This window comes from Spermophilus citellus, assembly GCF_964194105.1.
Source record: "Spermophilus citellus genome assembly, chromosome: 7".
Lineage (NCBI taxonomy): Eukaryota > Metazoa > Chordata > Mammalia > Rodentia > Sciuridae > Spermophilus > Spermophilus citellus.
In genome coordinates, this window is record NC_138188.1 from 62,864,368 (window position 1) to 63,123,008 (window position 258,641).

General features: G+C 35.9%; 2 protein-coding genes across 2 annotated transcripts; both read right to left on the reverse strand.

Moving 5' to 3' along the window:
- Window positions 1–49,649: 49,649 nt before the first annotated feature.
- Window positions 49,650–77,189, reverse strand: SERPINI2 (serpin family I member 2; the record flags this gene model as incomplete). Its single annotated transcript, XM_081302218.1, has 8 exons — window positions 49,650–49,726; window positions 54,351–54,440; window positions 57,019–57,105; window positions 60,358–60,455; window positions 70,460–70,652; window positions 70,734–70,928; window positions 72,329–72,559; window positions 76,943–77,189. The coding sequence occupies 8 exons, from the start codon at window positions 77,187–77,189 to the stop codon at window positions 49,650–49,652; spliced, it is 1,218 nt and encodes a 405-aa protein (XP_081158344.1).
- Window positions 77,190–85,038: 7,849 nt separating this feature from the next.
- On the reverse strand, window positions 85,039–234,287 carry WDR49 (WD repeat domain 49; the record flags this gene model as incomplete). Its single annotated transcript, XM_081300726.1, has 18 exons — window positions 85,039–85,169; window positions 103,371–103,517; window positions 105,273–105,382; window positions 117,727–117,908; window positions 122,396–122,593; window positions 123,353–123,540; window positions 125,591–125,755; window positions 127,361–127,459; window positions 129,658–129,788; window positions 141,036–141,151; window positions 144,686–144,850; window positions 154,987–155,220; window positions 171,341–171,489; window positions 173,167–173,334; window positions 186,324–186,498; window positions 187,349–187,522; window positions 199,385–199,825; window positions 234,123–234,287. The coding sequence occupies 18 exons, from the start codon at window positions 234,285–234,287 to the stop codon at window positions 85,039–85,041; spliced, it is 3,138 nt and encodes a 1,045-aa protein (XP_081156852.1).
- Window positions 234,288–258,641: the final 24,354 nt, after the last annotated feature.

Sequence of the window (258,641 nt, forward strand, 5' to 3'; positions counted from 1 at the left end):
ATGTAATCTGTCTCCTTTCTCTTGTAGCTTTTAATATTTTCTCTTTGTTCTGTATATTGGATATCTTCATAACAATGTGTCTTGGCGTTGGTCTACTGTGATTTTGTGTGCTCGGTGTCCTGTATGCATCTTCAATTTGTATATCTGTTTCTATTTTATTTCTGGAAAGTATTCTGTAATTATTTCATTCAGCAGGTTACTCATTCCCTTGGTTTGAATCTCTGTACCTTCTTCTATCCCGATGACTCGTATGTTTGGTTTTTTTAAGTTATCCCAAATCTCTTGGATGTTTTTCTCGTGATTTTTTACCAGCCTATCTGAGTTGGCTAGACTCTTTTCAAGATGATATATTTTGTCTTCATTATCTGACGTTCTGGCTTCTACTTGCTCCACTCTGTTAGTGATACTCTCGATTGAGTTTTTAATTTGGTTTATCGTTTCCTTCATTTCTAGAATTATTGTTTGATTTTTTTTTATAATCTCTATCTCCTGATAAAGATGCTTAACTTCTTCTTTTATCTGTTTATGTAATTCATTTTCAATGTGATCTTTTAGGTTCCTTTCCATCTGTCTAAGGTGTTCCTTGAGTTCTTTATATGGCCATTTTTCTGATGACTCCAGGTCCTCCTGAATATTTAGGCTGTCTTTCATTGTTTGTACTCCTTTTCTTCCTTGCTTTTTTATGCTCATGATACTTCTTGTTCTGTTTGACTGCTGAGTTACTGTTTACTCTTATAAATTTATTTGATGCTTGGGAGGAGAGGTATTAGAAGGGAAGGGAAGAAGTCACTAAAGAGAGTGAGTGTAGGCAGGTAGAATTCAAGAAAGGGGAAATAAGAAAATTGAAAAGAAATGAAAAGACAAAAGAAAAAAGTGAAAAGAAAGAAAGAAAAAACGAAAAAATAAAAATTTAAAACAAACAAAAAAATTATGATAATAAAAAAATGGAAATTGAAGTTTAAAAAATAATAGTAATAATAATAGAATAAAAAGAATTTAAAAAATTGAAACCATTAATAAGAAAGTTAAAGAACAACAACAACATCAACTACAAAATGTTAGAATAAATAAAAAAAATACTAATAATAATCATTAAAAAATAATAAGAAGAATAACAAATGCAGTCATAGAGCTCGATTAACTTCTCTTCCAGTAGGTGGAGCTATGCCCACTGGGCCAGGCTTCTCCTCTTGATAGGTGGGAACCAATCCCTGTGCCTCAGCTCTTCTTCCCAGACTGTGCGGGTCTCTAGTCCTGAGTGCCTAGGTCCTTCTCTTGTGGTTCCTCAATCCAGGCCCCACTCACCTGTGACGCTTACCACAATACTGGCTACACGCCAGGTCTGCTGCTCCTGGGAGCCCTGTTTTCATGGATGCCTGGGCACACCCTTTCTGTTTGCCTCCCTTGGACCCTAAGTTTGTAGGGCGTGGGGCTGAAGACCCCCAGCGAATTTGTTTGCCCTCAGGTAGCAACTCCCCTCGTAGCTGGTGCAAGGGATCTCTGTTGTCAGCCCTGGTGGGTGCGATAGCCGGGGGTTCTGCGTCGCTAGTCCTACATCACTCCTGATTCCCTGGGTCTGGCTATGGTGCTCAGTTGGCTTTTACCTCTGTGAGATCAGGTGGGCCGACTAGTTATTTCAGCGGGATCGTTAGTGCTGAGTCACGAGAAGCAGGCGAACCAGGGCTTGAATGCAGCAGATACGTGCTCAGTGTGTGTTTTCTGAGGGGCCCAAAGTGTACGCCCTAGCTCCACATCAGCTCAGCATTGCCTAGTGATCCTGAGCAAACAGGCTTTAGATAATTTACCGCTCCCTATGCCCGCGCAGTTGAAGAGGTCAGAGACTTGATCTCTCCGCGCCTGCCGCCATGTTAGACCTCCTCAATGATATTCATGTTACCCTTACAGTTTCCTGGCATAAGCAAGATCTTGGGGTTATACAAACTGCTGCTTCTGTTTCCAGTCCAGTTTTCTAGAACTGAAACCCTGCTGCTGTCGCCTCCACCTCTGGGCCGCGCTCTTGGGCGCCGCGCTTGTCCGAGACCTTAGCAGCGCCGCCGCGGCCTCTGCTGCTCCTTGGCCCAGTGCCTAGCTCCCAGGGCCCAAGCGGCTGCCGCCGCGGCTCTCCAGCCCCCTCCTCCGGAGCACGGGTCCCCTCGCAGGGGGATGCCGAACGACCCCAGAGCAGGCTCTGCCCCAAGGTGCAGCAGGGAACAGGCCACCGAGGCACTTGAGTCCGTGGTCCAGCCTTCGGAGGACAGGGCTCGGCACGCAGCCCAGTTCCAGTCTCTAGATGCGGCAGCTGGACCGTGTAGACAGGGCCATCAAGACAGCATGCAGAAAGCAAATGGCGGCTCCGAAACCACAGCCCAGCCAACAATTCCAATCCACTAACTCTCCCTGTATAGACAATATTAAAAAAAAAAAAGGCGGGGTGTACTGAGCTTTCTTTGCCTCAGGTACTTACAATCCACTGCTGATTACCCATTCAGGTTCTCTGCCGGGAGCGAAGTGAAAGAGGAAGCAGATGGGTGCAAAGCGCCCGCGGCTCTGAGCAGGAAAGTGTCTGGGAGCCAAGCGTCTCTTTTTCAATCTCTTTGTTTTTTCTGCTGCTTGGCAGGGTGGTCCACTACAGATTAATGGTGAAAGGAGCTCTAACAAGCTGCGCGAAGTCTCGATTAAAGCCGCTGCTCTGAGCACCAGGCTCAGCACTTCAGCAACCCCCGTACGCAGTGGCCATCTTTCCCCAAACCTCTAGTTTGCACATTTCTATGTACTCCTTTCTTCATTCGGAACAATTGTTTAGGGACTGTCTTAGTCATTGTGTGAGCAGTTTGTTCCCTTTTGTGTGAAGACTATTCCATTGGACAGATATACCACATCTTTATTTATATATTCACTTTTTAATGGTCAGTTAATTGTTTCCAGTTTTTACCTATTATTAAGATAGCAGCTATAAATATTTTTGTGCCAGTCTTTGTGTGAAGAAATATTTCTATTTGGGTAAATATTTTCATTGCTTTTGATAAACATCTAAAATTAGAATTGCTGGGTCCTATGGTGAATTCATATTTAACTTTATAAGAAATTGCCAGACTGTTTTCCATGCCATTCCCACCAGCAATGTATACGAGTGGAAATTACTGACCCATTTCTTTCATGTACATGACTTGGAATGTCATGCTTGCCTGACTTGGTCTATGTCCCATAAGGCAAACCTTAGTCATTGGACAATACCTGATCACAAGGAACGCTGAAAATATAGTCTGAAGCTGGGATGACAGGTGCCATCTATTATACAAGGAAGAAATACTAAAAGGAATTATCAAGGACTGTCTTCGTTTGAGTGGAGTAATTAAATCCAGATTTGGGGTGAATACTGGGGCCATTAACTAATTTGACATTCTAAATTTGAGATATTTGACATTCATTGGATGGGTAAGTAATTCCTCACTATACCAATCTGGATAGAGTTTAAGGTAGAGATCAAAGCTGTTAATAAAAATTTGGGAACCATAAGCTTATGGATGGAATTTAAAACCATGGGATAAGATAAGAGCAAAGGGGGAGGAAAAAAATTGGATACACTTTCCATTGCATATTGATGCAATGATTTCACAGACCGATTTCTGAGAACAAGTTATCCATATAACTAAAAGAATGCTAGCTTGCCTACATCAAAACAAAGCCACCTTTACTAATTTTTTTCTGTTGATACAGTGAACCACTTAGGGTTTATATTTCCCAACTTCCCTTAAGCAAAGTACAGTAATTTTACAATATTAAATTCTTAACATTGCCATGAGATATTGCCTCTCTGCCTTGTATGAATGTCCTCTCCGAACAGACCCTTGTATAAAAGAAAAAAATTAACTTCATCTTATTTAAGCCATATATTTGCAATCTATTTATCATAGCTTACAGCTTACTTTAAATGATTACAAAGAATATACAATTATTTCTTATACTCAACCAAACAAATCTCCAGTTCCACTTATTTTACTCATTTTTATTGACTTTATCATAATCTTGTTTATTTTTTATCATTGCTTATTTGGGTCTATTTTTCAAAAGAGTTAGATTGCTAATATTTCTAAAGTGCTTCAGGAAATAAAGTACTGATATTATCTTTGCAGAATATTAATGAATATATTCTTCAAGTACTTGCCATTCTTCCCAGCTAGTTATTGCCTCAATTAATTTTTGATGCTAGAGTTTTAAAAAAATAGCCAAATGCTGTCTGCATTTCACTAAAGAGGAAACTGAAGTAGATATATTAAATTACTTACCCATAATAGCAAACCAAGTTAATGGAAAAGGTGGAAGTAAAATGCAATTATCTCACTTCTGGTCCTATTGAACTATTGGATTACAAGTCACAACCAATTATAAACATGATACAAGAGCTAAAGCAGCATAACCTTTTTAACATGTACATAGCCCCCAAACTGTCCTTCAGCATTTCATGAATGTTTCCTATAAAATAAAGTTTATTGACCATTTCCATTAATCTTGCATAGTTATAAATAGAGAGATATGTGATAGATGATAAAAAGTTAGATACGGAAAATATGTGCAAAACAGAAAATGTATTCACTCCACATTTTCCACACACATCAAAATCTGTTTATATCTGAATATATTTTCTTCCATTCCTTTCTCTGTCTATAGCACTAATTATTTACTCTTCCCATAACTGTGATCAGTTAAATATAAGTTCAGATTGCATTTAGTATATACAGAATAGTGTTTCTTAACAAAAGTGAAATTCAACAAAAATCCATTGGGTGGAGTTGTCCTATAACTTAACATTTTAAAATGTTTCTCAACTTTTTTTTGTACTTTTTGTCCAATCTTTACATAGCTAATGGCTAAGAACCATTTCTACTTCAAGACTTTGAAAAAATTATTATTCCCAGTGAACATTGTTTAGAGATTTGGGACTTAGTTGTTATTTCTGATTGCATCAAGTGCAAGACTCCTGCACATACATAATAATCCTGCCAAACATTTAGCTGCCTGTTTTCCTCAAAAATGTGCAAATTAAAGACATTAAGTAGAAAAATGACAATTAGGTTGATAAAAATCGCTGTTCTGTCCTTTCATCTCTCAACTCATGTTTGCCTGTTCGTTTATTTCTGCCATCAGGAAGCAAGGTAAGTATCTGATCACATTCCAGCCCCATAAGTCAAAATACTATATGCCTAAAGAAAGCAAGTCTTCATTATCATTGATCCATTCTAATAAGTGCTATAGAAACCTGTCAAAGTTTGACATATACTTAGCCCCTCACAGAAAGTTTTGTCCTACATACACAATCAGGTTAATCTCTCTCGGGTAGTATTTCTGAATACCAGAAATATTAAGGACCCAATTCTGAAAATTCTAACTTAGTGGATCAGAGGTGGATCTCAAGAAACTATACATTTTGCAAGCATATGTGATGGGCCAAGGATCATGTAGAAGCACCACCCTGATGAAAGGACAAAGAGAGGGGAATTTTGCCATGAATAAGTTCCCAATATCAAACCATAGAAGGATATAGAGGCTTATTAAAATTATCCCTCTAATTCTAATACATTCATTCCTTCAGAGAAGCCTAAAATTATTTCTTCCTCTCTACTGCTCATTCCCCAGTCCCCATAGTAATGGACAAGTTATTATGCTTTGTACAAAATGAAGATCAAAATCATGGTGAGAAAATAAGGAGATACAGAGTCTATACAGTGGACTAAATGGGTATTTTCTTTCATTTTGGCAACTTCACATTTGATCTACTTGGGATATTTTGTAGTAAATTTTCTTCATACTGGGTTTGTTTATTTATCCATTTGTTGTTAGAACATTATAATTAAACATAATCGTGGGATGCATTATGCCCGATTCATATATGTGCGCATAATTTGATCAATCTCATTCCCCAGCACCTTCCCTTTCCTTTCCTCTCTCTCCCAGGTCCATATGCTCTACATTATTAATCTCCCATTATTATTACAATGTCAGTTAGTGCATTATAATTATATATGCAAATGGGATTCATTGTCTATACATGAACATAGCATAATTTGGTAAATTTTGTTCCCCAGTACTCCACCGAACCTTCTCTTCTTCCCTCTCTCTCAATCCCCTTTCTCTACTCTATTGGTCTCCCTTCTATTTTCCTAAGATCCCCCTTTTTTCTCTCTCTCTTACTCTAGTTTCCACATATTAGAAGAAATAGTCAACCTTTGACTTTCTGAGTCTGGCTTATTTCACTTTACACGATGTCCTCCAAATCCATTTACATACCAGCAAATGACATAAATTCACTCTTCTTTATGGCTGAGTAGAACTCCATTGTAGATTCACACCACATTTTGTTTATCCATTTGTGTCTTGAAACACACTTTGGCTATTGTGAATTGCACTACTATAAACATTGGTTATATATATATTTCAAATATGTATCACTATAGTGTACTGATTTTGGTTATTTTGGATAATTACTGGGGAGGGGGATAGCTGGGTAGTCTGGTAGCTCCATTCCTAATATTTTGAGGAATTTCCATATCACTTCCCAAAGTGTTTGTGCTAATTTGCAGACCTAGCAACAAAGTACAAATGTAACTTTTTGATTGCCAGCAATTATTATATATGTATTTTTAATTATTGTCATTCTATCTGGAATGAGATGAAATTTAAGTGTAGTTTTGATTTTCATTTCCCCAACAGATAAGGTTGTTGAACAGTTTTTCATATATTTGTTGTCCATTTGAATTTCTTCTTTTGAGAAATGTCTCTTCAGTACACTAGCTCATTTATTGATTGGATTATTTGTTAACTCTGGTGTCAAGTTTTTTTTTTAATTCTTTATGTAATTCTGGATATTAGTCACCTGTTAGAGGAGTAGCTGGCAAAGATTTTCTCCTGTTCTGTACATTTCTCTATGTCCTTAATCATTTCCTTTGCTGTGCAGAAGCTTTTTCATTTGATTCCATCCCACTTATTGATTCTTGGTTTTATTTCTTGAGCTTTAGGAGTTTTATTAAGAAAGTCAATGCCTATGTCAGTGTATTAAAGTGCTGATCCTGTTTTCTTCTAGAGGTTTCAGTGTTTCTGGTCCAAATCCTAGGTCTTTGATTCACTTTAAGTTGATTTTTGTTCAGGGTAAGATAGGGATTTAGTTCCATTCTTCTATGAATGGATATCCTATTTCTCTGGCACCATTTGTTTAAAAGGTTATCTTTTCTCCAATGTGTGTTTTTGGAACCATTGTCAAGGATCAGATGACTGTGTTTTTGTGAGGTTGTCTCTGTGTCTTCTATTCCATTGGTCTTCAACCTTGTTTGTAAGCCAATACCATGGGTTTTTTTGTTATTAGAGCTTTGAAACATAATTTGAGATCAGGTGTTATGATAACACCATCATTCCTCTTATTTCTCAGTATAATTTTGGCTATTCTGGGTCTTTTATTCTTTCATATGCATTTTAGGTCTTTCTTCTAATTTACAGATTTAATGTAGTCCTCATCAAAATACCTGAACTTGGTATTTTGATCAGGACTACATTAAATCTGTAAATTGTTTTTGATAATACACCCATTTTAACAATATTAATTCTTTCTACTTAATAATAAGGAAGAATTTTCCAACTTCTAAGTTCCTTAATTTCTTTCTTTACTTTTTTAAAATTTTAATTGTAGAGGTTTTTAATTTTCTTGGTTAAATTTAATCCCAATTACTTTTTTAAGGTATTGTGAATGAAATTGTTTTCATAATTTTTTCTTGACAGATTTATTATTGCAGTATAGGAAAACTATTGATCTTTGTATGGTGATCTTTTATCCTGCTACTTCACTGAATTTGTTTATTATCTCTAGAAATCTTCTGATATAGTTTTCTGAGACTTAGTACAAGATCATGTTATCAGCAGAGACTATTTGAACTCTTCTTTTTCTATTTGCATTCCTTTAGCTTATTTCTCTTGCCTGATTGCTTTGGCTAGAATTTCAAAGAATATATTGAATAGAGGTGAGATTGAATGTCATATTTTGTTCTTGGCTTTGGAGGAAATGTTCTCAGTTTTCTTTTATTTGTTATAATGTCTATTTGGGGTTTGTCATATATAACCATTATGATGTTGCAAATCCCTTCTGTCCCTAGTTTCTTCAATGTATTTAACATGAATGGATACCAAATTTTGTTGAAGGCTTTTTCTCCATCTACTGAGATGATAATGTAATATTTGTTCTTAATTCCACTTTTTGTGAAGAATTACATTTATTGATTTGTGCATTTCTAGGATAAAACCCATTTTGTCATGGTATAAAATCTTCTCATGATATCAAGTGTAAATTGGTAATATGTAATAAAGGATTTTTGCATCTATGTTCATCAGGGCTATTGATCTGTAGTTTTCTTTCCTTGATATGTCTTTGTCCAGTGTTGGTATCAGGGTGATACTGGCTTCATAGAATGAATTTAGAAATGTTTTCTTTCTCACTATTTCATGGAATAATTTGAGAAGGATTAACATTAGTCCTTCCTTAAAAATCTGGTACAACTGAGCTGAGAATCCATCTTGTCTTGGGTTTTTCTTTGTTGGAAGGTTTCTTATTACTGCTTCAATCTTGTTGCTTGATATTGTCCTGTTAAAGTATTCTGTATCTTCTTGTTTTATTTGGGGTAAGTCATATGAGTCTAGAAATTTGTCAATATCTTACAGAGTTTCCTATTTATTAAAATATGTTTTCAAAATAGTCCCTAATGATCCTCTAAATTTCAGAAATATCTGTGATGATATCTCATTTTTACCCCCAATTTGTTGATTTGGGCTCTTTCTCTTTTTCTTTTGTTTAGTTCCACTAAGGGCTTATCAATTTTGTTAATGTCTTCACAAAACCAACTTTTTTGTTACATCAGTGCTTTATTTATTTAGTCTTCTTTAGTCTTCGTTTCATTTATTTCAGCTCTGATCTTAATTTTTCCACCCTTTCACTGGTTTGGGAATTAGTTTGTTTCTACTTTTTTAAGGTCTTCAGATGTAATATTATATTGCTTATTTGGAATCTCTCTCTCTCTCTCTCTCTCTCTCTCTCTCTCTCTCTCTCTCTCTTTAATATAAGCACTTAATACTATAAACTTTTCTTCTAAGACTATGTTAATTGTATACCAGATATTTTGTTCATTGTTTCACTATTCATGTTTGATTAGAGCAATATTTAATTTCTCCTGTCATTTGTTCTATGATTCATTCCTCATTTAAAAGAAAATTTCACATGTATTTTTATGTGGATTCTATTATTTTTTGTTCTTGACTTCTAATTTCATTGTTACATGATCTGATGAGATGAAAGTGGTTGCATCAATTTTTTTTTAATTTGCCAAGACTTGTTTTGTGACTTAAAATATACTCTATTTTTGTAGAAGGATCCATGAGCTGCTGAGAAGAGAGTGAATTCATGTGTTGTTAGATGAAATATTCTACAGATGTCTATTTCATCCATTGGTTTTTTAGTAGTTTAGATCAGAAATACCTATATTGTATTGTCTGAAAACCCCATCTACAGTGAGAAGAATATGTTGAAATTGCCCAGTATTATTGTATTGGGGTTTATCTGACAAAGTCAAGAAGCATTTGGGGCATAAACATTTATTATCATCATATCTTCTTGTTGAATTATTCCCTCTACCAGTATGGAGGGACCTTCCTTGTCTTTCAGATAAGTTTGTGCTGAAAATCTTCATTCTTGACTATGAGAATACATACTTCTGCTTGTTTTAGTACTTTATTTCCATGGAATATCTTTTTCCATTCTTTTACTTCCTGCCTGTGATGTCTTTGCTTAAAAATGAGTCTCTGGTGAACATCACAGTCTATCTTGTTTTGTAATCCACTCTGCTAGTCTTTTATCTGGAGCCTAATCCTTATGAGTTTATTATTGGTTCCAATTGTGGATATGTTCCAATATGTGGATATGTTTCCCACCTAAGCTTGGTGGGAAAGTATCTTTCTTCTTGATAGAAACATGTTCCCCCTCACCTCTGCACTGAATCACAGCACTTCTGACACTGCCATCATCTGTTGCCTTTTAAAATTATTTTTCTATTCTACAAACCAATATTTTTGGTTTTCTCCTGGATACTAACTTGCTTAGTCCCCTTTCTCCTTTTTCCTGATTTCCCTACCTCAGTTTGCTGCTGTGAAACTAATTATTTTATTTACTCTTGGAGAGCTGCTGTAACATTGTGGATTCACCTGACCACCATCTTAGAACCTCTACTCTAAATGGGTATTTTATTTGACTCTTTAAGAATTACTAAAATGCTTTCTTAGAAAGACATAGTCGTCCTTAATATTCTATATTTTAGTCTCAAATTTTCTAAATAACAGTAATCAGTTTTAGTACCAGTTGGTTTCACCCATAATACAGGCTTTTTTTTTTTAATGTAGAAATGAGGTAATAAATTTTCTTCTGCTGGGTGTAAAATAAAAACAAGGAGAAGGCCCAATGTTAGAAAAGCAGCTTGATACTAGAATTATACAATATTAGAGATTAAGGATTCTTTACAGGCGTTTTCTTATCACCAGATTCACTTGAGGTAATTTTTAACAAATCCAATCTCTTGGCCTCCGAGCATATTTTCTGAGTTAGAATCTCTGAGAGCTTTGAGAATCACCATTTTTAAATATATTCCCAGGGTTTTGTTATGCACAAGAAAAAAAAACTAAAAGACTGTTTCTCCATGACTTTATTCTAAATTTCTGCACTGTGTAAGTATTAAAGTATTAATCAAAAAATATCTTTTTATAGTAGTAATGATCATGTGTTCAGGGGCAATATAGTTTGGTATTGGTATAACAGTCAACAAAGAGGAAAATAGATTACTCATGTGAAATAGTAGCAAGCATTATGATTGATGATTTTTAATATAATACACACTAATGCTATGTACAGACACCTTTATTCAAAGAAACATATACAAAAAAATACTCAAAAATAAGTTTCAGTTAGCTTTTTGCCATAATGACCAAAACACCAGACAAGAACAATATAGAGGAGAAAAAGTTTTCCAGGAGGCTCAGTTTCAGAGGTCTCAGTCCACAGAGGACCATTTCCATTCCTAGGAGCCTCAGGTGAAGTATACATCATGGTGGACACATGTGGCAATGCAAAGCAGCTCAGAATTTAGCACCAAGAAGCAGAAAGAGAGCTGTGCTCACCAGGAACAAGAGAAATACCCCAAAGGCATTTCCCCCAATGACTTGCCTCCTCCAGTCACATACCCTACCTGCCTATAGTTACCACCCAGCTAATTCCTATAAGGGATTAATGCACTAATTAGGTTAAAGCTCTCATAACCCAATCATTTCACCTCTAAGCTTTCTTGCATTGTCACACATGAGCTTTGGGGGATACCTCATATCTAAACCATAATAATATCCATTTCCAGGTTAATGATGACACATATCAATATGCTTCCATAATCACAAATATCAAGAAGTAGACAACTTCTTAATTAAATGTCTTTATGACAATTAACCCATCCATGGCATTTTTAAAGTACCAACCACATTCATGTCAGACACTCCATCAGTAAGAAGGAACAGGAAACATCAAGTTGGCTTCCTCCTTTCACATATGAGGCTGACCAAGGACGTTGTTCAAGCCAGGCTTACCATACTAGAGCAAACAGTAGCTGTCTCTTTCTCTAGGGGCTCTACTTTATCTCTCTCTCCTTCTGAGATTTTGGCCCATTTAGCCTTTATTGTCATACATATCATAATCTACAAATTTGAAAGAGATAATACAAGAGTATGGAATTGAGAGAGAGAGACACATGGCCTGGTTTGGTTTGAGGGTTTGGCTTACCAGGTAAATAAGAAAACTTCTGTGTGGTTTACCCTAGTTTAGTTGATGCCAATCTCAGCTATCAAAAAATATTATTTTCTGTTGTTTCATCTCCTTTGTCTGTTACATAGGGATCACCTGAGAAAGAAGACAGTTGTCATGTCATGAGTTCAGAATTCACTGTTCTCCTGACAAATTTTTCCTTTAATAGGACCAATCTGATTCATGTAGAAACACAGTTCCTGCATGGATTGAAGTTACGTGGAGGGTTTGTCTGCACTCAGATCCACCCTTATTTTTCATCTACTCTACACTCTCTGGCAATGCGGCTGACTGCTGTGAGAGGCATTTTCCTGGTTTCATATCAGCAGTCAGCCCCCACCCAGATTCTGTTGCTGAATGTGTAAATGAATGACGATGGAATCAAAGTTTGTGTCTTTGTAAGCCCAGAATCAGGATCTGATTCTGCTGGGGTGCAAAACTTTGTCCCCAACATTAGCACTAAAGTATGCCTGGTGACGCATAGCGTACATGTACAGAATGTGATTTGTGGGTCACTTTCAATGCATGAAATGGAAGGCGATCTGCACTGATGTAGACGGGAATGAGAGGAAGAAAGTGTTTTAAGGACAGTAGTCTTTTAGGAGGAGCAATGGGATGAATGCCGGATTAGAACTGGAAAATCTGGAGTTGTTATTATAGAGGTGCTAGAGGAAGACCATCACAATGGATAAAGTCACCGAGGGAGAAAGTCTGAATCTAAATACAGAACAGAGATGAGTTGGAATTTAAAGCAAGACTAACAGCAGGAAAAAATATACACAAGTAAAATAAATGTAGATAGATCACCCTGTGCATTGCTTAGAAAGTTAAGGAGAAAAATAAATGATCAAATGCACCTAATGTGTAAAGAGAATAGGGAACTTTGGTGATGCAGCATGAAAACAATGGCTAAAAGTGACTAATAGAGAAGAAAAGTGACAGGGGCAATGGGGGGGGGCACAATATACTTGGCTGTGGAGCATATGCTTGTATACATCACTTTGTTTTATGAAGTATTGTAATTGCTCTTGTGTTCAATGAGTTTATGATTGCTAACATTAGCAATATTTAGATTTATCTGGAGGCATTGGTTCTTATACTGTAGGGTGTATAAATACCACATGAAGGAATTGTTAAAAATGCCACTCTTAAACCATCTTACAAAATTCTGATTGAAGGCTTTCACACGCCTCCTGATTCAGTGGTACTCCAAGTGTGCACTGAGGACCAGTGTGAGCTTGTGAACTATTTCTTATCATTCCTGGAAAAAAGAAGTGCAGATATTAAGAATACAGGACAGAAATATTTTTAGTAATCTGAAATGACTGCAACATCCAGTGAACAGAGTGTAGAACATAAATTTTTGGTACTCCACAGATTAAGAAAAAAAAAATCTCCATCACACCAAGTTTAGGAAGCCCAATCTAGATAATTCTGAAGCAGGTGGTTCATGAACTAAATTTATTGTACTGGGGATTGAATTCCGGGGCACTCAACCACTGAGCCACATCCCCAGCCCTATTTTGTATTTTTATTTAGAGAAAGGGCCTCTGAGAAGTGTCTGTTCAGGTCTTTGGCCCATTTGTTGATCAACAAATACATGAAAAAATTCTCACCATCTCTAGCAATCAGAGAAATGCAAATTAAAACTATTCTAAGATACCATCTCACTCCAGTAAGAATGGCAGCTATCAAGAATACAAACAACACTAAGTGTTGGCAAGGATATGGGGGAAAAGGTACATTCATACATTGCTGGTGGGACTGCAAATTGGTGCAGCCAATTTGGAAAGCAGTATGGAGATTCCTTGGAAAGCTGGGAATGGAACCACCATTTGACCAGCTATTCCCCTTCTTGGACTATACCCAAAAGACATAAAAAGAGCATACTACAGGGACACAGCCACATCAATGTTTATAGAAGCACAATTCTTAATACCTACACTGTGGAACCAACCTAGATGCCCTTCAATAGATGAATGGATAAAAAAATGTGGCATTTATACACAATGGAATATTACGCAGCATAAAAAGTAACAAGATCATGGCATTTGCCAGGAAATGGATGACATTAGAGCAGATTATGCTAAGTGAAGTTAGCCAATCCCTAAAAAACAAATGCCAAATGCCTTCTTTGATATAAGGGAGGTGACTCAAAAAGGGGTAGGGGAGAAGAGCACGAGAAGATTACCACTAAATTGGGAACAGAGGTGGGAGGGAATGGGAGGGAGAAGGGGAATTGCATGGAAGATGGAAGGAGACCCTCATCGTTATACAAAATACATGTATGATTATGTGCGGGGGGGAAAAAAGAAGTGTGTCACCTTAGATTAGGTAGAGAGAAGTGATGGGAGGGGAGGGGAGGGGGTGGGATAACAGGAAGGGCAGCAGAATAAAATAGACACTAGTATTGCTGTATGTATATACGTGTCTATATAACCAATATGATTCTGCAACCTGTACACTAAGAAACATAAGAAATTATACCCCATTTGATTCAAATGCATGATATGTCAAGATCATTGTATTGTGCAACTAATAAATAAATAAATAAATAAATAAATAAATAAGAGAAAGGGCCTCACTGAGTTGCTTAGCACCTCACTTTTGCTGAGGCTGGCTTTGCACTTGCCATCCTCCTGAGCCTCAGCCTCCTTAGCCACTGGTTGGATTATAAACTTGCTGTTTGAGCCCAGCCATGAACCGCATTTTAAAAAGTCATGCTATAAAGGTTCATGAAAATCTTACTTTGGTCATATGGGAAACACCCTATATTTACATAGCAACAAATATGTATAATATAATATTTAAATGGGCTCTTGTATACTTTAAAATCAGTGGACAAAACTGGAGTTTACAAAGAGAGAATTTTTGTTAATTGATATGCCCAGGTTTGGCCTATTTCTTAAAAGGAGCACCTCATTTTGTTTTGTTTTGTGAAAACTAAGCATGAAAGTTTGAGCATGTAATAGTTATAGATCATGAATGTGAGTGTACAAATGACAAAGCCCTTTCACATTAAACATAATGAAGTTGATACAGTTTAAAGTTTTGTCTAAGACCATTTCAATGGAAAAAAAATTCCATTAGCAATTTTTCTTGCCCTTTTCTTTAAAAAAGCAAAGGGTGATGAAGACAGACTGGGATATTGCAAAATTACTTCAGGGACATTTTATTTAATTTAAGTCCTGCAAAAGCAAAGGCCATTTGTGATACCTTTTTCAAAAAGAAAACGCGTACCCTTTTTCTGTTTTTCATAGTACTTAAATAAAACATCACCACAATGTCAGACCCGGTTATTTCTATGAGAGAATAAAGACCAGGGAGAAAGTCCCTGTGCTTTTGTCTGACATGGCAAGCATGACATTGCTTACCTTTCCTAATCATCAAGTTCCTGAGTGTTTCATTCGTACATATTAAGAATTTGATTACCCAACTGAGGAATTGATGAGATATTAATTACCAGTTATAGATTCTTATGGGTAGACAGATATTGGGCAGCTTTTTACAAATGCCTTCTTTCACATCTCACTTGTCTTCCAAGGCTACAATTTCTTTGCATTTGGGTCACGGGGGTTAATCTGTATCCCCCAAATGAATTGCTAAATTTCATTTGAATGAGGTAGCACCACTTTGGATCAGCAAAGGTACACATGTCTCCATGCACATAGAGTATGGTTGGCCCACAATGCTATTTTAATAATAAATAAATCACTCCCATTTCACCCTACGTAAATGCCCATACACACGCTTTGTCTTTTTCAATATTATGAGAAAATTCTCAGATGTTATTTCCTTACTTTATCTTTCTTGAAACATTGCCTGGTCTCGCGTATTAATATTTCATTCCCCAATGTAATATGTCAGAGTAGAGAGTTGTGTTGACCAGAAAGAAGTCAGAGGGTAAGAAATTTCTCTGCTTCCAGGAAAACTATTGTTAGTACAAAAGCCAATAAATAAAAGGGAAAGGCAGAAGGGAGCCTTTTAGGCTGAGAGAAATGCAGAGAGTGACAAAACTTATAAGGCTAAGAAAAAACAAATCATCTTTAGGAGAACTTTCATTTGAAATAGCTTTGCCTTTCAAAAGGAAAAATGTCCTGCTGAATCAGCAGCATTTGGAGAGGGGAAAAAAAAAGCTTAAGTGATTTTTGAAATATTAAACAAACTCACAAGCAAAAAAAAAAAATAGATTACATGTGTTTGCTTGTAAAATGAGTTTAAGCTTAGCAAATTGCAGAAGAGAAAATCAGGCAGAGGAGATGGGGAAAGCAACAAAGAACATTTGGGCTGACGGCATCCTGACACGAAAGAGAAAAATGGTCAGAGTGGGAGGGTGCCCATTTCTCCCTGGCACTAGTTTCATGAATGTGCTACAAGGAAAAAGAAAAAAAAATGAATGAGCTCTAATTCTTGTTCAGTCATAGGACTATTCAGTCAAGCAAGATAACAGATAATGAATCTCTACAATGGAGAATTGATTTATGGGCTCTCAAATTCTTCGCTTTGTTTATGTTTCAGAAATATGTAGATGTGTCAGGATATCCTACTGAGTTTTCTTTTTCCCACTTTCAATATTTTATCACAGAAAAAAAGAGAGGATGATTATAACTGAAATGCAAATTTTTATCTTGAAGTGTCAATATATATTATTGTCAGCCTGCAAAAAAAAAAAAAAACACAAAAAGGAATAAGATTTTCTAAAGGACTAGATAACACCATCATAATAATATGTTTTTACTAGGGAAAATAAAAAATCCTCAATCCTTCAGAAAAATATCCAGTCTGAATTTTTATGAACTTTAGAATCCCAGCCCATAAATTGTGATATGCATTACTATTAGGTAGAAAATATTTTCTGAACCTAGTGAATTTTATTATGTAATATAATCTACTACAAATTATGTATTATGTATAAATCTACTACAAAAAGATTTAATATGTATTAGTATCAGTTTTATCAGTATTTATTTATTATTATCAGTATATCAGTATTTATTAATTTTGTATAAGGAATTATGATGGCAAATGAAAGAAAATCTTAAGAGTCCTGAAATTCTTAAACTCTTATCAAAACTTGAATGCATATAGGACACTAGAAATAAATTGTTCTTATAGAGGCAGGGTATTATCACAGATCAACATACCTCATTTAAACTTTGTACAGGAGCAGTTAAAAGAGCAGTTATTAAACTGATGATAATGAAAAAAATCTCAGCTACAAAAAAAAGTAGTTTATAGAGATTATACAGGTAAAACTAAAGCTTCCAGGAGTTTATTCGGCTCACTACAGCTAATAGAGAAGCTGGCTAAAGATTTTAGAGCTATGAAATACAAACTCACTCCATTTAAAACTGACACATATGGGCTGGGAGCAGAGGTACATGCTTGTAATCCCAGTGGCTTGGGAGGCTGAGGCAGGAGAATCACAGGTTCAAAGCCTACCTCAGCAATTTAGCAAGGCCCTAAGCAAGTTATTGAGACCCTGGCACCAAAACAAACAAACAAACAAACAAAAAAGAAATTAAACACATCATCTTTCAAATCACTCTAAGCTGCTTCCCTTCATCAGTCTCCCATACCTTGTACTCTGGTCATGCTTAAAATTACTACATAAGTTGGTAAGGTTATGTAAACTTTTAGAATTATGTAGTTTTGCCAAGGTTATATAATTTTGAAAGAGGATTATGAAAGTGTGACTAAAAAGAGATTGAACTAAATGCTGAAGTATGAGTTGCAGTTTCCCAGGTAAAGGAATAAAAGAGAATTTCATGCAGTAGGTGTGGAGGGCGGTAGGGGGCCGATTCTAGCATGTGTGAGGTCTTAGAGGCACAAGAATAAACTGGATGCTCAATAATGTTCACTATATATCTCTTGTGAGGGGGAATCTACACTTCATTGGAACTAATTGGGCAAATAAAATGCAGCCCCTGCACTCAAATATCTTATTACCTTGCAAAAAGATAAATCCTATTCAACTATGTACTCCAAAGTGGCATAGCTGATATTTTAAGATTGTATAAGATTGTACACAAGGACCACAACAGAATTAGTTTCAAAGGGAAAGTTCTATGAAGAATTTTATGATTCTCCCAACATTGTCTATAAGTTCAATAGGAACATTCTGTTTCCAATTAGGACATAGAATACCTGAGCTCCCATAGAAACACCAATCAAAAAAAAAAAAAAAAGCCAAAGAAACTGAACAAACACTTCACAGAAGAAGAAATACAGTCGATCAACAAATATATGCAAAAAATGTTTAACATCCCTAGCAATTAGAGAAATGCAAATCAAAACTACCTTGAGATTCCATCTCATTCCAGTCAGAATAGCAATTACCAAGAATACAAGCAACAATAAATGTTGGCAAGGATGTGGGAGGAAAGCAACATTCACACATTGCTGGTGGGACTGCAAATTAGTGCAACCACTATGGAAAGCAGTATGGATATTCCTCAGAAAATTTGGGATGGAACCATCATTTGACCCAGCTATCCCACTACTTGGTTTATACCCAAAGGACTTAAAAATCAGCTTACTACAGGGACACAGCCACATCAATGTTTATAGCAGCACAATTCAGATAGCTAAACTATGGAACCAACCTAAGTGCCCTTCAACAGATGAATGGATAAAGAAATTGTGATATATGTATGTAAAAGTGGTCCCTTTACCTTCTGAATGTAATCCTCTTTGCTCTAAGGCTTATTTTTTTCCAAATTTTTTTTTCTGACTTCTCCCCTCTCCCCCTCCATAACAAGATTAGGAAGACAGTGTTATCTTTTCTTCCTCTAGTTAACTGCCCTTGAACACACCCACTACAGGAAGGAGATGCCTGCTGAGGATCCAGGAAGTGAATGTCTCCCAAATTAACAAGCGAATCCTTAACACACAGGCAATAGGGTGCCCTGGGACCCTCTACCAGAGTACACTTGGAATGCAGCCCTTGAAGGGTTCCTTAACCCCCCCCCCCATCCCTCCTGTTCAGGAGAGTCACAGCCTTTGAGACAGGAGTCCCCTGTGTTTCTCTTTTGCTAGCAAAACAATAAACCTTCTTTTTCCTTTGCCTCAAAATCATGTCCTCATTATTAAATTGGCATTGATTGGCACTGGGGACAGGGACCAAGTTTTCAGTTACATGTACACAATGGAATATTACTCAGCCTTAAAAAAGAATGGAATTATGGCATTTGCTGGTAAATAGATGGAGCAGGAGAATATCGTGTAAGTGAAATTAGCCAATCTCAAAAGAACCAAAAGCCAAATATTTTCTCCTATATGCAGATATTAATTCACAATGTGTGGGGGGGTACTTTGTACTAGAGAAGGGAGTGAAGAGAGGGGAGAGAGTATGAGGGCAGGAATGATAGTAGAATGAACCAGACATTATTACCATATGTATATATATATATATGATTACACCACCAGTGTAATTCTACATTATGTACAACCAGAAGAATGAGAAGTTATACTCCATCTATGTATAATGTCTCAAAATGCATTCTACTGTCATGTATAACTAGAAGAAATAAATATATGTATATATAAAATAAAAAAATTTAAAAGTAGGTATACAAAATCATTCTTGTATGGAACAATCAAAGAATAATCAACACAAGAAAGTCCTGACGGACTGCTTTCCAGGCAGAGGAGACCTTTATAGGTGAACAGTGAGATTGGCAGGTATGGAGGGATGCAGGGAAGGCAGAAGGCTGCTCAAGCCCCAAACTTTCCTGAGTAGAGATGACACCAGCTGAGCTATCAGCAAGGGTGGAGATGGGTGAGATGCACTGGAGTCTGAAAGCACAATAATAATAAGCTCAGCACAGCAATCTACTCTGTTCCACCTAAATTTGCTGAGAAAAATGAAAGTGAAAGCTGACTGATAAGAAGAAATAAATCATTCAGTCTGCCCCATCTCCCATCTTCTCCTTGTGCCTGAAATTGAGGAACCCAAAGGACTGAGGAACACATGAAATTCTCAGTCCTGATAAGAGCAATGAGACAAGCCCTTCTTCAGCAAACTAGATATTGGGAAGTCTAGGATAATCAGATATGAGCATCAGCTGATCCCAGCTCAGGTAAACCCATAGTGAACTCTGAACAATCACCTCCTCGGTGAAGGAATTGGAAATTTCTTGAGGGTGGGGGGGAAGTATTATTCCTTAATCCCCACTTTTCTTCCATATGTAATTTCCAAGATGCAATAAAGAATCTACAAGACCTAAAAAGAGTCAGGAATCAGAGTTACAAGGAAGGAAAAACACCTGAAACAAACCACAAATGATCCAGGCACTGAAATTATCAGAAAATAATTTAAAAAGAGGCTGGGGTTGTGGCTCAGCGGTAGCACTTAGCACGTGTGAGGCGCTGGGTTTGATCCTCAGCACCACATAAAAATAAATAAAATAAAGGTATGGTATCCAATTACAACTAAGAAATTTTTTTTAAATTAAAAACATTATCTCAAATAGAAAAAAAATGGGAAGAATAGATAAGTAGATGAGTCATTTCAGAAAAGAAATGATAAATATTAGAAAAATATATAGATATTATGTATCTGAAAAATACAGTATATAAAAAATTCAATGGGATATGCAGGAAAGTTAACAAAGCAATTAAATTATTGGTGACCTTGAAGACAAGTTAATTAAGGGAATTTATCCAAATAAGGCATGAAGCAAAAAGAATAGACACCCTCTTCAAAAAAAAAAAAAAAAAATCAAACAGAGCATTAGCTGACCTAAGCACTCAAATATTCAAGTAAATCCCCAGAACAATAAGAGAGAACTGGGCACTGGGAGGAAAACTGAACTTGGGGAAACAGTAAATGCAAATTTTATCTTTATGATTAAAAATACATAAATCTACAAATCTATGAAGCCCAGTAAAACTCAAGTGGAATACATTCATAGAAAATGCACTTGGCATATCATTGTCAAAACAACTGAAATCCAAAGGAAAAATGAAAAGCACTATAAGTAGTCAGAATAAAAAGTACTTCACACATGAAGAAGTACCAGTCTTATCAAAAGGAATGGAAGTCAACCAGATGTGGTGGCATAAGCCTAGATAGTCCCAGCTACTCCAGAGGCTGAAACCAGAGAATCACTTGAGCTCCTAAGTTCAAGACTAGTCAGAGCAACACAGTAAGACTCCATCTCAAATAGATAGATGGATAGATAGATAGATAGATAGATAGATAAGAAATGCAAACCAGAACACAATGGATCGACATTTTAAAGTAATAAAAGAAAACCATAAAAAATAATGCCATCAAAGATATATCCAGCAAAAATATCCTTCCTAATTGAAGCCAAAGACAAAATATTATCTTTTTAGATAAGCGAATGAATAATAAATGAAAGTTGAGAGAATTTCTCACCCTCAGATCTGCACCTTAACAAATACTTAAAAGGAGTTTTTTAGTCTGAAGAGAAATGATAGCACTTGAAAATGTAAATCTACAAGGAGAACCAAACAATGGAAAAAAAAAAAGGTAAATAAGGAGGTAAATATGAAAGACTTCCTCCCAGTTTCTTGGAAACCATTTTTCTGCTAAAGTAAAAACATCTGTATTATAGAGTTAACATATGTAATTAATTCAATGATCAAAATTAGAAAATTACAATGTGATGGGTTAATGTGCATGCTTTAGCCCCTAGGGCATTAGAGTTGACCTTTAAACAATATGGAATTTCGGGGAACTGACAATTACCCCTGTTATATATCTGTTTTTGACTTTTGACTCTGTGAAAACTTAACTACTAATAGCTTGATTTTGACCAGAAGCCTTACCAACAACAGTCTATAAATGCAATATTTTGTGTCTCATATGTATTATGAATCATAAAAATTATAGAAAATGATAACTTTTTACCCCAATGTGTAATTTACTGGGAAACTTAACTACTTACTCAAAGTATTATATAGTTCTGTAAGTGGGTACTTGATCTCACCACAATAACAAAAGGTGGCTATAAAATTATTAACATTATTATATCTATAGTACAGCTAATTTTATACACTTATGCTTGTATACTGCCTGTTTATGTTAATTTATATTTCTCCTGACTAAAAAAGGCACTATGCACATCCTATGTGTGTGCCTTATTTAAGATTATATTTAACTTTTAAAATAGATTTCTACATATTTTATGATAGTAAATGATAAGATAGACTATTATGTAAGTAATGTTTCTTGCATTCATGCTATATCTTTTTTCAGTTTTTTAATATTTTTAGACTACATGGTTCATTTGTGAGTTTTTTCAATTTTTTGCAAATCTTAAGTAGAAGGAGGGGGGGGAAGAAGAAGAAGGAGAAGGAGAAGGAGGAAAAGGAGGAGAAGGAAGAAAAGGAGAGGAGAAGAAGGAGAAGAGAAGGAGGAGGAGGATGAAATAATAATAAATAAATTCATGCATAAATGGGCCTACACAATTCAAAGTCATGTAATTCAAGGGTCAACTCCACTTTTAAAAAAAAGGTGGGCTGGGGATGTGGCTCAAGTGGTAGCGCGCTCGCCTGGCATGCGTGCGGCCCGGGTTCGATCCTCAGCACCACATACAAACAAAGATGTTGTGTCCGCCAAGAACTAAAAAAATAAATAAATATTAAAATTTCTCTCTCTCTCTCTCTCTCTCTCTCTCTCTCTCCTCTCTCACTCTCTTTAAAAAAAAAGGTAAAATATATATTCAAATTCTTATGTAAATTAGAGTATAAAAAATTTTAGATTAATTTAAATTAAAGCAGTAAAAAAAGATCAAGAGAACAAACAGAGGAAACAATTGAAAGATAAAAATAAGATGTCAATGGATAAAAAATGTGGCAAATATACACAATGGAATATTACTCGGCACTAAAAAATAATAAGGTCATGGCATTTGCAGGGAAATGGATGGTATTAGAGCAGATTATGCTAAGTGAAGTTAGCCAATCCCTAAAAAACAAATGCCGAATGTCTTCTCTGATATAAGGAGGGTGACTCAAAATGGGGAAGAGAGAAAGAGCATGGGAAGAAGATTACCTCTACATAGGGAAGAGGGGTAGGAGAGAAAGGGAGGGAGAAAGAGAATTGCATGGATGGTGGAAGGAGACCCTCATTTTTATACAAAATAGATGTATGAAAATGTGAGGAAAAAAAAAAGAATAGCGTTACCCTAGATTAGGTAGAGAGAAGTGATGGGAGGGGAGGGGAGGGGATGGGGAGATAGGAAGGACAGTAGAATGAAGCAGACATTATTATTACTGTGTGTATATATGTGACTGCATGACCAATGTGATTCTGCAACCTGTACACTCAGAAAAATGAGAAATTATATCCCATCTGATTCAAATGTATGATATGTCAAGGTCATTGTACTGTCATGTGTAACTAATTAAAAAATTTTTTTAAATAAATTAATTAAAAAAATAATAATAAGATGTCAAACATTAAGCAAACCATATCAATAATCAAATGCAAATTGACCAAGCATTCCAAAGAAAAAAGAATATTATCAGAAAGAATTAAAAACAAATTAAACCTAATAATCTCTTTACCACATAAATTTTATTTTAAATATAGACTCATATCAAAGAAGACATTTGACATTTGGTTTTTAGGGATTGGCTGGCTTCACTTAGCATAATCTGCTCTAATGCCATCCATTTCCCTCCAAATTCTATGATTTTGTCATTTTTTAATGCAGAGTAATACTCCATTGTGTATAAATGCCACATTTTTTTTATCCATTCATCTATTGAAGGGCATCTAGGTTAGTATGATATGTCAAGAACTATGTAATGTTTTGAACAACCAACAATAAAAAAAATTAAAAAAATATATAGACTCAATAGGTTAAAAATAAAAGGATGAGGGGTTGGAGTTGTGGCTCAGTGGTAGAATGCTTGTCTCACATGTGTGAGACAGTGGGTTTGATCCTCAGCACCACATAAAAAATAAATAAATAAAATAAAGGTATCATATTCATCTAAAACTAAAAAAATACATTTTAAACAATTTAAAAAATAAAAGGCATACCATGCAAACCCCACCACAGGAGACCTGGTATGGCTAATTAATATAAAACAAAGTGTCCTTCAAATAAAGCAGTGTTACCAGAAGTAAAGAGGGGTACTTTATAATGATAAGTAGGTTATTTCATTCATAATATTTCCAAAAGCACATGCTCCTAAAAGAGTTTAAATGTAAGTACAGTAAATTTTTATTTAAAAAAAAAAAAAAATATATATATATATATATATATATATATATATATATATATACACACACACACACATACATACACATAGTCAAATCCCTAGGAGACTTTAAACATTCCTTGAAGTAGAAATCAACAAATTTATGATTGTAGTAGATAATTTCAATACTCTTCAGTCAATAATTAATTGAATAATCTCTTACTATGGAAATAATGTGATCAGGCTTCCATTTTTTTCATTCTGCAGGAATTGTCAAGAAGTCTTGAAAGAAAGGGATGGAATAAAGGTGTGGGTATAGAGAGAAAAAGACTGCCAAACAACAGTCATTATGAAAAGATGAGGGGATTAATTAATTAATTCGGAAACCCTGGGGACAGAGAAATGGCAAGGAGATATATTTAGTATCTAAAACTGACAGTAACTCCTCACTTATTAGATGTTTGGCGCAGGCAAGAGGATGCAATAAGAAGCAACCCAAAATCTGCAAGTTTTCTAGCTAGAGTCTGGATGGATGATTTTCATCAAAACAATGTGAAGGAAGAAAATCATCTCTGAGAAGAAAGGTAATGAGTTTCCTTTGCAGTACTTCTGCAGGGCATTGTTGGGCAATTGAGTATGAGAGTGTGGAGTCAGGAAAAGATCCAAATAAAAATAGTTGCAATGGTTGAAGTCATTGGAATGGTTGAAATACACCAGTGAGAACAGATAGAAAGTCAAAAACAGAACCAACCCGTCAGCTCTGACATAAACAGTGCAGAGGAAGAGGAAACTACCATGGAGACTAAGAGGCAAATGAGAAAAAGACAGTGTAAGCAGAAAAGGTATATAATAAAAATCAAAGAGGGCTGGGGATGTGGCTCAAGCGGTAGCGCGCTAGCCTGGCATGCGTGCGGCCCGGGTTCGAACCTCAGCACCACATACCAACAAAGATGTTGTGTCCGTGAGAACTAAAAAATAAATATTAAAAATTCTCTCTCTCTCTCTCCTCTCTCACTGTCTCTCTTAAAAAAAAAAAATCAAAGAGAAACAGGAACTCAAGAACAGGATCAATGATCAAACATGCAAGTGGGATGGAAACCTGATTTCATTGAACTGAAAACTGAATGAGAGATAAATGTGAAGAAAAAGTTATTATAGGTTATTCTTAGGGAACATGGCTTTTAAATTAAATAGAAACTCCTGACCTGAATATACTAATTGAAGAAGGTTTTCCTAGTGATTTGGTGTCATTTATTTGAATTGTAAGGAAGATGAAGTAGGTACTTGTTTTAATTTAAGCAACTAATAAATTCTTTCCAACTAGAGATAAATCACTAGATTTGATTTTTCTACTTCTTTTATATTTTGTTGGATTTCAAGTCAAATGACATCTTCAGAGATAACTAACTAAATAAATAATAGCATGTTTTTATGAGTAGTGCTGTCTGTGCAAATGGTCTAGGAAAGGCCTATCTATAAAGAAAATTGTGAAAAACATAAAGCAATCTAGACAAAAGCCTACTTATAATTTTCACAACACAACTACAAACTACACAAGCTACACAACTCAAATTCCATTGCAAATTGGAAAGTCTTCTCAGTTCTCTACTGTGACCTCTAGAAATATAGAGGAATGAACCACGAGGAGGCAAACGAAGAACCTAACCCTAACTCCGGTCTTGAAAATAAGGGAAAAAATTTTTTTTAATTTTGTGGGCAGGATTTTCCGTTTGTAAAACAGCCATTTAAAACAGTCAGTTTTCTCCTAGTAGCTCTGAATAGCCTGACTGCCTACGAGAACTAGGAGGATAGGCTGCATTTTGAGATCTCTTCCACCCCTGCAAATACTGTCTCTTTTCTCCATTCTTAGCTGGTTTTGCAAGTGGCCGCAAAAACAAATGTTCATTTGTTCTGCTGGGTGGCGCCAGATCATAACATAACCATAGATCCCAGAAGCATCAAGCTTTTCACAAAGCCTCAAATAAATAAATATATGCTCATGACCTTCACTATGTATTTTAAATTTCTCTAAACAAAAATCCAGAAAAAAAAAAGATACCAGGAATTTAAAATAGTATGAGATAATTCGACTGTAAATATAATTTAAAATGACTTTTTCTGATATTAATTCTAAAATATTTTATATGTCCCAAACAAGTCTCCCTACCTATATGATTTTTTCAGATAGAAAAGCAGATAGCAAAGATAATAATATTTGCTAAAAACAGAATATATGACATTATCATTATTGATGTCCTTGTAGACAACCGTGAGATGATCTTTCCCTTGTCAGATGAGAGCTCCAAGGTGCCCCCAGGTGATCCCTATAGAGCTTTTGAGTCTGCTTTTGGCTTTCACATTCTCCTTCAAGCTTATTATAGGGAATCATTGTCTCATCTTCATATTTACTCACAATTAGGCACAGCTATCCTGCAGAGTGCCTACCTACCATTGCCCCATTGAAAATATTCCTGTTCGATGTCTCAAAACTTAAAGATTTTACTCGAGTAATAGCTACCTTGATGAATGGACTCTGTGGGAAACCCTGAAGTTTTGAATGATTCTTTGGTAGAGATCGTTAGTTGTCTATCCAAATCTACCTTGCTCTACTCTTCTATAATAAAAGAGTTCAAACTGGATAGGCAATCATCCAGCTAGAGACTACATTTTCCAGACTCCTTTGCAGTTCTCTCTGGGATGTGACTTCGTTTTTACCAAGGGAACATGAGCGGGAGTGATAAGTGAAATTTCTGCCTCATTGGTTTTAAAAGAAAATTGCTGGCCGAGGACTTTGTTCTATTTTTTTGCTCAGCTTCAATCATGTAGGTGAAGACGTTTCCTAGGAAATTACAAATCTTATGAAGCTATTGTATTGGGGACCTACTTTCCAAAATAGCAGCTTAGCCTTTATCTAGCTACTACTGATGTTAATAGACTAGTGAGTTTCTTCTTCCACGTTTGCATTTTGAACACTATCAGCATGGAGACCTAGTTACTTAATGACAAGGCACACCTTGACTGCAAGAATTCTCCACACCTTGGCAAGCCAGCTATGTCTGCGACTCTCACAGCTCTAATGACTTGGAAGTCAAGCACTGTCTTTCTAGTTCTAGCATAACACAGGTTTAGGAATAATCTTAGGTGCACCATAGATATTTAAAAACGGATATAAAAAATACAGCTTCTAAAATCAGAAGACATAGGTAGCTATCTAACCTGTTTCCACAGAGGATGAGCCCTGAAAATGTTAATCTTTATAAGCTGTAACATGGCTGCATACCTGTATATAATATCGACCTTGAAAACAGAGTGTATGGCTAATGTTTAACTGGCTTCCACATTCTGGCCTGCCAGAAAACGTGGCAGTTCATTAGAAGATCAGCAGTGAATAATATTGACATTACTAACTTTATTGACATCTGAACAGTGCTTTAATATTAGGTGTCATAAAATTTCATGAACAGTGAGATGCCCAAGCTTACTAAAAACAAACCAGAAGAACATTCTGGGATTAATTTTTCAGATGAAGGATAATAAGGAACTCAGATCGTTAATATTCTTGGTACTACCTGGACACTATGTAATGGCAATCCTGGATGTCCCTGATGTCTCATCTAAGGCTCTGTTTGTGCAAGTTAGGGCACACCAGGGAAGACACTGACATTACTGAAGCATTGCTCTGGAAGGGGCACTGCTAAAGAGCATCACTCAGACTGCTCTATGCACAGTAATTTTAGCTACAGTTTTATGTTTGGTCTGCCACGTCTGAGTGCCCATCCATAACAACACTTGCAAAGGATTTTTGTTCTCAACATAGTCATAACAGCAAAATAACTCATGGAAGAAAGAAATCAATAACTTTTTAACCTAATATATTTCTGCCAAATGCAAATACTGCCTTAATGATAACATCCAATGCCTCTTCTTTAAGAAATCATACCCAAGTGCATAAAGAGCAATGCCTATTAGGAACTCAGAACTAGGTCTCAGAGAAAAACATTCTAGAATAGATGGATTGTGTCGGATATTCTGTAAGTCTTAAAGTGAACCATTTCTTTTCCACTCCCCGTTAGCAGGCATTCCTTTAGATTTACTTTCTTTTGCTTTTGAAGATTGAATAAAACCAGATGAAAAATTGGTCTGGGCTTAGAAGAGACATAAACAAGCTCCCCAACCTGGTTTCATTCTAGTTTAAGTTGTCCTATCATAAGATGGAAAAATTTTGTGTTTGTCTCTTCCTGTCCAACTTAGCCTATGAAATGAATATTTTAGGGTTAGGGCAAACAGTGGTGTATTAATAAAAGACTTAAAGTTTTCTGGAAATTCTTTAGAATCTGGACAAAGACTGCAACATTTGTGGGTCCCTAGACAGGAGTGCAAATAAAGGCTCAAATGCTATAAATATTTAAAAGTTGTAAATCATGACACAAACTTAAAGGAAATAATTTCTCTTCCTTCTCCTCCTCCTCCTCTTCCTGCTTCTCCTTCTCCTCTTCTTCCTCTTCCACTTCCTCCTTCTTCAGTAAGTAAGTCTTTGTAATAAGCCAATTAGAATTCTTGCATTCCAGCCGGTACAGTGGCACATGCCTGAATTCCCAATGAATCAGGAGGCTGAGATGGGAGGATCTTGAGTTCAAAGCCAACCTAAGCAAAAGTGAGGCACTAAGAAACTCAGTGAGACCCTATCTCTAAATAAAATACAAAATAAGGCTGGGGATGTGGCTCAGAGGTTAAGAACCCCTGAGTTCCATCCCTGGTGCCCCCCCTCCAAAAAAAAAGAAAGAAAAGAAAAGAGCTCTTGCATTCACTGAATTCCTACAATAAAACATGGCAGCATGACAAGAACACTTCTTAGTCCCCAGAAATGAGTAACTTGCTTCTTTCTCTTTCACCTTAACCTCTATCCCACACTGCCAGCGGCCTGATTGCATGCCTATCTCAACCTTTAAGTCCCAACTCCATCTGTCCCTGTATACACAGTTCTTTGGTCTCTTTCTGGGTCTTGGGATAGGCCCTCTATGAGTGTAATATGTTCTAAAGATGTTACAGTCCAGGAAGTGCTCTTATGCACACCCTGGAAGAATGCTTGAGGGCTATTTGGGAAATTAATTCTAAGGCTTTATATATCTAAATCATGGTGTAAAAAGAGAGGCCCAAGGTCCATCCGAATAGAATTCCGCTGACTTTGCAGCCTTTTAGCTCTCTAGAGAGAAGAAATGGCTAGAGGAAGGTGAGAGGAGGCTTATAATATGGGATCAAACCCATTTACCTAGGTCCAAGGATGGCTCTGGATCCAGGACAGCAGTAGGCAGCAAGGAGATTTGGAGTAGGGATTTGATCCTGTTTCCTGTGATTGCCACCCAATTTCAACATTCAAAAAGTATCTTTGAATATACCAACTGTTTTCAGTGCTGTATGATGACATGGAGATTCGTCACATCACACTGAGTCACTAAGATATGGAAAAAATGATTTCTAGGCACAGCTTTAATAAGCGTAGTTTATCTTAGGGGGTTTGTAGGAGATCAACAGGGATTTCAAATTAATTGTTTATAAAAAGAACCATCACAGCAGCCTATACCATATTGACCTAGTTAAATAAGTCTGATTAATATCTAACTCTCCTTCAATTGTAGGACTATACAAATGATTTTTCCCTCTAAATAAAATGAATATTTACATGGCAGTACAGGTTCACAGACCTGGATAAGGCACAAGCAAGCTTCCAATCTCTCCCATTAACTAGGGGAATAAAAGACAAGGTGCATCACCAGAAAAGAGAACAAAATGTTCTATTTTTCTCAGCATTTCCTAAGCAGGGTTCAAGGGAAGCAAATCCCACTCCCAAGAAAACAAGCCCATCTTTTGGCTGTTCTAGGAATGGTCTAGTTGCATCCCACGGGGGTAACTGGGTAGGTCTACTACACAAAGAGTGATCAGGCCTTTGGACAAAGAGCCTTCTGAACCCAGTATTTTTAAATTGTTCCCAATGCTAATTGTTCCCAATGCAACTACATACTTCCATCACATACATACATACATCCACAGTTATTTTCTCAAATTGCAACTGTCCCCATTTATATATAGGTTTGGATTAATTTAAGTAAGCATCTGATCCCCAAAGAAAGAAATTTCATTTCAGAGCAGCAATTGCTTGGGAAACCCCAGACTTCATAAAAAGAAGTGTTCAGGGAAATACTACCAAGACAGTTACCTACAATAATATGAAAGAGGATGTTGAAACCATATACTAAAGCTGGGGTGACTCTGTGCTGAAATCTGATTTGGCTAAAACCTGGGTTGGGAAGTAAGTTATCTGGAAATAAATGAAAATTTGGGGGTTGTATTTACACGTCATATTTCTTCTCCAATGCATAAGCCACTTTTCTGAAAATTAACATATTCCTTTGTGAGTTACCCCAAACCTCAAGGCAATAACTGTCTTGGTCAGGACTGGACATGTACCCCAAATTATGCCAGATTATTCTGAGCATTTGAAGTTGGAATTTAATGATGCTAGTCAATCTCTGTTGATAGGTTGGCTTGTAAATAAGAGAATTTACATAGGTCATATTAAGTCCTATATATGGATGTTATGGTTAAGATATGAGGTGACCCCCAAAAAACTCATGTATAAGACAATGCAAGAAAGTATAGCAGTGAAATAATTGGGTTATGAGAGCTTTAACCTAATTGTTGCATTAACCCACTGATAGGGATTAACTGTGTGGTAACTGCAGAGAGGTAGGGTATGGCTGGAAGAGGTTGGTAATTGGAAGAGCGTCTTGTTAGGTCTTTTGGTCACAGCAGTAAAAAAGCTGACTAAAAAAAATGGAGAAGCAAAAAAGTTCATCTATAGAGACAAATTAACTTGTCAGTACCCCATAGAGAAGAAAGAATGAAAACCACAATCTTCCAAAATTACAATATCTTATAGCCTTCTGAGGACTTAATGTGGGTCCTCTCTAGGTTCCGGTCCTCCAGAACCTCAGTTACACTTTCTTCCTTAGTAATCAAATATTCTTGTGTGTTCAGATAAATTCTTCTTTCTTCGATAAGCATGAGTTTGTCACTGTGGTCAGAAAGCCTTGACTAAATATGGCTAGAATTTCTAATTTACCCTGTAAAGATCTCTGTGAACACTGAAAAAAATGAAAGGAGTTTCACTGTTCTCCTAATGCATGTTCTCTAAAAAAATAATTTCTATAATTTTTATATGATAGAAATGATTTTTTTCTTCCATTGAAAAAGATGTTTTAAAAAATCATCATTGATACTCGGTGACCTTCTTTATGGCTGTATTCTGCTCTCTCCCATCAATCCTGTAAAAGACTCTGTAGCTATTCTGATTTCTTTTCTGGTTTGAGAGAAAGTCATTGGCACTGTGCTACTTGAAACTGTGCAGATGTCTTTAAGTCTGTGATGTACTAATGTCATAGCATCACACGCTCCTGGTTGCGCAGTCTCACTTCCGCTTCTCTTTTCCTTTATTAGGCATTTTTGTAATTTTTATCTCTCTTATGTCAATGTGCTCTATATAAACAAACATTGTGGTTTTGCAAATTTCTGGTCTCAAGATACATTTGTACTCTTAAAATCATTGAGCATGCCAAAGATATATTTGTCATATTAGAAAATAGAACTGACTTTAAATATATTTATACTAATTTATTTTAAAGTCATAATAACAAACCTTTTGCGTGTTAACATAAATAACATTTTTTTAGAACCCTGTTTCTTTAACACCCTGGTTAGTAGAAGGAAGCTATAGTCTCATTTCTATATCTGCATTAATCTGTCACAATATCATACATCTTATGTCTTATAATTCATAAGAGACTGAGGGTTAAATGGGCAAAAACTTCTTAATATTATTTAGTAGATAGTTTGACATCATAGAGTTTCAGGCATCCCCAGGAATTCCAAGACCAAAATTTCACAAGTGCTCCTGTGATATATCTAATCAGATCAGCCTAATGATCAATAAGTAAAAAGTTAAATATTTTAAAACAAATTTTTGTTGTGACCTTTAACTGAGCTCACCAAATTTATGTATTGGGGACATCTTTCATCAAAACTTCTGAAAGAAGAATCACATTCCTACTTTAAAATTGCCAGACTATATTTTGGTGATTTTTAAATTGAATCTGAAATTGCCTCCATATTGATCTGGATAGCATACCAGTTTAAGTTTTCATCACCAAGTAGATAAAATGAAAATAAATCAGTAACTGACTTTGCATAAATGTCTGATTATTCACATTGCTTTTCCCTTTGAACACCCACATATATAATTGAATGAAACTAGTATTTTTCAGGCTTGGTATATTTTTTATCCTGAACTCCATGTATAATAAAATTTAGTCAAAATCAAATTGCCAAAGTCTACAAACCAGAAAAAAAAAATGAATGCATGCAAGGATTTGGAATAGTTGAGAAAGTTCAAATACCTCAAGTTCCACATTATCTTTCTTTAATAATCTCTAGATAATATGATTAAGAAAAAATTTCCGATCAGAAGATGGCGGCGGGAAGTGAGTAAGCCGCTCTGAGCCCCGCGCCGCGGCGTCTGAAAAGATGAGGTAAAGATCATTAAAGGAGATCTGTCGACAAAAACCCAGCACCGTGTCATGATAGGGGCCTAGGTGGAGTGAATCAGCCACTAATCCAGCCAAGGTGAAGGGAGTACAGCAGGACTTCAGCGCGAGCAGTAAGGCTGCAGCCCGAGCCGCCCGGCTCCATCAACCCCTTCTCCTTCTCCCTCCCCTTCTCCTCTCCGCCTTTCCACCTTGCTTCTTTCTCCCCAGCCGTCTCTCCTCCCAAGCTCAGTCTCTAAATTTAGATCTCAACTTCTTTCCCCCACCCCGCCCGCTCTCCTGCGTGTCCGGTACGGGACCGCGTGGCCTGAGGCGCCGCCTCCCCCCCCCAACCCGCACCCCCTCCCCGGGGGTCCCGAAGGCCGCCGCCGCTGCCGCCGCAGCTGCCGCCGCCTCCCACAGAGCACCACAGAGCAGACGCTTCACCGCGCGATTGAGCTGCCGAATTATATGAAACAGCTGATAAGATGAGCGACAATTTAAAATCCAAGTGATCCGAGAACACGCACTGAGCTCTGGCCCGCTGAATTCAAACTCCCGGTCACCTGCTTCCCGCAGACAAACAGCTATGACTCGGCATTAATTCATCCCGCTGAAACAACGGGTCAGCCCTTCTCATCCTACGAAGGTAAATGCCTACCGAGCCTTCATAAGTAGAGGCCACAGGTTTGAAACGGGGCTTGGGAGAGAAGGACCCACCCGTAGAATTAGTCTCCCGGCAAAGGGAAACCGTGTCATCAGACTGCTGCGGAGATAACTTTGTTGAAACAGGTGTGTGATCCCATAGCCTTGCCTCTCCACACATTGGGAAAACTCTAAGAGCCCCTCCCAGCTCTCCCGTAAGGGCACCTCCCAGCTCTCTTGTGAGTGCTTCAGCCAGCCCGAGGGAATCAGAGGTGGTGCGGGTCTCGCAAGCGGAAATACCGCTCCCACCTGGGCTGATTGCTGAGGCCTCTTGCACCACCTACGGGAAGTGGATACCAGAGGGCAAGTAAAAGCCGCTGAGGATTCTCAGCCCCAAACTCTACAAGCTTAGGGTCTGAGGGAATGGCAAACTGGAAGAGTGTGCCCAGTCGTTCATGAAAACAGGGCTCCCGGGAGCAGCAGACTTGGCGTGTAGCCAGTATTGTGGTGAGAGGGGCCTGGCTAGAGAAAAAGTGGGAAGTGACTAGACACAAGAGGAGGCCCTAGACACTCAGGATTGGAGACTCGCCCAGTCTGAGAGGAGCTGCTGCACAGTGATTGGTTCCCGCGTATTGACAGGAGAAACTTGACCTGGTGGGCACAGCGCCATCTACTGGAAGAGAAGTTAATCAAACTCTAAGACTGCAGTTATTAGGTTTTTTTTTCTTTTTCTTTTCTCCTTTTTTTTTTTTTTTTTTTTGATTTAGGTTTTTCTTTCATTTTCATTTTTTTCTTTCTTGTTGTTTTATTAATTTTTTTTTACAAAATATTTTTTAAATTTTTTTTCTACTAATTTTAACTTAAATTTTTTTAATTATTATTATTATTTTTTTTAAATCTTTTTCTTTTTTAGTTCCTATTCTTTTTCTTCTTTAGTCTTCTCATTTTTCTTATCCCCCCTTTTTTCTTGAATTCTACCTGCCTACTCTCATTCTCTTTAGAGACTTCTTCCCTTCCCTTCAAATACCTTTCCTCCCAAGCATCAAACTAATTTATAGGAGTAAACAGTAACTCAGCAGTCAAACAGAACAAGAAACAACATGAGCAGCTTCAAAAAACAAGGAAGAAAAGGAGTACAAACAACGCAGGACAGCCTAAATATTCAGGAGGACCTAGAGTCATCAGAAAAATGGTCATATAAAGAACTCAAGGAACACCTAAGACAGATGGAATGGAACCTTAAAGAGGATACAAGACAGCAAATTCAAGCAGCGAAAGAACACATTGAGAATGCATTTCACAAACAGATAAAAGAAGAAGTTAAGCATCTTTATCAGGAGATAGAGTCTATAAAAAATAATCAAACAATAATTCTAGAAATGAAGGAAACGATAAACCAAATTAAAAACTCAATTGAGAGTATCACTAACAGAGTGGAGCAAGTAGAAACCAGAACATCAGATAATGAAGACAAAATACACCATCTTGAAAAGAGTCTAGCCAACTCAGAAAGGCTGGTAAAAAATCACGAGAAAAACATCCAAGAATTATGGGATAACATTAAGAAACCGAACTTGCGAGTCATCGGGATAGAAGAGGGTACAGAGATTCAAACCAAGGGAATGAGAAACTTACTGAAGGAAATAATTACAGAAAACTTTCCAGAAATAAAAAAGGAAACAGATATACAAATTGAAGATGCATACAGGACACCGAGCACACAAAATCACAGTAGACCAACGCCAAGACACATTGTTATGAAGATATCCAATATACAGAACAAAGAGAAAATATTAAAAGCTACAAGAGAAAGGAGACAGATTACATTTAGGGGTAAACCAATACGGTTAACCACGGATTTTTCATCACAGACACTGAAAGCAAGAAGGTCATGGAACAATGTATTTCAAACACTGAAAGACAATGGATGCCAACCAAGAATTCTGTATCCAGCAAAATTAAGCTTCAGGTATGACAATGAAATAAAAATCTTTCATGATAAACTAAAGTTAAAAGAATTTGCAGCCAGAAAACCAGCATTGCAAAGCATTTTGAGCAAAACACTACACGAGGAAGAAATGAAAAACAATAACCAAAACCATCAGTGGGAAGTGCCGCAGTAAAGACAGAGGGCAAGGGGAAAGACAATCATGGAGAGACAAACTAAATTTTTTTTTTTTTAAAAAAAGGATAAACAATCAAACATGGATGGAAGTTCAAACCACATATCAATAGTAACTCTGAATGTTAATGGCTTAAACTCTCCAATAAAGCGACATAGGCTGGTATCATGGATTAAAAAAATAAATCCAACAATATGCTGCCTCCAGGAGACACATCTGATGGGAAAAGACATACACAGGCTGAAGGTGAAAGGATGGGAAAAAATATACCACGCACATGGTCCTCGTAAGCAAGCAGGGGTGGCCATCCTCATATCGAATAAAATCGACTTCAAGACTAAGTCAATCAAAAGGGATAAAGAAGGTCATTATATACTGTTAAAAGGAACCATTCACCAACAAGACATAACAATTATCAATATTTACGCACCAAACAATGGTGCTGCGACATTCACAAAACAAATTCTCCTCAAATTCAAGAATCAAATAGACCACAACACAATAATTATGGGAGACTTCAACACACCTCTCTCACCATTGGACAGATCCTCCAAACAAAAGTTAAATAAAGAAACTATAGAACTCAATACCACAATCAATAACCTAGACTTAACTGACTTATATAGAATATATCAACCATCATCAAATGGATATACTTTCTTCTCAGCAGCACATGGATCCTTCTCAAAAATAGACCATATATTATGCCATAGGGCAAACCTCAGTAAATATAAAGGGGTGGGGATAATACCATGCATTTTATCTGATCATAATGGAATGAAACTGGAAATCAAGGATAAAAGAAGGAAGGAAAAATCCTACATCACATGGAAAATGAACAATATGTTACTGAATGATCAATGGGTTACAGAAGACATAAAGGAGGAAATCAAAAAATTCTTAGAGATAAACGAAAATACAGACACAACATATCGGAATCTATGGGACACAATGAAAGCAGTTTTAAGAGGAAAGTTCATCGCCTGGTGGTCATTCCTCAAAAAAAGAAGAAACCAACAAATAAATGAGCTCACACTCCAACTCAAAGCCCTAGAAAAGGAAGAGCAAAACAACAGCAAATGTAGCAGAAGGCTAGAAATAATGAAAATCAGAGTGGAAATTAATGAAATTGAAACAAAAGAAACTATTGAAAAAATTAACAAAACTAAAAGTTGGTTCTTCGAAAAAATAAATAAGATCGACAGACCTTTAGCCATGCTAACGAAGAGAAGAAGAGAGAGAACTCAAATTACTAACATACGGGATGAAAAAGGCAATATTACAACAGATGCTACAGAAATACAGAAGACAATTAGAAATTATTTTGAAAATCTATATTCCAATAAAATAGAGGATAGTGAAGATATCGATAAATTTCTTAAGTCATATGATTTGCCCAGACTGAGTCAGGAGGATATAGACAATCTGAACAGACCAATATCAATAGATGAAATTGAAGAAGCCATCAAAAGACTACCAACCAAGAAAAGCCCAGGACCGGATGGGTATACAGCGGAGTTTTACAAAACCTTTAAAGAAGAATTAATACCAATACTTTTCAAGTTATTTCAGGAAATAGAAAAAGAGGGAGCTCTTCCAAATTCATTCTATGAGGCCAACATCACCCTGATCCCGAAACCAGACAAAGACACCTCAAAGAAAGAAAACTACAGACCAATATCTCTAATGAACCTAGATGCAAAAATCCTCAATAAAATTCTGGCGAATCGAATACAAAAACACATCAAAAAAATAGTGCACCATGATCAAGTAGGATTCATCCCTGGGATGCAAGGATGGTTCAACATACGGAAATCAATAAATGTTATTCACCACATCAATAGACTTAAAGATAAGAACCATATGATCATCTCGATAGATGCAGAGAAAGCATTCGACAAAGTACAGCATGCCTTTATGTTCAAAACATTAGAAAAACTAGGGATAACAGGAACTTACCTTGACATTGTAAAAGCTATCTATGCTAAGCCTCAGGCTAGCATCATTCTGAATGGACAAAAGTTGAAGGCATTCCCTCTAAAATCCGGAACAAGACAGGGATGCCCTCTATCTCCACTTCTATTCAATATAGTTCTCGAAACACTGGCCAGAGCAATTAGACAGACGAAAGAAATTAAAGGCATAAAAATTGGAAAAGAAGAACTTAAATTATCACTATTTGCAGATGACATGATTCTATACCTAGAAGACCCAAAAGGGTCTACAAAGAAACTACTAGAACTAATAAATGAATTCAGCAAAGTGGCAGGATATAAAATCAACACGCATAAGTCAAAGGCATTTCTGTATATCAGCAACAAAACTTCTGAAATGGAAATGAGGAAAAACACTCCATTCACAATATCCTCAAAAAAAATAAGATACTTGGGAATCAACCTAACAAAAGAGGTGAAAGATTTATACAATGAAAACTACAGAACCCTAAAGAGAGAAGTAGAAGAAGATCTTAGAAGATGGAAAAATATACCCTGTTCATGGATAGGCAGAACAAACATCATCAAAATGGCGATATTACCAAAAGTTCTTTATAGATTTAATGCAATGCCAATCAAAATCCCAACGGCATTTCTTGTAGAAATAGATAAAGCAATCATGAAATTCATATGGAAAAATAAAAAACCCAGAATAGCAAAAGCAATTCTAAGCAGAAAGAGTGAATCAGGCGGTATAGCGATACCAGATTTCAAACTATATTACAGAGCAATAGTGACAAAAACAGCATGGTACTGGTACCAAAACAGGCGGGTGGACCAATGGTATAAAATAGAGGACACAGAGACTAACCCACAAAGTTACAACTATCTTATATTTGATAAAGGGGCTAGAAGCATGCAATGGAGGAAGGATAGCATCTTCAACAAATGGTGTTGGGAAAACTGGAAATCCATATGCAACAAAATGAAACTGAATCCCTTTCTCTCGCCATGCACAAAAGTTAACTCAAAATGGATCAAGGAGCTTGATATCAAATCAGAAACTCTGCGTCTGATAGAAGATAAAGTTGGCTCAGATCTACAGATTGTGGGGTCGGGCTCCAAATTCCTTAATAGGACACCCATAGCACAAGAGTTAACAACTAGAATCAACAAATGGGACTTAATTAAACTTAAAAGTTTTTTTTCAGCAAAAGAAACAATAAGAGAGGTAAATAGGGAGCCTACATCCTGGGAACGAATTTTTACTCCTCACACTTCAGATAGAGCCCTAATATCCAGAGTATACAAAGAACTCAAAAAACTAGACAATAAGATAACAAATAACCCAATCAACAAATGGGCCAAGGACCTGAACAGACACTTCTCAGAGGAGGATATACAATCAATCAACAAGTAGATGAAAAAATGCTCTCCATCTCTAGCAGTCAGAGAAATGCAAATCAAAACCACCCTAAGATACCATCTCACTCCAGTAAGATTGGCAGCCACTATGAATTCAAACAACAAGTGCTGGCGAGGATGTGGAGAAAAGGGTACACTTGTACATTGCTGGTGGGACTGCAAATTGGTGCGGCCAATTTGGAAAGCAGTTTGGAGATTCCTGGGAAAGCTGGGAATGGAACCACCATTTGACCCTGCTATTGCCCTTCTCGGACTATTCCCTGAAGACCTTAAAAGAGCATGCTACAGGGACACTGCCACATCGATGTTCATAGCAGCACAATTCACAATAGCTAGACTGTGGAACCAACCCAGATGCCCTTCAATAGACGAATGGATAAAAAAAATGTGGCATCTATACACAATGGAGTACTATGCAGCAATAAAAAATGACAAAATCATAGAATTTTCAGGGAAATGGATGGCATTAGAGCAGATTATGCTTAGTGAAGCTAGCCAAACCCTAAAAAACAGATACCAAATGTCTTCTTTGATATAATGAGAGCAAGTATGAACAGAGCAGGGAGGAAGAGTAGGAAGAAAAGAGTAACATTAAACAGAGACTTGAGATGGGAGGGAAAGGGAGAGAAAAGGGAAATTGCATGGAAATGAAGGTAGACACTCATTGCTAAACAAAATTATATATAAGAGGTTGTGAGGGGAATGGGAAAATAAACAAAGAGAGAAATGAATTACAGTAGATGGGGTAGAGAGAGAAGATGGGAGGGGAGGGGAGGGGGGATAGTAGGGGATAGGAAAGGTAGCAGAATACAACAGTCACTAATATGGCATTATGTAAAATTGTGGATGTGTAACGGACGTGATTCTGCAATCTGCATTTGGGGTAAAATTGGGAGTTCATAACCCATGTCAATCTAATGTATGAAATATAATATGTCAAGAGCTTTGTAATGTTGTGAACAACCAATAAAATAAAATGTAAAAAAAAAAAAAAAAAAAGAAGATACAATAGCCTATTAGCACCAAAAAGAAAATATTTACTCATAATTAACAATCATCCACACACCAATTACATTTGTTAATTCTAGGTGGGATGACTGACAAAATCCTTGCTTTTTCTTTTTTTGTCTTGTATTACCTGTATATCCTGTGTGAGCTGTAGAAAGAGCTGAGCTTCGTTATTTTTAAATTCTTCTGGATATATATAAAGAATAAAGAGAAAATAAAAAAAAAAAACAAAAAAAAAAAAAGAAAAAATTTCCTCTTATAATCTTCTGAAAATGCACCAGGGCAGAGCTCACTAAATCATAGTCTACCTTCTCTTAGATGATTAGTCCCAAGTCAGATCCAGTATTTACCACATCTAAAGCTATCTGCTTACTCTTTTCTCCATTTTGGACACACACACAAGGCCCAAGGTGACATTAAGGGCAGGGAAAGCCACTAAAGCGAAACTGCATAGACTTCAAGGAAGCAGGGCAAAGGGCACTGGGGACACGTGTATCTCCTTTTTCCCTGCTGAGTTCTAGTGTTCTGCTGTCTTCTTCCAAGGAGTTGTGACAGTTTAAAGACAAAGTGAGAAAATGTGGATACAAAACTAAATAAACCATTCTTTATATTGAGTGTAACAACCAACAGAAAAAGCAGTTTGGGTCAGTGGTTTCCAAGTTCTCTCAAGATAAAAATTTTACATCCAAATTACACCTTTCTTTCTCATGTTATCATTTTTTTTTTCTGTACATAGGTGAATTTTATGTCTTTAGTCTTAAAATGATCAAGCTCATCTGAAAATAATTTCACTAGATACTAAAACAAATTCAATTTGCTTTAAAGGAAAACAACAAAACCCAGAATCACAAAATAATATTAACAATAATGTCCACCACCCTAAAAAATTACTACTTATAAGAAGAAGCAGAAATTGTTATACATAAATAAAAGAAAATCAATCAATAGAAAAACAGACTTAAAAATTATAATGAGAGGGCTGGGGATGTGGCTCAAGCGGTAACGTGCTCGCCTGGCATGCACGGGGCACTGGGTTCGATCCTCAGCATCACATAAAAATAAAATAAAGATGTCGTTGCCACTGAAAACTAAAAAATAAATATTAAAATATTCTCTCTCTCTCTCTCTCTCTCTCTTTCTCTTAAAAAAATTATAATGATAATGTATTTAGACAACAAGGAGTTAAAATAGTTACAACTATATATTTAAAGACTTAAAGGAAAACCTGAATAAATGTTAGAAATAAAGGACATTTTAAAATAACATTTCCAAAAAAATATAATATTTAAACTGAAAAGTTAGATACAACAGAAAAAAAATTAATGAACCCGAAGATATTACAATAGAAACTATACAAATTCATGCACAGAGAAAAACATTAACAAAGCTACAGTGTCCTGTGGAGGGATGTAATACCATCTACCATAATTGTATCTGAAAACCAGAAGATATAAAGAAATTTTGTGAAATTGTGGCCAAGATATTGCAAATTTCATTGTATTTTGAACAGAATATTGGAAAACTTCTATTTTTTACTTTGGTGAGGTATGGATTTGAATATTGTGGCAGAGACTTGGTGTGTGGCCAAGCTATTACCTATTCTTGCACCTTCTCTTCCAGTTAATTAAACCCAGATTATTTTCAGCCTGGGTCTTGTTTAGCCCCGAAAGCTAGGAATGATAATGTGACTAAGCCCTGCCAGAGTGTCCTTTAAGGGTTTCTGCAACCTGCTGAAGGGAAAGTATCTTTCTCTTTTCTGCTTCCTTCTTGCTCCGTGGAGCGTGGATTTGATGGCTGTTTCTCCAAAACCACCGGAGACCACAAGGATAAAAATAAGGCCACATGGATAGAGCTGTTGTAAGAGACTGAGTCTACATTTATTATGGACCCACAAAATCAACCCTATACTGACAACCTGCAGACTTATTTTACTCATTAAAAAGTATCACTTTTTGAGTCACTTTTTGGAGTCATTTGAAACACACCCTACTTTATATAGTTATTACTTTGAGGTTCTCATAACAGACAAAAAAAATAAAAATATGTTCCTGCAATTGTCAACTCACATAAAGTTCTGTATTTGCTTTGTTAAAGAAAAAAAAATGGAGGCTACAGATTAGACATACCTCTAGGAAGTTGCTCATATAATTATAACTGAAGTCATTCTGATTTCCTGAAATGGTATCCCTCATCCTAAACAGAAATCATAAGCTTTATGTTCTTTTCAGCATTATTCAGGGAAATTAAACCAATCAGCTACAGACAAATCAACATACATGACTCCTTTTTAACTTGAAAAGAACGTTACTGAATAACAGCAAGGGAAAAGGTCAAAACACTTACTCCTTTTTGCTTTGTAAACTTAGCTGTAACCACTGTGAGGTGAGCTTTTTGTAACATGGTTTGAAATCCTCAGGATCATGATCTATAATTTTTGTATCACAATAAGCTTTTAAATTTTTTCCTAATTTGACAACTTCAATACAGTGACCCTTCACTGAGCAATTGCCAGGAAGCAGCAAAGTCCTAGGTCCTGTGGGAAAACAAAAGATGAATAAGGACCATATGGTACAGTTTTTAAAAAACACAAATTCATCCTGCACTCCTTCTATTATGACATGCACCTCACACAAAGACCTAGCATTAAATGTTGAAGAGCGTTGATGAGAAGGAGAAACTGAGTGCCCTTAAATGGTCTTTTCAGGAGACGATATATCTGAACTTGGCCTTTAAGCAAAGACTATCTACTGTCTATAGAGCTTCTGGGGGAGGAAGAGTAGAAATTCAGTGGGGTAGACGATCGGGATTGAGGGAAAGGGAGGATGGGAAAAGGAAAGACAGTGGAATGAACCTGAGAAAACTTTCCTATGTACATACATGAATATAACGCCGTGAATCTCACCATCATGTACATCCACAAGAAATTAATTTTAAAAAATAACTGGGTAAATGGCAGAAAGATCAATAGAGGGAAGAGAGCAAGGGATGGGGAAAGGAGAGTTATGGGGGTCTGAACTAGAACATGATATATTCCATGCTTTTGTGATTATGTTAAAACAGATTCTACTGTCATTATAACTAAAAGTAACCAATAAAAAATGTCAAAAAAAAAAAAAGGTAAATGTCACTGGGCAAAGAAACACATTCAGCAGAAGCAGAAGGAGCAGCTTAAGCAGTCATCCAACAGGTGAGACTGGGTCTGTACTTGAAGATCAAGCACAGGTAAGTGAGAATTGGAAATTGAGGATGAAACTACGGAAGGCTTTGAATATTGACTAAAGGGTCTTGCCTTGCTTTTTTTTTCTATGCAGTAAGGAATCACCATCTTTATTATCATTTTTTAATATTTATTTTTTAGATGTAGACGGACACAACACAATGCCTTTTTTTTTAATGTGGTGCTGAGTCTCGAACCCGGGTCCCTTCCATGCTAGGTGAGGCTCTACCGCTGAGCCACAATCCCAGCCCAATCTTTATTATTTATGTAGCTTTTTCATTTGGATTTTTAAGATTATCTTTTCTTATTGTCCTCTTTCTTTATTGGATTCAGTGGCTTTTTTTCTACTTTATTGATTATTAGATCTTTCTGAATATACCAGAGAGAGAAAAAAAATTAAAAAGATCTTAGAAGAAAAAAATGCACTGCTCAAGGTGTGGTTTTCAGACCAATAGCATCAGCATCACCTGTCAACCTGTCAGAAATGTAAGTGCTCAAATCCAACCCAGACTCACCAGATCTGGGGCTGGGGCCGGTCACCTGTGCTGTAACAAGCCCTACAGGTGATTCTAATTCCATCAAATGCAAGAACTACTGGCTCTGTGATTGAGAGGTGAGGTTTAAAATCAAAGCTTTAGAGTTTAAATACAATTCTACCATTTGCTAGATATGACCCTTGAACAAATCCCCTTAACCTTTTGGAAAATCAATTTCCTCTTTTTATAATGGATGTGAAAGACATGTGAGGATTATATAAGACACTACATATCACTCAAAATTGTTAAGATCTTTCTAAACATAAGCTATAGTTATTTACAAAAGAGGAAACCTGTGAGAAGTTTTGCTCTGAATACCTTGATGGATATAAGAATATGAATAGTGTGACACAAATCATGACAACCAAATAATTCAAAACCAATGAGTGTGTATAATCCAGAGGAAAATCTGTTTTGGTCTCTGCAGATGCCTGTTGAGAACTTGCTCAGATCAGCTTTTCTTCTGTAATTTTCTGTGCAGCATTGAAGCATATGCTTTTAAATATTATTAGCAAGGCATGTCCTCATGCCTTGCAAGGGGGAATAATTTTTATTAATCAAAAATCTGTTTGAGTTAAGTGAAGTGACGCATGCATGTAATTCCAGCAACGGGGAGGCTGAAACAAGAGGATCACATGTTTGAGGCCAATGTCAGCAATTTACTGGGACCCTGTCCCAAATTAAAAATAATAATAATAAAGGACTATAGATGCAGAGCAGTGCTAAAGCTTACCTGTGTTCAATCCCCAGTACCAAAAAAAAAAAAAACTGAGACAACTGTTTATACAAAATATCTTCCACCTCCAGTACAACCAGAAAGAGAGAGAGAACTCAGAAACTCAGAGAATAAGCGTCCTTTTTATTATGAAAAATGTCACCACAAGGAAAGCTGTGTGATTCAGACAGCAAAGCACCCCATTAGTGGACTTTCTGTGTTCTGTGTTCTTTCTTATCTTTGATCTCTCAATTATTATCATGGAGCTGAGTAATTTGCATGGGGAAATGTACAAGAATGTCACTCCTGAACTTTTCACCGAAATAGGCAAGCTGAAAAACTATTCCAAAACATTTTACCAGGTGTCAAGCACCAGGATTGGAAAACATATACTATGTGCTGATATATGTACAAGAACATAATTGTATTATTTAGGTGAGTACTGGCTACCTAGTTCCAATGGCTTTAGTATCATACGATATATTCCTCACTCTTAGAAGAGCCTATGTGGTGCAGAAGATAGGATCAATGTGATGTTTGCCATCATTCAGGAATCATGGCTGATGGCATCTCTGCTCTTTTCCATACAAGGATTCTGTGGTTGCTCGCAATGCTGACATCCAGTCAACAAATGGACAAAAGAGAAAGAAAAGTAGGCAAACGTTTTTCCTAATCACAGGTAACACATATCCTTTCCTCTCATATTCCGCTGGTAAAAACTGGTTCTGCAATCTGCCAAGTTCTAGGGAGACATGAAATGTAGTCTTTGGGTAGATACTGGGCCGGTATTTACATAGTCTGCTTTCCAAGTTATCATTGGCAACCATTTTTTTTTAATATTTCCCGTTTAATAAGCTTTCCTCTCTTTCAACCTGCTATAGTCTGTGTTAGGTTGGTAGTATTGTTTTTGCTGTCCAGTGTCAAATAACACCACATACTTTGTGTTATAGAAGTACCCTATTAGAGGTACCAAGTTAACACTAACTCTTGTCACAAATAATCTCTCAAATACCACAAAAATAGATCTCTGCTCATGTCATAGTCCAATACAGGAACTCCTGGCTGATTTGAGGTCAGGCTGCAGAGGATCTCTGTGGCACACCTTCATAAAAGATCTGTCATCTTCTAGACGTGAATTAGAGGGTCACATTGGCATCAAAATGGCTGGATCAGAGAGCAAGTGGAGAGCTATGGTTGTTTCTTCACCATTTGGGCTCACAAGGGATGAACTGGCCTGCCTTCACATTCTGCTGATGAGAACCAGTTACTAAGCTCCACTTGGAAAAATGCAAGCATGGATGAAGCAAAGTCCCTGGCTAGGCTGACACTGCCCAGCACAGGCCTACATTGTGAATCCATAGTCAAAAACCTTTACAAGACAGAGGTCTCTACCCCAATAGTGAAAATGTTCCTACACGCATTGGTTTTAAAATTAAATCTCAAACCCATAGATAACTATAAATAATGCATTGGACCAAGATCCTAGTGAGAGGCACATTCTGGAATTTATATTGTTTTGTGGGAAAATGCTGCATATGTACAGTAATGGCTCAAAAGACATTATTTCAAAGATGCCTCTTTACTGTGAAATCAGAAGATTTACAACGATGGGCATCTGGAATAAAGACTTTACATAGCATTTGTCTGACCTTTCATTGTATAGGTGAGGACACTGAAGCCCCAGAGAACTGAGGTAACAAGCCCAGAAGTATAATGTTAGGCAGTAAAAAGTAACTCCTCTTTCAATTCCTTTATATTATGCCATCAGGGTGGTCACCTCAGGCATCAAAAGAAGAAAGAAACTAGATTTTTTTTTTTTACCTCTTCAATATCGGGCTTCAGATTCACACATTATCACATAAGAAACCAAGGAAGAAAAAGGGAGAGAGATGTGATGGAAAAATTGCTCCTAGCAAGCAAACAGATTAAAGAACACCCACCTCTCCACCATCTGTATGGAGCCCATCTCAGGGTCCCTCAGAGAATGAATTTAAGTGGTTGGAGGCCATATTGTGGGGAAATGTCTGATTTTCAAGGGTCCAAAGCACTGAATTCTAATGAAACCTGCCTAAAGTTTTCTCTGTATCTTTCAAGGTTTCTAGCTCTTTATTATTCAATTCAGGAGAATTTCATGTACCTCTCCCAAAAGAAGAAATTGTTTCTTATCTCAGGCCTTGGAGCTCCTGATTCTCACTGCCTCTAAAATATGTCATACAGCAGACTCCTCTAAAATATGTCATGAATTATAAATATATGATGTCAAATAAATTCAATTCCAAAGTTTCCATTGGAATTCTACTCCCCGAATGACCATTTTGCCTCAGGAAGAAAGATATATATGAGATATATGTATATGAATTTTTCAACATTTTATCCCATATAGATAATATATCCTAAAAATTGTGCAAATATTTCTTTGCCAAGAAAATTATTTCATACTTATTTTCTTTCATTGAATGATATATGTTTTGTGTGTGTGTGTGTGTGTGTGTGTGTGTGTGTGTGTTTGGTACCAGGGATTAAACCCAGAGCACTTGACCACTGAACCACATCCCCAGCCCTTCTTAATTTGTGTTTTGAGATAGTGTATCACTAAATTGCTTAGAGTCTTGCTAAATTGTTGAGGCTGGCCTCTAATTTGCATCTTCCTGCCTCAGTCTTCTGAGTTGCTGGGATTATGGGCATGTACCATTATGCCCAGCATTAGATATATGCTTTATAAATATATTCCAGGCATTTTAACCTCATGATATGGAAATATAATGTTAGTTGCAACTGGAGGTTAAAATTAATGGTGTTAATTTGGGAAGTGCTTGGGCAACTAAGTTTCTAGAGATTTTTACCTTGATCCTATACCAGAAAACTACTCTTTCTTCCATAAAAACTTAAAATATCATTTTTTTTCAGCTAAATAACAGACCACATGAAGACTGTGAAATCATAGAATAAAATAGTCAAAAGTTTAATATAATTCAATCAGAATCAATAGTTGGAAATTTGAATCAGACATTTAACAAACCTTACTAAAGAAAAGCAAATATGTTAGGAATACATGCTAAGAACATGCTCTTAAATGGAAACATAGGCATCACCTAGTTGTGTCATCTCAATTATTAAAACTCCTTTTATTTTCCTATCTTGCTTTATTAATGTCATCATATCAGGATTTTGAATTAACTTGTTTTTGTGTTTCTTCACTGGCTTATCACCAACATGATGTCAGCTCCGTGAGAGCACAGATCTTGTCAGTTATATTCATTGGCATATCTCCAGTATCTAGAACACTGCCTTGGAACCTCCTGTAAGCTCAATTAATGTTCTCACTACTATGTTAATAATATTTGTGAATGAATGAAGCCCCAGAGCAGACCAATGATACATGGAAGAGGAACTCAGGCAATCCAAGAAAACAGGAACCTGTACCACACTGAATAAAATCACTCTCGTCTTAACTCATTCTCTTCTTCTGAATCAACAAAGTGTATTTTTAAACCAGTTCCTTCATAAGGAAGAGCTAGATATTTATGCCACAAATGTCTAGTGTAGCATTATCATACAGATTAGCCTTTACTATATGTCAGTTATCTTGAGTTGACAGTAGAGGAATGGACATTATTTTTAATTGTGTTATGGATTTAAGCAATCACAATCTTAAAGTTGTCTTCATACTATCTTACAGTATTATTCTAGGCTTTGATGTATGTGATACCTAGACTTTGAAGACTACACTTAAATAGAAGGAGAAATGTAGCAGAGTGTGCCACCCCAAAATATGCCACTCTGGCATGAGTATTATTTTGAACTAAAGGCAATTGAGAATAAGTAGATAAAATAAAACCTCTCTGTCCTCCCTATATTTGCCTAAAAGCAGGATACAAATTTACAAAAGTGTCCCCATTCTCCTATCAGGAATGACAAAAGTTGATCATTGAAGACAACTGCAGATACTTATCAGACTGGGGATATTAACACAAACATCTATTTAAAAAAAGCTTTACTAACTAGGCTTTATCTATGATATATTTGCCTTCCCACAATTTTCCACCCCTACCAAACAAAGGTCCTTTTCTTTTGTCTTGTCAATTCCAAAAGATGGTATTGTTCTTTATGGAAGGTGCTGTGTAAGCCTCATCTTTGAGGTTTTTCAATTTTTTTCCCCTGGGTGTCTTTCACATAAGTATGAAATATAAATGTTAAAAAACTTCTGTTTTTCTATTGTTAATCTCTCATTGGCTACAGAAGGTCCCAACTAAGAACTATGAAGAGTAAAGGAAAAATTATTTTCTTCCTTCCCTACAATGGGTCTTCTAGATCAAATGGACTCGAGTTCAAATCTACCCACCGTATTTCTGTAATTTATTTTGTGTCCTTGACTGATTTATATAACTTATTTGAGTCTCAGTTTCTTTATCTGAAAGAAAGGTAAATTGTTTCATAGAATTTAGGGCATATTTAGCATAATGTCCATAAAGTACCAGATACATAATGAGGGCTCAATAAGAGGTAGAAATTATCAGTAAGGTCCCTGCCCAAAATTGCCATTACAAACAAAAAAACATTTTACACTGTTAGCAAGAAAATGGGGGGGGGAACTATGAAGCAAGTCACATGAAGTCATATGGTAATGCAGTATTATTTTTGATGTGCATATAAGATATTTCAAGGTATTCAGAGGAAAGGTTCTGCTTTTAATAATTATATAGTACATGCTTGGCTCTAACACTTCCTTAGCTTGGTATTATAGGATGGTGGAAGGTTACCCTCCTGAATCACGCTAATTTGGCTGCCACTTTTGCCTAAGCAACTAGAAAAGCTCTATAAAAGTTCTTAGCATTTCCACTTTCTGTACATGTTTAAAGTATAAATCAGCAGGAAAAAAAAATGATATGTTCCAAGCGGTAACAAAGCAAGGCTGACATTAAATGCCACACCTGGAAGAACAAGTGAAGATTAAAAGTACCCAAAGTTTGTCGACTCTCATAGATACTGAGCCTTAGTGTCCTAAGCTGCATCTCAGACATACACCATGCCCAGGCTTCCTTGATTTTTACCTCCCCTTGGGCTGGATAATGTTTGGGGATGTGATAGACCAGTCTTCTAGGAATGTGGGGAATTTGGTATCCAACACAGGACTTTGATATTTAAGCGATTTTAGGATTGTTCTAGCATTAACAGTTATCTTTTATGTAAGCTCTCTGCTTTTGATTCATATAGGTTTTATAAAACCTACAGAAAAAAAAAGAAACAGACGTATCTGAATTCACTCATTTATTAATACAGGGCTATACTAATACAGGTTAATACAGGCATAGCTTTAAAGAGAAAAATGATACCAAGAAGATATTTTCAAATTGATGATATTTTGCAAATCAACTCTTTTCCAGGAACACTCTTGTATTCTGAGGCTGTGCTTCTCATTTACAATGAATCTAAGTCTCTTCTCTTCACGTTTTGGGTGTCAGGATTTGTCACCCTTCCCATAAAAAAAATTGATTCTAAGAAAAGAAAAAAAAATACATACACATACACACACTTTAGGTATTTCTGAAGAAAAATGTTTTTTAATATTTTAAGAATCATTTAGTCTTTTTCTCTATAGGCAATGTCTAATAACGGAACCCTCTTCTTTGTCTAAAATACATAACTAGATCATTATTAATCATTTTCTGGTAATTTATGAAGAAAATTAACTTCCACCACATTCATCATGGAAATGGTGTTAGCACTGGTTTTCATGTAGGAAAGCAAAAATAAAGTGAGAGAGAAGTGCTCTTCTAAATATAGAGACCCAGTCAGGCAAACATAGCATAATAAAATGGTGATGAGCACAGTGGAGTTTCAAATTGCAGGCATCAGCAGTCATCTCTCATGCACGTAATGTAAGCCTCAGGGTTAAAAGTGCATCTCACCAGTTCTCCCCCTTCAGCTCTGAATCAAAGCTTACTTTCCTGCTAAAGACAATATTTTCATATCACAACTACTTTCAAACCCTCACAAAGATGATATAGTATAGAGCATAAATGCAAACACCTGTTTCCAGACATTCTGTGTTTGCAAGTGAAAAGGAACAAAAAAGTAGAGGGCAAAGTAGAAATAAATGATGTATCAAATCTATTCACCTTTTTAAAAAAAAATGGGGAAAGGAAAGTGGCTAGAGGTCAATGTCAAATAAATTCCTTATAGTTGGATGTAATAAAGATTAATTTCAAGAAAGATAAAATAGATTTTGCATCCTTTGAAAGCTAATTAAAATGATATATTCAAATGTATTTGACATTATAGTGGGAGTGCCCTATTTAATTAACTCTTCCCTGTTCGGTCAAAAGACACACTTGTAGAAGGGCCAATAATGTGGAAATAGACATAATATCTCCAAGGTATTATTTTTCTTTTTATAAATAATTATACTCAATCATGCCTTGCCTCAAAATCTTAAAATTATTCTGGGAAAAAGAAAGTAAAAACCCCTATTTTTCAGAGAGATAAAGATACACATACCCTTTTCCCAGGGTGAATGATACATTTAGTCACACTAGGAACCAGCAGTAACTCTGGTATCTTCATTATGCTTTGGCATGAAGTGCTTTTCAGAATTGTTTGGGAATTCTTTAAAGTCACTTTCACAGACACTGGTCGTATAATTGAAGCCATAGTTTAAAAACTAAGACATTCAGAAGTGCAGGGCATTGCACACAGCCATTTGTCCCAGCCTTCTCAATCCATTTCTTTCACCAATGAGACCACATTTTGAATCAAATCTTCACACAGTCACCAATCCAGTCACCACTAAATTGGGGAGATTACTGAAATGTCTCCTGACATAATAGCAATGGACTTGGGAGGTAAGGCAAAGCAGAAACCACTATCTTTTTCTTTTTTTCCTCTCCATGCCTCCTTTTAAAATAGGAAGCATTTAAAACATTTTAATCAACATATTTATGCAGCAGCTGTGTCAAATGTGGGCACCTTTTATCTCGTAATATTAAAATACATAGCATAACCAAAGTTAATGATCAGAATGAAAAATTCCATATCCTACAGTCCATTCTCCCTTTGACCAAAGGCCTGAAAGAGTTCTTAATGCAATAGTTTTTATTATGTGTGAAGTTCTACTTCAAAATCATAATTCACTGCTTTCCCAGAAATGGCACATTTCATGTAACATCTTTCACAATTTTCTCAAAGTCTATAAAGCAAACCTACTTCCATAGCCTAGAAAAAGAAAAAAAAAAGTTCTTCATTTTACTGGAAGTTTAACTTAGAGCTTTACATAAATATACTGCAATGTACAACATGCCTGATACGAAACTCCAAATAATATATAGAGTTTGCACAAGAGGGCTGTTCGGCCAAAAGAAAAATTTAAATCTAGATAAAAATTGGTTGCACTAAACCTCCTAAAGTCATTTATCCTCGAGCTTCAGAAAGAGTCAACTGAATGCATTTTATGTAAAGCCTGAAGCCCTTTAATAGTCCACCTTAGTGATGCTAAATCACCATCTTCCCATCTTCGTTAATCTCACTGGTTTCTTGAGTTCATTTGTGAGAAAAAATAGATAAGTCACTAAGTGTATATTATTTTAAGATAATAGCCTATCTACATTTTGTATAACAACAATTTATAATTGTTAATACATGCATGGCCATTTGTTTTAAATAATACTTTAAAGGAGTAACTCTAGAAACTCTCATTACAATAAAGATCATAAAACAGTGGAAAATGTCATTAAGGTTTGATAGTTAAACATTATCACAAATAAATAAATTAGTGGATTATTTTGGGTTTTGGGCTTTCAGTGCTGTTTTACTAAAAGCTATTACATAGCCTTAGAATACAATAAGTCATCAACTTGGAAAATAGAGTCAAACATAATTATTCTAAATGTCACTATTTACGTGCTTTAATGCAGCTTCATTTCTTTCTCTTCTTTATACTCAATAATTACATAGTAAGTGTAAGAAATTAGAGTTCTCCAAAGGTTAAAGATAGATAGATCAAATGACATACTAAGAGCATGCTACAGGGACACTGCTACATCGATGTTCATAGCAGCACAATTCACGATAGCAAGATTGTGGAACCAACCTAGATGCCCTTCAATAGATGAATGGATAAAAAAAAGGGGCATTTATACACAATGGAGTACTACTCTGCTTTAAAAAATGACAAAATCATAGAATTTGGAGGGAAATGGATGGCATTAGAGCAGATTATGCTAAGTGAAGCTAGCCAATCCTTAAAAAACAAATGCCAAATGACTGCTTTGATATAAGGGGAGTAACCAAGGACAGGGTAGGGACGAAGAGCTTGAGAAGAAGATTAACATTAAACAGGGATGAGAGGTGGGAGGGAAAGGGAGTGAGAAGGGAAATCACATGGAAATGGAAGGTGATCCTTAGGGTTATATAAAATTACATATAAGAGGAAAGGAGGGGTAAGAGAAAAATAATACAAGTGGAAGAAATGATTTACAGTAGATGGGGTAGAGAGAGAAAAGGGGAGGAGAGGGGAGGGGGGGGAAGGGGGATAGTAGAGAATAGGATAGACAGCAGAATACATCAGTCACTAGAATGGCAATATGTAAATCAATGGAAGTGTAACTGATGTGATACAGCAATCTGTATACGGGGTAAAAATGGGAGTTCATAACCCACTTGAATCAAACTGTGAAATATGATATATTAAGAACTATGTAATGTTTTGAACGACCAACAATAAAAAAAAAAGAATGTATTTGAACACTGACATCCACCACTAGAATCGGAGTTGTATTAATACAATCTCAGCAATTCTCAGACTGTTCCATTATCTCTGAGATATAACTTTCAAAAGGATCTGTCAGCACTAGTTTCATTGAGTTAGAAAGAGATATTAATACATCCCTGAGTGGACCAGTATCACTGACTCTATTTAATCTAACAGATTCAGATTCTGAGATTAACTATGTCTCTTTTGCTTGTAAACCAGTTTATAGAGAGAAACTTTTTCAATTTTCCTTCCTTCATTCATTCAGTCATTCACTTATTTAAATTTATTGATTCATTTGTTATGAAAATTTAGTATGTGTCAGGCATAGTATGACAGTCTTCACATATTCTTTTCTGTTTGTTGTTTGTTTGTTTTTCTGGTGTTGGAGAGCAAACCCACAGGCTTTTGCAAGACAGACAAGCCCTCTACCACTGAGCTACATTCCCAGCCCCTCAGGTGTCCCTAAATTTAATTCCATGAGTGCTGATGTTATTTTCAGATTGATAATAAAGAAAATGTAGATTAGAAAGTGTAAACAACATATCTAACCACTACTAGTTAATTGAGGTGGAATTTTTGACATCCAAGTAAGTCCATGTTCTCAACTTCTAGGAACACTGATGTTTTCTGCAATGTATTTTGCCAAATACTGAGCTGATTAAAATATAATTTCTGCTCTCATGGGGTTTATGACTCTCACATGGCTATTATGACTGCTGTGAAGTCCTACATACATGCCTAGAGACCATTTTCTCACTGCACTCACATTCCTGGCCTTTCTCTTTCATAAAAGCAAGGGCCAAAACCTCTTTAGGTAATCTGGATTTCCATATGTCAACAGTATGCTAAATGCCAATCTACTCCACCACAGAATCTTTTGTGTTCTTTGTATGTAACCAACTCATCTTTCACCAATTGCCCAGATTGATCGAATATAAAATTATATTCAACCCCTCACTTATTCTCTCAACTCCACAACTATCTATTTCCATTCCATTGTGATATCATAGAAAGAGAGCTAACCTCAGTTCCTACTCTGCCATTTTCTAGTTACATGATCTTAGGCAAAACATACCTTTCTCTGAGCCTGTATGTCATTATTAGTCAATTATCTTACCTACTAGCATGGTGTCAACTTTGGAGATAGGAATATAAACTGGCTACATTCCATTTTAGCCATAAAATTACTAGGGTGGAAGCCATGATTACCATTACCCTATTTTAGGCCCTCATCCTCCCTAAAAACACAATGCCTGGTACCTAATATATACCTAACAGCATCTATTGAAAGAACAAATAATTTCAGATATGTAGACACCAATTGGCAGCTTAACTTAGGAAGTACCACAAAGAATTTTCCAGAAACATACCAGTTGGGTTATTCTTCATAATGAACAGAAATGGGTGATTTGCTATAAATTGATTTGGAGTCAGACTCATGATCACAGGGGTATGTATGCCTACAAAATAGAGACAGAAGTTATTTAGATATTCACTTTTAAAAGCTCAGGAAAGAAAATAAATCCAAAACACTTTTCACAGACAAGAAAGGTCATTTTGGTTAAGGAGTTAACATGTGGAAAAAATAACCATTTTCTAAATGCTGGGAAATCTGCAATAAATTTAAAAACCAAAGTGCAGAAGAATAAATATTAGATCATTCATCGAATAATCCTAGCTTCACATTTATGTTCAGTGAAGAAGAAAGTCAGATACTAGATTCAATTTGGTGGAAGCAGTTAGAAAATGTCATGTTTTAAACAGTAATTTTTCTGCTCACTTTTTATTTACATTATATGATTTATTCTTACAATGTTTTCAATTTTTAATTTTGATCCAGATATGTTTGCAATTCATTTTTATACTACAAGCTTGTGGTAATCACATCTGAGTTCAAATTTATTTTGTGCTTACTCTTTCAAAATTATTCCATGAGCTCAGAGCTTTTAGGATTCATGTAGTGAATGTACATGAGATTTTTGTTACAATATTAGAAGCAGAGATTTGCTACCTTAAAAATTATTTACAATGATAATTGTATCATGTTGATCCATTATGGCATTTATCAATATTTTGGATGGGAAGAATTAAATGGTTGGATGGCTTTTCTTGCAGATGAAATATGTCGGCACTTAATCAGTTACTTTCTTTACCAATAATGCAAGGGTTTTGTATAATTTTTTTCAGACCCAAAGGAAAACAAAATTAGCATGTATAACCAGAATCAGAAAACAAGTCAAATATAACATTACTAATATAACAACAAAGGCATTCTTCTATCTGGAACATCAGGGCTGTACTGCCTAAATTACCAGTGAATATGGGCTTATGTTTGAATTAGTGAGAAGAATCAGAAAAGTCAAGTCAGTTTGACTCCCATTCTCATTTACAGTGAATGTCTGGACTTTGCTTCCTGAGCAGCCTGTAAGCAAGCCTTCTTCCAAAGTCAGGAAACTCAGGCCAACTATGCTGAGGTGTAATTCAACAGGATCACTGTGGGCTCTTATTGTCTTCCCTTAATGCTCGCTGCATCCTCCTAAAGAGAAGCAGTGGAAACTAGGAGAAATAGCTATGAATTTGAAGCCCAAAATCATGATTTTAGTTCAAACTCTGTTATTAATCAACAGCATGACCCAAGGAAAATCACTTCATATTGCTGGACCTTTATCTTCACCAATATTTTGAGAGGATCCAACAATGACCTAGAAGAACTTTTCCAGATCTATGTAAAAGCAGCTGGAGAATTTTTTTTTTACATGGGCCAGCAACCTCATCCAAATGCATTCTTCTGATCTCTCCAAGGATTGATACAGCTCATCCCCTACAATCTTAGTTTCTTGAGCACAGCAATGCAAAGCCTTTAGGAGATGACAAAATGGAAGCAAGAGTGCAGTGTGTCCCACCCAGATGTCAAAATCCATTGGCCCTAAGCAGCTTTACAATTTAATCAAGAAATTACTAAGTGGATATAATTTTTTTTTTCAGTACTGGGAGTTAAATGAGCCCAGGGGTACTCTGCTACTGAGCTACATCCCCCAGCCCTTTTAATTTTTATTTTGAGACAGGTCTGACTAAATTGCCAAGGCTGGCCTTGAACTTGCTATCCTCCTCTCTCAGTATCCATAGTGGCTAAGATTAAAGTGTGCACCAAAATGCCCAGTTCCTTTCCCATTTTTAATTGACTTTAAGAGTTTTCCCCATTTTTTTCAAGTATTACTTATATGCAGTATAAATATTATTCAAAATATTGTTTGTTCAAGGAAGTGAAATATAGAGGAATGATTCTTAACCTGGAATGTACACAGAACTACATGGTGAGTTTGGAAAACCCAGATTCTGATTCAGTGGGTCTGGAGTTAAACCTAAGACTCTGCCTTTCTAACAATGGCTCTTGTGTGATGCGATTGCTCTTATTCTATGCACTGCATCTGTAGCAGTAAAGGCAGACACAATCCACAAGGAGAAAGAACTAGTTCTCAACCTTGATGCACAATGGAATCACTTAGGGAAACAAGAAAATATTAGAAGCTGAGTCTTACCTACAGACATATGATTCAATTATTTTGAAGTGTAGTCTGGGCATAGGATTTATTTTTTTACAGTTCCCAGATGATTCTAATATTCAGCTAAGTTTGAGAGTCCCTGCCATGGATATAATAACAACAATTAAATTAGAAAAAAAATTAAGACAAACTTTGTGTAATAAAAGAATGAAATTAAACACAAGCACTTAAGACTGAGCACTCTTAAATAATAATGACTTTGTATGTGAGCCCTAAGGTTTTCTCCATCAGTCGTATCTGCTAATTGGCAGGTAATATAATTTGCAAATGAACAAATATCAGTAGATGAGCCTCAAGTCCTAATCAAATCCCTTCCCTTTTGCATAATTCTGTTACTGATTAGATGTATGAACAACTTATAAAAGAATTATCCTTTTTTGTTCCCTGCAGTATGATACAAAGAAAAGAGAGATCAGAACACCACCAAATGACCAGCATCCTTCATCCCAGTCTGCTGAGAGACCATTTGTCCTACCAGTTGATGTTGCAGCCTCACTGCCATCTTCATTTATCTCAAAGAAAACTTTCTGCACGACATGAGAAACATACAGCTCAGATGAATCTGATGAAAAACATTAAATATTTAAAGATTAAAATCAAGAGTCATTACCTATTAAGTCCCAGATTAATTTTATTTCAAATGAACAAAGAACAGAAATCAAACATAATGAATTCCTCTTTATTCAGTCAATTTTCTAGAAATAAAAATGCTTTGAGTTTAGCTCATATAGGCATGACATAGATGGAGTTTAGGTTTCTCCCTGATATATGAGGTAAAGATTGAAGAAGATAAGCATCAAACCAGGTATCCCACCAAGTGGAATATTTGAATGGACAAAGGGTTTTGCCCCCTTAACCACGATCTATAGACAGAGTGAAAGAGGTTTTCCAGATTTGAATTGAGGCATACCTTATGTATTCAACCTCAAAGCCGCCTTGCCTTTTAAATTCCATATTCAGTTTTGATCTGAGTTTAAAACAAAATTTACTTTCCTTCAAGACAGTGAGGCTATGAAAATCTGAAGAGCTTTTGTGTCATCTGTTACAAAATCACTTCAGAGCTGTGCTTTAAAGCCTGTTAAAATTTTCAGTGCAAGAGAGTGTCTTACAATATTTTATTCTGGTATGGATTTGAACCGAGAGGTAATGTCCCTCTTCTCCCCTTGGTGGAACTCATTCATGTATATGTGATGCATATCTGGTATAAGAATCTGAAATAATAGTCTCTTTGAGACGTGGGAAGAGGGGAAGCCATGAGATTATAAGACATGTCAAGTCTGCTTTGAAAACTAGGTAGATCCCACAGTGTTCCTCAGAGGGTCAATGGATACATGCTCTAGAAAACCCCCTGGCACATGAGTAGCTTGCAATAAATACCACTCAAATAAGTTAATCAAAGGATGTGAATATGCCTAGTGTTAGAGACCTGTAACATGGAGGAAAGGGGGCATCCACAATGTCAGGGTGGATCAACTGAAACATAGGAGAACGGATTCACAAGGTCAAAAAACTAAACAGCTTCTTCCAGTATCACCTGGAATAAGACAGGAATCATAAATAAAGCACAGAGTAAATGACCTCAGAGCCACAACAAGAGCTAAAGAGCAGTTGGTAGAAGAATAAAGAATTTCACACACTTCAGCTACCCACTGGCTCCCGCTTAGACTGAGCCGCTTTGTATTCCACCTCATTGTGGAAATGACAGATTAGGACAAGAATATGAACTCCACAAACTCACTGATTTCTAAGCCTTTGTGCCAACTATTTCTCTTACATTTCTATGAAAATTCCAAGTATGTCACTGTTAAATTAAGAGGACCAGAGAAAACTTTGATAGCTTTGATATAAAATGTGAAAATGAAAATTAATATGACACTTTTTCACTGGATTTTTTAAACACTTATTGAGCATTTACTATGCATTAAGTGAAGTAGGTGATTTACTTACATGCTCTTATTTATTGCTCCAAAAGTCACTAAGATATATTATTTCACTTAGATCAGAAAATGGAGATTCAATAAGGTTAAGTACTTTACTAGAACTGGCAGGAGAAGTAACAGTAGAGTGAGAAGTTAAAATTTTTGTGCAAGAGAATAACCCTGAGCAGAGAAGGGTTATTGAATCTCAATGAGTGAATTGAGATTCAATTGAAGGGTTATATGAATCTCAAAGTTTCCAAACTAACTTTATAAAAGTATTTTATTCAAAACTTGTGCACTGCATGCATATAAGGTAGCATCTCTTTCCTCTTTCATGTATATGTCACGTATCATAGTGTTGAACCAGATCAGTTTCATTTAGAGGATGTTCATGACGTAAATGATCGGTAGGGATAACAGCTGCAGTGTCAACACTGGCTGGAGCTATTCTATTTCAGGTAATAAGACAAAGTCAGAGTAGTTAAAGCAACTCAAATAGGTAAATCAGGAGGAAGAGAGCAGAAAATCCTGAACATTTATTCTTCTCTGCTCAGAGTTATTCTCTTGCACAAAAATTTTTATGAAGAATTTTGGAAGTATTTTCTTGAATCATCCTGTAAAAAGAGATGTTATAAAAGTCACAAATTGCCAGGAATTTGCACAATGAGTAGCTATTTGAAAGTCTAAGGTATAATGAGTGAGCTTCCTATGGGCAAAAATAAGTTTAAGAGAAAAAAAGTGCTTGATTTATTAAAATAAGTGTTTGGTTTATTATAGGTTGTTGAGGTGGCTGTGTGCCAGGGCACATTTAGACAGCACTCTATTGTAGTATTTAATGTTGACTGTCTCATTTCTGGTGCTGATGAAACTGTCAAAGAAGTCAGATCTATCTGGCACTGTGAGAACAAGTGGCTATATCATGTGTGAGGGTGATAATGAACATCTATGTCACCTGTGAACCCCATTCATCTCTCCACCAGGAAAGCTCATTCCTTCCATTCCGCTACCCACATAATTGATGAGTGACTAGATTAAGGAATACCTCTCCAAAGTCCAGATGTTTATATAGGAAAACACAAAACATTTCCACAATATTTCCACATGCTATGATACAAAAACCAGACTTATATCAAGGTCATTTTATAACACATAAGACAGAATTTTTAAAAGAGTAACTTGTGACAAATTGGCCCTCTTCATCTATTTTTTTTCTCTTTAGAGAAAAAAAAATTGTTTGTTTGTTTGTTTTTGTTTAGTCTTTTGAAATACTGAGTGCAACCAAACCCAGAAGAATTAAAACACTGTCCTGGCATTGTTGTGCAAGCAAGCTCCTTAACCACACACAATTCCCCAGGTGCAATTTAGCATGAAAGCTCCCTCTGCAATTCTTGTCAATCCAAAGGAGTCTGTTGCTAAATCTGCCAGCTGCAGCATTACAATTTCTTGATCCAGCAGCTTGAGGATGTCTACTCCATGGGCTCTAATATTACTGAATTAACATTCGGAAATTAGTTTATTAGAGTTTTATTAGCTCTGCTTAGATGAGAGACTCAAAGTTGTAATTCCCATTATTCTGATTAAGAAATACAAACAGCAGAAATAACAGCCCACATAATACACTTACCTACATCGTTTTATTGAAAGTATGGTTAGAATGCTTATCTAATATTGTGAAATGTTTTTTTGAATTTCATTAAGGAAAACATCCGAGATGCAAAATAGAGTGCTTGTTTACAGACAGATCAACATGCCCATAACATTTATTCACTGTGTATATGTATGCTGGGAATGAAAGCTCTTTCAATTTTATGATCAGTCAGTTAATATTAAGATCAGTTAGTTAATACTAAGAAAACAAACTAATATGACAATAGAAAAATTATCCATCATACTACCTGTTATTCCAGAAAGGTCACAGCCACCACTAAATATCTCAGTTATGTTCAAAGAATACAAAGCTTCTTTGAAGTCTAGTGTTTGTTCCACTTTAAATCTGTTTAAAAAAATGAAAAATCTTGAAACACTGCACATATTTGCTAGCAAACTGCTTTTTTAATAAAACAGATGACTTGGAAGAGGTTATACTGTGAAATCTTTTGTTTTCATTCTCCCAATTACATTTTTTTTCACATTTCACATCCCTTCTCCCCAGTTTCACCATTCATTCAGTACTGGATTGCTAATAACTTGCATCCTACATAAATGGCAGGTAGGAATGATGAATAGAATACTCCATTTTTTGAAGTGACAATTACCCAGCACAACAATTCTATCTAAATGTTCAGTGCTAGCTTCTTTCTAAGAAGTGTAGATTTTTCCCTCCAGCCATCAAAGATGGCTCCTGGCAGACATCCAGGATACTATTTGCAGAAAACCAGAGTCCACAGTTTATGGGGAAGATTGTTGGCTACTGAAGTACAGACAGCGTTTGTAACCAGTCAACCATCCCACCACTGTCACAGTTGATGTAGCTTTTTCAGTTGATGGACACACCTAATATCTTCCCAATGGACCCTGTAAATCGGTCAGAGAAGGAACAGAGTTCTTTCAAAGGAAAGGAAAGAAAACTTACAGAAAGTTTGGGTTGGGGTGGTACTTCCATAGCAGGGAAATAGGACTCCAGTATTTGGCTCACCCTCTGTTCCTCACCTATGACCAGAGAATCTCAAAGATTCTCTCAGGCACTGAACTTCACCACCCATGTCAACATAATGGAATTCAGCAATCACTAAATCTTATGTAAATAAAACGGGAAGGAGGCTAATACTTTTTTATTTCATAAATGCTTAAAGCATTTCAAAATTAGATTGGAAACGTTGTTCATAAATGAAAAGACAAATGTAACATTACTAAACAGGAAACTATGATTTCTACATCTGTGAAATTTCCAGCAACTCCTGATAAGCATCTTTGCTTATGCCTGACAGGCATTTGCCCCTAAACACCAGTGTACGGATGCAGACACTATTACTCAAGGATCCTTGCTTATCTAACAGGTAAGCTCACTTCTGGGGCTAGAAATTAGCTTGGGCAATCAGTCTAATCACTGTTTTCATTGGCAAATACTGAACAAGCTTCTTAATTATAATTCTTCAAAACAATGAACATGCTGTGGCAGAACTTTACTGGGTCTAAATTATTTCCTGGTAAAATAATGCATACTTTTGGGAGACATTAACTCATTCAGAACCCCAGCTAACAGGGAACAGGTGCAACATGCATATTAAAATCTACTTATAATGAAAATAGCTTCTTGTATGCCAACTATTTTCAACTTCTTCCTTGTAACTTTTTACTAGGAATGATAAAATGCAACATGATGGTTCTGAGATTTTTTTCTATTTTTATTATCATATTCTTTAAATTAAATGGAGTATGGGCTTCTGAAAGGTGAAAAATATATTTTCTAATACACCTACAAATTGACTATTTTTAGTGTAATAGTCCAACAATTTTAGGATAATGACAAGAATACCACAAGACTTATTATAACTTCTAATAATGTCTAATTATGAGAAAGTCATTTAAATAATAGCCCTGCTCATAATATAGTCCAAAGAAACCTATAGCAATGGAAATCCATTCAGCCATTTAATAAAAGTATAATTTGCAGTCTATTTCAAATTATCCATAATTATTGAAGTCACGAATAGCCAGGTATAAAGGAGCACTTCTCTGAGTGAGGCACTTAATATAGGTTATATCTTCAATCTTCTCAAACCTTGTGGGATGTAAGCATTATCATCACCATCAAATAGAAGACAGAAGTAGCTGGAGAAAGTTGTTTTCTAGGCTCGAGGTGAAGATGGGTGCTAGAGGTGTGATTTATACCCAAACCAGGACTTAGGGTCACCCACAAGAATAAAAATATAACCAGGTACAGTGGCGCACTCCTGTAATCCCAGCAACTCAGGAGGCTGAGGCAGGAGGATTTAGAGTTCAAAGCCAGCCTCAGCAGATTAGTGAGGCACTTAGCAACTCAGTGATACCCTGTCTCTAAATAAAATATATAAAAGAGCTGGGGATGTGGATGTGGGTGCTAGAGGTGTGATTGAACACCCCTAGGTTCAATCCCCAGCACCAAAAATAAATAAATAAATAAATAAATAAATAAATAAATAAATAAATAAATAAATAATAAAATGAATAGAAATGCAACACAATTCTTGACAGTTCTGGGCCTGCTCTGTTATGTGGGTGCATACTAGCTTCCGGTCCCCTGCCAACCAACTTCCTTAGGGTATATGTATATGTGTAGGCTGTAGGGGTGAAATACCCTTTGAGCCTCATGGGCTGAATTAAAAATACTTTCTATCACATATGAAACATATCTTAACAACATTTAATATATACTTCTTATTATTCCCATTTTTATCAGTGTTGAGTAGGTCAGAGCATTGTGCAATCATTATTCATCATGATATATTCATATTTGTATTCCAACTCATGTTTCTCATGTTCCCTACCTCTCACCCATGCATAACTCTCACTCACCCACTTAGAGATAGAAGGCTGGCCACCCCCTGGGACTTGATTCTAGTCCAGCAAGAATGTGACACTTTAGTTCCTAGGGCAAATGTTCTGTCCTTTGAAAAGTCCTGGTACAGCTGCTCCAAATCTTTGATCTTGCTCTATCACTGACCACTTGTTTTGTCTGGGCACCCCTCATGCTTGCCTCACATGACATCTGTTTTCTGACTTTTAGCTGTCCTCTTGCAACTTTTTCTCCACCATTTATTAACTATGTAAACCTAGGCCAGGCATTCACCTGTGTGCACTTCACCTATAACCTGAATATAAAACTCAATGTCTATCAAATTTATTGAAAAGATTAAAGATAGGCGGGCAGCTCTATGCTCACCAAATGCCAGAATTCAATGAGATTAATAATACAAATAATAGAGTTAATATTGACCACTAAAATTGTATATACATGATCTCATGGAATCCTTACCACAATCCTACAAGGCATGTATTATCATTCTCCCACCTAAACAGTGAAACAAGAATCTTAGATCAATAAAGAGATTAAAGTTATAGTTAAAGGGTGGCAAAGCTCTTGGGTCTTCAATATATTCTATTTTCCATTATTTGGTTTTAATGGTTTATAAAATATACTATGAAATGTCAGCCACATCATTCAATATGTACCTATCAGAAAAAGAATAGTACCCATCAGAATGAAACTATGCCTGTTATTTTTGTTTTTTAAAGAGAGAGAGAGAAGCAAGAGAGAGAGAGAAGCAAGAGAGAGAGATATTTTTAAATATAATTTTCAGTTTTCAGTAGACACAACATCTTTATTTTATTTTTAAGTGGTGCTAAGGATCAAACCCAGCACCCCACATATGCCAGGCGAGCGTGTTACCACTTGAGCCACATCCCCAGCCCCATTTTTATATTTACTCTTGACTAGAACTGTAGTGCTTAATAAGTATAAAGACCCAGACCTCTGAAAATTTGATGACATCTATTAAGCCTCTCCCAAGGAAAATGTAAATTTGACCTTATGTGCATAAATCAGTAAATAATTTTATTGATTTCAAGGACTCTCCAGAAATCCATGGTGTCCAGTTAAGGACCGCTACAAAGGAATGAGAAATCATAGCTCTTACATTTTCTTAGCAAATCAAGCTTAGACCCTCAAACCAATCTATTCCTTCATGGCCTGTATCTAGTCACACATTCCATTAATGTTTTTCTGTTTTACCAGTTACTCCCCCAGGTAAAGCTGTTCCCTTTAAGCACTCATTACTGAATGCCTGAATCTTTGCAGTGTTTTCTTAAATGATCTTTGGGATTTCAGTCTGTCCCTCTTTTCCACATTCAGAACATCACTACTTCTAGTTTGAAGCAACAAACATTGATTGAACAACTACCATTTTTCAAACTCTTGCTTTGTGCTGGGATCATAGAGAAGAAACATGCATAAATCCTCAAGAGGTTTACAGGCCAATGGGAAAACAAGAAAACAGCGTTAGCACAATGACCTTGAAGAAATAAACACAAAAATCTTAAAAGAACTTTTCCCAGCAGGGAGAAAGGAAGATGTTTGTGGATCTTGCATAGAGAGATCATAAATGCTGTCTAAAAGCCAAAGTTGGTCATAAAGAAAAATAGAAGCTATCCAGAAAAAAATGGATACAGTGGGGATGGGATGGCGGGGGAGTGTGAATTTCCGACAAGTTATCAGTATGTAAAAGACATTGCGATTACCAAATATTTCTTTCTAAAAGACCATCTTAATCATTCAACTGACCTGGATAATTGCAAGAATTCCCCATGGTATATGAGACTTATCCCTTTTGGTTCTTTTACAGTGAAGCTCTGAAGTCTTTCTTCTAGGGAACTTTGTTTATAGTCAGCATCTCTGGTGCTCCCACCTCCTCCTGGGACTGTCACAGGGCTCACTGTGTATACTGTTGTTTTAGTACTTATTGTACACTGCTTTAGTCTTCATAAGTTCCTTGTGGAAATCTTACCTGGCTCCACTTATGTAGTAATGGTCCTATAATGCAGGAGCATATCTATCACGTTACATCTGTCCCACATTTTGCCCACAGTAAGGTCCCAATCAATCTGTGTTAACAGGAAATACATTTTCTAAAAAATAATCAACTCAGGCTATAAGGCTGTGTGCCAAAGACATGGGAGTCAATCCTGTCTCTCCCAACAGTGGTTGAATGCAACCAACTTACTACTTTCAAGTGTCTCCATTTTCTTATGTTTCACAGATGAGACATAACCAAGTCAGACAATAGAACCATAGCATTTGATATTAAACGACAAAAGCTAAATCTTTTATAAAGTTATAAGTGCTCTGTAGATGAAAGTTACTGTGTTTTTTAACCTGATTTTCATGTATTAAATGATCACCTTTGCCCATACACATAATCATAAAAGCATATTATCAGAATCTAACATACTGCAAGTGTATGTTAGACTCTCCAAATTAGGAAATTTTAACCTCTAAGATATGTATAAGACTTCATATTACAGCTAGACAAAGTAATAGAATTATTTTAGCTAACATCCACTGGGGGACAATTCTAAAATTAGATTTCTGGACTGCTAGAGACAATAAAAACCAGTTAGCACCCTAGTATTTTTAGACTGTAGTCTGTCTTATTGGCCTCAATTCTATCTAGTTATATATCAAAGAGGGGAAGGGGGAGTGTTTCTCAGTGACTATCATCTAAAGAGTCACATGTTCCTTCCTGCTGTAGCTTTGATATAGGTGCACAATTAATATTTCTGTCTTTGGTGTTTATGACATTTTTTCTTGAAAAAGGCATTTTGTTTTACAACATAAAATTTAGTATAGCTGGTGTAATGGGTTGAATTGTGTCCCCTGCCCCCCGACACACATATTTTCCCCAAATCCATGCGTTGAAGTTCTAAACCCCAGCTGTAATTATGACTTTATTTGGAAATAGATTCCTTATAGAAATAATTAATTAGGTTGAAGTCATACTGGAGTAGGTTGGGTCCTTAATCCTTTATGACAGGTGTCCTTAAAAAATTTGAGGTGGGCACAGTGTCAAACGCCTATAATCCCAGTGGCTCAGAAGGCTGAGGCAGGAGGATCACAAGTTCAAAGACAGCCTCAGCAACTTATCTAGCCCCTAAGTAACTTAGCAAAGGCCTGTCTCAAAATTTTAAAAATAAAATAAAAAGGCCTAGAGATGTAGCACTATGGCTAAGTGCCCCTGGGCTCAATCCCCGGTACCAAAGAGAGAGAGAAAGAGAGAGACAGAAATCTGAGAATGACATGTGAGAATAGATGGCTACCTCATAACAGAGGCAAAGACTGGGGTGGTGCATTTGTGAACAGAGGAACACCAAGGGATTGCGCTCTGCTACCAGAAGCTAGAAAGGGACAGGGAAGTGTTCAATGCAGTATCAGAGAGACAGTGGGCTTGTGACACCTTGGCTTTGGACTTTTAAACCAGAACTGAGAGAGAATGAATTACTATTGGATTAAGTCACCTAGACTCTTATGTCATTTTGTTACAGTAGTTCTGGGAAACTAAAACAGTCACTTAAACTGTTCCCATGTTACCAAAATCTTCACTCATCTATTTGATAACCAGTATAACCATTCAGGTATAAAAGAACCACAGCACTGAGTGATAAAATATAAATTTGTCAGTCCACACAAAATATTTATTGAGCTCTTCTAATTTTTTCTGTGCTGAATACATGTTTTAAAATGGGAATTTTTCAATTTGTGAAGAAATTGTTAATTTGGGGAAAATATATATTTTTTTACTTTTCAATCCCTGATTTTTATGTTCAGGAAACAATCCAACAAATATGTTCTGGTGGACTAAAATTGTTAATGAATTTAACATGTGAGAAAAATCATTCTTTTAAGAAATTAGAAAACATTCTTTTAATGTAAAGTTAATAATTTTAAATGTATTAATGCAATTAAATCATTGACAAATTTTTAATCCTTTGAATTAAAAAAATCTAATTTTTTTCTTCTCTAGAAGATGTTTCCAAATAAATGGCTGATTTCCTTTTCTTAATTATGCTGAACATATGGTAAGGAGGGTCAACTTTACCAGGATCCTCATAAGAAAGTTATTAAAACAAGATTGGAAAGTTGAATTCTGCTTGAGATATTTAAGATTAGATAAAGAGACATAATACAGAATCTTTTTTCTGTGAAAATATTTATATAATTTAACTCAATAGTACTAATTTAACAAATACTATATAGTGTGAAATGTGCTAGGGGCTACAGAAACCAACATATACATAACTCTCTGTTCAAGAACTTACACCTTAACAGGGTATACAAGAATGTAAGCAAGAAATTAAAATGTAATATAATAAGTGTTTTGATGTAAGTTTGCATGAAGTGTTCTGAAAATGAAGATAAGTAATGGTTCTTAACTCGACATGTTTGAAGAAATCTTAATGGAAGAGGTCATTCAAGAGAGGGACCTTGAAGGATAATTGGAAATTCTCTGGTCAGACACCATGAGAAGGACCGTGGTGACAGAGAAATAGAAGTTGAAAAAGACTGAGAAATCAGAGAAGATGATGTTTCTCATTTGATACTGGCTGGGCAGTCATCTTAACAGAAAAAAAATCATTTATTTAGTATCTTCCATTTGCCAAACTTTATGCTATGAATAGATGTGATGAGATAGTGTAAGTGAAACCATCACCAAGTTTTTAAAATCTTTGATGGCTGGAATTTTTATGAAAAAATGGTGTGCTACTACCAACTACTGTTTCTGTTTTTACATAAATGAGGATTTCAATTCACCTTTTAATGTAAATTGTTTACATTGGCTTTTCATTATGCAAACAAATTCAATGAGATAGAGATATCTGAGATTATGAGGGTATAATCTATTCTGTATAATATGAAGATTTCATTTTCAGTGAGTGTTGAAATCTACTGCTATAGATTCCTTCCACACCTGGGAAGTTGACCCTAGACCGGTGGAAGGAAATCTGGGTTTTTTCTTCCTATGCTGGGAAGAGTTGGAGGACTCTGGATGTAGAGTCCTGGAGGAAGATTCTGGAGGAAGATTCTGGAGGAAGATGATGAAGAGTACTCTTGGGTGAGGGATGGCCCTGGTGCCATGACAATGGCATGCTATGGATATCAAAAGACGGGGAACTTGGTACAAGAAGTGTCTACACCAGGAGAATAGTCATGGTGCATACCCAGCTTTATCACCACACTTCCAATAAACTTTGGTTAAACGCTGATGTTTTCTTACTTGTATTAGTTTGCTAATGAATAACCACAAATTGGCTGCTTATATGTTTTATCTCATAGGTATGGAGGCCTGAAGTCCAAAATCAAGGTCAGTAGTTTTGGTTTCTTTGGAAGGATGTGAGGAAATGTTTTATTTTCTGCCTCTCTTCCTGGCTTATAGATGGACATCAACTCCCTTTCTCTAAACATCACCTTTCTTCTATGTGGAACTGTGTTCAAATCCTATTTCCTATAGTCAATTAAGTTTGGGGTTCTTGCATAATTAAAGAATTTGTTACTTAGAATCAAGAAATAGGGGATACCTTGGTTATAAGCATAATTATATACACTTTATATTGATAAAAACTGCAACTAAGAATAATCCAGTGACTCTCCTAAGACCACACTAGTACTACATAGTATAGAGAGTTTTAAAATTCAGTATTTTTTTTGACTCTAAGACAGTGATCTTTCCAATGCAGGGGGAAAAAAAGAATAAGGGAAAAGAAAAAGTAACTTTGGAGTTAAACAATTTAATTTCAAAAATTATTATTTCAATTATTAGAAGGTAAACTATCTGTCACATAAGCCATTGTATCCCCAGTTTGGCATAAAGTAAACTAAATAGGAGATAAAATATAAATAATATATATTCTTTGAGCTAAAATATAAATAATACATATTATTTAAAAGATTGGATAACATTCAGGTAGAGATTACAGATGGTAGGAAATTGGAAGAGAGGTTGGAGTTCGTGATTCAGACTTCCAGAGACAAGAATTACAGGGGAAAATAATATTTCTCAGAGGAATAAGAAGAAATTCTGAAGATAAGTCTCTGGTAAACATTTTTTATTTGAGAACAGTACAGGAAAAAAATAAGTCAGGGAGCAGAAGAGAGAGAAAATGATTAGTGGTATAAGGAATAAAGGAAGAAATATTTTTTTAAGGTGATTAATAAGGTTGTGGGTGTAGCTCAGCGATAGAGGGCTTACCTAGCATGAGTAAGGCAAGACCCTGATTTCAGTTCCCAGCACCACAACAAATAAAAAAAAAAAAGGATCATTAATAAAAGGATGATCTAGAGCCCACAGGGAGAGTAAAGCATCAGATACTTCTTTCTCCAGAGTACCAAGGAAGGTAGGTAAAAAGAAGATTAATAAAGATTCACATAAATTGTTCGGTGATAGGTTTTCTTTAACAAGTATGAGGTTGAGACATATGCTGAGAGTCAGGGAAACCCACCGAGAGTAGCATATGAAGAGAGAATGTGCTGGTGTGGGGTGGGCATTAGTGAAGTCTCCAGAGATAAACAACAGGACATAGTTCCAGACTTTTTGACACTGGGAATGACTGACACAGATGCAGAAGCTATCTAAGAGTTGTGGAGTTTACAGAGAAATTTAGAAATCAAAGAAGAGCATATAATCTGTTAAACATCTCTCCTCTTACAAGTTCAGATGGAGTGTGGATTGGGGTTATTTGGGCACAGCTTTCACTCTGTAGTCAGTTCTGTCCCTTAGAGGTATGATATCAATGTTTATAATCATTGCTTTCTAGGACCATCCTTTGCAATTTCCATGTTGTATTAACTATGCAAAATTGACTGTAAGATTCTATTTATAATTCAGTAACTATTGGAGCACTCTTTTGTCAAAGGTGATTTAGCACATTTTTAATGGTGAATACACTATCATAAATTACTACAGAATTTGTTTTCTCTGAACAAAAAGTATTTTAAATTCTAATGAAAAACATATTAGAGAAGGATAAATTTGTAAAATAAAAAGATGATAATTCTTTTAAATCACTGAATTCTAAATTTACAATATAATTCTTCATCTTTTTTTGTGGGGTATGGGGGAATTGAACTCAAGAGCACTTGTCCACTAAGTCATATCCCCAGCCCTAATTTTGTATTTTTATTTAGAGACAGAGTCTTACTTAGTTTCTTAGCATCTTGCTAAATTGCTGGGGCTGGCTTTGAACTCATGATCCTCCTGCTTCCACCTCTTGAGACGCTGGAATTACAGGTAATGCTTCATCTTTTTCAGAGAGAATTAAAACACTGAAAGTCAGTTCTCACATAGAAACTACATTGGCAGGGTAAAGACTGGCCTTTGCATCCATTCTGTGGAGTAACATTCTTAAATATGTTTTCCTTTTTATTTATGGCAATAGCCTTCTCAGGCATTTGCTATCTTTCAGCTGGCTCTTCAAATATCTCCATAAGCAGAAACATAGGAACTAGGATAATAAAAGGAAATGACCAACCTAGGGAGTCTTATTTCCACTTCTTCTTCCTGCATCTCAGAGAACCATTTCAGGATCTGTTGAGCAGTAATTAATTTTTCTACTTTTGCTATGTTCACCTCTTCTGCAGGAAGTATGATGATTAAACTAAAGTGGTCATCCTTATAAGGCAATTCCAAAACCTGGTATTTCATGGAGGATTCAGAAAAATAACCTGGAACCAAGGAAATAAATTATTAAATGTACTTGGCAATTACCAAAGCCATGCTTTAAGAAGTAGGGTTTCTCCTATTACCATATTTTGTTTTCAGAAGAGCCTTCATCATTGGAATTTTGACAGCTGAACCATCTTTCTTAGTAAAATTCATCAGCTGCGTGTCCTCTTTTCTAAATTGCTGCTTCCAATCCCCTTTGAAATAGATAGCATTCACCAAGACAAGCCGAGTCAGGGGTCCAAATTCTTCCCCTGAAAACATGTTTTTAATTTTTCCTATGAAGGAGTAGAGAAAGAAACAGGAAGAAATATTCAATAATGATTAAGTGGAACTGCTTTAAAGAGGATTAAAGCAAAAATGCCTCATGCAGAGATATGTTGGACACTTGTCTTACAATCTAACCTTAGTAATTTTGAGAATAAAGAGAGATGTTATAAATTATTTCATTAAGAAACAGATGCAAATGGATTCCACTAGGAAATAGGAACTATGTGCTGGTATTAGGCAAACTCAGACATAAATGGATTATTTTCAGTGAGATTATTTTTATCATTTGTCTTTCAGACAAAAAGAACAAAAACAAAATATTTCTTCCTTAATATTCATTGGTTATTATTCAGATTTTATTTTAAGGTTCTCCAGCAGGTTGATCATATTTAATAGGTTAATGGTACACTCAAACTTGCCACACTTGTGTGTACCATTGGAACAGAACAAGAATGGAGAATGCTAACGTAATTTTTCTAAACAACCAGTCTTTCATTTCTATATATAGTAAGTATTTCTAAGTTAGAATAAATAACCACTGTTGGGTGTCATGAAGCCATCTAGAGACTTCCTGATCTGTATCCCTGTGGGACACTGTTCACCACACGAAACTCAGATTTTTAAACTATGATTCCCCCCATGAGGCTACCTATAAAGATTACAGAGAATCTAATACTATCACAAGTTTTGTAGTTTAATGAATAAAGAAACAAACTACTGTTAATTAAGGGCCTGGTATGTGCTTGTTACTTCACAAACATTATTATCAAAACTTCCAATAATCCTAAAATGTTTTATAGTATCTTCATTTTAAAGTGGGCATAGCTTATAACTTCCTAAAATATTCCTATGTTCCTTTGAACACATATCTATCTGACTTTAAGCTTACTACATCCTATTTAGGCTTTGCTAGTCATGGACATGGTAGTCTAATCTTTAATTTAAATACATGTTTTTAGTAGAACTATTAACATTTATTATTAAACATTAACATGGTCAACTAAACTGTGTTAATTATTTACAGTACATGTGGGAAAAAATCCATTTGGGATTGACGGCTTTAACTTCTATCTGACCAAAGATCTTCCTGCTTCAATACTTGAAAAATCAATGCTTAGACATTATTTTTAAAATTAATTATTTTTAAAATTCTTCAATTAAGAATTGTGTAAATAGATATCTTTCAAAAAATTATAAAACAATTAGCATCTTTTTTCGAAGCAGCTTATAATTTCTCTTGGCTTTAAAATTTAATATTAATTTAAATAATAGTGAAATAGGAGATTTGATCCTTCTGATCCAAAAAAGTGGAAGAGTTAAATATACATTCATTATCTTTTACTCTAAGATATTAAAAACTATGATTACAATGGCAAATAATGGCTTTATGAAAAATGGAAAACTTTACCATCTGTTTTGCTTTCTACCCAGGTACTTATTGTCTCTGCACAAGCCTTTGCATTCTGAAAATTCACCAGTTTTATAGCACTCTGAAAAAACTCCTTGTTGCCATGGAGATACTGTTCCTTCACAGTGAATCCTTCTTGAAGGTAGAGGGCATTGGCAAGATTAAATGTAAATTCTTGTTTTTTCTCTGAGATGGCAGAGAAAAATGACTTCAACACAGAAAATTCTTCTCCTAAAAAATAATTATAACGTATACTGACATATTGAGCAACATAAAACAACGGCATTCCAGTTTTGTTATCTAAGCGTTTTGATTCATATCACCATTTTTTGCACCCTTAGGTATAACTAACAATCTGAAGTTAGTATAAATATTTCAAGCATTTATCTCAAGCATTATTTTTTAGTGAAATCAACTTTTATATAGGAAAAAGAATACCCATGTCGATTCAAAATCTGACAAACATGAAACTATGCATTTGTACAGGCTGAAGGAAAAATCCCTCTTTATAGAGACATTTAGCTCATTTTTAGTTGTTGGAAATTCATATGTAGAATCTTGATCATTCCTTAAGATGAATACCCAGTACTTATGGAAGGGGAATGCTAATGGATGTTGATGGGGTATGGCAGCTATGAGCAATCCTTTTCAATATTACTTTCATTTCAGCGAAAGAACCACTCTCTTTTGAGTAACTGTGCCTGTCCAGGTTTTGAAATGTGCAAGGTAAACACTATGATCATCTCTAGAGATGGGTGAGAATCAGAATTGCCTGTTTCTTCAGGTTCATGAATCTATATATTTTGTCTGTCTACATGAACAATAAACATCTTTAACTATTCTAACAATGGCCTCTAGATAAATGAGTCAATTAAACGTGTCTTTGTACAAATAACAACATCCCTGTCACTGGGAGCTGCAGCTCTGTGGCCTTACACCTGGACCAGCTGTGTTGGTTACATTTCAGTTCCTATTTGCCTCCTTAGCTTGGTGTTCTGACACAAGTACAACACCCTTACCATAGCCTCGGCCAGGTATATTGCATTATATTTCAAACTAGAATCCCCCACTCACTAGGACATAAAGACATAAAAGATTCTAAATAAAAGAATTAGCTTCTGTATAACTAGATCTGAGTTTCAGTAACTCTTTACAACACTGGAATTCTTTACATAAGGAAAGGAAGGCAGTTAATCTATTTAACTTGTGTACACAATGATTACAGATGCAATCATTCTTTGCTCTTTGAAGCTTGAAAAAATATCTCAACAGCTGGGAAGCTTCAGAGATTTCTTAAGATACCAGAGCTTCTCCAAAATAATTAATTAAGGTCAGTAGAGAAGCAACAGAATTTGAAACCAACTTTCAGGTCAGAAATGAAGTGACAGAATTTGAAACTAATTTTCAGGAATTTGGAATTTATGAGCATCTTTAAGGAATGGCAAAAAAAAGGAAAGAGAAGAAAAAATGGTTCTAACTCATTTGTCAGAGCAAACAGATTTATGTCATGTACTTAAGGTTTAAGACTATGTGACAAACAGCTGCCCTTTGATAAATCACTGGACTCAGAAATCAATGAAAAAATGTCACCAAGTAGCACAAATTTGGAAGAGAATATAAAGTTATCTGCTTTATAAGTTTGATTTAATTTATAGATTAATGATCTCATTTAGCACAGATCGAAAAGAATGCATATACATGACTCCTAATAAGCAATGAGAATAAGTTGATTTCATTTCCTAAAATAGAGCTATAGAGAATCCACAGACCATGGGGTGAATGTGACTCTGGGGGTGATTGTACCAAACCTCCAGATAATGTTCTAAAATTTTAGTACCTGTTCTCTTCTGCTAGTAAGAGTTCAATAACCAATTCTCCAAAAATGAAAATACAGTAGTCATAGAAGTATAGATTATCTCAGCAGAAAGGTCCAAATAAATCACTTAATCTGACCCTCCTTTCTATAGTGAGAAACCAGCTCCAGAAAGAGGAAGAAACTTGAGAGGTGACATGACTTATGCCAAATCACAAGGTCACTTAATTGCAGAACTAGGATTGGAATTCATGTTTAGTCTCAGTCTCTCTCTCTCTCTCTCTCTCTCTCTCTCTCTCTCTCTCTCTCTCTCTCTCTCTTTTTTCTCCCTTAGTGCTGGGGACTGAACCCAGGGCCTCACTATCTACCATTGAGCTACATACCCAGCCTAAGCTTTCTTTTCATAACCCTCTTAGCATAAAAAACCACTTTCAATTCAGCCTCTGATCAGTCAGCAGAAACAAAACAAAATGGAGCATTATCAAATGTTCAGCAAAAAGGACAAAGTAAATTCTAACCAGGTGTTTTGACAGGGGGAGAAAGGAGAACTGAGCACATGAAGAGTCCCAGTAGACCCCTCACTTGTATGCCCTGTAGAACAAGCAAGTGTCAACATGGAAGGGTAGGGCAGGCCCCACAGATTGTCAGGAAAAGCAAGAGGAGGACTAAAGGTAAGGCCAGGACTAACGTGAGTCAAGGAGATGCTCGTCTCAGGCATAAAATTTTAAAGAGATGCCAAAAAACTCAATAATCAAGATGTATGCCTCAATGCAAAATTAATGCCAAAATTAAAATTACTGCAAAAATTTTGATGAACAAAATATAAGATCTTTCAATAAAAAAAGGATTGGTATTTCTGATTTTTATTTTTAGCCTTGGTTTCAGTACATCTGTGTCAGGCACTGTCTTTGGATCTGTTTGCCCTTTGTTCCATACTAAAGCCTTTCTGCTCACTTTTTGGATTGCTTGGGCCTTTTCTCTAACTCTGTGTCAGTCCCTCACTCTATTCCATTTCCTGTCCCTCTTTCTCTTATTTCTTCATTTTCCTCTTTTTTATTTTCTGAATTTTATTTCTCACATTTTCTCCACTTTTGACTGGGTTTCTTTACCTCTGGTGCTTTTCCCTTGCTCTGTGTCACTGCCCATCACTTAACGAGGCACAATGAACCGTTCTGGTACATGTTGTCAAATGTATTAAAGTGTTAGTGTTTAATTGTCCATATGTATTCTTGTACAGAAAATATTTAAAATGTCATAATTATACTTACTATCTCTAAGCCTCACTGAATCATTTTTGGAATTAGTCCTGGCAAAATTAGTTAACTTTTTTTTTTTGGCCTCAGTTTTGTCATCTGTATGGCAAAGTTGCATTTACCATATAGAGTAATTATAAATATCAAATGAGATACTATATACCAAGCACACAAAACAGTGGCTGATACACTATATGTGTGTTTGATGGTGCGTGATTATTATGATAATTATTATGTTCGGAGCCATAGCTCTTAAGACTTCTCTTATTAAGATGCCTGCAATTCAATGAATTTAGATTTCGGAGGCTCTAATCTTACTACCTTATCATGGAATCAACTTTACATATCTTCATAAACATTCTATTACTTTTCAAAGCAGTATCATGTGATTTAAATGTTTCTGGGAATGGTGTAATGGGATTTGCTGAAATTAATCAAGAATAAGTTTGGAATACAGTGGCTTCATTACACATTATTCACAAAGGAAAACTCTTGCAATTAGCTTATCACCAACTTCTTTTCTGTATAAAATTGGCTTTATTTGAAATGAAGCAATTAAAACCTTGTAAATAGTATTTTCAGAAAAAAATAAATTCCTAAATATAGCTACTCTGTGATAAGGCTGAAATTAGTCATAATGACTAAATTTACAAATTAAAAATCCAGATATCTCCTCTAATGTTGGGGCCACATTATCTAATAGTGATGTCAATGTTTAAAATGCAAACCACTATGGAAATTGTGAGCATGGCCAGGAGATGTTTCAAACAGGATGTCAAAAGAAAATAGTCTCCGGCATAAGCCTTGTGGGACTCCAAGCAACCAACACTTGAAGTAAGAAAAACCTCTGATTGATTATTTGAATGCTTTTTTTCAAATTTTCTTCTAAAATTATTGAATAAGCTCTTAAATACATAAATTAATGATTTTCTTGGTTTCCCCATGGGTGAAAGTACGTTTTTTAGAAGAAAGTATGGGAAACAACCTACTGAAGAAGGCTTGAGTAAATGGAATGTCCATAAGAGGAAATAAAGTGCAACAATATAAAATTGTATTTTGATTCAGTAGCATGATATGGAAAAATGATTTCAGAATTTTTGAAGGAAAAAAGGGTTAGGGATATAGCTCAGTAGTAGAACACTGGCTTAAAATGTGTAAGGTCCTGGGTTCAATCCCCAGGACAGCAACAACAACAAAAAGAGAGGAAGTAATACGATTATTATGTCTATTATTACACGTGCATATACACACACAGCATAAGCTCAACTTAAACTGACCAAAACAAACACATCAGAAGAAAATACAAACATGTACAAAAATTGATGTCTCTATAAATGTTAATTTCTTAATAAATTATTTTAAGCATTTTCATTGGGAAACAGTTATAGGTGAATGAAAATTACATTTACAATTCTCTATTTTATTAAAGTTTTGTATTTTCTGATATTTTTTCACTTGTTCAAGTTTTATGACCTGACCTTCTAATACTTAAAAAATAAACTTGACCATATCTTGTCAACTATAAATAATCTAGTGTATGATTCTCACCAGTTGGGGTTTCCTGCAGCTTTAAAGTTCGTTTTATTTGCTGAAGTGCTTTGCCTTTTGCTCCCAGTTGTACCATTCCAAGAGCCAAAGTTGTTCCAAGCGGGGAAAATACAATGTTGTTCTTGTGAGATAAGCAAATAGCTTGATAAAGATCCACTGCAAATTCAGTATTTTTTTGAGCCAAGGGTCTTGAGGCTTGACTTCCAAAAAAAATCAACAGGAGACTCCACAACAAGATTTTATCCATTTTGACTTCTGTTTATTGTAATTTAAAATATTATTGGCTTTTAAAATAAGATTTTACCATAGTATTCTACACCCAGCAAAAGACTTTCTACCCACTACTAGAACTTTCTATCTCATTACAACATACTACTGCCAGAAGACTCTGCAATGACAGTTTTCTGACCAAACATCATCAAATAGGAGAAACAATTTATATGGTACTGGTATTTTTTATGTTCCTTCAAGATGAGTACAAAATATATTTACAGTTTCTTAAAATCAAAGGAGAAATGATAATTATGGAGCATTATCAATGGCAATATTATCTTTAAATAACCATATGGTGTATCTTTCTTGTCTTTTCTAGTGGTTTTATGTCGCAACTGTAACTCTGATATGAAGAGAAACTTCTTACAGGCTACTCTAAAGTTGTGATAGATCAAGCATGAAAATGAAATAAAAACAAGCACACTCCAGTCTGTTTTTCACCTACAATATTAGGAAGTTAATGTATTCTAAATCACTTGAGTAATCTGGATAATTTTCCAATAGCTTTTTCACAGTCTATAGAATCTCACTTTAGAGGGTAAAATAGTCTAAGACCTACCAAAACCACCTTATACTCTTATTATACTTTTCCAAAGGAGAGAAAAAGAAATTTAAAAAAAACTGTAAAGAGACAAAATGGTAATTTCTGGTCACAGTGGTACATACCTATAATCCCAGAAATTCAGAAGCTGGATGCACAAGGATCACAAGTTCAAGGGCAGCCTGGGCAACTTGGTGAGACACTGCCTCAAAATTAAAATAAGGAAGACTGGCGTGTAGCTCAGGAACAGAGTACCCTGGGTTCAGTCCTCAGTATTGAGAGAATAAAAGAAATAAAATAATGAAGGAAGTAGTGATTTTAAAATATGGAGGAATCATTTTATTAGAATCATTAACATCTGTTAACTGCACCGAATAATGGGCTTCAATTTTAACATTTTCATACCTGCATACAATATGCTTTGATCCCCTTGCCTCTACCTCAGTCCCTTTCTACTTCCCCAATAGTCCCCCTTCTACTTCCATGTCATCTTTTTCCCTGTAGAGTTGACATGTGAGAGAATATATGTGATATTTGTCTTTTGAAAAAATGCTTACCAGAAAAGAGAGTAGCAACAAATTAAAATCATAACCAAGTCACAAGACAAACACCATATTAATGAGCCCTCTAGTCAAATTATAGGAAATTCAACTATCTGATCATACCTTGAACAGAATGACTTTTGCAATATTGCTATAGGGTTGGTAGAACACTGACTCTGAGGCCTCATAAATTTTAGTAACTCTTAACTTTATAAATAATACATGCTAGTAACACTTAGTAGGTTACCAGGAAGTAATCCTTCACTGGATTACTTCAGAACAGTGTGAGGTACAGCTAAAGAAATGCAGAAATGCATTTCAGGAGTGTTTTGCAGATCATTAGGTGGGCCATTATGACCCATAAGTAGGTTAAAAATTATTAATAATCGAATATTCCTCAAGACTAAACTATGAACTCATTATTTAGATATTTCAAGCTTTTTAAAAATATATTTCGTTAAACTTTGTTTTTAAACATACATTTTACAAAGGGAAAAGAAAAGCTCAAAATGTAATCCAAAATGATTTTTAGACAATATGTGTTGGTAAATTATAAATATAGAAATTTTAATGTAGATAATATATAATAAAATATTGATAATATATATTAACAAGCAAATATTAAGGATTGAATAGATCAGCACATTAGTATGTGAGAATATAATAATAAAAACCTGTACTTTTATGAGAAAAATAAATGTATATATATCATTTTGTTCTGAGATATTCAATTGTTCAGAATTGTTTAAAATTTTTTTAGTTGTAGATGGACACAATACCTTTATTTTATTTACTTATTTTTATGTGGTGCTGAGGATCAAAACCAGTGCCTCACACATGCTAAGCAAGTGCTCTACCACTTAGCCACAACCCCAGACCCTGTTCAGAATATTTCTGATAAAAATATTTTTGTAGTTTCATAAATAGTCAAAATATTATTAGTACTTTTAAGTTATTAAATGGAAATTCATTACTAGGTTAATGCTAAATAATAAAAAATATTTTGAAGAATGTAATTTTCCCCCCGTAGTAGAATCTTGCCTTTAGAGTTATCCTCTTATTAACAATTTTCATAATTAAAATTTATATTTTTTTACATCCATTTCTCCTAGAAATTTTCTAGGCACTTAATTAAAGTCTGACAAATAATTGGTTTGAAAATTTCACTTATCTCATTGGCTTTTGGCTAAAATTTCATCAAAAGCACAACATACTGAAAACTAAACACCCTGCTGAATTCTGAAGAGTTTGATCTTCCAATTTATAGCAAAATCTTTTAAGTAGAATAAAAGCAATACATTAATTTAATAAATTCAAATGATTTCTGCACCAAAGCAAATTGAAATGCCATTCTTCTACTTTACTAAACACTCAGAATCAAATCCATTTCGTGTAATATATACATACTTTGTTCAAAAGCTATTTAATTTTAAAGTACTTACCCCAAATTGGCTTCTGGTAACTTACTGGAATGTTAAAGCTGAATGTGCTTACTGGGAAACACTTGTTCATGGAACACCTGATCAGTCAAGGCCAAATCTATTTGTCTTGAATATTACTTTATTAATTCCTCTGGAACCAGAGCAGGTGCTCACTACATTTGTATGAAAGAACTAACATGCCAAAGTAATGACCAGTGATAAACTTTGCAAGAATTGAAAAAGAAAACAATTTTTAAAAAATATTAAATTTATATTATTATTGTACCCATTATTTGCTTGTTTTAAAAGTAAAAACAGAATTATGAAGTATGTGCCAGTGGTTGTAAATTTGCTGGTAATTAGTTCTTTTTGTTTCTCACAGGGCTCCCACATCAGATTACCAATGTGCCCCATCATAAATATTTCAGAATGCCTATGAGAAACAGAATAAAGCTAAACCAAGTCCACAATGCAGAGATAAATTACTGCTGCATTTATAGAGTTCTCAACAATTCATCAAATTATGAAATAGTCATAGGAGACTCCTGTGGATATGAGACCCATTTAAATTTTTAGGAAAAGCAATGGATGTTGAAAAAGTGTATTCTTTATAAATAGCAAAAATTAAAAAAAACAGGATTACTGATTTACCAAGTTATCCCTATTTACCTATGGTTAGTAGATAATAGTCTATTAACCATAGGTAACTTGATAATGAACACTGATATTACTTTTGTATGCTTCTAAAATTCTACATGATTTTCTCTACAAACAGGCCATTAATTTAAAAAGTACACATAATTGAATGGGTTTTTAATCTCATTTTTGTGGTTCAAATCAATCACCTCACTAGCAATTAGATATTGAACACATTACATTATTCATCAGTGGCCTCTGAGAAAAGAAATGAAAATTCTGGTCCACTGTCAATTCAACAAATATGTCAATACTGATGACCAAACAATATTATTTTGGAAAAAAATGTATGAGAAAGAAATAAAATGAGTATATATAGACATATGTGTAGTATATGTATTCAATTTTATAAGGACTTCATCTTTAAATTTCTTCTTCGAGGACCCTGTTGATACTTTTCAGTTTCTAATAGAGCTATGACTTAATTCTAGACTGAGAAGCCTGTTATAAACCATAATTTCATAATTAATATTCTTAATAACTATATAAGCATATCCAAATGTTGTCTAAATCTTGTGCTTTATTCTGATATGACTTTCACTAAACTACACATATTTTTTTTCTAGCTTCAACTTAACATCATTAGAGATAATTGTCCAAAAACAGGGAGGTGCAACACAAGAACACAATCCTTATTTATTCCACACTGTGATACATAAATAATATGTCTGAATGTCCGAGACTATCATTCAATCAATGCTTTTCTACCCATGTAGTGACATCAGAAAACATTCATCACCAGCACCCTTGGCTACCAAATTATGATGTCTGTACATTACTCATATCATAATGTGATTTATTCAGGAACAGGCCATTACTTTGCCTTCCAATGGTATAGACAGCCACTCTATCTTATTAAGATCATTTAATGAAGCTGTTCTGTGAGGAGCCATATTAGTGCAGTTCAAGCAAAATGTGCATTTTCCTGGCTTTTGGGGAGCAAAAAGCAATAACCATGAATTTCTCCTCCCTGGCTTAAGCTCTTTTAATAGACAATAAAGATACCAAAATTGTCCATAAAATATTACTGCAAAGCTTTTAAATGTTTTCACAAATCTGTTCCTTGCACCACTCTTGCTACTAAAAAAAAATCAGAAAAAAAATTATTCATAATGAGGGCCAAAGTGTCTTGGTATAAATTTCAACACCATTGCCTCTACCACAGAAAAGAAATGAACTTAGGAACATACATAAAATCATTATCAAGGGATCACAGTTACAATCCCATAGCCTTTCTTAGAATTTGATAGTATTTTTTTAGTAAAAATTTCCTTAATTCCAAACTTTAAAAACCTAAAAGAAGGTTTTGTCATCAATAAAAAAGCTTCAAAAAGCTTTTTTTTCCCAACTAAGCATGGATTGATCTCAATTTTTCTCTGTCATTTTGCTACATATATTTTGATGAGAGGAAAATGTTCTAAAAAGAGAAAAGGTTAAATTATATTTAGTGTAAATCTGCATGCTACAAACAAGAATTGAAGATTATGACACATCCTGTTTTAATGTGACAAGTTCCTTTCACTGTAGAAAAATGGATCTCAAATAATTGAATCTAAATGTTAATTTCAGAAGCAGTTTATAATGTCTCCAGTTCTATCCGCAGTTGACAAGCAAGAAAGACCCTGATAGTTGCCTAGCACAATTAGATGCTATTAAGTATGAAAGAAGAGCAAGACAATGTCTGTCTCCTTTTTGTGGATGCTTTTGTTCCAAATTATTTGAAATATTAAGATTAAAAAAACTTTCATAACGTTAAAGGCTCTATTCTTATTAAAGGTACTTGTGAGACAGCTCCTTTTAATTCATTTCACAGAAGAGGTCCTGAAGTTAATTAAGGATGGAATTAAAGTTACGTACAGGATAGAGATTTGCACACATGGTAGGCTATAGAGAGAAGTTCTGTCTACATGAACCAGACTAATTCAGACTAATCACTTCAAACAAAGTCATCATGAGGGACAAAAAATAAAGCATGTCTAGCAAAAGACTTTCCAAATTATACCAGAAACACTAGTGGTATCTTTCAATTTAAACTTAATAAACCAACACGTTTAATGTGACTCCACTCTAGAAAGCTGAAGACAGAGTAAGTGTATCTTATTTAAATATGAATACCCAATGTCTAAAACAGTTCCCTGCATGTGCTTTCCATAACTGAATGATGGATGGATGGATGGATGGATGGATGGATGGATGGAAAAAAATCCTTCACAAAACAACGGATACTCTTGTTACATCTCTTTAACATCTTAATATTCCTTTAAATTTCTACAAATGTGACTCATATTTCACTTCACTGCACTATCACCAACCTATGATTCATAAATCATATGCTCTGAGTTTGAAATGATAGATTATACAATCAAACTTACCATTCAGTGTAAGAATTCTCTGAAATAGCCCTGTGAGAGAGTTATTTTTGCTCAAACATCACAAGGAATCCTTTGACCCAAGACTAGTTTTCGCAATTTTAAAAAATAATTTACTTAGAGATATTTTCAAATTTACATGAAAGTTGCAGGTCTAGTGCAAAGACCTACTACCTTCATGTTTCCCCCTCTTTTGTTTTCCCCAATTACTATCACTTACCATATTTTTGTAATTATATATATATGATTATATATATCCTTGATGATAGATAAATGTTTGTATATATTTTATACATGTAATAATATTTTCTGAATCATTTAAGAGCAAGTTGAAAACATAGTTGCCCATCACATCTGACCATTCCTGTGTGTATTTTCCTGAAACAAGAACATCCTCCTACACAGTCACCTCACAGCATATATGCTCACACAAACATATGTCTCTGCTACATCTTTTCCATATGTGCTTATGATTCCATGAAGAGAAAAAGCAATGTACATAGAAGTCAAAATGCTTGACTCAGAATGCACTTAAATGTACCACTGCCTTCTGAAAACCTTTCTATTACCACCTTCTCCCAAGCTAAGCATCCCAGCATCGCTCTACTGATGCTGGAAATTCTATCAATAGAGTTGATTTACTTGAATTTACCCTATTAAGTAAGTGAACAGAAGGATGAAGGGTAAATACTGTGGTCTTAGGAGTTAAACAGACCTATGTTCCAATGCCAATCTGCCATTGATAATCAGGCAATCCCCTAAACAGACAAAAATGCCAGATTTTAACATTAAAATAGGCCTATCTTATATGACTATTGTGAACTCCAGACATGTTGAACTTACACATCTGCTATACCAAGCAAGCCCCTATGTTGCTAATTATTACCAGTATGGGTTGTCACACGATTTTTCTTAAAATGCAAACGTATTTTGAAACAACTATTTAAAATATAAATACATACTAAGCAACTAACAATGTGTAAATGAATTTGCTAATTCTTTCTACAGGACACAATAAAAAAAGCAACATAAGAATACTGGTAGCCTGGAGGATGATGTAATGTACAAAAGAAAAATAGGTCCACAAAGAGAAGCAGTAAATTTCAGGAACAATTGTTCCCTATCTGACTGTGCATGTAAAGCAAATCTTTTATACCATCCCAGGCCCTTTGATATTTTTTCAAGGCTATTACCTCTTCGGTTGTGCTGGGCCATGCCACTCCATTTTGAAGTACAGTATAACAAAATATAAAAGTAGGTAACATGCAATAATTTTCCCAAAATTATATAAAAGCATATGAGTCAATAAATATGAGCCAATATAAATTAATAGGAAATGCTGCTGATTTCCAGGATTTGATTAATACATATTATATACATGTATCTAAATATCAGACTATATTCCATAAATATGTATAATTATTGCATTTGTTTGTTTGTATTACAGGTGATCAAACCCAAGGGTACCCTAGCATTCTATCACTGAAGGAATCCTTAGTCCATTTTTTTTTAAATTTTGAGATAGGGTCTCCCCAAATTGGAGAGGCTAGTCTTGAACTTGTAATCCTCCCGCTTCAGCCTCCCAAGTCACTGGTATTACAGAACTGTATCACCACACCCAACTATATATACATGTTAATCAAAACAATTTTAAGTGTGTAAAGAGATGGTAATGTTAACAATTCCATTTGATCATTAAATGCTATATATTCATATCAAATTATGACACTGTATGCCATAAATTTATATGGTTAAAATAAAATATATTTTTAAAGAATTAAAAAGAAAAGCTGTTATTGAGAAGGTCTAATTGCCATTTTCAGAAAAATAATTCAGTAAGAGTAAAAACTGGGGAGAGTTTTCTTATTCAAATTTGTAGATGTGTGTCAATAGCCTCCATATGTTTTAATGGAGGTTTCATAATAAAAAAATGACCAAACACATTTATGTATACAGGCAATTAGGAATACAACTGATTAAAATACTTTGTTCTGGAATTGTACATTTTTTATATAAAAATGCTTGAGAACAGATAGTACCAATGAACATTTCGCCTTCTCTAGTCCAAACTTTCTCATATTATGAATACATTCAAAGTGAAAGATGACAGATAAAAGCAGCAATAAAACATCATCAGAAGACAAAGCCTTCAGAAGTTCAAATATAAAGTAAAAGACAGGCAGAATTCTTGATGTGTTTTCTGCATTTTATGAGTGTACTTTCTATGACAATGAAATATTTATTTTTCTTTCAATTATAATTGCTTCTTATTTCTCTTTATCTTCACTTCACAACTTGTTTCCTGATGTAATTGCTTGGCTTTTCTTTCATGATCCAGAATTTCTTTGGGGAACAGGTTTTTTTCAACAAATACAGCTTTCAAAGCTACAAAATGATGAAGAAAATGACATGTAAATTACATTTGGTAAGAGACCCAATTCAATGAAGTGGTGGGGAGAAAATGCTCAAGTTTTCTTTTTCAAAACAATCGAGTGTTTCTAAAACCAACAGTATATTTGGGGAACTGTTCTCTGAGTTTCTGCTATTTGTTTCATTGCAATTTAAATTTAAAAGTTAATTTTTAACCAAGTTTGTTCTACTAATGCATTTCTATCATGATGGAGATCTGCCTGGTAAAAGTAGAGACAAAAGGAGTGTGTGCTTTTCAGTTTTGTTTTTTAATCTGCTTAACAGTTATCAAGGACTTGTAAAAAGCCAAGAACAAATTATTCTGTATTGAAATAAGACAATTAAAATAATCAAAACACAGTTTGACTATCTGCATGACTAAACCCATGCATCTGCAATCACATCCTTATAAAATACTTTGATCTGCAGGGTTCTGTGGCTTCAGAAAAAAAGAGCCAAATTACCCCTATGAATGGGTATATTGTTCCTCAGCAAGAAGTGGGAGGAAATTGTGCCACCCATTCAAGAAATAATTTTGGCCTTTTGAGTAATTTTATCATTTCAGTGAATGCTTATTGGATGTATATTGTGCATAATGTTCTGTGCTTAGGCATAAGTGTGGCACAAATATGACTTAAGTTACGGGCATTTTTCTAACTGGTAGAATGTAGAAACAATACCCATGTAACCAAAATATCATATACAATATATATAGTTTGAAGAGAATATAGGAACATAAATTATGCATGATCCTGTAAAGAGATTATATAGAGATCAGGTAAAAAGCTTTAAGAATTAGGTACTGTTATGTAGGTCTTAAAATCCAGATAGGATTTAATTTAAAAAAAAAAAAAATAATAATAATAATAATAATAATAATAATAATAATAAAAACACTTGGAGGTAAAGAAGGAGTGGCATGGGGAACAGAAATGTGCACTATTGAACAAAGTAAATAAACGTTCAGGGCAACAGGAGCTGCTATTGAGGTAACTAGATCATTCTGTAAAATTTAATAGAAGCATAAATATAAGAGGTCAAGTGGAATGAATTTGGAACTCTACTGAGGAGCACTTTAAATGTAAAACCAAAGAGAAAGAAAAAAAAGCAAATGCAGAAGAACTTTATAATACAGTGGTATCTTTATATATTAATATTTAAAAAATACTTCTCTGTATTAGCTTTATATCACTGTGCCCAAAATCCCTGAGAAGAGCAACTTAGAGAAGGAAAAGTTTATTTTGGCTTAGGGTTTCAGAGGTTTCAATCCATGGTCAGTTAACTCCATTGCTCTGGGCCTGACTTGATACCGAACACCATAGTGGAAAGGCATGGCAAAGGACAGCTGCTCAGCTAATTGCAGCCAGGAAGGAGAGAGAGAGAGAGAGAGAGAGAGAGAGAGAGAGAGAGAGAGAGAGAGAGAGAGAGAGGGCCAGGGACAGAAATAGTCTAAGGCCATGGCCACAGTGACCTCCTTTCTCCAGGCATGTCCCACCTTCCTACTGTTACCATCCAGTAATCCATTCAGATTATTAATCTAGCAAATGAATTAATCCACTGATAAGATCACAGCTCTCATCACCCATCTTTTCCTAAAAGCCCTACCTCTGAATCTTGCTGCACTAGGGACCATGTTTCAAAGCATAAATTTTTGTGGGGGCAAGATTTCAGATTCAAACCAACACTCTTACTTCAAGTACAAACATGGCTGCATTTCTATATCTTTCTCTTGTTTCCTGGAAATTATAGAAGAACAATCAGGAAAATGAGGGAAAATAACTCTTCCAACAAATTCAACTTTCAGAAAATTCAGAGATGTAATCCACCGCCTACAACATAAGAAGAAGAGCAAACAGCTGAGACTGGGCAAAAATTGCACAAGAAAAAAAAAATACAGCATAATAAGACCACAAGCAGCATCTCAGAAAGTGTTGGCCAAAAGATGCTCTTTGAAGGTGAGTATCACTCTGAAGTATAGTGATTTATCCTTCATTTTTACTTGTAAATGCTGAAAAGAAGTGAAGAAGGCTAGAGGCAGAAGTCTCCCTGGCCTGGTTTGGTTCAAACAAGCAGAGGAGGTACAGCTACCTGAAGTATTTATTACACACATGAGTCATTGCTTACTAAAACCAGTCTCCATGGGTAGTAAAAACCTGAAGGCTCCTTAATCCCATATCCCAACTCCTCACCTACATCTACTGCATGTTTCAAGTTTAAGAAAGTCCAACTCATTAAACTAATTAAACATTTAAAGACTAGCATAGTATGAACATGAAAGTATTGTTAGCAAAAACCAGAAACAAATCAAATTGAAGAAAAAAACAACAGAACTAAATACAAAGACCACCACCAAAAAAATGTGGCCATTGCCACATTTTATTACCAAGCATTTAAAAAAATTAAATATAAAAACTTATGGAAGAAATTGCATCTACGAAGGACCACCATTGTGTAGAAGTGAAAGAACTCAGGGAAGAGATAAAGACATGAGAGAAAGTAATGAAATGTGTGCAAGCAGAAAACAGGGAAAAAAATTTTAAAAAACACAGTGGAGAACAGAGTGGGAACACAATAGAGTATATAGAGTATAAAACAAGAAAAACAAATACAGCAACTGAAATTTTAAGAAAAGAATGAGAGAGTAAAAGAATATTGAAGACAGTCAAAAATAGATCTAATGGGGTATGCAGACAGGAAGGATAGAAGAATAAATCTGACATTATTAACCTATGTATATATATGACTACACGATCAGTGTGATTCTACATCATGTACAGCCACAAGAATGAGAAATTATACTCCATTTATGTATGATGTATCAAAGTTCGTTCTACTGTCATGTATAACTAATTAGAACAAAATTTAAAAAGACATGAAAAAGAGATCTATTAATAAACACATAATTGAAGTCAATTCTTAAGGAAGAAAAACAAAGTATAACAAACATTTAAAGGTCATCACTTAATACAACTTTTAACAAATAAGAGACAACCTGATTGTATACCAAAGGTCAGAATTCTAAGACATAGAAGATATAGGTTAGCAAGATTATTTAAAGATAAAGAATCACTTGGCATCCAGAAAAAATGATCAAGTGACTTAAAGGATAAAAGGTATCTATATTTCATTAGATATTTTCGTGGGAATAATCAATGCCAGAAGATAGTGGAGCAGTACCTATGGAATAATTAGGGAAAGAATTTCCTGATTATAAAGATATATATATCCAAACAGCTCTTCAAATATAAATATTATAAATGACTTCAATATTCAAGGAATTCAGGGACTGTCATTGTCAAGAGTGATTTTGGGGAAAATTACTAAAAGATAAACTAAGAAATGACTGAGGAAAATCTGAAAGAAAAAATAAGAGGTGGCGATTATAAAAATATTTATAAAAATATAAAAGTGAGATATAGCTGGGTGCAGTGGTGTGTGCCTATAATCCCAGATACTCAGGAGGCTGAGGCAAGAAGATTGCAAGTTTGGGTCCAGTCAACAACTTAGCAAGATGAGACCATATCTCAAAATAAAAAATTAAAAGGGCTAAGGATGTGAATCAGTAGTTAAGTTCCCCTGGATTCAACCATCAGTACCCAAAAACAATAATAAACATAAATTCTAAATAATGTGTTGTTCAGGATGACAAAATAGAAAGTAAATGCTATATGCCCAACAATGTAGAAATGATACAGTTAAAAATTGGAAGAGTTACAGAGAAAGCAGCCTAGATCATGATAAATTAAAGACAAAGACCATCATTTAAAATGAATAAGTAATAGCAATATAAACCAACTTAACAAAATAAGCATAAAGAAAGGTCATATAATTAAAAATCATTTAATATAAATGATATGATATAATCATATCATATAAAATTTTATAGAAGATGGGGAGGAGAATAAAAAAATATGTTCATTTTATCATCACTCAGCAAGTATCTAACAGTCACTATTCTAAAGAAACAAAGAACTAGAGAATCATATGAACCAAAGAATATTAAAGTAACCTCTAGAACAAACACACACTTTCCAAATAAAAACAAAGGGAAAATTACGGACCCAGAGAAAACTGTAAAAATATATAAACAATAAATAGCATAAAAGGCTGTTATGTTTTAGATTAGGTATCTTTCGAAAGCTTATGTGTGAGACAATGCAAGAAAAGTTTAAAGATGAAGTGATTGAGTTATGAAAGGTTCAGCCTAATCATTAATGCATTAATCCCCTGACAGGGATTAACATGGGGGTACCTTTAGGTAGGTAGAGTGTGGCTGGAACAGGTAGGTCCCTGGGCACCTACCCGTGGGGTTTATATTCTGTCCTTGCAGAGCAGAGCTTTCTGTCTGCTTCCTGAGTGCCATGTTCCCACAGCTTTCCTCTGCCACATTCTTCTGCCGTGATGTTCTGTCTCACTTCACGCCCCAAGGAACAGAGCCAGCTGTCCAGCCATCTATGCATTAAGACCTCCAAAACTGAGAGCCCCAAATAAACTTTTCCTACTCAAAATCATTCTCGTCAGGTCTTTTGATCACAGTGAGCAAAAGCTGACTAAAACAAAGACTCTGAGAAATAAAATCAATATGTCCACCATGTCTGACATAGCAATACATTGAAATGTGCTCAATTTTCAAATTTTTTTCAGAAAAGAATTTTTCATTGGGTAAAAAGAAAAACTCAATACACATTAAAAATCAGCTGACACTGGAATTTTTAAATAAAAGGATAAGAAAAGTATAACAGACAGATAAAAGCCAAAGGAAAACAGGCAAAATCTAAAAGCATAAATATATACAGAAACCCTAAGAGGAATATACGGAAACTCATAATGGTAGTTATCAGAAATTAATGAGAATGGGAATTGAAAAGTTCATTATCATGGGAGGAGGGAAACATTAAATTTCTTTTTGAACCTTCTGCTATTTGAACTGTGTGGATTTGTTTTATAACAATAAGTCAATAATGAATAAAACTAGAACTTTCTCTAAGCAGAGCAACAAATGAAAAGCTCCTACTTGCCATCTTCCTAATACCTGCAGTCTGAGGTAATGTGAATTTAAAATGTACATTAGCAGTTGATCCTGTCCCCCATGACTGCAGATTAGTACTTCAGAATCACAAGGAATTCTGAATCCTTTGAGGCCTCCTGAGATATTCTGTAGAATTCAGTATATTACTTCTGAAAGAAATTCGTTGTTTACTGAGATTTGTCTCTCAACGAGCTGAATTTTCACTAGAATTGAATAGGCTTCAGGACAATTAAGTGAAAAATGAACAGTTAGGCCCTTGTAAGATTTTGAGAGAAACAATCTCCCTTGGATGACTCCTTTTTGGGGGTGGCGGGGGGGGGGGGTGAGTTAAAAAATAGAAGACTAACAGTTCACATGCAGGGGTGGATTCCTGATACTCGACTTGAAGATGTACAATTTTAGGAGATGTCTTAAAGAAAAAGAATGGGAAATTACAAACACTAAATTATTTATAAAAAGTGATCAGTTTAGTGGAATGAGAAAATAAATCTCAACAAAGTATTAAAAAATTTATGTTGATTAAGTTCCTACTCAGGCGCTAGCTTAGGAAGCTTCAGTTACTTGCCTCCCAGGCCAAAACACTTGGAATCCAGGAGAATGTTTTGCTCAGGAGGGTTAGGGACAGCCACAGTATATGGATTCATTGTGTCACATTCCTCTTTAAACCCTCTAAAGACTTCCCTTCATGCTTACAGAAAACCAGATTCCCTGCCCACATAGCAGGGTCCACATGACATGGCTCCCAGCTCATCTTGCACCAGTCTCCTCACCCAGCACAAGTGACCTTTCTGTCCATAGAACACTTCAACTTCATTCCCACCTCAGTGGCTTTATACTTCTGTTTCCTAGGCTTGGGCTAATATGTCTCCAAAGTCTTTGTGGGACTTTGTCTTCTAGAATCCAGCTTAGAATGTCAGAGACGTTTGTTAATGCCCCACCCTCGGAGTTATGCTCAAGTACATTGCTTTATTTTCTTCATGGTTCTTATCCATATCGCTATCCAAACTTATCTTCTTCTTTTATTTATTACTTATTATCTACTTGTCTCCCTAGACAATACATTCATTGAAAGTGAAATCCTTGCCTATCCCTGTACACCAAACAACCTAGCACCCAGCATTGTGTCTGGTTCATGGAAAGGGGATCAAAAAGTACACCTGTTGAATGAATGAACAGATAAATGAATGCCATTCATTCTTCACACTTTGGAATTTCTTCATTTCAGGGATCTGGGGGCTCTACAATAATAACTAAAGCATGTTTTTTTTTTTTCATGTCTTAGATCTATATATCTTTCTATTTAACCCCAATCCCAGCTCTTTAAAATCAACATCTAGTGTCGTCAGTAACCATTTACATTCACTCTTTCCTACCCAGGGAAACATGACATTCGTACCCTCTTCACTTCATTTTATAGTTGATGACCAGACAAGGTTTATTGTAATGTAACCAAAAAGTATTTCTAAAGCAATGAAAATGAAAGATGTGGTGTTCATGAAGATATGCAAAATATTTTCACTAAAATAAAATGATTAGGTGATTTAAACACAAGAGAATCACTTTATCTGTTACTCTCTGGTTCTTTCCTTAGCCGCTAATTGGCAACTAACTATATCAGATGAGCAATTATGGCAAAACTCACAAAGACACCCTAGTAGCAAGGGACTTGGAGGCCATGTAAACAGAGCATGCAATGACCAGCTGTCACTAGGCTATGAGCATACATTATTCTGAAAAGCTTCTATTTCACATTTTCCAATGTATTCTAGTTCCACTAGACAAGTCCTTATCTATCAAGTTTTATTAGACAATATCACTGAGGTTTTGTTACAATGCAGATTTGACTCAATGAAAGTGGGTTGGGACTTTAAATGTTACCTTCCCAACAGACCCCTATACTGAAGTTCTAATTCCTAAGTCTAAAATCTAGAGCAGTATCACCAAGCTTTCTGTCACTTAGTTTGCACCATTATTAACACAGGTAACAGAGCCAGGTTGATGGCATAGTGGTGACTGATCAAAATTATAGTCTTCATATGAATGTTAAATAATGATTATTTGGGATTATTGAATCTATTTAAATATGTTTTCACATATTAATGACTTATTTGTAGACCCCAAAGTTTGGTGTAAGTATGTGTCTGTTTGTAAATTTAAAAGATGATTTAGTGTAATGTGAACAAAGATATAGAATAATATGAAGGATTTGTGCTTCTAAAATGTTTCACTCTGGATCTTTAATAATCCAACGTTTTCTGGGATGAGGCATATGTAACATTCTCTTATCTCTTTCTTGAAGATATTTATAATTTTTTTACTGTATTTTAATTATTTGTTGAAGGAATAACTTTAACATATAATCAAAATTATTTTTCTTTACAAGGTACTAGATTTAAGATTATATACTAAAGCAAAGATATATGACACTGGCTTTTGCTAGACACTTGTATGTATAATTTTCACCTATAATTTAAAAGTTACCATGGGAAATATTATGTTTCCATGGAAAACCATGAATTGTCTTTATCACACCCTTCCAGGGGTGTCAGATTCTGGCTTAGTTCACTATTTTTTAAACTATTTTGTCCTTCATTGTAAATTGTGGGTGCTATGATTTGGAAAGAACCCAATGTTAAGGTTTGGTTGCCAGCCTGCGGCACAATGGGAGGTGGCTAAGTCTTTAGGAGGTGAGGACTACTGGAAGGAAGTTAGATCATTGGGACCTGTCCTTGAAGGGGATATTGGGGATCCCTGTCTCTTCTTGTCTCTCTTTGCTTCCTAGCCAGCACCTTGAGGTGAGCAGCTTCTTCTACCATGCACACCTGCCATGATGTTCTGCCCACCACAGGCCCAATGGCACTAGGACTATCAATGATGGACTCAAACCTCCAAAACTGTGAGCCAAAATAAATATTTTTTCTCTATAATTTGATTTCCTCAGGTGTTTGACATAGCATCACAAAGCTAACACAGTTGGTTACTAATGGATAGGCAAACTCTGTTTATTCTGGTGATTATTCAATTGACTCTTACCTCTCCTTGGAAATATCGGTGTCAGTCCCTATCTGTAAATTGGACTAGCGCCTGTAACTTGGCAAGAATTATAAACCATTGTCAAATGTTCAGTTCCTCTAGTTTCCTTCCATATCTAGCTACAATCCTCCAAACTTAACTTTTCCAATTTATCTTCCTCCTTTCTGAAAACATCACTAAGAACTAAATCTTGATACCCAGACCCCTACCCAGATTCCAGGTTGCTGCGCCAGGATCTTCAAGAATCCAAAACCACCATCTCACGATGGATGGATCAATTGGTTTGGCAAGAGCAATGCCAACAAGAATCGCTAACCTATTGTTTCTGAGGACCTATTTTGCCCCATCCGGGAGTTTTATGATCAACTGTGGGTTGTTCAGCAGTGAGTGATATTCACTCATCTTGAACAAAATGGAGACAGGGGAGCTGACAAAGTTCTCCTTTACATGAGTCCTGTACTCCTAGAAAGCAGAGATGGTTACAAAAGCCCCCAATTCTTTTTTTGTTTTGTTTTGGTTTTTGGTTTGTTTGTTTTGTTTTGTTTTGTTTCAGAAAGAATTAACCACAAAAGATTCCTCTGTTCTCACATATTACAGATAAGATGCTCTTCATCCTTCTTTTTGATTCTCAAGGACTCACAGACTCTTTTTTTTTTTCATTTTCTGGTTTCCATAAAAGCTTAAGCCTAATTTCTTTTATTCAAGATGTCTCTTCATTAATGCATATTCTCCCCATTGCAACAGCCTGAATAAAACCATCTCTTTAATGGTCCCAATGCATTTTGTCTTTGACAGACAACATCAACAATAGCAACAGTGTTTTAGTCAGCTTTTTTGCTGCTGTGACTAAAGGAACCAATTAGCACAATTACAGAGAAGGAAGAGTTTATTCAAGGGATCACAGTTTCAGAGGTCTGAGTCCATAGAAAGCCAGCTCCATTTCTCAGAGCTGGAGGTGAGGCTGAACATCATGGGGGAAGAGTGTGGCGGAGGGAAGCTTGCATTATGATTAGGAAGCAGACAGAAAGGTCTCCACTTACCAGATACAAATATACACCTCTAAGACACGCCCCATTTCCCACCTCCTTCAGCCACATCCTACCAATTCAATTACCACTCAGTCAATCCCTATCAGGGGATTAAATCACTGATTGGGTTAACACTCTTACAACTCAATCATTTCTCCTCTGAACCTTCTAGCACTGTCTCACACATGAGCTTTTGGGGGACACCTCACATCCTTTTCTCCTCCTGTCCTCAAGGAGCTCTCTGAGACCTGCTATCCTGTACACTTTTTTTCTTTGTGTTCCAACCAGCACAAGCCCCAAACAGCAATAAACAATTTGTGAGGTATCACTAATACTGCGTTTTCTCTATACTAGAAGTTTTAAAGATTTTGCGGATACAATGTGAATGGATTTGAAGAAATTTATTTGCAAAACCCAACCCAGAGCCAGTTCCAAGTACTTTCCAGGTTTTTGAATAAGATATATCAAAGAGGAGTTTCAAGCTGTTTAGAACCTACTGGGAACAACTTGGAAGCTAAAGAGAGCGCAAAAGACGTTTCAAGTTGAAAGGAATAGGAAGAGAATACAAAAGGACATTAAAAACCCAGTAGGTAAGACTAAAAAGTCACCTGGGGATTAGGAAGTGTTTGAAAAGTGTCCCAAGTTCCAAAGTGATAGTTTAAAACATTGAAAGTGTGTCTGGCAAAATGCTTCTCATTGTACAATTGCCAAATAACCTTCTGCACACTATAATTATGGAGCCTGCATGAATGTGAATAAAATGCAGTGTGAAGATTTAAGGTAGACTCTGTAATGATAGCACGGAGGCAGAATATATTGGTAATTGAGACTTATTTAAGTGTTCTTTTAGAATAACAATTTTAAAATTCTGCAGCATCCTTCTGAAAAGGAGATGAACAATTTTAAATAAAAGTGATAAAAATAGGTAATATCATAGTACAATAGCTGGTTTTAGAAGCAAGCACAAGAATAGGCTGCCTAGGGAATATGATTTGAACACCTTTGAAAAGGGAGGCTGCATCTGCAAATATTAATAGCGTAGACACCTGAGCCCATCTTTCAGAATTTTCACCCAGGCTCCACCTAGTAGCGTCTCTGTGAACATATAAATGTTATTTAAACTCTTGATGCCACAAATCCTTCCCATAGAAAGTTGGGTCAATAATCATCCATATATCATAGAGCTGCTTGGTGGAATAATAATGTAAAATATTGTCAATAAATGAAATTTTCACTCTTATAAGGCATCAGGCTCTGTGCTAGGGCTTTACATAGGTTAGCACAGTTAATGTTCACAGCAACATTACAAGGATGGTACTTAATGTGAAGCCCATTTTCAGTTAAATAAATGAAGGAACACAGTGTTTCATTGACCTGCTTAAGGTCACCCAAACATGCCGTAGAATTTTGATTTGAAGCCAGTCTTATGATTGAAATTTCACCTTTATACTATTATTACTTCCACATTCTAGTCCCTTTAAGAATAGCATTTTTCCCCCAAAGAAAACCATGATCACCTTATAACTTAGCAGGGATAATGACTGTGATTCCAGCGGTCACAAAATATTGCCTGTCAGCACCAAATTTACTCTCCAATGTCTGTTCTGTGATAATAGATTGGAGCCCTTATAAATATTTCTTCATTGCCAGCTGGCATGATATTGAGCTCCTTAGCCAGAGTGCACTGAAGGTGAGACACAGCAAAGAGGGCCCTGAGTCCCCCATGAAAGTTTGCCACCCAACGCTAGTGGCTTTAGAAGAACTGTGTTGGCCAATAAAAAGATCCAGGAGCTGTGGGCTCCTCCCACAAGCTTTCCAACAACCCTGACTTCCTGCTTGAGTAATGGGCCTCTACTTGACTGATACATGACCTTCCTGGGGTGGTGGCAGCAAGTACCTCTATTGTATTTTGCCAGCTGACCACCAACAACCCAATGCACAAGCACAGATTGCCACGTCAGGTGCAAACCCCAGTGTCAAGTGCAGAATTCCAAGATTGGTGCAACTGCTGACTGTGTGCCCATGCCTACAAAACCTGCCTCTTTTCTCCTCCTGTCCTCAAGGAGCTTTCTGAGACCTGCTACCCTGTACACTTTTTTTCTTTGTGTTCCAACCAGCACAAGCCCCAACAAAGCCTTGTATGTATAATGTTGTTTTGCCTTTTCCCAATGCCTATCTCAAATGGAGGAAAGAACTCTGGGCTGAGCTGGTAATTCTGAGATCTGCTAATACACAGCAACAATTGTACGCTATGACAAAGGGGGAAAGTTATGCTAAACATTGTTGATAGGACTTCAAATTAATACTACCACTTTGGGTAGCACTGTGGAGATTCCTCAAAAGACTAGGAATGGGACCACCATATGACCCAGCTATTCCACTCCTTGGAATTTATCCAAAAGAACTAAAATCAGCATACTGTAGTGGCACATGCATGCCGATGACTATGGCAGTGCAATTCAAAAAATTACCAAGTTGGGCTGGGGATGTGGCTCAAGTGGTAGCGCGCTTGCCTGGCATGCGTGCGGCCTGGGTTCGATCCTCAGCACCACATACAAAAAAACAAAGATATTGTGTCCACCAAGAACTAAAAAAGAAATATTAAAATTCTCTCTCTCTCTCTCTCTCTCTCTCTCTCTCTCTCTCTCTCTCTCTCTCTCTCAAAAGAAAAAATAAGTAAAAATAAATTAAAAAATTACCAAGTTATGAAACAAGTCCAGGTGCCTGTCAACAGAAGAATGGATAAAGAAAACGTGGTATATATACCCAATGGAGTTTTATTCAGCCATAAAGAAGAAAGAAACAATGCCATTTGCTAGTACTGGAGAATGTTATCAGTGCCCTTTCTCCAGCACTGGATTTCAATAGCACCAAGGCCCTGCAGTAGCACTGCCAGCTTCAGACTCCAGTACTCAACTAGCAGCTTCCCTTGTTAGCAGAGTGTGCTACCTGTCTAGAACGACACCATGACAAACCTTCCATAATATCCCCAAAGGACAAAGAGAGGGCCACCTGAGTGACACCACCCTGTGCACAGTCTCCCCCATACTCCTACAGAGCTTTGCAGTGAGTTCTGAGGTATAACACCTCCCCGTGGGTGGTTTTCCTTGGCACCTCCATGGTCAATTTCTAGCAAATTTCCACCTGCAGTTGCTCTGTAGTTTTTCCATCCAGTGTGATATGCATAAACCCTCACCAACAAGGCCTCGGTCTCATCCCTCGGGTGGGAGAGACTCTTCCACAGTCACCTTACTTCGTGCCTGGTAGTAAAGGCTGCCCCTTCGATTTCCTGCTCCTTTTATTCCTTAGAGTTCTGTTTACTTCTTACTAATCAATGTTCTGGAATGCCTATATATTGCATCTAAAATCCAAAAGGAAAAAACTGAACTTAAAATTCATTCTAAAATGTGCCTATCTTGACTCAAAGTGCTCTTCAGTTTCCTCTCTCTTTCCTTCCTGCTATAGCCAGATTCTTGAACAAGTGTTAGCTTTTCTTGGTAGATGTCCCACAGGCATCTCCATCTCAACATATCCTAAAAACTGACCTCATTTCCTAACTTTAAAGCATCTTCTTCTCCTGTGTTTCCTCTCTCAATTATAGTTTTTTACTTTTAAATATTTATCCAACCTAAAAAAAATAACAATCATGCATTTCTTCATCTTTGATCACGGCACACAATCCTTTCAATTCAATCTCCTTAAATTTTTTCAGATTGCTTTCAAAGTTATTATTTTCAAAATAATGACACATACCATTTGGTGAGTGACCAGTGTCAGTAATTGGGCCATAATTAACCCACATAGCTCCAAAGGCAGGTATCGCTACCCCAATATAATATCCAAGAAACCAGAGAGGGTGTAGTAATTTATCTAGATATTAACTTCTAGTCAAAGGCCAAGTGATGAGTCAGAGGCATATAGCTGGCTGTGCATAATATGCTGGCTTCAGTCTGGCCCCCTTATAATGCATCCATCCACCACATTGTTCCCTGAAGCTTTCTAAAATTCAGAGCTGGTCATATCACTCTCCTGTTTCAAATATTTCATCAGGAATTTTGTTCCTGGATAAGAGGATAGGTAGTGGCGAGTCATCATTCTCATTGTACCAGAGAGACAGGAATTAAAAAAAAAAAAGATAAATTACAAATCATATTTTTAAAGCCATCGAAGGGCTATGGAAGCCAAGATAACCACATTAAATATAATTCCAAACATAATAGAGTTCTTGCTAGATGAGCAGAGATGGCCAAATATTGTCTTCCCTCTGAGGATTTATCATGTTTGAGCATTGCTAAGACACAAACTTGCCATAGACTGAGAGACTCTTCAATGTACAAGTAAAATCCACAGAGTCTTGATGGCTATGTGGGTTGGTGTGATGTGCTGGAATCTAGAAAAAAAACCCACAGCTTTGGCTAGTGTTCCCCACAGGACAGCCTCTGAGTTCTTTAGTGTGTGGGCGACTGTGGATGGGACTGGAAATGTAAAGCAATGTTTCCTACAGTCTCGCTGGACTTAGAAGGTAATATAACACTAAAGGGAGAGGTTTACATCAGAAACTTGATATCATACATGGCCTAAGCCAGCTAAAGCTCTACCTCAGCACTGACCCATCTCAGTTCCTAATCGGATAAAGGTGATCAGCCCCTTACCCTCTCTGCTGAACTAAGGAAAGAGTAAACTCTTGCTAGGAGAAAATAACATAAATGATGGTGGAATGTGATGATCATTATTATCCAAAGTACATGTAAGAAGACACAGATTGGTGTGAATATACTTGGTATACAACCAGAGATATGAAAAATTGCACTCTATATGTGTAATAAGAATTGTAATGCATTCTGCTGTCATATATAAATTAAAAATAAAACTCATAAGGCTTGCAAAGAAGTAGGAAAATGTGACAATAACCAAGAAGGAAAAACACATTAGAAACAGAACCAGTGCCCATTCAGATATTGGTGTTTAGCAGATCAGGACTTTTAAATAGCTATTAAAAACATGAGCACAGGGGAGCATGCCTGTAATTCCAGTGGCTCAGGAGGGTGAGGCAAGAGGATTGGGAGTTCAAAGCCAGCCTCAGCAAAAGCAAGGTGCTAAGCAACTCAGTGAGACAATGTCTCTAAACAAAATGCAAAATAGGGCTGGGAATGTGGCTCAGTGGTTGAGTGTCCCTGAGTTCAATCCACGGGTACCCCCCACACACAAAAAAAGAAAAGTCACATGCAGTGATGTGCACCTATAGTCCCAGATATGTAGGAGACTGACGCAGGAGGATCACTTAAGTCCAGGAATTGGAGGCCAAGTTAGACAACATAGCAAGATCCCATCTCAAAAAATAAATAAATAAATAAATAAATGGAACAGGAAAAGCAATGGACAAAATAAATGAAAACATGTATAATTCCAAATGGCATTCTAGAAATAAGTGTGTGTGTGTGTGTGTGTGTGTGTGTGTGTGTGTGTGTGTAATTTTAGACATATATAAAATCTGATATTGGAAACTGATTAGGTTGGCAAAAGATCGAACTAGGGAATTCAAAGAAAAGTAACATAAAAGATACAAACTGAAGGCCAGACAAGAAAAAAAGAAAAGAAGAGCATCAAAATATTTGAGGTATAATTAAACTCTCTAAAATGCATGTAATCACAATCCTAGAATAATAGGAGACAGAAGGAAGGGAAATAGAAATATTATAGGAGAAAGATAATTGCTGAGAATGGTCATAGTTGAAGAAAGATGCATTTAGGAATGTCTATGAATCTTAAGGAATATAAACATATAGAGAACAGTATTTAAATCCATCACAATAAAACCTCTGAAATCCATGGATAAAGGTCCTAAAAGCAGTCAGAGTAAGAAGCATCAATAATATTAAGAGTAGGATTTTAAACAGGAACTATGGAAGCAAAGAAATACGTTATCTTTAAGGAATAGGAAGAAAAATAACCTTGCCATCTACAATTTTAAACCCAGTGAAAATCTTCTCCCACAGTCCAAATGAAATTAATGCATTTTTCAGACACATAATAGCTGGAGAAAATATTGGTATATAGACCTATATTATAAGAAATACTGCAGCAAGTTCTTCATACTAAAGGAAATGATTTCAGATGGAAGCCTAGTATCACAAGGATTGAAGGACACAGGAAAGAATATTCACCTCTAGGGCACTCACGAAAACAATATTATAAAGAGATATAAAAGCTCTGAAGAGGAGATAACATGTAGTAATTCAGAATAATTAATTAAAACATTTCAGTGGCTCCTCACTTCTGATTAAATAAATGCCAAGGTCCTTAGACTAGTAGACTAGGCCCTCTGTAATCTGGCCCCCTGAGCCTACCTAGCCTAATTCTCTTCATGCTCCTTCTAGAATACAGCCATTAGAAACTCCATGTGTCTTCCATAGCACATCATGTTATTCAAACCACCTTAGATTTGCATATGCCACTTCCTTACCAGAAACACTCCCCTCTTTTCTTATCTGACTTATTGCAATTTAACATTTAATATATAGCTCAGGCCTAATCTTGTTTCCCTGAGAAAATGTCTCTGAATTTCCATGTGTTTCCACAGTACCCAGTGCTTATCTGTACCATAGCCCTTGTTGTAAACATGATTATATGTTTACTTATCTACTTTCCCACCTTGACTTTTCAAGGTCTTTGAAGGCTGGGCCTCTACATTTTATCTCTGTGCCAGCACAGATGCTAGCACATTCCATATCTACCTTAGGGAATGCCGGATACACAAAGGCAAGGCATTCAATATCTAAACGCCTGCATGAACATGCATTATTTCAGGATCTTCTAGTGGAAGACCATGATATTATTTATGGTATGTTACAATCTGCTTCTGTCCTTCACTCCTTTATTTCTAAATGGCACATGAATACCTCAAACTCAACACATTCTAAATATGACCCATTCCATTTAACCCCTACTTGTGTGTCAGACTTAGCAACTGCCTCAGTATCTGAAGTTGTCCATAGCAGTCGACATGGAGGCATTTGTTTTAATTCTGTCCCCTTTTTTTTTTTTTTTTATCTCTGGTGTGTCTTTTCTTACATTATTCCCTATTAACTTCCAGGTCTCCTTCTTTATCCTTTGAACTCCTCCTCATTCTGTAAGTCTCAGCTCAGATGTGACCCTCACTCTGATTTCCTTCCCAGGCCCCAACCAGGAAGAATCCGTCTTCTTTCTTGGTACCTTTGCCAAACCTCATCTGTGGTACCCTATGTCACATAGTAATCTGTAAAGTCAGTAGTTTGCATCAGTACCTCTCATAAGCTTGTGAGGATTTTAAAAGGCAGAACTGTTTTCCCTTGCAGAAAAGGCACATGAGTAGAAATCTTTTTTTAAAAGGTAAATGAAGAAAAGCTAAAGAAAGAAAATTTAAAAGGGAAAGAAAGCATGTTTTTTAAAAAACCATGGAGAAATTACAAGAAATATAGTATAAGAAATTTAGTGTAAATTGTTTTCTTTGTTAATGTTTTTCACATGTTTTACATATTCTGATCTAGTCATCACCCCCAACCCCCAACATGCACATCCTCCCTGCCCATAAGCAGAATTCATCTACATCCTCATCTGGTTGCACAGTATGAAAGGTCCTCTGTGAATGGGATTTGCTTCTGTTTACCTGTCTCTCTCTCACCTCACTCACTACCTCCTGCTGTGTATTCATCTTGCATGAATTCAGACTCCTTGCTCCATCCTGGTTTTCTCCTCTGTGCTTACCCTGGGTCTGAACAGTCTATATAGCTTCATCCTGGTTCTCAGAATCTTTTGTTAATGTCTGTTCCCCAGATGCTCCCATTCTGCATCTCACAAGAACAAGATACCTACTCCCCCATATTCATTATTAAAGATGGATCATCCTGATGAAAAATGATAGGGGGATAGATTGGAAACCTCATCAGATACACTTAAAGGTTATTTAGAACCATAGTTAATGGCTGCACATTTTTTAAGAGAAATGAGCAGAAGCCACAGATGACCCTCATGACAAGCAAATTATTACAAATTTAGCAAAAAGAAACGTTAAGGAAAGATAAAAGGAAACTGATGATAAGTAGACTGGAAACTATGGTGATGGGGAATGACAGATCTACTTTGCTCATAAGTGAAATTTCAAGCAAAAATAAATAAATAATGGCGAGCAGCTGTTCTCCCTTTCCACAGGGGACCAAGAGAAAAGGAGAAGCTCAAGCATCCACAAGTGTGGACATAAGGAAACACCTTTCTACCGCAATGATTTTTATGGTTCAAGGAATCTGATGTCAGAAGATTTGGAAAGCTGAGAAGCCACAGATCTCAGACAGATGCCATGTAGTTCTGATTTTTTGACTGTTGCAGGTTGAAAACTTACACTGTTCATTAATTATTTTAAATGAGCTCCCCTGAAGTGTGCATATGCTTTCTAAGTGCTTCACTGAAAATCAGATTGTGTTACCTGTGCTCCCATTAGGGCTCCCCATTGTGGAGAAATTTTCATGCAGAAATTTCATGCACAAATTATTCTTTAAATTGTTAGAAACTCAAAAAATTAGAATAGTCTGAAAAACTGGGCATTCTTTTGCACATCTTGTTTCAAATCTTCAGAGATCATTCACTTGTATTTTCTAAGTTAAGTTTTCTTGCCCTCTCTTATTAGCCCAGCACTGCAGCTGGCAGCCTCTGAGACAATACACTTTAAGTGGCCTCTATTTTTAGAGACATGAATAGAACAAAACCAGATTGCCAGAGATTCTCTTCTAAAGCAGTCTCATGATGCCTCATTTTCTGGGACCAGTTTTGAACATGAAGGTTATTTTGGGGAGAGAGGTTCTCATCCATAGTAGATGCATAATACAAGTTCATGGCATTCTGACTTCAGAAAGGGACAAAATAAAAATATTCCTTTTTTGAATTCCAGCCTGTTGACTTTCCTGAGAGCACAGACCAGCAGCTGAGCTATAAATCTCAGCAATCAAATTACCCACTTCATTTCACTATAACCTACAAGGCAAACATGCTTTTCTACTTTATTTTTGAAGATTAGTGGAGAGAGAGAGTGGAGGTGTATGATGACTGAGGACTTACTTTCAGAAAGTAAAGGAAGCTCTGGAATTTGGGGATGCTCCTCCTCTGGCTCTTCCCTAAAGTATTTCTCAAGGTCTAGAAGGAAAGAAGGTTTCTTCACTTCCGGCAGCTCTTTCAGCCCTCGGATGCTTAATGACCTAAACACACCTTCAAAACAGCAGGCTTTAGGGAAAGACATGGGAAAAGGACAATATCATTCATCCCTTAGAAGAAACTTGCACATTTTCAAGTTAACTTTTTAAAACTGAACCTTCCTGTTAGTCAGCTGGTACAGCTGCAGTGATCAGCAAATACTATAAACACAGCTGTTCAAAATAAATCCAGGGTCCTTTCTATTCAGAGGGACCAAGATGAACTCAAGACTTCCCTTTCATTTATTTAATTTTTTTTATTTGCTTTTTTTCCCTTGAAAATGAATATTCTGCAGTTTGGAAATGTTTCAATTTCTCTTTTATCTACGAGAAAATTATATATCCTTTGTGAAATGGAATCTATTTACTTTTCAGTATATAATTTTTAAAAAAATCTATAATTTTGAATTGGCAGGTATTTTTTCACTCCACAGTAATGTAAACCAGGGCTGTGTCACTGTATTTATTATACACACAAAAGAGATGATGGGAATGCATTTTAATCAGACCCCTAAAATCAATGTTTTGGACAGAATGAAAAAAAATGGCTTCACATGTAAGTGGGTAATGGTATAGAAATCAACGAAAGCTTAATTCAAGATATGACTTTATGTTGTTTGTTAGCTCTGGGAGGATAGAAACTGTACCTTTGTCATTATGAGGCTCAGTACTTAGGGTAGGTTTGATAGCACCTGCTATGAAACAAGTCCTGTGTAGGTTTTGGATCCTGAGGCAAAAATGGTTTTTATTCATTTTCATATTTTCCTCTTTAATCTATTTTTTATTTAAAATTAAATTATATTCATTAAATTACAAATTTAGCAAAGAGGAACTCTGAGGAAAGATAAAAGGAAACTGATGTTTCCTTATTAAAGTAAAATTAAATTAATTTATTAACTGATAAAATTTGTTTTTATTAACTGAAAAAATTTGTTTTAATTGGTATATAAAACAATATTCTGCATATTAATGGAGTACCATGTGATGTTTGATACAAATATAAATTGCATCATGTTTAAATCAAGCTAAACATATTTATTACCTCAAATGTTTATTATTTCTTTGAAGTAAAAACACCTCAAATTCTTTCTTCTGGTTTCATGAAATATACAGAACACCATTATTATCTAGAGTCACCTTCCTGGGCAATAACCCACCAGAACCCTCCTTCCTGCTGACTGTAATGCAGTACCCATTGATCACCTTTTCCCCATCCCCTACCCCCACCTCCAGCTTCTGGTAACCCCATGTTATTTCCCCAGTGCTGGTGGAACCAGGGTCCTCCTAGATGACAGGCAAGGGCTCTAGTTACAATCCCAGTTCTGGTAACCATCATTCTATCATCAGATTCTGTGAAATCAACTTAGATTCCACATGAGTGGGGTTATGTAGCACTAGTCTTTCTGAGCCTTGCTTGTTTCACTTAACGTTAATGGTCTCCAGTTCTACTCAAGTTGTCACAGTCATCATTTCTTAAATGCTTTAGGGAAGTGTCAACATTCTGATGCAATCTATTTTGGGAATCACAAAAAGCACTTTACACATGTCTTCTGGCTTACAGTTTCATCACTTACATGCTGTATAGCCTTAAATAAGTTACATAATGTCTCTGAACCTTACCTTCTTCCTTTATTTAATGGATATCATAAAATCTTACATTAGGTTTTTTAAGAAATACAGACATTTCTGGAATACAGAATTTAGCTGTTTCCCTGATTCACACTGATCTATAAAATAACAACATAAAACTATATCAACAGTGATTACTTACTGGCTGATTTTTGTATAGTTTCATCATAATAAAGTTTAGGTGTTTTTTTCTTATAAATATCTCTTTCCTCATATTTTATGTCTAAATTTATATCTTCTGATGGTTTGACACTGGAAAGAAATAATTCACGATGAAATAAAAAATTAACTACAAGGACAGTTTGTGGCAATAAGTACATATTATACTTCTACCAAAAAAAAAAAAGTCAGTTTCTGTGTACTTAAGTAGTGACATCTATTTACACTAATCAAGCCATACCTTTGAATAAAATGCTTGCTAGCCAGGTGATGATATAAAAGAGTGAGAACCACAGGCCAAGAGTCTAGTTAAGCAAGAACTCTGTTCCCATAACAACTGGAAAGTCAGAAAAAAAATTATGCAGGATGAAATTTTACAGAAAGACACACACACACACTCTTTCCCGATGAGTAAATTACAAGGGCAACGAGGAGCAAGTAGAAGTGATCCATGTCAAGTCCTCCATCTTCACTTAAGGTATCCAAAATGCAAATGTTCAGTATATTTAGAGCTTACCATATGCATCTATTAAAAAAACCTTTAGAATAGTTGAATCCACAGAAAAGATTTTTTATCAACAAAATGTAAGGAGAGAGGGAGCTCCTTATTTAGCTCTATGAAAATTCTGTGAGAAAAAAGAAAATAATCTCAAATACTTAATATTCATTATTATAGATTTCAAACTTAAGAGCCATAGCTAGTGGTTGTCAAAAATCATTATTAATGTCTAAGGAGCACCAGACCTAAAAACACACCCATTTTCCCCAAGCCCCGGAGAGCCATGGGGACCTTTGCCTGCCCAGGTCCTTCTGATTCCCTTCTCTGCATGCTTTGGCTCTTCAAGACTCTCTTTCATCCTCAACTCTGCTTCATATTTTGTAGCTGTAGGACCTTGAGATATTTCTTATATCCTTTACCTTAATTTTCCTTCTATGCAATGAGACTTTTGCTGTGGTATACCTCCTCCTTTAGGAGGTACAATGGATGAAAGATGGTGATGTACCTAATATATAATATTATTCAATAAATGTTAATTGCCCTCCTTCCTTTTCCTTTACTCTATTTTTACTGTATCTCACAAATCCAGCTTCAAATGTCAATACAAACAAAATTAAATCTATGCACCCTTAACATTAATATCAGAAGCTATATATACAGCTTGAAGTAAGAATTTATTGATTTTTTATATACATAAACAAAATTCTCATTTTAGAATTCTTTTTGAGTTTACAGAAAAGATATGACAATTGTTCAGAGTTCTGGTATACCTCTCACCCAGTTTTCTCTATTGTCAATATCATTTATTTATTGATTTGTAATAAATAATAAATAATCTCAAATACTTAATATTCGTTATTATAGATTTCAAACTTAACAGCCACTGCTGGTGGTTGTCAAAAATCATTATTAATGTCTAGGGAGCACCAGACCTAAAGAAATAATACTTACAATTTTCTAGGGGAAAGGTATATTCTTAACCCAATAACTACAAGCCCTAACTATATCATAGCCCACCTTTCCAGTGTTCACCAACTTGTTATTGTTACAGATTCCTTATTTATTTATTGGTACAGGTGATTGAACGTAGGAGCACACAACCACTGAGCCACATCCATAGCCCTATTTTTTATTTTATTTAAAGACAGGGTCTCACTGAGTTGCTTAGTGCCTCACTGTTGCTGAAGATGACTTTGAACTCGTTATCCTCCTGTTTAACCTTCTGAGCCATTGGGATTACAGGCATGAGCCACTGGGCCCGGCCTCTATTGTTAATATCTTACCATTTATCTCAATTAAAAAATCAAATTGGTTATATTATGAGCAATCAAATTTCAATTTTTTAAGAGTTTCTACTAGTATTTTGCTAATTTCCATGTTCTGTAATAACAAAAATGTTCTACTTCATTATCTGAATCCTGAGACTTCTCCTGCCTGTGACAGTTTATTGTACTTTTCTTGTGGATCATGATCTTGACAACTGTGAAGAATATGGGTCAGACTTTTGGTATAATACCTCTCAATTTAGGTTTGCCTGACATTTTTCTTAAACTGGTATCATTCATTGTTGGGAGGAAGGCCACAGAACGCAAGTGCCCTCATCACATCCAATCCAAGACATGTGCTATCAACCTGACTCCCCACTGCTGATGTCAGCCTTGGTCACCTGGCCAAGACTGTGTTTGCCCATTTTGCAGTAATAACAGCTTACAGCACCCACCCGAATGTTACTTTTTCTCTGGAAGCAACTTAACCAAGCACAGCCCACACTTGAGGAGAGGAGTTTAGTTCTGTTTTTAGAGTAGGCAGAGTACCTACATAAGTTATTTGGAATTACAGATTTTTTTAGGAGGGTTTTGCTGTCCAAAAGCCTTAAGGGAGGTGGGTAATTTTTTTCCCAAATCATGCTGGATTGGCCTCCCTCACAATATGCCATCTCCTATAAATAATAGCATGCTATTTAGCCAATGTCTGTGCTTTGAAAACAGAATGATCATTTTAAGAAAGTAAAGGAATCTGTAACAATAACAAGTTGGTGAATACTGGAAAGGTGGGCTATGATGTAGTTAGGCCTTGCAGTTATTGGGTTAAGAATATACCTTTCCCCCAGAAAATTGTTGATGAAGTACAAAAGGTTTGGGAGGGTGGGCTAGAAGCAGGAAGTTCCCTTTTTTGACTAGTTAACATCAGACCTTGATTTTCCCCAAAGCCCACAGAACTCTCGCCTGCCTTTGGACTATTTGCTTTCTGGCTGACTCATCTGGTGGTGTCTAAATTAAGTATCTTTTTGTAAAAATAAAATATTTTGTCTTATCCACAGCAGGATAGAAGCAGGCAGGGCATAAAAGAATCTTCTTGGAATTATAACAAATTGCACTACTTACTTAGATGGCTGCCTGTGAAATGTGGTTAGATTGATAAAGCTGCAAGAGAAAGGGAAACTCTCCACAGGACTAGATCAGAAGGCCAACAACAAAGTGCTTCCTTCACATAGACATCGACATGGGGGAGTGGTTACCATGAAAGTGTGTTGGGGACTGAGAAGAGTTGATCGTTCCTAAGAGTAGATGTCATGGAGGAAGATAAAGAAGAAGAAGAAGCATGCAATGAAAGACTTAAAGAAAGTTCTAGGCAAAAATACCTCATATGTAGGGCCTGTGGTGGGCTCTGGCAACCTTAGCACTAATTCTGTGAGAAGGAAAGACCGTAGCTGATCTCCCTCCTCTGAGCTCTGGCTGCAGAGAGAAGATGATGACTGTATTGCCCTACTAAGCAATAAAAGGAAAGTGAAAGGACCTTGAGTGGTGGCTTTCACATAGCGGGTCCTTGACAAAATACCAGGTGACTTGACTGTGACACACCGATTTTTAAGGTTTTTATATGATGCTTGTTGGACAGCAGCACAGAGTGGTGGCAGAGGGCTAATTCAAGCCAGAGTGTCTATGTTTGGATTTGATCTACTCAGAACCAAGTTAGTTAATTTGGTTCTGAGTGAATCATGTAGCTTCTCTCTGCTGTGGTTTGCTGAGCTGTGAGATGGGGATGATAATAACAGCGATTGCCTAAGATTATACTGAAATTAAATGACGTAAACACATGAAGGCCTTAGAACAGTGCCTGGAAATGGTCAGAGCTCTGTAGGGACTGGCTACTATTACGTTCAAACAGAATAAGATGATACTTTTCACTCAAAGCGGGGCATTCCAAGAGCCCCCTATGAGCCAGTTCTAAAACCCTTGGGAGCTACCATTAGGATAAGACAAAAAGTAAGAAGATAAGGCACTCCCCCAAATAATAACTTCCTGCACCTACCTGTAGTTTTAAGCCTTAAATTTCAAAAATTAAGTAGACTTTCATTTGTCATATCTGAGCATAGGATAATTGCTGCCACAGATTGTTGGTAAAAGCAGATAGTCAATCCCTCAGGTGTTTTATTCACATAAGGTCTATTTTGAAATGAGATTTGAATGTTACATACTTTTTCTTGAAGTTGTCCATACATTTTCTAATTCAATTTTTCTCACAATATATGCTGACAAATAATTAGGTTATCAATACCATACAAGTAGTTTTAGGTGTCAGTTCTCTTCTAATAACAGTATGGAATTCAAAACGCTATAATTTAACATGGTTAAAACACCTTAATTTTAAGTGTGCCTTAAGAGGTCATGTATAAACTTGCTCAGAAATTTGTGTAATTTCTCCTCTGATTATTTATCCTGGTTCCTAATAATGAATTTATTTCTGTTAAGCAATTTTGTAAACTGTAAACAAGGTGAATGTGTCAAATAATAGAAGGGGAAATAGAAATGATCTTTGTTGACCTAGAATAAGAATAAAGATCAATGAATGAGAGTTCTATGACAGGATAGGCTTGACTTAACATTAGAATCATTCTGTAACAGAGTGTATGACAGTGAATGAATTTACTGCATAGAAATTACTCAAAAAGAGACTGGGGTGTGCTTCTTAAAGATGCCACAAGAGTTAGTCTGGCACACTTCTAATATCCCTTTCAATGTTATTATTAATTTACTAAAATTAATAAACATGAAAAAATAATGTTTGCTTTGCAAACAAAGAATCCAATTTAAAACAATGATATCTCACTAGTAGTTTTAAGAGGACAGTAGCATCCAATCTCAATTCCAAGACAGTAAAGCAGCCAAAAATTTCACATTTCTAGACAGCGGTTTTAGTGAATGTCGCAAAGATCTCTAAATCTTGTGATTCAGCACTTCCACTTCCAAGAATTTACTCTAATGATGAATTTCACTGGGTACTCCAACATAGGCCCACGAAGAAACTTAAAAACAAGGTTTTCCCAGTTAAAATGTGTAAAAGCTATATGATAAGCATTGGGGATACAGCTCAATGGTACAGTGTTTGCCTAGTATATGCAAGGACCTGGGTTCAATCCCAGGACCACAAGCAACAAAAAGAAAGCTACATGAAAAATTTCTAGGAAGTCATTATGATTATTGATATCCATAGATGCTCACATTAATTAATACAGAAATGTGTTCACTATATTTAGTAAATTAGCATATTGCTAAATTAGCATATTGTTTAGTCACTATATTTTTGAATGACAAAACACTATAAACTATATTAAGTCGCCAATTTCATAATATTAATTTTTTTTTATTTTCACAAGAATACTTGGAACAAAGTCTGGAAAGTGAAATGCCTTAGCAATGGTTTTGCTACACTGATTTCCTCTTTTTCTTCTTGCTTGTTAGTAATTCCAAATTTTCCCATAAAGAAAACATGTTATCTTCGCAATATAAAAATATTCTAACTTTATGTTATCTAAATGAATTGACTTATATAAATGTTTCTATATTAAAATAATTTTCAGTCCAAAAATTAAATATTGCTATAATTTAAGAAGAATTCATGTCTACTATGGTTATTTCTTATTATATATCTCTTCATTTCTTTTTTCTTTTTTCATTTTTTAGTCAGAGTATAATTTTTGTAGAATTTAAGGAAGGAGGAAATCTGTATCTCTGTATCAGCTATTAAATTAGCATTGAGACTTCCTTTGGTCTTTTAAATACTACATTCATCTTCATCTCCCAGGATTTAAATGGAAGTATGCTCTTGACCACCTACCTACTTCTATTATAAAATATTATAAGTGGTATGGAAACCAGGTGTTTGTGTACAAGCCAGAAGATAATATACACCAATTGTTTTTTCCTGGAAAGATAATCTTAGGCACTAAAATGAGAATACACCTTCAAATCATTTAATTTTTCCTGTATGTTAGCTGATTGTTTCATTTTCTCTAGACTTTTTCTTTTTCCTTCTCCATCTTTCTTAGCCATGCCCCCAGATGCATATTCACATACACACCAAATATGCTTTTTCTTGTTTAGTCGCTCTAAACTTCCACACACATTTATCTTTCCTTCAAATTTTTGCATATGGACAATAACTGGCATAATATCCTCCTTGAATTTATTAATCGAATTTATTACTATGACTAGGTAAAGGGGCACATTCTTCAGAAAGCATTTTCTTAGAAAGAAAATTGTTGATAATCTCTTCAGTATTGGACAGAAAGCTCGAAGGACACTTCATAGCTGACAACTCCACTGGACCGTGCTTTCTACATAGGATTCCTGGTAACATTCCTGGGAAAAGGGAGGGATGCACCTGGCAGTTCAATTCTGAAGACACATTTTTAACAATTTTATTTCAATTAGTTTGGTGATTCCTAAATTACTCCATATGCTCTCATTTCAATCCCTTCATCTGAATTAAATGTAACATGGTTAAAAACAAGCATTTTTAAATACCGTTAGCACTTTTGATATATTATTTTGTCCTTCGAAAAAGTACAACAGAGAAAATTTTGCATCATCCCTGCCCCTACCTGGGAATCTCCCACAGCCTACCTAAGCACAACCCAGTTGAGAAGATTGCTCTTCTGTATGCCCATTTATTATAACAGAGAACAAAGCTTGAGGTTAAAAAAAATCTGTGAATTTAAAAACATATCAGCAATAATTTTCATAAAACAAAGTGCTTAAGATGAATAGGTAATGAAATACAATGAGATGGAAATTGAGAGAGTAGTAAAACATTCGAATTCCAATTTTCAAATCTAAGGAACGGCTGATACAAATTGTTAAAAGCATAACTGAGTTTGTCACAGGGAATGGAAAATTAGCATATTGTCTGAAATACTCTTAAGCAGGAATCTGTAACATTTGTCTTCCCTTTTTCAGGAGTGTGACATGAGGAGAAATAGCGATGTTGCCCTAGGATGACTTTATTTCCTTATCTGCAAAATTTAGTTGGGTGTGTAGGTAGGGGCATTTTATCTTTCCATTCTCAGCACTCTCTGCTTGTACAGGTTTTTGTTATGCTATATTTCTAAGTTGGAAATATCCTTTTGCCTGAAAATAAAATGCCACTTGACATTTCAGCAAGCCACAATTCAAGGAAATGCAAGAACAAATATCAAAGTATAATTTAGTATAAGAGGATGTCTAAATAAGATTTTTTTCTCTCTCTCTTCTATTTAGCTATCAGCAGAAGTCCAAAATGTCTGAGAGCAAAATTCTTAATTGGGAAGTAAAACATTCCTATGTTCCAAAGGGAAGTGCTAGATTCCTTGCATATAAGCCCACTTTGCCAAGAAGATAGCTCCCAAATTGACTTCTGATGCTTAGGCCAGTCAGCACCCTAGGATACAAGAGACACAAACTGGACATTAACAGGGAGGATTGTGTCAGAGAGAGTTATAGGTATGTGCTGAGGCCCACCCCATGACAGCAGAGGGACGCTTCTTTGCCTCTTATTTCTAGCCTCCAGTCATGTTGACCAGTCAAAGAACTTGATGTACAGCCTCTGGATAACCAAGAGAGAGACATGGTGGATTGGGTTCTCATTCATACCTAAAAAGTCTACAGGTAAAAAGTTGTGGCTCAATTGGGTAAGGAACAGATATAGTGGGTGGAAAAGTTGACATAGTGAGGATGTAGGAGTTTCCTAGGAGCCAAGCAGAAGTGAACCCAAGAGGAATTGTGTACAAGGGAAAGCCTGGAAGTGTGAGGGGGTTAAAATTAAAAATAAATAAACTGTGATGGACACAGGAGAGAGAGAGCCAAAGAGCGCATTCGTTTGGAAATGTGCAATACAGAGGTCCTGAGTGGGACCATCAAAGAACCCTCAACTGGATCCTGGGGTGAGAAGGAGAAGGAAGAGTCGGCTTTGTACATCTGCCATGCAGGGAGAGCAGCAATGCCAACATCCTCCTTCTCTTTCATCCTCCTTTTATAGCCTCGTGAATGGGAAACTGTGACGAGTGAACAACAGAGAAAAGACAGTTTCTGCGATGGTGTTCCACTTGGTCAAGATTTCTAAAATGACAGTTGCATTGAATTGAAATATGGTGGGAATTTTATAGAAGAACTATCTTCTTGTCAGTTCTAAGGAAGCCCTATTTATTTTCTTATTTGGAATAAGTAATGAATCAAAAGCACCAAAATATTTTTTGTTTGTTTTCGTGTAGTAGGTTCAAATATTTATCCCTACCAGAATTCTGTTTTGTAATCGTATATGTATATTGGGGGGAGTGTCTATTTTTAAACATTTAATATTTCTTTTTTGAATTAATAATTAATAACCTTTCAAAACAGAAAGCATCTGACTCCGACATTTGTACTGGTAAATTCCATAAAGTATTTAAAGAAGAAATGATATCAATTCTATATAATGTGTTCCAGAAAATAGAACATTTTGTAACTCATTCCAGAAAGTCAGCATAACTCTCATGCCAAAGTCAGACAAAGATATTTCAATAAAGAAATAATACAGACCATTCTTTCTCATAAACATAATTACAGAATTCTGCAAAGCAGTATTAGCAATAAACTCCAACCATGTATAAAAATAATTGTCTACCATATCTAAGTGGAATTTATTCAAGCATGCAAAGCTGGTTCTCCATTTGAAAATCAATTGATATAATTCCAGTTGTGTAGAAGAAACTAGAATAAATAAAATCATCCTCTCAAAATCAAAATCACATTAAAGGCTTCAGAAGAAAAATCATATGATCAGAAAAAACATTTGACAAAATCCTATACCCATTCATAATAACTATCAGCAAACAGAAAAGAAGGAAACTTCCTCACCTTGATAAAAACCATCTACAAAAAACATTCATCTATCATATGTAATAAAGAGAAACTACATGGTTTCCCCCTAAGACCAAGACCAAGAAGAAAAAAGAATGCTCCTTCTCACCATGCTGACTCAACATCCTATTGGAACTCCTAGCTAATGCAATAAAACAAGAAAAGAAAATAAGAGTTATATATGTTGGAAAAAAGAGATAAAACTGGTTGCACCAATTTGCAGTCCCACCAGCAATATATGAGTGTACCTTTTTCCCCACATCTTCGCCAACACTTACTGTTGTTTGTCTTTATAATAGCTGCCAGTCTGACTGGAGTGAGATGATATCTTAGAGTAGTTTGGATTTACATTTCTCTGATTGCTAGAGATGATGAACATTTTTTCCATATATTTGTTGATTGACTGTATATCCTCTTCTGAGAATTCTCTGTTCAGGTTTTTGGCCCATCTATTTATGGGGTTATTTGTTTTAGGGGGGCTTGGCTTTTTAAGTTCTTTATACCCTAGATATTAGTGCTCTATCTGATTGTGAGGGGTAAAAATTTGCTCCCAAGATACAGGCTCTCTATTCACCTCATTAATTGTTTCTTTTGCTGAGAAGAAGCTTTTTAGTTTTAATCCATCCCATTTATTGATTAAAACCAAGAATTGGTTTTATTAAGGAAGTTGGGGCCTAATCCCACATGATAAAGATTAGAGCCTACTTTTTCTTCTATTAGATGCAGAATCTCTGACTTAATTCCTAGGTCCTTGATCTACTTTGAGTTGAGTTTTGTGCATGGTGAGAGATATGGAGATTCCTTGGAAAACTGGGAATAGAACCACCGTACAACCCAGTTATCCCTTTCCTCCGTCTATACCCAAAGAACTTAAAAACAGCATACTACTGGTACACAGCCACATCAATGTTTATAGCAGCACTATGGACAATAGCTAAACTGTGGAACCAACCTAGATGCCCTTCAGAAGATGAATGGATAAAAAAAATGTGGCATATATACACAATGGAATATTACTCAGCAGTAAAAGAGAATAAAACTGTAGCATTTGCAGGTAAATGGATAGTATTGGAGAAGACAATGATAAGTGAAGTTAGCCAATCCCAAAAACACAAATGCCGAATGTTTTCTTTAATATAAGGTGACTGATTCATAGTTGGGTAGGGAGGGGGAGTAGGGAGGAACAGACGAACTCTAGATAGGGCAGAGGGGTGGGAGGGGAAGTGAGGGGGCAGGAGGTTAGCAAGGATGGTGGAAAGTGATGGACATCATTATCCAAAGTACATGTATGAAGACACAAATTGGTGTGAACATACTTTATATACAAAAACATACTTTATATACGAAAAATTGTGCTCTATATATGCAATAAGAATTGCAATGCATTCTGCTGTCATATATTTTTTAAAAAATCAATTAAAAAAGATATAAAACTATCTTTACTTGAACATGGCATAATTGGGCTGGGAATGTGGCTCAATAGTTAAGCACTCCTGGGTTCAATCCCCAGTAACCAAAAAAAAAAAAAAAAAGAAAGAAAAAGAAAGAAAGAAAGAAAGAAAAGAAAAGAAAAGGAAAGGAAAATGGCATAATTGTCTACATAGGAAATCCCAAAAAGTAAAAAAAAAAAAAAAAAAAAAAAAAAAAAAAAACTATTAGAACTCAAAATCTAGCAACAATTTAGGAAACAGAGTTAACAGATACAAAAAATAAATTTCTTTCTTAAATGCTAGCCATAAACAATTAAAATATGACATTTAAAACAGATCATTTGCATTAGCACCAAAATTGAAATATTTAGTTATAATACATATAAGACACATACAATAACATCTTTGTTAGGAAAATTACAAAAAACTCTAATGAACAAAATCAAAGAACACTTGCATAAATGTAGAGATATATATGAGAAGAAAGATTTAATATTGTCATTTTCCCCACCAGATTTATAGATTTAACATAACCTTAATGGTAATTCTAGAAATTACTTTGAGTTATCAACAAATTGACTAAACTTTATATGAAAACATAAAAGATCCAGAATAGGAAGAGAAATATTAAAGAAGAACAAAGTAGGAGGATTAACAAATACCCACTTCACTTCAAGACTTACTGTAAATGTACAGTAATCAAAACAGTGTAGTATTTTTTAAAAACTAGATTATTGTAACAGAATAGAGAGCCCCAAAATATGTAAATACAGTGAACTGATTGTTAATAATTGTGTTACTCATAATTGCCAAAATGTAGAAGCAATTAAGATGCCTGTCAATAGTAAATCAATAAATTATGGAACATCCATATGATTAAACTTTATTCAGTGATAAAAGGAAATAAACTATTGTATTGAGTTATGAGGGAATTTTGAGAAGTCATAAATGCATATTACTAAGTGAAAGAAGTTAACCTAAAAATGCTATATACTATGACTCCAACTATATAACACTTTGAAATAGGTAAAGAAGATAATGAAATATCAATGATTGGATGATGTTAGGAGGGATGGGTAAGTGTAACACAAACCATTTTTAAAACTGTACAAAACAGTGAGCCCTGGTGTAAACAATGGATTTTAATGTGCAATATCAGTATTTATTCATCAATTTTAACAAATATACCATTCTGGTACAAGACATTATGTGTGTATGTGGGGGGGTATTTCTTAATTTTTTTGTTCTGTAAACCTAAAAAAAGTATAATGCAACATGTGCACATGGTAAAAATTCCAACTTTCTAGAAGAAAACTGAATAAATAAAATCATCCTCTCAGGTTGGGGCTGTAGCTCAGTGGCAGAGCATTTGCCTAGCATGTGTGAGGCACTGGGTTTGATCCTCAGCACGACATAAAAATAAACAAATAAAGACATTCTGTCCATTTACAACTACAAAAAATATATTTTTAAATTATCCTCTCAAAATAAGTCAATTGTTTAGTATTGAAGGTAAAATTATGAGAGCATGAGTTAACAAAAATACAGGAAACAAAAAAATAATACTGAAGTTGCCTGGCATTAGAGAGTGAATGAAAGGTAAGAATGGAACCTTCCAGAGCAATGTGAAGAGGAAAAATGTCTGAGCAAGGTAGAAAGGCTAGAATCTGTAAGGAGGGAGATGTCTAACATTCAGTAAAACTCTTAGAACTTCTTTTATATAAACCCCTGTGCACTTTACCAAAACCAGAAGTAACACTTGCTCTGAGACAATAGATAGACTGATGAGAGACAGAAGGAGAGAGAGAGAGCAGGGGCTGGGAGTTAGATATAGAGGTAGACATTGTATTTGAGAAAAGGGACTACTTTCCACAATTAGGTTGATGATGGAGTAGAAATAAAAGGACCAGAGACACTGAATATAAATCAAGAGTACAATGGAGCTGGACGCGTGACAAATGTCTGTAATCCCAGCAGCTCAGGAGGCTGAGACAGGAGGGTGGCAAGTTAAAAGCCAGCCTCAGTAATGGCGAGGAGCTAAGCAACTCAGTGAGACCCTATCTCTAAATAAAAAACAAAATACGGCTGGGGATGTGGTTCAAGTGCTCCTGAGTTCAATCTCTGGTACCAAAAAAAAAAAAAAAAAAAAAAAAAGAGTACAATGAAGGCAAGAACTAACCAAACATAGCCCTGAGAACATAAACCCCCTCCCACCTATTAATCCCCAAAATTTTAGAGAAATCTGGAGGTGGGGTGGTCAATGGACAGCCACAGAGCATGGAAGGAACTTTAGGCCAACTGTACGTTTTCTGTTCTCTAGTTGACATCTGCGTAATGCTTAAAATTTCTTACTTGTATGTTGAGTGATCTTTGTTTTTCTTGTTAAGTAGAGAATATTCTGTTGAGTCTAAATATGATTCCTCTTTAGAAAACAAAGGTTTTGCTCTCATACTTTCCTCTTGAGTTTCACTTTCCATTAAATTAGTATCTCTTTTAGGAGGAGAAAGACAGTTGTCAATATGCCAATGCTTTGCCTAAAAAACAACAACAAAGAAATCTATCTTATTTTTATAAAACATATTTTCATCAAATATCTTTGTGTATTTACTATGTATTAGATTACTAATTGATGCCCTGGGAATATGCACAAACAGAAAATGACTTTGACCAGACTCTCATCTACAAGGAGCTTAGGAGGAGGTGAAACATTGTGTTAATAAAGGCAGAAAATGAGATGTTATAACAAGGAAACAGAAATTCATTGAAAAGTCAATAATAGACTGAAAAAATTTTATAGCCACTTCCACTTTAAATTCTTGGATAGCAAACTGTATATTAAATAAGAACAAAAAACAAAACTTTCATTGAAAAATTGCCAGAATTAAATTCTCTTTGTATACTACTTTCTCGAGAGCCTCAAAATACAATCTAAGTATTAATTTTTTCCCAGAAAAACATGTGTTACATGATAGTTTTCACATATCAGATTTTGCCAATAATTCTTAATATGCACCCATCTAGCAAAAGTTTCACACTGACAAGCTCTTTCATATTTTAAATACAAGACCAACTTCCTTATCTTGTATCAATTCACATTGTACACACAGGAATGCACCATTGAACACTGCCTATGTGTTAGAAGAGAAGCATTAGGCACTCCAAGGATATTTGACTAGCCTTCAAACTGATGAGTTTGTCTTCTGCATTTGTCTTCAGTAAAGTAAAATGCCTGTAAGGGCAGGGAGATAATGTCAATGTGTGAACTGATCTTCGTAGAATAAATGCATAATAAATAGCAAATTAAATTTGGCCTCTGTATTCAAAAGCAATAGGGAAGAGTAGGGACTACACTCAATTTCAAAGTAAGTGACTCATGTAAAAGAGGCTGTGATGATGTGAAAATAGTCACACTGTGTCCTCCAAGAATTCATGTGGTAGACGTTTGGTCCCCAGTGTGGCTATATTGAAGTAGAGTGTTGAACCTTTAAGAAACAGAATCTAGACAGGAGGTCGTTAGGTTGTTGGTGGAGGGATGCCTTCGGAAGACATTAATTCTTGTGGCACGCTGAGACAGTTCTCTCAAAACCAAGCCTATAGTTCCTTATTGTCTTTTCAGCAGGCCTTCCCAGCTCTCTGGCTTCCTGTCCCACCTGCCTTGTGACCTCTCCATCCCACAGTGGCTCCTACATCTCTAATGTCATCTTCCATGAAGTGGTAAAGCCAGGGCCTTCATCAAAACCATGCTGTTTAAACTTTCAACCTCCCAAACTCTGAGCTTAATAAACCATTATTCTTTGAAAATTACCTAACTCTAGATATGTCATTTTAATAACAGAAAGCAGACTAATACAGGGGCCATAATAACTCTCAGGGAGAGACATATGCTCTTTTTCAAGAGAAGAAATCTTTTATCTTTACATGACATTGCTTAATGTTTAATTCAAATTGCAAGCACTAAGTGAGCAGGCATAGCCAAAGTCCCTGGCCATAAAATCAATTTGATGAGGAGAGGTACCAGTAGATAAACTCTGCCCAGCACAAACAGCAGTTAGTGCTTACAGAAGGGTACTAAAGAATTGCAGGCATCATCTAATTACTTCTTATCCTATCATCATCTGCCAGCTTCCTGGGATAAATGTGTATTCAAGGATAAATCATCATCACCCTGTTTCTTCAGCTCTAGAAATAGCCATGCCATATCACTTACTTTTAAAAATCTAACTTGAAAACTAGCCAAAGATCAATAGCTATGTCACAAAAGCGATTCAAAGTTATTTTTTTAAATCTTTTTTCATGAAGTATATGAAATCGCATTGCAATAAATTTTAAATCCTTGAATCATATTGCATGTGATTGGGAGATTAAGTCAAGGTAGGAAATCAAAATACATTATTGCTTGCCCTGTTTTCATTACTACTAGATCCATATTAATTCAACTGAAAGACAAATGCTACACTCAAGTGTGGGCAGGAGTCAGTCACTACATTGTACAGATCGAATTTGTTCAGGAAGAATTATTCTGATCCTATTATTTTTACTCATTGAGCCCCTTCTCCTCCTTATCTATGTACTTGGGTTTGCCTTCCATAATGTTTTCTTTCTGTAAAGGATTTCTTTTCTTATTCCTCATGAGCCAGACATTCGCTGTTGCTATTTTCCAGTACCTGTTCACTCATCCCCTCCTCTCCCCATCCTTCCTTCTCCTTCCCTTCTCTGTCCCCCTCTTCCCTTCTCTTTTTTTTCCGCTGACTCTTCCCTTGACGACCTTCTCTTTCCTTCCTTTCTCCTTCCTCTCCCCTCCCCTCTTTCCCGTACCCCTTGAAACTAGCAGTACCCATATTCAAGGCAGCTTGACAAAAGTGAATCGTTCTTTAAAATAAAATCAAAAGTCTCAAGCAGAAGGGACAAGAAAGCCCAGAGTCCTCAGCTTTGTCTGCCTCATGGTTCCAAAATGATGCAGCTCTTGTGGCTCTACTCCTGTCAATTAGAAGGGGGGAAAAGCACTATTTATAATTTATAAAGGATTCTGGAGGATGAAGTCCTTCATATTAAAAAAAAAAAAAAGCAAGCAAGCAAACAAACAAACAAAAACCTAATGATCTGATGAGGAGTTACCAGTATACAATCAGTGCTACACAACAGTACTTAGGACTTCAGGAAGGGCACTGAAGAATTGCACTCAACTGATTTCCTTTTGTCCCACAATCCCAGTTTTCTGGGATAAATGTGTATCATGGATAAACCATCCTCACCCCTGTTATGAAATACCAATGACATAAAAATGAATAGTTTAACTAGGACACATTTCTTAATTAAATTAAAATTTAGGAACAGATTGCATTTGGTAGGCACAGTTTATATGTTACCCTTACCTAGGCATGGTCTTATTTTTTGTTTCAACCCATCTAAGGGATGGATACACCAGACCTCACCCACTTGGTGACACTTCATTTCTTGACCTGTCATTCAAACTCCCCCTCGTCTTTCCAGAGCCCTGTGGCTGTCTGCCAGCATCAGCATTACATGGACTTTTTCAATTGCCAGAAGCAGGCTTCCGACTTCTCTCCTACACAGATTAACAGTCATGTCCCACTCATCTCATCCACCACACACCTACCCACACACCCTTTGAGCTTCCACTCAGATGCTGTTTTTCCTGATTGAGAAAAGTCTAGCACTTGCCTTATTTATAGAGTAGAAGACACTGATACAGCTCACAAGTGTTACATGGAGACTCCCACACTACTCAGCCAAACACAGGTCCACCTCCCTAGACTATTTTCTGATTTATCATAATGTTCTATGTCCTAAAGGGTTGCAGAGAATTCTTTCAGCACAGATTGACATTAGCAAACTAACTTCACCAATACAGAAACATCAAAGCTTTTCTTCTAACACTAAGAGAATCAGGTACTCTCACAGCATGATATGGGCACATGAGGCCACTGAAAAAAACCAAATTAGCTGGCCGAACAGAACAAGGTTTCAGCTTAAACTCACTCCAACATGTTTGAACAGTACTGGTTAAAACCAGCCAGATATATTATGTTCCCATAATACAAAGGGAACAGGAACAGAGCCCCTATGAAAACAAGAACAAAAAATATGAAACAATGAATATTCCCTTTCTTCCACGCCTCCCACTTCTATTTTATTTCAGTCAGGAACAAGTAGACCTTAATTTCATGGAAGGAAAGGGTTAAAAGCATGTGCTCTAAAGTGAGTCAGCATGGGTAAAAGGGCAAAAGTCGGCCATCATGAGCTTATTTGAGCTGAGAATTCACTCAAACTCTCTATGACTCTGTTTTGTTATCCATATAATAGAAATAATGGAACCTCTACCCTCATGGAGTGGACCATTGTGAAAATTAAAATAAATAATTCATGGAAAGATCTTAGATATTCTGAGTACACACAAAACACCCAGTAAATATTAACTATTACATTTGAAAAAATAAACCAGGAAATGAATAGGGAGATTTGTCTTTTTCCAAAATGTTCCATATCTGATTATTACCTTTATTATTATTTGATAGTCAGAATCGCCTGCCTAATGATAATGTTAATTTTATCCATGTTTTACATATATTAATTTTTTTAGTTGTTGGTGACCTTTATTTTATTTGCTTATTTATATATGGTGCTGGGAATTGAACGCAGTGCCTCAGATGTGTGAGGCGAGCTCTCTACCACTGAGCTACAACTCCAGCCCCATATTATATTTTTACTAAATCTTGAACTTGAATTTATTTATTTTATAAAAGAAAAATTTCTCATAAATCCTAAAATATTTTGAGTCGTACTAAACATGTCTTTAAATATGTCTTTCCATGTCTCTAGTGTCCTCTATTTGGTGGAACTACTGCATCTAATGGTAGACAGGATAAGAGATGCCTGGAACTAGAGCTTCAGAAATGTTAGGTCAGTTCTTTCAAGACTGGTAAGATTCAAATGGAAATCAGCCCAAGTTCATACTGAATGCCAAGTAAACATTCCAATAAGAAAGGAACAGTATTTCTACCTGACCAAAGATCCAAATGGGAGCATTGCAGATTCCAGTCACACAAATGCTGCAGTCTGCAGAGGAGGAGACAATCAGTAGATGGCCACCTCGCTCACAAACCTCCAAGGAAGTTATCCGGTCCTCATGAGGTTGGAATGATCTTATTAGCATTGGGGGTTGTGTGACTTTGTTCTCACTGGAATTAAGACAGTAGTCCTGAAAAAAACAAATTTCAGAACTGTAAAAATCCAAATATTAGCTCAAAATGGCATAGCACTTGTTCTAAAGCCTGATACAAAAATGAAAAAAATGTATATTTGATAATAACCATCTGTGATCCAAATGCAAAAGAGAGTTCATGATAACAGAGGGTAGAAAAATGGCATTAACATTAAAAAAAAAAACAGCTTCTCACTTGATTGACTTGGGAAGTAGAAAGAAGACAGGGAAGAGAATGGAAAGAAAAAGATGAATAGTAATTTGATAGAGAGGAGCTTTACTTTGTATTGTTGATCACATATTACATAATATTACAATGCTATTCAAAAACTGAACATGTAATCAGTGATTAAAAAAAGAAAAACCAAACTAGCTCATGATGGCAATAATATTAGTTGAAGTTCCAGTACTTCTAAATTACATTTATAATCTCATTCCAAATAAAGTATCACCTAATTATTACATTTAAATGATGCTGCAGTATGTTGCTGACAAAATTGCATTACTAAATTGGGTGTTTGACTTGACTATATATTAACAGCTTTCCAATACTGAGAAAAAGCTGGCTTTCCCAATTACTTGTTTAAAAGAAGTCTCTGCTCAATGTACGTGCTTTCTTTAAAATACTCAAAACTGAGTATTTCTTCCTTTAAGAAACAGACAAGACCCAATCCATATGATTGAATATAATTTTATTAAATTTTTGTTTTCTGCAACTAGAGGCAATCAAAAAATGGGAAAATAATTTCAATTTACCTCTATATTCCAGATTTTCAAACATCCATCAAGATCTCCTGTGGTAAGGTATCGGTTCAGTTTATCAATAGACATAATAATGGATCTGGCTCCTCTGTGGGCCAAAAACTCAGCCAGAAGTTGTTTCTTAAATGTATTCCAGAATCTGACATAACCAGACCCACCACATGATACCAGGTTAGCTCCTCCTTAAAAGAAATGGAAAACCTAATAAGGAAACTGGAACTACAAATACCAGAAAATAACTTCCTCAAGTGGCTTTCCCTCTGTCAAGAAAGCATGTGGCATTAGAGAGTTGATAGCACCGAGGACAATTTCCAGTTCCACTTTGATGCTCTAGAATACAGAATGGAAATAAACCTATAGTCGTGCCACTCATTTGTGTTAAGTAGTAAATGAGATAAGATACATAAGATATTTCATTATATTTAGTTTCCTTTCCTTTATTTATTACTCTAATGTTATTTTGGTTTTTTTTTAAATATGGAATTAAGTTTTCTTCAAATAAAGATATAAAATATTAATTTCAACATAATAATAATGTTCTGATTACACAAAACTTATCTTTCCTAATCACTTATTGGACATATACATGAAAGAAGTCAAAACCCCGGTGCACAAAGTTAGAGGCATGTATATGTGATAAAAGTGTAGCTATTAAGTTCTCTGTTTGCAGCAAGCTTAGAATTCTGATTTTGAGCTTGTTTTTAAATTTTTCATCAAGAATTTATTGTAAGCCCTTATGGAACTCTTTTTTGGTTAATAGACCTAGAAATAACCTTTTCACTTTCCATTTTTATGTGCTTTGTAGAAAGCACTTTACCTAAATTATTCTTCTGTGGCAAAGTTCCTATTATCTGATAAATCTGTAGATGACTTCCAATTTCCTTCACAAATGTACTGGTGATTAACAATCATATCTGTTTAAGATAGAAATAATGGAATGTAGTCACTTCAGTGGAAACAATTTGGGAATACTGATATCATTAAGAAGAATTAGTGTTAAGGAAATGAGAGTAATTTTAGGATAATAGTTCATATTGTGAGTATAAGTGGGTTCTAGAAAATAGAAAGTTTTATAATCTGTTCCAAGTCCATTTTAAATATTCCACAATGTTCCTGCAACATTGATGATGAAAAGATTTCTATGAGTATCATGCAGTTTTTCCATTTGCAAATTAAATATGGGAAAGAAAAATAGAAAACATGATTTAGATATGCTTATCTCTTTTTTCAAACATATAACTCATAAGTTTAGATCTCTAATGTCAAGTAAATATACTTATAAATATAATTCCTAATGTTTAAATAAAAATATACTTATAAATATAATTCCTAATATTTAGATGAAAATATACTTATATATTACTTATATACTTATATATAAAAGTATATAAGTATATACTTATATATATAAAAATATTTCATCTAATATTTAGATGAAAATATACTTATAAATATAATTCCTAATATTTAGATGCACTATTCTCAAAAGCAGATTTTTATTGAGAACAATGCAATCTTCTTTGAAACATGCTACTATAGCCACTGAAAATAGAGAAAATCAGGAAAATGGGTGTTTCACCAGTATAATATCAAATAACTACAGTAAATCATCTGATAGCACAGTGTTGGCATTCATCTCAGTAAAAATTAAACCAAGATTCTGATTTATTCTGGAAAATAAATACAACTATCCGAGAGAGAGAGAAAGAGAGAGAGAGAGAGAGAGAGAGAGAGAGAGAGAGAGAGAAACAGGGAGTTCTCATCCTTGGATCAGAAGTTATTTCAGAATTTGTTATTGCTCCAGTCTCCAAGCTCATCATTATGTTCTCCTCATTCAACTCTTCTTCTATGTATGAACCTAAACTTTGACTCTTTTATGTTTGGGATATGTGTCTTTAGCTGTGTCTCCTCCCCGCTAAGGTCTCTCTTCCCCATGGCTGGGACACCAATTTCAATCATTGCCCATAAAAAATAGTTTGTCAGAATTTTCGTCACTCTGATCCTGTTATACACAGCACTGGATAAATTAGTCGTCACTTCTAGTCTGACTCCCGCTTCTGCACCCATTCTCATCAACCCTAATTTCCTTTGCAAGACCTGTGGCCTCCCATGACTCAGGAATGACTTGTTAGCTACACGGAGTCAAATGCTACAAGACCTAAATAGAAATAGATTGAACATTTTTATTGCTTCCCTTCTCAACCACAGGCAAACTATAAACACATCTTTTACCTGTGGTTGCATTGGTTTTCCTTGCTTCAAGGAAGCAAAGCCTCATAACAGCATTGTTACCCTCGGTGTCAATCTCCAAGGTGTAGGCTGCCAGGGTGGCCTGATCTGCCATGTGGTGGGAAGAGGGGCTCTTCTCAGCACTGAGAAGATCTTGAGGCTCTGTGTCTGTCGTGAAGACAAAGCCAGGTGTCTTAATGAAGAGAAACATATGCTGTTCAAACTAGTACATGTGGAAACAACAGGTCCATGTCAGTCACTGTCTCATAACAGACATACAGTCAATACCCTTCAAGTCTCCTGCTATTCATTTCCTCAACTTGAAGGATTATTTGATTTAATTTTTGTCTTGCATATTCCACATACACCATGTTCTCCCTTGACAAGAATTAATATGGACTTCATACTATAGTTGCTGCTGACATCTCAGAGATTTTTGACATGCTCAAGACAAATGTGTTTTTAATAATATGGCATTTCCAGCTTATTAATCATTAATAATAATCTTGTAAATATTGTAATGAACATGAAGTCTAATGGATATTTTTACATATTTAAATGAGCATTTTTAGCAGTGCTGTCAGTGAGTTACCTTAGAGAGGACATCCTTAATAGTACTTCCAGTGTGCACTAATACCATCTCTAGGAGACACTAAAGAAAACTGAGGAAAATCATCAGCAAATCTATGACTAGTCTGCACATAGTCATGAAAAATATCTACAGAGATCTCTTCAAAGTTGCAAAGCAAGAAATCTAGAGATATGTTCTTTGTGTCTTTTATAAATTCAGAGTTATTTATTTTTCTATCGTATTTATTTCTCTGTATATTTAATGGTAGCTGCAATTGGTTTGCTATAGGTGTCAGTGATGTCTTTAAGGTGCATGTAGAGAAAAAGGCAGATACCCACCCTTTCCATGGAAGGCTCAGATGAACACTTATAGTAAGCTCTTTGTACTTGAACAGGTCAGGCCTGTGTGCCTGCAGCCAAGTAATCCTCAACCTCTTAAATTGGTTTTCTTACTCTCCATAAATCACTTCCTCAGCTTTTTCCAAACAACTGCATCTGACGACCAGTGCTTTCCTAAGGTTGAATTCATTCTCTGTGAGCTTATCCAATTGAGACAACAGAACCTGGCCCGATCATGAGGAATGACATATTCATTGCCCGAATAAATTAGTCTAAGGAAATACCTTTAGTATCTAAGGAAATTCAAATAAAATGTGAAAGGCAATTGTCAAGGTATTTTGCTTAAGTCTAAAATATTCATGTGCTCTGCTAAATTCCCATAAAGTACAACATAGTTCTGTCTAATGCTCCTCACAGATTTCTAAAGCAAGGAATAATTTAAGATTTCCAGGTGGTATAATATTTAATAGAAGCTCCAGATTGAGCCTGAACAGCCAATCAAGTGAACACAGTTCCCATTTTCCTACCAAGGGGTACCCAAGGTTCACTCAAAGGCAATTTGGCAAGGTTTATTGGCAAAAACTGAACTAGATAAAAATGAGAGGCCTGCTCCCTGCTGTCAGTAATGCAGAAACGCTGATGTAGCATAAAGAGAAGAAACAACGTGCCGTGGAGAATTTGCTAAGCCAAGTAAATCTCAAGGTTCTTTTTTAGTCACTTTGACAAGACAACATTATCACTAATCCTTTGTGCTTATAGCTGATCATCTATAATTCAGCAGTAAGCTGCATTAGATACAGGCATAAACAACCAGCCCTACCATGGTCTGACTCAGTCACATTTTAGTTTCAAATTTGCACTCACCTGATTTTGATTTTAGCAACCTCTGGTAATCAGGGTGAAGTACATAGTGAGCATTTTCTGTGCTATTGTTCCACAGAACAATTTCTCCATCATAACTCCCTACATGAGCCATGATAAAGAATATAAGTTGCCAAAAATTTAGATAGAAAATACATGCAATAGTAATTCAAATACATCATCAATGCATCATACATATAATCTGGCACATAGCAGGCATTCTCTCTATATTTTTGGAGACATGAAAATAAATAACTGGTATTTTTTACTAACTTTAGACTTACATTCCTCACAGAATAATCTATGTAGTAGGTGTATAAAATGACATTTACCTTCTTTTACTTTAGCGTAATAAAATGTTCAGAATAAAGGCTTTGCACTTAAACAATTTAAGTTTCCGTCCGAGTTCTGCCACTTATTAGTTGTGTAACTTTGCACATGATATTTAACTCTACCTGATGCCACAATTTCCTCATCTACAAAACTGGGTTAATAATTGTGTTTCTCTTACAAGGTTGTTGTGAAGAATGAAAAGTATTTAGAATGGTGCTGAGCACGCTGTAAGAACTGAAAAGTGTTAATTATCATTTCACTCTTTTTATTATTAAAGACCTCCATGTTCTTGGTGCATACGCACATACGTGTGTTATTTCCTTGCATTAAACATTGCATTCTGAAAACCTAAAGTTCTCCCTGCCGAAAGTACTCACTATTTCTTGTCCCAGGGAACAGAGGAAAAACTCAAGAGTGAGGCTAAGTTGACCAAGCCTATCCTGTGGAGAAAAACTGCAGCAAGGCCCACATCACCACGTTCAGTGGCTCCAGGAGGACTAACAGAGTCTTTGGCAAAGTGTCAATGGCAAGTGGAGGGTTGAGTTTGAGTGGAACCTACAGATGGTGACTTCCTTGAGAGCTGGGAAGAGTGGAGAGAAATGCACACAAAATTCTGTACTGTTCTGGAAGCTGGTCATGGTGGCACACACCTGTAATCCCAGCGGCTCAGGAAGCTGAGGCAGGAGGATTTAGAGTTCAAAGCCACCCTCAGCAAAAGTGAGGCACTAAGCAATTTAGTAAAACCCTGTTTCTAAATAAAATACAAAATTGGGCTGAGCATGTGGCTTAGCAGTCAAGAGCCCATGAGTTCAATTCCTGGTATTCACCCTCCCCCCACAAAAAAACATCTCTGTACTATTCTGGAAAGGGCAGCCTGTATAACTCAGAAATTGGCTAAACAGATAAATTTCAGATATCCACATCATATCCATGTTCTCTTTACGGTGTTTAAACTTTCTGTTTGTGAAGTGCTTGACCAAACATTTGCATATAGAACTAATAGAAGGAGAATGATTATCTATCCACCAATACAATGGTATTTTATGACACATTTTTTACAATAACAACCACACAACTTTCGAGTTCACTGTCTCCATCACAATTCAGGATGTGATACTCCCCTAAGGTAAGGATTTTCAGTAGCTATAAAGTGGATTCAACTATAGAGTTAGCTCTACCAGAGGACAATCAGGTAAGTCCTAAAAATATTAATGGAACCTTAAATGTGGACCAGTAAACCTCATAGAGTGATACTTCAGCTCTTCTCCAGCATGTTTTCATTCCTCTTACCTGATGACATTTTGGATTCCATAAAAAAAAATTTAAGCTGTCAAAATACAGACATAAAAATTCCAATGTATCATCTGTTTCTATAATTGCTTTTATAAGAGTTTTCAAACCCTTTAATATATTACATCATCAAAGTATGCCAATGAGATGGTATTAAGAGCTTAGATTTGTACATTTTGTGAGCTGAATTACATCAAGGGGTTAAAATGTTCCCGTTGTGTAACATCTGAGTACCACCAAGGTGTGATTTGTACTCAACCATTATAATGCTACTCTTTGAAAATGGACAATAGAAGTTAAAGCAATAATCATCGATGTGCTTCTTACATGCCAAGCACAATGATAAACCCTGACACAAGTCATTTGTAGTTTAAAAATATAGTATAAATATATGATTATTAGCCAGAAGAAACTATAATTTAAAGTTTGAGTAACTCTCACAGTATCTTGCTGTGGCAAGTGGCAGAGCCAGGATAAGAAGCCGAAGAGCCCACCATAGGAGCTGACACTTATCACCATTAATATATTGCCCTAGAAATAAGGACTGAAAGGTGGTTTAAAGGCAAGCGCAGCTTCTTCAGGAAATCTATTCATTTTGCACTTGAGAAAAGTTTTTTTGTTAAAGTGAACCGAAACAAACCGAACTGCCTGCAGCCAGTTGTGAAGGTTCCCTTTACCTGTAGCAAGAGTTTGTGGAGGTAAAAAGGCAGCACACAGGATGTCATCTTGGTGCTGTATTCCACCTTTCCATTCTTCAGGCTGGATGAAAAATCGATTGAAGTTTTGGGGTCGAAACACAGTAATAGCTCTAGTAAAAAGGATATAGAATTTATCTGTGAATCTGAAATTGATACAGGTGTTGAGTAGCCATTATCCACTTGAGTGGTGTGATTTGAGAAGTCTAAAATACTATGTTGGGTTGGTGATATAGCTCAGTGGCAGAACACTTGTCTCGCACAACAAAAGGCCCTGAATTTAACTCCCAGAACCAAAAATAAGTGAATGAATAAAAATAAGTCCATAAATGGTTACACTGACCCAAATTTTATCATCAATTGTCATCTATAACATTTAGCTTTCCCCTTGTTATGGTTTAGATCTGAAATGTTCCCCAAAGTCATCTGTGTTGAAGGCTTGGTCCCCAATGCAGCAATATTCAGAGATGGGATTTTTAGAAAATGACTGGGTCAGGAAGGCTGTGAGTTAATTCATTTGGTGGATTAATAATTTGAATGGACTATTGGTAGGTAGTGGAAACTATAAGCAATGAGGAAATAGATTAGTGGGACCATGCCATTGTGGACTATATCTTATCCCTGGTCCCTCTCCCTCTCTCTCTCCTTCTCCCTCTCCCTCTCCTTCTTCCTCTTTCTCTTCCTCTTCTCTATCTCTTTCTCTTTCTCTTTCTCTTTCTCTTTCTCTTTCTCTTTCTCTTTCTCTTTATCTTTCTCTTTCTCTTCCTCTTCCTCTTTCTCTCTCCCCCCAACTCCTTCTTGGCTTTCATAAACTAAACAGCTTCCCTCCACCATGATGATCTGCCTCATCTCAGGCCCAAAACAATGGAACCAGCCAACATAGACGGAAACTTCTCAAAACATAAGTCAAAATAAATCTATCCTAGGGCTGGGGTTGTGCCTCAGTGGTAGCATGCTCGCCTAGCACATGTGAGGCAATAGGTTCGATCCTCAGCACCACATAAAAACAAAAGTGAAATAAAGATCGTGTGTCCACCTACAACTAAAAAAAATGAATAAATAAATAAATCTATCCTACTTTGAGCTGTTTTTCTCTGGTATTTGTCACAGCAACAACAAAATTAAAATGACTAACAAATGACTTTCTTCTGGATTCTCTCACTGAATTCTCTGGTAAATTATGGATATTTAACATCTGGGAATTAATTATTCTTTTATAACCATTAACGTCAAACATATCCATTTATTGGATTAATTATTCATTTCCAAAACCCTAAAACACAGTTTCCCCATACAAGTATAATGAAACTAGTGAAAATTTTATAGTAATAATAATAAAAAGTAGGATAGATCTATGAATACTCTTAGGTAGTTTAAGCAAATCAATAAAGTTTCTTTCCTCAAAGCATCTCAGGACATTTAACATATTCACATTTTCTATGGTATTTCCCATACTTAGGCGGTTTCATATCTATTCTCTTGGAGTATACTCCATCTTAAAGTGGAACTCATTTGGAAAATACCATTCCAAAGAAATGGTATATAGGACAGATACACTTTGAATAGGAAGAATAGTAAGCATCTTGGAACACTGCTAACAAATTTCAGAACAGACTAGAATGGGTAGAGAATGAAATGCCTGGTTCCTAGTTGGGAAGAAAAGATTGTTGATATTAAATTGTAGGGCCATCAGTACCACCTTGTTTCTACTGGGTCTGAGCTCTTTTTGCCAGCTCATGCTAAGCCTCTTCTTCCTTCTAGAGCCACACGTTTCTCAAATGAACATTGGAAACCCTAAAATTGGTGTCGTCACTATCATTCTCTCTTCACCTTTTTTAATTGTGCTTTTCTTCCCGCCACTGTGAGGTCTCCTAATTGCTCTTACAGTTACCTTCTCAGCCTTGGATGGCGATAACTTTCTCCCTCTCCTTGAAACTCCTCTGTTTTCAGTACTTCTTGCTTCTCTTCCTGTTTCTTTATCTTCCATTCCTTAGTCTCTGCTACCCTGTCCCTTCTTTATCTAGCCCCTTTAATATGGATATTCCTCAGTGCCTTTCTTCCACTCCTCTCTATCCGTTCAAACTGGCTTAATCAGAGATCCTCTGTACAACCATGGTTCTAGTCTCACTTCTGTATGAATGCTCTTAAGCTGATTTCCATTCAAAACTTCTGCTAGTGTTGAATAGTATCCATTTGCCAGTTCACAGTTCCATACAATGCTTCCATCAGCAAACAATTTTACAAAAACATCAAAAAACAAACTTTGCCATCTTCCCTCCCCATCAGCCCTCTATCTTGATTCCCAAATAAACCAGCATTATAGCCTCCTGTGTGTAGTTCTCTCCCCAGTCAAATCAAATACTTACATTTTGCCTCTGACATATGTTACATAGCTATTCCTTCCATTTTTAAAATTTTTAAACTGCCAGAGACAGCTTTCTAGGCCAGTGCACAGTACTTCATGGTTGAACAATTACAACAGCCTCCTACCAGTTTCACTGCTTCCAGTTCTCCCTCCTCTAGTATATTCTTCATCCTGCTACTAGATTACTCATTTAGTTCTGGGGCTCTCAAGGTCCATTCATTCTATAAACATGTCTTGCTCCTGTGTTAAATTTCCGGTTAATGGTCTTACGGATTGAGAGCTATGTGTTAGTCTGCTTTTCGTCTCTGTGACCAAAATTTCTGACAAGAACAACTTAGCGGAAGAAGAGTTTATTTTGCTCACAGTTTCAGAGGTTCAGGCCATGGACAGCGGACTTCAATAGCCCTGGGCCTGAGGCAAGACAGAACATCATAGCAGAAGGGCACCGCAGAGGAAATGCCCTTGCTCAGCTCAGAGCAGCCAGGGAACAGAGAGAGAAATTAAGGCACCAGAGACAAAATGTAAACTTCAAAGGCATCAACCCAGGGACCTACTGCCCCCAGCCACATCCTACCTGCCTACAGTTACCACCCAGTATAGCAGTCCTTTGAAATGGATTAATCCATTAGCAAATGGATTAATCCACTGATTAGGTTATAGCTCTCATAATTATTTCACCTTTAAACATTCCTGCATTCTCATGCATGACCTTTCAGGGAACACCTCATATCCAAAACATAATAAGCTGTGAGCATAAACTTAACTGAAATGCAATGTGAAAGGTGGTAAGTAGTAAGGAAATACTAATCAAATGACTTGAGATTCCTGACTACAAGTCACAAAGGGCCTAGTTAAGGCCTGATATTTAAAATGGGCCATAAAAGATGTGTAGGATTTTAAAGAGGAAAGCAGTCTAGGTACAGGAAATATGATAAAGATGAGGCTAATTGCCTTGTTTAAGAATATTTACTAGTTTTTCATTTCCTACATGACAAAATTCAAACATGGACCTGTTTTTCAAGATCCAATAATATATAGGTTCTCTCTACTTCTTTAGAATTATCTATCTGTTCTTCTGTTCTTCCTTTTCAACATTATATGTGAATATCCAACTAACTACTTGGCAGTGACCCTAGAAGCCATAGGGTAAATAAGGCATAACTGTGTCTTATACAGTGTTGTAGAAAATATTGTTTCCACTTTTAAAAAAGATAGATTAAATAATGCAATAAAATCCAAAGTTTGTCTACATTTTTAAGACAGAAGTCAAATTCAAATCAATTTCTTTCTTTCAAGAGATGTTTTGAACTGTTGGGGGTAATTAGGGGCTAAGTTTCTGCAGTACACTTTCTTGTCCAACCCAAACCATATTTTTTAATTTAGTTAGTTAGTTAGTTAGTTGTAGATAGACACAATATCTTTATTTTATTCATTTATTTTTATGTGGTGCTGAGGATCAAACCCAGTGCCTCACACTTGCAAGGCAAATGCTCTACCACTGGGCTACAACCCCAGCCCCCCAAACCATATTATTGTTCTCTAAGCACCCTTTATGTTTCTGGTACTGTGTTTTTACTCATGGTACACTCTTCTATCCCCCTGTGCATTTTCATCCACATAGATCCCACATCTACCCATCCACACACTATTCTCTAAGTCCTATCTTACTCTAGTATTCCTCTGTAATAACTAAGATTTAAAGAAAAAGTTCTTTCTTCTGACTCTTACATCATTCACATTTCACTTACAATATTTACTCTTACATTATTTCAACTAGATGATTAATTGTAAGTTCTTAGAAATTGGGATTTTGTTTTATTCTGTAAACCACAGTAGCCAAGATAGTGATTCACATATGTGGAGTGTTCAATAAATATCTAACAAAGGAGAAAGGAAAAATTATCTGCTTAAATGTCACATCCTCAGGTAACACTTTCCTGACTACCCTATCTCAAGACTCTCCCTTGGGTCTCTCAGCCTGAATCAATATAAAAAATATTTTCTTTTTTTAAATTAATTAAAAATTTTAATATTAATATTACTTGAATAATATTGTTAAGATTTAATCAGATATTATAGCTAAGATAATTTTAAATAAAATTACACTTTAATAGGGTATCCTAGAATAGCTACTGGTAAGTTTGGCTGAGAAGAGTTTCCTTTGAGGATGGAGAGTGTGGGGTGAAAATGAGACAAAAGATTTCAATCCTACACCTTTATCTCTAGGCCAGAATTCAGAGTCAAATGTCTTTTTACCAAGAGAGTCATATTAAAGATCTATACTAAATATATTCAGGAAACACCCCCAAAGGAACAAAATGCATTTCATGTGATGGTGTAAAAAGTAGCCCTTCTGGTATTTGACCTTATGTGTCAAGATGCTGAAAAACTAATTACCTGACGCCTCTCCCTTAAAGCCTAACCTGAAACTTTGATTTGAAATGACAGTTGTCCTGAAACTACCTTAAGAATCCACACTGTGGTTCTCATTTTTTCCATTTCTAAGACTTTTTTTTTTTTAATGTGTGCTTTTGCCAAGAGTAAAATTAAAGTTCAGAATGAGCCAATTTTTAGGCCATTTTCAGAGTCTGAGAGTCTTGTTCCCTTTGGTATGAGGAGTTTACCAGCTCCCTCACACACCTCACATCTGAAATCCTGAGAGCATTCCTACAGAGCCATTTCATCATCTTGTGAAGAGGAATGCATAATCTAATTCAGAATTCTGACATGATGGACAATTCTGTGAGAACAAAATTAGTTTTCCTGTCAAGTGCAAAGAAGAAGAAGAAATGATTACAACAAACAAACAAACTTTTTTCTAGGATGAAAAGTTAAGAAAATAACTTTTTTTTTTTTTTTTTTTTTTTTTGGTGTGTGTATGTGTGTGGAGTGCTTGGGATTGAACCCGGAACTTTGAGCATGCTAAGTACCCACTCTACCACCAAGCTATACTCCTAGCCCTGAAAATAATGTTCAGACTGAATCCTAACCATGTAGTAATTAAGAGTTCACAAGAATGCAATCAATTATTTCTTTCTTTGGAGGTTAATTGTTCATGTGTTATTAGTACAATTATCATAAGTCTTGTTAACAGCTACCTTTTGATACAGAGCTTTTTAGGCTTAAAGAATATTTCAAAGGACAGAGAATAAATTCCTCATGAATCAATTCATCTGGATTCCTTTCCTATTTTCTTCTTCCTAAAATGTGTGGAATCAAATTTTGGACACTGAAATAATCACAAAATTTGATTTAAGGATTATTTGTGAATTTCAAACATCCTTTCTCTCTCCTTAGCTCCAGCATGGCTAATTTAGAATAAGTTACAACTTTGGAACTTTCCATTCTGATTCTTAGCCTAATAATAGAAATTAATTGAGTCATGGGATTATAGTTTCTTAGTAAGGAAATTATTAAGAATTTAATATCTTGTAATGAATAAGTTAAATTTTATTCCTAGGTAGCTTCAAATCTTTAATGTCATTTACCTTAGAAAACACTTTTAAAAATCAAATTAAGCCTGTAATGAACTACTTTAATTCTTGACATCATGTATGAAAACTGCATAGGCAGTCTTATTGTTGTCAAGACAGAGGCTTGATAAATAGTTATATCAATACCTATTTTCTGAGCACTTATTATTTACAGAACTCTAAGAAGGATGTTATTACCAATAATATTTCAGAATGATTTTAAATTTTAAGTTACATGAGAAATTCTCTTTTTAGTGTTTTCATATATCTAAATTTTTAAGGAGTTTAAAATATTTATGAGCAAAGATTTCTCTCACAAATATATGATATTTACTTAACATGAAGAGTATAGTAATTAACTTGAATTAATCATTTAACGATCTATGCAAATATCAAAACATCAACCTTGTATGCCATAAATATATGTCATTTTCAATTATAACTTGGAGAGGCTGGGAGAAAACATGGAGATTTTTCCTTTACACAAAGGAGATAAATAAAGAAGGAAAACTAAGTATATTTTTTAATGAGTTGTTAGTATTAAATCACTGAATTTTATAGCAGGTTAAAATCTTTAAAAAAATCAAAATATTTATTTGATTTTACTATAGGTATACATATTACATGTCTACTTTAAACAAATGCAAAGATAATTGATCATCTTTTCATTTAATGTTAACAACATAAATGTGGCCAAGGATTCAAGGAGATATCTTTAATTGACACTATATTGATTTACAACTTTTTCTCTAAGTATTTTTGCTTTAAAAATAGAAAATATATTTTTAGAAGTTCTGAATTTTGAGATTTTTTTTGGACATAGAAATTCTGATGACTGTATTTCTAAATAAACAACATGGGCTCTAATTCATTTTTTCTTAGTACTATTTTACAATGACATTTCACATCTCCTGCCTTGTACATGTTGACTCTCCAGAAAGTGATGCTCTTGACATCAGGAATCATGATTTTTCATATTCTGTATACTATAGTTCCTAACTCAGTGTCTTCCACCAGGATAAAGTTTTTTAAATATCTATTGGGGAAAAAATATACTAAGTGAAACATCTGAGATCTTGCTAAGCTGAAATAACATTTTTTGTGTTTTTTCATATGCACAAAACCAATTGATAACCTTTGCTTGAAAAAAACCAACCTACTCAATCATTTTGGTTTTTTTTTAATCATGTATAATTTATAATTCACCAATAAAAAATAAATAAAATTGTGAATCTAATAATATTTTCCCTAAGTTAAATAGACACATAAAGGATATATTTTTATCTTGGAAGTTAAAGGGAATATCCTGGTGGTAAAGGTATCTTAACAAGCATTGAAATAGGAATAAATGTCAGCCACATGAAAAAAAAATGGAAGGGAATTTCTTGATAAGGAGAAGAGATAAAGGCAGAGGGATGTGAAATTCGATACTTTGTATGGGAACAACCCGACCCGCAGGTTTTTATCTGATGAAGTTTAGAATAGACACAAGGATGTGTAAAAATGGAACTAGAGAATAAAGAATAAGTCCAGGCCAGACAGAGGTTAGATTTATTTTGTAGACATTCTGAAAAGTTTTAAACAAGGGAGTAGCATAGACAGAATTCATTGTAAAAGAAATCATTGTTGAAAGTTAATCTTTTCTTCCTGCTCTTCCTCCCTGCTCTGTTCATAGTTGCTCCCATTATATCAAAGAAGACATTTGGTATTTGTTTTTTAGGGATTGGCTAGCTTCACTAAGCATAATCTGCTCTAGTGCCATCCATTTCCCTGCAAATTCTATGATTTTGTCATTTTTTATTGCTGCATAGTAATCCATTGTGTATAGATGCCACATTTTTTTTATCCATTCATCTATTGAAGGGCATCTGGGTTGGTTCCACAGTCTAGCTATTGTGAATTGTGCTGCTATGAACATCGATGTGGCAGTATCCCTGTAGCATGCTCTTTTAAGGTCTTCAGGGAATAGTCCGAGAAGGGCAATAGCAGGGTCAAATGGTGGTTCCATTCCCATTTTCCCAGGAATCTCCAAACTGCTTTCCAAATTGGCCGCACCAATTTGCAGTCCCACCAGCAATGTACAAGTGTACCCTTTTCTCCACATCCTCGCCAGCACTTGTTGTTGTTTGACTTCATAGTGGCTGCCAATCTTACTGGAGTGAGATGGTATCTTAGGGTGGTTTTGATTTGCATTTCTCTGACTGCTAGAGATGGTGAGCATTTTTTCATGTACTTGTTGATTGATTGTATATCCTCCTCTGAGAAGTGTCTGTTCAGGTCATTGGCCCATTTGTTGATTGGGTTAAAGGGAAATTGCATGGAAATGAAGGGAGACCCTCATTGCTATACAAAATTACATATAAGAGGTTGTGAGGGGAATGGGAAAATAAACAAGGAGAGAAATGAATTATAGTAGATGGGGTAGAGAGAGAAGATGTGAGGGAAAGGGAGGAGGGATAGTAGGGGATAGGAAAGGTAGCAGAATACAACAATTACTAATAGGGCATTATGTAAAATTGTGGATGTATAACCGACGTGATTCTGCAATCTGCATTTGGGGTAAAATTGGGAGTTCATAACCCACTTCAATCTAATGTATGAAATATGATATGTCAAGAGCTTTGTAATGTTGTGAACAACCAATAAAAAAAAAACTTGCACTGTAAAAAAAAAAAAAAAAAGAAAGAAAGAAATCATTGTTGCCTAAGTGTACCGAATCTACTTAAGGAGTGAGAAGTGGATGTCACTGGAGGAAAGGACACATTTTATAAAGCTGTACAAGCCATCCAAGTAGGAATGATGCTTTGAGTGGTACAGCTGTGGTACTCACGGGAGCAGTTAAAGAAACATTTAGTATGTAAGATAGGTAAGACTTGGGGTTGCAGCTGTGGCCCAGAGGTAGTGCACCTGCTTGGCATGCGTGAGGCACTGGGTTGGATTCTCAGCACCGCATACAAATAAATAAAATAAACATCTATCAACAACTAAAAAAAATATTTAAAAAAATAGGCAAGACTTAGTGACTCCTGTTTATGAGGTTAAGTTGAAAGGGAGAATAAGGCACAAGTCCAGATCCCTTTTCATTAACTGAAGCTCCAAATCTAAGACAAAAAAAGACACTTTAGATCATGTTGGATTTGAAGCCACAGTCAGACACATCCAGCAAGCAAATAAAAAAGGGAGCTTAGAGAAATAAGAGCTGAAGACAGATATTCAAGGTATCTATAGAATATCACCTACCTTCTAAAATAAAGATGAGGATTAAATTAGATAATGTGTATAAAGTGCTTACTGCTTCACGGCACTAAAAATAAATTAAATGGTATCTGTAGGTTCCTCACTCAATGAATGTAATTTCTTTTCCATCCTGGGCAAAATTATCAAACAAATCTCTGTATTTAGATAGAGTCTGAAGTTAAAGCTACAGCTTAAACTAACGGGCTCTCCCTGGGCTTTACAGAAAGCTTAATAAGCTGACTGTCAATCTTCTAGTCATTTCTTCGCTAATCACTGTTAAGGAGCTGGATTAATAGTCCATATTTCCCCAACTATAACCAAACAGTGTTTGCCCTCTTGCTTCTTTTGTTAAGAGCTTCCTGGTAAAAAAGGATCCTGTCTTAGATCCTACAAAATCCATTCTAACATAACACCTCTGACTCAGGAAATATAAATTTTTAAGTCTACCAATATAAAAGTGAAATAATAAGAGTGATAATGTATTGATTCAATTTTTAATTCCAACAAAGGGTTCCAAAAGCTGACAACCTTAAGGAGGATGGAAAAGTTGGAAGACCATGGAGGAGTGACAAGTCTTTTTTACTCTCCTCCCCCTTCTTCCCAAATCTCCTCCCTAAGACCATAGTGATGACCCATTAACATGGATCAGAATACCAGATTTTTTCTTTAAACCACCCTCAATAACCTCATATAATCTTTTAAATCTTCCCTTGTAAGGAATTTTTTAAAGCTATTTGATGCTAATTTCTAACTATGGCTAGCAACAAAAATAAAGAAAATGGTCTCTCAATGTATCAAAAAAAAATTCATTGTAACAAGGAAATTGCATGGTATAAAAATTAAATAAAATAAAAACACTTTAAAAGAACAAAAAAAATTAAATAGCATCTCTTAGTTTTGATTTACACTGATTAGGGTTGTAAATGTCCTTTTGTTATGTTCAAAATTTAAATTGGGTCAGCTTGATACCACCAAATATCCTGCTGTGGTGTTAGAGAATTAAACTTATTCATTTCCTCGGCCTAATTACAGAGGTCTTTAGGCCATAGACTGTTGGAGTGGTTGATAATGGATCATGGTTGCTCCCAGGGATGTGTAGAAGCCTGTCCTTCAAAGGTAAGGATTATTAAACTAGTTCTTAATATCAAGTAGAATAATCTGTACTATACTTTCTTTTCTTATTATCCAAATACCCTGAAAATGAAGCCATGTGTGAGACTATGTTTGCTACTCAAGTGTTTGCTCATTTGCCCTAGAAAAAAATATACACTGCTGATTTTCTAGGTATAAAATCTGACTTACTCCTAGATTCAGACCATTAACAACATAATTCTACAATGAATAACATTGGGCAAATTGCCTGTTAGAGCAATATTTTGTGAACTATTGAATTTATGGACAATATCTTTTCAAAACATATCACACTTTAATTTTCCTAGTGCTTATACAATGGCATAGAAAAAGGCCTGTTTATGATCCTTTTGTTCTCCCAGGAAAAAAAAAGGAAATAAAAGTAATTTTCCTTGTAATGAAATGGAAGAAATATTCCACAAGAAGAGTAAGTGGGCCATGCAAGGCCCTGTTCTGCAGTGATATGAACCAGGCCAACACAGAAGTCTCTGGGCTAAGTCTGTCCTGCCCTGTAACTCAACATAGGTAACTAGAGAGGGAAGAAGGAGTGCCCTTAACAGTTAGAATAATGTAACGCATACATTATTTATTGACTTTAGCAATGTATGACTATGTGACAACAAATCTCACCATTATGTATATTTTTTAAATTTTTTTAGTTGTAGATGGACACAATACCTTTATTTTATTTATTACTTTTTTATATGGTGCTGAGGATTGAATCCAGTGCCTCACACATGATAGGCGAGCGCTCCACCACTGAGCTACCACCCTAGCCCCATTATGTGTAATTATAATGCAACAATAAAAACTATGGGAAAAAAAGAATTTATTAACTTTAAAATTTGGAAAACTTTTGGAGCTCATGAAGCACTATTACATTCATATCTGGAATTTTTAAAGAAAAAGTCAAAATCCTGAAGCCAGAAGAAAGCCCTGTAACACTTATCATTACTACTCAACCTATGTGAACTTAGTATATTTTATTTACCAGATGCTCAGTCAATTCCAATGAATTTCAGTCACCTGGGTCACCATCACATCAATGACTTAAAATTAGTCAAGATTTCTATGTTGTTCTCCTTTTAGATTTTGATTAAAATATAAACATTCCCATTCTACCTTCCTACAGAGCTGCACGAAGCATACCATACCTTTCCCAGCCTGTTATCAGTATTGTCTTCTTAAGAACCAGGATCTGTGAAATATCCACAGCTCCATCTTTCCCAACATTTAGAGTGTGGTGACAATAGCCATTGAAGTCCCATACCTTCAAAGAAAAATCAAAACCACCTTTTAGGCAGGAAATGAAATTATCTTCAATAACTAAAACAACACAGTATAACAGAATTATTTTAAATCTTCATATTCACATTCTGAACTAGAGTTGTAAGGCTATGTAATAATTAAAGAAAATCCTCTAATTTGATTTAACCATTCTACTTATCACTTTTATGACCTTGTGAAATATATGTGTGTATGTGTATACATATTTATTTGTGAAATCTAATGTCTATGTAATATATACTATCTCATATATGCTATATCATATTATATATTCACTCATTCTGGCCTTCCCAGATCTTCCTCCCTAAGACTATATAAAGTGATGACCTACCAACACAGATCACAATATAAGATATATAGTCTTCTATACCTTCTTTGGTTAAAAAAAATAAAATAAAATAAAAACTTTGAGATCTCAGAGTGACAGGAGTGTCTGTAGCATGCTAACAAAATGACCAGAGATTGGGTTCCCTGCATAGCATTTGGAAGCTGGTCATAGGAAAGACAAAAACATTAGAGGGTCTGGACTTTGAACCCCAAATACTTCTTAGGCAGAGGGACTGAAGACTCAGTAGATCACCAGTGACCTGTAATGTAACTGATCATGCCCACATAATAAAAAATCCAAGGGCAAGGATCAGGGAGCTTCTATGGCAGATAGCTGAGCATGCAGATGTGCCCAGAGCACCACACACCCAGAGGTGGGTATCATGGATCCTCCATACCCCTTCTTGTATCCCTAGCTTTTTGCATCTTTTTTAACCAGCTTTTCTTCTATATTAGGTTAATAAAATAAAGTGTTTCCCTGGGTTCTGTACTAGCAGTTAAGCAAGAGATCAAGTTGACAGTATGTCTCAAAATTAAAATGCATATATGCTTTAATTAAAAATTTTAACTTCTAAGAAATCATCCCACAGATACAGTAATTGGTGTGGGATGACATATTTTCAAACCTGTCTTGCAGCATTGTTTACAAAATCTAAAAATTTGAATCAACCTAATTGCTCATTAGTGACTAAATGATCAGAATATGGAATATCTATGTACTGGCATACATTGTAACCATTAAGAAGGATGATTGAGGTTGGGGGTATAGCTCAGTGGTAGAGCTCATGTGCAAGGCCCATCCCCAGTATCAAAAAAGGAAGGAAGGAAGAAAAGAAGGATAAAAAGGAATTGTTTCCTTGTTTCTAGACTCTTCCAAAATTCAGTCAGTTATGGTGCCTTGAGTAAGTTGCTTTATATCTTGGAGCTCTAGTTTCTTCATCTGTAAAATTGGGATAATAACAATGATTTCTAATATATCAGTGATTACATTACTAAATTCACATTAACCTCTAAGATGTAAATAATAATAACAATTAAGTTGTGTGTGTGTGCTTATGAAATGCTTGCAACCATGCCTCATTCATAGTTAGCATACAGTGAAAATCAGTTAACATTATTATTCCACACATTTATATTAACAAGTGTCCAAGACAGAAAAATGCAAAAATGCAGAACAGTGTGCATTGTAGGTTATCATTAAGAAACAAACAGTGCTCATAGGCTAGAGAAATGCACAAGAAACCAATAATAGTGGTAGCCTCAGGAAAGGAGCTGGGAATAGGAAGGAGAAAAAAGACTTTCTTTCCACTACACATCTCTTCTATATTTCAAAAAAATTATTGTACATACATTTAATTAATGACTTAACATATTAATTAACTTAAAAAACAGTTCCTTCAAAACTATGATATACAGGACATTAATTTTATATCTTTGATTACATAGGTATGAGTTTATATTCTAAATTAAAAATGGGATTGGAAAATGTCATTGACTCTTGTTTCTTCATAGAATTCGGCCAGACCAGCTTAACCCTGATTTTTATGACCCATGCAGAGATAGCCAGATTTAAGAACTCTGTTTTGCTGTGGTGATAAAGATAAATGCACCTTCAAAAGCAGTGATTATATTACTAAATTCACATTAATCTCTAAGATGTCAAGGCTTCTGCAGAGAATTGAGAGGCATACCTACTCTTTACCCATGTTATTCTCTTTTTCTCTAAACATGACTAAAATAATTCACACAAGTAAATATTGCAAAGTTCTGTATGTCCCAAGTCCTACTAATTATCTGGGATAGTTTTATCTGCATCTACAAGTTCTGCCTTACCCTAGACAATAGTCAGTTACTTTCCAAGATAAAGTTATATGGGACCTATTCTACTTGCATCCTTATTGAGTTCAATCTCATACCACAGGACTGGAAAATGAGAAATTGCTGAGTCCATTTTGCCTACACCACAACCTAACACTCCAGTTCCATTTATTTCTGTTTTATTTCACCTAAGTTATTGGGATTGGGAATTGTTTGGTACCATTGTACATCCTTACCATCTCCTGCAATCTTGTTGTCTTTCCTTAAACCCAAGTTCCTAGTTCATGCTTATTCCTTTATCCTTTTCAGAACCAAGTTCTGCTGATTTTCTAGAGATTCTCCCCCTGAAGCCACCATAGCAACTCCCTCATAGTAACGGTTGCCAGCCTGGAATCCCCATGAGTACTCATCCCCTATTCCCGGGATATTCTAGCTACATATCCAACAAGCTCTAGTGACCCTGCCCAACAGCTTATCTGGATGTGCCACACACCTATCACGGTATCCCTTTCATAGACTGCCATGGGAAGTGGTCTACAATCTTTCTGACCCCAATTATTCTGGTTTGAGGACCATTCAGTATTTATTCAAGAAACTGCCTTCTGTTTCCTCTAAGTATGACAAGCCGTTTCCACTCACACCAGCATGATCCTCTATGCTGAAGAAAGCAGAGAAGAGTCACTGATGGGCATGATTTCACATAGCAAGCATCCAGCTTTGCACAAAGATAAGATCATTTTGCAAAGTAATATATCACCTTCCTCCCAAAATAAATGAATAGCAGTTACAAATAAGAAAATTGTAAGCAATAAGATAGTGTCAGTTTAGGATGGATACTAAATGAGATGACGATTTTTTTTTCTACTATCCTTTTCTACTCTCCTTTTTTTTATAAAACAAAAATGTAAATTATTAAGTAGAATCACTTTATATATTTATTTTCTGAAAAAAATCTGCATCTGTGCCATTTTTAAAAGTTTACTTAAGTTGCCCTAATTTCTTATTTTATAAACTTAGGAAAAAGAAGCCTAGAGACATTAGCTGAAGCATGTGAAAATTATTCAGGTCTCTTATTCCCCAAAGTAGTCCCTTATCCAGTACACTGAAAAAGGCTTTCTGAAATAAGCAAGCCAAGTTGTGTCTTTATTCTAAATAATTTATTCAGAAAAGTCATTTATTCATTTTTCCACAGAGGTTTATTTTCCTAGCAGCTTTTCTGTGAGATAGTTTAAGTTATTTAGCTCTCATCTTGTCCCATGGTTCTCCTTGCAGGGCCAAAAAGGCAAAAACGAGTGAATCTGTAGCTGCATCTCCTCTCACAGAATTTTAGCCTTCTCATATCTGGATAGAAAAAGCATCCTTGGGTTCGCACCTTTACAGTACCATCTGTGCTGCCAGTCAAAAGCCGTGTCTCATTTGCATCGAGGGCCATAGTGCTGATTTCTGCATTGCCATGGCAACCAGTAAACTGTTTGATTTTCTGCCCAGTGTCTATCATCCAGAAGGAAACAGTAGATCCCGCATCAGAGCTGATTACCTAAGAGAAAATAACATTGTATGGGCATTAAATATAGACCCAGGGCCAACCATATTTTATCTCAATAAAAAATATCTAGCCAATGCATTTCCACTACCAAGATCCCCCAACAGTTGGAGACATTTTTGTAATGCATTTTCTTTCTTTATGTTAAGCTGATAACATTTCAATTTCTAAGCCACTACTGAGGTAATGAAGTCATGATCCTTTTTATCAGAGAAGATAGGAATCTGCTTCCTTTACCGAGGACTCAGCGTAGTGTCTAGAGGCCATCCAGAAATCAAACCCTACCACAAATAAACTCATAAATCTTTTACATTTAGATAAGAAAGCTGATTTTACCAGTTATGGTGCACTGACACTATTTACTACGTGAAAGGAAACATTTTATTAAGTATCAGCTTCCATTTAGCATTCTGAATAGTACTTCCAGCTATTCTGGGAAAAAGTTAATTTCAACAAATTACAAGAGCTATTGCTTTTTATGCCATGAGTCCCTTGATTTTTTTTTCTCAAGGCAGTATAATATACATATATTTATGGCTAAACACAATTATTGTTGTTTACTAAAAATAAACATCACAAGTTAAATATAAATCTGCATATATATTTCAGAAGGAGTGCAAAACAGGATTATATACAGTAGTCCAAAATAAGACATTTTATAGTAGCAAGTAGATGGCTAATTTCAGGTCTAAGTATTTAGGCACCTTTTTAAGTAGATTTATTAGTTAAAACCACCTAGCTAATATAGCTTTCGAAACCCAAATAATAAAAAGAAAAAATAACAAACACATAAATGTGTAGGTAGGAAGTTGTCTAAAGCAATAGCTAGACTTAGAGAAAACAAAAAATTTTTTTCTGCTTAAGTCTTGATTAACATTGCAACCATTTATTTTTTAGCACTCCCTGGGTTATTTCAATGTGCAGGCTGAGATCATAACTACTGATCAAGATGGAGACACAAGCAAGAAACATGTCAATTCCAAGCAATGCTGCAAGTGTAAAGGTATCCACCCTTGGGTGCTGCAGGTACACAGAAAAGAAAACCCAAAAATACACTTACTGTAGTGGGAGATGGGGATGTAGGAAGTGGAGGTGAGAGGGGTATGTCAGGATTCACACAGAAGGTTATAACTGATGTGGAATTGAGTAAGACATATATATTTATTGAGTAACATCCCTTTACATTGGTCATTTTAAAATTTTACAAAAAAAATTTTCACCAAAAACTCTGCAAAATAATATTATGATTGTCATTTTACCAATGTTGACGTTGAGATTGCAGTCAGCTAAGTAGTGCTTCTGAGCTTCAATAACCAGGTTTGACAGCCTGAGCAAGTACCATGTCATAAAATCTATCTTTATTCCGACTTAGAATCTAACCCAGGTTATTAAGAGACTGTTTGAAAGAGAAGGGGGCTTAAAAAATATTCCAAGCATGAGAAACAATGAAAAGTTCAATGAAGCACAAGCGCAAAACATTTGGAGTAATAAATACAGTGGGATAGCAGAGAAGGAGGCAAGCTGGAGATCAGATTTTAGAAATCCGTAATAAGAAGTTCCAGGAAATACTGAGTAATGTATAAAGTTGACTTTACTTGGCAAGGGTCTGTACCTTTCCTTGATTATCAGTGAGGTCTATAATTAACCTAAAAGATTAAAAGCAATTTTAGTGAAGTATGGTACAGAAGATTTTTTGTTGGTTTCTTTGTGAAGATAAACAGTAGTTTGGAGAAATCGGATTTTCAGAAAGACCATTTGGAGTCTCTGTCATAATTCAGGTAAAAGATTCTCACCTAACCCACTAGTTCCAGAGGTAGAAAAAAGAGGAGAGATTGAAAAATGGGGTCACCATTTACCAATGTTTATGCCAAAAAAAAGAAATGATCATCAGTGTATGATCTCTACTAGACCTTTTTTTCTGAAATTACAACTCTGATGAGACAATTTCTTAAATTATTTAAAATTATATTGTTGCTACACATTATCTCTCAGAAAAATCAAAAGTACATGAAATACTTAATTGCCATTACTATGGTATAATTTCTAGGATGGACAACCTGGATCTTTCCAAAAAAAAAGTGTCCTAACACCTTAATTATCATTCCCAATAGCTAATTGTGTTCCAGTTTGACTTGGTCTGTGCAATACGTTCAGTAGGTAAGAGTACAGGGATGTTCTTCCAGGATGTCTAGGTCTGACAGTTAGTGGTCTCACCAACTACTGGTCAACCTTGAGATGAAGGTCAAGCACAAGGGCTCAGTGTCCTCATCTGTAAGCCAGTGATAATCATGGCAACCAGTTCAAAACATTATTTTGAAGTTTAAATAAACTAAGATCTATAAATCACTTAACATAATGTGTGGCACGTCTGTCAATCAGCCATAAAGTTTGGCTAGTATTACTATTCTATCTAAGTTTTATTTGTCTGACCTCTTATTTAGGTTCATATCACTTTGCATATCCAAATCAATTGAAGAAAAAATATCTTGCCTTTTCTAACCATGACAGTGAACGTGGACAATTAAAACTTTGGAAACCAGATTTTAGATATACATTGAAATTTCAAATTATATCGTACTTATGAATTTCTCACATAATTGATTAGGAATTTAGATTATATATATTAAAGACAAATCCATGAAAACATAATTTTCTAAGCATAAGTGAAAATTTTTAATAAGTGTCTTTTAAAAAAAAACATTTAAAGTTTGCAAAGAACCTTATTTCTATCCAAAAAGCATTTTTTTTTAATAAGGTAGACATTTCAGCACTAAAAGATGGAGATCTCCTAAAAGAAACAAAAAGACCAAAATAACATTTTTTAAAAAAGCCATTTTCTGAGGAAAGACTTGCTTACTTGTTGACAGTCTGACCTCATCCACATTACAAACCATCAAATCATACGCTGCACCACTCTTCCCTAATGTAGACATTTGATCAGAAATTAGTAATGTTCACTTTTGCTCCTTTGCACTCTCTCTCCTGCCCACCTGGCTGAGCCCCAGCACACCATTCATCAGTTTCCATCACCTTTCCCTGCTCATTTAACAATTTCTCATGAAATCAGAATCAACAGTGACAACACCGCACAGCTAGTCTGATTTCATTTTATGGCAATCTGCCTTCCAGTGCTGTCTGCAGGAAAACAGTATGTCGAAACTGACTGTGTCACAAACATACGACTAGCATTAACCAGAATCTACTCTAACTATGACAATACTGGAATATAAGAATAACGATGATGGTGAAAAAGCTTTCAAAGTTTATCGAGAGAGGAGTACATCAATTGTCACTTGGCAGATGAAGAATGTGGTTTGACTCTAGAATGGTAAGGATTATTTTTTTGGCAAACCATTTTTATTAAGGAACTAATATTGGCAACACACTTACATACCACCTTTTGATAATACCAGATCTCTATGGGTGCACAGTTCATTCTTGGATGTCTCTTATCAGACTAAACCTCAGACAGTGAGGATGGGACCCTGACAATCAGCAGAGCAGAAGTGGCAGTGCAAATGAGTGTCATGAGCAGATGGTTGCTCTGATGGGAATACACCTGACTGAATAACTGTTTAGGAATTCCAGAGTCCTTTCTGTCTCTCTCACTGAAGCTGTCACAGCTAATCAGACAATTTCAAGCGATATGAAGTTGTATCTGTGTCACCTAATTGTCTTCTTATAAATCCAAAAACAATGGGCATGTTAGTTGTCTTTTACATGCATCTCAAGTCCTAGGTCTAAGAAAGAGCAGGAATCAAAAATTTCAGCAGCTGAAGCTATTGACTATCAGGTGATAGGGATGTTTGATTTAATTTTTGTTTATAATCTTATTATTTTACTCAGTGCTATTTACAGTCTCATCACATAAAGCAGGCGACTTCTTGTATTTCCATTTCATATCAAATCCAGAAGTTCAATCTCAGTGAGTAAGGAGAAGAGAACAAGAATAATATCTCAGAGTACTGACACAAAGAATTCAAATATATTAAGGCAGTCATTCTCCATTTATGAATCTTGTTATTAGACTTTACATCTTCCTCAATTAACTTGTAATTTTCTCTTTCAAATTCATTCCTTGGATTTATTGAACACTTGTAATGTTCAAGGTTCTGGATCTAAGCACTGAGGATCCAGCCATGAACTATTCTGCCCTTTTATTTTGTGGAGAGAGAGAGAGAAGAGATGCAGCCAGATAAGAAAAAAAGGAAAAGAAAAAGAAAAAAAATAGCACATATTAAAATATGAAGTTTGGTGGTGAAAAATGTTACAGAGAAAAATACAGCACAAGAGAAAGAAGAGAGCATTGTGGGTAAGTGCAAAATTAGGGGCTCGGTGAAGGCCTCCCTGAGGAATCGTTGGAGGAAAGATAACTAAGATGAAGGAATGAGCCATGAAGATAGATACCACAGTAAAAGAGCTCCAGGTGAAGGAAACAGCAATGCAAAGCCCTGTGTGGGTGTCCTTAGCATGTCCACAGAGCAGAGCAGCAAGGAGGTCCAAAGGCCTAGGCAGAGAAGGGGATTGAGGAGCCACTGACTGTAACCACCTATGGTCAAAGTACAGGAATTCAAAACACAAAGCACTAGGATACATTTGTGTAAAGAGGCTTTAAATGATATATATTAAACATTAAGAATTGTTGAGTATTATATAGACATTCAAAATTATATGTATAAAAGAATATATATGTTCACTTTTATAGGAATGGAATCGTCCTTGAAAGTCGTTCATGGAACTCATAAAACTGGATGCTTGCAGGGAAAGAAATGAGTAGGTAGATACAAGGGGATAAAGGGACATCTTCACCATAAATTTTTTGTCCTTTTGAATATTCTAACATGTAAATGCCTGTTACTTCCAAATTAATTACATTAAATAAATGAACAAACAAATGTGTGTGTGTGCGCGTGTATGTGTGTGTACATACATGTGTGTGTATTTTAGTGTAATCAACAAAATTAGTGTATTTCTTATGCTTCCATCAAGTGATCAGAGCACATAGCCTCAGGATTGATAGGGAACCAGTTAGAGCTTTAATCTGGCCAATGGCAAAAAAGCTATATTAACTGCAGCAATGTCACTCCAGCCCAGCAATAAGTCAGGAAAGGAGGAAATTTTCATTAGTGTTCATCCAGTTCTGTGCAAAAGAGAAATTTATTGACTTTGCCTTAAATACAAGTACTAAACAGATGTACTGCGTTATAAGTAGAGGTAAATTTCTCTCAAGGATAGCCTCATCCCTTTCCTAAGATTTTATGATTCCCAAGGGAACTAGCAATTGAATTATCTGGATCATCAAATACCTCAATTTCCCAAAAAGAACAAAGGACATGGGTCCCCTCTTTAAAGAATGATTCAGCCTCAGGTTTCCTGTGACAGGGAGAGAGTCAATCCTCAAAACAACAGCACTACTCTGGACAAAATGAAGAGGGTCTAGTTTTCAAATCTGCAAACATTCCATGCTAGATTATGGGAACCCCATCAAGGATCTCAGGAATTCTGCTGGAAGAAGCCACCTGGCCACAATCTGACAAGTCTCTTTAAAAGGTAACCATAAGGGGCTGGGGCTGTAGATCAGTGGAGTACTGGCCTTGCATTGCAAGACACTGGGTTCGATCCTCAGCACCACAGAAAAATAAATAAATAAAAATATAACAACAACAGCAACAAAAAAGATGACTACATATACTCTTAGGAGTTGGATAACATGGTAAAATTCTGGAAGGCAGTTTGTATATCAAACTATCTAATAGGCACATCCCTTTAATCTAGAAGTATATTCTAGGAATTTATGCTACAGAGATAAAGTCATGAGTGTGAATGTATGTATACAAAAAATTTCATAAGAAAAAAGTATTCATCAAAGGGAATGGGTCAGTAAATTATGATACAAAGAGATACTATACTGCCTTTCAAAAATTATGAATTAGATCTATGTTTAAGCACAAGGAACTATAATATTCCAATATATTATTGAATAAAAAGTTACAGAACCATACTTATGTAAAAAAAGCCTATGCACAGAGATTTTAGAACTTGCTGATGAAACTTCAGCAATATTTAGTTCCTTATTTGAGCTTTGCTACATTGTTTTAATTTCTTACATGTATGTGTGTATATATATATGTATATATATATAATATTATATATATAAAATGTTTCACATATAATGTGAAGCTTATTTATTTTTCACAGAAATAGTAAATACAATTTCTGCTAAGATTTGGTAACACTTAAATATCTAGCTTGACTACGCATGTGTCCAAGATGCAAAACAAACTGAAACATTACCTGTTTTATAAACGCATGTAAATCTACATCATTAGAATGAAGAACTTAGTCATAACACAGAAAGTTTACCTATTCCACTTTAGGTGATATATAGAATTATATTTCATGAATTGTCTTAATATTTATGGATTTTAATAAAAACTTCATTTAAGAAATCACTGTTAAGATGGTTCATTAGAATGGCCTCCAAGATTAATTCCTTCAAAAAAGTCCATTCCAGGGACTCCTTATCTAGTCCCATTTTGTTCTGCTGGTAGCTGAGAGGGCTACAAGCCACAAGCAGTTCCATTTAAAAGGGTTTGTGTGGCTTAACACACTTGCTTAGGTTAGGAGGTGAGGAAACCAAAAGGCAAGAAGATAAAGAGAAGTCACAGGAATGTGCCAAGCCGCTTTCACAGAAGGATTACATGAGCTCCCTCACTGAAGTCCAAATGTAATGAAATGATAATGAAATGTGGGCAACATGTTGAAATGACAGCAGAAGAGAAGGTTTTCATTAAATTCAGACAAAAGGGAAATCTTTCAATAATGATGCCAAACCAGATATCCAAAGAGCAGGAGCCAGGACTGAAAAGCCACAGGTGCCTGGTAAACGTGCAATGTGAAATTGCAATAATCAACCAAATCTAGCCATTGAGCATCTATTTTGTACTCAGAACAGTGTTAGGAGATGTAAGAAAATAAGTGGAAGTGGAAAAAGTAGAAGACGAGTTCTTTTCCTTATGCCACAAACATGGGAAGAGACAAAAATAAAAGATTAAGTGTTTGAGGAAACAACTAGATACATGACTAATGCTCAAAAAGCAAGGAGGCAAGAATGACTGGGGATGTCTCTGGAGAAGACCAAAGCTCATCTTTGCAACTGCATGTCCACAAGAAGCAACTGCAATGGCCAAGAAGAGAAGGTCTCACCTCAAGGAACATTCCTGAGAGAAGCAGAGCTAGGACACACACAACACATGATTAAAACAAATATTTAAAAATCCCAACAAGTTAAGAAGAAAAAAAGATGTGTGGTAAAACAGCAAAATTCACCCTACTATGATCAAAGGAGCTGGTATAACCAGGGCCAAGACAGTTTCCAAATGACCAGTGGCCAGCCCTAGCAAGGTGATGCTGGAAAGGCACATTGCCATTATTATTCCCACACTCATAGAAGAAGATATTTTTAAAAGCCAGTACACTGAAGATCAGTCAGATTAAGGGGTCTGCCCAGAATTCCAACTCCCACCTCTCTAGCTTAGCAATGCTCTAAACTTTTAGTCTTAGGTTCACTTTGCATTCTCAAAAATTACTAAAGAATTCAAAATTGAATTTTCATTTTGGGGGGATGTGTATATATGTAAATATAGTCTATAGGTGTACATACATAATAGACAATGCCTATGCACATATATATATATATATATATTCATCACATTACAAATTTGAACTGATTGTGAAAACACAAGAATACAAAAACACATATTCCCTGAGCCGTCAGAGGAATGATGTGATCATGTATCATGCAGCCTCTAGAAAGCTCCACTGTATACTCCTACGAAAACAAGAGAATCCCTATTATGATGAAAATGTTTTGACCTCTCAGATTCTCCCAGAGGATCTCAGTGTCCCAAGGGTCCACAGTCATAGTGTGAGAATTGTTATCTAAATCTCAAGTCTATGCTTAATTTTCGGAGACCAGATGGTGGTTTGTCCAGTGAATGACCTTCACAACCTGGCCCTGATCTCCCTTGACTGCCTCAACTCCAACAACCTTTGCTGTGAACTCCCCCAGATAGCCAAGCCAACCTCAGTAAAGGCACTGTGAGTACTCAAATCTCTTTGCAGGCACTCTTGTTGTGCCTTCTGCCTGGGATGACTTCCTTCTCCTCCTAGAGACTCTCACTCCAGCTCTCAGGACTGAAATGTCATCCACCGCACCGCAGCTCAAGGAGAAGTGATCATTTTTTGCCAACAGCACTTTGCTTTTACCTGTGCTTCATTTCACCGCCTTCAGTTGTTTCCTGGTCAGTCAATAGTATGTCTGCCTCTCTTTCTTAATGAGCACCTGCCCAGCAGTGAGCCCTGGTGGGGAGGATCTGGACCTGCCCTTAAAAAGCTGAGTCTCCCTGAGGTACTGGGGCAAAGAAATGAGGTTTATTAATATTTAATTCTTCATGCCTAGCACCTGAAAGTGGTTCAAAACTACTTATTTGCTTTGTCTTATGCCTTTAAAATGGGTTATTATTGGTGATAGGACTGTGGGTGGTACTCTATTCTGCATTACATTCTTTTAAATATAATAATGTTAAAGCATTGATAGCTTAGCCACATGTAGAAAACACTCGTATGTGTGGTATACAGCTGTATGTGTTCTATATACACATCAAGGCTTTAAGTTATTTAAGCCATTAACAGCAACAAGTAGAGCTATCCTCAAATGTACAGTGATACTTTCTACATCATCTGCCATATGCACATTTTTTTTGGTCATCTGTAACTCACATATATTTGTATTACTTTGGTTCTATCTTCGCTTCCCTGGTGAAAGATTTCAGATCTTCTTTGTGTCCCATTTCCTGACTTCCTCATGGAACATTTCTCATTTTATGGCCATGCAACTTAGGATCTTAACATTATAAGCAAACCTAGCTTTTTAACTTTGCAGATCTCAATTAACAGAATATTCTCTTGGAAACAAACACATCTCTCGCTCTCTCTCTCTCTCTCTCTCTCTCAGCGGCCACCAGGGAGCCAAATTAGCTGGTTGCCTTCATAAAGTTCAGCAAAACATTTGCAGGGAAATGTTTCCCTACAGATGGAATTCAAAATGGATAGTTCTGTAAAGGATTTTTATCTCCTAGAAGAACCAGAAAAACAGAACATTTGAAGTAGTGACATGACACAGTAGTCATTACTAACAAAGGGCTTTCCACCCCTTGTGCAAAATCTGAACTACTCATTTCTGCGTGAACACAGAAGCTTCCACAGAAGGGAAAAGAAAGAATGGGTTGGACTTATTGTTTAATTGGCCGCAAGCTGGAGACTTGCTTTTCTGCTTGGCTCATGCTGTGCTATTACCATCAGCCCGAGGTAATCATTTCAGCAGACTAACCTCCACCGGTTGCTGCCCCCTCCACAAGACCCACAGGCTGTCCCCTACCCATCTCTGCAGGCTTCCCAGCTGGACCTCCCTGTCCTCTAAGAAGGGCTATGGTCAGAGTGGCATCTCTGCTCCGGGAGAGCCAGGCTTCTTCATTGAGATGCAGGTAGCGCTCCCCATAAGCAAGGGCTGCAGAGCATCATTAAAGTGGTGGGGAGACAAACAACACTCGTGCTGCATACCAAGTGCCATCCCATTTAACTGAATCATTTTATTATGAATACATTCTGGGCTGCCACTGTGAGCCACTGGTGTAAAATACGCTGGCAAAATGGATCTTTGCTAATTACGTTTCATGCATATTTCAGAACTTTGCACTGGGATACAGGAGAATGGTGCTCATAAAAGGGAATTTTACAAGCAGGTTCACTTGCATTTGGCTCAAGATTCAAACTAACTGGTAACAAAGATAAGTTCAATTACTTTACACATTGTGTTTGTTTTAGCTGGAATGTTATCATTCCTTGTAACTCTATCAGTGCTGCTATAGTCACTGGCGGAAAATGAAATCCCTCTTTTAATTCACCTGGGCACACCTTGTAGCAGAAGAGTACATGATCGCTAAATCATTTCCTCTCCACATTTGTTTTTGCTAGATTTGTCTTCAGTGTGAGGTTAGGATGAATTAAGGAAATGAGTGGCTGGTCTTGGAGAGGTGCTAGGAGAGAGACAGAGCAGGAAGCATGGTTACCTGCTTCAGGAGCGAATTATAAAGAATGCAAGTGACTGGTTTCTGGTGGCTTCTCACTCTGTTGTTGGCTTCACTCTCCATGGCCAGCAATGCTAGCTGGTTATTAAATGAGATGAAAAGTCGTCCATGGGCTTCATCAAAGTGGAAGAGGCATCTGAAGTCCTGACTTTTGGGGAAAGAACAGGCTATTCTCTGGATGGACAGTTGGTGCTGAGTATCCCAGAGTCTCAAAACCTGGATGAAAAGGGATAAGATCCTATGAATAGGTCAAGAATAATTCTAATTTTTTTAACCAATTTCTTTTTAGCTCACTCTAGACCCGAGGCATACAGTTATTTCCTCCACAGTACCATAATTGGTTCCTACTTCTGTCACAGCACATATTATTCTGTCCTTCAGTTGCCGGTTGAAATATCTACTAAACAGTAAACTCCTCTAAGGAAGGGATTGTTTTATCCCAGTCCCTGAAACATGGCTTGGCCTGGAGCATGTGCTTATAGGAGGTAAAATAGTGCTCTCCTAAAGAGGTCTGTGTCCTAACTTCCAGAATATATGAATATGTTATTTTATAAAGCAAAAATAATTTTACAGATTTGATTAGATCAATAACTTTGAGGTGAGGAGATTATCCTGGATTATTTGGGTGAATCCAATGTAATCAAGGGTCTTTAAATGTGTAAGAGAGAGGCAGAAAAAGAGATCAGCATGATACAGCACAAGGACTCTGCCTAGATTTGTTGGCTATGAAGATGGAGAATGGGAGCCATGATCCAAGAAAGCTATTAAAGCATGAAAGTAGATTCTCCCTGCAGCCTCCAGAAAAGATCACAGTTCTGCTGACACCTTGATTTTAGCCCAGCAATAGCCATGTCAGAAATCTAACCTAAAGAATACAAAAATACTATAAATTAGTGTTGTTTCAAGACAATGAATTTATAGTCAGTTGTATTCATGGAAAATGAATATAATTATTTCTCTCTCTGTGTATTTAGATATCCATGCATTTTTTGGTGAAATATAATAAATGGCATTAAATGAAATCAAATTCAAATAAACCAGATATTAGAGTCTTATACAAACATGATCAATGGATCAATGGATAGTAGAGGACAGACACTGAATGCCTGCTCAGAAGAAAGGCTGCTTTAAATTCAACAGATGCTAAATAACCATTTTTCCTATATTTTGAGTCTCTTAAAGTTCCCTTTATTCCCTGAAGGTAAGTTACACTAAGTTTATCACAGAAGAAAACTAAAGGAGCAGGTTTGGGGCACTAGTATGAGGTTATAAGTAATGGTGCCAAATTAGCATAGGCTAAAGAGGGGGAAAGAGTCAAAATAAATAGTAAAAAATCCCTCCAAAAGGGGTTAGCAGGCAAGTTTTAGGGTCAGACTTGTGGTTTTAACCTTACTACTGGTTCCTTACTTTAGGGTGACCTCTAGCAAGTTTTTTTTTTTTTTTTACTCTCTGAGTTTTTAATGCAGTGCTATAAGAATTGAATGGGAGCCCATGTTCATGTTTTAGCATGAAACTATACTGTAATTACTGTTTAATGGTGCTTTTTATTGTTATACTTATTTTATTATTATTTTTTCATCATACAAATATTTGAACCAAAGAGCGGAAAAGATTTATTCAAATAAACTATACTACCCAATGTGAGAATTATTTTTTAACAGAAAGACAGCTTCTGTTTAAATGAATATTATTTCATAAAATAGGCAACTAACAAGAGTTTTTAATCTATTTCAAATCATACATTACTTTGGAAAAAAAATCTGTTGAAAATGATAGCTCTATCCCCCTGACTGAATACTGATACCCAGGTTAACGTTATTTTATATATAACTTCTTTGAGTACACAACCACACCCCTCACATACATATCGGTAGGTCCTGGGATTCAAGATAGCAGCTCCCACAGTAACTGTTTTAGCCTGTTTTGCATTGCTGTGACCAAGAAACCTAGGTAGAACAACTTAGAAGAAGAAAATTTATTTGGGGCTCACAAATTCAGAGGTCTTAATTCATAGAAGGTCAACTCCATTGATCTGAGCCCAAGATGAGGCAGAACATCATGGGGGAAAAGGACACAGTATAGGAGAGCTGTTTAGATCATGGCTGGAGCTCAAGCTCATAGTGAGGTCAGGGAGCAGAGGGTGTGGGGAAGGGTCCTGTGGAGAAAATACAGGGAATGCCAACTCTGATCCACCTCCTCCAGCCACACCACACCTGCCTGGAGTAGTTACTACCCAGTCATTTAGTTTCAATATTTCAAATAGTTTCAGTATTTCCCAAAAGTTCAGTCCAAGTTTCATCTGAGACTCAGAGCAAACTCTTTGCTGTGAGCTCCTATAAAATCAAAAGCAAGTTACAAATATTCAACATACAGTGGCACCAAGTAAACATTCCCATTCCAAAAAGGAAGGAAAAGGGAGGGTACAGAAAGAAAGGATGGGACCTACCAAAACCAAGCTAGTCAAAGATGTCCCAGAACTCTTTCTGTAACTCCACATACAGTGTCTAAGACAAATGGCTATGAGAAGTTATTTCCAAAGGGTTTGGACAGACCCACTCCACTTTAATGTTTGTAACACACATGTGCTTTCTTTTAGCTTGGCTATCTTCACAGCCAGCAGCTTGTCTTGGCAGACAGTCCAAATAGCCAGTATCTTTTAATTCCTGGGGTCTCCATTTCAACTTGGGCTTCACCCTCACAATGTCACACATGGCCCTCTCAGAAGCAACCTGGATTTTGACCCCTGCTCTCCCAAGCTTTCCTTTGAAATTCAGGTGGAAGTCTTCATGATCCCTTAAATTTGGCATCCTGTATTCCTGCAGAATCAGCACCATGTGGATTATGCCATTAAGGTCTGCTGCCAGCTCACATGATACCTGGGCTCCCTGGAATCATGGCTGCAGGGGCCCCTGAGTGACTGCATGGATCAATATGGTGAAACAACTTCCTAGACCGCTCCCCACCATGTGAGTAAGGCATCCCCAATATGTCTTCTCAAAAGGAATTTTCCTTCTACATCCTTGAGTTCTCATAAGTGTGGTCTTACAAATTCCTAAGATACCCTCAAGGCATCTTTCCTTTTATCTCTGTGTAAAGTACTTAGCATTTCTTTAGGGACTGTAATCTCTTCAACAAGCACAGCTTTATTGGCCCCAACTTTATATGCACTATTCCAGTCAAACTGAAAATTTTGAAAATCCTTTAGCTCTGCTTTCTTCTCCCAATTCTCACAAGAAACTAGCTTAAATCTGCCAAAAATATGCAGGCCACTGACTAAACACTATGATGCCTTGAAATTTTCTCCGCCTGATTAATGACTCCATCACTTTTAAATTCAGTCTCACATAGTCTCAGGACATGGGCAAAATGTAACCAGCTTCTTTGTCAGAATACAGCATGAGTGGCCTCTAGTTCAATTCCCAAGAGAGTCCTCATTTCTCTCTGAAACAAGAGCACAGCCCCCAGTCCAACCAGCATTTTAGTTTTCTGAGCTCCCCCTAGAATCATCCATTAAACTCTGCTTACAACAGTCTGAAATCTGCATTTCCAGAGTTTCCCAAATACTCCCACAAACCATTTCCAAAGGATTCTGAAACACATGGTCAGGTGAGTCACAGCAACTACCCCACTTCTACAGAACCAATTTCTGTTTTAGTGAGTTTCCGCATCACTGACCAAAATACCCACAAGAACAATTTTGAGGAGAAAAAGTTAATATGGGGATCAGTGTTTCAGAGGTCTTAGTCCAATAGGACTGAAATGGATGGCCAACTCCATTGCTCTAGACCCAAGGTAAGGCAGCACAGCATAGAAGAAGAGCCCAGCCCAGTTGCTCAGCTCATGGTGGTGTCAGGAAGCAGAGAGAGAGAGAGAAAGAGAGGGAGGGACCACAGGAAAGATGCACCCTTTCAGGGCATGCCCCCAGTGACCCCTCTCCTCCAGTCATAACTCCATGCCTATAGTTACCACCAAATAGGATGAACAGATTAAGTTACAGCTTTCATAAATCTAATTCCTTAACCTCTAAATATTCCTGCATGAACAGGAACTTTTGAGAGACATCTCATATCCAAATCATAATAGTAATTTGTAAATATAGTCACCCAAGGAATCTCTTCTACCTTTTGATTTTATCCTGTCTTTTTTCACCTCAACTTAACTCTCCTCTTAAACTTCTTCTCCAGAATAAATGACCCCAGTCTCTTCAGCCATCTTAATATCAGTTTACAGATTTCACATCTTCCATCATGGTAGCCTCTAGATTCTCTCTGGCTTCATTTTTGTTCCCACTTTCTCTGCAGGGAAGAGTGGTCATGCAGACTTGTTTACTTTTAAAATCCATGGTAAGGATGTGTTCTTTGTATAAAATCAAATATCACCAGAGGGCTTTTAACCCAACCTTATCTCTACCCTAAGTCTCACTTCTTGGAGACAGTCTTCTTTAACTCTTCCAAGGTTATGATTTTCTCCATAATAACACTAACAAATATCATCGTGTATGTATGTATAGAAGGGGTGTGTGTGTGTGTGTGTGTGTGTGTGTGTATGTTGTCCTTAGAAAAACAGTTATACTCTTTTTCTGCTTTTCATATCCCTCCGTTCCCAAGCTGAATATTTTAAGATTATAATTGGTTATTATAATTTTAAATAAAGTACTTAAAATTGTTGCACCACTAATTTAAGACATTATCTCTGAGTACCTTAGGGATCTCAAGGATCTTTTTTTTTTTTTTAAGAAAATTGCCCAGAACTGAGCCAATATTTCAAGTGAGTTTTTTGTTTGTTTGGGGGTAGGGGTATACCAGGGATGGGACTCAGAGGCACTTGACCACTGAGACACATCCCCAGCCCTATTTTGTATTTTATTTAGAGACAGAGTCTCATTGAGTTGCTTAGCACCTCACTGTTGCTGAAGCTGGCTTTGACCTCACTATCCTCCTGTCTCAGCCTCCTGAGCTGCTGGGATTACAGTTATGCACCAAAACCCTCTGTTCAAGGGAGGTTTAACCATTACAGAGCCTATGACTTTTTCAAAGCACCATAATTTTGCATTGGCTAGTAAGCTACTTCATCCTGCTTTCCAATTGCCTTGAGATTCTGATTGGCCAAAGCTCTAGATTTTATTTTCATGAACAAATAAGCTAGCCAGATATCTAACATCCTGCCTTTAAAATCAGTATGAAGGTTTCTGAAAGGCTAGGAATGAAACAATTATATGACCCAGTTATACTACTCCTTGGTGTTTCTCAAGTGTTAAAGTCAGCATGCCCATAGGGTCATACACATACCCATGTTTTTAGCAGTGAAATTTATAATATTGAAGTTAAGAAACCATCCTAGCTGTCCATGCATGAATGAATTCATAAAGAAAAAAAAAAAATATATATATATATATATATAGAGAGAGAGAGAGAGAGAGAGACAGGGAGAGAGAGAGAGAGAGAGAGAGAGAGAGAGAGAGAGAATGGAATTGTATTTACTCATAAAGAAAAACAAAAGTATGTCCTTTGCAGGAAAATGGGTGGAAGTAGAGAACATCGTGTTAAGTGAAAAAAGCCAGATTCAGAAAGTCAAAAGTTATGTGTTTTCTTTCACATGTGGAAGCTAGAGACAAAAGGAATGAGCCAGGGTGGGGAGGTGAGAGAGGGGTTGCTCCTTTCTATAAAGGAAACCAAAGAATAGAGAAAGGGGATCAGAGGGAGAAAAGAAAGGAGGGAAAAGGGAGAAACTGGGGAATAAAGTTGACCAAATTATGTTATGTACATGTACAAATATATCACAATGAATTTCATTATTAGGTAAACTTATAATGTGCCACTAACTCTTATTTTTTGAAATAAGATTAGGAATTTTCCTAGTTTTAATCCAAGATTGCAATATGAACAAAATCATTTTGAATCAAATTCAATTATATTGACAATTCTTGCTTGGTTTTTCCAAATATACCACAGGACACAGCAAATGCTGAATAATTACTTTTTAATTTGTTAAAATTATGGCTTACCAAGTCACTATTTTTTTTATTCAGTTTATTGATGTAAAGGTTAGTTAGGATAGATCCAAGAATGTAGCACTAAAAACAAAACAAAAAAAAAATGGCCTTATTTCACATAGTTATTCAACCTGTTCAAGATCTCATATAATCCACAATGAAATTTTATGGGGTGTTATGGTTTGGATGTGAGGTGTCCCCCAAAAGTCCACGTGAGATCATGCAAGAAGATTTGGAGGAGAAATGATTGGGTTATTACCTTAACAAAAGCAGTGAATTGATCCCTGATGGGATTAACTGAGTGGTAACTAGAGGCAGATGGGGTGTGGCTAGAGGAAGTGGTTTGTTGGGGGCATGGCTTTGGGGCATATATTTGTATCTGGCAAATGGAGACCTCTCTCTTTCCTTCCTTCTCTTTCATCATCATGTGAGCCACGTTCCTCTGCCATGATGTTCAGCCTCACCTTGAGAGACCCGAGGAATGGACTCTGCTATCTACGAGTTGAGCCCTCTAAAACCATGAGCCCTTAAATAAACTTTTCCTCCTCTACAGTTGTTTGCTCAGGTCCTTTTAATCATAGTGACAAAAATGCTGACTATAACATGGGGCTTCTTCAAATATCTTACAGAAATATTGTGCTTCCTATATAGAATAATCCCTTTCTCTACCAGCCCTTATCCAATGAGGTTTGGCCTGATTCCTGTAAGACAAACAGGATTACCAGTCCCTCTAAAGACAAAAATATATATTTATAAAGAAAAATTGGTTTCCTTGGCACAAATATTTTATTAAAGAACTTGTCCTGTTTTTTTTTTCATTGCTTAAAAAATTGTTTTAATTTAAAATGTTCTGGCAGCACCCCAAGAAATCTTTATCTCAAAAATATAAATTCTATAAGAACAAAGACTTATAAATAAATATACTTCAAGGTACTATAAATATAAGTAGAATTACTAAACTGTTCTTCTGAATGCTATATCCATAAGATTAGAAGATTCTATATCAGTCTCTATTACTTATGTTCTTAACAATATTATTCAAAATTCTGTCTTGTTTGGTATGGGACCCCTCCTAAGAAATAGAAACTAACTTCATGTCAGCATAATAATCTGGGGTATAGATGAGTATAGTTTAAGAGTAGCTCAACAGTATCAGTAGACTATAATTTTACCAGAATCAACTTCCATTTTATTTTCAAGTAATTGAGTATTTAAAGTATTGGCTTTAACATTTCATTGGCATTTAATCACGTAAATTAAACTAAAAATTAAAAAATATATGAACTATGACCTCTCTGTTCTACAACAGGTAACTTCTTGCTATTAGCAATTAAAACTAGAACTATTTTCATTGGAATGTGTAAATTAATTAATTTTCCTTAAAATTAATTCATATCATTCTTCTGTGACATCCTAAAGTCTCTCCATTACTAATCCCATTAATTCAACCTTCCATCATTAATTCAAAAGTTTTGTCTCTTCTGAGAGTCAAACAACAAGGTTGATATGATGGCATCAATGCTTAAAACAATGTTCCAAGGCTGAGAATGTAGCTCTGTGGTAGAGTGCTTGCCTAAAGTCAGTCCCCATTACTGAAAAAAAAAATTAGCATACTTTTAGAAATTATGTGATCATGTGTGATCTACCATACATTTTTCGGTTTTCCAAATACTACCATATTCTATACCAGTGGTTCTTAAATTTGATATTAGAAATAATCTACAATGCTTTAGAAAACACCTATGCTTGGGCCCCCATCCCAGACCAATTAAATCAGAGTCTCTGAGGATGGGGCTCAGACATTAGTATTTTTAAAATACTTTCCCCTGGTATTTCCTTTGTATTAAACATTTAACTGCTCTACTTGGTTTTAAGGTCAATGCTAATCTCCTTGTGTAAGAAATCTTTCTCTCAGCTTAATTTGTAAAATCACATGCCTTGGCTTTAAACCAGATAACTCTACTCCTCTTTCCTAATCAGTCTATATCCTTTTAATCACACAAAAGAACTCATATTACTTCAGTTTTATTAATCAAGCCCTTTGACAAAATGTCACTTAGACATCTAGTTATTATTTGAGAATTATGTGTTCTACCCAACTTTTACAAGTTCGGAAAGGACCATATTTAATATCAATTTTCATTCTAAATCTTCTAGATGTGTTTTTTTTTTAATTCTTAGTAGGAAAAAGAGATTGACAAACTCCTAAGGTTAAAAACTACAATTGAATAATGGTTTTTTTTAAATTTTTATTTTCCACAAATCTTCTCTAAACTGTGCTGCATCTACTTACATCAGGATCTTGCGATGTCTATTAAAACTCAGACTTACCAAGTCAGGTCCTTGAAAGGGCATATTTAGGGGGTTCTCCATTTCAGGTCCTCTTTTACATTATCAGAATAGATTCCTATGCTCATGGTTTTATATTAAGGCAAAATTTAGATTTTTCAACTAATAATGACATTTTTCTGCATAATCTTTATCCTATTTCAATATTAACCTTTTAATGATGAAGGATTATAAGAAAATACTATATTATTTACACAACAAGAACTAGAAACTAATGTACTGAGGCTGCATGTACCTGGATGCCATTTTAATCCTGCTGAGATTTGTAAGCTTAGGTATGTGATTTTTGCCGTCCATTTCTTTACCTTTCTGATAAAGAGACCCTGCCAGCTCTGAGATTCTGTCAATTCTGTCTGGAATGTAGTGAAATTGCTCAATCCATTATCTAAATATTTCAAAATAACAACAATTCAAACAAATTCAGAAGGGTGTGTTGTGAAGATTGAATTTTAGCATGTTTGCAGTGTAGCTCTGCTGCAGAATCCTCTGCTCCCTCCAGAGACAGAATCTCCATTATTCATCCAGGCATCATAAAATTATAAGAAATAAATAAAATAACATTAATTTGGGGTTACAAATATTACATTTATAAAAGGGTAACTTAATAGATAAGTAGGGGCATGAATAGATGTAAGTACGGATAGAGAATCTGTTTTCAGTGCACTTTTAAAAACAAAATCCTGTCTGGAGATGCAGCTCAGTGATAAAGGACTTGCCTAGCATGCATGATGCCCTAGGTTCCATCCCCAGGACCTCACACATAAATCAACATTATTTACAGACTGACAACATATCAAGTTTAATCAAAAGTAGTTAGAATACAAAAAAAAGATTCATAGTTTCTTAATAATGACATAAAAGTGAAGGAGAAGCAGGAAATAGATTCACTGGCTCTATTGACAGGAGACTTGCTTGGTTTCATCAAACATTTACTAACTCCTGCCATTCTGTAAGAGACAAATATAAAATTATGATAAGAAAAAAGAGAAAGAGGCAGAAGGGTGTGTGTGAATTGCAAGAGGATTTTGAGAACAGCAGTTCAGCAACCCAGCTCTCCAGGAGTAATCCACAGAACTGGATCACCCACTTGCAGATAATAGGATAACTGGAACTGAAGGCACTGTATGTCCTGAATACACTGTTATGTATTAACAAATCTATTTATTCAGAATTTAAGCCTTCGGTAATCCACAAAAACATAATCAGTAAATACTTAAAGGCAATTTTGTTTGACTTGATATATATTAGCAGAATTCTTCTACTACATAGCTCAACTAATACTTTTACCTCAAGTCACAGAACAGTTCTTCCTTTAAATTATGTCCCAAGTTTTCAATTTTGTAAATATTTCAATAAAATTAACAAAGGCATATTAAAATGGGTGAGAAATCATAATATAGAGTTGAGATATCTTTTATTATTATTAAGAATGAAAATTCAGATTGCCCTATAAATAGGATACAAGGAAATATCTTTTATGTTTATAAAAGTATCTTTTATATATAAAGTCATCCTATAAATGGGATATTGGGCAAGTACAATATCTGGGAAAATGGGATAAAAAGGATTGAGAAAAATTTTTATGACTCCCCCACCCCAAGGAATGTCATCAAATTTAGAGTACTAGTCTGAAATTAAAATCTTCTCCTCTGCTATTTATATTTCAACATTACCATGATATTATGTTTTCTTTATTTTCTTTGGACTTCTTTTCTCACTCAGATCAAGAAATGAGAGCTGTATATCTCTAAGACTCAATTTATATTATGTCTGTTGTGTATTCTACCACTGAACTGGAAAAAGTCAAAATATTTCCTAAAGCTATGAATTGTTCAACAGAAATCACATTGATTTCTCAGTTCCAATTTGATAATAAATTTAATAATGCCAACATTTCATTTCAGGGTATTTTGTTTCTCATAAATTAAATTGATTCTTTGCCATTATAATTATTCATATGACATCTAAAATTGTAGCAGAAATGATCCCATTTTTTAAGATTCTTCAACTTTTTCTTTTCAAAATCACAGTTCCATTTTTAAATTTTAAGTTCTTCCTTTTTACTCCCTTAGTATCTATTCTAACAACCTTGAAAGAAAAAAAAGTCAATAGTTTGAACTAGGAACTTTTATTCAATTATCATTGAAAGCTAGGTATTTGTAAAGTGCCTTTCCACCTCAAAGAAACACAGCTCTGAATAAAACATAATATCTGCTTCCTTGTTAGGCCTTCAGGGAGAGGAGACCATCTCCATGAGTCCAAAAGAAGAAAGAAAAAGCAACAAACTTAAAATGGGAACAGTGAAGAGTAGGCTTAAAGGAAGGACCTTTAACCAGTAGCCAAGCAAGTAGGGATAACTGGGCAGGAGATAGTGAAGCCAGGAGCAGCGGTTTCCCATGTTTACACTGAGTAGAAACAAACATACATCTATCTGTGAAACAGGCATATAATTTGGTTTTCAAAATGCCTACCCATCAACAATAATAAAAAGTAAGGTAACAATAAAAGATAACCAAGTCTCCATGAGGGAGAATTGCCAGAACAGCAGACATCAAATTTAGATATCAAGGACTCCAGGTATAAGAATTATTAGTAAAAAAGTATAATTAAGTTTAAAGGTAAAGAGCTAAAAGTCAGAGTCCTCAAAATGAATGAACAGCAAAAGACTATCCAAATTTATCATATAGCTCTAAATAAACCTAGTAGAGGAAAAATTTAGTAAAAATTAAGAATGAGGGACTGGGGTTATGGTTCAGCAGTAGAGAGCTTGCCTAACACATGCGAGGTCTTGGGTTCGATCCTCAGCACCACACAAAAATAAATAAATAAATAAATAAAATAAAGGTATTCTGTCCCTCTACAACTAAAAAATATACATTTTTAAAAAAAATTAAGAATGAGAGGTATGAGTTATGTGCAGTGTGGACACACTGCCTTTAGAAACACCTCACTCAGGTCAAGAATATAAGAACACCTCCTAAAATATGAACAAAAATCTGAACAAAGAAATGGGTGGGAAAACACAATGTTTTCAGAGAGATAGCAAATAAATAAATAAATGGGAAAATACTGGATGTGCTTTCTCACTATTTTAAAGCTGTCAAATACCACCAAACTCAATGACATTCCAGTCTGAATACTAATAGTATTTTTCATGGAACATAAATATTGATCCTAAAATTTACTTGAAAGAATAAAATGCTAGAGGATAAAGTTGAAAAAGAAGAACACTAAGTAGAAATTGACCTACCAGGTATCAGAATATAGAGTTAAATTATAGTAGTTAAACAGTAGGATGTGTATTGTGTGTGAAAAAAATAAGTTGGTAAATGTAAAGAATAAAATATATAAAACAAATTCATGTACATAGAGTAAATTCAGATGATAACAATGCCAATTTAAAACAGTAGAAAAGACAGGCTGTTCATAAATTATCTTGGATAGCCATTTACAGAAGAAAAAAAATATTTACACAAAAATAAATTGCCAAGTTAAATTTTTAAAAAATTACTGGTATAAAGTGTTAACAGAAAATAAAGAAGGACACTCTTACAAATGGAAGCATTATGGAAGACATTCCGAAGATAGACACAAAATCCAGATCCACAAAGAAAACCATTTCTGACTCAATTTCATAAAAATTAAAAACTTTTGAATGAACAAAGTCACATAAAGTTTTAAAATGTATGCTTGAAAGAGGTAAAATATTCTAATAAAAGCTGATCAAAAATTTTTCAAGCTACTACAAATCAGTAGGAAGATAGTCAAATTTATTAAAATAAGATAAAGTTCATGATCAATTAATGCATTAAAATCAGGAAATATAAATTAATATTTGAAAAACAAATTCATGCTAATTTTTTGCCCTTCAGATTTATAATAAATAAATAAATCAACACTGATGGTTTCCGTTCTTGAAAAGAACATGGGGAAACAGGCACTTTTAAACACCTCTGACAAGTATGTCAGTTGGTCAACACTTCTACACTGAATAGACAATATATAAGAAAATCCTATAAAAAAGTCACATGCCTATTGATCCAATCGCATCACTTCTAGAAATTTATCACAAAGAAATTAATTTATGAGGTCTTAAAAATGTGTAAATGTCTGTGTGAGTGTGTGTGTGTGTGTGTGTGTGTGTGTGTATGAGAGAGAGTCAATAAAGACTTAGGAACTATATATTTTAATCCATAGATGATTGAATAATTGAACCATGGCCATCCATATTATAAAATACTATGTAGTTAAAAAAAAAAAGGTTTATGTATATTCACACAGAATGTTATCCAAGAGATGTTACTTAGGAGAAAGTAATTGAAGAAAAGTATATTTCATGTGATACCATTTACATAAAAAACTAATAAATACTTCTCTTTTGTACACACACAAAGGACAATGTATATAACAATGCATTAAGTATTCAGTAACAATGTGAGAAGATGTACATCAACTATCAATTATTTCTTGACAGAGAAATTGACTTGAAGGGGAAATGAAAAAGAAAAATATTCACTTTTTGCACTATATGCGTCCTCATCATTGTAATCTTTAGAGGTGGGCTGGGGATATAGCTTAGTCAGTGGTACAGCATCTGCCTAGCATGTGTGAGTCACTGGGTTTAATCCTAGTACTGCAAAATAAAATAAAATAAAAAGAATGTAACATTTATGGGGGAGAATCAATCCCTTTATTCGTGCAATTTAAACAAGATGAAAATACTTAGCTTCTGGATGGGTGATAGAAATTGGGGTAGAGGGCTGTGTGGAGGGAAGAAGACAAATAGGTACAATGCAATCACCAACACCAAAGTCTGGCTTTGTATTTTCTTTGCCAACCACAGTTCTACAATATAGACACCAGGCTTTGGAAAAAATCAGAATCTCAAACAAAGGATTATGTTACAAACTGATCTGATTCTGGTGGCCAAATCAGGATTAGTAGCCCAGGAGTTAGGAGTAATAGAAAAGCTGGCTTCAGCTCATTGATTGGAATGTTAGACTCCAGCAGAGCGATTCCTCTTGGGCCTTGAAAATGCTTTCAGTCCCCTGGTGGTTCCTCCTTCAATTGGCCACATTACTGACTCCCAGCAGGGCCTTGCCACCAGTGACTGCCATTAAGAGAATCTGCTTAGGATTCCAAAATATAGTGCAACTGGGCTGTTATTCATGACACCAAGTTCTTTAGAAATAAACATTATTTAATCATCACTGGGAAGTGGCAATAGAACAATCTTCCAAAAAAAAGATCTAAAGTCTCAGATCATTTTTGGAAGAAATTATTTTAGATCCAAATTTCTTTGGTCTACAAATCCTCTAATTGAGCAACTCTTCAACCAAAACCTGATTCAATCAAAGGCTGTTTGAAAAAGAATGCTTTTTCATTTTCCCTGTTCTCTCACTTACCTCTAGTCCTATTTAAAAAAATTAATTTATAGCAATAAAGCAGAGGTTTAACCGGGCAGCAGAAAGTTCTGTGCTTTGTTGTAAAGACATAAGAACTGAGATTATCATGCATTTATCAAAGTGTAATGGATTCAGACTAATGTGAATGACAGCATGACAAGCTTTATTATGATGTAATGGTTCATAAGTCAAACCAAAAACAGAAGGACAGAACTGCTTTCAAAAGAGGCTAGGTGGTCTTAAAGTTGATGTCAGCTGTTCACAATCAATTTTGACTCTAAGGACATTGTTTTCACTTGCTTTTAAAGTTATAAAACCTTTCTTCGGGAACTCTTAATGGTAAAATATCTGGTATTTGTTTCATTTTTATGTTTGATAATGATTCATCCACTTAATTATGATTTATTGAGGACCTTGTATGCATATGACGCAATCCAAGTAAAACAGAGTTCCTAATTTCATGAGTCCTATCATTTTGTTAACAGTACATTAGTTCATATATTATATTCAACATGTGTTTAACACACTAATACTCGCTAGATCCTGGGAAACACAAAAATAAATTCAACAAATGATCCTTGCCTTCAAGCAATCAAAATCTAATGAAAGGTCAATGTACATACACAATGCTCCAGTATACAAGTTAGATGGCAAATTCAATAATGAAAGTTAAGACAATTGTGCTGACAGGTTTTAAATAAAAAGGCACAAGTAGATCCAACTAGGATATCATAAAAAGTTTTCACTTTGAGTTTCTTCACTACTATTGTTCACTGTAATGTGCCTTCACTTCAAGTGGTCAACAAATAATCACCGAATAAACACTACAGGTGTTCAGCACAGTGAGACACCAAGAATACAAGCCAAAAAGATCCTGACCCTGGTTAAGGAAGCACTCTACCACTTTAAGCACAGCATCACAAACGCTCCAAGGACACATGCAGCAGAGTGCATGGAGAGAAACACGAAAGTCTCCAGGAGAGACTCCAAAATGCCCGAAGCCTGGAGGATAGATGGCACATGTCAGTTAATGGAAGAGAGGGGACTAAAGACAGAAGAGCATGTTGCTAAGCCAAGAAAGTGCATGGCAGGAACAGCTGTTTGATGGAGTTCTACAGCACTAAATAAATGAAAGAGAAAAGCAGGAAGTGAAATAGGACTGAAAACAGGAGGAGAGCTTTTTATGAAAGTTTAAGAATTTTAGAGTTGATACATGGAGGATAGATATAAGAGCATGAAAACTTTTGTCTTGCAAACTACTATTAGAACTGAGGACAGACTGGAGTCAAACCAGTCTTAAAGTCAGCAGACATTTTAGTAATACTGCAGTGTTTTACAGGAAACAAGTCAAGATTTATAATAAGAGCAATGGCAGCTGAGATGGAGATGGGAGACTGACAAATGTGTCTTGTTGGTAGAATCAGCAGGAATTGAAGATTTATTGGTAAAATGGAAGGGAAAGGGAAAAGGTTTATATGATAAGTAACAAAGAGTGAAACAGTAAGTTTAGTAGGAGTTTTGGCTTAGGTGTGGCTAAGGAGTTGAAGGTGAATTTCCATATAAATATGTATATATAATTTACACATATTTGTATATTCAAACATTAATTTACACGTATTAAATTTATACTATATATGTGTATGCATATGTATATGTTCATATATGTGTGTGTTTATATGCTTGTCTGTGTGTGTGTGTGTACCCTTTAGCATAGAACAAAAATCCAGAGTCTCAGGGACTTTCCCCACTAAACTTATCACCCCCTTTTCTTACCATAAACAAGTATCTTGAAATCTATCACATTTTTAACTGGATCCTTAAGTCAAGCATTATACAAAATGGAAATTTTACAGAAGAATTAAAGATAATATTTTTAGAGATTAAAAAATTGACTTAAGTGGATACATACAGCAAAATAGTGTGCCCAGAATTCAACTTGGACTATACAGCTCTGGTGCCATACTTTTTCCACAATATTTAAAATATCCTTTCAAGGGCTTAGGGTACAGTTTAGTGGTACAGCATGTGCTTAGCATGGGCAAGGCCATGGGCTTAATTCCCAGCACCCAGATATACAAATAAAAACATCCCATCAAAACCATCAAATAGAAAAGAATTGTTGAGTATAATTGAAATGTGTTTCATATTCTCCAGATTAGCATTAATTTCTATTTTATTAAATCTCTTCTGTATCAAAGCAACAATAGCCACTGGCTATACCTATTTAACTGTACTATCTAACAACATTTCAATAAGACAAAAATTGTCCCCATTTTTTTTTCTTTGAATTAATGAGAAATTTGGAAACTCTTAAAATGTAACATATTGAGAGTCCAACAAAAGGGATTAAATCCATGAGTCAGTTCTTGGTTTGAACAAGATTTTAATGAAATACTTGTGTAGTTACCAAAGAACTATTTTTAAATAACCATCAATCAACACTTTTTTAAAATATAGATTTCCAAAGACATAGTAGTTAGTCAATGTATTTTAAAAATTAACATCAGCTCTCAGAGAAATTCAAGCCCCTTGAGAGTTTTCAGTAGGCATTGGGAAGGCAGAACTAAATTAATTGTACAATATTACTTACTTTATCTCTGGAGAAGCTGAAAAGTTGTTTTCTTTCAGCAAAGAACTGGACAGCTATTACACTGGCTGAGTGACCCCAAAGGACACCAACTGGTTTAGAAACAACATAGGGATTCCAAAGGCAAACTTTATTGTTAATGCCAGCAGTTGCTAATCAGAATTAAAAAGAAAAAAAAACGTAAAAAAATAGCATGAATAACCTTTCTTTTTTTGAATGAGTTTACACATATCTATGTTAGTAACTGCCTTCTGATGAACACCAAAGCACCCTTCCTTGTCTTGAAGGAAGGAAAGTCTTGCCATTGCCTAACTAAAATAGGCAACTAGACCAAGCTATGAGCCCTGGCAATAAAAATTGTAGAAATGGAAGAGCAGGAGAAAAAGGGTTTGCCTAGCAGAAAGGGATGTGCATGAGCCGAAAGGGAAAATATGGTACATCTTAGGAGCCAACCAGCAGCCTTCCCCAGCAGGGGACAGAATCCTTCCTAATCCTGAAGTTCCCTCTCTTCAAACTGGGCTGCCTAGGAGTGTAGACAGTGTTGGAGCTATCCAGGAGCAAGAACAGACTAGGGCAACATTGGAAGTTCACAAATTAATAAAATAGAAGGAAGAAATTATTTTCACAACTAATGAAATAATCAAGAATATATAAGAAAACTAGCATCACAAATGTATGTTTGTCCTATTTTCTTGGTAAAATAAAGTATTTGTGAATATGAGTTGGTTATATTCGGGGAGCAGTTCAAGATCAAGAGGTATAATACTTAATCAGGTGGGTGGAAACAATGTAACACTCTCTTTTGTTTCCCACTTTAGGATCAGCTGTGGAGCTGAGCTTATTCACCTTTATTTTTCCAGCACTGTGGCAAGTGAAAATAGTGATCAAATATACAGGAAAATAAATAACTAATCAGCTAATAAGTTAAATGGTTGATATTTGAATCCTTGCAAATCGATTCATCAACCACCCCCCTCAGCCCTCTATAATATATCTATAATACTCCTTTTAGATTTTCTGTTGACATTCATGGTACTTATTATCATGATTGTCAGCTAGTATTGTTGGGAATTTTAGGAATCCAATAGCTAATATCAATGTTTTTTTGATGAATGATACCTAATGAATGAGGACTAATATAACCTCTAGGCCATGAACATTCTTAATAACTAACTTGTCAATTTTTAAACAATACATATTCACCTCACATTTTTATAATGTTTGAACATTAACATATATCAAATATCAACTTCAGAATGTCTAGGTATTTTATTTAAATAGTTAATATCTGAAAGCCTTCATATTTCCTAAAATATACCATTTACGTCAAAAGAACTCTTCCTTAGTAAACTAAAGCTAAGCTCAATTTTTCAAAAATTGTATTCCCAAACGGCAAGCGAAAAACATTCTGCATTTTGCAGTTCTCTATTTAGCAGTGTGTGTGTGTGTGTGTGTGTGTGTGTGTGTGTTGTGCAATGAAACTGATGTATTTGGGTGCAACATTTGGTGGTGTTAGAAGGATAGCAGAATGGCAGATGTTGCACAAATTGTCTTCTTTGTCTATATCATTATGCACCCCCCACCAATTCTAATAAAAAACACTCATTAAAGCGTTGGGGTACTTTTTCATATTTTCACCCCAATGTAGTTTATATACACCACACATAATAATGCATCATTATCAGACATTCTCAGGCAATAAAATATGAGCTGTTCAAGTTGGTCTCTCTGGCAATAAAAGCAACAAGGTAGAGAGGCTCCGTGCATACAAATATGCATTCTAGACTATTTATGAGGCCCTCATAGTTATCATGATTTATTTTACATACCAATTAAATTGAGCCGAGAGTGGTAATCAAAAGCATGAACGCCCTGGGCAATGTCGAAGGATGTAATTTTAAAATGCTTTTTTGATTTCTCTCTCCAAGCCAGCACCACAGTATTTGTATTGCTGGTTGTACTGGAAATGATAGCATCCAAAGATGCATTATAAGTCACTGAAAAAAAATTAAAAAGAGGAAAGCAATCTTTAGCTGATTTTTTATAAGATATTAGGAAAATAGAACAGTGTAGGTTAAAAATTAAACTCATACTATAATGATGCAGCTCAACACTTAGAAAACATCTCTTTAACCTTTTCCCCACCTCCCATCAAAGAATTCACAGTGAGAAGTTGCAGCAAATTCTGCATTCAGAATTTCTTCCCTCTCTAGGGACAACTTAAAATATTTTATGGAATACATGGAAGGAAACAACATTAATCACAGTAATCATATGGGATGCTGGAGATGTAAATGAGTATTGACCAAATTCCCATGTTCTTCCTTCTGGGCCTGGAACAGACAAATAAGAGATTACCAACCATCTGCTGCTCCCCAAAGGTCCAGCTCATGCTCAAACAATGGTTTATTTAGATTTTACTGGTCTAGCATATCTGAGTGTCAATGGCCAGGACTCAACTCCCTGTCCAGATTCACAAACACAACAAGAGGCTCAGGACAAAATGGCTGTCCCTATGTTCCCAATGAATCCAAAATGGCTGTCCCTATGTTCCCAATGAATCCGTGCCAGGTATTACAAAGCAAAGTCTTACCCTCCAAACAAGGATAATGGCCCTGATGACTGTTGCCACCAGGACCTTTCCATTCCTGTCAGACACACAAGCTCCAAAAAGCAAATAGTCACACAGCTGCTCAAACCACTGTGCCCTTCCCAGTTAGATGGAAGTTATTTTTCTTTTTCTTTTTCTTTCTTTCTTTCTTTTTTTTTTTTTTTAATTTTGTTCAATGATTGTGCCCAATGTTGAAAATTTTCTGATTTGACCTCAGGATCAAATTCCTGCCTCACATAGAGAAAGATTTTGTCACTTTGTGTCACTTAAGGAAAGTCACTTTAATAGAATGATTCAGAAATTATTTCTAATCTACTTATTATTTAGAACCATGCATGAGTGTTGTGGAAGCTAATTGTCCATGATGGCTTGCATTTCAGTTCTTCTTATGAAACTAAGCACTCACTGCCCTTTATTTTAGATCGTGTTTTCAAAGATGCTTGTATTGCAAACAGTCTTGGAATGTAGAGATAGTTGTGTCCCTTTGGAGCAAGGGGCAGGCATACTTATTACCCAACATAATAAAGACAGTGTCTTTCTCTGGAGTAGGAGGAAGCATATATCCCATAAACTGTAAAAGATTCAGATGCCCTAAATTTGGAGGTTCTTCTCCTGTAATGCATGTGTTGCCTGTGCAGACCCTCTTAATTTCCATTATGGACATGTGGCCAGAAGAACGGAACCAGGTATGCTAATGCTTATGCTGCTTGCTCTCCTGAGAATAAAAAACTTTTTCTCAGACATAGGAGTCTCATGTCCACTGTCACTCTAAGATCTTTTTTTCTTTTTAATTATTCACTCAAAGTGAGAACTTTATTTGTAGCTGACTCTACTGGAAATGGCAAGCTGAACTGCAAACAGCTAGCTTGAACACAGCATAAAAACTTAGACCCCTCACAGTTCTTAGCCGGCAGTGCTATGATCCAATGTTTGTTCCTCCCAATTTTCTAGGTAGAAATCTTGATCTTCAAGGTGATGGAATTAGGAGGTGAGGCCTTTATGAGATGATGAGGTCGTGAGGGCAGAGCCTCATGACTGGAGAAGTCCTGGTAAAAGAGGTCCTTCCTGCACATGAAGCAATGGCTGAAAGGCACCATGTATGAATCAGGAAGTAGCCCTCACTAGACACCAAATATGCTACTGCCTTAACCTTGGACTTTCCAGCCTCCAAGACTGTGAAAATAGATTTCTGTTGTTTATCAGCCACCTAGTTTGAAGTATTTTATTAGAGCAGCTGAACAGAATAAAACCGAAATTTTTGTACAAAAAAATATGTGCAATTTTATATCAGGAATAGCATCCCTCATTAAAGAGTTAAAGAGACCATCAAGTTTTACTATTTTGGTGAAAGAATTTAATTTGTTTTATATGAGTGGTGCATGTATATATTTATACATATGTACATGTGCTTATATGCACATATATCAATATTGTATATTATATGAGTTTCCAAATAATTACCAAAGGCAAGGAAATTCTGAAATGCATAAGGTAGCTCAATACATTCATTTTCCTTTGACCTATTCAACTGGATTAATTGCTTCTAAAAGCAACTAGAATTTATTTATTCTGGAGCTGTTATTGATATGTGAGTAGCTTAAGTTAACATATTTCATACCTATCTCCCCAGGAAATAAATGGCTTAACATGAACAATTCGTAACTAAGTTAATGAGATTGATCCTATTCAGTGTGTCTTCTGTAGATAACCTTTCTCAAAACATGGCATCCAATCTTCAATGATTTATTGGGCATCTACTATACACTTTGTGTGATGACAAGGATAATAAGAGAAGAAATAGATAAAGCCTGAACCTTTATCATATGTCTCCAAGCTTGGAAATAAAGATATGTATATCAAACAGTTAGAATTATAGCCCATAGTAAAGTGATAAATTGAATAGTCCAAAACTATAATAGGAGCTGAATAAAGAAATAAAACAGTGTGGGTTTCTGGGTTTGGGGAACATTTAATAAACCTTGACAAAAAGATAGCATATCAGTAGATGAGAGGTCATGGCAAAAACATCTGTGTGGGAAACAAATGGTAAACTCCAGAATTCAGAGCATAAAGAAAACCTTTTTTATCTTATAGATGAAGAAACTGACTTGCCCACATAAGTTTAGTGATCTGGCCAAAGTCATTATTGTCTGATTATTGTCTAACTCAGGCCTGCAGTCCTGAGATAAATTCTAAAGGTTTTGCAGTTGAATGTTACATACATGCAAGGTTATATATCCAAGCTCAGTACATTAGAATTTGACAGAACCAGAGTACAAATTCAGAAGGTAGAGCCTGATCCCTTCATAGCTGCAGTAGGACTTTTCTCAAATTTTAACATGTACATGAATCACCTGAAAATCAGTGTTCAAAGCCAGCTTCTCTTTCAGTAAACCTGAGATTGTGCATTTCTTACACATTCCAGGAATTGCTGCTGATACTCCCTGAGGACTATGCTTAAAGTAACAAGGCTCTCAAGTACGCTCTTGAAAGTGCTGACATCATTTTATACTCTAGAGAAGCAATCCATACTTCTGAAAATTTGTGAGGCCAAACACTACTTTGGCAATCTAACAAAAGTCATAGACCCTCTCCACCAGAAAGATGTGCACACACACACAAAAGTTTGTGTAAAATATCAGGAATTTAAGAATCTTCCCATCGATGTTCATAAATCCCAACAGTGGTCCATCTGAGAAATGTAGGGCATGAGCCTCTGGTTGCAAGGCAATTTTGGATGAGTAATTCTCCACCTGCTTCTCAGGTAATTCTTAAAATTTGTTACTAATAATATATGCCATCTGTGTTTGTGCACATCCACTTTAGTTTTCTATGTTTAGCTTCTACTTCTTTAATGTATATGAGTTTAAATGACTTTTGATGGTGGGGTTCTCTTAATGTCAGAACACAATTTCAGGAGGAAGAAAAGAGACTGGAAAGTAAAGGAGAGTTTCAGAAAGGGGACCAGAGCAGAGCTACCTCACAGAGCACAGAATCATTCACTGTGAAGTGTGTCCTGAAACAGAAGGGCTGCCAGGGGAGTGGGGGGTGGTAAGAGTGTCTATTTCTCCAATCTGCCTATAATTCACATGGATGGTGTGTTTTTTGCTCATCCCCCCCTTATGTAATTTCCCTTTGACCAATGGATTACTTTTTATAATTATGATAATTTATTGAATTTCTCACATGTACCAGGCAGCATGTCTGGTGCTCTTACCCTGTTAAAATCTTCAGTGGGTAAATTATCCCAAGTTTACTAATGAGGGATAGAAATTCTGAAAGTAAGTTTGACCATGGGCACGACACTAATTACAGGTGGAGATGAGATTGAACCCATCTATCTGGCTGTGAACTTTTCTTTTCTGTACTATTACAGCCTCCTTTTTCTAGTAAACCATACTGCCATGCACATGCCAGGACTAGATCCGGAATTCTTTCTTTTCTTCCTACCCTCCTTCCTTCCTTTCTTCTTCTTCTTTCTTTGTTCCTTCCTTCCTTTCTTCCCTCCCCACCTGCCCCTTTCTCTTTCCTTCCATACATGGTACTTAGGATTGAACAAGGGCTTTGCTAAACAGCTTAGGCTAGCTTCCAATTTGAAATCATTCTTGCCAAAGTCTCCCAAATAGCTGGGATTTCAGGAGTACTGTCTTTCAAGGAAGGAAAGAAGGGAGAGAGGGAGGGAGAGATGAAGGATGGGAAGGAAGGAAGGAAAGAAGGAGAAAGGAACTCTACGAATTAATAACATGTTTCTTATAAAGAGGGGTGTCTTCAGCTTCATTAAGGAGCAATTAATTCCAGAGGCATAAGGACCCCTGATTGCTTGCTTCATTACTAAGTCTTTATTGGAGGGACCAACAGTGTAAAACCTGATGTATTGGTATATATTATCATTTAGGAAGCAGCCTCACTGACAATATCCCTTTTGTTTACTGAAAAATGTTAAGGATTATTATAACTTGACACTCAGTAAATCAATTTATAAGATCTAAAGTACACAATATTACACTAATATTACCTTCTAATCCATGGAAATTCCACAATATAATTATAGTACATCAAAATAAAATATTTCAGCTAGGTGCCGTGGCGCACTCATGTAATACTAGCGGCTCAAGAGGCTGAGGCAGGAGGATCGCAAATTCAAAGTCAGCCTCAGCAAAAGAGAGGCACTAAGCAACTTAGTGAGATCCTGTCTCTAAATAAAAATACAAAATAGGGCTGGGGATGTGACTCAGTGGTCAAGTGCCTCTGAGTTCAATCCCTGGTACCAAAAAATACAATAAAATATTTCTATTCAGAAAATTACTTTTGTCGTATGTTCCCACATTATATCCAAGAATCATCCTTAGTTTTGAAGCCATAAAGAAAGATATAAAGAAGTGCATTCTGTTCTGGTGTTCACAGTACTGCTTTAAGATTTGAATCTGTGAGTTGCCTTGTGACATTTATGGGACTGCACTGTTACATACTGGAAGCTCAACAATTCACACTTTACTTCTAAAGCAAGATACAACTTGTTTCTGATTAAATTGTAGAACTGAAGAACTCCTGAGAATGCCTGAGTAAAAGGTGAGAGAAAAGCCATTTCCTTAAAATCAAATTATCTGATAAATAAAAATGTTTTCCTCACCTTCTTTAGTTGAGGTAAGAAAATGATAGGTCATGATAGACACGTTTTTAAAATATCAAGCTAGGCAATGGGATGAGCTGGTAAAATAAATTATTTGTTTTTAAAATTCTCAGCAAGTTTAGGGATTAAAAGAGGAAAATACTTTAAAATTACTTTTATATATCACTTTGAGAGGAAAAAAAAACAATAGCTTGAATATATTTGTCCATTAAGATGCTAACTTTTGGGGCTGGGGTTGTGGCTCAGAGGTAGAGTGCTCACCTAGCACGTGCAAGGGGCTGGGTTCAATCCTCAGCACCACATAAAAATAAATAAATTAATTAATTAATTAAAAAATAAATAAATAAATATTGTGTCCAACTACAACTAAAAAAAATTTTAAAAGATTTTTTTAAAAAAGATGCTAACTTTCAACTCTTCTGCTCTCTCCACACAGTCACAAAATAAAAAAAAAAAAGGCATTAAGGGAACCTACTATTGATCCTTATCCCCATATGTGCTGTCAAAATGACCCTGAGTAATAGCAATTAGTTAATGTGGGAAAATGATTTGAAAATGAAAAGTGATACCTAACGTCTAAGTAAGTAATGCTATTAAGTACACTTAGAATAAGATAGCATAAGTCCCTCTAAAGCATCTGCCAACAGATAGAGGCTGTATCCGGGTAGAAAACTGGGCCATTTATAACAAGGAATTCTTATTATCAATGTTCAGGCTTTTATAAGTCATGTGAGTTAGGATGACAGCTTATTTTGAACATTCTTTGATACTGTTTTCTTTGAAGAAAGGTTATTTTCAGTTTTATTTCTTATCTTACTTTTAAATTAGAGTCCCATTCCCTGAGAACACCATGGATCTCTGTAAATACTAAGCAACCACCATTTGTTTCAAAGAGGAAAGACAAGAAAGAATAACTGTATCTATATTCTCTTTAAAAATCCAATGCACTTTTAAAAAACCCAAATGAAGCACTGCTAAGAATATTTATAAACAGTAATACAATTAATTTCATGACTTTTCAAAACAGAAAGTTGATACCCATTTGGGATACAAACCCATCTTCCACTTCCACCATGCCCTTGAACAATCTGCAGGAAGGCAGCCTTTTCTCCAAGCTCAGGCCACCAACTTGCAGCTGATTTCAACTACATTAAACACAGTGAGGGAACTGGGAGGATAGACAAGGTGCTTTCGCCACTGAGTGGTTCAGGCCTGTTGAGAGCCATTCATGGACTACAGAGGCACCACAGCCTAGTGAATAGGAGAATCTGGTGTCAGGGAAATTCCAGTGGAAATTTCCTCTAAGACTTCCCAGACATATCGTGAGCCCTTTGCAAGCTATGACCCAGGTCCCACACAGCTTCGGAGATGGGGAGACCTACAGCAGCCACATAGCCTCTCAGAGATGGGTGTGACCTGCCAAGATGCCAATCAACCTGCTGACTGCAAGACATCAGGAAGCAAGACTCCACCCCTGAAACCTTATCCCTGCCTTTGATGTACCCCCTTAAATAAACCATGAAAGCCATTTTCTAGTTATTCAGCTCCAGCTCCTGTGAAGGTTGAACTTATCAGCTGCTCCATCCTTTGAAACTAATTCTGACCCTGTGTCTTTGTTCTTCACTAATTATTCTACACTTTAATTTCTTAGGTGGCTTACATGCCCTAAGCAGGAAGAAGAATCCCCTTACGAGGTGCTGGATGCCCCCCCATACAGAACCATTTTTATGAAGACTGATTCAGATTCAGGGAATTAGAGCAATATCCAAGCAAGACACTAAATCTGGCTTCTCTTCCAAACTTATGTCTACTCTCTGAGTAGACACTGGTGTCTATATTTTAAATCCTTTGACACTTGCTCCATTAAATAGTGCAGCAATTAATGATTTTGTTATTAATTCCAAAAGTTTTGTATCTCCTTCTAGACCTGATGGGAAAACACCTATCAACATGATTAAAAAAAACAATCAATGGCTTTTCTTTGGGCAATGATCATTCTTTCAGTAGCTATACTCCCAGTCTATTGTGTCTGAGATTCCCAATGGTACTGCCTATATGAGAAGACAATCACTAAAAAAGAAAATTTTCTGAATTTGAAGATATTTATGTCTCACCGTGTTGCCCCCAAATCTCTACATTTACTTTACAAGCATTTCAGAATGCAATTACTATTTTTATTAAAATATGGCACAGAACCATTCAATACAATGAAAACATTTTCTCCCTCAAAGTTTTAAGTAAGAAGTCTGAACGTTCTCTTAAAGCAGTGTGCTAATAACACTCTTGTGTCTGAAACGGAGCTTTTCCTTTCACATTTCAGCCATGCAGACATTTTATCCTTAGCTCTGGTAAAAGCTTACTCCTGTACTTGCTCAAGTATTTCTTTCTATCCTCAATTGTATATTCTCTCCTCACACTGAGAAGAAAATCACCAAAAATATTTCTTAGGAGTTCTAAGAATATCAATTCATGTTGCTGGAGTTAAAAAGCATATCAAATTAGAGCAGCCCTAGGTTACTTGTTGCTGACAGAATAGGTCTTGCAGGCCAAAGGAGCATAATCCATGATCACTATGAATCCCACTGTGCTATATTTGACTCTAACCTCTCTTCTCTTTCTACCTCCTTCTTCATTCCAGTATTCCTCCTTCTCTTCATTTTAAAATAACTGAGCTTCAAATAACAACAAACAGGCATATTTAAACTTCTTATCTCTATTGCTGTATCTAAGAATAGTTCCTCATTTGCTGGTCAAGACTGAAGTAGGTTCCCCTTTCAGAAGCATTTGAGCTTCAAAAGTAAAACTTGATTGATTATTTATTTATTGGTACTGGGGATTGAACTCAGGGGTGCTTAAGCACTGCACCACATCCCCAGTCTTTCTATTAACTTAGAGACAGGGTCTCGCTGAGTTGCTTAGGGCCCTGTGCTAAGTTTCTGAAGCTGACTTTGAACTCACGATCCTCCTGCCTCAGCCTCCCAAGCCACTGGATTACAGATGACCATTATCGAGCCTAATCCACAACTTGAAAGAAGATTAAAAAAAACTTACATAGATAACTCATTTCCTTTACTCTTTTAATTTCTTCTTTTTGAATAATCTTCTCTTCTGCCTTTTTCTCAACATATATTCATATAGTATGTAACTATGATTTTTAATTGTTTTTCTTATATCAATCACTTTCTTTACTATAAATAAGTCCTTATTTTATAATAAAAAGAATTCTACAAATATCAAGCATAATTTCTTTTGATATCTCTCTCTACTTGTTATAATATTTTTCAATAATATTCATTCAATAATTTATCCAAGACCTTTCACAACCAAATTGCAAAATGACTTTTTTTACATAATCAAATAAGCTTTCACAAAGTAAATTAATGTGATTATGAATTAGACACATAAATAAAATATTTTAAAAAGAGAAAGAAAAAGAAACATTAATGAAATTCTTTCTTATGAGTTTGGGTAGTTTGGCATTTCCCTATGTCAAAACACAGTCTAGTTTCTCCGCCATGAAATTGATAAACTGCCAATTGTTTTCCACCCTGAACCAAGCTCAGAGGGACATTCATTCACCTAGCATCCTTTGGCAAGTAAGTTGCCCATTGTTCTCTACCACAATTATCACAGAGAACATGGTATACAATGCTCTGTGCATATGGACACTCAGTAGGTGTTACTGAGAGGCTGCTGGGTTTTGAACACTTCCAAATGATCATAATAATAAATAAATCTTGAAATAATTATCTTAAAATTCTCCTTAGTGAGCATATTGGAAGGTCAGTTGCTTAGGACTGAGCCAGACATTACAGTCCATTGAACTTATCAGTGCTTAGCACTGTGCCCGTTACACAGTAGCTACTTAACAAGTGTTGTAGGGAAAAGTGCACTTAAAGGCTCCCATATGCAGGGTAGGTAAAAGGCTGTTAAAGGGACTGAAAGATTTCAGGGAATAAACTAAATTATCGACAAATATTTGTTGCATACTCAGTATTTAAAAAACATCCTGTTTAATTTTCTCTTCTAGCCATGATGGAGTAATAAGAACTAAATTTAATTCCCCCTATAAACAACTAGAAAAGTGCACAAACAGTGTTTTTCCAGGCATTTGACAACAGGTAACAAAGAAGTATAAAGCTTAAGAGAAGGGAAACAAATGAGGTGAGCCCTGCAATCATCCCCAGCTTCCTTGGAAGAAGTTTCAAACATGGGTACACAAAGAGGGAAACCGTACAGAGTTCAGAAACCTCCTGAGATGAAGAGCTGAAGATTGGAGTTTGAAGAGGGTGAAGCAGCCAGAAGTTGGGAAATTTAAGGAAAGGTAGATAACTAGGAGCCTAGGAAAAAATGGGTCGGAGAGAGAAAACTTTGAAAACAATAACAGAAAAAATTTCAAGTTAAACTAGACATAGATTCATATATCCAAGAGTCTCGATGAATTCTAAGCAACACACACATACACCAAGAAAAACAAAGGCATATGATAATTAAATTAAAAATAAATATTATAAAATATTTCATTATCAATATTTCTTTTACTCTCCATAGATACTAAGGAGAACAAAAGAAATACTGCCTTCATAGTTAAGGGTATTTTTTATTTTCTTTATATAAGTGTAACTGGCATGTGAGGCATTGAATTTTTTTTCCTGGAGTAGAGAGGGTAATGAATGTAAGGGCTCAAATTCTACCATGGGTACCAAAGTCCATATGATTGGTTCACAGTTTGAACAGCATCAAAGAGAATTGTTTTAAAGAAGAATCCAGGAGCAAAGCAGAAATTGATGTTCTTGCATATCACTCAGTGAAAAGTCTGTTTCCATAGATGGGTCATGAACAAAAGTAGCAAAAGGTAAAGAAAGTTTCAAGAATCATTGTGGTAAAAATTTTAAAAAGCTTTTCTTTGACAACAGGATCTGGACTATCTCAGAATGAAGAAATCTGCAGAAGTGATCAAAGTTGAGAAGATAATCTGGGAAAACTCTGAGTATTTGGCTCAGGTGAGGATCTATGACCTGCAAATAGATAATTGTCCACCAGGTGAAATTTCTTAACAGTCTAAAATGGCTCATCATTCTGCAGTTTCAGACTTGAAATCCAGAAGATTCTTGGTTCAGAAGATAGCTTGCTTCTGTCTTTGCTCTACAATTTCCATTTTCTCAGGATCAAAAACCTTCTAACGAGCCAGTCTGATTGTGGTTTTTGTTTTTTGTGAGTTCTTTTTTCCTCCAACCTGTGCTGCATAGAACTACAAAAGACACCTTCCCTAAATGCTGTCTGCATCAGATCTGTCTAAATTTCCTCAAAAACCTTCAATGCCTTGCTATTTCATTCTGTACCAAATAGGAACTCGGCCTGATTGCTAAGATCTTACCACATATGTCCCCGTTTGATCTATCTATTCACTTTTATTTCCTCAGTACTCAGTCTGTTCTATTCATGTCCAATCCTCTCTCTGCCAAGTATGTCTCCTTGTCTTCCTATACTCAAGTTCATCATGTTCTCTATTTTTTCCACCATCTCCCCATCCTTTAAGTTCTTGTTTAAGTTGTATCTCTGAAGCTTTTCCTCATAGCTGTTCCTTCTTTTTTAATTTTTATTTTTGTTGTTGTGTTTTGTTTTCTTTATAAATCTCTGCTCATCTTGTTGCTCTAGAAAGCTTTAAAGAAGAATCCAGGAGCAAAGCCGAAATTGATGTTCTTAACAAGTGTTGTCTGGGCAAAGTGCACTTAAAGGCTCCCTTTTTTCTTAAGAACTACTGTAAATCAAAATTTGTTTAAATTTTTTAGTAAATATTCATTACCATATACAATGACTTAATGAATGAAATACTTTACATTAGTGTTAATTTTATGTCAGATATTAATCTTATTGAGAATTAAGCCCATAATTAGTCTTTCTTCTACATTCTCAAATGCCTAAGATAGTTTTTTAAGAGCACATAGAATATCAATAGATAATTTCTGATTGATTGGTATTTCAATTCCATAATTCAAATAAACTGGCTAAAATAAGTATGCACACATGTTTATTCTTACAAATATATACTGTTACATAAATATATTTCAGCTATTTTCCCAGAAGATTATTTACTTGATTAAAATGCAGTTTGATTCAAAGAGCTAGTAAATATGCAATCCAGGTAAGACAGCAAAGATTTTAATAATGTATATTTAAATGCACATGTATGTATAGTAGACATCTGTAGCTATTTCCTAATATGCAATGATTTAGGGACCAGACTCACATTGGATTCCTTAGATTATAAATATAATCTCTGCTTCAACTAAGCTATATTCCTACATTCTTTATCAACAGATAAAGAAACCAAAGATAAGAACAAGATGATGGAAACCTAGTAAGTAGCAAATTCACTTTGACCTAGAGAGCAATTCTTGTTCTGCATCTTAAAAGACAAATGTTCACTGACGATTTCAAAGCTTAATCCTCATCCTTCTCAAAAGCATCAAATGGGCTACTTCTCTTTATTTATCCACATTAATTTAAGATCATGGAACTCAAATAATACACTCAACTTCAAAGAATCCACTATAAGAACCCCTGCTTTACTATTATAGTCTCGTTTGGGGTTTATGTGTCAAATGTAATGTTTTTTGGAAGCAGCAGCAATAGCTCTATTTAGTTATTTCTAGTACTAATTCTTATTTCAGAAGATTCAACACATCATTTGTGCCTGTCACACTTAGCAAGTGACCAAAACACATCATCTTTTGTATTTCCCCCAAGTACTATCATGTCAAAGTTAAAGATAGATGGATGGAAGTTATAAAAAAACGTGATGTAAGTTTTGTGGAAGAAAAATGCAAAAAGTCTAATTCCTCACGTAGGATATGATCTTTGTGGGCATACATTAGAGAATTAGTTCCAAGTTCCTAAAATCCAAAGAAGGTAAAACTAACAAAAACCAACAGCTGCGTTCACTTGAACTGCCTCTTCTTCAAACTATGTCAGGAACAGACCAACAACATTAATCTCATTAAAGTTCTTTTTAGTGAGTATTTCTTACTGTAGCAAATTAGAAGTGAAAAAATTAACATAATCCTTATATCTGTACCAATCCTTAGTATCTGTACCAAGATATCAGTACATACAGTGCACATTTGATTCTTAGAACATCAGATACAAATTTTTTGAAATTAAAATATATTATGAAACTAATTCACTCATTGGTGACTCAGCTTTAAAGAAGTTGTGGTACGCTACAGATGCTAATTTATAAAATAATCTCATTCCATGACAGAATTACTGCTAAAGTACTCTAGATGAAAGAAATTCATGTCACTATATATCAAAAAATGGAAGAAAAGAAAATTAAGGCAATTTCATTATGAAAGCAGTCAAGCTAATATACTTCCCATAAGAACATAAAGAAAACCAAAGTGTGACTGTAAGGGGCCTTGTTAAATTCTTTTATTTAGCAGCTCTGAATGATCAGAGTCAGGTTGAAGCTAAATGGATTCTATGACAATTTTCTTTCTTCTCTTGGGGTTTCTTTAGTTCACAGTTCACCTGAATTAATTGTATGAAGCATAAATTTTAGAAGGAAAGAAGCGATTTCTGCTAGTGTTCAGAGAATAGCAGAGAGTCCAGACCAAATCCTCCAGAGAACCAATTATTGGGCTTCTAAACTTAAACATTCTGTGTGAAACATTTTCATCAAAGAATATAAATGTAGAAGTCGAAGGTGACTGTTTTCTTTCATTACTGTTCAAACTTAGTACCTTGTCTGACCCAATCTCCACGGTGAAGTTTATGTCCTAAAATATGGCAACATCTGTGACATCCAGAAAGCAGCTCTGCCCAGTTAATGGTCATGGTGGCCTCTTTGTCATCACATGCACTAGCAGGCCGTTCAAACAGGGAGATCAAGGCTGCCGTGAAAACAATTGCTTGGACCTTAAATCATTGAAAGAAAAGCAAACATAGGCAGGGTGATTGCTGCAAGAAGATTCTGCGTTCTTTATGATTAATAAGGAACAGATAATGAATTAATAAGAAGGACTTCAATAATATTAAAAGAATACAGGCAAGTATAGTAAAAGACCGAACAATTATAAGACTGGCAAAGCAATTTCCAAGAATAGTTTATTATTGCTTTTAAGTACTCTTCTCTTTTAAAACAGCAAGAATGAAAAGCTTTCAAAATTAGGAAAGGAAATTGTTCAAATTAAGCTACTTGAGAGGTCCCTGGCATATTCTAGTGTCATTCAGTAAATAAGAATTTCTCACTTGATACATGGAATTTGATAAGAAGCAAGAAATCATTGAATCCAGTGTCTTGATTTCAGTGTTACCCTCTATGCATCTCTCCCTTAATTGCATGATATAAAAAATGAGCAATCCCTAGTTGACTGGCCCTGAGAATCTCAAAATCTTATGAATGAAAATCAAAACAGTTCATTTGAAAGACTTATGATAGATAAGTTTAGAGATTTCATATTAAACATTCATTAAAATTGGGATCTGTTAGATTAAGTATTCTATGGTATATACTTAGTGAGATTTTTTTTAAAGAATGAGTGAAATGCAGTGATACACAGACTAAAAAAACACAGTAAAGATTTGATTGTATAAGCAAGAAGATAAATTATAATCTAATACATCTCTTTATGTCCAAATGTGTGACTTTATAATTGATAATGTAGTTCAATCAGGAGATCACACTGATGCCATTTTAATTGATAGCGTGAGCTACAGTTTAGTGATTACATCCCATACCGTTCAGTCTTATCCCTCCCTCACTTACCTTTCCGGTTATGTCCCCAAAAGAAAGAATTGATTCATTGGCATCAAGAGGATCACACCAATAATCCATGCAAATTGGTGTTCCTTTCAGGCCTTGGAGTTTATATTGACAAGGAAATTCTTTGGACAGTAGATCATAGAAACAAATCTCTTTACTTGTAAAAGCCACTGCAATCTAAAGTAGCAGAATAAAAAATTAGCAAGTCTTTCTGATGGATTTAGTGAAATCAATATGTAAAGCAGATATACAAATCTGATCTCCAAATCAGACATCGTTCCTGAAAGTCTTTAACAGCATTATGAAAATGTAGCACAGTGGCACACATGAACTTTATTCCAACTTTGGACTGTAGCCCAAAAAGAATTTTTTTTCCATTAAAGACATTTTCCTATTTCTACTCCACACAACCACTGACATCTCTGTCCATGGGAGGCTAGATAGCCCTTCACATGAGAAAGACAATACAGAGAGCTATAGCATCCCACAATCGTACCCAAAACTTTACTAACCATGTTTTATGAAGTAAACAGAGATGCTCAGAAAAATCAATTAATAAAACTGCAAGGAGTTTTATTCTTAGTCATATAAAATCCTGAAGACTATTTTTAAAAGGCAAATTATTAACTTAAAAATAAGTCAATAGAAATGATCCCTATAGAAGGCCACATGTTGGATTTATTAGGCAAATATTTTAACTCAAATATTATAAATATTTTAAAGCAATAAAGAAACCAGGCTTGGTGGCAAATACGTATAATCCCAGCTACTCAGGAGGCTAAGGCAAGTTGAAGCCTAACCTTGGCAACTTAATGAGACGTTGTCTAAAATTTGGGCTGGGATGTAGCTCAGTGGCAAAGCACCTGCCTTGCATACAGGAAGCCCTGAGTTGGATCCCCAGTTCCAGGATAAAAAAAAAAAAATTTTAAAGACAATAAATTAAATTTAATACAAATTTTTAAAAGAGCCAAAACAACTAAAGGAAACAATATCTAAAGAACTAAATTTATGAAACAGATATCTCATCAAAGAGAGAATATCAATAAACATGTATAAATTATTAAAGTAAAGAATCATATCATTTGATTGATTTAGACTTAATATAATTATTGACAAGGTTAGAATTTACATTTGCATTTTTCTAACAACAGAGTCCCAAAATTCATGGAGCAAAAACTAAAATAGCTGGAAAGAGAAATCAGCATTTCAACAATTTCCCCACTTTCAATAATAAAGAGAACAAATGGACTGAGATCAACAAGAAAATAGGAAAAAAAATGAAAGAAAACAAAAACACAATTGTAATTACTTCTGAAATCCAGTAACAACTGTGCCTAGATTGAAATTTGTAGTTGTAAACACCAGAATAAATAAAGATATCAAATCAGTAATCTAACTTCTCAGATAAGAAATGAGAAAAGAAGTAAAAACTAAACAAAAAGTTCAATGTTTTCTCTGGTATGCAGCTGCTAACTCATAAAAAGGGTGGGGAAGTGGATAGAGAAGAATAAAAGTACTTTGGTTTAGAAAAAGCAGAATGAAGGGAAGGGAAGGGTATGGGAATTGGAAGGACAGCAGAATGAATTACTATCCTATGTGCATATATGCTTATACAACCAATGTAATTCCATATCATGTACAACCAAAAGAATGAGAAGTTATACTCCATATATATATATATATATATATATATATATATATATATATATATAATGTAAAATACATTCTATCATGTATACCTAATAATAACAAATAACAAATTTTATATATATATATATATATATATATATATATATATATATATATATATATTTATCAAGAGGCAGAATGAGGCATCCCTTTAATTAGCTCCATCAACTGATAGAACATGTAGCAATCAAGAGTATACATGAACTACATTTCCAAAAGGTAGAAGGAAGCTGACCCAAAACCCTAGAGTCATCCTTGGAAGACAGATGGCAGATGAATACATCAGGTGACATAGAAAGGGACATTTTAACCATATCAAAAGATAAACAAAGGTTATAGTGTTTTAACTATACATAAGGTTCAAAATTGTTCTTGTGTGTATATTCTATGTGTGTTGTTTTCATGTATTCTTTAATGGAACTATTAATTCTACTATTTAAAGATAGTATGTTAGATATCATAATATTATTTGTGAAAGGATAATTGGATAGAAAAATGTGATTATATTCTGCTCTTCACTGTACCAAAACCATCACATAAGCCACATGAAAACCAATAAGGTATTGTTGCTCACATAATGCTGGTCTGTCCCAAGATCAGGCAAAAAAGAGGACAGTACCAGCTGCTGACAAATGCATGTTAAGCATGTATCTTCAATTAACAGTGTCAGTGTGGTTTGATTTTGCACTATTAATGAAGTTTGTGAACTGAAAATGATTTTCCTTTCCTGCTTCACCATTTGCCCAAATAATCAATAGCTTGAGAGAACAAATTAAAGCCAATGATTGCTGGCATTTATTAAATTAAAAATAAAACCTAAACCTAAATTAAAAATGGGAAAAATAATAAAAATTAGTTTAAAATATTTTTAAAATAGAGAATAGGAAGGCAATAGAGAAAATCAACAAAACCAGATTGGTTCTTGAACAGATCAAAAATATTTTCCAACTTTTAGTTAGACCAACCAAAACACAGAGAAAAAGAGAAAGAACTATACCAAATAAGATTGAATCAGAATAAACAAAGTTCCCACAAAGAATATTGCAGTGAAGATTACTCCACTGATAAATTCTTCCAAATGTTTAAAGAATGATTAATGCCAATTCTCAGATTCTTCCTATGAAATCGCCTTGTCAGGTCAGTATTATCCTATTACTAAAACCAAAGACACCACAAGAGAAAACTAAGACCAATATCCCTTGTGAATATAGATGTAAAAATACCCAACTAAATACTAGTGAAGAGAATATAGCAAAACACACCAAGACATTACATAGTATGAGCAAGAGATATTTATCCTAATAATGTAAGGTTTTTCAACATACAAAATTCAATCTAGAGGGGTAGAGTAAAAGATGGCAGAATAGAGATGGTCCATTCCTAGATATTCTGTGGCCTGAAACCAAGAAAGCAGTTTCGCAGTTTCTCAACAAGGTGGGTAAAAGAAAAAAAAAGGGGGGGGGACTTTACTGGGAATTAATACTGGACATTCAAAGCAGAATGGGGACTCAGGAGTTTGGATAAAGTAAAATAAGGAAGAAATCCTCCTTGCCACCACCACTGCTGCTGCTGCCTATACCAGCCAGAGTGGGTCCCCGGAAACAAAGTGGAGGGATGAGGGAATTACAGGAACCTGCATTTTTAGCAGGCCTGTGGCATATCTGGGTATGAAGAGATCAAAGATTGAAGACACTTCTGGACTAACCTGAATGATGTGATGCAAACTATGCTTGTGCGAGAAAGAAGCTCATCTTTCTCAGTTGCCTGCAGAGCACAGAGGAAGGAGCCACTTTGCAGCCACACTGTGGGGGCAAAAGAACTAAACAGATACTTTTCAAAAGAAAAAATATGAACAGTCAACAAATGTTGGCCAGGATGTGGGGGAAATGGTATGCTCATATTGCAGGTGGGACTTCAAATTAGTACAACCACTCTGGAAAGCAGTACGGAGATTCCTCAAACCATCAAGAATGGAACCACCATCTGACCTAGTTGTCCCAGTCCTCGTTCTATATTTAAGGGAGTTAAAATCAGCATACTATAGTGACACCACATCAATGTTTATAGCAGCTCAATTCACACTAGCTAAGCTATCACACCAACCTAGGTGTCCTTGAACAGATGAATGGACAAAGAAAATGTGGTGTATATACACAATGGAATATTACTCAGCCATAAAATAGAATGACTTTATGACTTTTGCCAGAAAATGGATGGATCTGGACACAATCATGCAAAATGAAGTAAGCCAATCCCCAAAAACAAAAGCTTGAATAGTTCCTCTGATATGTGGAAGCTAACACACAACAGAGGAACAGGATTAATAGAAGTTCAGTGGATTAGACAAAGGGAAATGAAGAGGCTGAATGGGAGACAGGAATAGAAAAGACAGAGGAGTGAATTGTACATAACTTTCCTATGTTCACATATGAATACACCATAGTGAAACGCCACATTACGGCGTGCAACGCAAGAATGGAATCCTAATTAGAATAAGTTATACTCGACTTTTTTTTGCTTTCTGCTTGCTGAAGGTGAAAGGATAGGAAAACATATACCACGCACACGGTCCTCGTAAGCAAGCAGGGGTGGCCATCCTCATATCAAATAAAATCGACTTCAGGACTAAATTAATCAAAAGGGATAAGGAAGGACATTATATACTGTTAAAAGGAACCATTCACCAACAAGTCATAACAATTATCAATATTTATGCACCAAATAATGGTGCTGCGACGTTAATAAAAGAAATTCTCCTCAAGTTCAAGAATCAAATAGACCACAACACAATAATTATGGGTGACTTCAACACACCTCTCTCACCATTGGACAGATCTTCCAAACAAAAGTTGAATAAAGAAACTATAGAACACAATACCACAATCAATAACCTAGACTTAACTGACATATATAGAATATATGAACCATCATCAAATGGATATACTTTTTTCTCAGCAGCACATGGATCCTTCTCAAAAATAGACCATATATTATGCCATAGGGCATCCCTCAGTAAATATACAGGGGTGGAGATAATACCATGCATTTTATCTGATCATAATGGAATGAAAATGGAAATCAATGATAAAAGAAGGAAGGAAAAATCCTACATCACATGGAAAATGAACAATATGTTACTGAATGATCAATGGGTTACAGAAGACATAAAGGAGGAAATCAAAAAATTCTTAGAGATAAATGAAAATACAGACACAACATATTGGAATCTATGGGACACAATGAAAGCAGTTTTAAGAGGGAAATTCATCGCCTAGAGGTCATTCCTCAAAAAAAGGAAAAACCAACAAATAAATGAGCTCACACTTCATCTCAAAGCCCTAGAAAAGGAAGAGCAAAACAACAGCAAATGTAGCAGAAGGCAAGAAATAATTAAAATCAGAGCAGAAATCAACGAAATTGAAACAAAAGAAACTATTGAAAAAATTAACAAAACTAAAAGTTGGTTCTTTGAAAAAATAAATAAGATCGACAGACCCCTAGCCATGCTAATGAAGAGAAGAAGAGAGAGAACTCAAATTACTAACATACGGGATGGAAAAGGCAATATCACAACAGACGCTACAGAAATACAGAAGACAATTAGAAATTATTTTGAAAACCTATATTCCAATGAAAGAGAAGATAGTGAAGACATCGATAAATTCCTTAAGTCATATGATTTGCCCAGACTGAGTCAGGAGGATACTCACAACTTAAACAGACCAATATCAATAGATGAAACAGAAGAAGCAATCAAAAGACTTCCAACCAAGAAAAGCCCAGGACCAGATGGGTATACAGCGGAGTTTTACAAAACCTTTAAAGAAGAATTAATACCAATACCTTTCAAATTATTTCAGGAAATAGAAAAAGAGGGAGCTCTGCCAAATTCATTCTATGAGGCCAACATCACCCTGATTCCGAAACCAGACAAAGACACCTCAAAGAAAGAAAACTACAGACCAATATCTCTGACGAATCTAGATGCAAAAATCCTCAATAAAATTCTGGCGAATCTGATACAAAGGCACATCAAAAAAATTGTACACCATGATCAAGTAGGATTCATCCCTGGGATGCAAGGATGATTCAATATACGGAAATCAATAAATGTTATTCACCACATCAATAGACTTAAAGATAAGAAACATATGATCATCTCGATAGATGCAGAAAAAGCATTCGACAAAGTACAGCATCTCTTTATGTTCAAAACACTAGAAAAACTAGGGATAACAGGAACTTACCTCAACATTGTAAAAGCTATCTATGCCAAGCCTCAGGCTAGCATCATTCTCAATGGAGAAAAATTGAAGGCATTCTCCCTAAAATTTGGAACAAGACAGGGATGCCCTCTATCACCACTTCTATTCAATATAGTTTTTCGAAACACTGGCCAGAGCAATTAGACAGACGAAAGAAATTAAAGGCATAAAAATAGGAAAAGAAGAACTTAAATTATCACTATTTGCGGATGACATGATTCTATACCTAGAAGACCCAAAAGGGTCTACAAAGAAACTACTAGAACTAATAAATGAATTCAGCAAAGTGGCAGGATATAAAATCAACACGCATAAATCAAAGGCATTTCTGTATATCAGCAACAAAACTTCTGAAATGGAAATGAAGAAAAACACTCCATTCACAATATCCTCAAAAAAAAAATACTTGGGAATCAACCTAACAAAAGAGGTGAAAGATTTATACAACGAAAACTACAAAACACTAAAAAGAGAAGCAGAAGAAGATCTTAGAAGATGGAAAAATATAAACTATTCATGGATAGGCAGAACTAACATCATCAAAATGGCGATATTACCAAAAGTTCTCTATAGGTTTAATGCAATCCCAATCAAAATCCCAACGGCATTTCTTGTAGAAATAGATAAAGCAATCATGAAATTCATATGGAAAAATAAAAGACCCAGAATAGCAAAAGCAATTCTAAGCAGGAAGCGTGAATCAGGCAGTGTAGCGATACCAGATTTTAAACTATATTACAGAGCAATAGTAACAAAGACAGCATGGTACTGGTACCAAAACAGGCGGGTGGACCAATGGTATAGAATAGAGGACACAGAGGCTAATCCACAAAGCTACAACTATCTTATATTTGATAAAGGAGCTAAAAGCATGCAATGGAGGAAGGATAGCATCTTCAACAAATGGTGCTGGGAAAACTGGAAATCCATATGCAACAAAATGAAACTGAATCCCCTCCTCTCGCCATGCACAAAAGTTAACTCAAAGTGGATCAAGGAGCTTGATATCAAATCAGAGACTCTGCGTCTGATAGAAGAAAAAGTTGGCTCCGATCTACAGATTGTGGGGTCGGGCTCCAAATTCCTTAATAGGACACCCATAGCACAAGAGTTAATAACAAGAATCAACAAATGGGACTTACTTAAACTGAAAAGTTTTTTCTCAGCAAGAGAAACAATAAGAGAGGTAAATAGGGAGCCTACATCATGGGAACAAATTTTTACTCCTCACACTTCAGATAGAGCCCTAATATCCAGAGTATACAAAGAACTCAAAAAATTAAACAATAAGATAACAAATAACCCAATCAACAAATGGGCCAAAGACCTGAACAGACACTTCTCAGAGGAGGACATACAATCAATCAACAAGTATATGAAAAAATGCTCACCATCTCTAGCAGTCAGAGAAATGCAAATCAAAACCACCCTAAGATACCATCTCACTCCAGTAAGATTGGCAGCCATTATGAAGTCAAACAACAACAAGTGCTGGCGAGGATGTGGGGAAAAGGGTACTCTTGCACATTGCTGGTGGGGCTGCAAACTGGTGCGGCCAATTTGGAAAGCAGTATAGAGATTCCTGGGAAACCTGGGAATGGAACCACCATTCGACCCAGCTATTGCCCTTCTCGGACTATTCCCTGAAGACCTTAAAAGAGCGTACTACAGGGATACTGCCACATCGATGTTCATAGCAGCACAATTCACAAATGCTAGACTGTGGAACCAACCCAGATGCCCTTCAATAGATGAATGGATAAAAAAAAAGTGGCATTTATACACCATGGAATATTACACAGCACTAAAAAATGACAAAATCATGGACTTTGCAGGGAAATGGATGGCACTAGAGCAGATTATGCTTAGTGAAGCTAGCCAATCCCTAAAAAACAAATACCAAATGTCTTCTTTGATATAATGAGAACAACTAAGAACAGAGCAGGGAGGAAGAGCAGGAAGAAAAGATCAACATTAAACAGATACATTAGGTGGGAGGGAAAGGGAGAGAAAAGTGAAATTGCATGGTAATGGAGGGAGACCCTCATTGTTAAACAAAATTACATATAAGAGGTTGTGAGGGGAACGGGAAAATAAACAAGGAGAGAAATGAATTACAGTAGATGGGGTAGAGAGAGAAGATGGGAGGGGAGGGGAGGGGGGATAGTAGAGGATAGGAAAGGTAGCAGAATACAACAGTTACTAATAGGGCATTATGTAAAACTGTGGATGTGTAACCGACGTGATTCTGCAATCTGTATATGGGGTAAAATTGGGAGTTCATAACCAACTTGAATCTAATGTATGAAACATGATATGTCAAGAGCTTTGTAATGTTTTGAACAACCAATAAAAAAAAAGAATAAGTTATACTCCATGCGTATATAATATGTCAAAATATATTTGCTGTCATGTATATTTAATAAGAACAAATAAAAAATCAATCTAAGAAACCATTTTAATAGACTAAAGTCTGAAAACTATATTATCACAGAAATAGCAAAAATTGAATTTAACATAATTCAACATATTTTCATAAGAAAAAAAAGCCAATAAGCCAGGAATCAAAGGGAACTTACTTCTGGTAAAGACCATGTACAATTTAAAAAAAAAAATCCAGCTGTTGTCATACTTAATGGTGGAAAACTGGATGCATTACCCCTAAATTCAGGAACAAGACTAGAATGTGTACTCTCATCACCTCTATTCAGCATGGTTCCAGAGGTTTTGCCCACAGACATTGGACAAGGAAAAGAAAATATATCTAGTTTGGAAAGAAAAGATTTAAATTATTTCATTTATGGATGACATAATCTTACAGGAAAACCACAAAAATCTAAAGACCAAAGAAATAAGTTCAGCAAGATTGCAGGATATATATTTGGTTTGTGTTTGTTTTTGTTTTTTAAAATCTGTTGTATTTCATTCAATGAACAACCTGAAAATGAAATAACCAAAGGCAGTATTAGGAGAATAAAAAGACAAAACACAGATTGGATGAGATATTGTAAAGTCTACATCTGATGAATCTATACACCCAAAATATATGAATAACACCAAACACTCAACAATAAGAAAATAAATCTGGGCTGAGGCTGTATAGTTCAGTGGCAGAGCGCTTGCCTTGCATATTTGAGACACTGGGTTCGATCCTCAGCAGCACATAAAAATAAATAAGTGAAATAAAGTCATGCTGTCCATCTACAACTACTATATATAGATAGAGAGAGAGAGAGAGAGAGAGAGAGAGAGAGAGAGAGAGAGAGAGAGCGAGCGAGCACTGGATTTATTTTAAGGCAAGAAAAGAAATCCAATAAAAATGGGCAAAAAGATTTAAACAGAAACTTAACCAAAGTAGATATATAGGTAGCAATAAGCATATGAAAATTACATGGTTCGTAATTATAAAAGTTTGTTAAAACCACAATATTCCAATATAAACCTTTTTAAATGGCTAAAATTAAGAAATAACAATATCTGATCTTATCTAGTGTTGATAAGGAGATGCTATATATCCACATGATGGAAAGATGAAGAGTAATTAAAAAAATAAATTATGGTTTCACCTAACAACACAAGAAATCTCAGAATAATTATGTCAAATTTAAAAATCCAGGCCAAAAAAATAAAAAAGAAGTACATCCAGTAAGACAATTATATAATACTCTAGAAGATGCAAACTGATCTATAATGACAGAATACAGATCAGTGCTTGCCTGACAGAAGAGATGGGGTGGGAGGCTTACCAAAGGGTACCAGGAAATTTTTGAAAGTGATGGATATGCTCATTATCTTTGTCATGCTGTTAGTTTTTCTTGGGTACATACATATATTAACAACTATCAACTTGGGGCACTTTTAATATTGGTAGCATCGTTTGTTACTTATGCCTCAATGAAACTGTTCAACAGAAAGGCAATATGAAGATTCTATGTAGAATGACTACAAAGGACAGGCTAAGATTTAGTTATCAGTCCTAAGAAGAAGAAACCCTGCAAGACGAATATCATATGATGATAACAGAATGCTGCACACAAATGTAATCTAGACTAGAACTGCGTTTTAATCTTTTAAACTGTCTTTTAATCCCTTTAAGTTTTAGCACTGAATCCTTAGCAAAGAAATGGATACAATACCAGCAGCCACTGTGCAGGCAGTGAAGACACTAAGGCACAGGCTCTGAACACCAGTTGTCTCGGTGTACAAGTTGTGGCAACACTATTTGCATCCCATGGTCCCAAAAAAGATTAACAACTTCTTGCTCACTCTCTCATCCTTAAAGTGGGACTATTAGGAACTTGGTGGTGATCTTGAAAGGAGTAGAAAATCAGGGCATGTTCCATAGGAAGCTAGTGACACTGATTTTTTATGGTTCCAGGCAGTGGTGCATACACTTCCTACTAAAAAGAACCTGACTTTTCAGAGAAATGGCTGATTCTAGGTCTGGCACAGGAAATATACAAGACAATCCTGGAACATCTTGTCGTACCAGGAAGCAATGAAACTTTCAAAGACTGTGATAGTTATAAAAAGACTCAGAAGATAACTTGTGTTAGTTCCTACTGTGTAAAGATGGTATGGTTTTTGCAGGAGATAATAATTCAGTGGATTGTAAAATCAACTTTTTAAACCTATGAATTTTCAAATTTATCAGTAACAATAATGATATTAGCACTCTTTGTTCATCTTTTAGATGCACAGATCCTTTGGATCCTTTTAGAGGATATCAAAACAGCTTATTATTTTGAAAACTGGTAAATAAAAGTAAAGAACGGGGCATTTGTCTTGTCTTGTGCGATTTGTCCTGCATGATAAATAAGTCATTCATGAGAGAAGTTTCTTTCTATACAGAAATTCCATATTATAAAGGGAGAAGAAATGATGATGTTAGAATATCATCATCTGGCAACCTCTAATATGTGGATGAGTCTAGAAAGAATTGGCTTTAAATGTTAACATTCCCAAACAAACAAACAAACTAAAAAAGTCAGGCATTTTTACCTCCTGAATGAAATGAAGCAAACAAATCTGAAACTGGTTGGGGCCTTAGACTTGACTACTGATTTGCTGGATATAGGAAACTCTCAAAGAAAAATATCAAGTTTCTTTAACACAAGTGCAGTTGAAATAGCAAAAAAAATCCAAGAAAGAAAAAGAGATGAAGGAAAATGCATAGATCAAAAGAGACATATCCCGGTAAGGATGTATGTAGCTCAGTGCCTGCTTAGCATGCCCAAGGCCCCGGTTCATCCCCAATACCGCAAATAAATAAAGTAACAGAGAGAGAAGGAGAAAGGGGTGATGGGAGGGCGGGGAAAGATATATGAACGATTCACAATATGCAGACCTTAGATCTTGATTCAAACAAAATATTTAAAATCATAAGACAATTAGGGGAATATAATATTTATAGATGAAATGATTTGGTACTTTGGATCTTAACCAGGAAGGCATATATGAAACAAGATTAGCCATGACTTTAAGATGGTTATAAGGGTGGATCCAGAATACATCAATAGATCCTTAATGCTATTCTCTCTGCTTGTGTGTGCATTTAAAATTGTTCATAGTAAAATTTACTATTTGCTGTTTAATACATTAAGAATGCAGAGATATTTGGACTGAGTAGGCCCTACCTATTAGAATTAAGAAACTGACTAGTACAGTGGTCAAACTCAGATAACCATTTCCCCTTAATTGCATTAAACTGTGCCACATATTATAATTGCCTGCATGTGGATCCATGATTCTGCTGCAAACTGGGAAATGAGTGGTAGTCTTTAAGCTAATAACAGCATGGCCGCATGTGGGAGAGATCCAGAGCCTGAGTCCTTATCAGTGGTGTCATTTTAAGGTACCCAAGAGAACAGTCTAGGAACTGGAGCAGCTTACTTGGCTTTACTTGTATTTCCTCCAAGTCAGATGAAAGGCACCCAGAGTAATGCAGCTCTCTGTCACTGCTGCGGTTACACTTGATATTGATCAGAAGCCCTGTTCCCTCATTTTCCCCCTCCGTCCATCCTCAGTACTGAAAATAAATAAATGATTAAAACAACAGAGAGATTTACTTGTAAAGACTTTGTACCTTGTTTACATTTTCCAGAGAAACCAGACACGTCACCCACAGGTGTTTCAGTTTGGTGGCATCTGAAGTGATAGGAAGTGTTTCTTGTAGCTTTAAATTTTCTCCCCAGATTCCTAATAAGCCTTCTTTACTGATAGTCAGATAATGACCTGAACTTTTTAAGAAAATTATCTTTTGAATGGTGTCCTTGTGTTTTCCTGGGAGGAATTCAAGGTCCTTCCACTGGGGAACCACAGTTGCCTTTGTCCGTGCATCTTTCTCATAAAGTGATAACAGGATAAATGAAGTCAGCTTGTCCCAGTTAATGAAGCCCTCCAGGGCCACATCCACTTTGTCAAAGAGCTCTCCATATTCTTCTGCTGGGCCCCAACCAACAGTCTCGGTCATCTTATGCATGAATTCTTCTCTGGACATACAAATGGTTTCCCTTGGGTCTGGAGACTAAAAATGGAAAAAAAAAAAAAAGACCATAGTGAAAGCATCCACAGGTACAAGAGCATCATGCTACCCCCAGAACTGGCTTTAATTAACAGTTCTTCCAAAATGCAAAGAAAAATGTCTTTTACTTTATAGTGATATCATATTTAAGTGAATTTGGGTAACAGGACAAATTATTTCCAGGGCTAGAAGCTGATATCTTCAATTATAAACATCTTTATAACTGGAAGAGGAGAGCAGGAGAGTCAGAGAAGGTGTGCCAGTGGAAGAAGAGGTGGCGGGTGAGGGGCTACTAGCCAAGGACTGCAGGCAGCCTTTAGAACCTAGAAAAGGAAAGGAAAGGATTCCCTGCTGGAACCCTCCTGCAACCCAGATACTATCTGGATTTTTGCCTTGTGAAACCCATTTTGGACTTCTGACTTCTAGCAAATTAATAAATTTTCATTTAGAAGCTACCAAATTTGTGATAATTTGTTACAGCAGCATTAGCGACTTAATATAGTGCTTCACAGAAAATGAGTGAATCTCCCAAGAGGCTTTAGCTCAGTCAGTGAAATTATACTGTGGTGAAACTTTAATCCAAGTGCAATAAGTCCACTTCTGTAAACAAACCATTACAGAAACAATGAAACCACAGACCGCTGAGAATTGCTGTTCATGCTAATGTTCTATAGAGTATAAGTTAGCAGATACTGAAGTACTGTTTTTCAGGGGGGAACACAGGGTCAGGTTTCTGCAGTCCTCTGGTCACCCCATTTTCATAAGCAGCTGAATACATAATTTTGTTTTATGTGTATTTTAATTTAAAGATTCTTTCTTTAATATTATGGTAAATTCATCACAATTGAACTCATAGCCAACACCATTGTAACTCTTGCCTGAATGAAGCTAACACACGGATTTTCTCAGTAAGGCACTTTCACAGCCTTCTTGCACTTTGAAATGCTAAAAAGCACTTTGCCACTACACCTAGGGGTCCTTTAAAATAGCAAAATCATCAACGAAAAGCACAGAAATGAAAAAAGATGGCACTGGGTAGATGGAGAAAGAATGCTTATTCACAGTGTGAAAGCTGGAACAAAGAGGCTGAGGGTCGCCTTGCTTGACCTCAGATTGAAACATGTGCATTCGGATGCTCAAATTTTTCCCTAGTCTTCACGTGATGGCAAAGGACCATGAAAGTACCATGTGTACTGATTTGGGGTTATAAACATATTTTTAGAAGTAGATAAATTCACAAATAGGAATCCATGAATAATGATGATTATATTTTGAATAAATATATTGCTTAATATTGATAAGCTTTTTGCTGCAATTTGCAATGAGTCAATCAACTTTTCCTACTACCCTGGAGCAAAGGGTCAAGACTGACAGCCCAGGAGGCAGCATATTACCCAGCTGGCCAAACAGATGTAGGTTTTATCCTGATTCTTTCAGTATTGTAAAATCTACCAGCAAGCTACTTCATTGCTGAGCCTTAATCCCTACATCTGTACAATGGGTATCACAGTATCAGTCATGATAAAATTGTTGTAAGGATTAAATTGAGGTATCATGTGTGCAAGAACTGAGTAATCAGATGTTTAATAGAGCTTAGTCCAGGCTTTTAATTAACTAAATTAATTTTCTAAGAAATAATTAGCATCAGGCCCTTTGAACTAATCAGAAATGTATCAATCTTGCCCAGTTCAATGGTGCATGCCTATAATCCCAGTGGCTTGGGAGGCTGAGGCAGGAGGACTGTTAGTTCAAACCCAGCCTCAGCAATTTAGCATGCACTAAGCAACTCAGTGAGACCCTGTCTCTTAATAAAAGGGCTTGGGATCCTGCTCATAGTTGAACCTCTGAGTTCAATTCTTTGTACCAAAAAAAAAGAGAGAGAGAGAGAGAGAGAGAGAGAGAGAGAGAGAGAGAGCAGTAGTCTATCAATCTTATCCTTATTAAATTAACTTTTAGTCTAGAAAGTTTAGATTGATGATAATTTCTCAGTGACCCAGATTTTAGTGCAGAGAAAGATTTAGCACAGAGAAAGAAATCTGGGCCTAAAATCACTCCATCTGAACCAAAACTGCAAACTGTTTTTGAAAACTAAGTCAATGTTGATCTTTATTTTAAACTATTACATAATGGCATCAATCAATTTCACATATATTATAATCTCATTAATAAAACAACATTTTAAAGCAGAATCTCAGTGCATTTTCTTCCTATGGGCTAGTAACTTCTTTTTATTTCTAAGAATGTTCTGACAGACATTGAAACAATTTTTTTTTACATTCAAGAATATGGTATTGTGGATATAACATCAGCAACAGATTTTCTTCCCCCCAATACCATAAGCAATTAACGACATAGTTTTCTGCACATTAATAATGCCAGTATACACTGGTGAAGAGAGAAAAAATATTCTCGATTTATGAAATTGGTTAAAAATTAAAGTCCATTTGACCCAGCTATTCCCCTTCTCGGTCTATTCCCTAAAGACCTAACAAGAGCATGCTACAGGGACACTGCTATATCGATGTTCATAGCAGCACAATTCACGATAGCAAGATTGTGGAACCAACCTAGAAGCCCTTCAATAGATGAATGGATTAAAAAAATGTGGCATTTATACACAATGGAGTATTACTCTGCAATAAGAAATGACAAAATCATAGAATTTGGAGGGAAATGGATGGCATTAGAGCAGATTATGCTAAGTGAAGCTAGCCAATCCTTAAAAAACAAATGTCAAATGTCTTCTTTGATATAAGGGGAGTAACCAAGGACAGGGTAGAGACGAAGAGCTGGAGAAGAAGAATAACATTAAACAGGGATGATAGGCGGGAGGGAAAGTGAGAGTTAAGGGAAATTGCATGGAATTGGAAGGTGAGCCTCAGGGTTATACACAATTACATATAAGAGGAAAGGAGGAGTAGGAGAAAAATTATATAAGTGGAAGAAACGATTTATAGTAGAGGGGATGGAGAGAGAGAAGGGGAGGGGAGGGGAGGGGAGGGGTGAGGGGACAGTGGAGAATGGGATAGACAGAAGACTACATCAGTCACTAGAAAGGCAATTTGTAAATCAATGGAAATGTAACTGATGTGACACAGCAATCTGTATACGGGGTAAAAATGGGAGTTCATAACCCACTTGAATCAATCTGTGAAATATGGTATATTAAGAACTATCCTGCATTTGGGGTAAAATTGGGGGTTCATAACCCACTTCAATCTAATGTATGAAATATAATATGTCAAGAGCTTTGTAATGTTGTGAACAACCAATAAAAAAAAAAGAACTATGTAATGTTTTGAACAACCAACAATAAAATAAAAAAAAAAGAAAAGAAAGAGGAAAAAAAAAATTAAAGTCCAATTGTTTCTTTGCTCTCCATGACAATTTCATTACTATTGTTCACCCATTACTTTTTTTTTAAGTTTGGAAATAAAACCATATTTTTGCCATATTTTTGGTTAAAACTTTCACAGTTTGTTATTACTAAAAAAATTCTATCTTATTTCAAGAGGCATTATGTCTCAACGAATATGTGGCTTGTGTTTATTCTATTACATGCTAGCTTGAATAAATTACTTACATGTACTGTTAAAATTCTTGTTATGGTTTGGATATGAAGTTTCCCCCAAAGACTCATATATTAAAGGGCTGGTCCCTGATGCAGCAATGTTTAGAAATGGAAATTTTGTGAAGTGATTGGATCCTGAGGACTGCAACCTCATGGGTGGATAAATCCATTGAGAGATTGGATGAACTATTGAGAGGTGGTGGAAAATGTAGGAGGTGGAACTAGTTGGATGGAGTGGATCTTCAGGGGTATGCCCTTGGCAATGAATTATATCTTATCACTTGTGGCTTCCTTTCTTCTGAGTTTCCCAGCTGCAATAGGTGAGCAGCTCTGCTCCGCCACACCCTGTCTGCCCTGATGCTCTTGTCTCACCACAGGCCCATAGCAATGGAACCAGCCAGTTATGAACTAAAACCTCTAAAATCAGGAGCCAAAATAAATCTTTCCTGCTCTAAGTTGTTTTGTTTCTCTCAGGTATTTTGTCACAGTGACAAAATATTAACTAACACAGTATTTGAATTTTTATATAAGCTGAAAAGCACAAAGGATTTACATTAACTGCACAATTTATACTCATTTTATCAGTGGTTCCCACCTTGCCCTCTGGGACTAGACTTATTTTCACTTATTCCATCTTACCATACATATTCACTCTGTTGTAGAGAGATTGTGTGGTAGTATAACTGGACTCTAAGCCCCAGCCATAGTTAATGCACCTCTAAATATAAATAACGATAACTAACTTAGTGCTATTATTAGGATTAATGGATAATTTCAGGTATATATACCACATGAAATAATTAAATGTGTTGATAGTACACTATACTCAATAAATGTTAATTCCTTGCTAAAGGGTCTAAAGAATATTAAGAACTATAAATTAAGTCATCTTGCCATCAATAACTACTGGCTAAGAATTTACCTCAACTCATCTGTGTAAAACTGAGGTGTCAATCTTTAATTTTACTATACTATCTTATCTATCAAGAATGGCTTGTTGCAAATTGAGTGATTCTGAGATTTCTTGTGGGGGTGAAAAATATGTAGAGAAGACTCCACCAACAGGATAATCGGAAGCTGTCTATTCTATGACCATGGCTCTCATGGCTGTATAGATTAGTTTTGAGATTAAAATGAGATAACTGTACACACTCTTCCACTTGCTCTTCAAAAGCAAAAACTGTCCTAAGTAACCCTTGTGAAAGCAAAGTTCACCTTTTCCCAGAAACCTCAGTTATTTCACGTACTCATGATCAACATTCCATCTTGCCATGTGCCATTGGAGTCCACTGTGATGTGAGGTGAGTTAAGGTCCCACATTGGAATTCTTGGAAAGAGGCAACCCCATGGAAAAGAACCTAAGAGACCCTTCAATCTAAAAATGAACTTGCATATACCATGATTTAATTGTCAAAAACTCTGAGTTTATATTAATTTCATATGAGTTTGATTTTATATTATTTTGTTCCTTATAATAATTTATTTTTGTATCACTGATATATGCACAAAAACATACACACATTTGTTAAAATTAATATTAATTTAGTTAGCATCTGGATTTTATGCCTGAATTTGCACACAATATTTGTGTAAACTTGAGGCAGTCATAACCTCTCTCAGGGTTTATATGAGGCTCCAGTAAGAAAACTCATATAAAGGACCATCTTTATATTAAACAGCTATATTCAAAGATATTTTTGTTGAAGACATATCCATATCTGCTGGCTCGGATTGTTAGAACAATTAAAAAAGAGATTTATATATACTAAACTGACTATAATTAATTTAAGGGTATTTCAGGTTATTTTCCTAATTTAACTATACTAATGTGAGCAAAAATTTTGTCCATATTTTGATATGATAAACACCTATTAAAATGTAAGTTTATTTCTTTAAAGAAAGATCCTTATTGCCTAATAATTCTTACTGTTTAAGATAAAGATTAATTTTGGTAAATAAATTCACATTGTTGATTAAATATTAAGTATATTGAACTACTAACTTAAACCCCTGTATGACCTTTTGAGAGGAGACCCCTCACCCACCTCCCTGTGAAAACCTACTCCAAAAGCCTTGAAGGCACTCAGGTTAATAAAAACAGCCCCACAAAAGATACAGGTTACCCAGATAGATTATTCTATACCTCTATCATTTATAATCCTGCCATCAAAATTAACTCCTACTGGAGTGTTTTGGCAAACAGGTCCCATCTATTGGGTCCATCTACCCGCTTCTAACTCTCGGGTGATAACTCCCTTTTATGAACTAGTGATAAATCTGATCTGGAAAGCCAAATATTTGGGTGATGCACTGTTTGGAAAAACTTTTGACATTCTCATTCAGCCTTATACCCAGGATATGACTTTAAAATTACAACAAGAACATGATCTTTGGTGTCTTTTTCTCTGTAATTTCAAAGGTCAAATTGATAATCACTTCCCCCCACATAAACTTCTAGAAGGCCTTAAAAAATGTTCTATTATTTTTCCTAAAATTATTAAAGGGGAACCTATCCCGGGAGCTCAGACTGTTTATACAGACGGAGCAAAAAGGGGGTTTGCTGTTGTTTTTGATGGATCTCAAGTAATTCGACACCCTGTTCCTAAACTGTCTGCCCAAAGATCAGAAGTTGAGGCTCTAATTATGGCTCTTAAACTTTACAATTCCACCCCACTTAATGTGTATACTGATAGTCTCTATGTTGCCAATTTAGCCTTAGTTATTGAAACAGCCCCTTATATTGGCAGGCAATCTACTATCATGGAACAATTACAAACGGTTCAGCTTCTTGTTTGGGCTAGACGAGATCCTTTATTCATTGGACATATCCGAGGACATTCAGAGCTTCCTGGGCCTCTGGCGGAAGGCAATGCTAAAGCAAATGCCGCCACTCACAATATGGGACCGCTTTTCGGTCTCCTCCTTATAGTTGCTGTAGGCCCCTGCCTTGTCAAGAGAATGACACAATTTATTAAAGACCAAATTAACATTCTGACTTCTAAGCCAATACAGGTCCATTATCAACGCCTACAAACCAAGGATGATCTTGCTGAAGTTTGTCTCCGACCGATTCGAAGATGATTTTTCTACAATGATCCCTGCTTCACGCCTTCCTCCTTTTACCCCCTTTTCCTTCTTTATTTTTGTTATTCCTCTCCTCTGACTCTATGCCTTGTCGAACCGGAACCAATTAGAGACCCAATAATGACTGGCTGGATCGCTACCACTAAATGCCTTGGTAACAATGAGCTGATCTTGTAGTACCCAGAGACGGGCAACTTTCACGCTTGCACTGCAACCTAAGACAGGGGAATGGGGCCTCCCCAGAGACGGGTAAGCACTGTAAGGGCAGTGAACGACCTAAGACAGGGGCTACTTGATTCCCTTTGACGTGCAACAAACAAAAGAGGGGGAACTGCTGGCTCGGATTCCCCCTGGCCCCCGGGGCTTGGTGCCGGCCCTGGTTTCTTGTGTGCACGTCAAAGAGGCCAGCTCCCAAGGCCTTGAAAGATTTGTGGTGTCTGTTTTCATATTCAGCCTATAATGGTCATGTGGGAACGTCCTGACCTGCTTGGGTCTGATAAGGTTCCTGGTTGAAGGCTTAGTATGAGTCGACAAGGACCACCTGCCCCCCTCCGTCCTTGCTTCCGCCTACCAGTAACTTTCCATTCTGTCTGAAAGAAATATATAAGTATGAGCTGAGATAATAAAGACAGAGATTCCCCCTGGATGAAGGACCTCGGACTCCTGTGTCTTTGTTAATCCCGACGTCTCCCGCCGGACTCGGTCCATTTTGCCGGACGCGGCGCATATCAAGCTAAATTCACAAGCATATATTTAGTATAGACAAGGAACTATTAGGAACTTACAAAATTTGATTTCATTACAAAACATAGTGTATCAAATAATTAATTCTCATTCCTTTCAATTGAAAGTTTAATTACTGTTTTCCCAACAGAAAATGCATTTCAACATGAATGTCAGCCTTTCAGATAAAAACTACCTGACAGTATTTTCAAAGAGATATCTTTTCACTCCTGTTAATCAATATTCTGGCTGACCTTTATGAATTAGAAATTGGTATTCTTGTCCCTCTTAAAATAATACTTCCGGGGCTTCAGTTGTAGCTCAGTGGTAGCACACTTGCTTGGCATGTGCGAGGCACTGGGTTTGATCCTCACCACATATAAAAATAAATAAATAAAAGTTAAAAGAAAGACATAAAAAATACAATAACATAAAAAATATAAATTAAAAAAAACACTTCCAATGAAAGTGAAAAGCATATGAGCAATTAGAAAACATATTCTCATTCAGCACTTCCCAAGATAGCACTGTAAATTTATTTTGCTGTTTCTATTTAACTATTAAATAAGAAAATAACCAGATATTGTCTCTAACAGTTCTTATAAGAACCAGAAGACTAATATACTCAAAAAGGTCTGGCTGATTGTCCCACTAGGCACAACTTTATATCTTTAGGAAATCTTTCTGTCTTCCTGAATCTCTTTCAAAGAACATTATAAAAATCATTTCCTTTTGAAAGCATTTTCTGCAGCTATAGTCAGTGCTAGCAAGCTGTGTGTGTATGTGTGTGAGTGTGTGTGTTCTAAAGCATGAATTCTGTAAAATTCTCTTCAGCTTCTGAGCATTGTTAGACTTAGATTTCATTGTAACTTACATGAAAACTGAGCTTTAAATCTAAGTGTAAAACTCCTAAAATACATCTTTATGTAAGAAACTTGACAGCTGTTTTTTTTTTTTTTTTTTTTTTGTCATTAAGAAGAAATGCTGTGTTTTGAATTGGTAACATGTGAGGGTACCAATATGCTTCAAATATTGTTTATTCTTTGCACAAATAACCCATGCCTACTACAAAAAATACAGATTAAGCTAAATATTAAAATTCACCATACTGTTAAGCCTTCCAGACAGTTTTTCTAGGTAGAAATAGAAATGACGGCTTTTACAGAATAATGCAATGATATATATGCTGTTTTTCTTCCATCATACTGCAAAACTGTGCCTCTTGCAATATATATTGGTCTTTATCATCATGAGATCTATGGCAGGGACATTCGATTATTTATGGCCTCTATTGTTAAACATTTCAACTATTCCTAATGTATTGCAATGTAAACAACACTGCAACAAATATCCCTGCACATATATCTTTACTCAGTTGTGCAATTAATTTCTGAGAAAAATTCCCTTGAAGCAGAAATGCTGAGATAAAACATTTGCACATTCTTAAAATTTTTGATGTCTTGCCAAGTCCTTCTCAAAATGGTTGAAAAAATTTACATTCCCATCAACAAAGTATAAGGTTGCTTATACCAAAGAGCCTCACCAAGCTTGGGTATTTGTAAGGCTTGTCAACTCTTTTTTTTTTTTTCTAATTTTTTTTTAGTTGTAGATGGACAGAATACCTTTATTTTTTGTTTATTTTTATGTGGTGTTGAGGATCAAACCCAGTGCCTCACGTATGCTAGGCAAGCGCTCTACCACTGAGCCCCAACCCCAGCCCCAAGACTTGTCAAGTATTGCTACAAAATAATTCTGCTAAACCTAAACTTTTACACACTTTCTGGCACAAAAGAGCAATACATTCCCAAAGCAGACACTTAACTCTGTCTTTCAAAATCTGCCAAGTCTTGAAAATGTCATTTATGTGTTTTTTTCCTATTCCTTTCTTATAATGATATTTACTGATTAAATGAAGAAAGAAAAGATTCTTTATTTTCTCCTTCTTTATAAGTAAGGACTTGCACAAGACAATAATACAAGTCCAAGATTACAACTATGGAAAGATCATAATCCATCTCCATAAGAAATCTGAATATTCTCTCCTCTGTCACAGCCGGGCAGTGGGTTAGCATGTCACAGACCTAAGGACCACTGACCTCATTCATTGTTTTTGCTTCCAGGTCATGGAAATTAAAGTGAAATGGTGAACTTCATTATTTTCATCCATGCATCTATTTATCCATCTACTGATCTATTCATTAGTAAATGCATGATAAGTATGTATATAATAAAAGGCACCATGAGGTAGGTTTACCTTTTTATTTATTCATGCAGTGATTAGTTATTCGGTGCCTGACCCATGTCAAATGCTATTATAAACACTGAGCATTAACTCTGAACAAGACAGACAAGGTCAACACTTCAAATACTTGAACTTCAGTGGAGATACTAGGTGTGTTAGTCACACTGACTGGCATGTGGTTCTAGGTTATCAAAAAGAATAAGGTGGGCTGGGGATGTGGCTCAAGCGGTAGCGCGCTCGTCTGGCATGCGTGCGGCCCGGGTTCGATCCTCAGCACCACATACAAACAAAGATGTTGTGTCCTCCAAATACTAAAAAATAAATATTAAAATTCTCTCTCTCTCTCCCTCTCTTTCACTGTCTCTTTAAAAAAAAAAAAAAAAAAGAATAAGGTCACAAGCATTACCGTAACTATTATTTCTCCTAATTTTAAACTGAATGCCTCTCCTAAACATGATGAAACATTCTATAAACAGAAATCTTATAGGGATTAGAAACTTTTCCTTAGTTGGTAAGTTTTTTGCTTTTATTTCAGATCACTGGAATTCATCAATGCTTCTTTTTCCTCTACATGAAAAATAGCTTATAATATGATCTCAGAATCTTGTTTTCTCCAGTACCTGCTAGTTTTAGCAACCACTTTACCCAAATTAATATTTCTTTTGTCATTCATCATGATTTTTGGGTAATGTTCCATGACAGCTGAACGAGTACACACTATCAAAATACATTCTTTTCTCCTCTCTTTGTAATTAAATTTAAAATTAACATGCTGCTTTCTCATGCTTCATTCTGTTACACTTGCCTCAATTTCCCTTGGTTACAAAGCATATTGGTTATGAATATGTATTAGGATTCGCTGTCAAACCCCGTGAACATCTTCTGGAGCCGAAGATTAGATGTTATTTCAAACCAGATGCATCAGTTTAAATCATCCCCTGCAATTTTCACCTACAATGAACATTCGTGAGAGACTGAGCAAAAGAACAGGAGAGGCTATCTGCTAGCTAAGGTTCATAGCACTGTTTCTTCCTGCTTCCATGGACTTAGTAGGTTTTAATTATCATTTATGCTGTGATATTAATGACTCAAGAGCTCACCAATTCAAATGGAATTAGAGTACCCTGAGTAACAAAGACACAGGCTTTGAAATCCAGGTATTGAATTTAAGGTTTTCAATCAAACTCTCCCAAACCAAAAATCTAACAATTAGGTTTCTTACCCAGCTGGTGAATTAGAAGTGATTTGAGCTATAGGGGAAAGCAAAATCAATAAATCCATCTTCCTCTTTTAAATAAAGATGATCATGATCTCTGAGAAATCTAATTGTTTTATTTTTCTCTAAGTCTATGGAAGTCTTCAATTCTCTGCTCTATGTATAAGTTGGTGCTCATCATTATCATCTGTTTTTTGCCTAAACTAGAAACTTAGGTGGGGGTAGAAATCTGACCAATGGACTGGCATAACCAACAGACAATTCACCTCCATGGATATTCACTTGGAAATCTAATAATCTCAGCCTAAATATAAATTTTTTAAACGATTTTTCTTTGTTGTCAAAAAATGTGGCAAAGAATTTCACACATCCATAAGATTATGAATTAATAGCATGTTGCAGCAGAAGGAAGTTTAGAGAATCTATACCAAACCCTTCATTTAAAAAGAAGAAACTGAGGCCCAGGAAACTAAAAAGACCACATAGATGAGATCACATAGTTCACTAGTGACAGAAACAGGCCTACAACTAAGGATTTCCGACTTCTTACCACTTTAACCACACTGTAAATACACTGATTTCAATAAAACCTGATTCTCTCCAGAATAACACAGAAAAATATGAAGTTAGAATGTATATACCCCAATTAACTCATACATTTTGTTAAGTTATATATTAGAAGTCTAAAGTTTTATATAGTGATACACTTAAATTTTACTTACAAAGTTTGAATCAGTTAAGAGTGAAATGATGGGCTGGGGATTTGGGTCAGTGGTATAGCACTTACTTAGCAGGTGCAAGGCCCTAGGTCAATCCCCAGCACTGCAAAAAAAAAAAAAAAAATAGAGTGAAATGATGAAAAGTCTGAACTAGGGTCTAAGACTCTAAGAGAAACTTTTCTATGAAATTTTAACTCTTTCCTTTTATTGCAACCTTCTTAAACCAAAGATTAAACATTTCCACCATTCTCTAGTCATTATTCCCATTCTTTTGATCTGCTATCTGTCAATTATTAAGTAAAATATCAGTCCTAGAAAAGTATCTTCTCCAGGCCTATACGCAGGATACTGAAAAACTGATGGATAAAGATCACACAAATGGTAGACCAGTGGTACAAAATAGAGGACACATAGACTAACCCACAAAATTACAATTATCTTATATTAGACAAAGGTGCCAAAAACATGCACTGGAGAAAAGATAGCATCTTTAACAAATGGTACTGGGAAACCTGGAAATCCATATGCAACAAAATGAAATTAAACCCCTATCTCTCACCATGCACAAAACTTAAGTCAAAATGGATCAAGGACTTAGGAATTAAACCAGAGACTCTGCATCTAATAGAAGAAAAAGTAGGCCCTAATCTTCATCATGTGGGATTAGGCCCCAACTTCCTTAATAAGATTCCTATAGCGCAAGAATTAAAACCAAGAATCAATAAGTGGGATGGAATCAAACTCAAAAGTTTCTTCTCAGAAAAAGAAACAATCTGTGAGGTGAAAGAGAGCCTACATCCTGGGAGCAAATTTTTACCCCTCACACGTCAGATAGAACACTAATCTCTAAGGTAAAAAGAACTCAAAAACCTAAACATCGAAAAAACAAATAACCAATCAACAAATGGGCCAAGGACCTGAACAGACACTTCTCAGATGAGGATATACAATCAATCAACAAATATATGAAAAAATGCTCATCATCTCTAGCAATCAGAGAAATGAAAATCAAAACTACTCTATGATATCATCTCACTCCAGTCAGAATGGCAGCTATTATGAAGACAAACAACTGTAACTATTGGCAAGGATGTGGGAAAAAAGGTACACCCATACATTGCTGGTGGGACTGCAAATTGGTGCAGCCAATATGGAAAGCAGTATGGAGATTACTTGGAAATCTGGGAATGGAACCACCATTTGACCCAGCTATTCCTCTTCTCCAGACTATACCCAAAAGACTTAAAAACAGCGTACTACAGGGACACAGACACATCAATGTTTTTAGCAGCACAATTCACAATGGCTAAACTGTGGAGCCAACCTAGATGTCCTTCAGTGGATGAATGGATTAAAAAATGTGGTATATATACATAATGGAATCTTACTCAGCATTAAAAAAAACAAAATTATGGCATTTGCAGATAATCTAATAATCATGAACAACTTGGTGGTGTTTAATTAATTCATAAGCTATATTAAATATACATGCTGATAAATTGTGACACAATAAAACACAATTACTTTAAATATATTTAAAAAAAGATCACACAAATGGGCAAAAGTTGTCACTAAACAAAACATATGATCTCCAACTAAAATGGTCTCTCTGTATTATTAGGGTTCTTTCCAAGTTTCTTTGCTGAACTTTTAGTTTCATTCCACACTTTCTTCAAATTCCTAGTTTATATCACTTCCTTATTCATTCTTAATAGAGAAATTTGATTCCTAATTCTTACAGGAATAAAGGAGCAGGAGAAAGAGAATGAAAAGAAGCAGCAATCAGGGGCTGGGATTGTGGCTCAACAGTAGAACATTCGCCTAGCACGTGTGAGGCTCTGGGTTCAATCCTCAGCACTACATATAAATAAATAAAACAAAGGTATTGTGTCCAACTACAACTAAAAATAAATATTAAAAAAAGAAGAAGCAGGAATCATCAATCAGATGGAAACTTCTGTTTTTAACAGATTTTCCTGTGTATGCAGCCCTCTTTTTCCTGTAACAACAGAACTTCTCCTATGTTTTGGACGTGTACTTCTCCCCCACCTCAGAGAATCCCTCCTTCCATCATCCTTCTGTTCCATATTGACTCCTTTTCACCAGCACTTTAACATGATCAAGTTACTGAAGTCATTGAACAGTGAACATATTCTCGTGACACCACCATCTGTTTTTAACTACTTTCACATCCTTCATCTCCTTTCCTACTCTGTACTTGAAGGAATGATGCTCACCTCCAACTTACTAAACCTATTACAATCCAGTTTCTTTTCCTTGCCCCTTTGAAGCTGCTTTTACTAAGAAGACTAAAAATCTTGTGACAAAATCTTTCAATGGGCTCTTTTCAGTTCTTATATAATAAAAGGAAAATGTACCAAGGTGATGTTAAGTGCCAGAATATCTTTGTTTGAGGAAAAAAACCTTGAGATTCCCACTTAATGGGAAAATGAAAGCTGACGTATTTGCAAGACACCAATCAATAAAAAAGGGTCAAGCTACTCTAAAACAGAAAGAACTTGGTACTTTTATTTTATTGATAATTTTATTATTTGATCAGACAGGGATAGAAGAAAACAGTGACATAAAGATGAAGTAGAGAGAATCGGAGATGACAAGATGACAGAAAGTGGCCTGCCAATCAGCAACCATCAAGAAAACCCATAGCCAACACGGGTAAGATGACCCTTAATAATGGAAGTGCCTGGGTTCTGTGGCACTGTGAATCTTTCTCAATTTTAGTATCAGAAAGAATAATGATGGTAATAGCTAACAACACATTGAATAGAATAAATGAATCCATGAATCTGTAGCAACACTCAAAACAGAGAGAAAGGGAGAGTGAGAGGGACAAAGAAAAGAGGATAAGAAAGAAGTCTTTCATACAAAAAAAAAGCCATATTGACAATAAATAAGGATCAATAAAATATAAAAATCACCATTTTCTATTAACCTAAACACACTCTTTTCAGCAAAGACTATCAGTTGATGCTCAAGTCAATGGGTAAAAATGTGTTGAAGACTCTTCATAATATCTAAGTATCACTCCACAGGTACTTTTATAGTGGATAACTGTAAGGGACCCATTTCAATCAAAGGATCAAACTACAGAATCACCAATACTTGGACAAGTTACCATGATGTAATTTCTGATATCATGCAAGAGGTAGACATAACATATTCTATGCTATTCCCTTGCCAAAACGTAGTGAGCCTGAATCTGACAGTGAAGAAGCAATAAGAAAATCCGGATTGTAGGATATTCTAAACAAATGGCAGGAATTCCTCAAAATATCCACATCAGGAAATAAGAGAAAAAGTGGCCAAAATTAAAGACAATTAAAGAAAAACATCACCTAAAGCAAAGGTATAATCCCGATTAGGCCTGTGATTTTTTAATACCGAATATTTTCTCTGATATAAGTATGCTTATTCATAATAGAGTTGGGGCGGGGAGCTTGGGAGGATTAGATGAACTCTAGATAGGGCAAAGGGGTGAGAAGGGAAAGGAGGGGGAATGGGTGTAGGAAAGATGATGGAATGAGATGGACATCATTACCCTAAGTATATGTAAGAAGACACAAATGGTGTGAGTCTACTTTGTGTACAACCAGAGACATTAAAAAAAATGTTCTCTATATGTGTAATATATATGTCATATGTAACAAAATTAGAATAAATAAATTAAAATTAGAATAAAAATGAGAATAAATAAATTTTTAAAAATTTTTTAAAACAGGGCATAAGACATGTGTAATAAGTATGACAATAATGTGCATGTGTATTGTCTCTTCCCATAATTCTGAAGGTCATATGTGAATTTTTGAAGGTTATATGTGAATTCACAGAACTTAGACAATAATTCTCATTAGAGAATCAGCGGCCACCATCTTGGAGAGCTGAAGTATCCACCGCCACTCTCCGACAGACTGCAACAATAAAACAGGTCTGTGTCACTCAGCCCATCCCCCATACATCGGGGAATCCACATAAAACCTCTCCTAGGCTTTCCGGGGGAGGGAGTATCAGAGTGAGCCCACATAAAGACTAGGGGAAAACTAGAGACACCTCACCTTCAACTCCCCCTCCCATCAGCAGCCAAAACAAAACCTGTCTAGCCAGCGCTGGGGGAGGGACAAGCAGAAAAAATCAAAACAATACAGTGCCGGGGATCCCAATAGCCAATTGTGCGACCCCGGAGATCCGGGCTGACTGATTCGCCCGGCCTTCCCCGCGGCTACAGAAGGCGGGGCACCACAGACAAGTGATTAATTAGCAAGCAGGGAGAAAAGTGGCTGCAATTCTGTGGAATCCTGCTGGATGAGCCTGCACTGACCCCCGGGCTGAGTACGAGATTTCAGAGGGGGAAGGAAGCGGTACAGTTCTATCCCCCACAACGGGAACAAAACAATAGAGTGCCGGGGTCCCCAATAGACACCCTCCACACCCAACAAACGGCAGGTCCAGAGTACAGTTTGAACTGCCGAGAGCCATCACTCAGGGGAAATCTGGTCTAGCAGGAGAAACCAAGACTAGCAGGAGAAACTAGGGGACTAGAGGCCAGGCCCTCGCGACTGGGCGGCTGGAAACCGCAGGCCCGCCGGCGACAGTTCACCCATTGCCTGCGTAACTGGGCGGTAGGAGAACGCCCGCCCGCCGGCTACCGACCGCAGGACGGGGTGCCTAGAGATCGCCCGCGACAGCCGGCCCGCTGCCCGCGGGACTGGGTGGCTGGAGTCCACGCCCCCGCCGGGGACCGATCACCCACCCGCTGCCTGAGATACTGGGCGGCTGGAGACTGCCCGCCTGCCTCGACGGGGAGCTGAAACCAGTCACCCCCAGCAAGGAGCCTGGGGCCCGTCAAAGCAGAGTAGTGACGTCACTGGAGCTCGGCCGTTGAAATTCCTTCCCAGCAGAATCCACGTTAGCAGGCACAGTTTAACAACACAAAGAAGAAACAACAGAGTAATACAGAACAAAAACAAATCTATAGAAGAGAGCAGAAACACGGCAATCAAATAGAGCTGGAAAGTAACGTGGACAACATGAGAAAACAAGGGTAAAAAGGAGTACAAACAATACAGGACAACTTAATTCTACAGGAGGACCTAGAAACATCAGAAGCAGAAATAGGGAATGAACTCAAGGCCTACCTAACTCGAATGGAAAGGAATATTAGGGAAGACATGAGACAGCAAGTCCAAGCAATAAAAGTATATTTTGAAAACGAATTAAACAAACAAATACAAATGGCAAAGAACGAGCTCTACCAGGAGATAGAGATCTTAAAAAAAAAATCAAACAATAATCCTAGAATTGCAGGAAAATATAAACCAAATTAAAAGCTCAAACAAGAATATTACAAACAGACTTGATCAAGTAGAAGTCAGAACATCAGATAATGAAGACAAGTTTTATCAACTTGAAAAGAATATAGTCAACACAGAAAAGATGCTTAAATCCCATGAGCAATCTATTCAAGAGATATGGGATGTCATAAAAAAAACAAATTTGAGGGTCATCGGGATAGAAGAAGGCACAGAGACTCAAACCAAAGGAATGGACAGCATATTAAATGAAATAATTCTAGAAAACTTCCCAGAGATGAAAGATGAAATGGATTGCCAAATCCTGGAAGCCTACAGGACCCCAAACATTCAAAACCACAATAGACCAACTCCAAGACATATAATTATGAAGATAGCCAACGTACAGAACAAGGAGAGAATATTAAAAGCTACGAGAGAATATTAAAAGCTACAAGAGAAAAGAGGCAGATTACATTCAGGGATAAACCAATTAGGTTAACAATTGATTTCTCATCACAGACTTTGAAAGCGAGAAGATCCTGGAATAATGTATTTCAAACGCTGAAAAATAATGGATTCCAACCAAGAATACTGTATCCAGCAAAATTAAGCTTCAGATTTGACAATGAAATTAAAATCTTTCACGATAAACAAAAGCTAAAAGAATTCGCAGCAAGAAAACCAGCACTGCAAAGCATTTTGAGCAAAATACTACAAGAAGAGGAATTGAAAAATAGTGCCCAAAACTAACAGCAGGAGGTATCTCAGTAAAGGGGGAGGAAAATAACCAAAAAGTAAAACCAGCCAAACTAAAATAAATAAATAAAGAATCATGACTGGAAGTACAAATTATATCTCAATTGTAACCTTAAATGTTAATGGCCTAAACTCACCAATCAAGAGACATAGGCTAGTAACCTGGATCAAAAAAACAAATCCAACAATATGCTGCGTTCAAGAGACTCATATGATAGGAAAAGACATACACAGGCTGACGGTAAAAGGTTGGGAAAAATCATACCACTCACATGGCCCTCGGAAGCAAGCAGGAGTGGCCATACTCATATCGAATAAAATCAACTTTAAACCTAAGTTAATCAAGAAGGATAAAGAAGGACACTATATCCTGTTAAAAGGAACCATCCACCAACAAGACATAACAATTATCAATTTGTATGCACCAAACAATGGAACTGCAACGTTCATAAAACAAACTCTCCTCAAGTTCAAGAGTCAAATAGACCACAAAACAATAATTATGGGTGACTTCAACACACCGCTCTCGCCATTAGACAGATCCTCTAGACAAGAACTGAATAAAGAAACTATAGAACTCAACAGCACAATCAATAACCTAGACTTAACCGACATATATAGAATATATCAACCATCATCAAGTGGATACACGTTCTTCTCAGCAGCACATGGATCCTACTCAAAGATAGAGCATATATTATGCCATAAGGCAACACTTAGTAAGTATAAAGGCGTGGAGATAATACCATGCACCATATCTGATCACAATGGAATGAAATTGGAAATCAATGATAAAAGAAGGAAGGGAAAATCCTACATCACATGGAAAATAAACAATATGTTACTGAATGATCAATGGGTTACAGAAGACATAAAGGAGGAGATGAAAAAATTCTTAGAGACAAATGATAATACAGACACAACGTACCGGAATCTATGGGACACAATGAAAGCAGTTTTAAGAGGAAAATTCATCGCCTGGTGGTCATTCCTCAAAAAAAGAAAAAACCAACAAATAAATGAGCTCACACTTCATCTCAAAGCCCTAGAAAAGGAAGAGCAAAACAACAGCAAATGTAGCAGAAGGCAAGAAATAATTAATATCAGAGCGGAAATCAATGAAATTGAAACAAAAGAAACTATTAAAAAAATTAACAAAACTAAAAGTTGGTTCTTTGAAAAAATAAATAAGATCAACAGACCTTTAGCCATGCTAACGAAGAGAAGAAGAGAGAGAACTCAAATTACTAACATACGGGATGAAAAAGGCAATATCACAACAGATGCTACAGAAATACAGAAGACAATTAGAAATTATTTTGAAAACCTATATTCCAATAAAATAGAAGATAGTGAAGACATCGATAAATTTCTTAAGTCATATGATTTGCCCAGACTGAGTCAGGAGGATGCACACAATTTGAACAGACCAATATCAATGGATGAAATTGAAGAAGCCATCAAAAGACTACCAACCAAGAAAAGCCCAGGACCGGATGGGTATACAGCAGAGTTTTACAAAATCTTTAAAGAAGAATTAATACCAATACTTTTCAAGTTATTTCAGGAAATAGAAAAAGAGGGAGCTCTGCCAAATTCATTCTATGAGGCCAACATCACCCTGATTCCGAAACCAGACAAAGACACCTCAAAGAAAGAAAACTACAGACCAATATCTCTAATGAACCTAGATGCAAAAATCCTCAATAAAATTCTGGCGAATCGAATACAAAAACACATAAAAAAAATTGTGCACCATGATCAAGTAGGATTTATCCCTGGGATGCAAGGCTGGTTCAATATATGGAAATCAATAAATGCTATTCACCACATCAACAGACTTAAAGACAAGAACCATATGTTCATCTCGATAGATACAGAAAAAGCATTTGACAAAGTACAGCATCCCTTTATGTTCAAAACACTAGAAAAACTAGGGATAACAGGAACTTACCTCAACACTGTAAAAGGTATCTATGCTAAACCTCAGGCTAGCATCATCCTAAACAGAGAAAAACTGAAGGCATTCCCTCTAAAATCTGGAACAAGACAGGGATGCCCTCTATCACCACTTCTATTCAATTTAGTTCTCGAAGTACTAGCCAGAGCAGTTAGACAGACAAAAGAAATTAAAGGCATAAAAATAGGAAAAGAAGAAATTAAATTATCGCTATTTGCAGATGACATGACAATATACTTAACAGACCCAAAAGGGTCTACAAGGAAGCTGCTAGAGTTAATAAATGAATTCAGCAAAGTAGCAGGTTATAAAATCAACACGCATAAATCAAAGGCATTCCTGTATATCAGCAACAAAACCTCTGAGATGGAAATAAGGAAAACCACTCCATTCACAATATCCTCAAAGAAAATAAGATACTTGGGAATCAACCTAACAAAAGAGGTGAAAGATCTATACAATGAAAACTACAGAACCCTAAAGAGAGAGATAGAAGAAGATCTCAGAAGATGGAAAAATATACCCTGTTCATGGATAGGCAGAACTAACATCATCAAAATGGCGATATTACCCAAAGTTCTCTACAGGTTTAATGCGATGCCAATCAAAATCCCAATGGCATTTCTTGTTGAAATAGATAAAGCAATCATGAAATTCATATGGAAAAACAAAAGACCCAGAATAGCAAATTCTAAGCAGGAATTCTAAGCAGGAAGAGTGAATCTGGAGGTATAGCCATACCAGAGTTCAAACTGTACTACAAAGCAATAGTAACAAAAACAGCATGGTACTGGTACCAAAACAGGCAGGTGGACCAATGGTACAGAATAGAGGACACAGAGACTAATCCACAAAGTTACAACTATCTTATATTTGATAAAGGGGCTAAAAGCATGCAATGGAGGAAGGATAGCATCTTCAACAAATGGTGCTGGGAAAATTGGAAATCCATATGCAACAAAATGAAATCGAATCCCTTTCTCTCGCCATCCACAAAAGTTAACTCAAAATGGATCAAGGAGCTAGATATCAAATCAGAGACTCTGCGTCTGATAGAAGAAAAAGTTGGCTCCGATCTACATATAGTGGGGTCGGGCTCCAAATTCCTTAATAGGACGCCCATAGCCCAAGAGTTAATAACAAGAATCAACAAATGGGACTTACTTAAACTAAAAAGTTTTTTCTCAGCAAGAGAAACAATAAAAGAGGTAAATAGAGCCTACATCTTGGGAACAAATTTTTACAATGGGACTTACTTGAACTAAAAAGTTTTTTCTCAGCAAGAGAAACAATAAAAGAGGTAAATAGAGCCTACATCTTGGGAACAAATTTTTACCCCTCACACCTCAGATAGAGCCCTAATATCCAGAATGTACAAAGAACTCAAAAAATTAAACAATAAGATAACAAACAACCCAATCAACAAATGGGCCAAGGACCTGAACAGACACTTCTCAGAGGAGGACATACAATCAATCAACAAGTACATGAAAAAATGCTCACCATCTCTAGCAATCAGAGAAATGCAAATCAAAACCACCCTAAGATACCATCTCACTCCAGTAAGATTGGCAGCCATTATGAAGTCAAACAACAATAAGTGTTGGCGGGGATGTGGGGAAAAGGGTACACTTGTACACTGCTGGTGGGACTGCAAAATAGTGAGGCCAATTTGGAAAGCAGTTTGGAGATTCCTGGGAAAGCTGGGAATGGATCCACCATTTGACCCAGCTATCGCCCTTCTTGGACTATTCCCTGAGGACCTTAAAAGAGCGCACTATAGGGATACGGCCACATCAATGATTATAGTGGCACAATTCACAATAGCTAGACTGTGGAACCAACCTAGATGCCCTTCAATAGACGAATGGATAAAAAAAATGTGGCATCTATACACAATGGAGTATTATGCAGCACTAAGAAATGACAAAATCATAGAATTTGCAGGGAAATGGATGGCATTAGAGCAGATTATGCTAAGTGAAGCTAGCCAAGCCCTAAAAAACAAATGCCAAATGTTTTCTTTGATATAAAGAGAGCAACTAAGAGCAGAACAGGAAGGAAGAGCATGAGGAAAAGACTAATAGTAAACAAAGAGGAATGGGGGGAGAGAAAGGGAGAGAGAAGGGAAAGCATATGGAAATGGTAGGAGACCTTCAATGATACACAAAATTATAAGAGCTTATGAGGGGCAAGGGGGAGGGGGGAAAAAAGGGGGAGAGAATTGAACAACAGCAGGGGAGGTAGAGAGGGAAGATGGGAGGGGAGGGGAGGGGAGGGGGGATAGTAGGGGATAGGAAAGGTAGCAGAATACAACAGTCACTAATATGCCATTATGTAATAATGTGAGTATGTAACAGTTGTAATTCTGCAATCTGTATTTGGGGTAAAAATGGGAGTTCAAAACCCAATTGAGTCTAATGTACGAAAGATGATATATCATGAGCTCTGTAATGTTTTGAACAATCAAAAAAAAAAAGAAAGTCTCTACCATAAAGCCGCAATTTGACAAAAATGAATACACATCTCAAGCTAAAAGATATCTCCTTCCTTTCCTCTTTTAGAGATATTCCAGTTCTACTTCTCTGACCCTCTATGTCATTGCTAACTCCTCCTCTAACTCTATAATGTGAGTTTCTCCAAAGTTCAGGCCTACAATTCTTTTTGCTTTCTGCACTCTCTCCCACAGTGGTCCCATTCCTTTTTTAGCTTCAGCTTTCTCCTTAGCCTCTTCTCTACAATTCAATTACCATCCTAAGAGACCATCATACATTTAAAACAAATTGCTGGTAAGGGACACCAAAACACAATTAGAGAGGAGGAATTAGTTCTGTTTTTTGTAATAGCACAGTAGGGTAATTATTGGTTAAAACAATCTATGATGTATTTCAAAATGACTAGAGAGAAAAGTACAAAATAACCAACATGTAAAAATGATTAATGGTGGAAGAAATAGAAATGCTTATTGCCCTGATTTGATTATTGCGCATTGTATACATGTATAGAATTATTATAATATACCCCATAAAGATATACAAATATTATGTCTCAATAAAAAAATTTAAAATAAAAAAAAATTCTCATTAGATATAACTTCTTAAAAATAATTCAGTTTCCATTTATGTAAGAAATACCTACATGTCTCCAGCATACACAAACACTTTCCTATTTTAACCAGATTACCAAAATGACTTTAAATAAATCTCCATGGATTACAATTCAATTGTGTTTTACAAAGTGAATAAATAAAGGTAAACAAAAATTGGAAAAAACAAAAAGCCTATAAAAAACATTACTGGAGGGCTGGGGTTGTGGTTCAGCGGTAGAGCGCTCGCCTCACACGTGCGAGACCCTGGGTTCGATCCTCGACACCACATACAAAAATAAACAAGTGAAATAAAGGTGTTGTGTCCAACTACAACTAAAAAATAAATAATAATAATAAAACATTACTGGGACAACTGAAGATGTTTTGATATGAAATTTTTTCTTAAGTAATGTATGAAGTTAAACTTTTTGAGTGCAATAATGACATTATAGTTGGTTATGAAGGAGAATTTGTTTCTTCCTAGGAGATATATATTGAGATAATTAGGACTAAATGGTTAGCCCCCATTCCACCTACCAGAGTGATGCCCTTCCCTCAGATAGTAGCCTAGATGTTACTTCCTACAAAAAAAACCCTCCAGGAGACCAGTCCCCAATCATGAAACTGAAACTGAAACTCACTTTTAAATAAATAATAGATATAAAATTTTGTATTTCTGTAGCTCTCTATACATCTATCAATCTATCTATCTGGATGTAGAAATATAAATATAGCAAAATTTAACAATTGTTGAATCTAGATGAAAGATGAGTCATTGTACTCGTATTTCCCCTTTTCTGTAGGTTTGAGATTTACAAAAACAATTTGGGGTCAGTAAACAAATTCCTCTTTCTGTGTTTTCAACTTTATATATGTTGGTACCTTACTCAACATACCCCATCAATCAACAAGTTCTGCTTTTTATAGCTCCTGAATAGCATTTGACTTTCACATCAGACTCTTCTGCACTGGCAGATCATTGCACCAGCCTTCTAATTGTATTCTATTCCTGTTTCCAGCCTCACCCACCTCTACTTCCAAACCATCCGCAAAAAGTACAAACATAGGGGCTGGGATTGTGGCTCAGCGGTAGAGCACTCACCTAACTAGTGTGAGGCGCTGGGTTCTATCCTTAGCACTACATAAAAAATGAATAAAATAAAAGTATTGTGCCCGACTACAACTAAATAAATAAGTAAATTAAAAGTACAAACATAAAGGTCATTTTCAAAATACCAATCATATCATGTCATGTCTGTGATTGAAACATGCAATGACTCTCTCCAGCCCTCAAAACAAATGTCAAGACTATAACCTGGCTTCCCAATCGCCTCCTGATATGGTTCAGGCTTTGGTGATTCAGAGTCACCTTTTATTATTCCTTTTCCCCTTTGCAAAAGAATTCTCTGTCTTACTACAAATTAATATCTTAGTGCACTATACATACTATTTTTGTACAAACTTTGCATTTTGTATTCTCTTTCAAGAAAATTACTTTCCTAGCCCCCATTCCACCTACCAGAATGATGCCCTTCCCTCAGATAGTAGCCTAGATATTACTTCCTACAAAAAACCCTCCAGGAGACCAGTCCCAAGCATGAGATATGTGCTCCCTCCACACTTTTCTCTTCCTCTCAAAGCACTGAGCAATTACAAAGTAATGAAGTTTACTTTGAGTATGCCCCTCTGGTAGGGAAAGCCTGAATATAAGTGGTTTTCAATTTCCACAGGATGGACATCCAATAAATATTTGTTGTAAGAAGGAGCAAATTAATAAATGTATTGAAAGTATTATTTTCAATATAAATGCAAATTTTCTTTTAACTATTTATTTTTTAGTTGTAGTTAGACACAATATCTTTATTTTATTTATTTTTATGTGGTGCTGAGGATCGAACCCAGGGCTTCGCACATGCTAGACAAGTGTTCTACTTCTGAGCCACAACCCCAGCCTCATGAATGTAAATTTTCTACATTGCAGAAGAGATGTTTATCAATTTTTCTGATAATAGCAAGTTTGTGAGGATCAGAGTACAGAATGATGACCAAGAGCATAAAATAATAATGTGTAAAATAACTTGGGAAAATTAGAGAAAAAAGTTTGAATAGAGATTAGTTTAGAGTTGTTTACAAAGAGAAAGAGACAAAAACTGGCTACCAAACTATGTTGGGCAATGTTCCAGCTCTACCAATAGTTCAAATGAAGAATGACAAATCCTTTATTCTGGATGTTTGTTTCATCATATGTAAAATGAAGACACTGAAATAGTCCACTACAGTCTCTCTCTTAATGCAAAAACTCCAAGGACTCCAATGAAGAAACACTACTTAGTAGGACAAAGTATCTACAACCCAGTACTATTTAAATTCAGCATACATTTAGAAGTAGTACCACAGATGCTTTGTTATTATGGTACATTGACATTTTAGTAACATTTATCTTTGCATTGAATTATGGCATAAAGTGTCCACAAAGCCATTTGCTGTGACTTCCCCCACTACAAACACAGTTCAATTTTTCCATTCTTGAGACCTATACACACACCCACACAAATATACACATTTTTTATTTCAGCATGTATTATGCAATATTCTATAATTTTCTTATTTTTGCTGAGCAGTAAATCTTGGCAATCTTGTAAAAGTCTTCCTTATTCTTTTTAACAGATGAGTTGTACAAGTATACCATAATTTATTTATCCACTTATCTGCTCATGAATGTTTTTTTTAATATTCCAGTTTATAGACAAAGGTATAATAATATCCTTGTGCATGGATCTTTCTCTGAACACATCAGAATTTATTCAGTGTAATTTGTAGAAATCGAATTGCTAGCTCAAAAAACAAACGTGATATTTATGTTTGAAATATAATAGCTAATTGCCTTCCCCAATAAGCTTTGCCAATTGACAGTCTTAGCAATTGTGCCCATTTTCCTGATTACTTGCCAACAGTGAATATTATTGATCTTTTTAATCTTTGACATTTTGACAATTGAAATAAGGAAGTTTTGTTTTTTAATTAGAGTTTTAAATCAAATTCCTAAGGAAGTTAAGTAATTTTTCACGTGATTCAAAGCTATTTGGCACTTTCCCTTGAAGGCATAAACTATAGTGTAGTTAAGTAGATTCTATGCAAAATAAAGCTACATATGATACATATATGTATGTACATATATGTATAAGTGCATAAAATGCACTGAAAAGATACAGCATTAAAAAACAATTATTGGGAAGAATGTCATGGATATAGGTAAGCCATGTCAAGAGGGGAATTTCAGGCTTAATTTGGATTTCTTACATTGGGAATAAAATATTCTAATTTTTCAATGATGAAGGGATTATTAAATAGGAATCATAAAAATACATGTAATTATATATGATCTACTCCTTTTTTATTTGTTTGTTGGCTCTCCTTTTACTTCCAGGAAATAATCCTATTTGGTATTTGTTTCTTGTACCAATTAGAGTTGTTTCTCACTTCCTTGAAGGATTTCCCTGGGGTCCAGTCTTAGACACCCTGCTCTCTCCTCCAGAAAGCTCATCTCACTTACACCTGTGTTCTTCCCTTCAGTATCTAAGTTGAGATCCTCTCACACTGACTTCCGTCTCATAGCTTCTCTGGCTCTTCTAACCATTTTTAAACAATGCCATTGTACTTAACAGATCCTTTGTGATAAGAATAAAAAAAAGGAATGTACAGGAAACTATGCTAAAAGAGGATCTTATTAAAGTGCTGAACCAGCAGACTTTCCTGAGGCAGTGATATTTAACCACGGATATGAGGTGAAGTTAGCTGGGAAGTTGTTGGGGAATGGGAGAGAAATACTCCAATGAGAATATGTTCAAGTAAATAGAATACTGTTGGTATGACAGTAATGCTCCAGTGTCAGATGATTTTTGTGACTGACTTGCCATAAATCCAAACCAAGCACCTGTGTGTGTTGGGAGTTGGGGAGCAGGGGTGTAGACTGGAAGAAGGAGTCCCCAAAAGAGAATTTCCATTTTTCGCAGTCTTAGAAAAGAAACACAGAAAATCAGTTCTTAGTCTAGAGTAAAGGAAAATATTTTCTGCTATCTCTGGGGCCAAAAATCAATTTGACCTATAGACTCTAAGGAATGGGTAATCTGATGCATTTCCAGGATATTGAAGAGCTGAGAGCTGCTCCATGGCCACATAAATGTGGCCCAAAGTGAGAAAATAGAACAAGTTAGCAGAAAATTTGAAGAAGGGTCTGAAGTAGCACTGCCTAATAGAACTTTCTATAATATTCTATCATCTCTGCAGTCTAGTGTCAGAGTGACCAGCCTAATGTGGACATAGAGTACTTGAAATACAGCTCATACTTATGAGGAACTGATTTTTTAAATTATTTTATTAAGTTCCCATTTTATTTAATTTTAAAAACCACATGTAGCTTGGGGGCAGTGGGCAATACAGTTCTGCAGCAAAACTAGTATGACAACCAGCCTCAGGTGGATTTAGAGAATTAGAGAAAGATACAAACACACACAGGAGGTAGAGAAGTAGGGAAAACCAGCAGCCCCTGTCGTCCTCAGCAAAGAATGTCAGCACCCAGAAAATTCAGATTCCATCCAAGTATATCCAAAAATGGTGGTGAGATGTGATGGGGGTAGAAGAGACTCTAGGATTTAGTCCTAAACACATATGAGCTACAGCCTTGGGAAAAGGTCAGAAATCATCATCGAAGCTGGTGGTGACTTGATTGGATATTGGTAAAATATGACAAATGTGAGATCCAAATGGCTCAAATCACAGTTCTTACATTGTCCATTTTCTTGTCTAATCTTCAAGAAATTTGAAAAAGCAACTGTACCATGGTCCACAGGTCCAGTTAAATTGCTCTACCAGTGATTAGCAATGGACATCTCTGCCTTCCTTTCTCCTTCCTTTATAGCAAGCTTCTTAGTTGCCTTTTCTGTTCTAGTCCTGGCCAAAGCTCAAAGTTAAAACATTTGCTCCCCCAAATCTCTCTTTATCACCTCCTCTGATCCAGATTCATTTTTATTTATAAGCATCCGTTACAAAAGTACACAGAGAAATTGGAAAAGGCGTGAAGCTATTAGAACTTGCCACAAAGTTCAGCATAAAGGCTGCAGCATGTGGGAAGACACATTTTTTTATCTGTACTGACACGGTTTCACTTCCTTGATTTTTGGTTATGACACCGTTTGCAGTCCATCACCCATGAATTTTAACAAGAGAAGCAAAATCACCAAAGAATTCCTCTGCCATCTTCTATTGTGCCAGCTTTAGTGAAATTGGATTTGTCCTCATGCTATCACCTTAATGCTAAGGAAGGAGACCTGCAGAGCTTCACTGATTTTCTGCTGCCACCAAAAATAGGTGTTTTTATTCCACTAAGGGAGCTGGGTGAGGAGCACTCTGACCTGCTGCCTTTGTTCAGCAGGTGATGAATTGACTGAGGCTACTGAATGTACTCTTCAATGTATAATAGAGTTATTGATTAAGCTTTACCTGTTTACTTTCTCACAAGTCTCCATCGAGATGCCTTTAGAAAGAAACCAGAATTAAAAAAACAATGGGATATTCTTATTTTTGCCTTTCATTCTTCAACCCTTCTTTGCATTGATTTTACTGTAGGCATTGTTGATTATCTGCTGATTATGCATCAACTCCAAGTTAGCAGAGCCTCAACCTGTACACTATTGACTTAACATGCTTGTTTTGTTAATGAAGTTTTTATCCTATTTGATTCTTGTTCCTTAAAGGAGTATCATCCCAAAGGAAGTCTGCGGTCAGTAGAAGTCACACAAGAGCATGCACTGAAAATGGACAATCTGCCTCTGAGTCCTGGCTCTGACCCATGGGGGAATTCAATTAAATATTTTTGAGTCTCTATTTCCTTATGTGCAACCGGGAAATAAAAATGTCTGCCTTGATTAGGTTTCAGACTGGTGAGAGGATCAAATAACATCATGCTCACAGAAGTGCTTTATAAAAATCTTTCCCCAGATGAAAGGTAATACGTTTTTATTCATCACTTTCACCTTCACTGATTTCCAGAATTTTAGTTCAGTTACAACAAAAGTTACAGGTGATAAGAAAAAATTATGGCAAAGATAAAAGAACAAGAGTCATATAATAGAAATAATGAATAATTGTTTCAGAAGATCTAAGACTAGTTGTATGGATTGAACAGTAAGCTTAGTTTTAAACTAAGTCAAAACACAGAATATAATCAGGCACACGGCTCTCCTAACATTACAAATGAAGTATGTTGATTTGTTAGGAGAGATGGGAGGTATTACCCCTAAACTCTAAGAGGATCATTGGTGAGATTTTTTTCTGAGAATACACCTTTCTATACTTCCCTTGCAATTAGGTGTGGCATCTGACTGAGCTCTAGCCAATGAGATGATCTCTACAGGCTCCCCTTTGCTTTCCCATATTTTCTAGCTTGGAGCATGACAATCTGGGAAAGCAGAAGAGGGAAGAAGCTTAGGTAGGACCTGAATCCCTAATTAGAGCTGTTTACAAATTAGAAATATCTGCTTTCTACTTTACATGAGAAAGAAAGAAATCTCTATCATGTTAGACTGTTAATTATAGCATTGGTTTATTGTAACAAAATACCTGAGGCATCTTATTTAAGAAGTATATAGAGTTTTATTTTTTATTCTCAGGTCTGAAGGTTCTAGTCCATGATTGGATGGCCCCATTGGTTTGGGCCTCTGGTGATGGTAGCATATTATGATGAAAGTGTGCAGCCAAGCAAACTACTCAGGCACAGAGACAGGAAAAAGTGAGACTGAAAGATGGGGGTCTTACAGTCCCCTTTGAATGCACCCTCAATGACCTAAAGACCTCCTACCAGGCACTACTTCTTAAAGGTTAATAGTATCTCCTCTTATCACCCGTCTGGGTTCCAAGTCTTTAACACACAGACATTTGGGAGAACATATCCATATTGAAACTATGGTGACATCTGTGTACAACATAATATGACATTTTGGTCAAGAATGGACCACATATATGAAGGTGGTCTCATGAACTTCTACCGCTCAATGATGTTGTCGCCATCTTGGTCTGTGTAAGTATACACCATGATGTTCACACAATAATTGAATTGCCTAACAGCGCATTTCTCAGAATAAGTGCTGGAACTAGGTGATGCATGATAGTATTTAGTACAATTTGCAAACCCCAAAAGACCAAAGATTTTCTAATTTGAAACCTTATTGAATAACACTGTCTTAATTTTATATTTTAACTATCAGTCTTATCTAAGAAAAATTTTTAAATGATCTTCAAGGACTATCCCACATTTTATCAGAGACAACAAAAGCTAAATGTTTTGAGAGAAGGGACTAAAAACAATTGAGTAATTTTACTTACATGTTTGAGATTGTGGTGTCTGGGGTGGCAAGAAAAGAAGCAAATGATGAGAATAGTCCACAATATGAGGCACACCCCATAGGTCCTGTTCTTTTGGGTACCTTACTAGTGAACATACAGAAACATACAAAGAGAAGCCCTAGAGATTTCTGGGCCCTTTATAAATTGAAAGGAAGCTTGACAATTTAGAAAGAAGGACAAATCGTGGGAAGGTAAAAAAAGAGGCAGATCTGACTTTCCATATTCCCTTCAAACTTAGCTTGCCTGGCAGGGTACCAGAATCCTCATCTTTTCTTGTTAAAGCAAAGAATACAGTTCACAGGCCCTGCTATAGGATCTGTCTACAGGAATGGTGGGAATTTTATAAAGATAATCAAGAATGAAGGTACCATAAAATCTATAAATGTAACTATTTTATTACTTTTTAAACACTTGCCAATTTTGTCTCCTGAACTTTTCTGGTCTTTAGAGATTAAAGTATCACCAGAACATTATGTTTAGATTCCATCTACTCCAAAGACATGTTTGTTCCAAGAATTCTCACTGGATGGTCTCTAGGGACTTCCTGCTAGGATTGTAGCCATGTTGTTCTCACACTGAACTATTCTGAGCCTTTCTACTTTGAGCATGAATACCTCCTGTGTTCCATGAGGCTTAGGAGTTTTTGTTTCTACAGAAAGTGGGCTTGGGGAAGTGGTAGCATACAGTAGATAATGCGGGGCCAGTCCCTGCCTCTGCACCTATAGCCTGGCCAGAACAGATATGCCAAGAAGAACCCAGTAGTGAAAAGCAAACTATGCTCCCAGATCAAACAGGCAACAGAGAATCCAGCATCACAGACAGAACATCCCACCACTGAAGTCAACAACAGAAAATAAAAGTAAGGAAACTTTGGATGACTACATAACCAGATGCCCAGAAGAAACTTAATACATATATACATATATATACATAGCCCCAGTGCGTCCTTTCAAAAATCTCATTTCCCTTACGCCATAATTTTTACTTCTCACCATTCCTATAAAATCATCAACCACACTCAGTCTGTCTCATACAATAGCTGGCGTTTGAAGTTTCTAAGAAAATGTGAAATAAGGTTGACATCAAAAATAATATGAACATCCAGAGACCATGTCATTTCTCTAAGCCTTGCAAGTTCTACAAGAAAGTTTGGGTAACAACCATTTTATAATTCTATGAATAATACAAGTTTCACTCCCTTCAGGATGATATATGGCCTTTTGACACCACCACTTGAAAGAAAATTAAGTCCACACGCTACTGTTCTCATCCTTCTCTCCATGTAACTTCTTTGTTCCAAAGAACAGAACCAAGACATTAATTAGAATCTTTTGCCCACTAATAAAATATGAAATGGGAGATAGAAAATTATGTGGGTTTTTTTTCCATGTCTATGTAACTATTTGCCTTTTCAACACTTATTGCTAACTATTTCCTACCGCACACACACACAAAAAATAACAACAACAACAACAACAAAAAAAACAGTAGCAAGTATCATTGGAAGCTTAATTTTCTTTAGGAAATAAATAAATTTGAATCAAGATAATGTTAGTGGGCTGGGATTGTAGCTCAGTGGCAGAGCACTTGCCTCCCAAGTATGAGACACTGGGTTCAATCCTCAGCACCACATGAAAATAAATAAAATAAAGGTATTGTGTCCATCTATAACTAAAAACTATATATTTTTTAAAAAAGATAATGTTAGAGGTCACGGAGTTCAACTTCTACTGGCTGAATATATAACATCTAATGTTAATTGAGAACTTACCCTGTGTGGCAAGCACTCTTTCAAGAGCTTTCCAAATATTACCTCACTTAATCCTCACACACACACACAAAAAAAAAAAACAACAACAACAAAAAAAACAAAACAACAACCAAAAAAACCCTGTTATTCCCAGTTAGAAATAAAGGAAACAGATCCAGAGATGTTGATGTGCACAAGGTCACATTGTAAGTGGCAAAGCTGTGATTCTTACTCATTTGTACCATTATACAGTGAACATAATAATTTGTTTTATTCCTAAATGTTAATACTAGGATTAATTTGGTTTGGGACATTTTATTTAGAGATATATGGAAAACATTCACTGTACAATTCAAAGACCAAACTTCCTGTCTTTCATTAAGCCTTGCCCCTGCTATTTAAGGAGATGGACTTCAGCTAACATCTGACAACACTTCAGTCCCAAATAAGCAAGTTATGTAAAAGCAAAACAAACAAAGCAAAATAAGAGATAAAGGAATCTGGTGCCAGAATCACAGGATTTCTAAGAGTGTGTCTTTAACTCTTGGAGCACAAACCAGTGTCTCTGGAGCTTCAGCTGCTGAGGACATGCTTTCCTTCGGCCGCAGTTTTCCCCTGTGGCCTGTGGACCTCACATTTGTGACAGATGGCTGCATTTCACGGGAATCATCCAGCATATCATCTTCTCGAGGTGTCCATGCTGTGTTTGGAATTCACATTTACTCAAGGGTCTCACTCTTAGTATTGGCTATACACTTGTCACTAGATTGTTCCTGTCTATCTCTGTTGAATGGTTTAAAAATGGATGAGCTTCATTGTTTCTTGAAAGTACACCTGCAAAGCTCGGTTGGGGAAAAAAAAATTGTCATAGACTCTTTGTTCACAGAAGCTCGGAATTGCATCCTTTTCTTCCTTTGTGTCCATCAGCATCTGCTTTTCCAACTGGTAATTTCAAAATTAGTGGTCCAACTTTGATAGGTTGAATCTGTAGCTTGAAAAGACACCCACTCCCAACCCTCTGCCGTAGTTCCAATAACACATCAATGTTATGATGTTAACTCTCCTAAAAGATTCTAACATTCAAATTCTTTGTGTTCTTAACAGCAGAACAAAACTGCCATATATCTTTCTGAAGTTAAAGTCATCCTAATCCATTGTTACATTTTTCTGATTGTCCTCAAGCTATCAAAAGGCTGGCTATGTCTATCAAAATATGCCAAATTCATTTGAGGGCATTGGGTATGGAGCAGCACTGAAATCTTTCAGACAAAATGCAGTTAGAAAAATAGCAAATACATAAAGGTTAAAATGAGAAAAAGTATAAGACGGAGGATATCTTTGCTCCTAAATATGATAGATTCTATTATAAAGAAGTGATCTATATTATTGGGACATCAATTTATTAATGAAGAATCTAAGTTGTTATATACAAAAATGGGGTATAGCAGAATTTTAATGGTTAGCAACTCTTTTTGGTTTTTGTTATTTCTTCTTTCTTTCTTTTCTTTTTTTTTTTTTTTTTTTGATAGCTTTAAAGACTAACTGCCAGTTACAGGTTAATATAATTGTTACATTTCATGTTTTATAAATTTCAAGGTTGTATCGCAAAATATTATATGTCTATTTCAAACTAATATGGATATTCCAAGCACCCCTTTGGGGACTTTATGAAGCCCTGAGATCATATTTTAGTGAACATAATGAAACAGAAAGGATGGAGGCTCAGGTCTACCTAAATTGCACAGCACAGAGGGCATTTCTTCCTACCCACATTTGAAACTAAAACCACTTTGATATATGCTGTTCATTATGCATAGCTGCAGAATTTCAAATTAATTAACTAAGATAGGGAAAAGGAAATTATTCATTTGTAGTTAAGTTCCGATGGTTTATTTTCTATGTGGAATTAAAATTAAAACTTCTAATTTTATTTTATGGGCATTGCTCCAGGATTTACAAGAAGCATGAAAGGCAGGTCCCTCGTATGGGATCTTGGGGACAACAAAATGCCAAAATCAGCTTTGAAAAAGAGTTGTGCCACTCCAGGTGAGGCAGGAGAAAGTTTTTGTAAACCGGATGTTCAAATTTGTATTTATTTAGTTTTATGTACATACCAAATACAAGAACAGTTACTGGGAATTACCTCAGTTATCTGGCTTTTCTCATTTATAACCAAATTTTTGGTTTCCCCAAAATATGTTGATTTCAAAAACAAATGTTGCCCAAGAATAAATTGTCCTTCCTTGACAGTAACAAAATTCATGTGCAGCAATTTCAAACTAAGTATTATTATTCATCCCAGAGAACTGAGGGATAAAGTTAACAAGTACATGATGTTAAAGCTGGGTCTCATTATTTTCAATTCCCTGCTGTAATCATTAAATATATTAAAAATACTTTTTAAAAGAAGCCTCTTTCTGATTCATCCTAGTGTCCTTTGTGAACCACTCAAACTCTCTGGTCTACAAGCATGACGCTTACCTCGAAGGCCTTCTGTATCTTCACAAAGTCATCCACGCTGAGCTGGTTTTCAAGCAGGCCTGTGCCATAGTCTCTCTCTACAGTCACACTTTCTGTCCTCTCTGGGCTCTTTGGCTCAGGCTGGGAGCCAGTGCTTAAATCAAGTGCAGCATTTTGGTAACTCATCATAGCTTCACCTCTTTGGGGGCCTTCAATTCTTTCTGAGGCTTTTTTTCCCCCCATTTCAACAGGTGCCTTTGAAAAGAAACTCAATTTAGCAATAGCATCCCACAAAGAGGGCTGGGGATATAGCTCAGTTGGTAGAGTGCTTGTCCCCAGCACCAAAACAAACAAACAAAAATTCCAAAAGAGCTGGGCATGGTGGCACACACCTGTGATCCCAGCGGTTTGGGAGGCTGAGGCAAAAGGATCATGAGTTCAAAGCCAGCCTCAGCAAAAGTGAGGCACTGAGACCCTGTCTCTAAATAAAATATAAAATAGGGCTGGGGATGTGATTCAGTGGTCGAATGGCCCTGAGTTCAATCCCTGGTCACCACCACCACCCCATAAAAAAGCACCACCCTTTCAAGGCATATCATTAGAAGGCAAAATGTCTAAGCCAAGGTAGGAAATGAAAATCCTCGATCCCCTCCCACTTTGAGTTCCATAGTTTATTTTAAAACCCATAGTCCCCTTCTTTGTACTGTTTGATTAAAAATGTGTAAAGCTTCCCATAATTACAGCCACTGACACTGAAACACCTTCAGATCCTCATTTAAATGCATTAGAAAAGTAACTCCTCAAGATCTCTGTAGCTAACCTTGCTTACATTAATAAGTTGTGGTTTTCGACTCCATTTTCTTGTCTGGGGACATTAGAGGACGAAGCTGCAAAGTTCCCCTACTGGTGAAGTGCCTGCCCCCAAAGGCCACCTTCCCAGCAATGTGGAGTTGTTTTGTTTCATCTGTTTCTGAGGCCTTTGTATGTTTCCTGGCAACCAGCATCAAACCAGCCCCAACTTTTCCTCCCCAACTAATGAGTGAACTGAAGGTTTGAATGCACAATCTGCGTGCTGAGTTATTTTTTAAAGGAACAGGTCAGCAAACTCATATTTGTATAAAACTGCATCCTGTATGATTTGAAGACAATTTTTACAAACCTATTTTCTAGGAAGCATATCAGGAAACAATGTGATTAGCCCAGGAAGGAAGCATGGCATGAGATTCTGGAATTTTATGTTTTTCACACAGAAAGTGTTTTCTTCTCATCTATTACAAATTTATTCCTTATATCCTCTTTGTCTTTTCGATTTATATATAACAAGGATGGCTCAAAAAAGCTTTCAACTCATTGAAAAATGAGTTGGAAAAAAATGAAGTATAATGTAACATGATAAACCTGACAATAAAACTACTTGTGATAAATCACTGGTTCAGCTAATACAAATAATAAGGAACTGGGCACAGTGATGCACCCTGCAATCCCAGTTACTCGACTCAGAAGGCTGAGGCAGGAGGATTGTAAATTCAAGATCAGCCTCAGCAACTTAGTGAGACCCTGTCTCAAAATAAAAAATGAAAAGGGCTGGGGATGTAACTCAGTGGCAGAGCACCACTAGATTCAATACCAAGTACTGCAGAAATAAAAAAGAAAGAAAGAAAGGAGATGAAAAAAAGGAGAAAAACTAACTTTTTTCGAATACTTACCATGTTCCAGCTACTATACTATTCACTTTGTACCCCTTATCTCATTTAAAATTTACAAAATTATACAAGGCAGATATAATCATTCTCCCCAATTTTATGGATGAAATTGCAAAGAAAATGACGGAGGCCACACAGGGACATTAGTCAGATGTGGAATGCAGCAGAATGCCTCCCAAGCCTGAGAGCCTGCATTATAGCTGAATGTCCTTTTTGTACCCTCTTTTCATCTTTGTAAATTGAAAAGTTGGCCGTGGATACTCTCTTGGGTTACTTCCAGCTAAGGGTCTATGAGTTGGTGTCCACTAGGTATGTGGACATGCACAGTGCATTTCCTAGGAAGGAGATGGAGGAATCCTGCAAGCATTCCTGTAGAATGAAAAAAAAAAAAAAATAGAAAAAGTAAAATTCACTCTGCATCTATTAACACATTCATATATGTTCCCATTGTTTGTTCAATCATTCATTAAGAACTATCCAGTCAGGTGCTATGGCACATGCCTATAATCCCAGAGGATCAGGGGGAGGTTGAGACAGGAGGATTACAAATTCAAAGCCAGCTTCAGCAAAACTGAGGAACTAAGCAACTCAGTGAGACTCTGTCTCTAAATACAATACAAAATAGGGCTCAGGATGTGGCTTAGTGGTGGAGTGCCCCTGAGTTCAAATCCTGATTCATTACCCCCAACCCCGGAAAAAAAAAAAAAAAAAAAAAACAAGCCATTGATTTGGTTTCTTCTCTTAAAGAGATTATAGTCTGGTAGGAACTATTACCTGCTTAATTCATCCTCCAGGCCAGTTCCAACCTCTTGCTGTTTATAATGCTGTGTTGAGAAGGATTGTGAAGTCATAGATAGTCTAAGAGGAAAGGACAGTATTACAGATTATAGACATGTATCATGGACTCAGAAAGATGGTGGGGGAGCATATTTACCCAAATTTGCCTTTCCTGGCTTAACATCCCATGTAAGTTAGGAAAACATTTTTAAGGCCTAATAATATAAATTCCCCCTAAGTTATCTCATATGGTAACAAAATTTTTCTTTCTACCAACCTAATGAGTAAATGAATAAGAGTTTGATTCAGCTGGATCATCCTCATAAATGTTTATAATATATTTTTATAGTGAGATTGTGCAGAGTTGGGCTTAGTTCAGTAACAGACACTAATGAGGGAAAGAAGAGGAAATAGAAAGAAAAAAAAAAAACATTCTATGAAGCTTCACCAGGAGAGGCAGGTATCCCACTGGCTGATAATGCAAAATTTTCTAATTATTCTAAGACCGGCAAGCTGCCTGGCCTAGTTAGCTTCCATAAAGATAAAGCTCTAAACGTTTTCATTAGTCAAGATAGGAAAGTATAATGAGCAGCTAACAAATTACAGTAGAAGTTAATCAATTGACACAGTTTTCTTTCTGTAAAATTATGGCATTAGAAATAAATCTTGATGGTAAACTCTTCAATGCTCTAACTTTTGTCTGTATCTGTGTGGCTAATTTTCAGGTTAAATTTCTGCAACTCTGTAAAATTCATAACATGACCGCAGAAATTCACGTCCTTGCTCACTGGGAATCAATTAGGACTTGGTGAAAGGCTGCCCCATGACCAGTCCACTACTAGGCTCTACAGGGAATGTCACAGGGCTGAAGCAGTCTGGGCTGTCAAATGTTGATAGTTTAGTCTCAGGAGAGAGGGAACAAGTTGACACTTGCTCCCTTCTCCTGTAGGGACAGGCTAATGCTTGTTAGATCTGTGAGCACCAAGCACCCAAATGTGCCAAGTTAGCTGGTTCATCCACTGGCCTTTGTTTTCTTTGAAACCAAGGAACTGAATAATTCTCCCACTGAGCTCACACCAGGTCTGGGTCCTTCTGCCAACTCCCCACTCCATCCCCAAATCCCTGCCTTCTGCTCGCATAATTGATCCCTGCTAACATCAATACAGGTCTCCCATTTCCTCTAATGGGGGGGATGTCCATCCATGTCGTAGCTTCTTCTTACTAAAATTCTTTACCTTTGCCTAGAATTCTCTCTCTCCTCCTTTGAACTGACACCCGTTTCCTCTTACTAACCCCATTTCCCATCATGGTAAGTTGAGTTTCTTGCCTTATTTTCTCTCTCTCTGGGCTGGAAGAAGGCTATCTTCCCACAGTCTTCTTGCCTCTTGAACCCAGGCCTTCCCCACAGGGTCCCAGTGACCAAAATCTGCAATTGAAAGGCAACCTCCTCCCAGAGCCCAGCGTGAAGCGCCAGCCCACCTGGGGCACCTCCTGAACCCTTAATAAATATTAGTTTCTTTGCTTCCTTGTTCCTAATCTTCCCAGTGAGAATTAATTACTCCTTCCTCTCTGCAACCACAGCATTTTTAAAAATCCTTTAACCACAGCACTTTTTCTTTCTGCCTTGTAATACAATTAGTTGTCTGTGTATCCCTCTCTCCCACCAGATTAACTCCCTAGGAACAGCAATGATACCCCACTAATGCCTGTAGCCTCATGCTGCCCAACACAGAGCTTTGCCTAAACTGTACAGCAGTACAGTGATGTAATGCTCATTTGTATGAAAGCATAGGCAGAAGCAGCCTTCACTGCAACCTTGAGTTACCCAACAGTGAGCGGTCCTGAAAGTAGGTGGCACCAAGGCATGATTCTTTGAAAACAGAAAAACATGAAGAGAAACTAAGATGGGGTTTTTCTTTTTTATGATAGTACTCCCCTAAGATTTTTATTTTTAATTAATTTATTTTTTTTTAGTTACATACAACCGCAGGATACAACCTGACATAATCACAAAGGTGTGGGACTCAACCTGCTCCACTTCAATCCCCAGCACTTCCTTCCAGCCTCCCTCCCATCTCCTACTCCCACACCCCTTCCTCCACTACACCCATCCACAGTAAACTCATTTTTAAAAAAAAGTAAACTGCAAATGGATTGAAGAGATTGGGTTTTTAAGCCATTTCAAGTATTCAAGCACTTTTGAAGTCTTTATTTTTATACATACAGATCTGGTATAAAATGCAAATAAGGGTTGAGGCTCTGCTCTGTTCCTGACCCTGCCCTAAGCACCAGAAAAGCAAAGGTAAGTGACATCCATCTCTGTGCCCACCATTGTTCATGTAACAGTAAAGGTTGGATTTAGATTAATCCTGTCTTTTGAGAAACCTTAGAAAGCGGGTTCCTTGTTAACCATAGGCACATACACGTTAGCCTTTTTGACCTACTGAGAAATTTTTAGAGTAACAAGATTATATTTTTATAGCAGCAATCCTCAGACTTTTCAAGGATTTGAAGACAGAATTCATGAAATATTTATATCCCAAAATAACTGTATACATAATTTCACAATAAATTATATACCATCATATGTAAAACTCTAGTCCAAGCAAATAGTAGTAGTTAAACACATATTTACATATTCATATATCCATATAGGGAAGCAAAATGTAAAATAAGAGAAAATCTTAATTATTGACTTCACTGTTTTTACTTATTTGAAAAAAGGTCCCTGTGACTATTATGGTTTGGATATGAGGTGTCCCCCCAAAACTCCTGTGTTAATGCAGAAATGTCCACAGATTAAATGATTGCATGGAGTAACTGGGCTGTAACCTAGGCTGGTGGAGTGTGCCTGGAAGTGTGCTGGTGGAGTGTGCCTGGAAGTGTGCTGGTGGAGTGTGCCTGCAGGCCCTTCCCCTTCTCTCTCTTTGCTTCCAGGCCACCAGAAGATCAGCGGCTCTCCTTTGGCACAGTCTTTTGCTATGACGTGATGTTCTGCCTTACCTAAGGACCAGAGCGATGGACTTGGCCCACCACAGACTGAATCTCTGAATCCATGATCCAAAATAAACTTTTCCTTCTCTAGGTTGTTCTTATCAGGTATTTTTTTTTTTCACAGCAACACAAAGCTGACTAACAGTGATTTTTATCAGTAGGCACCTAGGATCCACTGAATTTAATATTGAGAACTAGTGCTTAGAAATATTCTTAGGTTCAGTCTGTTTGTGAGAGTTCTCATGGGCATCCCCAATCACAAATCACTTTGAGATGCTCTTTAACACATGCTTCTCTTTGAAATCAATGTCTTTGTTCCCAGTGCTGTGTGGTTCTTTGGGTCAACAGCAGGGTTTTCACTAGGGGGCCACTTACTGGGCAATTACTGTGAACTAGGTTACCATTTTTTTCTTACGTTCCCTTGCTGAGAGAACACTGCATTCTATTCTACTTGGAGCTTTCTAACAGTTTGTCAAAATCACTTTGATATTGAACACTTGCATTCATGTATAGAACCACTAAAAAATAGTTATAAAATCATTGCCTGAAAGGAGTCAATGAGAATCCAGTGAGCGTGTATGGATTGCCTTGTTGAAACGACCGAAATATGTAGATTGATAATGAACAATTATTGAGTTCCTTGTATATGTCAAACACTGTGGTAAGGACTTTCACAAATGTTATTTTATTTAAATCTCATGATATCCCTTATTTATCTCATGATAAAAGATACTTACTATTTTCTTTCTTTTTTTTTAATTGACGAGAGAACTAAAGAAAATTAAGTATCTCATCCAATTTTCATACAACTTGCAAATTGTGTAATGCAATAATACCAGTGGAATGAGGCTAGTTCTTCTGCAAATAATTACATGTATTATTTCAATTTACATGTTTTATTTCAATCAATTCTCCTGAAAACTCCATGCTATGGACACTATTTATATATATTTTTAAAATAAAGAAACTGAAGCTTAGCCAGGTTGCATAACTTGTCCAGGATCACCCAGCAAAGTAAAACAAAACAAAGCTGGAATTCAAACTCCAGATATGTCCATGCACTTCATAATATTAAGCTCTGTGTAGCATAATCTGTGCTGAATACCAAGAAGTTCCAAAAGTAATCAAGTCAAAGTGTTTCAGAATTTGGAATCAGAATTCCAAATTCAAGTTTGGGTTCTCTCCTTTTCATTCCTATAATCTTGCATTAGATCGAGTCAATTCCCAAAGTGAAGATTGAAATATTGTTTCTCTCCTAGAATGGTTTTGAGGGTAAAATTACCTAAGAAAGATTAATTTCTTGCAACCTCAGGGAGCTCAGGTGGGGCTTCTCAGAGGGATTGGAATACGGCAATCATGAAACAGAATAAAGGCAGGTTAACCCACATCATGGCATTTCCCACTGAAGCTGAGATTCTGTAATCATTTTCATTGTTTCTAGAAAGGTCTTATGTCTGAATGCATCCCAGAGAGCAATGCTATATCAATATTTCAAGATTATGCAAAGATTGTGTGTGTGTGGTGGAAGTGGGGTGGGGGTGGTTATTACTTTGCAAAAACATTTTCTGCCTAAGGGTTAGTCATCAGAGTTAATGAAAATACAGAAGTCTTCCCTAAGAAGACCTGTTTTGCTTGGCACTGTATCAATCTATTTTTAATAACAGCAGAAATGATACCAAATATAGTGTACTCTGTTATAATATGTGGCTGAATCCCTTGAATCAGATATTTTGTTTATATAGTATTAAAAACTCTATTCTAGGAGAGAAGTGAACTTTAATTCGATATGGACTTACTTTTAACTTAGTCCCAAAGGAAGATCTATGGACATTTGCATGTCTTATGGATGCACACATACAAGCACAGAAAGACAGGGAGAATGAGAGGTGGAGGGAGAGAGAGAAAAAAACTTGTAAGAGTGTAAGACTGGGAATTTCTCAGACAGGTTGCCTCACAAAGGGGAATTATGGGAAGTTACAGAGCTTCAAGTGAGTACTGGCCACTGACTAGAGTGGTAGAACGATAAAATGGAGATTCAAATATTTCTGAAATGGACAAAAGATAATAGGACAACAGTTTTCACTTTAGAGTCAGGAGACCCGGATTTTGGTGCAGTCTCCACCGTGTTGGTATGACTCTGGAGGCCTACCATCTTTGGCTTCAGTTTCCAAGGTTATAAATGGAAATAATTGTTCATTCATTCATATTTCAAGTAATCACTTTGAAGCTCAAATGTGATCACGTCTGTGCAAATATATGCTAACCAGAAAGGGCTATGTAAATATTTATATAGTGGTTGATTGTTTCATTCATTTAATAATAGTTTTTATGTTACTTAACATGTGGGGCTTCACTCTGGTAACACCAATAGCTACCAACAATGAGTCCTAACATTAGGGAGCATAAAGTCTACAGAACACCTTAAATAATACAGATGAAATACTACATGATTTTATTTAAGATAAACATTACTTAACTACAGTTGAGGAGGCTTGGTGGATGGAGCCAAGGTGGTTTTGGAAGAGATCACTTTGGAGTTCGTGTTGTGGCCAAAATTTTGAATTCTCAAAATGCATAAGTTGATGTCCTGAGCCCCAGTATCTCAGAACATGACCTTTTTTGGAGAGTAATTGCAGATATAATTATATTAAGGAGGTCCCACTGGACTAGGGTCTCTGACACAATATGAGCAATGTCCACATAGAAAGGGGACATTATATGTAAATACATATACTGTAGTTCCATTGCTCTAAATCAAGGAACTAACAGAAACTGAGAGCAGCCAGAAGCAGATCCTTTCCTAGTGCCTTGAAGGGCATGTATGTGGTCCTGCTGATACTGCCAGTTATCTGTGTCCTGCTTCCTCACCTGTTGAAGTTTGAACACTAGAGAAGCATGAAGAGGAAAACATATAAAGCAGAGTTTATTTCAAAAGGGGTAACAGACTTCTCCCGCAAGGGAGAAGGGGGCCATAGCTGGTATCCTGGCATCCCAAGAAGGGAGGTGTTCTGCGCTTTTTATATGTCCTAGGCTTTCTTTGTTCTCCTGCCCTTTTCCCCTATCTTTCCAGTAGGTGGCTGGGCCCAGGAATGCTGATGGGAGGGCCAAAAGGTGGGAAACAGGTGGGCTGAAGAGGGAAGGGCAGGATGGAGCAGCCAAAGCCACAAATATCCTTATAGCTCCCTGTAGGGAGGGGCAATTCCTGGGACAGGTTACCTTGGCAACAGGTTGGAGCTGGGGCAGGTTCTTGATAAGGGCGGAGAAAGGGCTCTGAAGGAATTAACGTTTCAATCCCTCAGGGGACAGTCTCCTACTTGCCAGACTCACTCAAAATTGGCCTCCTTGATCCCACTGACTGCCTGTCTAATTCTGGCTTCACTGCTGAGGCCTGATGATGAACTTCTACCTCCACAACCAAGACACAATGAATTTCTGTTGTTCAAGCCATTAACTTCGTGGTACATGATTGTGACAGCCCTTGTAAGTGAGTTTTGTTGGTTATATGGAAATACAAGAAAAACAGTTGATGGGTAGAAATGTGTGGTGCTAATGTGTATCACTATTATTAAACTTATATCAAATACTAATATACACAATTATTTTAATACAATGATATAATATTAAGGACCTAGAACAGTGTATGGCACATAGTAGGCACCAAATACATATTTATTGAATGAATGCTTTAAAAAACAAAAAGGAGTTCACAGAATAAGGAATGAATTGGCATCAAATATAGTTTTAAAATCTATTTCTTACTTGTTTCATACTCTTAATTTTTCTTTTTTCTGGGTCAATCTGCTACTTCCTAAAAACAGGGAGGAAAAAAATCAGAAAAGTCCACACTTCTGTGAAAAATGCTGCCACTTCACCTTTGTTTACTCTAAGAAATTCCGTGTAGGAAAGCAGAGAAATAAAGGGGAAAAGGTAATAAAAAGGAATTCAAAACTTGCAAAACTCAAAGTTCTGAAACAAACAGCACTTTAAAAGATTGAAAACCGTGGTCCCAAGAGAGAACACACCACGATAAATATTTCTCACAGAACATAGTGCTCCTAACATGGCGCTTCTGATTAAATGCCCTGAAACTAAGGGCCTCCATTTCTCCACAGCAGGAGGAGCGATTGTCAAATTAATATCGGAATACATTCCTAAATCAAGTTGCTGTGCGTGTTCTCCCAGAGAAAGCATCTTACAAAATGCAGATGGAGCTTTTGCAATCATTGCCTAGGCCCAAATGCTGTCAGAGAAAATGAATCTCAATTTGCTTAACACGTTTTGGTTTTGTAATTTTCAAAATTAACTCTCGCCACTGTCGGAAGAAATAAGAGATTCTTTAAGGGCAAGCTTTAAAAAGGCACTCTTGAGTTAGTTAGAGAGTTATGCATGTTCCAAGCAGATGATAGGAGCACTAATTATTGTGTTCATGTCCACTACAGATGCAGGAGGCGGGCAGTTAGCTCAGGAGAAGGGCTCATCTACATCCTGGGAAAATACAGTAGTGGCAATAGTAGGGCTTACAGCTTTACCAAGTGGGATACTAAATTTAGGGAAGTGAGTCAAATTTTCTTTTAAGGGGAAAATGATACAGATCTATGACAATAACCAGCTGTTTGACTCTGGCGAATGCGTTAGTCAGCTTTGCATCACTGTGACCAAAATACCAGTTAAAAACAACTTAGAGCAGGAAATGTTTATTTTGGGCTCAGAGTTTCAGAGGTAAAGTTCATGGTTGGCCCACTCCGTTGCTCAGGTTTGAGGTGAGATAGAACATCATGGTGGAAGAGGGAGGCAGAGGGGGGCTGCTCAGCTCATGGCAGCCAGGAATCACAGAAAGAGAAAGGAAGGGGCCAGGGACACATATAAACCCAGACATGCCCTCAGTGACCTACTTCCTTCAGCTATGCTCCACCTGCCTATGGTTACTACCCAGTCGTCCTTTCAAATTATTGATCCTTCAAATAGATTAATTTATTGATGAGATTATACCTTTCATAATCTAATATTTTTACCCTGACATTGCTATATTGCTTAATACATGGACTTTGGGGGACATTAAATATTTACATCATAATATTAAAGTTCCTTAACTTCTCTAGTATCAGAATTTTCATCTGTGAAATTAAAGGATTAAATCACAGGTCTTTAAATGTCCTTAGGGGGAAAAAAATGAGAGTAGACAGGAGGGAAGAGAATTGGGGAAATGGGCAAGGTTTGAATGTGGAATGGTATTAGAATACTAGTATTGAATCAATATGAAATAGTCTGAATTTAATTTTTGCTCTGTGGTTATGTAAAAGAATGTATTTATTCATAAGGCATAAATGGTAAAATACTTAGGATAAGGGTCATTATGCCTGCAACATTTGCAACTGGTTCAGCAATAATGATAAGATATACTGTATAACGATGATAAATATACATGCACACTCATATGTGTATTACACTATTTTTTGAAGCTCTCCTGTAACTCCAGTTATCCTTTTCTTTATACAATGTTAGGAATTGTTCTTTTCTAAATTAGAAAGAAAACTTTGCCTCCTGTACTCCTTGAAATTCTGATTATCCAGGAAAGTTCTGTAGTTGATAAATGTGAAGATTAGCAGAAAAGCAGCGCATGATGATACTGGCAACCTTTCCTTTCTCCCTCCTCCAGCATTTTAGTGGTAAATCTGAAAACAAAACAAAACAAAACAGAACAGGTGAGTGGGGCAAATGAGGAAATTAAGAGGATACCTGAGGTATTTTGGCATCAGGAAAACAAATAGGGGTACCTAAATGTTGATACTTTCAGAGACCTACCCATACACAATCATTAGGCAACATAGGTCAGGCTATTTCAGTGTTAAAAAAACAGGTTCACTCAAGTAGCCAAGTAATGGGGACTTTTTGTATACTGGCCAAGTGTCATTAAAAAAAGAGAGTGAGAGTGAAAGAAAGAGAGGTGGAAACAGAAAGTGAAAGTTCAGAGACAAAAAGTATTATAGCACAGCTGAGTTTGAAACCTTTTGGAACTGGGAGGTCATTCTGCAACCAAACCAGAGCTGGGGATTATTTTATGTCAGCAGCAGTCAGCTGAATTTTCATCTAAATGAAATTTGAGCAGTTCTTCAGCTGCTTCTTTTTGATTACTTACCCTCTGATCAATTTCTTCACCTCATCCTTACTGGTGGTTTCTGCTTCTTCCTCTTGTGTGCCCACTTTTGCTTTGAGCCTCGTGGTATTCTTTTGGTTTCCTCTCCCACAGTGAACCTATTCTTTGAATTGCCCAATTTAGGGTTTGGACCAAGAATTTGAAAAGACACAGCTCATCATGGTTAATAGAGCTGTACTATAGACACACTATCTTAAAGTCCATGGTCAGCAACATTTGCCCTTGAATAAGGTTTCTGTCCTTGATCTAATCATTGTAGATGGAAGAAATCACATAGGAAGAGGCCAGATATCTTTTCTTCAGCAATGGATGGGGTAGCAAGCAGGAGTGAGGCAGTTTCATTTAGAAGTGGGGTTTGGAGGAAACCAAGGTGATTCCTCTGGCATTTATGAGTACTGTTGAAAAAAGAAAGTTAAGAAAGACACTAGTGAGTATACTACACAGAATAACTTCCCATCCATACTTGAAAAGCCAGACACATAGGATAACAATAGAAGAAAATGTAATATTCAACAAGTTTGTGAATTGTTGATTTGATTTAGAAAGATGACTCCTCTTTCCCTGTGGTGGTATCAAATGACTGTGTTTATTTTCTCCAAGACCTTAGTAACACATGCTTGAAAGAACTTAACACTTTTGCTTGGACTATAAATGTCAAACTGTCAAAATCATAAAAAACTCTCTAAAACAATTTTTGGAAAAAAGCTTAATAGAAAAGAGGAATGCATAAACATGATAAAGAGGTCAAATACAAATGCCAATCAAATGGCATAGATCAATGGTGAAACAGATCTGAATTCAGCCACTTTTTCCCCCCCAGTTATCTTGATTCTATTTTTGAGTTTAATCTATGCAATTTTTGCTTTCTAAATTGCATTTAGAGCAAGGTTCTATTGACAATCTGCAGCTTTTAAAGCAATGTACCTAGATGAAAAGCCATCTTTTCTGAATGACTGTTTGCTCTTTAATTTGTCATGGTTACAAAAATTTCTCCCAAGCATCTTAATTGTTTTATCATCAGTGAAACATCTCAGTACATTTATAAGGTGATCTTATTTAAAATAGTTCCAGGACATTTTCCTTATTCCCTTAGTTTCTTCTTTTTATGAATCTTATAACTGAAAGGCACAGTATACACATTTATTTTTGTGTTCTTGTGTGTATTTCTCGTGTGATTCTTTGCCCTTTTCATTGGTATTAACTTTAGCAAGTGAAACCATCTATCTCAGGTATTCTTTAAAATATGTGAAAGCTCATCAATTTTTTTCCCGTAGCATTCTCTTCCCTGATTATTCTTTTCTCTGTTCCTCTTCAAGGGGAAAAACAAACAAACAAAAATCTTCATTTAACACCTTCAATTATCTCTTAATCTCTACAGACTTTCTGAACATAATATACATTTGATAGTAATGATTCTAGAGAAGCCTTATGGATCATTCCCTCAATATTTATGAAGTGCCTACTAACTTAAGCATGGTGCTGGATGCCTGGCCACATAATAAGCTGCCTTTTATCTTCTAGACTCTCAATGTTCTGTCTAGGTTTTAGGAAGAGGATAGAACTCTGTAACATTGTAATATCAATAGAATAATTTAGCAAATTATATTTACTAGTTTATCTTTCTTTAAGCCTATTTGTTGGTAAGCCCAATCTGACTTCCATGGAGATATATGGAGGCTGAGGGAGAGTCCAAATATACCAATGATATGCCAAATTTAAAAATAAAGGTCATTTTATATCAGAACCAAAATAACTGTAATGACTAACCTTATTGATGACATTACAATCACATTTTTCAAAGACAATGAAATATTTCACGATTTAAAGTCTAAATTCAGAAACATTTATTAGTCAGTTCTAGATTGTTCTGCTTATTTCCTCTATAGCTATTCTCACAAACAGATCAATATTCCCTCTTTGCAGTCTGTGATGGTTGTTTTTATTTTATTTTTTCACACCAGGGATTCAACCCAGGGGTACTTAACCACTGAGCCACATCTCCAGCCCTTTTTATTTTGTATTTAGAGACAGGGTCTCACTGAGTTGCTTAGCACCTCACTTTTGCTGAGGCTGACTTTGAACCTGTGATCCTCCTGTCTCAGATTCCCAAGATGCTGGGATTACAGGCAGTATGATGATAAATTTTATGTGTCAACTTGACAAGGAAGCAGGGTGCCCAGATAATTGGTCAAACATGATTCTGAGTGTTTCTCTGAGAGTGTTTACATGAGATCAATATTTCAATCAGTAGACTGAGGAAAGCGGGTTGCATCCATAATGGGGGAGGACCTCATTAATCAGTTGAAGGTTTGAGTAGAACAAAAAGCTGACCCTCCCATGAGGAAGAGTGAATTCTTCCTTCCTGAAAACTTTTGAACTGGAACACTGACTTTCTTCATGCCTTCAGACTAGAACTGAAACATTGGTTTTTCCTGGCTCTTACAGTCAATTGTCTTTGGATAAAAATTACACCACTGGGTCTCCTGATTCTTTGGCCTTTGTTCTTGGACTGAACTAATTCTCATCTCCAGCTTGCCAGCTCACCCTGCAGACCTTCAGACTTGTCAAATTCCATAACATGAACCAATTCCTTACAATAAATCTTATTTATATATAGGACATCCATATCCTATTAGTTCTGTTTCTCAGAATCCCCTGTCCATCTTCCCTCCCACTTCTACTGGAGACAGAATATAGTGGATTAGTCCTTTGGTGGATTAAATGGACTAACTGGGCAGCTGTAGGCTTGTGGGATGTGACTACAGAAAGTAGTTAATTGGGGCATGCCTTTGCAGTTTATATCTTAAACTTGGTTCCTCCTGCTCTCTCTCTGCTTCCCAGATGCCATGAATTGAGCAGCTTTCCTCCACCATGGCCTTCCACCAACATATTCTGCCTCACCTTGGGCCCAGAGCAATGGATTCTGCTTCTTATTGACTGAAACCAGGAGCTAACATGATTTTTCCTTGTCTAAATTGCTGTCAGGTATTTTGGTCAAGCGGTGAAGACCCAATTAACAGAATGAACTTTAATATGGACTTATTCACCACGAATCTGGCTGGTACCTCCTGTGCTCTTTAAATCTTTCTCAATTCTTTGAGGACTAGTCTCCATTTGATCTCCTGATAATAATCTAACATTATCTATAATACACTTACTTTTATTGTTTTCAAGAATACCACCTTTTCCCTGTAATAATCCTTAATTCTTTAGTCCAGGCAGGCAGTATTAGAATGGTGATATTTATAGACTAAACTATGTCCTAAATTGTGTCAAATTTGTACATGGAAGACCTAATCCTCAATATGATGGGTGGAGGTGGGGTTCTGAGGAGATAATTAGATTTAGAAGTCATGAGGATGGGGCCTTCATAATGCCATTAGTGCCCTTATTAGAAGGAGGATCAGAAAATGCTTTTTCACTTTGTATCCCAAATGCCTATGTATTAGTTTGGTTCTCAGGCTGGCACTATTTGGAGATGATAGAAACTAAGAGATGGGGCCTAGTGGAAGGTCTTCCAGTTATTAGAGATGTGCCCTTAAAGAGAATAGTGGGATTGAATCTTTTCCTCTCTCTCTCTCTCTCTCTTGCTTCCTCACATGAGGAGACCAGCTTTGCTCTGCTATGTACTCCTTTCATGATGAAGCACTACAGATCCAGAGCAATAGGGTCAATTGGTCATAGATTAAACTCTGAAACCATGAGTCAAAATAAACATTTTATATTTATAATTGATTTTCTCAGATATTTGTTACAGTACAGAAAAGCTTACTAATACTCTTTCTCTTGTTTCCATCATATGAAGACCCAGTAAGAAGGTGGCTGCTGGCATGTCAGAGAGCCATCACCAGAACCCAGCCATGTTAGCATTCTAATCTCAGACTCCCAGCTGTCAGAACGGTGAGAAAATAAGTTTGGTTGTTTAAGCCACTCAGACCATTATAATTTGTTATTTCATTCCAGTCTAATAGTAAGTTTAGCCATCATTAAAAACACTGAGTTTCGATAGAATGAGACAGACATTATTATCCTATATATGTGTGTGATTATACTACTGGTGTGACTCTGCACCATGTATAGCCAGAGGAAAGACAAGTTATGCTCCATTTGTGTACAATGTATCAAAATGTACTCTACTGTTATGTATAATTAATTAGAAAAAATTTAAAAATTAAAAAACAAAACACCAAGTTTTACTCAAAAGCACACTTTTATCCAATTTATCACAATTGGTTTGCAAATTCATTAGATGACTGGAAATAATCATTGGACTTAATAGTCATATTTTTTTCTTTTTATTGAAAGCCCACAATTCTGCATTCTAGCCAACATGAAATGCTATTCAGAATTTCCTCAAGCTAACCTTTATATTAACATCAAATACATCATGATTAGGGAAAAGAGTAATGCAACTCACAATGTTGTCCTTGGGAGAAAGGGACAGGAAGAAGTAAGAAGGCCAACAGCTTTCTACTAAAACTTTCCTTCCAACAGCAAAGGGTTATAATTTATCTCTAAATTTCAGTCTTCTAGTACAGTTTTCAGGAATTTGGGGTTTCTTTTTTATTAAATTATTTATTTATTCTAATTTGTTATATATGACAGCAGAATGCAATTCATTTCATATTACACATATAGAGCACAATTTTTCAAGTCACTGGTTGTACACAAAGTATTTTCACACCATTTATGTCTTCATACATGTACTTAGGGTAATGATGTCTAACTCATTCCACCATTTTTTCTACCCTCATGTTCTCTCCTTTCCCCTCCCTCCACTTTGCCCTATCTAAAGTTCCTCCATTCCTTCCATACCCCCCTCCCCAACCCATCACCATTATGAGTTACCATCCTCATATCAAAGAAAACATTTGGCCTTTGGTTTCTTGGGATTGTTTTACTTCACTTAGCATTATATTCTCCAATTCCGTCCATTTAACTGCCAACGCCATGATTTTATTGTCTTTTAATGATGAGTAATATTCCATTATGTATATATACCAAAATTTCCTTTTTATCTACTGAAGGGCATCTGGGTTGATTCCACAATTTAGCTATTGCGAATTATGCTGCTATAAACATTGATGTGGTTGTGTCCCTGTAGTATGCTGGTTTTAAGTCCTTTGGGTATAGACCGAGGAGAGGGATAGCTGTTTCAAATGGTGGTTCCATTCCAAGTTTTCCAAGGAATTTCCATATTGCTTTCCAGATTGGTTGCACCAATTTGCAGTCCCACCAGCAATGTGTGAGTGTGCCTTTTCCCCCACATCCTCGCCAACACTTATTGTTATTTGTATTCTTAATAGCTGCCATTCTGACTGGAGTGAGATTTGTTGATTGATTGTATATCCTCTTCTGAGAAGTGTCTGTTCAGTTCCTAAGCCCATTTACAGACAAAAGAAATTAAAGGAATACGAATTGGAAAAGAACTCAAATAATTACTATTTGCTGATGATATGATTCTACACCTAGAAGACCCGAAAAATTCCACCAGAAATATTCTAGAACTAATAAATGAATTCAGCAAAGTAGCAGGATATAAAATAAACACCCATAAATCAAAGTCATTTCTGTACATCAATGACAAATCCTCAGAAAGAGAAACTAGGAAAACCAAACCATTACAATAGCCTCAAGAAAAATAAAAATAAAATACTTAGGAATCAATTTAATGAAAGAGTTCATGAAAGACCTCTACAATGAAAACTACAGAATGCTAAAGAAAGAAATTAAAGAAGACAGAAGATGGAAAGATCTACCTTGTTCTTCGATAGGCAGAATTAATATTGTCAAAATGACCATACTATCAAAAGCACTATACAGATTCAATGCAATCCCAATCAAAATCCCAATGACATTCTTCATAAAAATAGAAAAAGCAATCATAAAATTTCATCTGGAAAAATAAGAAACTCAGAATATCCAAAGCAATTCTTAGCAAGAAGAGTGAAGCTGGTGGCATTACTGTTCCAGAACTTTTAAACTATACTACAGAGCAATAATAACAAAAACAGCATGGGATTGGCATCAAAAAATGGACCTGTAGACCAATGGTACAGAATAGGGAACAGAGACAAATCCACATAATTACAGTAATCTCATATTAGACAAGGTTTCCAAAAACATATATTGGAGAAAAGATAGCCTCTTCAACAAATGGTGCTGGGAAAACTGGAAATGTACATGTAACAAAACAAAATTAAACTTCTCTCACTATGAACAAAACTCAACTCAAAGTGGATCAAGGACCTAGGAATTAAACCTGAGACCTTGTGCCTAAGAAAAAGTAGACCCAAATTTCCATCATGTTGTATTAGGCCTTAACTTCATTAATAAGACTCCTATAGCACAAGAATTAAAACCAAGAATCAATAAATGGGATGAATTCAAACTAAAAAGCTTCTTCTCAGCAAAAGAAACAATCAGTGAAGTGAATAGACAGCCTACAGAATGGCAGCAAATCTAATCTTTACCCCTCACACATCAGGTAGAGCATTAATCTAAATAAAGCACTCAAAAACCTTAATTAATCTAATAAAGCACTCAAAAACCTTAACACACACACACACAAATAAATAAATAAATAAATAATCTAATCAATAAATGGGCCAAGGAATTTGGGATTTCATAGCACCATAAAATTATTTTAAAAATTGAAAAAGTAAGTTCCAGGTTTGGAAAACTATGGTGGCTGATTCTGAATTCCCCTCACTTCCTCCTAAGTAAATTGGTAAATTAACATTCAGAGTAAATTAAACTTCAGATGACATATGCCTTCAGTATTAATAGGCGACAGAGAGCATTGCCTATATATTTACCTACAACAAAGAAAACAATTCCAAGGGAGCTTCCACTGCTCCCTGGCTGTACAAACTTGTGAGTGCAAATGTATGTCAGGGGACATTTAAAAGTCTGTGGAAAGGAGTGCAAGGGAACAGAGGACATAGACAAAGCAAAAGCGAAGTTTTGTCCTAGAAAGAAGAAAGTGCAACATCAAAGACCAAATGAACATAGGTGTGTACTTGACAGATCATATTACTAATATAGAGAGGCAATTTTGGTGAAGCATTGCTTCTAGGGAAGAATGAAGCAGTCAAAGAAAAATGAAAATATGAAGGGGAAACTCAGCACGTGGGGTATTAAAAAACAAACAAACAAACAACAACAAAAACCCAAAGGTGATGCTGACCCTCATCTCTCCCCAACATCATCAACACAATTCACTTCTGCTGATGATACCTTCCTTCAACCAAAACAAAAACAAGGAGCTAAAGAAAACGGCACCAGCACATTCCAACTAAATTAAATAGCTTCAAACAAGCAAATGGTGTATGAAAAACTAGACTGAATCAGAAGTACAAGTATTGAGAAGAGAAAGGCTCAAGAATAGAAAGAAATAAAATGGGAGTTGATTGACTGCAGGAGAGAAATTAAAAGGTAAAATTAAATAATACTAGAAATATAGAGATTTAACTTGTAAATTATAATTGTATAAGATACCCAAAGGTAAGCAGATTTGGATCAAAATTTAATATGGAGTCCTGACAAATGGCAAGAAAACAATCAAGAGAATAAAAGTAAAAGCAAGAAGTAACAAAGTTCAGAGAAAAAGTAAGCGGGTCTAACATACGTTTACATGATGCCCCAGAAGGGCAAAAAACAATGGAATAAAAAGTTAAGACCACTTTTCCAAAAATAAAATATCTCCATAAACACACAGAAAGTGTCTGCACTTTCTAAAAATAAGGAAAATTGAATGTTTCCTGAAATAGTCCATTATGACATTATATGCTTAAAGAAAAAGCAAAGGGATGAAATAATTTAAAGGCAAGAAAATTAGATAAGAGACCTCAAAAACAACACACAAAGTGGGGCAACAGTGAAACTTCATTTCAAGAAATTTTTTTTTAGGAGAGTGAAATGTGAACTAAGGATATTATAACCAACCAGGGTATCAAATATCAAGACTCTAGGAAAATAATGTTGAATAGGCAAGAACTTGGAGAATACTGTTTTAGATGTGCTCTTCCTGAAGAATCTTCTAGAGGACCAACTTCATCCAACTGATAAATGACTGGGAAAATTTGACAAAGGTAATAATAGTAAGTATTCTGTGTATTTTATTGTAGAGATTAGACCAAAATAAAAATGGAAATACTAGTAAAAAATTATGTGTAAACAATCATGGAAGAATTTTATGTTTTGATAAGGCAGAAAAAATGTAATTACGAGTGAGAGGAGAGAGAGAAAAGAAAAAAGAAAAAAGGAACAGTGACTGTCATAAATAATAGGTGAGAGCTAAAGGATATGTTTAAAACTGACATATAGTAGTAAAATTTTAATAACAAAAAGGGATTCAAATACCATAAAATACTAATACAAAGAAAACACAAGGAAAAAATTTTAACCTATCTCAATAACAAAAGAAATATTTCTAAAAGCAAAATAGAAACACCGAATAGAGAAAGATGTATAGTAACTAAACATGATAGGCACAGCAATTATAGCAAATAACATAACAGAATTAAAGCTCAAACATAATGGTCACACCAATAAATATGAATATGGTTAACTCAAAGTCAAAAGACAAATTTCAAGAGTCATTAAACAAGGCAGAGAAAGATAATTTATAATACTAAAATCCACATTTCACTTTTGATGTAGAAAGAATTTCTATAACAACTAGCATCAACCACCTATATAAAACAAGAAGTAGAAACACACCACTAAAAGAACACCTTAACATTTAGATGTCCCAAATGAACAATAACCAAAAAAAAAAAAAAAAAAAAACAACAAAAAAAAAAACACCCAAAACAAGGACATCTACTAAACAATATAATAAGGTAGACTTTATTGAAGTCTATATGTTGAATATTACACTCCACTAACAGTGAATGTACCATTTTCTCAAGTATTCATGAGACAGTCACATGTATATTAAAAAAAAAATGACCATATGTTAGGGAACAAAGAAAACATCACCAGGTAACATGAAGCAAAATTAATACAAGCAAGAAAAACAGAAATTAAGAAGGTCATACTGGATGGAAATTAAAGTTATTAAACCTAACTCTCGGACAAAATAAACAAAAATTATAGAATTTCTGAAAAATAATGGTAACAAATATATCACTGGGATACATTCTAAAGCAGTAATCAGGGAAAATTTCACAGTACTAAATAACTGTACAATTTAAAAAATGAATCCCACTGAAAGAGTCGGAACAATAATCAAATAAAGTTCACAGAAGTAAATAATACACAGAATAGAAATGAAGAACTACAGAATAGAAAAACAGCAGGCCAAATTAATAAGTAAAATCCTGGAAAACCCAAAAGACTGTAACAATTTACTCTGCTAGTTTATTATAGAAAACAAGAAAGTGCAAATATACAGAATAATAAATAATAAGGGGAAAAACTGTTGATAGAGAAAAAATTTTAAGAAGTGAAATTACTTTGGTGGAAATACATTTAAAAATGGAAAGGGGTAATTTTTTTAAAACACACACATACAGACTCAGTGTAACCAACCTATAGAAACAACTTAAACCAATTTTCATAAAAGAAATAAAGTCATCAAGCAACTACTTCCCAAGAAAGCACCAAGCCCAGATGGTTTCATAAGATGGTTGATAAAAATAATAGCATGGGGAGCAAGACTCCCCATCATAAACCACCAAAATCACAAATATAAAAATATTCCTTCCTTAAAAGATGTTAACTTTACTTGTAGTAAGCAGAATGCAAATTAAAGCCATGAGATAACATTTCTTATTCATCAGATTGGTAAAAATTCAAAAGCTTGATGATCTATTAGTGATGCTATGGGGAATGACCTTATATATTGCTGGTAAATGTGAAATGCCATCTTTATGGAAAGGAAATCGGTACTAACAAAATTTTATGTATATACACCTTTTGTTTCAGTAGCATTATTTGTATTTTTGCAAAGCATTTAAAACTACCTAAATGTCCATGTGTCAATGTGTATCAATTAGATAAACTATTGTACACCATGGAATTCTATAAGAGAATGAGAAAGATCTATGTGAACTAGTTAATAAACCCATGAGAAGCTCAATATTATTGTCATTAGAAAAATTAAAAAAAACAATTTCACATTTAGTAGAATGTTGATAAGAAACACCCTTTAACAAATGTAGAAAAATGAGGAACCTCCAATACATTGCTAGTGAGGATTTAAAATGGTACAGCCATTTGGAAAACAATGGTAGCTTCTTTAAAAGTTTAATATAAAGATACCCAGCAATTCCACTCCTAGATCTCTACCCCCAAATAAAAATCCATGTTCACAAAGACTTCCATGTGAAGTTCATAGCGACTTGAATGTGTATTATAGAAAAAAATTAAAATGTTCACCAACTCTTAAATTAATAAATATATGGCATATAATTATATTCAGCAATAAAAGAATCGAGAGGACTGCTAATATATGCTATGATATGGATAAACCTCAACCACAGACTAGAAAGACAATTATTTCATTATTTATGATATCCCCAGAAAAGGAAGATCTATGGAGACAGAAAGTAGCTAGTAGTGCCCAGAACTGGGAATATGAAGGAGTAATTATAATTGGGCATGAGGGAGTCTCACAGGTATGATGAGACTTATTCCAAAACTGAATCATGGCTAGGTTGTACAACTCTGTCAATATTTTTTAAAAATCTCTGAATGGTACAATTAGAATGGGTGAATTTTGTGGCACTAAGTTGTACTTTAGTTTTTTTTTTTTTTTTTTGAAGATCAGGTATGTGAATAACATGGTTACAATATGCATCAATACAACATTTTTTGAAAGACATTAGGATAACTGGTATGGCTTGAATATGATTTTTCTCCAAATTTCACAGTGGAGTTTAATTTTCATTGTAAGATATTGAGAGACTGCACACTTAATAACCATGTTTCGAGGTGGTGCCTTTGGGAGGTGATAAGTGTAAGATGAGATCATCAGGATGAAGCCTCAGGATTGAATGCAAGTGGCTTTTTAAGAGGAAGATACCAGAAGCTCTGCACGTGGGTCCATCTCTTGCATATGATGCCCTGCACAGCCTTAGGACAGCCAGCAGGGCCATCAACCAGATACAGGCCCCCCAACCTTGGACAAGACCTGTGAACTAAAATAAATCTTTCTTCTAACTTATGCAATCTGCCATATTATAAGCACCAGGAAATGGACTAATACAGTAATACATCATCCATCCAGGTTTGCCTGATTTTCCCAGTTTTAGCTCTAATGGTATTGTGTTCCAAGAAGTCCTTCACTCCTAGGCAAACTGGGATGCTTGTCTTTCTACATGTATGCCAGGGAAGGGGTTGGAAAGGGGAAAAGGAAAACAGGTTTATTGTTCTTCAAAAAAGAAAACTACAGAGGAAAACAAAAAAAGTAAAGGTGGGTACCTTTGAGGGATATGAAAAGAAACTACACTTTTTACATGCTTTGGAATAGTTCTGACTTCTACAAGCATGTTAAGTGCTATATATTTAAAAAATAAGAACAAATCAACAAGGATGGGTAGGGGTTGCACAGAGGACCTTAAATCTTCAAGTAAACTGAAAAAATAATTGGATTATATTTCAACGAATAACAATTACAGTGTAGGGATAAAAGAACCAAAATTTATGAACAAACAGCATTATAACTATCCTTAATCTTGGATAGGATACACAAAGGGAGGGAACTGCAAACATACATTTTTTACAATGATACTGACAGAAGCAATTCTGTAACTATTTTAGATGTTACAGGGGTGAGCAAGTGAATGTTACTGGAACCAGGGTTTTGAGGAAAAAGATAGAAACACAGAATGGGGAAGGCAAGGATGCACCCTGAGAGGATGCCTGGGATTTGGAAGTGTTGGTGTGAACTCATGATTTCTGAAATCATGTTTGTGGTACATAAGCACATCAAAATGTGTCCATGAATATTTGTACATACATCATTTCCTAGTTCCATTTGTTGTATGGCCTAGAGGATATACTCATTAGCAATGAATACACCTCAGGTCTGGATCCAAGTATCTAATAACTTGCCCTAGGGTTCTATGGAGAAACTGCTGATATAGATCCCCAATATCTTTTATGTAAGTAGAGAAGGACTCTTGCCAAATCTAAGGCAATTTCAGCACCAAAGTAAGTGCATTAATGACTTATACACCACGGGAGGGGGGTAGGGGGAGTGAAAAAATACTAGAAAACTGAATCTATAGCTGTAACAGAGTTTAGGTAGATATAGATGGATGGATAGAAGCATGGATTGGGGACAGCTGCTTTCAGTAGAATGTTGAGTGCTAACTGCAACATGTGGAAGGAATGCTGGAGTTGCAAAATCATCACAGAAACTCCCAAAATATAATCTAAAGGATCATCAATGGATTTTAAATGCTGGGAGAAAATGTTAATGTAGACTTCTTGTTTCACAGAGACTGTTTATTAATTTCAGGGTAAAAACTAGTAACTATACATCGAAGAAACAGAACTGCACCATGACCAGGTGACCAAGATTCATATCACCAATGAGGAGATAAGATATTGTATGTTCCTAGATGTCATGTCCTGATGACACAGTCACCAAGAAAGTATTCTGACCAAAAATGCACAACTTGGATTTAATTACACGGAAACCCCAAATAAGAAACATTATATTAAAAGAGAAGAACAAGGGGAAAGATACTTTTCTCTTCAAAAACCTGTCAATGCCTTTTAAGTCAAAGGCAGCCCAAATGAGGGAAAATTAAGGCAGGGCAAAAACAACAACAACAACAACAACAACAACAAAGAAAAAAAAAAAACCACGCAAATGATTAAAAAAAAAAAAGAAGGTAAAATTCTAACAGGCTAATTTGGGTTAAAGGTATATGGATGTTCTTTGTAATATTCTTC